The 239948-nt window shown below is 47.5% G+C and overlaps 3 protein-coding genes across 3 annotated transcripts; 2 read left to right on the top strand and 1 right to left on the bottom strand.

Moving 5' to 3' along the window:
• Positions 1-10417: 10417 nt before the first annotated feature.
• MRPL38 (mitochondrial ribosomal protein L38) lies at positions 10418-45924 on the bottom strand. Its single transcript, XM_075316262.1, has 9 exons — positions 45818-45924; positions 38663-38842; positions 36208-36345; positions 21517-21722; positions 21367-21439; positions 11679-11724; positions 11435-11593; positions 11220-11356; positions 10418-10994 (listed from the first exon to the last, which is right to left on the bottom strand). The coding sequence occupies exons 1-9, from the start codon at positions 45879-45881 to the stop codon at positions 10858-10860; spliced, it is 1140 nt and encodes a 379-aa protein (XP_075172377.1). The 5' UTR covers positions 45882-45924; the 3' UTR covers positions 10418-10857.
• Positions 45925-46135: 211 nt separating this feature from the next.
• LRRC69 (leucine rich repeat containing 69) lies at positions 46136-122440 on the top strand. Its single transcript, XM_075316261.1, has 8 exons — positions 46136-46390; positions 52737-52863; positions 80222-80294; positions 100003-100198; positions 105069-105140; positions 109273-109374; positions 114674-114856; positions 120635-122440. Exons 1-8 carry the CDS (start codon positions 46214-46216, stop codon positions 120752-120754), a joined length of 1050 nt encoding a protein of 349 aa, XP_075172376.1. The 5' UTR covers positions 46136-46213; the 3' UTR covers positions 120755-122440.
• A 14653-nt stretch (positions 122441-137093) lies between these two features.
• SLC26A7 (solute carrier family 26 member 7) lies at positions 137094-236929 on the top strand. The gene is made up of 18 exons (XM_075316260.1): positions 137094-137372; positions 148068-148178; positions 148301-148470; positions 158581-158745; positions 166716-166868; positions 173285-173367; positions 183057-183204; positions 184301-184414; positions 185509-185586; positions 185674-185769; positions 187902-188008; positions 191386-191452; positions 199793-199897; positions 205387-205435; positions 208557-208654; positions 227165-227219; positions 227300-227406; positions 235095-236929. The coding sequence occupies exons 1-18, from the start codon at positions 137171-137173 to the stop codon at positions 235137-235139; spliced, it is 1953 nt and encodes a 650-aa protein (XP_075172375.1). The 5' UTR covers positions 137094-137170; the 3' UTR covers positions 235140-236929.
• Positions 236930-239948: the final 3019 nt, after the last annotated feature.

Raw genomic sequence — 239948 nt, 5'->3', positions numbered from 1 at the left:
GGGTTAAAGATGGACTCAAAATCAACTCCCTACTGCCAGATTTTAAAAGCCAAAATCAGGAGTGAAACAATCAGAGGAAAAGTATAATAGGACCACGGGCACCACTTCTGTATTTATTACACACTTCTGGTTTTGGCCACAAATACTGAGGTAAAAAACTCACCAAATACTCAATGTGTGCATGTGGCCTTACTTTCCTAAATATTCAGGATTATTAACCTTCTGGACTGACCAACAACACTGTAGTTGTTCAATAATAAAATTAATCATCAAAAATACAAATTTCCTAATAATAATTGCCTTATTCTGTCTGTCTGTCTGTCTGTCTTGCTCCAAAATTCTGTCCTTACCGCGACAAGCGTCTCATTGGCCGCTCGCCCCCCCGCACGGCTTGGCCATTCGCCTCGGCTCCGCCCCCCGCACGGATTGGCCGCTCGCCCAGGCTCCGCCCCCCACACGGATTGGTTTCTCGCCCCGGCCCCCTGCACGCATTGGCAACTCGGCCCCGCCCCCTAACGCATTGCACGCTCGCTCTGGCCCCGCCCCCTGCACGCATTCCCCGAAACGACACGGAGCCCCGACTCCCAGGTGAGTGCTGTACCCCCGGGAGCTCACATCAGCGTACGCCGCCGACACATACCCTCGCATTGCTGGGGTTGCCGGCGTACACTGGTGTGGGCTCCCGTGCGAGCGGGGGGCGGGGTATGCTGGTAACCATGTAATATTGTGTAGCATGGTTACCAGCGTACACCGGCTCCCAGGTGAGCGCATCAAGGTCCTGCAGCGGCGGAACACACACACACGCACACACATAAGAACAGACACACACACATCAGATCACACTCACTCTCACATACACCTCACACACACATCAGATCGCATCCATACACACAACATCCCGTGATATCGCTTGCTTCTCGGCGGCGATACTGTGCGTGCAGTGACCTTCCAGGACCTGCCGGAGGATCACATGGCCAGAAGCATGTGGTATCTCCGGATGTTGTGAGTGTGTGAGCACGTATGTGCGATATCGTCAGTGTGTGTGTGCGTGTATGCGATAGGATGTGTGCGTGTATGCGATAGGATGTGTGCGTGTATGCGATCGGATATGTGCGTGTCGGCAGAAGGCAGAGGAGCACTGCGAGAAGCACAGCTGCTGGGACCGCACACCGGAGGGCACAGGCAGAAGTGGGGTGTGAGTGTATGCGATCAGATGTGTGCGTGTATACTGTCTGTCTGATGTGTGACTGTGGAGCACGATGGGGGGTGCATAGCATGGGGGATGGAGCACGATGGGGGGTGTACAGCATGGGGGATGGAGCACGATGGGGGGTGCACAGCATGGGGGATGGAGCACGATGGGGGTTGCACAGCATGGGGGATGGAGCACGATGGGGAGTGCGCAGCATGGGGGATGGAGCACGATGGGGAGTGCGCAGCATGGAGGATGGAGCACGATGGGGGGTGCGCAGCATGAGGGATGGAGCACGATGGGGGGTGCGCAGCATGGGGGATGGAGCACGATGGGGAGTGCGCAGCATGGGGAATGGAGCACGATGGGGAGTGCGCAGCATGGGGGATGGAGCACGATGGGGGGTGCGCAGCATGGGGGATGGAGCACGATGGGGGGTGCGCAGCATGGGGGATGGAGCACGATGGGGGGTGCGCAGCATGGGGGATGGAGCACGATGGGGGGTGCGCAGCATGGGGGATGGAGCACGATGGGGGGTGCGCAGCATGGGGGATGGAGCACAATGGGGGGTGCGCAGCATGGGGGATGGAGCACGATGGGGGTGCGCAGCATGGGGGATGGAGCACGATGGGGGATGCAAACCTCCCCCCAAAACACACACACACACACCGCCACACACGCACTGCACAACACACCACACACACACTGGGAACCACAAACACCGCCCTACACAGACACCCACACACACAGACAACACCGCACACACACAACACCCAACACACAAACACCGCGGCACACACAAATATACGCACATACCGCACAACACACACACTGCACAAAACATACCTCCCCCCAAAACACACACACACACCCCACACCCACACAAACCGCGCAACACACACACACAACGCTACAGACACACAGCGCTCCACAAACAACGCAACACACGCAACACACAAACAACACCGCTCTCACCCCCCGCCACACCCAGACAACACCCAGAACATTTACAGCGCCCTACACAAACACTTGGTAACTACACACAACAACATCTATATATATATATATATATATATATAACAAAAATCATACATGAACTACACAATACGTAAATTCTAGAATACCCGATGCGTAGAATCGGGGAGCACATTTGGGAGTGTGCAGCATGGGGGATGGAGCACGATGGGGAATGCGCAGCATGGGGGATGGAGCACGATGGGGAGTGCGCAGCATGGGAGATGGAGCACGATGGGGAGTGCGCAGCATGGGGGATGGAGCACGATGGGGGGGTGCGCAGCATGGGGGATGGAGCACGATGGGGGGTGCGCAGCATGGGGGATGGAGCACGATGGGGGGTGCACACCTCCCCCTACAACACACACACACACACCGCCACACACGCACTGCACAACACACCACACACACACACTGGAAACCACAAACACCGCCCTACACAGACACCCACACACACAGACAACGCCGCACACACACAACACCCAACACACAAACACCGCGGCACACACAAATATACGCACATACCGCACAACACACACATTGCACAAAACATACCTCCCCCCAAAACACACCACACACACACAAACCGCGCAACACACACACACAACGCTACAGACACACAGCGCTCCACAAACAACGCAACACACGCAACACACAAACAACACTGCTCTCACCCCCCCGCCACACCCAGACAACACCCAGAACATTTACAGCGCCCTACACAAACACTTGGTAACTACACACAACAACATCTATATATATATATATATATATATATAACAAAAATCATACATTAACTACACAATACGTAAATTCTAGAATACCCGATGCGTAGAATCGGGGAGCATGTTTTGGAGTGCGCAGCATGGGGGATGGAGCACGATGGGGAATGCGCAGCATGGGGGATGGAGCACGATGGGGAGTGCGCAGCATGGGAGATGGAGCACGATGGGGAGTGCGCAGCATGGGGGATGGAGCACGATGGGGGGGAGCGCAGCATGGGGGATGGAGCACGATGGGGGGTGCGCAGCATGGGGGATGGAGCACGATGGGGGGTGCGCAGCATGGGGGGATGGAGCACGATGGGGGGTGCACACCTCCCCCTACAACACACACACACACACACTGCACAACACACCACACACACACTGGGAACCACAAACACCGCCCTACACAGACACCCACACACACAGACAACGCCGCACACACACAACACCCAACACACAAACACCGCGGCACACACAAATATACGCACATACCGCACAACACACACATTGCACAAAACATACCTCCCCCCAAAACACACACACACACCCCACACCCACACAAACCGCGCAACACACACACACACAACGCTACAGACACACAGCGCTCCACAAACAACGCAACACACGCAACACACAACCCCGCTCTCACTCCCCACCACACCCAGACAACACCCAGAACATGTACAGCCCCTACACAAACACTTGGTAAGTACACACAACAACATCTATACATATATATAACAAAAATCATACATTAACTACACAATACGTAAATTCTAGAATACCCGATGCGTAGAATCGGGCCACCTTCTAGTGTCCTAATAATTGTTCAGAGTTTAGTTACACCCCTGTCAACTTCCGGCAAAACTGTTTAGAACCCGTATTAAAGTTAAAGCAGTTTTTTTTTTACTCTAACAACCAATCACAAAGCAGCTTTTATTTCTAACTGCACTTGAAATATGAATGTTGTGCTGTTGTTGCTATGGACAACAAAAAAATGCATTTATTTTCAATGCTTTCAGAATTCTCTCCCAGAGACATGGATCTTAGATGTCAGACTAGAACTCTTTTTTTTTTTATTTGGCGATATTTCAGAATATTTTCCAGGGACTCTTTGGTCATGTCATCAGTTAGCCGGCAGCGGGCAGGCTACAGTGAATGGTAGGTGAAGGATACCAGCCGCCGTCTGCCACCTTATAGCGATAATTGTGGGCGGTAGCAGGGATTGTAAAATGATTCTGTGTGCCTTCATGTCATGCAGATCACATTTTTATTGCCGTTTGCCATACATGGCTTCAAAAGTGGTGATGAAACTGCGATGTGCAGGGCTCGAAAGCATCTAGGACCATTTTACTGATGAAGGACCCGCAGAGAGCTATGCAGTAGTGATGAGTGAGCACTGCCATGCTCCAAGACTCAGTACTCATAACTAGTGGTGAGCAAGCACTACTATGCTCGGGTGCTCGGTGCTTGCAACTAGTGATGAGCGAGCACTACCATGCTCGGAGTCTCAGTACTCATAACTAGTGATGAGCAGGCACTACCATGCTCCGGTGCTTGTAACTAGTGATGAGCGAGCACTACCATGTTTGGGTGCTCGGTACTTAGATCTAGTGATGAGCGAGCACTACCATGCTCGGAGTCTCAGTACTCATAACTAGTGATGAGCAGGCACTACCATGCTCCGGTGCTTGTAACTAGTGATGAGCGAGCACTACCATGTTTGGGTGCTCGGTACTTAGATCTAGTGATGAGCGAGCACTACTATGCTCGGTACTCATAATGAGCAGGTCAGAGACTTGAATGGGCGCGACTCGAGTACCAAGTATAATGAAAGTCAATGGGGAACTCCAACATTTTTAGGGAAATCTTCCAGAAAAATGCTTGAGTGCCCTATTAGCTTCTATTATATACTGCTCAAAAAAAAATAAAGGGTATACTTAACCAACAAAATGGTATTTTAGTGTTCCCTTTATTTTTTTTGAGCAGTATACTTGTGTACTCAAGTAATGCCCATCTAAGCACCAACTGTTCGTTACAAGTACCGAGCATGGTAGTGCTCGCTCATCATTAATTTAAAGTACCGAGCATGGTGCACGCTTATCTCTAGTTACAAGTGCCAATCACCTGAGCATGGTAGTGCCCGCTCATCACTAGTTACGATTACCAAGCACCCGAGCATGGTAGTGCTCGCTCATCACTAGTTACGAGTCCCTAGCACCTGAGCATGGTAGTGCCCGCTCATCACTAGTTACCAGTACCGAGCACCTGAGCATGGTAGTGCCCGCTCATCACTAGTTACGATTACCAAGCACCCGAGCATGGTAGTGGTCGCTCATCACGTTACGAGTATCGATCACCTGAGCATGGTAGTGCCCGCTCATCACTAGTTACCAGTACCGAGCACCTGAGCATGGTAGTGCCCGCTCATCACTAGTTACGATTACCAAGCACCTGAGCATGGTAGTGCCCGCTCATCACTAGATACGAGTACCGAGCACAAGAGCATGGTAGTGCCCAGTCATTGCTAGCTACAAGTACCAAGCACCGGAGCATGGTGGTAGTGCTCGCTCATCATTAGTTACAAGTACCTATGCAATGTCACGTAGGCAACACGTGATTTCTTGAACTTTGACGTTATCATGTGTCTATTGGGTGGGTTCTTTTTTCCCCTATATCAATGTAGCACTATCCCTGTTATATTTTATTGGTGGATTTTCCTGAGGAAGAAGGGGGATATCTCTTCGAAACACCTAGATTAAACCACCCACATTGCTTTATTTTTTGGAGTGATTCTTTGTACAGAAGAGCGGAGTACACCACAATTATCCTGGTTTTTTTGTGCACCTGAGCATGGCAGTGCTCGCTCATCACTAGTTACGAGTACCGAGCATTGGAGAATGGTAGAAATTATATACAGTAATCCGCTTTGTTTGTCTGAGTCTCCAGCAACAGCTTAGACTCCGAAGCTTCTCATGAAAAAGTATAAAGTGGCGAGTCCCATAATTAAAGAGAATGGTAGTGCCCGTTCATCACTAGTTACGAGTACTGAGCACCCGTGCATGGTAGTGCCCGTTCATCACTAGTTACGAGCACTCGAGCATGGTAGTGCTCGCTCATCACTAGTTACGAGTACTGAGCACCCGTGCATGGTAGTGCCCGTTCATCACTAGTTACAAGTACCGAGCACTGCAGCATGGTAGTGCTCGCTCATTTCTAGCTATAAGTACAGAGCATGGGAGTGCTCGCTCATCACAAGTTACGAATACCGAGCACTGGAGCATGGTAGTGCTCGCTCATTTCTAGCTATACGTACAGAGTATGGTAGTGCTCGCTCATCACTAGTTACGAGTACCGAGCACTGGAGCATGGTAGTGCTCGCTCATTTCTAGCTATACGTACAGAGTATGGTAGTGCTCGCTCATCACTAGTTACGAGTACCGAGCACTGGAGCATGGTAGCGTCTGTTCATCACTAGTTACGAGTAACAAGCACCTGGGCATGGTAGTGCCCGCTCATTTCTAGCTACAAGTACCGAGCATGGGAGTGCTCTCTCATCACTAGTGACGAGTACCGAGCACCTGAGCATGGCAGTGCTCTCTCATCACTAGTTACGAGTACTGAGCATGGTAGTGCTCACTCATCACTACTGGCTCATGATCACATATGTGTAGATTCTCAGGGCCATTTCAGTGTTGTTATTTGCAGCAGTGGTCACTAGTTTTTGGAATCTTATTTGTGGGGGTATGGGATCTCTTCTAGATCTCAGAGGTCAGATTTGTTTTGGTGGCATGTTACGGAATTTTGCAGCTTTTTGTTGTCGGTCTGTATTTATTTAGGGGCTCTCATGGTCTGTATCCTCTCTGTGGTCTGGTTTGAAGTTTGTGAATATTTCAGTGCTTTGTCTAGATTTATTTTGGTGTGCAGTCCGGCATATATATTTATTTTTGCTCTATTTCTTTTGGTGTAAGAGTTAATTTCTTGGTTCTATTAAAGATATATGTGCATTACATGTGATTAACACAAAGTAGGTTGTTGGATCTGTCCTTCTCTTCTCCCTTTTGCCCACTATAGACCGTGATGCTGTGGTGTGATCCCCCTACGCTGCTGTCAGTTCTTCTCCAATCTCTGTGCAAAGATATACACCCCCCATGCATGCTTTCTTCCCCATCTACAGCCTCTGATGCACCCCCTCCATGTGCTTTTCCCCATATCCTCAGCTACATTCCTACCAACTCCACAACCACAGAGTCTAAGGCTATGTGCCCACGCTGTGGAAAATGCGCGGATTTTGCCGCGGATTTCTCGCGGAAAAGCCATGGATTTTCCAGAAATCTGCAGCACAGCTACTCCCCAGCCATTTCTATGGCATTTGGGAAATACTGTGCCCACGCTGCGGATTTTTCTGCAACGGAAATCGTGCGGATTTTCGTGCGGAAAAATCTGCAACATGTCAATTATTGTTGCGGATTTTCGTGCGGATTTTGCCTATTCAATTGTAAAATTGTATTTGAAAAAAAAAAAAAAAAAAAAAAAATTTCACAAAATCCGCAACAAAATCCGCGTCAAATCCACACCTATGAAAAGGTGTGGATTCCGGGGGAAAGCTGCGGATTTTGATGCAGAAAAATCCGCAGATACAGAGTCCCGTGGGCACGTAGCCTAAAATGTTGTGCACCAACGGCTGATGAGAGTGGTCAGAAACTGCAATGTGGCTGAACTCGACTGTTGTGTCTGCCTCGGCCATCAGCAGAATGGTCGCTATCCAGGATCAGAGTTCAAGAGATGGTTAGAGGGAGAAAAGACATAATTCAGAAAGACAGTTTGTGTGTGCCTTGTTCCTGCAGTTCGGAGGCTTGTCTCTGTACTGTTTGGAGTATTGTAGGCGAGATACTTTGTGGCATTTGCACAGTAATGGCTTTCTTCTGGCGACTCAACCATGCAGCCCATTTTTCTACAAGTGCCTTCTTACTATGCATCTTGAAACAGCCACACCGTTAGTTTTCAGTGAGTCCTGTATTTCAGCTGATGTTATTTGTGGGGGTGTTTTGCATCCCAAACAAGTTTACTGGCAGTGGTGGCCAAAATTTTTGTTAGTCTACGTGATCATGGTTTGGTTTTTACAGAGCCCCAGATTTTCCATTTGTTAATCACAGTTTGAACACTGCTAACTGGCATTATCAATTCCTTCGATATCTTTTTGTATGCCTTTCCTGTGTTATACAGTTCAACTATTTTTTCCTGTAGCTCCGTTGACAGTTCTTTTGTTTTCCCCATGACTCACAATCCAGAAACATCAGTGGCTGGATGAAAGATGCAAGAGTCTGTCTGGATCCCAGAAACTCACTCAGCTTTTATGCACACACACTGAGTACAAGCAAACAGGTCACAGGTGAGGATGTTACCTTTATTAGCCATTCAAACCCATTTGTGTCAACTTCTGTGCATGATATCAGGCCAAAATCACCAGGGTATGTGAACTTTTGATCAGGGTCATTTGGAAGTTTTTGGTTGTCATTATGATGTAAAAAGAAAAAAAAAAACACAGTAGTCTGACAATAAATGGCTTCACCCAACCTCTAACCATGAGTGGAAAAAAAGATTTTGTGTTATCATTCAAATTTTCTGAAAAAAAGGCCAAGAAAGCAAAAAATCTGTCTGGGTGTGTAAACGTTTGGGCACAACTGTATATTATCTACTCACATACTATAACACAGTTAGGTCCAGAAATATTTGGACAGTGACACAATTTTCGCGAGTTGGGCTCTGCATGCCACCACCTTGGATTTGAAATGAAACCTCTACAACAGAATTCAAGTGCAGATTGTAACGTTTAATTTGAAGGTTTGAACAAAAATATCTGATAGAAATTGAAGGAATTGTACACATTTCTTTACAAACACTCCACATTTTAGGAGGTCAAAAGTAATTGGACAAATAAACCAAACCCAAACAAAATATTTTTATTTTCAATATTTTGTTGCGAATCCTTAGGAGGCAATCACTGCCTTAAGTCTGGAACCCATGGACATCACCAAACGCTGGGTTTCCTCCTTCTTAATGCTTTGCCAAGCCTTTACAGCCGCAGCCTTCAGGTCTTGCTTGTTTGTGGGTCTTTCCGTCTTAAGTCTGGATTTGAGCAAGTGAAATGCATGCTCAATTGGGTTAAGATCTGGTGATTGACTTGGCCATTGCAGAATGTTCCACTTTTTTGCACTCATGAACTCCTGGGTAGCTTTGGCTGTATGCTTGGGGTCATTGTCCATCTGTACTATGAAGCGCCGTCCGATCAACTTTGCGGCATTTGGCTGAATCTGGGCTGAAAGTATATCCCGGTACACTTCAGAATTCATCCGGCTACTCTTGTCTGCTGTTATGTCATCAATAAACACAAGTGACCCAGTGCCCTTGAAAGCCATGCATGCCCATGCCATCACGTTGCCTCCACCATGTTTTACAAAGGATGTGGTGTGCCTTGGATCATGTGCCGTTCCCTTTCTTCTCCAAACTTTTTTCTTCCCATCATTCTGGTACAGGTTGATCTTTGTCTCATCTGTCCATAGAATACATTTCCAGAACTGAGCTGGCTTCATGAGGTGTTTTTCAGCAAATTTAACTCTAGCCTGTCTATTTTTTGGAATTGATGAATGGTTTGCATCTAGATGTGAACCCTTTGTATTTACTTTCATGGAGTCTTCTCTTTACTGTTGACTTAGAGACAGATACACCTACTTCACTGAGAGTGTTCTGGACTTCAGTTGATGTTGTGAATGGGTTCTTCTTCACCAAAGAAAGTATGCGGCGATCATCCACCACTGTTGTCATCCGTGGACGCCCAGGCCTTTTTGAGTTCCCAAGCTCACCAGTCAATTCCTTTTTTCTCAGAATGTACCCGACTGTTGATTTTGCTACTCCAAGCATGTCTGCTATCTCTCTGATGGATTTTTTTCTTTTTTTTCAGCCTCAGGATGTTCTGCTTCACCTCAATTGAGAGTTCCTTAGACCGCATGTTGTCTGGTCACAGCAACAGCTTCCAAATGCAAAACCACACGCCTGTAATCAACCCCAGACCTTTTAACTACTTCATTGATTACAGGTTAATGAGGGAGACGCCTTCAGAGTTAATTGCAGCCCTTAGAGTCCCTTGTCCAATTACTTTTGGTCCCTTGAAAAAGAGGAGGCTATGCATTACAGAGCTATGATTCCTAAACCCTTTCTCCGATTTGGATGTGAAAACTCTCATATTGCAGCTGGGAGTGTGCACTTTCAGCCCATATTATATATATAATTGTATTTCTGAACATGTTTTTGTAAACAGCTAAAATAACAAAACTTGTGTCACTGTCCAAATATTTCTGGCCCTGACTGTATATAGCTATATCAAAAACACACACACACACACACACACACGTCTATATATGTTGTTAGTGATACTTTTAAGCAGTTATTCATTTTTAATTTTTATTACAAAAACTCCGGTTGTTACCATTTTTCTCACCGGCAGCACACAACCATTGACTGAAAGAAGACTTTCTTGTCCTACTACAATGTTTCCCAAACACCAGTCCTCGCAGCCCTCCAAACTGTTCATGTTTTCAGGATTTTCTTAGCATTGCATTTGATTGAATTATTACCAACACATCAGAAATTGCCAGATTCTCCTCTCATTCTCTCCTGTGTGATACAAAGGAAATCCTGAAAATATGTTGGGGTCCATGAGGACTGGAGTTGGGGAACACTGCCCTCCTATGTGTCATTACTACATGTCCATATTCAGGCAGTTACAATGCAGATTTTCTTTTGCACAGAGTTCTGATACACATTGCATAACGATACACATGTAGGATGGCCGTTGTCAGGTTATCTCTGGTCGGCTTCTCTGTATCAGTAAATGCCGTATGTTGGCTCATCAGAGTCCCGGTATCGGTCCAAATATCTTAATGGCTGACCATGGGGAAATTTTACTTGTGGTGGATGATAAATTGGAGGGAACTGGTGTTCAAAGATGGGTTCCTTCATATCTAGGAAGAGAGAAGAAAAGCTCATCATTCAGGTAAGGACATATTATTGGTAGCCTTGATTTCCCAAGCAATTGGAGTCATATATAGAAGCACAAATCTTTCCCATATGAATACAGGCCGATTGCTCTGTACAGATACACTATAATGGGTCCCGCTGTCTGAGGGCATCTGATGTGTCTCCTTGCAGGGAGCTCCTGGGATCAGATCTACGTACGATACACTCACTCAGGATATTGTGGAAGACGTGGCTCACGCTGTCATCCCACGCACACTGGAAGAACGCCAGGCCCGCCGGAGTTATTACATCCTGATACTTTCTGTAGAAATCTAAAGTCTTAAATGTCCTCAACTTCAAGCTGTGGCTGCAAGAAATGTACAATTAAATATGTCTCTACACAAGACTGGGATCAGTCCAGTTAAATCCAAAATTAAGAGTTTACCAAGGTTTCGGAAGCAGCTCGTCCTTGAAATCAATGTGTCCTTCTTGCTTGAACAGGATGAAGATGTATCTGTGGTATCCGGTGCCTTTGGCAGGGAACGCAGGGAAGTAGTGGCACACTTCATCTCCAGAATGTACCTTGTTACCAGGAATGTTACCTCTATAAAAAAAAAAAAAATCAGCGACATTGAGAGAATATATTCAGCTGAACACAATACAGGGAGCGTAACCGGACAGATACTCACACCAGCCAGTGCACATACTCCGCGTCTGGCTCCCTCAGGTGGCCATCTACAAGTATAGCACAGACGAGCATTGTCAGGATCACAGATGTCATTTATGAGTATCAAATAGAATAAAAAAAATAACACAAATCTCTAGAGAAGTCACATATGGAAAAAAAGACAAAAACAAGGATATATAGAGGTTTGTGGAATTTCCACAAAACTTCACCAGTTTTCTAATGACCTTGATGTTTATGTATTCCCCTAAAATATGACCGTGCAAATATATAAAAACCGCAATCAGTTGCATTAGAGGGAAAAGAGGGGCGTTAGGCATAAAGAGAAGTGTGCGCATATAGCCTTAGACTAGCTTGGAAAAAATAAAAAAAGCATACGAAAGGGGTAATCCAGCTCCGCTCCCATCTCTGCATGTGATATCCTGTCTACATATATCTGCTCGTGTGTGTGAGCGGCAGGTGACACTACTGGCCCCACTCACCATAAAAAGGGAAAGGAGTAGAGTGGGATTACCCCTTTAATAGGTCAGGTGCATGTGCCCTGGCGGGTGTCAGTACATATGACATCAGCTTACCTGCTCACCTCATGTCTGCATTTGATTACCTTGGAAAAAATAATTTAAAGCAGCACAAAGAGCTAATCAGGCTACAACAAGGAGCAAAAAGAGCCGGATTACCCCTTTCACACTAGAAGTCCCAGAAATTTCGAGCTCCATAGGGTTCCAATGGTAAAAATGTTAAATGACCCCTCTCTGGGACTTCTACAGTAGTGTTTAATGGGAAAGGAGCTGGATATCCACATGCATCCTGGCCGGTATCAGATTTGACGTCACCTGCCTGATAACCTCACCATGCTGGATTTGAGCAGAGAAGGTCTAAAAAAAAAAAAAAAAAAACCCTAACCCTTTAACGACCTAGCGGTCAGTGTTAATCCCCACCGGCTGCTGCCGGCTGCAGGCGGGGATCTGCGCACGTCAGCTGATTTGTACAGCTGATGTGTGCTTCACAGGTACGAGTGAAATCACTATCCACCTGTATCTGTTAACTCCCTTAAATGGCGCTGTCAAGATGTGACAGCGCCATTTTAACGGCAATCGCAGTAATCGTATACTCACAGACTGATACCGGAAGTCACGTGACGTGATCACATGGAGCCGATGGTTGTCACGGTAGCACAGGGTCATGTGATGACTCCTGTAGCTCACATGACTCAGGTCCTGTAACAAGCAGCGAAGTACTGCAGGTCACAAGAGATGATCATTTCTCCCGATCTGAGCGATGCTGCTCTGATCAGGAGAAAAGAATGAGTGATGAGACTGCTGATCCTTATAGCCCCTAGGGGGACTAGTAAAAGTAAAAAACATTTTGAAAAATTGAAAAACCTACACACATTTGGTATCGCCGCATTCAGAAATGCCCGATCAAAATATAAAATCAATTAATCTGATTGGTAAATGGCGTAGCAGCAAAAAAATTCGAAACACCAAAATTACGTTTTTTGTCGCCGCAAATTTTTCGCAAAATGCAATAACAGGCAATCAAAACATAGCATCTATGTAAAAATTGTACCGTTAAAAACGTCAGCTCGAGACGCAAAAAATAATCCATCATTGAGCTATAAATCCAGAAAAATGGGAACGCTAGGTGTTGCGGAAAATGGTGCAAAAAGGGAGCCACTGATTTTGGACAAACTTCTGATTTTTTTTAACCCCTTAGATAAAAGTAAACCTATACATGTTTGGTGGTTACGAACTCACACCGACCTGAGGCATCACACCGACACATCAGCTTTACCATACAGTGAATAAAATATTTCAAAAACAATCATGCAATCACACTTTTATTTGCAATTTTTCCGCATTTGGAATGTTTTGCTATTCCTGTACACTTTATGGTAAAACGTATGGTTTCATTTAAAAGTACAGCTCATTCCGCAAAAAACAAGCCCTCATATGGCAAGATTGAGGGAAAAATAAAAAGGTTACGGCTCTCGGGAGAAGGAAAGCGAAAAAACCCCACAAAACGCAAAGTGCAAAATCTGCCGGTCACGAGGGAGGGGGGGGGGGGAGTAAAACTTTTGAAATTCAGGACCAATTTGTATTAAACTTTTTTTTTTTTTGAAAATAAAAACACATCAACCACCCCCGGATAATGGATGTGATAGATAACAAGTATCAAATATATATATATATATATATATATACACACACATATATATACATATATATACATACACATATATATATATATATATATATATATATATATATATATATATATATATATATATATATATATATATATATATATATATATATATATATATATATATATATATATATATATATATATATATATATATATATATATATATATATATATATACATATATATATATACACACACACACACACACACACACACACATATATACACATACATACTAGAAGGTGGCCCGATTCTACGCATCGGGTATTCTAGAATTTACGTATTGTGTAGTTCATGTATGATTTTTGTTATATATATATATATATATATATATATATATTGTTGTGTGTAGTTACCAAGTGTTTGTGTAGGGTGCTGTACATGTTCTGGGTGTTGTCTGGGTGTGTGGGGGGTGAGAGCGGTGTTGTATGTGTGTTGCGTTGTTTGTGGAGCGCTGTGTGTCTGTAGCGCGGTTTGTGTGGGTGTGGTGTATTTTGGGGGGAGGTATGTTTTGTGCAATGTGTGTGTTGTGCGGTATGTGCGTATATTTATGTATGCCGCGGTGTTTGTGTGTGTGCGGCGTTGTCTGTGTGTGTGGGTGTCTATGTATGGCGGTGTTTGTGGTTCCCTGTGTGTGTGTGTGTGTTGGGGGAGGTGTGCACCTCCCATCGTGCTCCATCCCCCATGCTGCGCACCCCCCATTGTGCCCCATCCCCCATGCTGCGCACCCCCCATCGTGCTCCATCCCCCATGCTGCCCACCCCCCATCGTGCTCCATCCCCTATGCTGCGCACTCCCCATCGTGCTCCATCCCCCATGCTGCGCACCCCCCATCGTGCTCCATCCCCCATGCTGCGCACCCCCCATCGTGCTACATCCCCCATGCTGCGCACCCCCCATCGTGCTCCATCCCCTATGCTGCGCACTCCCCATCGTGCTCCATCCCCCATGCTGCACACCCCCAATCGTGCTACATCCCCCATGCTGCGCACCCCCCATCGTGCTACATCCCCCATGTTGCGCACCCCCCATTGTGCTACATCCCCCATGCTGCGCACCCCATCGTGCTCCATCCCCCATGCTGTAATAGTTCTCCTATTATACTCAGAGAGGAGTATAATAGGAGGACTATAATAGGAGGAATAGTCCTGGGGGGAGAGGAGTATAATGCCGGCTCCCTGCACATGTGTACCGGGAGCCGGTGTACGCTGGTAACTATGATACACATCGGGTAACTAAGGGACCTTAGTTACCCGATGTGTATAATGGTTACCAGCGTTCACCGGCTCCGTCAGGATCCCAGCAGCGCAAGGTTATGTCTGGCGATGCGTGCGGAGGGCCGGGGCGAGTGGCCAATCCATGCGGAGGGCGGGGCCAGGCCGAGGCGAGCGACCAATCCGTGGGGGGGCGGAGCCGAGCGGCCAATCCGTGCGGGGGGGCGGAGCCATGGCGAGCCAGGCCAGCGGCCAATCAGCTGTGTCACCGTAAGGACACAATTTTGGAGCAAGACAGATAGACAGACAGAATAAGGCAATTATATATATATAAAGAGAATTTTGTTTACTTACAGTAAATTCTTTTTCTTATAGTTCCGACATGGGAGACCCAGACCATGGGTGTATAGCTTCTGCCTCCGGAGGACACACAAAGTACTACACTAAAAGTGTAGCTCCTCCCTCCGAGCATATACACCCCCTGGATGACAAATCTAACCAGTTTAGTGCAAAAGCTGAAGGAAGACATCCACCCATAAGTAGAGATAGAGTAAAACCCGGAATAACCGGAGCCTCTGTCTACAACAACAGCCGGTGAAAACACACGGAACAAGAACTGCCAACAGGCAACAGGGAGGGTGCTGGGTCTCCCATGTCGGAACTATAAGAAAAAGAATTTACGGTAAGTAAACAAAATTCTCTTTTTCTTCATCGTTCCTTATGGGAGACCCAGATCATGGGACGTCTCAAAGCAGTCCATGGGTGGGAAATAAACAGAAACTGAGAAGTAGGCAAAACCTAACTTCACAATTGGGCGACAGCCGCCTGAAGGATGCGTCTGCCCAAGCTCGCATCTGCCGAAGCATGAGCATGCACTTGGTAGTGCTTCGAAAAGGTGTGCAGACTAGACCAAGTGGCAGTCTGACAAACCTGCTGAGCCGTAGCCTGGTGCCTGAAAGCCCAGGAGGCACCGACAGCTCTGGTCGAGTGCGCCTTAATCCCTGGCGGAGGGGGCACCTGAGAACATTGGTAGGCATCGGAGATGGCCGACCTAATCCAACGAGCTAGGGTCGGTTTAGAAGCCTAGAGACCCTTGCGCTGACCCGTGGTTAGCACAAAAAGAGAGGTGCACCGCCTAAGAGCAGCGGTGCGTGACACATAGATCCGGAGCACCCGCACCAAATCCAAAGTATGCAACGCTTTCTCAAAGCGATGCACAGGGGCCGGACAAAGGGAAGGCAATGAAATGTCCTGGTTAAGGTGGAAAGGAGACACCACCTTAGGGAGAAAGTCCGGAGTCGGACGAAGAACCACCTTGTCTTGGTGAAAAACCAAAAAGGGTGACTCCGAAGAGAGCGCAGCCAAATCAGAGACTCTCCTGAGAGAAGTTATGGCCACCAGAAAGACCACTTTCTGTGAAAGTCGAAACAAGGAAACCTCCCTAAGAGGCTCAAAGGGGGGTTTCTGTAAGGCCGTGAGGACCAGATTAAGGTCCCAGGGATCCAAAGGCCGCCGGTAAGGAGGAATGATGTGAGATGCGCCCTGCATGAAGGTGCGCACCTGGGCCAGTCGGGCGATACGCCGCTGGAACAACACTGACAGAGCCGAGACCTGTCCCTTGAGGGAATTGAGGGATAGTCCTAGCTGCAGACCGGACTGTAGAAAGGACAGGATGGTCGGCAAAGAAAACGGCCAAGGAGCATGGCCGGAAGAGCGACACCAGGACAGGAAAATCCTCCAAGTCCTGTGGTAAATCCTGGCCGAGGAAGACTTCCGAGCCTGAGTCATAGTGGAGATGACCTCGGAAGGAATGCCGGAAGCCGTCAGGATCCAGGACTCAAGAGCCACGCCGTCAATCTGAGAGCCGCAGAATTCTGGCGGAAAAACGGACCTTGAGAGAGAAGGTCTGGGCGGTCCGGGAGATGCCACGGCACCTCTACGGACAGACGGAGCAGGTCTGGGTACCAATCTCGCCTGGGCCAGTCTGGAGCAATGATTATGACCCGACGGCCCTCCATTCTGATCTTGCGCAGGACTCTGGGCAAGAGGGGAAAACACGTAGGCCAGACGGAACTGGGACCAATCCTGAACCAGCGCGTCCGCTGCCAAGGCCTGAGGATCGTGGGAGCGAGCCACGTAAACCGGAACCTTGTTGTTGTGCCAGGATGCCATTAGATCCACTTCCGGAGTGCCCCACTTGCGGCAGATTGACCGGAACACTGCCGGATGCAGGGCCCACTCGCCGCTGTCCACGGTTTGACGGCTGAGATAATCTGCCTCCCAGTTTTCTACGCCTGGGATGTGGACTGCGGATATGGTGGACTTGGAGTCCTCCGTCCACTGAAGGATACGTTGAACCTCCAACATTGCCAGGCGGCTGCGTGTCCCGCCCTGGTGATTGATGTAGGCAACTGCTGTCGCGTTGTCTGGCTGGACTCGGATGTGCTTGCCCGCCAACAGGTGGTGAAAGGCTACAAGAGCTAAAGGCACAGCTCTGATTTCCAGCACATTGATCGAGAGGGCTGATTCGGACGGAGTCCAAGTGCCCTGTGCTCGGTGGTGGAGAAATACTGCTCCCCAGCCGGAGAGACTGGCATCCGTGGTGAGGATCACCCAGGACGGAGACAGGAAGGAGCGTCCCTGAGATAGAGAGAGGGGCCGAAGCCACCACTGAAGAGAGCTCCTGGTCTGTGGCGACAGAGCCACTAGCCTGTGCAAGGAAGAGGTCCGCTTGTCCCAAAAGCGGAGAATGTCCAGCTGCAGAGGACGCAGATGGAACTGGGCAAAGGGAACCGCTTCCATTGACGCCACCATCTGACCCAGCACCTGCATGAGGTGCCTGATGGCATGACGGCGGGGCTTAAACAGAGAACGCACCGCCAAATGAAGGGACTGCTGTTTGACTAAGGGCAGCTTCACAAGTGCCGGCAGAGTCTCGAACTGCATCCCCAGGTACGTAAGTTTCTGGGTCGGGGACAGAGTGGACTTGGGCAGATTGACAAGCCACCCGAATTGAACAAGCGTGGCGAGAGTGAGTGAGACACTCCGCTGACAGTCTGCACTGGATGAAGCCTTGACTAGAAGGTCGTCCAGGTAAGGAATCACTGCCAACTCCTGGAGGTGCAGAACCGCAACCACTGCTGCCATGACCTTGGTGAATACACGAGGGGCCGTGGCTAACCCGAAGGGGAGAGCCACGAATTGGAAATGTTCCTCTCCGATTGCAAAACGTAGCCAACGCTGGTGTGAAACTGCAATTGGTACATGCAGATAGGCATCCCTGATGTCGATGGATGCTAGAAAATCTCCTTGGGTCATTGAGGCAATGACCGATCGCAGAGATTCCATGCGAAAGTGCCGCACCTGAACATGCTTGTTGAGAAGCTTGAGATCCAGGATGGGCCGGAAGGAACCGTCCTTTTTGGGGACTAGGAAGAGGTTTGAGTAGAAACCTCTGAACCGTTCCCGGGTGGGAACCGGAACAATCACTCCGTTGGCCTGCAAGGCTGCCACAGCCTGTGAGAAGGCGGCGGCCTTGGAGCAGGGGGGAGTGGACATAAAAAATCTGTTTGGCGGGCTGGAAGAAAATTCTATCCTGTAGCCGTGGGAGATGATATCCCGCACCCACTGATCGGAGACGTGTTGAAACCACACGTCGCCAAAGTGGGAGAGCCTGCCACCGACCAAGGACGTTGCTGGCGCAGCCAGATAGTCAAGAGGAGGCTGCCTTAGGGGCAGTGGCTCCTCCGCTCTTCTGAGGACGCGGCTTCGCGCGCCAGCTGGGTTTTCGATCCTTGGCTGAGTTAGTGGACGAAGCTGAGGGCTTAGAGGATGACCAGTTGGAGGAACGAAAGGAACGAAACCTCGACTGGTTCCTGCCCTGGACAGGTTTTCTGGTTTTGGTTTGTGGCAAGGAAGTACTCTTCCCGCCAGTAGCTTCCTTAATAATTTCATCCAGTTGTTCAACGAACAGCCGGGACCCAGCAAAGGGGAGCCCAGCAAGGAACTTCTTGGAAGAAGCGTCTGCTTTCCACTCTCGAAGCCACAAGATCCTGCGGATCGCGAGGGAATTCGTGGAAGCCACCGCCGTGCGGTGAGAAGCCTCCAGAATGGCAGACATGGCATAGGATGAAAAAGCCGAAGCCTGGGAAGTTAAAGCAACCATTTCAGGTATAGAGTCCCTGGCGAGGGAATGTATCTCCGCCAGAGAAGCAGAGACTGCCTTAAGAGCCCACACTGCTGCAAAGGACGGGGAGAACAAAGCCCCTGCCGCTTCATATACAGATTTGGCCAGCAGGTCAACCTGGCGGTCAGTGGGATCCTTAAGAGAGGTGCCATCGGCCACAGACACGACTGTCCGGGCTGAGATTCTAGACACCGGAGGATCTACCTTTGGTGAGTGAGCCCACTCCTTGACCACTTCTGGTGGAAAGGGAAAACAGTCATCAGAACTACGCTTTGGGAAGCGTTTGACAGGACAGGCCCTGGGCTTGGTAACAGTGGCCTGAAAACTGGAGTGGTTAAAAAACATACTCCTTGCTCTCTTAGGTGAGGTAAACTGGTGTTTTTCTACCAGAGAGGCTTGTTCCTCTGACACTGGAGGATTGAGGTTCAGTACGGAGTTAATGGATGCAATCAAGTCACTAACATCCGCATCACCCTCAGATAAATCAATGGGGTACATAGATGTGGCGTCCGAGCCCACAGTAAAGGCATCCTCCTCGCCCTGCAATTCAGCTCGTGAATCAGAGCCGTGGGACGAGGAAGGAGAAGAGTCCCTGCGTCTCCGTTTAGGAGGACGGGGTCCGGGAACAGATAAAACATGCTCTGTGAGCTCTGCAGAGCAAGTCGGAGCAGCTGAGGCGCCCTGAGAAGGGGGCTGATGCATGGTCAGCAGAGTCCGGGACAGCTGTCCCATGGAGTCGGCAAAGGACTGAGAGATAGCTTTAGAAAACGATGCTACCCAAGCCGGGGGTTCAGCCACCGGGGCCGGAGCAGCCGGAGGGACCCCTGAGGAGGCTCCAGGCTGAGGCACCACCATGTTAGAGCAGGCATCACAATGTGGATATGTGCTCGGTTCAGGCAGAATGAGCTGACATGCAGTGCAAATAGAGTAAAGCCTTGCAGCCTTGCTCCTAGTGTGAGACATGCTGCTGAGGTGGAGGCTCTGCAGTAAAGAATACACTCCTTTAGAATGACCCCCTGAGAGTGTATAATAAAGCCCACAACCAGAGGTTGTGGCTTACCAGACCGCTTTTTGTGTGCCCTCCGGATTCCACAGCTCGGACCCCCAGTAGATGCAGAAGTTGCAGCAGCCAGCGCCGATCAGTGTGTAAACGCTGATAAAATGGCGCCGGAGTGAGGGCAGGGTTTAGCCCAAGAGCGGGAACCGGAGGGCCAAGGAGAGATACAGGGGAGGGAAACATCTCCTCAGAGAGGAGTGTCCTCCCCTCTGCTGAACGGCCGGTGGGCGGCGCCGCACTGTTCCCCTGCATGACTGACATGCAGGGGCAGTGAAATCGAAACTAGGCCGCATCTGAAGCCGGGGCCTAGATTTCTCCATGTGGCCGACGAGCAGGCACCCTCGGCGCGGTTCTCAGGAAAAACCTAGAGAACCGGCCGGAAATCACAGCAAAGTGACAAAACACACTCTCCCCACAATAAATAAACCCGGGACCCTTGAATAACGTCTCAATACTTAGCTTTTGAGACGCAGGGCCAGGTCCCTGGGGGGGGGGGGTAAACGCTCCGTCCGGCAGGATCCTGACAGGGCTGCGGATGGAGACCGGTCTCCTGCAAAGCAGAGAGAACCGTGATGGCTCCCACTTCAAGCCAGAGCCTCAGGGGATGGTGAAGGAGCGCGGCATGTGAAGGCTCCAGCCTTGTAAAATCAACCTTAACAGCACCGCCGACACAGTGGGGTGAGAAGGGACATGCCGGGAGTCCAGACTGGACCCGCTTTTCTTCCAAATCTTTGAAATTAAAAATCAAAAATCGGATGAGATGCATGCGTGTGTGTGACCTCCTGAACACAAAGCATTGAACTGGTTAGATTTGTCATCCAGGGGGTGTATATGCTCGGAGGGAGGAGCTACACTTTTAGTGTAGTACTTTGTGTGTCCTCCGGAGGCAGAAGCTATACACCCATGGTCTGGGTCTCCCATAAGGAACGATGAAGAAATATATATATTATATTATATATAATATATAATGTGAGATAAGGGTGAAAAGAACACGGCACCTGATGATGCAAAGTCTTCTCCTACAAACCTGGATTTGTCAGTAATACGGTCCACAGAGAACCCTCCTCTGCCTCAAATGAAACCTCTGGTGCCACCGCTGCCTGCAACGATAAAGCATGAGTCAGATACTTCTCTATGTCAGGAGTCTAATCCTAGACGACCACATACAAGTGCCAACCTCTGCCGGAGTGACCACGTTCCCGTAATACACGGGCATCACTGCGTCCTCTGTACTGTACTGGATTCTTAATGTGACCCTGGGAACAAATGTGGCTTCCCCCAAAAGATCCTTGTACACCCCGTAATGCTCGGCCACTCTCTGTATGTGATTGGGGCCCCCCGTCCTTTCCCACTCGGCCCGAACTTCATCCAGGGGAATTCGCACTGAGAAAACATAGAAAAATCCAGTTACCTTATAAATAATTCTACCATATTCAGCTTATAGCACTGGATTTACAGACAGGACTGCATTATCTGGGGGGGGGGGGAAATCAGGAGAATGTCCCCGGGCAGCTGTAACCTAAAGATGTTCTGCTGCATAGTCATTAATACAAAATACACCATTAGGCTATGTTCACACACTGAATCTTTTTTTTTTTTAGTGCCTCTTTACTGCATCTTTTTCCTATGGTCTCAGAAAGGGAATTTTGTTTACTTACCGTAAATTCCTTTTCTTCTAGCTCCAATTGGGAGACCCAGACAATTGGGTGTATAGCTATTGCCTCTGGAGGCCACACAAAGTATTACACTTAAAAGTGTAAGGCCCCTCCCCTTCTGGCTATACACCCCCAGTGGGATCACTGGCTCACCAGTTTTAGTGCCAAAGCAAGAAGGAGGAAAGCCAATAACTGGTTTAAAGACCAATTCAATCCGAGGAAACATCGGAGAACTGAACCATACCACATGAACAACATGTGTACCCGAAAAAACAGAAAAAAACCCCGAGAAAACAGGGCGGGTGCTGGGTCTCCCAATTGGAGCTAGAAGAAGAAGGGAATTTTGTTTACTTACCGTAAATTCCTTTTCTTCTAGCTCCAATTGGGAGACCCAGACAATTGGGTGTATAGCTATTGCCTCTGGAGGCCACACAAAGTATTACACTTAAAAGTGTAAGGCCCCTCCCCTTCTGGCTATACACCCCCAGTGGGATCACTGGCTCACCAGTTTTAGTGCCAAAGCAAGAAGGAGGAAAGCCAATAACTGGTTTAAAGACCAATTCAATCCGAGGAAACATCGGAGAACTGAACCATACCACATGAACAACATGTGTACCCGAAAAAACAGAAAAACCCCGAGAAAACAGGGCGGGTGCTGGGTCTCCCAATTGGAGCTAGAAGAAAAGGAATTTACGGTAAGTAAACAAAATTCCCTTCTTCTTTGTCGCTCCATTGGGAGACCCAGACAATTGGGATGTCCAAAAGCAATCCCTGGGTGGGTAAAAGAAAACCTCATGATAGGGCCGTCAAACGGCCCTCTCCTACAGGTGGCCAACCGCCGCCTGAATGACTTATCTACCTAGGCTGTCGTCTGCCGAAGCGTAGGTATGCATCTGATAATGCTTGGTAAAAGTAAGTAGACTCGACCAGGTGGGTGCCTGACACACCTGCTGAGCCGTAGCCTGGTGCCGTAATGCCCAGGATGCACCCACGGCTCTGGTAGAATGGGCCTTCGGCCTTGAGAGAACCAGAAGCCCAGTAGAACTGTAGGTTTCAAGAATTGGTTCCTCGAGCCCCAGCAAATCTTTCTGAAATTGATGGACTGGACGAGGACACAAAGAAGGTGAGGTGATATCCTGATTGATATGAAAATGGGATACCACCTTAGGGAGAAATTCCGGAACCGGACGCAGAACTACCCTGTCCTGGTGAAGGACCAGGAAGGGAATTTGTATGAGAGCGTTGCTAGCTCGGAAACTCTCCTAAGAGACGAGACCGTTACTAGAAGGCCACTTCCCGTGAAAAACGGGAAGGGAGACATCCTTCAAAGGCTCGAAAGGCGGCATCTGGAGAGCAATTAGAACCTTGTTCAGATCTCAGGGCTCTAACGGCCGCTTGTACGGAGTGCTGAGAAGACAAACTCCCCGTAGGAACGTGCGTACCTGAGGAAGTCGTCGTTTCTGAAAAAATACAGATAGCGCTGAGACTTGTCCCTAAAGGGAACTGAGCGACAACCCATTTTCCTACCTAGATTGCAGGAAGGAAGGAAACATAGACGATGCAACCGGCCAGGGAGAAACACCCTGCGCCGAGCACCGAGATAAGAACATCTTCCACGTCCTGTGGTCAATCTTGGCGGACGTTGGTATGCTAGCCTGTCTCATGGTGGCAACCACGTCCTGAGGTAATCCTGACGACACTAGGTTCCAGGACTCAATGCCACACCATCCGGTTGAGGGCCGTAGAATCCAAATGGAAGAATGGCCCTTGAGACAGCCAGTCTGATTGGTCTGGTAGTGCCCCCGGTTAGCCTACCGTGAGGCACCACAGAACCGAGTACCACAACATCCTCGGCCAATTTGTAGCGACGAGGATGGCGCGGCCGCAGTCGGTCTTGATCTAGCGCAGTACTCTGGGCAACAATGCCAGAGGTGGCACCTAAGGTAGCTGGAACTGCGACCAATGCTGAACTAAGGCGTTTGCCGCCAGAGCTCGATGATTGTGAAACCGTGCCATGAAGCTGGCACATTGTTGTTGTGCCGTGACGCCATTAGATCGACGTCCGGCCTCTGTCAGCGGCGCCAGATCTCCTGAAACCCGTCCGGGTGAGGAGACCATACTCTTTCGGCCACACCTCAGCGACTTAGGAAGTCGGCTTCCTAGTTTCCACACTTGGGATGTGAATTGTGGATATGGTGGATGCCGTGTCTTCCACCCACATCAGAACCTGCCGGACTTCCTGGAAGGCTTGCCGGTTGCGCGTTCTTCCTTGGTGGTTGATGTATGCCACCGCTGTGGAGCTGTCCGACTGAAGTCGGATATGCTTGCTTTCCAGCCGCTGTTGGAAGGAATGTAGGGCAAGATACACTGCTCTGTGTTCAAGAACATTGATCTGAAGAGTGGACTCTTGCTGAGTCCACGTACCCTGAGCGCTGTAGTGGAGAAAAACTGCTCCCCACCCTGATAGACTCGCGTCTGTCGTAACTATCGCCCAGGACGGGGATAGGAAGGACCTTCTTTTTGACCAAGAGGTGAGAAGAAGCCACCACCGTAGAGATTCCTTGGCCGCCTGAGAAGAACGACGACTCTGTTGAGGGACGTCGACTCCTCGTCCCATTGGCGGAGAATGTCCCATTGTAGTGGACGCAGTAAAACTGCGCGAAAGGAACTGCCTCCATTGTTACCATCTTACGTAGGAAGTGCATGAGGCGTGTCAATGTGTGCGACTGGTTCTTAAAGAAGAGCTTGCAGCCCGTAGTGAATGCTGTTTGTCTAGCGGCAGCTTCACTATCGCTGAGAGAGTAAGAAACTCTATGCCTAGATATGTTATCGATAGGGTCGGGGTCGGATCTGACTTTAAAAAGTTGATGATCCACCCAAAACTCTAGAGAGTCTCCAGCGCAACGTTCGGGCAGTGTTGGCATGTTTCCTAAGAGAGAGCCTTGACAAGTAGATCGTCTAAATACGGGACCACAGAGTGACCCTGAGAGTGCAGGACTGTGACTACTGCTGCCCTGACCTTGGCGAAGACCAGTTGGACTGTCGCTAGCCGGAAGGTAGAGCTACGAACAGAGGGTGTTCGTCTCCTATAACGAAGCGTAGAAACGCTAGTGCTCTGGATCAATCGGCACGTGTGGATAAGCATCCTTGATGCCTAATGATGCTAGGAAATATCCTTGGGACCTTGAGGCGATGACATGGCGGAGGGATTCCATCCGGAACCGCCTGGTGTCCACGAGCTTGCTGAGCATTTTTAGATCCAGAACGGGACGGAACGGCCCGTTGTTATAGGTACCGCAAAGAATTTGGGGTAAAAACCGTGACCTTGTTCCTGAAGAGGAACGGGGGTCATCACTCTTTCTGCCTATAGAGTGCACCCTGTTTGCAGAAGAGCAGCGGCCCGGCCGGGAGGTGGAGAAATTCTGAAGAAACGAGTTGGAGGACGAGAAGTGAGCTCTATCCTGTACCCGTGAGACAGAATGTCTCACACTCAATGGTCATTGACCTATGGCAGCTAAATATCGCCAAGGCGGGAGAGCCTGCTACCGACCGAGGCCGCAAGTCATGAGGAAGCCGCCTTGGAAGCGGGTTTTCCGACTGTCGCTTTTTTGGGCGAGACTGAGCCCGCTAAGAATCTTAGCTCCTCTGATCCTTTTGAGTCCACCTTGGACGAGGAAAAATGGGACCTGCCCGAGCCTCGAAAAGGCCGAAAACCCCGACTGCCTCTTGCTCTGTTGGGGTTTGTTGTGTCCGGGCTGAGGAAAGGATGAATCCTTACCCCTGGACTGTTTGATGGTTACATCCAACGCTCACCAAACAGTCGGTCAGCAGAAAAAGGCAACTGGTTAGGCAACCTTTTTTGGACGCAGAATCTGCCTTCCATTCACTTAACGAGCAGACCAGGCTCTGCTTAAAAACACGGAGTAGCGGAGGCTACCGCCGCACGGTTCGCAGAGTCCAGGACAACCTGAATCGCGTAAGAAACAAATGCAGACATTTGAGAGGTTAAGGATGCCACCTGCGGCACAGATGTACGTGTAACCGTGTCAATCTGTGTAAGACAAGCTGAAATAGCTTGGAGTGCCCCAAGGGAGAGAATGCCGGAGCCAACGGTGCGCCGACAGCCTCATAGATGGCTTTCGACCAGAGATCCATCTGTCTGTCAGTGGCATCTTTGAGTTTGCAGTTCCATCTCCCACTGCAACTATGGATCTAGCTACAAGCCTGGAGATTGGAGGATGCCGCTCGGGACATTGGGTCCAGTCCTTGACCAAGTCAGGGGACAGGGATAGCGTGTATCCTAAGCCGTTTGGAGAAGCGCATATCTGGATAAGCGTGGTGTTCCTGGACTGCCTCTCTGAAGGCAGAGTGGTCCAGAAAAAGGTGACTCCTCCACTGGAGGAGTTGTGAGAAATAACCCACATTCTATAGATGGACGCTATAAGATTATTTACTATGGCGTCACAATCAGGTGTATCCAGATTGAGAGCGGTCTCAGGATCAGAATCCTGAGCCGCTACTTCCGCCTCATTACACAGCGAGTCCTTCTGTTAGGACCCTGATGAAACCGAGGCCGCTCATAGCGAGCCCACTTAGGCTGTCTGGGACTGACGTCCGTGCAGAGCCGTGACTCTGGGATGCGTGTGACATTCCCGGAGCTGTTAGTTATTCACACTGAGGGGGGCCATGGATCAATGATTCAACAGTGCCCATATTGTGAGAGACATGTCCGGACTGCTAGGCTTCTAGTATCATAGCCATAGTCTCTGTACCTGCCGGCCGTATAGCCGTACATGCTGTACCAGCTGTATAGAAAAACATGTGGTTCTGCACCTTTGTTTTACACAGAGAATATGCTGATAACTCCTCCGCATAATCCAGGAGGGTATATACAACGTGCGACCAAACAGTGCAATGTATATAGTACAAGCATATCTATAAGTGCACTTCTGCACTAGTGGGGTTAGCACCACAGGTGCTGCTTAACGCCTGTTACAGCGATTGTGTGACTATCAGAATGCCAGGGTCTTCCACACTTGTCTCTGTATCGTACAGAAACTGACACTAATGGCTGCCGGTGTCCTTGTAGAGAAGGAAGCCGTGGGCGTGCCTGAGAAAGTGCGGGAATCCGGATTCACAGTGCACACAGTGAGAGGGGTGGAGTATGCAAAACATACTCCAGCTCTCAGCTCTGCTCTATGCAGCGTCACGCCCCTACCCTGACTGTCAGGGCTGTGGGCGGTAACGAAGGGAGACTAGGCCCAGAAGCCGGGGACTCGAGTTAACAGCGCGGCCGCCGTAAAAGCGCGGGCCGCGCTGAAGTCCCCGGCGCACCACAAGTGCCAGCCGCGCCGCAGTCCCAGCGGCCGGCGCGACCGCCCTAGAAGTGGCCAGCGTCCCGCCCCTCTCCTGACTGGCAGGTCTGGGGGCGGGAACGAACTAAAGCAGGCCGCAAAAGCCGGGGACTCGAGTTATCAGCGCGGCCGCCGTAAAAGCGCGGGCCGCGCTGAAGTCCCCGGCGCACTACAAGTGCCAGCCGCGCCGCTGTTCCAGCGGCCGGCGCGCCCGAGTCCTAGACGTGGGCAGCGTCCCGCCCCTCTCCTGACTGGCAGGTCTGGGGGCGGGAACGAACGGACGGAGGCCGCAAAAGCCGGGGACTGTAGTTATCAGCGCGGCCGCCGTAAAAGCGCAGGCCGCGCTGAAGTCCCCGGCGCACTACAAGTGCCAGCCGTGCCGCAGTCCCAGCGGCCGGCGCGGCCGAGTCCCATAAGTGTGCCTGCTTCAGCTAAGCTGAATGAGGCTATGGCACAGGCGCCGCAGCGCTGATGTCCCCCGGCGCACTACAACACCCAGCATGCTGCGGTGTGAGCGCCAAATGCACGGGGACACAGAGTACCTTGAGGAAGCAGGGCCATGTCCCTGATGTACTCCGCTCCATCCAGCATCTTCTCCAGGGGCTGTAGATGGAGCACGGTCTCAGTGCCTGGAGACCGGTAAATCCCACTTCACCCAGAGCCCTGTAAAAAGGGATGGGGAAGGAATCAGCATGTGGGCTCCTGCCGCCGTACCCGCAATGGGTACCTCAACCTTACAAACACCTCCGACATACAGTGGGGTGAGAAGGGAGCATGCTGGGGACACTATATGTGTCCTCTTTTCTTCCATCCGACATAGTCAGCAGCTGCTGCTGACTAAAAAGTGGAGCTATGCGTGGATGTGTTGCCTCCTTCGCACAAAGCACAAAACTGGTGAGCCAGTGATCCCACTGGGGGTGTATAGCCAGAAGGGGAGGGGCCTTACACTTTTAAGTGTAATACTTTGTGTGGCCTCCAGAGGCAATAGCTATACACCCAATTGTCTGGGTCTCCCAATGGAGCGACAAAGAAAAGGAATTTACGGTAAGTAAACAAAATTCCCTTCTTCTTTTTCGCTCCTAATTGGGAGACCCAGACAATTGGGACGTCCAAAAGCAGTCCCTGGGTGGGTAAAAGAATACCTCGTGATAGGGCCGTCAAACAGCCCTTCCCTACAGGTGGGGAATCGCCGCCTGAAGGACTTATCTACGTAGGCTGGCGTCTGCCAACGCGTAGGTATGCAGCTGAAAATGCTTGGTAAAAGTATGCAGACTCAATCAGGTAGATGCCTGACACCCCTGCTGAGCCGTAGCCTGGTGCTGTAATGCCTAGGATGTACCCACGGCTCTGGTAGAATGGGCCTTCAGCCTTGAGAGAACCAGAAGCCCAGAAGAACTGTAGGTTTCAAGAATTGGTTTCTCGATCCCCCGAACCAGGGTGGATTCAGAAGCTTGCGACTGTTTACGCCGACCAGCGACAAGGACAAAGAGTGCATCCGGGTGGCGCAGGAGCGCCATGCGGGAAGTAGAACCTGAGTGCTCTCACCAGAACCAACAGATGCAAATCCTTCTGAAATTGATGGACTGGACGAGGGCACAAAGAAGGTGAGGTGATATCCTGATTGATATGAAAGAGGGATACCACCGTAGGGAGAAATTCCGGAATCGGACGCAGAACTACCCTGTCCTGGTGAAGGACCAGGAAGGGAGCTTTGTATGAGAGCGTTGCTAGCTCGGAAACTCTCCCAAGAGACGAGACCGTTACTAGAAGGCCACTTCCCGAGAAAGCGGGAAGGGAGACCTCTTTCAAAGGCTCGAAAGGCGGCGTCTGGAGAGCAATTAGAACCTTGTTCAGATCCCAGGACTCTGACGGCCGTGTTGAGAAGACAAACTCCCCGTAGGAACGTGCGTACCTGAGGAAGTCGTTTCTGAAAAAATACAGATAGCGCTGAGACTTGTCCCTGAAGGGAACTGAGCGACAACCCTTTTTCCAACGTAGATTGCAGGAAAGAAGGAAACATGGACGATGCAACCGGCCAGGGAGAAACACCCTGCGCCGAGCACTGAGATAAGAATATCTTCCACGTCCTGTGGTCAATCTTGGCGGACGTTGGTATGCTAGCCTGTCTCATGGTGGCAACCACGTCCTGAGGTAACCCTGACGACACTAGGTTCCAGGACTCAATGCCACACCATCAGGTTGAGGGCCTTAGAATTCAAATGGAAGAATGGCCCTTGAGACAGCCAGTCTGATTGGTCTGGTAGTGCCCCCGGTTAGCCTACCGTGAGGCACCACAGAACCGGGAACCACAACACCCTCGGCTAATCTGTAGCGACGAGGATGGCGCGGCCGCAGTCGGTCCTGATGTAACGCAGCACTCTGGGCAACAATGCTAGAGGTGGCACATAAGGTAGCTGGAACTGCGACCAATGCTGAACTAAGGCGTCTGCCGCCAGAGCTCGATGATTGTGAAACCGTGCCATGAAGCTGGCACATTGTTGTTGTGCCGTGACGCCATTAGATCGACGTCCGGCCTCTGTCAGCGGCGCCAGATCTCCTGAAACCCGTCCGGGTGAAGAGACCATACTCTTTCGGCCACACCCCGGCGGCTTAGGAAGTCAGCTTCCTAGTTTTTCACGCCTGGGATGTGAACTGTGGATATGGTGGATACCGTGTCTTCCACCCATATCAGAACCTGCCGGACTTCCTGGAAGGCTTGTCGGTTGCGCGTTCTTCCTTGGTGGTTGATGTATGCCACCGCTGTGGAGTTGTCCGACAGAAGTCGGATTTGCTTGCTTTCCAGCTGCTGTTGGAAGGTTTGTAGGGCAAGATACACTGCTCTGTGTTCAAGAACATTGATCTGAAGGGTGGACTGTTGTTGAGTCCACGTACCCTGAGCGCTGTGGTGGAGAAAAAACTGTTCCCCACCCTGATCGACTCGCGTCTGTCGTAACTATCGCCCAGGATGGGGATAGGAAGGACCTTCCTTTTGACCATGAGGTGGGAAGAAGCCACCACCGTAGAGATTCCTTGGCCGCCTGAGAAAGAAAGCCGACTCTGTTAAGGGAGGTCGACTTCCCGTCCCATTGGCGGAGAATGTCACATTGTAGCGGACGCAGATGAAACTGCGCGAAAAGAACTGCCTCTAGTGCTACCATCTTACGTAGGAAGTGCATGAGGCGTCTCAATGTGTGCGACTGGTTCTTAAAGAAGAGATTGCAACCCGTAGTGAATGCTGTTTGTCTAGCGGAAGCTTTACTATCGCTGAGAGAGTATGAAACTCCATGTCTAGATATGTTAGCGATAGGGTCGGGGTCGGATCTGACTTTAAGAAGTTGATGATCCACCCAAAACTCTAGAGAGTCTCCAGCGCAACGTTCGGGCAGTGTCGGCATGTTTCCTAAGAGAGTGCCTTGACAAGTAGATCGTCTAGATATGGGATCACAGAGTGACCCTGAGAGTGCAGGACTGTGACTACTGCTGCCCTGACCTTGGCGAAGACCAGTGGTACTGTCGCTAGCCGGAAGGTAGAGCTACGAACAGAAGGCGTTCGTCTCCTATAACGAAGCGTAGAAACGCTAGTGCTCTGGATCAAACGGCACGTGTGGATAAGCATCCTTGATGCCTAATGATGCTAGGAAATCTCCTTAGGACACTGAGGCGATGACATGGCGGAGGGATTCCATCCGGAACAGCCTGGTGTCCACGAGCTTGTTGAGCAGTTTTAGATCTAGAACGGGACGGAACGGCCCGTTGTTATAGGCACCGCAAATAATTTGGGGTAAAAACCGTGACCTTGTTCTTGAAGAGGAACCGGGGTCATCACTCTTTCTGCCTATAGAGTTCACCCTGTTTGCAGAAGAGCAGCGGCTCGGCCGGGAGGTGGAGAAGTTCTGAAGAATCGAGTTGGAGGACGAGAAGAGAACTCTATCCTGTACCCGTGAGACAGAATGTCTCACACCCAACGGTCATTGACCTATGGCAGCTAAATATCGCCAAGGCGGGAGAGCCTGCTACCGACCGAGGATGCGGAGAGAGGAGGCCGCAAGTCATGAGGAAGCCGCCTTGGAAGCGGGTTTTCAGACTGTCTCTTTTTTGGGCGTGACTGAGCCCTCCAAGAATCTGAGCTCCTCTGATCCTTTTGAGTCCACATTGGACGAGGAAAAATGGGACCTGGCCGAGCCTCGAAAAGACCGAAACCCCGACTGACTCCTGCTCTGTTGGGGTTTGTTGTGTCCTGGCTGAGGAAAGGATGAATCCTTACCCCTGGACTGTTTAATGGTTACATCCAAACAGTCACCAAACAGTCGGTCAGCAGAAAAAGGCAACTGGTTAAGCACCCTTTTTTGGAAGCAGAATGTGCCTTCCTCAGGCTCTGCTTAAAAACACGGAGTAGCGGAGGCTACTGCCGCACGGTTCGCAGAGTCTAGGGCAACCTGACTCGCGTAAGAAACAAATGCAGACATTTGAGAGGTTAAGGATGCCACTTGCGGCACAGATGTACGTGTAACCGTGTCAATCTGTGTAAGACAAGCTGAAATAGCTTGGAGTGCCCCAAGGGTGAGAATGCTGGAGCCAACGGTGCGCCGACAGCCTCATAGATGGATTTAGACCAGAGATCCCTCTGTCTGTCAGTGGCATCTTTAAGTGCAGTTCCATCTCCCACTGCAACTATGGATCTAGCTACAAGCCTGGAGATTGGAGGATGCCGCTTGGGACACTGGGTCCAATCCTTGACCACGTCAGTGGGCAGGGATAACGTGTATCCTAAGCCGTTTGGAGAAGCGCATATCTGGATAAGTGTGGTGTTCCTGGACTGCCTCTCTGAAGGCAGAGTGGTCCAGAAAAATACGTGAAACTGACTCCTCCACTGGAGGAGCTGGGAGAGAAATAACCAACATTCTATTGATGGACGCTATAAGATTATTCACTATGGCGTCACCATCAGGTGTATCCAGATTGAGAGCCGTCTCAGGATCAGAATCCTGAGCAGGTACCCCCGCCTTATCACACAGAGAGTCCTTTTGCTGGGACCCTGATGAAACCGAGGGCCGCTCAGTGAGCCCGCTTAGGCTGTCTGGGACTGACGTCTGTGCAGAGCCGTGACTCTGGGATGCGTGTGACATTCCCGGAGCTGTTAGTTGTTCACACTGAGGGGGGCCATGGATCAATGATTTAACAGTGCCCATGTTGTGAGAGACATGTCCGGACTGCTAGGCTTCTAGTATCATAGCCATAGTGTCAGAAAATCTGTCAGTAAATACTGCAGACACCGTCCTCATCCTCTGGCCATTAGCAGAGACTCCGGCTACAATGGGGGTCTATGTAACCTGCCGGCCGTATAGCCGTACATGCTGTACCGGCTGCAAAGAAAAACATGAGGTTCTGCACCTTTGTTTTACACAGAGAATATGCTGATAACTCCTCCGCATAATCCAGGAGGGTATATACAACGTGCGACCAAACAGTGCAATGTATATAGTAGAAGCATATCTATAAGTGCACTTCTGCACTAGTGGGGTTAGCACCACAGGTGCTGCTTAACGCCTGTTGCAGCGATTGTGTGACTATCAGAATGCCAGGGTCTTCCACACTTGTCTCTGTATTGTACAGAAAACTGACACTAATGGCTGCCGGCGTCCTGTATAGAGAAGGAAGCCGTGGGCGTGCCTGAGAAAGTGCGGGAATCCGGTTTCACAGTGCACACAGTGAGAGGGGTGGAGTATGCAAAACATACTCCAGCTCTCAGCGCTGCTGTGCTATGCAGCATCACGCCCCTACCCTGATGTCAGGGCTGTGGGCGGTAACGAAGGGAGACTAGGCCCAGAAGCCGGGGACTCGAGTTAATAAGCGCGGCCGGCATATCAGTGCTGGCCGGCGCGGAAGTCCCCGGCGCACCACAACTCCCAGCGGCGCCTTAAATAAAAACGGCAGCGGCGTTAGCGCGGTAGTCACCCAATACACTAACACACCCAGCAACGCTGTGGTGTGCGATGGCACTAGTGCGGACAGCGCCGCTGTCTCTGGCGCACTAACACACCCAGCAGTGCTGCCGTGTGTCTGCGCGGTCCCCACAGGGACACCGAGTACCTCCATGTAGCAGGGCCATGTCCCTGAAGATACTCCGCTCCATGTCCAGCAGTACCAGGGGCTGTGGATGGAGCACGGCCTCAGTGCCTGGAGACCGATAGAATCCCACTTCACCCAGAGCCCTGTAAAAAGGGATGGGGAAGGAAGCAGCATGTGGGCTCCAGCCTCCGTACCCGCAATGGGTACCTCAACCTTAACAAACACCTCCGACATGAAGTGGGGTGAGAAGGGAGCATGCTGGGAGCTCTATATGAGCCCTCTTTTCTTCCATCCGACATAGTCAGCAGCTGCTGCTGACTAAACAGTGGAGCTATGCGTGGATGTGTTGCCTCCTTCGCACAAAGCACAAAACTGGTGAGCCAGTGATCCCACTGGGGGTGTATAGCCAGAAGGGGAGGGGCCTTACACTTTTAAGTGTAATACTTTGTGTGGCCTCCAGAGGCAATAGCTATACACCCAATTGTCTGGGTCTCCCAATTAGGAGCGAAAAAGAAATGCACCTTGTGGCCCAAAAAACGCATAATGTTTTGCCGCGTTTTTGTTAATGCGTTCTTTAAAGGAGAAAATGATAGGATAGGATAATTGATAGATAGAACATATAGAATAGATAAGAAAGAACAGATAGAAAGACCAGCTGTTTAAATTTTTTTTTTTTTGTAATTAAAAAAAATGACGTGGGGTCCCCCCCATTTTTCATATCCAGTAAAGGAACAGCAAAAGCTGCAGGCTGCAACCCTCAGCTGTGTGCTGTACCTTGGTTGGTTATGAAAACTTGAGGGGATCCCACACTTTTTTTTATTTGATTTATTTAAATAAATAAAAAAAAAAAAAAAATGAAGTGGGGTCCCCCCATTTTTTTTTTTTTAAAACCAGCCTAGATACAGAAGACAACTGGGGGCTGATATTATTAGGGTGGGAAGGGCCATCGCTATTTGGTCCTTTCCAGCCTAACAATAGCAGCCCACAACCGCCCCAGAAGTGGCGCATCCATAAGATGAGCCAATTCTGGCACTGGGCCCGGCTCTTCCCATTGCCCTGGTGCGGTGGCAATCGGGGTAATAGAGTTGTTAATAACAGCCCACAGCTGCTACTAAGCCCTAGCTTAGTGATGGCATGAGTCTATGAGACACCTCCCTCACTAATCTGTAAGTGAAAGTAAATAAACACAAACACCCAAAAAACCCTTTATTTGAAATAAAAGACAAAAAAACACCCTCTTTCACCACTTTATTAACCCCAAAAGCAGCCCTGCAGGTGCGAGGTAATCCACACGAGGTCCCACGATGCTTCCAGCACTGCTACATCTGACATTTACAGCGAGTGCCATAGAACAAGACTGCCCGCTGTGAGCTCCATGCAGCAACTGAAGTGAGTAGCGTGATAAGCGGTAACATCCCTCAGGTTACCCGTGGCCACAGCTGGAGTCATCCACCTCTGACAGCAAATCACCCGAGAGACTGAAGTGAGCTGAAGTGAGCCGCACAAACAGCGGGACATCACTCAGGTGATTTGCTGTCATGGGTGGAGGCCGTGGCCGCAGCTAACCTGAGTGACGTCCCCGCTGAGTGCGCGGCTCACTTCAGTTGTGGAATGAAGTTCACCCAGTCATGTTCTATGGCTGCTCACTGTGAGCTTCAGATATCTAGCAGTGCTGGAAGCGTTGAGGGACTTCGTGTGGATTACGTCGGACCTGGAGGGTTATGCTGGGGTTAATGAAGTGGTGAAAGGGTGCTTTTTTGTCTTTTATTACAAATAACGCATTATTTCGGTGTTTGTATTTATTTCATTTCACTTACAGATTAGTGAGGGAAGGAGCCTAGGGTAGACGGCTGCCATTACTAATCTAGGAGTAAATGGCAGCTATGAGCTGCCGTTAACTCCTTAGTACACTGATTGCCACCGCACCAGGGCAATTCGAGATGAGCCGGGTAAAGTCCAGAGACTGTCACATTTAATGGATGCGGCAATTCCGGGCGGCTGCTGGCTGATATTTTTAGGCTGGGGGTTCCCAATAATGTAGGTCTCCCCAGCCTGAGAATACCAACCCTCAGCTGTGAGGTTTTATCTTAGCTGGGTATCAAAATTGAGGGGACCGCACACGTTTTTATTTTTTATTGTACTGTACGATATAGACCCGCCTGCCAGCGGCTGTGATTGGATGCAGTCAGACAGCTGTCACTCAGCGTCGGGGCACATCTGACTGCAACCAATCACAGCCACCGGTGGACGGGGGAAGCAGTGCATATTCAATGAAGGTAATGAGTGGCCTGGGAAGTGAATGACCTGCCGCGGGAGCAGTGCGACAGCTGCACCAGTTATTTAGTAAGTATGAAGCGCTTTCTCCTACTCCTTTGCACCAGATTCTGGTCCCCATTGACTTTATGGGAACCAGCATCTGGCCAGATATCAGGTATCAATCCCCCACCGACACAACGGGGGATTGATCTGCCAGTCCTCCGAAATGCAGGGACAAGACGCAAAAAGAATTGACATGCTGCATCTTGACTGTGTCTTCAAAAATGCAGCTAAGATGCATCCAAAAAAGATGCAATGTGCGGCCATCAAAATAGAAATCTCAGACTTTACTGGGAGAAGGAAACGCATGCATTAAGTGCACCTTTGTGACCTCAAAAATGCACCAAAAATGCAGTAAAAGATGCAGTGTGTGAACATAGCCTTAATTACAGTAGATTCTCTATGAATGGAACAAATCCTATTCCCACTCTGCAAAGAAAAGCTTAAAGATGAAACATCAAAAATGGCTCATACATGTGCGGTGACGAGAGGCTTTCTCTAGCTCCAGGTTTTTGTGATTTGCTTTCAGCACCTCCTTCCGGGACTTTTTTCGCTCTGTTATAGAAGAGGACATGTACGGAAAACCGATGTCAACCTTCTGCAAGTCTTCATCTAGGAGACAGAAAAACGGTGTTATTGTACTGCAGCTTCAGAAAATCAAGGGGAATATTCAACAGGATTGAATGGAGTTTTCTGGTCTAAGAAGAAAAAGTGACTGCAGACTGCCGAATCATGACAGTGTGTGATGTGCACGCCGTCACGATTCTCTTGTATTCCCGATGCGGGTGGGCGGTCATGTAACCACATGTATGTGATTTGCGTACCTCCTGCCTGGTGCTGACCACACTATCTACAACACTGAGAAGCGGAGGAGTTTCTAGGCCGGCTGCAAGGACACAAATCACATACATGTGGTCACATACCCACTCACCTGCACCAGGAATATAAGGGAATCCTCACAGTGCGCGACTACAAAGCTTTCCTCTGAGACTGACAACCCCTTTAAGATAATTGAAGTCACTTCCCAGAGCTGGGAACACACTTCATTTCCTTTATTATCTGTCTAGATGGAGACGATCAGTTACACACATTGTCTTCAGCATCGTTTGTTGTTATATGGTCACCACGGCAACACTTTGTTTGTTTTCTTCAAATACATCAAGGTTTTTGTATTTCTTTTTACTACCATTACAGTATTTTTACTCTTAGGCCTACGACACACGGCATGAAAATCGGAGCGAGTGGAATGCAATAAAACATCGCATTCCACTCGAACCAATATTACTCTATGTCCCAGCACCCATGAGCGATTATTTTCTCAGCCCTAATCTGATCGAGAAAACAATCGCAGCATGCTGTGGGGGGAATGCGGTCCTTGTTTCTCTCGCACCAATTCAAGACTATGGGGTAAGAGAAAAATCACACTGCACTCACAGTACACCGGTGTAACGCAAGTGCAAAGCGAACAGAGGAGACAGGGAGATAAATCCCGCCCCTCCTCAGCATCGGCCCTCCCCTCCTCAGTGCTGGCCCACCCTCCGCAGCTGTGGTCTGATCGCATGATTGGAGCTCAGTGGCAGTGACACTCAGTTCCTGCTTTGCTGCCAGCGTGAGCCAAGTGTCATGCGAGGATCGTAGTAGTCCCCGTGTGGCCCCGGCCTGATCGTTTTTTCCTCATAAAAATAATGTACTGTCGTTTAGTCATGACTGTATATTACTGCCTGAACATGGAGATAACACTGAAATCTGCAGGGCTCCAGCTAAGGTCCCGTAACAGACGTCATCACCAGACCGTCCTGAGGTCCTTAGGTTCCTGTCTGCTATGATTTCCCCGTCTGTCTCGGCCGTCTTCTTGCCAGGGCTGAGCCATATTCGGCACTGACTGCTGTTCTCACCCGGACACACAGCCAGTATTGGAGTTTTCCAATCACGGTCGTTGGTGCAGGGGTGTCAGACCTAAATCCCAGCTCCTGATCAGAGGTGAAGCACAATCAGCATCCTGTAAAATCTACATGCTGCTGCTCATGTGCATTCATGGCATTTTTCGTGAAGGGGTTAAAGTAGCTGTATGAAGCAGCTGGTTCTCTGCCACTCACTGCTGCAGTATCCAATAAGCATTTACAATCACATTTAAGGATCCACTGTGATTTTCGACATAAGCAGAAAACACGGCACAATTGTTAAAGGGAACCTGTTGCCCGTTTTTTAGTGCATGAGCTATAGTGGTATATTTTGCCCTGATCCCCCTGCAATTCACCCCAAAAAACCTTATGAATAGCTCTTACGCTGTGCGCAAATACGACTGGTCCAAAAGTTGTCATTGCAGCAGCTCCTGTCCCTCCACCCCGCTGGTAATCGCCATCCTCCCGATGTGATTGATGTGGATGCGTCATCTACATAGCCGGAGATAATCTCACCCCTGCGCAGGGAGATCGCGGTTCACACAGGCGCACTTTGCTCTGCAGCTGCGGGCAGCGCCTGAAACCTAACTGCACATGCGCCAGCAGCCGCTCACAGCAGGGCAAAGTGCGCCTGTGTAAATCGCCATCTCCCTGCACAGGCGTGAGATTATCTCCGGCTATGTGGATGACGCAGGACGCGTCATCCATATCAATCACATAGGGAGGACGGCGATTACCAGCGGGGAGGAGGGGCAGGAGCCGCTACAATGACGCCCATTGGACCAGACGGGCCACATCTGCATACAGCATGGGAGCTATTTAAAAGGTTTTTTGGGGGATATGCAGGGGGGGGGGGTCAGGGTAAAATATACCACTTTTTAGAATACAGCATAGGTGCTAAGGAAGGTGGTGGGATTAGCTCATACACTAAAAAACTGCCAACAAGTTCCCTTTAAAGCTGAAGCGGCGGCTCTTTTCCTGTAGAGGACACAGGTTTCTCTGTGCGGGAACCAATATGGACACTGTACCTGTGACCGGGTACAGAAGCTGCCTGTACGTCTTCCACCAGTTGGTCTTCTTGCTCTCCTTGTCAGCGTACCGGTAATACTTTTTGAAGCAACGATATTTATTCAATGACTCCAAATCCTTATCCCGAAACTCGTCATTGGGAAGGGGGCCCAACGGAGCGGCTCGCCGGCACAGGGCAGCTACGGAGAGGAATAAAAGCATGAATAAATTACAAAATAAACATTCTATAAAAACTGTGACAATGTCACTGCCACCTTCACCACCGCACTAATGCAGCCTTTACTATATGAGCCTTTTCCACTCTGATGGAATATTGATGAGCAGCAGTTGATGGTGATTGGCTGCAGCGGTCTCATGACAACAATGGCACGAGCACTGACCTCTCTGGTGCGGGAGGAGAATATACATTGCTTTTAATTTATGTGGGGGTCGTACTTAGGGATTATAGACTCAAAGTTAAAGCGGGTTTCAATAGGAAATGTTTGGGGTTCACGTTTCTTAAAGTTGAAAACCCTTTTAAAGAGGTTGTCCTAGACGGAGGTACTGATGAGCTGTGTCATAATATGGTAAAATAGGACCAATCTGTAAAGAAACATGGCTCACCCTAATCTGGGACATGAAAAAAGAGCTAGCACTCTAACACTACATCTGACCCCTGTCCAGCAAAGACCCCTGGTGAACAGGTAATTGAACTGGTACACCTGGAAAGCAGGACCGTCAGCAGAGAAGAGGGCACCAGTTTTCCAGTTATGAATATTTGGGCTTTGTGACAGGAGTAGGTCCTATAGTTACGGGAGACATATTTTCGACATTGTGATCCCAAGCGACATGACAGGCATGTTCTTGCATGGCGGTGCGGCCTGAGCATCAGCCCCAAATTAATATTGGCCCGACGCATGGGGTTGTATGTGCCATACTTCCCATCTATCGAAGGCTAAAATCATGATAGGAAATATGGTATTAATATCTTCAACCTGGGACCTCAGGGGGGCAAATATCGATCGAGGATCTCATCATTTTTGGAACCCAAGCTACATCCTATTGACCAGCCCCCATCTAAGGTCTCTAGGGGAGGTATGAGAGAGTTACTAATACCTAATAAATACAGATTCGGAGTTTTCAACATTGTTCAATTTGAAAGATACAGTTCTCTGTAGGTTTGTTCCGTATTTCCAAATGGGAGCACTTCCCTCCATATAAAAAAAAAAAAATTGCCCCATTCCTGCAATCACAGGTTTAGTACTTTTATTTATTCATTTTATGTGACTCTATATATTGTATTGTTTTGTCCTCCTTCGTAATATCTTTTTATAAACACTGCCTATTTTTTGGATTAAATATATAACATTTAATAGCTTTGTTCCCCTTGCTCTATAAATCGCATCCCTGAAGCTTTGTGAGGTCAAATGTTACCAGGAACGAGCGTCCAATCGGCCTGTATAAAGGATTGGTGGTGGCAGCTAGTAGTTTTTCTTGGGTTATTGCGAAGCTCGGCAGTGATTGTACTGGAATATCCATATCCATCCATGCATGGGAATTGGAAGGGTATATGCACTATATGGGCACTATGAGAAAGCCCAATAATCGGGACTGTAGTGAAAGCCAGTAGTGTAGTGTAGCCATCGCTTTGTCCATCAATTGTCAGTCAATTGTGTATTGTACTGATGAGTGGGGACAGCGGAATGCTGTTCATGACAAATTGGTGGGCAATGGTGGGATATCTGCGGGATTCCCCTAGAAGCACCCTGACATTTGGTGGCAGCAATGGGATATTTGCGGGTTCTCACTGGCTGCACCCTGACATTTGGTGACAGTGATTGGATATCTGCAGGATCCCCCCAGCTTCCCCTGACATATGGTGGCACTGGTGGGATATCTGCAGCATCTCCCAAACATTTGGTGACAGTGATGGGATATCTGCGGGATCTACCCAGCTGTCTCCTGACATATAGTGACAGTGGTGGAAAATCTGTGGGATCTCCCTGGCTGTACCCTAAATTTGGTGGCAGCAGTGGAATATTTACAAGTTCTCTCCAGCTGCACCCTGACATTTGGTGGCAGCAGTAAGATATTTGCGTGTTCTCCCTGGCTGCACCCTGACTTATGGTGGCACTGGTGGGAAATCTGTGGGATCTTCCCAGCTGCACCCTGACATTTGGTGACAGCAGTGGGATATTTACAGTCATGGCCAAAAGTTTTGAGAATGACACCAAAATTATATTTTCACATGATCTGTTGCCCTCTGGTTTTTAATTGTGTTTGTCTGATGTTTATATCACATACAGAAATATAATTGCAATCATATTATGAGTACCAAAAGGTTATATTGACAGTTAGAATGAGTTAATGCAGCAAGTCAATATTTGCAGTGTTGACCCTTCTTCAGGACCTCTGCAATTCTCCCTGGCATGCTCTCAATCAACTTCTGGACCAAATCCTGACTGATAGCTGTCCATTCTTGCATAAGCAATGCTTGCATTTTGCCAGAATTTGTTGGTTTTTGTTTGTCCACCCGTCTCTTGATGATTGCCCACAAGTTATCAATGGGATTAAGATCTGGGGAGTTTCCAGGCCATGGACCCAAAATCTCAATGTTTTGTTCTATGAGCCATTTAGTGATCACCTTTGCTTTATGGCAAGGTGCTCCATCATGCTGGAAAAGGCATTGTTGGGCGCCAAACTGCTCTTGGACAGTTGGGAGAAGTTGCTCTTGGAGGACATTCTGGTACCATTCTTTATTCATGGCTGTGTTTTTAGGCAAGACTGTGAGTGAGCCGATTCCCTTGGCTGAGAAGCAACCCCACACATGAATCGTTTCAGGATGCTTAACAGTTGGCATGAGACAAGACTGGTGGTAGCGCTCACCTCTTCTTCTCCTAAGGCCTTGTGCGCACTAGGCGTTTTTGCCGCGTTTTTAGCGGCGTTTTTTACCGCGTTTTTGTGCTGAAAACGCAGTGACATTGCTTCCCCAGCAATGTCTATGGGTTTTCATAAGTGCTGTCCTCACACAGCGTTTTTTTGTAGCTGCGTTTTTGTGGTGACCACAAAAATGCAGCATGTCAATTATTTCTGCGTTTTTCACCCATTGAGTGCAATGAGATGTTCAACAACGCAATAAAAAACGCATATAGCCGCGTTTCTATGACTAAAAACGCAGCTATAAACGCAAGGGGTGGGCACTACAGTGACGTGTACAGGAAGAGGATTCCTTCTGTTGGTAAACACAGAAGCATGAATCCTCCCGGTACCGTCACCGCTGCGTCCACCTCCCGTCCTGTGGATGTCAGCTCCGTGCGGCGCCATGTCTGGGCGGGAGGTGGAGGCAGCGGCGAAAACCAGAGTGAACAGTAGAAAAATAAAAAAATGTCATATACTCACCTGTCTGCAGGGTCCCGGTGCCATGCCCGCTCCCAGCTCCTGTCTCGGTACCGCCGCTCTGGCTGTGTGCAGTCTCCCCGGGGCAGGACCTTGCTTGCAGGACCTGGCGGTGGATCACCTGATGCAGTCACCTGACGCATCAGCTGATCGTAGTCTCGCCGGCTTTTTCGCGCCTGGCCGGCTATCAGCTGATCCTGCCGTCAGGGGACTTCATCAGCTGATTACCGGCAGCTCCTGCAGTGATCGGACGGGATCAGACTCCTGTCCAATCGATCGCTGCAGGAGCTGCCGGTAATCAGCACAGCACATAAGTGAGTATTATTTTTTTTTTTTCTACCGATGCATCAGCTGATTGTATAATCGGCTTTTATACAATCATCTGATGCATGATGTGATTCACGTAGTTTAACCTGACATCATCTGATCGCTTTGCCTTCCAGCAAACCGATCAGATGATATTGGATCCTGATTGGACGGCGCGGGACCCTGACCCAGGATTACTGCGGAGGGGGGTTTATTTCAATAAAGATGGAGTCACTAATTGTGTTGTGTTTTATTTCTAATAAAAATATTTTTCTGTGTGTTGTTTTTTTTTTTATCATTACTAGAAATTCATGGTGGCCATGTCTAATATTGGCGTGACACCATGAATTTCGGGCTTAGGGCCAGCTGATAATATACAGCTAGCCCTAACTCCATTATTACCTAGCTAGCCACCCGTCACCAGCAGGGCTGTGGAGTCGGAGTCGTGGAGTCGGAGTCGGAGTTCATTTTGGTGGAGTCGGAGTCGGTATAAAATGCACCGACTCCGACTCCTAAAATATATAATAAATTGGGGACAGGAGTGCAATGCAGAATGTGCTGAATATTTTACTAAATAACAACATTTAGTATAATGCTTATATTTAAGTGAAAAATTTATTGTAGTACAATGTGAACATCAGACATTTAATTGTTTTTATGATACAATAATCAAGATATTTGGATAGAACATAAAATATTTATTGGAATACAACTTTAGAACACAAAAAAAACTAATAAATTGTAAATATGTAATATATATAATATATATATATATATACAGTGTATATACACACACACAAGATATATATGTAATCTACTGTATATTACATAGTGTATTACATATTTACAATTTATTACAGTTTTTTGTGTTCTAAAGTTGTATTCCAATAAATATATTTTATGTTCTATCCAAATATCTTGATTATTGTATCATAAAAATTATTAAATGTCTGATGTTCACATACACATATTCATGTACTACAATAAATTTTTCACCTAACTATAAGCAATATATGTAGGAGTCGGAGTCGGAGCCGGAGTCGGAGTCGGAGTCGGTGCAAGAGAATTTGAGGAGTCGGAGTCGGAGTCGAAGGTTTGGCTTACCGACTCCACAGCCCTGGTCACCAGGGCAGCTGGAAGAGTTGGATACAGCGCCAAAAGATGGCGCTTCTATGAAAGCGCCATTTTCTGGGGTGGCTGCGGACTGCAATTCGCAGTGGGGGTGCCCAGAAATCTTGGGCACCCTGCACTGTGGATTCCAATCCCCAGCTGCCTAGTTGTACCCGGCTGGACTCAAAAATTAGGCGAAGCCCATGTCATTTTTTTTTTTTTTTTAATTATTTCATGAAATTCATGAAATAATTAAAAAAAAAAGGGCTTCCCTATATTTTTGGTTCCCAGCCGGGTACAAATAGGCAGCTGGGGGTTGGGGGCAGCCCGTACCTGCCTGCTGTACCCGGCTAGCATACAAAAATATGGCGAAGCCCATGTCATTTTTTTTTTCTTTTTGGGCAAAAAACTGCATACAGTCCTGGATGGAGGATGCTGAGGCTTGTAGTTCTGCAGCTGCTGCATACAATGAACATTTTGAAGAAGGAAATGACATCAGACCTTTTTTTTTTTTTTCCATCAACAATCTTTAATGGCATTGTGCACTGATTAAAAACGCAGTGAGCAAAAACGCAGCAAAAAACGCACCAAATCGCGGCAAAAACGCATGCGTTTTTGCCGCGTTTTTTAGCCGCGGGTGCGTTTTTTGAGACAAAAACGCACATAAAAACGCAGCGTGAAAAAAACGTCTAGTGCGCACATACCCTAATAAGCTGTTTTCCAGATGTCCCAAACAATCGAAAAGGGGATTCATCTGAGAAAATGACTTTACCCCAGTCCTCAGCAGTCCACTCCCTGTACCTTTTGCAGAATATCAGTCGGTCCCTGATGTTTTTTCTGGAGAGAAGTGGCTTCTTTGCTGCCCTCCTTGAAACCAGGCCTTGCTCAAGCAGTCTCCGCCTCACAGTGCGTGCAGAAGCACTCACACCAGCCTGCTGCCATTGCTGAGCTAGCTCGGCACTGCTGGTAGTCCGATCCCACAGCTGAAACAGTTTTAAGATACGGTCCTGGCGTTTGCTGGTCCTTCTTGGGTGCCCTGGAGCCTTTTTGGCAACAATGGAAGCTCTCGCCTTGAAGTTCTTGATGATGCGATAGATTGTTGACTGAGGTGCAATCTTTGTAGCTGCGATACTCTTCCCTGTTAGGCCATTCTTGTGCAGAGCAATGATGGCTGCACGTGTTTCTTTAGAGATAACCATGGTTAACTGAAAAGAAACAATGATACCAAGCATCAGCCTCCTTTTAAAGTGTCCAGTGGTGTCATTCTTACTTAATCATGACTGATTGATCGCCAGCCCTGTCCTCATCAACACCCACACCTGTGTTAATGGAACAATCACTAAAACAATGTTAGCTGCTCCTTTTAAGGCAGGAATGCAATGATGTTGAAATGTGTTTTGGGGGTTACAGTTCATTTTCTTGGCCAATATTGACTTTGCAAGTAATTGCTGTTAAGCTGATCACTCTTTATGACATTCTGGAGTATATGCAAATTGTCATTAGAAAAACTTAAGCAGTAGACTTTGTAAAAATTAATATTTGTAGCATTCTCAAAACTTTTGGCCATGACTGTACAGGTTCTCCCCAGCTGCACCCTGACAGTGGCAGTGATTGGAAATCTGTGGCATCCCACCGGCTGTCCCTTGATATCTGGTGACTGGTGGGATTATAGGGCATTAGTCGTCATTCCTTCCACTAAACACTTGCACGTTCCATGTGAGGCCTCTGTGTGTAGTCACGGTGAGCCCGGTGTGTCCCCGCAGTCTGACCCCGGCCCGCACACTGATCAGCCGGGTGTAAGCAGTGGAGGGCTCCGCTCACTGTGCAGTGGCCGCTCCAGGTACTGCAGCTCTCACTCTCTTCCATAGGCGCTGCAGTACCCCGGATTGGTCAGGACACAGTGAGTGGCGCTGTGCTCTGTTAGCAGCTGACCGGTGGGGGTGGCGGAGGCCGGACTGAGCCCACACTGACACTGCACCGCATTGGTCACTAAGGTCTCAGTCTAGGACAATCCCTTTAAGACACATTCACTTCACTTTCGATCATTGGGGAGAAAGGAGGGCAGAAAACTATGGGGTAACATGGTAAAGAGTGCGGGGCGGGAGGAGAGTGGAAGGTTTCTTATGTTACTGGGGCATTGTAGAAGGGGCTGTCCAAATAGTGAGCAGCCCCTTTAAGGCTGCATTCAGACATAGCAGCAGTGTGCGGCTCTCGGCGGCGCAGTTCTCACAGGCAGCAGACAATAGCGCCTCATCTGCCCCTATCACCACCATTATGTACTTCCTCGGCCTCCGTGTGTGACAGGCAGAGGCCACGTGATCCCGCTCACTGCCCCAGCCTACAGCCCGGTGCTCCCGCCTTACCCGCTGTGCTCAGCGTTCTCCCGGTCACCGGCCAGACTGACAGCCTAGCCAAGGGCGCCGCCATGTTCCCTGTCAGTACACGCAGATGGAAAGGGCGGAGATACAGCGATAACTGGACCAATCACTGAGGGACTTTTAGAGAAATCAACCAATAGCTATTCAGTTTGAGTGTCATGTGACTTTGTGCTAACCAATCACTTTGCAGCTCTTGAAAGGGGCGGAGCCGCCTTATTCAATCAGATAAAATACAGAGAAAGCCTCGTCCAATCATGTGTCAGGTAGTTTTGCCATTAATTAATATGGCCGCTTAGAGAAAGCGTAAAGGTCGTTGTCTTGGTAACTGGAAGAGTCTTAACCCTATGATGACTAGTGGGATTTGGAGGTAGCAGCAGGCGCATGGCTGACGTGCTGGTGCTGCGGGCTCTCCGCGGGCAGGCTAGGACCCTGAACCTGAACGGGAGGAGGCTGCAGCGTGTGCCGGGGGCGGTGTGCAGCCTCTCCCTGCTGGCGAGCCTCCAGCTGAAGAGCAACGCGCTGTGCCAGCTGCCTGCAGAAGTGACGGAGCTGCGCAATGTGAGGCCCGCAGTAATACCGGGGTACATGGCTGATAGGGCTGGAGGCGCCTGCACTGTGAGCTGGGATCTCCCAAAAAGATGTAGCTTGTCACCTAGCAACCGGTGCCCCCTCTTAATGGTGACTCTGGTATCCCCCACCCTGGCGGCTGCGGAGACTCCGGGATAAGTGCAGAAACTTCCAGAATTGTCTGCAACCGACCTAAACCGACGGCAGATGGAGCAGAGTGAGTGGGCTGCCATGTGCCCATAGATGGCTTGGTCAGGGGCCGCAGGGCGACACAGTCCTGGGGCGCAGGCGACACTGTCCGGGGCCGCAGGCGACGCTGTCCGGGGCCGCAGGGCGACGCTGTCCGGGGCCGCAGGGCGACGCTGTCCGGGGCCGCAGGGCGACGCTGTCCGGGGCCGCAGGGCGACGCTGTCCGGGGCCGCAGGGCGACGCTGTCCGGGGCCGCAGGGCGACGCTGTCCGGGGCCGCAGGGCGACGCTGTCCGGGGCCGCAGGGCGACGCTGTCCGGGGCCGCAGGGCGACGCTGTCCGGGGCCGCAGGGCGACGCTGTCCGGGGCCGCAGGGCGACGCTGTCCGGGGCCGCAGGGCGACGCTGTCCGGGGCCGCAGGCGACGCTGTCCGGGGCCGCAGGGTGACGCTGTCCGGGGCCGCAGGGCGACTGTTACGAACCGGCGCCGCCATAGCCGCAAGCAGCCTGCTGCGGTTCCTGTTGCGCCCAGGCACCGGCTGCCGTTCTTGGCCGTGCCTCGGGTCGTCCAGTTGGCTGTTCCTTCCACCACGTCTAAGTGTGGAGAGGCGGCTAGTGCGCATGCGTGCGCCGATTTACCCCAGCCAGAGTTGAAGCCGGGTGTTTTGCCTAGTGAGCATGCTCAGCCTGATTGTGTTATGTCTGAGACTAAGTCCTCAGTTCAGGCTACTGAGCATGCTCCCACAATTAACCCTAACAGCCTCTTTGCACAGGTACTTGGACTTCGTGCTGTGTCTAAGTGCTGGGATGTGCCTACTGAGCATGCTCAAACTGATAGTCTGCTTTCTGAGCCTGTTGCTCAGGCTACTGGGCATGCTCAGGCACTTAGTGCACCAGAGGCTAGGTCCGGTAAGGACCTCACTGAGCATGTCCGTGAGGTGGCAGGCCCTAATAGGGCAGAGGGTGTCAGGTGTCCTGATGACGTGGCAACTCCGGACTGGCTCGCAGAGGCCCGCCCCTATGATCTGGCACCTCAGTATTGGTCATCAGACGATGACTGGTGAAGTGTTTGGGGCATGGCTGCCATGAGGTCATCAATGACGTGGCGGTTCCGGATAGGTTGCATGTGACGTCACTGATGACAGGGCACTCTGCTATTGGACCTTGGTGGTTCCACCCTGGGTTTGGGGCGGACCCAGGTTATAAAAGGGGCTGGAGACAACATGGAGGTGCGCAGTCTTCACATTTGCTCAGTCAGAGCACACCTCCATGTTAGAGCCTCATTGCGGCATAAGCCTATGTTGGGAAGCGGTAGGTAGGGTTAGGCGAACGGTGCCTGTCACGCCAAGATTCGTGGCTCGGCACATCAGGGTCAGGCGCCGTGCTTCCCTCCTGCCGTTCCAGTCTTGCTATAGCAGCCCAGTGGCGTTAACTGGGTTGCGGCTGCTGTGCTTCCTGTCCGATTGTGCCCCCTACGCACACGGACAACGCACCTGCTGCGCCACCTGTCCGATTGTGCCCCCTACGCACACGGACAACGCACCTGCTGTGCCACCTGTCCGATTGTGCCCCCTACGCACACGGACAACGCACCTGCTGCGCCACCTGTCCGGTTGTGCCCCCTACGCGCACGGACAGCGTACCCCAGGACCCCTGTGGAGTTAACAGGGTGTTCCTTATCCTCCTCGGCTTCCCGGTCAACGCTACTGGTGTACCCATCTGGCCTGACGTGTCCTACACACACGTGGCCAGTCGAGAGGTGGCCAGAAACGCTAATCGGAGGACCGCTCGGCCTGACGTGTCCTACACACGTGGCCGACAGGGTGCTTTCGTAGCGGTCTTCCGGTCGACGCTACCTGGTTACCACCCGGCCTGACGTGTTTCCTGCACACGTGGTTGGTGTAGCGCTAGGTGCACCAAAACGCTAATCGGGTTGTCGTCCGGTCTGACGTGTCTCAACACACGTGACCGGTTCCCAGAGTTCCTGGGTTATCTCAGAGCCATCCAGCTCTATAGTCTCCGCCTAACCCTCAGGTGCCAGCAGCTCCTTTGTCATCTGGAGCACGGTGGGCCCCGACTGGCGATTAGGATATATACCCCCTGGTCCTAATCTGCCGGTCCCCCCGTAACAGTAAGACTGCGCCAGGGTCTGGCTGGCATGGCGGAGATGGAGCAGCTACGTCAGTTCATGCTGCAGCTTGATGCCAGAGTGAGGTCTCTGGAGAAGTCTGCTCTTGCTGCTGATATGGATGATGTGGTGGCTCAAGCGGCTGCAATTGTGTCAGTCACCAAGCCTACTCCTACCCTCCCTCACCTCTCGCTGCCCAACAAGTTTACGGGGAACAGCAAGGCATGTAGGGGATTCGTGAACCAGTGCTCAGTCCATCTAGAGCTGTTGGCTGCACGGTTTCCTACAGAGAGGTCGAAGGTGGGGTTTATCATCTCCTTGCTCTCTGATAGAGCACTGGAGTGGGCTACACCATTGTGGGAGAGGAATGACCCCGTAGTACAGGACTCTAAGGAGTTTTTGGAGTCCTTGCGACAAGTGTTCCTGGGGCCTCAGGTCACTCACGACTCGGCCCTACAGCTACTGACTTTGGAGCAGGGGCGTACCTCCTCAAGTCAATATGCTGTGAGTTTCCGGACACTTGCTGCAGAACTGGGGTGGTCAGAGAGGACTCTCATTCCACTGTTCTGGAGGGGATTAGCCTCGCACGTGAAGGACGCATTAGCGTCGCGTGAGGTACCAACTACCCTTGAGGGCCTCATGACTCTGGCTACCCGCATTGACCTGCGGACCTCCGAACGTCAGCTGGAGCGCAGGTCAGAGGGTCGTTCAGCCACTGTAGTGGTCTCTCCTACTGCACCTCCCTTAGAGGACATCTCTGTCCCTATGGACATCTCTAGGGTTGGTGTTGCTAGGTCTTCGAGTCGCAAGGGCATTTCCTGTTTCACTTGTGGGCAGTATGGTCATCATGCCAACCGTTGCCCAAAGCGTCAGGATAAGCGACCACGATTGGTGACCATAGCTGGAAGTAGACTGGACTCTGCGTCATCCATTAGGGTGACGTTTCCCGCGTCCATTTCCTTTAAGGGGTCAACATGGTCCACAAGGGCAAGTGTGGACACAGGTGCTGGGGATAGTTTCATCTCCTCCTCTTTTGCCCGGCGGCATGCCATCCCGCTGGTGCAAATGCCAAGGCCAGTGAGAGTCCGTGTGGTGGATGGGTCCTTGTTGTCAAAGGTAATTCACCAGCGGACAGTGCCCATTACCCTTGCCATGTCATCTGGGCATAGGGAGACCATTTCATTTCTGGTTCTCCCTAAGGGTGCAGATGATATTCTGCTGGGTATTCCTTGGTTGAAGCGGCATTCCCCACATATCGACTGGTCGTCTGGGGTGATTACGCGGTGGAGCGAGTCTTGTAGCTCCCACTGCATGTCTCCATCTTCCGCCCGTCGCTCAGTGGTATCTGTGGCGACTATAGACCATTCGAGTGGGAGGGCCGCTAGAGGGGGGGGTACTGTTACGAACCGGCGCCGCCATAGCCGCAAGCAGCCTGCTGCGGTTCCTGTTGCGCCCAGGCACCGGCTGCCGTTCTTGGCCGTGCCTCGGGTCGTCCAGTTGGCTGTTCCTTCCACCACGTCTAAGTGTGGAGAGGCGGCTAGTGCGCATGCGTGCGCCGATTTACCCCAGCCAGAGTTGAAGCCGGGTGTTTTGCCTAGTGAGCATGCTCAGCCTGATTGTGTTATGTCTGAGACTAAGTCCTCAGTTCAGGCTACTGAGCATGCTCCCACAATTAACCCTAACAGCCTCTTTGCACAGGTACTTGGACTTCGTGCTGTGTCTAAGTGCTGGGATGTGCCTACTGAGCATGCTCAAACTGATAGTCTGCTTTCTGAGCCTGTTGCTCAGGCTACTGGGCATGCTCAGGCACTTAGTGCACCAGAGGCTAGGTCCGGTAAGGACCTCACTGAGCATGTCCGTGAGGTGGCAGGCCCTAATAGGGCAGAGGGTGTCAGGTGTCCTGATGACGTGGCAACTCCGGACTGGCTCGCAGAGGCCCGCCCCTATGATCTGGCACCTCAGTATTGGTCATCAGACGATGACTGGTGAAGTGTTTGGGGCATGGCTGCCATGAGGTCATCAATGACGTGGCGGTTCCGGATAGGTCGCATGTGACGTCACTGATGACAGGGCACTCTGCTATTGGACCTTGGTGGTTCCACCCTGGGTTTGGGGCGGACCCAGGTTATAAAAGGGGCTGGAGACAACATGGAGGTGCGCAGTCTTCACATTTGCTCAGTCAGAGCACACCTCCATGTTAGAGCCTCATTGCGGCATAAGCCTATGTTGGGAAGCGGTAGGTAGGGTTAGGCGAATGGTGCCTGTCACGCCAAGATTCGTGGCTCGGCACATCAGGGTCAGGCGCCGTGCTTCCCTCCTGCCGTTCCAGTCTTGCTATAGCAGCCCAGTGGCGTTAACTGGGTTGCGGCTGCTGTGCTTCCTGTCCGATTGTGCCCCCTACGCACACGGACAACGCACCTGCTGCGCCACCTGTCCGATTGTGCCCCCTACGCACACGGACAACGCACCTGCTGTGCCACCTGTCCGATTGTGCCCCCTACGCACACGGACAACGCACCTGCTGCGCCACCTGTCCGGTTGTGCCCCCTACGCGCACGGACAGCGTACCCCAGGACCCCTGTGGAGTTAACAGGGTGTTCCTTATCCTCCTCGGCTTCCCGGTCAACGCTACTGGTGTACCCATCTGGCCTGACGTGTCCTACACACACGTGGCCAGTCGAGAGGTGGCCAGAAACGCTAATCGGAGGACCGCTCGGCCTGACGTGTCCTACACACGTGGCCGACAGGGTGCTTTCGTGGCGGTCTTCCGGTCGACGCTACCTGGTTACCACCCGGCCTGACGTGTTTCCTGCACACGTGGTTGGTGTAGCGCTAGGTGCACCAAAACGCTAATCGGGTTGTCGTCCGGTCTGACGTGTCTCAACACACGTGACCGGTTCCCAGAGTTCCTGGGTTATCTCAGAGCCATCCAGCTCTATAGTCTCCGCCTAACCCTCAGGTGCCAGCAGCTCCTTTGTCATCTGGAGCACGGTGGGCCCCGACTGGCGATTAGGATATATACCCCCTGGTCCTAATCTGCCGGTCCCCCCGTAACAGCGACGCTGTCCGGGGGCCGTAGTGCTACATATTGTAGTTCGGGGACCGCAGGGCACTCCAAGAATGCAGGGCGATACAGTTTTGGGGACTGCAGGGCACTCCGGGGGTGCAAAAATAATATTTGAGAAGGGGTTGTCCAAGTAGTAGACAACGCTTTTAAGATCTCTGGGCCAAAAAGTGATGTCACTGAGAATCTGCCTTCAGATGTGATTTTAAATGAATGTGGCTTTACCAGTGTGAGACATGTAATGACTGACAATCTGTTCTCCTGAACTCACTGCAGAGCTGTGTGATAATAACGTACACAGTACAGCAGGACTGAACTTAGTCTCACTACAAAAATATTTGAAGTTACACTCTCGTAGCGCTGCAGCTTGCATCTCACACAGTGAGCCGAACTGACAGCTCAGGGAAAGGACAACTGCAAATGTGTTTGTAAAGAGACAAGGTTCAATTCTGTTGTACCGTGTGGGTTGTAATCCGACACAGCTCTGAAGCAGAGCTGACAGCACTACGAGAGGACGACTGCTACTGATGTGTTTGTAAAGAGATAAAGCTCAGCCCTGCTGTACTTTGTTAGTTGTAATCACACACAGGAGAACAGACTGTCAGTAATTACATGTCTCACACCTTTCATTTAATATGAGCTCTGGAGACAGATTCTCGGAGCTCCTGTGCCCCTGCTGCGGCCATGTTATTGATCACCAGGCTGCTGTATACGGTCAGTCTTGGCTGTGCCTGGTATCACAATTCACTTCAGCTTATTGCCCTTTAATCAGATGATTGGCGGGGATGCTGAGAGTCGGACCCCAGTGATCCAGTATTGATGACCTATCCTAGGATATCTTAAGACTCGGTCAATGATTTCAGTGTCCTGAAAAACCCTTTGATGCAAAATAGTTTCTGAAGATCTAAAAAACACGGCAGACATTGCTCAATATTAACCCTCTGATGTCTTTCCACAGCTCACCGTTTTGAACTTGGGGAACAACCAGTTTGTAAAAGTTCCTAACGAGCTGAAGTCTTTACAGTCCTTACAGACCTTGCACATGTTCGGTAATAGGATTACTGAGATCCCAGCCTGTGTATTTGGTAAGTTGTGAAACGTTGTAAATCAATATATACTGTGAGCACATGGATGTTATACAACACGTAGGTCGCCAACACAGTAGTAAAAGGTAGCCTTTCTTCTGAGGACAGAATTCGATAATTGTAACTGTGTATATCAATTTCTTACAATCCTTTGAAGGTATCAACAGGCGTCCAAAAATAACCAAACCATGAGATCCCCCCCTATGACTTGAGCAATTTGGAGCAAATGTCATTTAGTATACATCAATTATGTCAATTATAAAAGTTAGGGCGCGGTGTAAAATGTCCAGAAAACAAGGCGATGATTGAGAAATCTCTTATTTACATATTGTATTCAGCACAGAACATAGATCAGATGAAGGATAGACATTTCATTGGAAAAAAATGAACTCATCTGAAATTGGTGGCAATAGCACATCTCCTAAGGCGGGCTTTGCACGTTGCGACATCGCAAGCCGATGCTGCAGTGTTGCACGCGATAGTCCCCGCCCCTGTTACAGGTACGATATTTTGTGATAGCTGGCATAGCGAAAATTATCGCTACACCAGCTTCACATGCACTCACCTGCCCTGCGACCGTCGCTCTGGTCGGCGACCCACCTCCTTCTTAAGGGGGCGGGTCGTGCGGCGTCATAACGACGTCACACGGCAGGCGGCCAATAGCGGCGGAGGGGCGGAGATGAGCAAGATGTAAATGTAATAACCTGCAGGTAACGGGATATGCAAGGACTGCACGGAACCACGGGGGTTAATCAATGCAAATTTAATAATGTTTGCACAACACAGGTGGAGGAAAAGTGAGGGAAGGGAGCACAGCAGTAGAGATAATGCAATATACATACAACTACTTTGAATAACTTGTCAAAGATAGGAAGCCTCAGATTGTACTCCCAAAAGCAAAACACAGAAATCCTTATTAAACAAAAAAAAACCGCAGAGTCCTTGTTATCTTACTTGTATAACACAGTGCAGAGTCTTTTCCTATCTGTCCCTAACTAAAAGTAGTGTGCACACTTAACTGCAGATTTCAGCGTGGGGTACCTCGTCACTGTTGGGGCCCCTATTCCGCCGGCAGACACTTCTAAAGTTCAGTCTTTGTCCCGGATCTGTAACTTGCACGTGCTGCCTGGCTCCTCGCTCTCCACATCCAGCCTCTTTGGATCTGTAATTTTCACGTGCTGTCTGGCCCCTCGCTCCACATCCAGCCTCTTTGGATCTGTGTCTTGGGGGGGACACCACGCAACACTCTAAGGTACTTGGACCTCGGAAAACAGGGCAGATTGAGGCGTTCTATCTTACAGCCCACTCGAGCACACTCCTCTCTGCAAAACACAGCCACAAGTAGACTCCTCCTCCTCCTGTTCCAGACTGAACCAGTCACTCGAGCAGTAGGACGTTTGACCGCTGTTCTCTGTTTTGACAGCAGGTGGCAGCATAACACAAGGAAGTCCACCAAACAGTCTTTTAACCTATATATATATATATATATGTATATATATATATATATGTATATATATATATGTGTATATATATGTATATATATATATATGTGTGTATATATATATATTATATATATATATATATATAATATGTATATATATATATATGTATATATATATAATATATATATATATATATATATATATATATATATATATATATATATATATATATATATATATGTGTGTATATATATATATATATATGTATATGTATGTATATATATGTATATATATATATATATATATATATATATATATATATATATATATATATATATATATATATATATATATTTATTAACAGGTCTTACATAAACATCCCGCCCACCTCCTTCCTTCTGCATAGCCGCCGGCGGCAGGTAAGGTGATGGTCCTTGCTCCTGCGGCTTCATACACAGCGATGTGTGCAGCCGCAGGAACGAGGAACTACATCGTACCTGTCGCGGCAGCGTAATTATGAAAAAGTCGGAGCCTGCAACGATGATACGATAACGACGCTTTTGCGTCACTTTCGATTTGACCCCACCGACATCGCACGTGCGATGTTGCAACGTGCAAAGCCACCCTAAAAGTTGTGATACAACCGTGTCTACAATTAGCATCCCTTCCTAGGAGTCCTGTGGGTTCCAGGTGCATAATTTGGACCTGGGCCGCCACCAGTATTTTAGTCAGCGGTACGAGTCCCTATAGCTTTCTAGATCCTATACACACATACAGTTGAAACCAGAAGTTTACAAACACTATCTAAAAAGACACATCTGCTTGTATTTCTCACTATCTGATATGAAATCAGAATAAACTTTTCTCATTTAAGGTAAATTAGGAACCAAAATTGTTATTATTTGCCAAATCCCAGAATAATGAGAAAGAGAGAATGTTTTAAGGCATTTGTATTACTTTCTGCAAAGTCAAAAGTTTACATGCACACTATGCCTTTAAACAATATGGGACAGCCCATATGATGATGTCATGTCTTTGGAAGCTTCTGATAGGTTTATTGTCAACATCTGAGTTAATTAGAAACACAACTGTGGATGTATTTTAATGCACACCTGAAACACACTCCTTCTCTGTGTAGCATCATGGGAAAGTAAAAAAAAAAAATCAGCCGAGATCTCAGAAAGAATTGTGAATTTCTGTGGTTCATCGTTGGGTGCAATTTCCAGATACATGAAGGCGCCTTGTTTATCTGTACAAACAATTATACGCAAGTACAAACAAGATGGGAATGTCCAGTCATCATATCACTCAGGAAGGAGACGGGTTCTGTGTACCAGAGATAAACGTGCTTTGGTCAGACATGTGCATATCAACTCAAGAACAAAAGCAAAAGACCTTGTGAAGATGCTGGCGAAAGCTGGTTAGATTGTGTCATTATCCACAGTGAAACGAGTACTGTAGCAACATGGGCTGAAAGTCCACTCTGCCAGGAAGAAGCCATTACTCCAAAAGAAACATAAAAAAGCCAGATCAATGTTAGCAAATGCCCACAGGAACAAAGGCCTTAATGTTTGGAGACATGTCCTGTGGTCTGACAAAACTAAAATTGAACTGTTTGGCCATAATGACCATTGTTATGTTTGGAGGAAAAAGGGAGAAGCTTTGAAGTTTAAGAACACCATCCCAACTGTGAAACATGATTGTGGCAGCATTATGTTGTGGGGTTGTTTTGCTGCAGGAGGGACTGGTGCACTTCAAAAAATAGATGGCGTCATGAGGACAGAAGATTATGTAGCAATACTGAAGCAACATCTCAAAACATCAGCCAGGAACTTAAAACTTAGGCGGAAATGGATCTTCCTAATGGAGAATTACCTGAAGCATACTGCCAAACTTGTTACAAAGTGGCTTAAGGATAACAAAGTCAATGTTTTGTAGTGGCCATCACAAAACCCTGATCTCAATCCTATTGAAAATGTATAGGCAAAGCTGAAAAGGCCGATGCGAGAAAGGCAACCTACAAACATGATTCAGTTACACCAGTTCTGTCAGGAGAAATGGGCCCAAATTCCTACCAACTATTGTGAGAAGCTTCTGGAAGGCGATCCAAAATGTTTCACCCAAGTCATACAGTTTAACGGCAATGGTACAAAATACTAATGAATGTACGTAAACTTTTGACTTTGCAGAAAGTAATAAAAATGTCTTAAAACATTCTCTCTCTCTCATTATTCTGGCATTTGGCAAATATAAATAATTTTGGTTCCTAATTGACTTGACGGGAAAGGTTTATTCTCATTTCATATCAGATTGTTAAAAATATACCCTTAAATATATTTTTCTTCAAATACGTGATAAGCGCATGAAAGATGGACTTCAAAATGTGTAAAAAAAATAAATGTATTTTATATCTAATAAAATGGTTGTCAAATTCAGTTACAGAAAGGAAAAATAATATTCTTGTCTGCTTACGTAAAAAGTTAATAATTAGTCCATACTAATCAATAAAAAATCTTCATCCATCTTTCCTTGGATCCTGAATGGAATCATGCTGGAGACCTGACAGACATGTCTTGCTTCGTCTTGGGTGAATGAGCTGGAAGGATGGATCAGCTTCGACATGTGTAGATCGACTCCCGGAGCAAGAGTGAGAGCCCCCTCGCTCCCCACCATGTCATTATATATGCAGCTGTCCCAATCCATATAGGGAAATGCTGCTGGACGCATGTTACATGGTGTAATCCTCTGTACTGGAAAGATCCAGTATGGTGTGTGTATATATATATATATATATATATATATATATATACCATACTATGTCAGCATTTATTCAATACAGATACCTTTAATATTTATTCCTTATAAGAACTGTTATCAATAAGCTATGCCCTCCAACATAAACAGAACTGTGAACATATATAATATGTCCTATTATCAAGTGTTTGATAACTAGATGTATTAATTTTAATGTTTTTACACAGATAGTGAGAAAAACCTGCAGATGTGTCTTTATAGAGAGGAGATGGAAACTTCTGGTTTCAACTGTATGTGTTCGCTTCCCCTTTCACAACCTTTTGACGTACCCATACCTCATGGTGGGGAAGGGGTTCCCATACGTTAATGTATGAGTACATCATGGTGATTCTGCTGGGAACAGGAACTTGGCCCACGCGATCACCACCGGGAGCGCGACTTATGTGACAGCCGAGACCCGGCTCTCCCAGTTTAAACCCCTAAATGCCAAAATCGATATTGATCACAACATTTAGAAGGCTGGGAAAGGGAAGGAGTTCCCTCTCCCGTCCGATCATGATGACCTCTGGCTCTTTCAGCTATGGCAAGTAAGTATGTGGTTTAGCAGTGTCTTGTTGAAATATGCTAGGACTTCCCTGAAATGGACGTCTGGATGGGAGCTTATGTTCTGTAACCTCTACACAATGCTCAACATTGATAGTCCCTTTCAAGATGTGCAAGGTGCTCACGCCATAAACACTAATACTGCCCCAAACCGTCAGAAATGCAGGTATTTGAACTGTGCACTGATAATAAGCTGGATGGTCCCTCTCCTCGAGTCTGCAGCACACCGCATTCTTGGCTTCCATAAACATTTTCACATTTTGATTCATCTGAACACAGAATAGTTTTCTATTTTACCTCAGTCCACTGTAAAGGAGCTTTGGTCCAGAGAAGAAGGCAGAGTTTCTTTATTGTGCTGATACATGGCTTCTTCTTTCTTACATTTGTGGATTGCACGGCAAATTGTGTTCATAGGCAATGATTTCTGGAAGTATTCCTGAGTCCACACAGTGATTTTCATGACTGAATCATGCCTGCTTTTAATGCAATGCCACCTGAGGACAGGTACATCACGTGCATCCAATATTGACCCTTGGCTTTTGTCCTTTCTGCACATGACGTTCTCCAGAATGTCTGAATCTTTTGACGATATTATGTAATGTAGATGGTGGGATATTCACATTTTTTGCAATTTTATATTTAGGAACATATTTCTGAAATTGTACCACAATTTGTAGATGCAGTTTTTCACAGATTGCTGAACCTCTGACCATCCTAGCTTCCGAAAGACTCTGCCTCTCTAACATGCTCTTTTTATACAGTTATGTGACTTGTATATCCTATAGCATCAGGTAAAAAAATCAGCATAATCACAAATATTTTCAATTCTTGCAAAACTTTATTATTTAAAAAACTCCATGAAAGGCAATACAAGATAAAAACAGAGGAGCTAATGTGCAAGGTAGGCAGAAGGTGCATCATAACTCTCTCCCATCCACCATATAGTAAGACAAGGATAAAAGTGTCATAATATATAGAGTATAGCAAGTTATAACCCTATTCTATTTAACAAACTGCAATACATACACTGTGTAGGTGACCCTATAGGGTAGATTGGCTGCAACATGTGATCATCAGACCCATGCCACGTACCCAGAAGCCAGCCTAAAAGTAACACCATGCACATATAATGCCAGATATACAGTGTGTCCACCCATAACCTGTCCACCGCCATTAACTTGAGCATGGCGGCAGCTATAGGAATAGAAGTGGTGTCTAGGTATAGTAAAGTAGCCATGCGCTATGCAATGAAACCACCTATAGCGCCACCTGGTGGAAAACAACAGAGATAGCATTTTTATCTCGAAAACGGAACAAGATAGATAAAAAAAGTGAATTAAAAAATTGTAGAGCATCATCAATTCAATACGAATCGACACCTTGCTTACAGAAATGCTATGATATGAAACCCATGACGCCCCCAAAACATTGAATGCTGGTCACGCATATGGCGCTCATTTAACTTTGATGCTCAAAGTGGGCACCGTCAGCTGCAATGCACATCTGGACTCTGGACAGCATACTGTATCCTGCTGCACGGTGGGCAATATGGTAGGTGACACGTTTGCAGAAGCATCTGTGATACGTCGTCGTAGGTCCTGCAATGTTGGTGGAGTGGTCGCTTACACCTGCTGTTTGATGTGACCTCAAGGAAAGAAGTCCAATGGGGTCAGAGCAGGTAAGTGTGGAGGCCACTCCACGCAGCCATCATACCTAATGACTTGTAGGAAGTTCTTCATGAGGTATCGCTTCATGTCCGCAGCCTTGTGAGTTTTACACGTTCTAATCATAGCATTTCTGTATGCAAGGTGTCGATTCGTATTGAATTGATGATGCCCTACAACTTTGTAATTCTCTTTTTTTTCTCTATATCGTTCCGTTTTCGAGATAAAAATGCTAATGCCGTTGTTTTCCACCAGGTGGCGCTATATGTGCGTAGCGCATGGCTACTTTACTATACCTAGACACCACTTCTATGCCTATAGCTGCTGCCGTTCTCAAGTTAATGGCGGTGGGCAGGATATGGGTGGACACACTGTAGATCAGGGAAGTAGGTCTCAATAAAGAACGCTCAAACAAGAGCTCAAAGTAGCTCACCCATTTTAATCCTGATCAAGGGGAGGGAGAGAAGATGACAACTATGGTCCCCGACGCGCGTGTTTCGGGTTATTTCTTCCTCGGGGGGGCGGGGCAGTTATGTGACTTAGTTGAAAATTGTATGAAAAGCTGGATGGGAAAAAACACAATAGGGTCTTTACATTTTACACCTCATTCATACAACTTTTTTTGGAATTGGGGTTGAAGTAGTGTATAAGAAAAAAAAAAAGCAAAGAAAACAAGTGGAAAGGAAAAAAAAATTAAAGGCAACTTATCACATTGCACATGATGTTCTCCCTCGTTATGTAGCATGAGGATTTTAACTAATTGACCTCTCGATTCATTGAAGGAGACTCAGTATAACTTGAATTTTGTTCATTTAAAGTTCTGCTTATCCTTTATGGCTTTTCTGATGATTGACCTTCCCTGTATTAGTGTGAATGCCACGAGCATCCAGAAAGTAGCACCACTGACTAGAATCTGGAGTAAGTAAGCAGGTTTATACAAAAACCAGAGATATTCAGAACACATTGCAGTAACTTTATATTTATTGTGAAATAGACACCAGCAGATGGCACCACTGCCGCCTGTACACCCTGATGATAACCCAGATCTGGTTAAACTGCAGGTCATTATGTAGCGACCCTGACTATATCAGGGTGCTACAGGGAACTGCATCCTGTACTCCAGGGTGCAGGGCCTACCCCCCATGGTTTCAGGTTCCCATCAACAGTGTCACTGACATCCGCACTACAAATCCCAACCACACCTCATACCACACCTGGACAGACACACCAGTGGATTGGTCAAGTTGGAGCATGGCCGCCCACCTAGGGGTCAGGCAGACTGGTGGGAGGGGAGACAAGCAGAACAGTGGTAGCCCTCAGAGAGTGAGGAGCTGGGGAGTGTGAGCTACCAGGGAGTTGTCAGGTTGGGTCGCAAACGGTGGTCCGGGACCACAGAAGTCGGGGACTGGTATTAGGAACACTGGACAGGAGTGTAACAGACGCAGTCTAGGTGGACTGTTGGCACCAGAAAGCCCAGCCACCTTACCGGTACCGAGCACGGAGGATTACAGGACCCTAGTTCAGGGAGTAGCTTCAAGCAACCTGATAATTAACCTGTGGAGGATAGTCTCTTTATGAACTTTCCCCAAGAGCTCAGAGATTGGAGGCATCAGCACAACGCAGGGGGATAGGGTTCTCCAAAACACACAACCAACTGAAATCCCAAGTGCCAGCCACTAAGAGCACAGCTGCCATACACATGGGTAGTGGGGCCCTGAAAGCTTCAAGCCAAGGGGCCACAACTGTCAAACAATTTGTGCACGGAAGCAGGGCTCCGGAATTACCAAGTGACACTGGTGGGAGCGGGACCTGGACGGGCTCCCCCCGTAGAGACTGTGGTGCCTAGAGACTTTGGTTTACCATCTGTGTGAGTGTCTGCTTAATCCACCTGATCCAACACCACGACTACCGCAGTGAGTAATCTAACCCCTGCACACTGCTTCCCAAGACCAAGCAAACTACCCGCTCACCAAATCCCCACTGTCCGGGGCCTTCCCTACCTGCGGAGGGACTGACATCTGGCTGCTCCACACCATCTGCCCCGGTACTCCCATCCGCAGCGGTGGTACTCCTCTTAACCGCAACCCGCAGGTGGCGTCACAAACATTCATCCCCTGTAAATATCCCCTTACATTCGAAGTGGCCGCAAGACCCCGAGTCCCGAGACCCTCGAACCAAGGCAACCCCGGATCCGAGCAGTTCGACTGCTGCTGGGGCGGCACAATTAAATAAATATTAAATAATAATTAAACAGTTGCATCCGTGAAAAAACATGACCATTTTTTTGCGGACCGCAAAAACGGGGCAGTCCTGTGAATGTAGCCTAATCAAGAGACTTATGAGGGTGATGTATTTAATTACAAAAAACTGTTTTTTCTTGGTGTATGTGTTTATTTACTGTCACTTACAGATTACTAAGGGGGGGGGTGTGTCTCATAGACCCTGACGATTAATATCTGGCTTAGAGGCAGCTGTGGGCTGTGATTAACTTCATATTACCCTGATTGCCACCGCACCGCACAGCAACCAGGAAGAGCCAGGTAAAGTGCTGGGATTGTCACATCTAATGGATGTGACAATCCTGAGTGGCTGCAGGCTGCTATTTTTAGGCACGGGGCGGCTCAAATAGGGGTCTCCCCAGCCTGACAATACCAGCCCCCAGCTTTTGTGGTTTATCATGCCTGGGTACCAAAATTCGGGGGGACTGAATTTCGTTTAAATTATTTTTGTAAATCAAGAAAAAAGCCGCATGCAGTTCCTCTTATTTGGATACACAGCCAAGATAAGCGCACGGCTGGGGGCTGCATACTGTAGCCATATGCTTTTTCTGTTCTTGGTGTCATAATATGGGAGAAAAACACAGTGAAAAATTGTATGCGTTTTATACCACAATAATGATCCGCAGAGTTGAATTGCTTTCCCGCTCATCAACCGTCTTGGCGCCCGTGATTGGTTGTAGGCAGATGCTGTCACATACGCTAAGGGTGCGTCTGACTGCAACCAATCACAGGAGACAGGACAGCCGGAGGACGGGGAAAGCAGTGCATATGAATGAGCAGTAATTAGCGGCCCAGCAAGTGAAGGAGAAGCCACGGGAGCAGTGTACAGCTGCAACGGAGCCTCGGTCACTATGAAGCGCTTTCTTCTTTTTATTTTTTACTTTACTGTTAATTTTTAATTTCACAAGTGCCTGATCCGGATCACACATGCGGAATCCATGTCCTGGTTCTGTCCAACAATAGCCTCTGATACTCTGAAAAGAGGGCTGTTTACCCCTACACTGACTGATAGAACGAGTTTTTTCAGTAGCTACTCTAAAAAGATGACGCAAAGTTTCGTGAACCTCCATTTTCAACAACCCACAAAGTACAGTTTCATCAACACAGTATGATAGCCCCGACACAACCCACCACATTTTATAATGGCTCACACACAGTATAATGCGCTTCACATCGACATCCAAATACTATAATGTCCCCCTCATACAGCCCAGCAAACTATATTTCTTTGTCGCTCTATTGGGAGACCCAGACAATTGGGTGTATAGCTACTGCCTCCGGAGGCCACACAAAGTATTACACTTAAAAGTGTAAGGCCCCTCCCCTTCTGCCTATACACCCCCCGTGGGATCACGGGCTCCTCAGTTTTCATGCTTTGTGCGAAGGAGGTTAACATCCACGCATAGCTCCACTGTTTAGTCAGCAGCAGCTGCTGACTTTGTCGGATGGAAGAAAAGAGGGCCCATACTAGGGCCCCCAGCATGCTCCCTTCTCACCCCACTTTTGTTGGCGGTGTTTGTTAAGGTTGAGGTACCCATTGCGGGTACGGAGGCTGGAGCCCACATGCTGCTTTCCTTCCCCATCCCCTTAGGGCTCTGGGTGAAGTGGGATCCTATCGGTCTTCAGGCACAGGAGACCGTGCTCCGTCCACAGCCCCTGGGAATCTGCTGGACATGGAGCTGAGGATCGTCAGGGACAGGGCCCTGCTACATTAAGGTACTCTGTGTCCCCGTACAAATCGCGCACACACACACCAGCATTGCTGGGTGTGTTAGTGCGCCGGGGACAGCAGCGCGGCGCGCTTGTGCTATTACTCACTGCAGCTTGCTGAGTGAGTTTATGTATTAGGAACTGCCGCGCCGGCCGCTGCTGGCGGTTTTTTACACTGCGGCGCGGCTGGGACTTGTGGTGCGCCGGGGACTTCCGCGCTGGCCGTGCTTATACGACGGCCGCGCTTATAAATCGAGTCCCCGGCTTTTGCGGCCTAGTTCCGTTTCGTTCCCGCCCCCAGGCCTGCCAGTCAGGGGAAGGGCGGGACGCTGTTCAGAACGTCAGCGCCGAGGGCTGGAGTCTGCTTAGCATACTCCAACCCCCCTCACTGGGCACAGTGGGACGCTAGTTTCCCGCACTTTGTCTGGGGCACGCCCACGGCCCGCCCCTCTTCACAGGACGCCGGCAGCCATTCCTGTTTGCAGTCTGAGTGGAGAAGGGAGACAAGCTCTGGGAGACCCAGACACGGGATTCTGGCGACCACACACCCGTTTTTGAGAGGGCGGTAAGCAGCACCTGAGGTGCTGACCCCACTAGTGCCGCAGTGTTCATTTGTACTTTATGCTTGTATGCTATACATTGCACTGTACGGTCGCTATTCTTGGCTATATACCCTCCTAGATTGCTAGACAACAGCATGTCGTCCGCAAAAAGCAAGGGGGCCAAGACACAGGCTTTCTATGCTACTTGTACCGCATGTGAGGCTGTTCTACCGGCAGGTGCCACTGACCCCCATTGTGTGCAATGTTCGGCCCCTGTAGCACTTGCTCAGCCGGGGTCTCTGCTAGAGGTGGCCCAAGGAGAACTACCTGTGAACACTGTCCAGGTGACAGGGACGGAGTTTGCAGTTTTTGCTGATAGATTGTCGGTGACTATGACTAAAATCCTTGAGACTTTGCAGTCCAGACCGGTAACTCAGACCATGAGCACTGTCGATTCAATGCTCCCTGGCCCCCCTCATTTGGAACACATCCGTGCTCCGGGGGGGGTCCCATGCATCCCGGAGTGATGGCTCTGACACGGACGACAGTCCCAGACAGCCTAAGCGAGCTCGCTATGAGCGACCCTCGACTTCATCACACTGGTCAGGGTCCCAGCAGGAGGACTCTCTGTTTGATGAGGCAGAGGTAGCTGATCAGGATTCTGATCCTGAGACCGCTCTCAATCTGGATACACCTGATGGGGACGCAATAGTGAATGATCTCATAGCGTCCATCAATAAAATGTTGGATATTTCTCCCCCAGCTCCTCCAGTGGAGGACTCAGCTTCACAGCAGGAGAAATTCCATTTCAGGTATCCCAAGCGTAAATTGAGTACTTTTCTGGACCACTCTGACTTTAGAGAGTCAGTCCAGAAACACCACGCTTATCCAGATAAGCGTTTCTCCAAACGTCTTAAGGATACACGTTATCCTTTTCCCCCGGACGTGGTCAAGAGCTGGACCCAGTGTCCAAAGGTGGATCCCCCAATCTCCAGGCTTGCGGCTAGATCCATAGTTGCAGTGGAAGATGGGGCTTCACTTAAAGATGCCACTGACAGACAGATGGAGCTCTGGTTGAAATCCATCTATGAAGCTATCGGCGCGTCGTTTGCTCCAGCATTCGCAGCTGTATGGGCACTCCAAGCTATTTCAGCTGGTCTGGCGCAGATTGACACTGTCACACGTACATCTGTTCCGCAAGTAGCGTCCTTAACCTCTCAAATGTCTGCATTTGCGTCTTACGCTATTAATGCTGTCCTGGACTCTACGAGCCGTACGGCAGTGGCGTCCGCCAACTCCGTAGTTTTACGCAGAGCCTTGTGGTTAAGGGAATGGAAGGCAGATTCTGCTTCCAAGAAGTGCTTAACCAGTTTGCCATTTTCTGGTGACAGACTGTTTGGTGAGAGATTGGATGAAATCATTAAACAGTCCAAGGGTAAGGATTCATCCTTACCTCAGCCCAGACCAAATAAACCCCAACAGAGGAAGGGACAGTCGAGGTTTCGGTCCTTTCGAGGCTCGGGCAGGTCCCAATTCTCCTCGTCCAAAAGGACTCAAAAGGATCAGAGGAGCTCAGATTCTTGGCGGGCTCAGTCACGCCCAAAGAAAGCAGCCGGAGGAACCGCTACCAAGGCGGCTTCCTCATGACTTTCGGCCTCCTCTCTCCGCATCCTCGGTCGGTGGCAGGCTCTCCCGCTTTGGCGACATTTGGCTGCCACATGTCAAAGACCGTTGGGTGAGAGACATTCTGTCTCACGGGTACAGGATAGAGTTCAGTTCTCGTCCTCCAACTCGATTCTTCAGAACTTCTCCGCCTCCCGACCGAGCCGATGCTCTTCTGCAGGCGGTGTGCTCTTTAAAGGCAGAAGGAGTGGTGATCCCTGTTCCTCTTCAGGAGCAAGGTCACGGTTTTTACTCCAATTTGTTTGTGGTGCCAAAAAAGGACGGGTCTTTCCGTCCTGTTCTGGACCTAAAACTGCTCAACAAGCATGTGAAAACCAGGCGGTTCCGGATGGAATCCCTCCGCTCCGTCATCGCCTCAATGTCTCAAGGAGATTTCCTAGCATCAATAGACATCAAAGATGCTTATCTCCACGTGCCGATTGCTCCAGAGCACCAGCGTTTTCTACGCTTCGTTATAGGAGACGAACACCTTCAGTTCGTAGCCCTGCCTTTCGGTCTGGCGACAGCCCCAAGGGTCTTCACCAAGGTCATGGCAGCAGTAGTAGCAGTCCTGCACTCTCAGGGTCACTCTGTGATCCCTTACTTGGACGATCTACTTGTCAAGGCACCCTCTCAAGAGGCATGCCAACACAGCCTGAACGTTGCGCTGGAGACTCTCCAGAGTTTCGGGTGGATCATCAACTTTTCAAAGTCAAATCTGACCCCAACCCAATCGATAACATACCTTGGCATGGAGTTTCATACTCTCTCAGTGATAGTGATGCTTCCGCTGGACAAACAGCGTTCACTACAGACAGGGGTGCAATCTCTCCTTCAGGGCCAGTCGCACCCCTTGAGACGCCTCATGCACTTCTTGGGGAAGATGGTAGCAGCAATGGAGGCAGTTCCTTTCGCGCAGTTTCATCTGCGTCCACTACAATGGGACATTCTCCGCCAATGGGACGGGAAGTCGACGTCCCTAGACAGGAACGTCTCCCTTTCTCAGGCGGCCAAGGATTCTCTTCAGTGGTGGCTTCTTCCCACCTCATTGTCAATAGGAAAATCTTTCCTACCCCCATCCTGGGCGGTGGTCACAACGGACGCGAGTCTATCAGGGTGGGGAGCAGTTTTTCTCCACCACAGGGCTCAAGGTACGTGGACTCAGCAAGAGTCCACCCTTCAGATCAATGTTCTGGAAATCAGAGCAGTGTATCTTGCCCTACAAGCCTTCCAGCAGTGGCTGGAAGGCAAGCAGATCCGAATTCAGTCGGACAACTCCACAGCGGTGGCATACATCAACCACCAAGGAGGGACACGCAGTCGGCAAGCCTTCCAGGAAGTCCGGCGGATTCTGACGTGGGTGGAAGACACGGCATCCACCATATCCGCAGTTCACATCCCGGGCGTAGAAAACTGGGAAGCAGACTTCCTCAGTCGCCAGGGTATGGACGCAGGAGAATGGTCTCTTCACCCGGACGTGTTTCAGGAAATTTGTCGCCGCTGGGGGAGGCCGGACGTCGACCTAATGGCGTCCCGGCACAACAACAAGGTCCCGGCCTTCATGGCACGGTCTCACGATCTCAGAGCTCTGGCGGCGGACGCCTTAGTTCAAGATTGGTCGCAGTTCCGGCTGCCTTATGTGTTCCCACCTCTGGCGCTGTTGCCCAGAGTGCTACGCAAGATCAGGTCCGACTGCCGCCGCGCCATCCTCGTCGCTCCAGACTGGCCAAGGAGGTCGTGGTACCCGGATCTGTGGCATCTCACGGTAGGACAACCGTGGGCACTACCAGACCGGCCAGACTTGCTGTCTCAAGGGCCGTTTTTCCATCAGAATTCTGCGGCCCTGAGCCTGACTGTGTGGCCATTGAGTCCTGGATCCTAGCGTCTTCAGGATTATCTCAAGAGGTCATTGCCACCATGAGACAGGCTAGGAAACTAACCTCTGCCAAGATCTACCACAGGACGTGGAAGATATTCTTAGCTTGGTGCTCTGCTCAGGAAGTTTCTCCCTGGCCATTTGCTTTGCCTACTTTTCTTTCCTTCCTGCAATCCGGGTTGGAAAAAGGTCTGTCGCTCGGCTCCCTTAAGGGACAAGTCTCTGCGCTATCTGTATTTTTTCAGAAGCGCCTAGCACGACTTCCTCAGGTACGCACGTTCCTGCAAGGGGTTTGTCATATCGTCCCTCCTTACAAGCGGCCGTTAGAGCCCTGGGATCTGAACAGGGTTCTAATTGCTCTCCAGAAGCCGCCTTTCGAGCCTTTGAGGGATGTTTCCCTGTCTCGCCTTTCACAGAAAGTGGCCTTTCTAGTAGCGGTCACGTCTCTTCGGAGAGTGTCCGAGCTAGCAGCGCTGTCATGCAAATCTCCCTTCCTGGTGTTTCACCAGGACAAGGTGGTTCTGCGCCCGATTCCGGAGTTTCTCCCTAAGGTGGTATCCCCCTTTCATCTCAATCAGGATATCTCCTTACCTTCTTTGTGTCCTCGTCCAGTTCATCAATGTGAAAAGGATTTGCATTTGTTGGATCTGGTGAGAGCACTCAGAATCTACATTTCCCGCACGGCACCTCTGTGCCGCTCGGATGCACTCTTTGTCCTTGTCGCCGGCCAGCGTAAAGGGTCGCAAGCTTCCAAATCCACCCTGGCTCGGTGGATCAAGGAACCAATTCTTGAAGCCTACCGTTCTGCGGGGCTTCCGGTTCCCTCAGGGCTGAAGGCCCATTCTACCAGAGCCGTGGGTGCGTCCTGGGCATTGCGGCACCAGGCTACGGCTCAGCAAGTGTGCCAGGCGGCTACTTGGTCGAGTCTGCACACTTTTACCAAGCATTATCAGGTGCATACCTATGCTTCGGCGGACGCCAGCCTAGGTAGACAAGTCCTTCAGGCGGCGATTGCCCACCTGTAGAAAAGGGCCGTTTTTATGGCCCTATCACGAGGTATTATTTTACCCACTCAGGGATTGCTTTTGGACATCCCAATTGTCTGGGTCTCCCAATAGAGCGACAAAGAAGAAGGGAATTTTGTTTACTTACCGTAAATTCCTTTTCTTCTAGCTCTAATTGGGAGACCCAGCACCCGCCCCTGTTTTTTTGTATACACATGTTGTTCATGTTGAATGGTTTCAGTTCTCCGATATTCCTTCGGATTGAATTTGCTTAAACCAGTTTATTGGCTTTCCTCCTTCTTACTTTTGCACTAAAACTGAGGAGCCCGTGATCCCACGGGGGGTGTATAGGCAGAAGGGGAGGGGCCTTACACTTTTAAGTGTAATACTTTGTGTGGCCTCCGGAGGCAGTAGCTATACACCCAATTGTCTGGGTCTCCCAATTAGAGCTAGAAGAAAAGGAATTTACGGTAAGTAAACAAAATTCCCTTCTTTGGCCCCTACACAGATCAAAATAGTATAATGGCTGCCCCACCTAATGATTAAAAAAATTACTCATCTCTCCCCATTCTCCCGCTGCTCCAATCTTCGCAGCAGGTGTCCTGAATGTTCGGCACTGGTCTGCAGAGGGTGCATTGAAGTGACATCATTGTGCCCTCTGCACTGAGACATCAAAGCTCATAAGCACAGGGAGAATAATGGAGGAGGGAGCCGTCAGATCATTGCTTTCAATTATATTGGCATTTATCGTTAAGTTGAACGTGCAATACAGGACGGAGGAGGGTCCAGTGCAGGCCCTGGAACTGGCCCCCTGACTCACAGGTCCCTTAGTAGCAACGTGGTCTGCCGCCATGAGCGGTACACAACTGTATATATCTTTCAATTATAAATAAATATATATATATATATATATATATTATATAAAGCTGAGTGTGTGTGTGTGTGTGTGTGTGTGTGTGTGTGTGTGTGTGTATGTCCGCTAAAGGAATCCGCACTCTCTCATTTACAATAATGTTTTTTTGCACAGATGACCCATGTGACCCAGGGAACGTCATAGACTACGGTTTCACAGGAAAATTTAACCCTGCGCTTTACAGTTACTCTCCAAAAAACATGACTCCATTAAAGTGAATGGAGCCTGGAACTACAGTTTATTAATCTCAGCTGTGATTGGTTACTATAGTAACAAAGGACAGTGTTAGTATAAGAGGTAATAAGATGTCAGTGGGGAGACGGATAGAGAGAGACAGACAGGGAAAGAAAAGAGACGCAAAGCTAGAGACAGACGGTGAACGAGACAGTGCGGAAATGAAAGCCACCTCACAGACCTGCATCATGCTAGTAGTGAAATAGGCATGCTGTGATGTATGACAGCATGACCAAAATATCATGGAGCCCAAGGAAAAAATAGTGGTCAAGATTTTTCACAAAAATCTGCAGTACCTATATTTTATTGTAGATGATGATTATTATTATTATCGCACTATTTCTTGCTTGCTGCTACACAGTGTAGATATGTGAATCCTCACATCACATGCAGCAGACACAGTTGTCGACAGTCAGAATGAATGGTCATGTGACCACTCGTATGCAATCTGCACACTCCACATTCGGAGCCCAATGTGTCACTTCATATAGTGACACATAGAGGGATAAGCCTGGAGAATCTATATATATATATATATATATATATATATATATATATATATATATATATATATATATATATATATATATATATATATATATATATATATATATATATATATATATATATATATATATATATATATATATATAATATATATGTGTGTGTGTATACACATAACTGTATGACACAAACCACGCACACACACACATGTACCTTACATACATGGCGTATATATCTACTTTAGACTCACATTGGGTGCTATATATAGTCTGCCTAAGGCTACTTTCACACATCCGGTTTGAGCACTGCGGCTCAATCCGGCTGTGAAACCTATGCAACGGATGCGGCGAAAACACTGCATCCTTTGCATAAGTTTTTACATGTGGCCGGTCCGTTTTTTTTCGGTTGCGGCACGCTACTGAGCATGCGCAGTGGAAGAAACCGCATGCAGCGGCCGGATGCGTTTTTCCGCACCGCGTCGCATCCGGTGTCCATAGGCATGCATTGAAAAATGCGCCGCAGCGGCTGGATGCGGCGCGATGCGGTTTTTTTGCCGGAGCAAAAAACGTTGCAGGCAACATTCCATCCGGCCGCGGCATCGGCTAAATCTGCCGCATGCGTCAAAAACCGGACCGAACGCAAGCCCCTGCGGCACAATACGGCACTAATGTAAGTCTATGCAAAAAAAAAACGCAACCGGCGGCAAAAAAAAACGGTTGTGGATTTTTCTGCAGAGCGCCGTATTGTGCCGCAGAGCAAAAACCGGATGTGTGAAAGTAGCCTTACACAGTATTCATTTATCTATAAAGGGTGAGGAACATGTAACAACTCTTTCTGGTACCATTGTGGATGGGATGTGAGCGGATTGCTGTGTCACAGATGAGAGAAGCTGGATCTCTGCTCTGTCACATGCTGAGAGGTCAGGTGCCGGGCAGAATACTGACAGCCATTGAATGTGCAGAGGGAGGGCAGGGGGCGTTTCTGGACACTGAGGCCGGGCAGGGGGCGTTTCTGGACACTGAGGCCGGGCAGGGGGCGTTTCTGGACACTGAGGCTGGGCAGGGGTCGTTTCTGGACACTGAGGCTGGGTGGTGCCAGCTCTGACTGAGGTTTGGCAACCAAGAATACAGGAAATTGTCATGTTTGTTGGAGCTGAAAGTAAACAAGGTGCTGCAGAGAATAAAGGGTGAATTCAAGAGGAACAAAAGTTAGAAAACTAAAAATAACAATGTAGGGGTGATTTATATGACAATACAGCACAGATTAGCTTACAATTTTTTTTGGAGTGTATGTCGGATAACCATACCTCCCAACCGTCCCGGATACAGCGGGACTTTCACGCTTTACGTTGTTTGTCCCGTTGCCACGGGCAGGACGGCCGGCTCCCGGGCTCCGCCCACCCACTCTCTCTCCACCTCCCTGCTTTTCCCTCCTACCATCCCAGTAGACGTGGCATAACAGAGAGGAGCGCTGCCTGTGCTGCTGCTGGTACAGTAAAATCTCCCCAGCGCTGATTTCCCTCCCTCCCCCCTCACCCCCGGCCGGAGCCTCTCTGTGCGGTCGGCTGGGCGCCTGTCTGTGCGGTCGGCCGGCCGCCTGTCTGTGCAGTCGGCCGGCCGCCTGTCTGTGCGGTCGGCCGGCCGCCTGTCTGTGCGGGCGGCCGGCCGCCTGTCTGTGAGGGCGGCCCGCCGCCTCATTGTGCGGGCGGCCGGCCGCTTCTCTGTGCGTGCGGCCGGCCGCCTCTCTGTACCGGCGGACGGCCTCCTGTTCCCCCAGGCAGAGCATCGCACCCTCTCTCTCTCCCCCCTTCCCCCAGGCAGAGCATCGCACCCTCTCTCTCCCCCCCCTTCCCCCAGGCAGAGCATCGCACCCTCTCTCTCCCCCCCTTCCCCCAGGCAGAGCATCGCACCCTCTCTCTCCCCCCCTTCCCCCAGGCAGAGCATCGCACCCTCTCTCCCCCCCCCCTTCCCCCAGGCAGAGCATTGCACCATCTCTCCCCCCCCCCTTCCCCCAGGCAGAGCATCGCACCCTCTCTCTCCCCCCCTTCCCCCAGGCAGAGCATCGCACCATCTCTCTCCCCCCCCTTCCCCCAGGCAGAGCATCGCACCCTCTCTCCCCCCCGCTTCCCCCAGGCAGAGCATCGCACCCTCTCTCCCCCCCCCATTCCCCCAGGCAGAGCATCGCACCCTCTCCCCCCCATTCCCCCAGGCAGAGCATCGCACCCTCTCTCCCCCCCATTCCCCCAGGCAGAGCATCGCACCCTCTCTCTCCCCCTCCCCATTCCCCCAGGCAGAGCATCGCACCCTCTCTCTCCCACTCCCCATTCCCCCAGGCCGAGCATCGCACCCTCTCTCTCCCCCTCCCCATTCCCCCAGGCAGAGCATCGCACCCTCTCTCTCCCCCTCCCCATTCCCCCAGGCAGAGCATCGCACCCTCTCTCATCCCCCCCCATTCCCCCAGGCAGAGCATCGCACCCTCTCTCTCACCCCCCCATTCCCCCAGGCAGAGCATCGCACCCTCTCTCTCCCCCCCCCCCCTTCCCCCAGGCAGAGCATAGCACCCTCTCCCCCCCCATTCCCCAGGCAGAGCATAGCATACTCTCTCTCCCCCTTCCCCCAGGCAGAGCGTCGCACCCTCTCTCCCCCCCTCCATTCCCCCAGGCAGAGCATCGCACCCTCTCCCCCCCCCCCCAATTCCCCCAGGCAGAGCATCGCACCCTCTCTCATCCCCCCCATTCTCCCAGGCAGAGCATCGCACCCTCTCTCATCCCCCCTTCCCCCAGGCAGAGCATCACACCCTCTCTCTCCCCTCCATTCCCCCAGGCAGAGCATAGCACCCTCTCCTCCCCCCATTCCCCAGGCAGAGCATAGCATACCCTCTCCCCCCCCATTCCCCCAGGCAGAGCATCGCACTCTCTCACCCCCTCCCCATAAACAGAGCATCGCACCCTCTCTCCCCTACCAATAGGCAGAGCATTTCAAGTAGTGCTGCACACTATTGCACCCAGAGACGTTGACCTACAATCCCTTTTTATTTCCCTTGAAGCTCATATGCATACCTCCCAACCGTCCCGGATACAGCGGGACTTTCACGCTTTACGTTGTTTGTCCCGTTGCCACGGGCGGGCCGGCCGGCTCCCGGCGTGTACATGCTGGAGGCCCGCCGGCTGCCTGCGTGTACATGCTGGAGGCCCGCCGGCTCCCTGCGTGTCCATGCTGGAGGCCCGCCGGCTGCCTGCGTGTCCATGCTGGAGGCCCGCCGGCTGCCTGCGTGTCCATGCTGGAGGCCCGCCGGCTGCCTGCGTGTCCATGCTGGAGGCCCGCCGGCTGCCTGCGTGTCCATGCTGGAGGCCCGCCGGCTGCCTGCGTGTCCATGCTGGAGGCCCGCCGGCTGCCTGCGTGTCCATGCTGGAGGCCCGCCGGCTCCCTGCGTGTCCATGCTGTAGGCCCGCCGGCTCCCTGCGTGTCCATGCTGGAGGCCCGCCGGCTGCCTGCGTGTTCATGCTGGAGGCCCGCCGGTTCCTGCGTGTCCATGCTGGAGGCCCGCCGGCTCCCTGCGTGTCCATGCTGGAGGCCCGCCGGCTGCCTGCGTGTCCATGCTGGAGGCCCGCCGGCTGCCTGCGTGTCCATGCTGGAGGCCCGCCGGCTGCCTGCGTGTCCATGCTGATTGGGTGTGGATGGGGAGTGGATATGCGCGCGCCGCAAACTTTGTCCCTCTTTTCCTTCTTTAAAAGTTGGGAGGTATGGGATAACTCCTTTAATGGTAGGAGTATGGCACAACTAGAAATCTACCAAGTCCTGTCCATCCACCTAAACTGACATCCCAAGCAAGGAGAGCACTAATTAGAGGCCCATGGTTACTCTGGAGGTATATTTGACCGTCAAATTTTGTTTAAATGTGGATTGCACATTTTCTGTTAGTACAATAAACCTCATTTCAATCCAGAAATATTACTGAATATTACCATCAGCAGAACATTACCAGAACCATTACCAGAATATTACCATCAGTTATTAGATATCTGAAACTGAAATAGCTGTTGCAAAAACTCAAATTGTTATAAAGAAAAAAGGTTAACATTAATAGGGGTGCCCAAACTTTTTCATATGACTGTATATATATATATATATATATATATATATAATGTCAGGGCTGTATTTGGCCTTTGTGCTGCCCTAGGCACTTTAAGTGGTCGCGCCCCTTACTGACAACGTAAAGCTATGATTTTGTGCACATAACATCTATTTAAGGCCGATCTACTCTGTACCACACTTGAAAAAGTGCTAAACACTATAAGAATGAAGATCAGCACTTGCTGTGCACACGTTCAGTTTTATTTAGCTTATTTTAACAGCTTCAGGTTTTCAAAGACACTAAATGGTTAAAACGGGTAACTTTTCATGCTGTTGCCACCAAGAAGTTGCTGACTAGCACTTAATACAATCTCAAGTTAAAAAAGATGCCAGTGTTTCCTAACCTGTCCTCCGCCTGAAAAACTTAAAGGGGTTATCCGGCTTCTTTGACATTTTTTTTTTTATTTCCCTATTGGGCTACATTGGGGCAGGTAAGTAGATAGAGACCACTTACCTGCCCTGCTGTCAGCCCCTCTCCCCCGGCTCAGAGCGGTCATGTGACCGCTCCTGCCGCGATTTTGCTGCTTCCGGTCATTGCACGTCTACATGGGCAGGGCCATGTTGACATGCAAATGTGGAACAGCATGTCACCTCCCTGCTGGGTGTCTACAGTGCGAGGAGTCACCGCCCCCTTCCCTGCACCCTCCCACACATTCCCCCGCACCTCCAGTAACCTCCCCCGGCACTGCTGTGGGGTCCGTGACCTGGGGGCGGGGCCTGGCGGCAGCTGCCGTGGTGTCAGCGCCAGTACCGGGCCCCCTGCCCAGGATCGCACATTCAAATGTACCGGCATCACAGATCACCGATGCCGGTACATTTGAAAGTGCTGATGAGAAGCAGCGCAGCGCAGCTTCTCATCACTGTCCCTCCCGCTGTCTGTGCTCTCTGCAGCACAGCGGTGACGTCACTACTGTGCTGAAGAGAACACAGACAGCGCACGAACGTGCAGGAGCGGCGGGGACCGAGGACAGGTGAGTATGTACTCCACATGTGTTCCCTATGGGGATGGGGATGGGGGGGGTTGCAGAGCCATATGTGTGCGTGTGCAGAGCCATGTGTGTGCGTGTACGGTGCAGAGCCATGTGTGTGCGTGTGCAGAGCCATATGTGTGCGTGTGCGGTACAGAGCCATATGTGTGCGTGTGCAGAGCCATGTGTGTGCGTGTACGGTGCAGAGCCATGTGTGTGCGTGTACGGTGCAGAGCCATGTGTGTGCGTGTACGGTGCAGAGCCATGTGTGTGCGTGTACGGTGCAGAGCCATGTGTGTGCGTGTACGGTGCAGAGCCATATGTGTGCATGTGCGGTGCAGAGCCATGTGTGTGCGTGTATGGTGCAGAGCCATATGTGTGCGTGTGCGGTGCAGAGCCATATGTGTGCGTGTGCAGAGCCATGTGTGTGCGTGTGCAGTGCCATATGTGTGCGTGTGCGTGTGCAGAGCCATGTGTGCGTGTACGGTGCAGAGCCATGTGTGTGCGTGTACTGTGCAGAGCCATGTGTGTGCGTGTACGGTGCAGAGCCATGTGTGTGCGTGTACGGTGCAGAGCCATATGTGTGCGTGTGCGGTGCAGAGCCATATGTGTGCGTGTACGGTGCAGAGCCATGTGTGTGCGTGCACGGTGCAGAGCCATGTGTGTGCGTGTGCAGAGCCATATGTGTGCGTGTGCGGTACAGAGCCATATGTGTGCGTGTGCAGAGCCATGTGTGTGCGTGTACGGTGCAGAGCCATGTGTGTGCGTGTACGGTGCAGAGCCATGTGTGTGCGTGTACGGTGCAGAGCCATGTGTGTGCGTGTACGGTGCAGAGCCATATGTGTGCGTGTGCGGTGCAGAGCCATATGTGTGCGTGTGCAGAGCCATGTGTGTGCGTGTATGGTGCAGAGCCATGTGTGTGCGTGTGCGGTACAGAGCCATATGTGTGCGTGTGCGGTACAGAGCCATATGTGTGCGTGTACGGTGCAGAGCCATGTGTGTGTGTGTACGGTGCAGAGCCATGTGTGTGCGTGTGCGGTGCAGAGCCATATGTGTGCGGTGCAGAACCATGTGTGCGTGTGCGGTGCAGAGCCATATGTGTGCGTGTACGGTGCAGAGCCCGATGTGGGGCTGTTATTTGCAATGCTGTAGTGATACCAGGTCAGGTGCTGGGGAAGAATACTGACAGGGACTGTGTGTGCAGGGGGCGGGCAGAGGGTGCGGCTGGACACTGGGGAGGGGCTGGACACTGAGGCCGGGCGGTGACAGCTCTGACTGAGGTTCAGCACAGGAAGTGGTCATGTTTGCTGGAGCTGAATGTAAACAAGAAGCTGCAGAGAATAAAGGGATAATTCAAGAGAAACAAAAGTTAGAAAACAAAAAATAACAATGTAGGTGTGATTTATATGACAATACAGCACAGATAAACTCAAAAATTTTTGTTAAGCTAATGTTGGACAACTCCTTTAATAGATTCACAGATGTGTAAAAGCCGTGGTGTGCACATAGCCTAACCGTTCTCATGCCCAGTGCCCGTACACAGACTACAGTTGGCAGAACCCAGAGATAGACAGGGTCGGCCGACAATCTGATTGTCAGAGGAGTGAGGACCCAGCAGGTCCAATTTTGGACTGTGAATCCTTTTTTCTCTAAGAGGTGAGCCACCGCCAGAGATGTCTAGTAGTGTCTGTCTCATAGAGAACACAAGAGCAGTCAACAAAGTGAGCGCTCCTGTGTATGAGAGAGTCAGGGGGATAGCAGCCAGCCGAATGATGGGACACCTGTCTATAGTGTATTGGAGAGTCAGGCAGGATAACTGCCAGCCGAATGGTGGGACAGCTGTCTCTAGCGTATGGGGGCTTAAGTCAAATACTTGTTTGGCAGACGTATGGCCTAATTAAGACAGATATTTATTTAGCCTGACACACTGACGCTATAATCATCTACTATCAAATCTAATAAATTAAATATTGCTACATCTACACGAATACATCACCAAAACCAACCTTAAATCACGATAACATTACCAGAATATATATATATATATATATATACACACACACACATATATATATATATATATATATATATATATATATATATATATATATATATATATATATATATATATATATATATATATATATATATATATATATATATATATATACATATATATATATATACACACACACACTTGCTATATACTCATTGATTAGTAGCTTTATATTTGAAAAAGAGATCCCTAGAAATTTGAGATGGGTGATTATGACGTAGTATCACAGTTTTGAGGACCCTTAGGTATAATAACACAGAGATGATGCCTTCCGCCTCCTGTTCCTGTTCACTGGCTGAGCGTTCCTGGCCCTGATCCTTCATGACTACTGGATGGGGCTTTAGTACACTAACTGTGAAGCGTAAAAGGCATACTAGTAGCTCTTGAAAGGTAAATGAGGTAATGTGATTCTATCTCTTACTTCTACACAAAAGGCCACGTCACACTAAGCAACATCGCTAGCAACATCGCTGCTAAGGAACAACTTTTGTGATGTAGCAGCGATGTTGCTAGCGATGTTGCTATGTGTGACATCCAGCAACAACCTGGCCCCTGCTGTGAGGTCGCCGGTTGTTGCTGAATGTCCTAGACCATTTTTTAGCTCTCCCGCTGTGAAGCACAGATCGCTGTGTGTGACAGCGACAGAGCAACAACTGAATGTGCAGGCAGCAGGAGCCGGCTTCTGCGGACACTGGTAACCAATGTAAATATCGGGTAACCAAGAAGCCCTCTCCTTGGTTACCCAATATTTACCTTCGTTGCCAGCGTCCACCGCTCTCACGCTGTCAGTGCCGGCTCCCTGCACACGTAGCAGAGTACACATCGGGTAATTAACCCGATGTGTACTCTGGCTAGGAGCGCAGGGAGCCATCGCTAAGCAGTGTGCGCTGGTAACCAAGGTAAATATCGGGTTGGGTACCTGATATTTATCTTAGTTACCAAGCGCAGCATCGCTTCCACGCGTCGCTGCTGGCTGGTCACTGGTTGCTGGTGAGATCTGCCTGTTTGACAGCTCACCAGCAACCCGTGTAGCGACGCTCCAGCGATCCCTGCCAGGTCAGGTTGCTGGTGGGATCGCTAGAGCGTCGCTTAGTGTGACGGTACCTTAAGCCTTCTGCCAGGAGACGAGACACTTTGTATTAAGAACGTTATATAATTGCGTGATTCAGTTCTCTGTAAAGTAGCCAAAGGGGTTAAACTAGATAAACCGGATGAACTAATAACTTGTGAAAGAAAATTACTGGTTGTATATTGATGTAAGAGATTATCTATGACAAATACCATATCTTTGGGCAATAGGATAGTGGAAAACAAAATCTTGCCATTTAAGATTCCTTTGTTTGTGTTATAGAGGTGTGAGGTGAAGGATATTTCCATTAGCTCCAGCCTCCAGTATATATATTGGTGCAAAGTACTATAATTATATAGGAACTACCATAAACTGAATGATTGTCTGCAGCAGTGATATTCACGGTAGTCATGAGATCATCATTGTAGCCAGTAAACAGAGATTCGAGCAGTGAGGGACAGCGGGAGCTGAGTAACCGCTAATTTTATTATTTTAACCCACTACTTGCCGGCTGTAAACCGATATGGTCTGAGCACTGATAGGCTGACCCCCTACCCCTGTAACTTGTGCAGCAATGCTGGCAGCACTCATATGTCTATTTTTTGTGATGAGGAGCCATGTTGAACTTCCAGAGACCAGTATGAGAGAGTGTGTGAGCGATAACACCAGATGCAACGCACCTGCTCCCCATTTATACCAAAGGCGCTGTAACACTAATGAGTCACATGACACCGGGGAGGGCAAATGGCTAGTTGGGCACAATTTAGCCATTATCACTTAGGGGTGTACTCACTTTTGTTGCCAGTTGCCAGTGGTTTTGACATTAATGGCTATGTGTTAAATTATTTAGCGGACACCAAATTTACACTGTTATACTATCAGTTCACTCACTACTGTACATTGTATAAAAGTAAAACCAAAGACAAAAATAATATGGACGTATACCCTGCTGTAACTGAATAAAAGCGTAGTGCATATAAACATAGGGTATTTCGTAAACACTATTTTTTGATCAAAAAAAGGATAAAGCTATCCCACCAACGCCAAGGTGTACCCAGTCGAGACAGTACCTACACTCTCTGATGTTAAAACCTTACCATGGGTCTAAAATAGGCCTCAATGTGACTAAGGGCTGAGAGTTACTGGGTACACCTTGTCGCGGTGGGATGGCTTTATGCTTTTTTTGATCAAAAAAACAATGTTTACGAAGTACCCTATGTTTATATGCACTATGCTTTTATTCAGTTATAGCAGAGTATACGTCCATATTATTTTTGTCTTTGGTTTATCTTTGTCTTCTAGCCAGTGTGAACATGAGCTTACAAGCTGCATGTATACCATCTTAGGCTATGTGCCCACGCTGCGGAAAATGCGTGGATTTTGCCGCAGATTTCTCGCGGAAAAGCCGCAGATTTTCCAGAAATCTGCAGAACAGCTACTCCCCAGCCATTTCTATGGCATTTTGGAAATGCTGTGCCCACACTGCGGATTTTTCCGCAGCGGAAGTCGTGCGGATTTTCGTGCGGAAAAATCTGCAGCATGTCAATTATTGGTGCGGATTTTCGTGCGGATTTTGCCTATTCAATTGAATTAAAAAAAAAAAAAAAATCGCAAAATCCGCGTCAAATCCGCACCTATGAAAAGGTGCAGATTCCGGTGGAAAGCTGCGGATTTTGATGCAGAAAAATCCGCAGATACAGAGTCCCGTGGGCACATAGCCTTATACTCCAGCTCACTTTTTGTTTTTTATTGTATAAAAGTGTCAGATCTTTAGTGTTGTCCCATGAAACGATAAAATAAATATTTACAAAAATTTGAGGGTGTGTACTCACATTTGTGATAAACTTTAAAATCTGGTGATCATTAAATTAGTACATTCCAGAAATATCAACTCGTGACTATAAAATTATTTTTTTTATTTATTTTTTTTTTAATTATGAACAAGATGGATTACAAAATCTTAAATCTCTAAATCTGAACAACAACCTCATCGAGAGTCTTCCTGCGGAAATTCAGAAGTAAGTAGTGTAAGTTGGCTGTACGGTGAGAGGAAGGGTGTCCTACTTTGATATTAATAGTGATTTGTTACTATATTTTAGAGAAGACTGTCGCTCTTATTTTATTCCTGCTTCTGCGCTGAGTATTCTATATATTTATTTTTTTTGTCATCTAATGTAATTTATCAATTTATATTTATCACCTAATTTTACACTGGTAAAAAACATACAAATTACCACTAAATAAAAAGTTTATTGTCTCTGGAACAAGTATTCTGGATTTAGGAAGCGACAATGTTCTCTGATTCTTTATAGGGAACCAAACCATCACCAAAAATACCAGAAATAGAGTTAAGGCCTCTTTACACACTGCGATATCGGTCCCGATATAGCTAGCGTGGGTACCCGCCCCCATCTGTTGTGCGACACGGGCAAATCGCTGCCCGTGCCGCACAACATCGCCCAGAACCGTCACACATACTTACCTGCCCGGCGACGTCGCTGTGACCGGCGAACCGCCTCCTTTCTAAGGGGGCGGTCCGTGCGGCATCACAGTGACGTCACTGAGCGGCCGCCCAATAGAAGCAGAGGGGCGGAGATGAGCGGTACGTAACATCCCGCCCACCTCCTTCCTTCCGCATAGTGGCCGGGAGGCAGGTAAGGAGAGGTTCCTCGTTCCTGCGGTGTCACACGGAGCGATGTGTGCTGCCGCAGGAACGAGGAACAACCTCGTTACTGCTGCAGTAACGATTTTTGAGAATGGACCCCCATGTCACCGATGAGCGATTTCTTTGGCGCTCCATTGGGAGACCCAGACAATTGGGTGTATAGCTATGCCTCCGGAGGCCACACAAAGTATTACACTAAAAGTGTAAAGCCCCTCCCCTTCAGCCTATACACCCCCCGTGCTGCCACGGGCTCCTCAGTTTTTATGCTTTGTGCGAAGGAGGCAGACATCCACGCATAGCTCCACAGCTTAGTCAGCAGCAGCTGCTGACTATGTCGGATGGAAGAAAAGAGGGCCCATAACAGGGCCCCCAGCATGCTCCCTTCTCACCCCACTTTTGTCGGCGGTGTTGTTAAGGTTGAGGTATCCATTGCGGGTACACAGGCAGGAGCCACATGCTGTTTTCCTTCCCCATCCCCCTTAGGGCTCTGGGTGAAGTGGGATCCTATCGGTCTCCAGGCACATGAGACCGTGCTCCATCCACAGCTCCTGTGGACTCTGCTGGATAGGAGCCGAGTATCGTTCAGGGACATGGCCCTGCTACTTTGAGGTACTCTGTGTCCCCGTGGGGACCGCGCACAGCAACACTCCAGCTTTGCTGGGTGTGCTAGTGCACCGGGGACCGCGGCGCTGACTGCGTTTGTGCCATTACACACTGCAGCGTCGCTGAGTGTGTTAGTGTATGGGGACTGCCGCGCTGGCCGCCGCTGCCATTGTTTTCACTGCGGCGCGGCTGGGACTGTTAGTGCGCCGGGGACTTCCGCGCCGACCGCGCTTATACGGCGGCCGCGCTTATAACTCGAGTCCCCGGCTTTTGCGGCCTAGTCTCTTTTTCTTCCCGCCCCCAGCCCTGCCAGTCAGGTGAAGGGCGGGACGCTGTACAGGACGGCAGCACTGAGGGCTGGAGCATGCTTTGCATACTCCACCCCCCTCACTGTGCACAGTGGGGCACCAGTTCCCGCACTTTCTGGGTCACGCCCACGGCTCCCTGCTCTCCTCAGGACGCCGGCAGCCATTCCTGTCAGCTCCCCTGACGCTGCAGAGGGGAGACAAGCTCTGGGGGACCCAGGCAGGAATTCTGGTGACCACACAACCGCATTGCGCGGGCGGTAAGCAGCACCTAGGTGCTGGCCCCACTGGTGCAGAAGTGTGCTTATATGATTATAGGCTATACTTTACACTGTATGGTGCACGGTTGTTTTTGGCTATATACCCTCCTGTATTGCTCAGAGGAGACAACAGCATGTCGTCCACAAATAGCAAGGGTGCCAAAGCACAGACTTACTATGCTGCCTGTGCAGCATGTACGGCTATACTGCCGGCAGGTTCCACGGACCCTCATTGTGTGCAATGCTCGGCCCCTGTGGCACTTACTCAGCCGGAGCCTCTGCTAAGGGTGGCCCAGGGAGAACCACCTGTTAACACTGTCCAAGTGACAGGGACGGAGTTTGCAGTTTTTACTGACAGACTTTCTGAGACTATGGCTAAGATATTAGAAGCCTTGCAGTCCAGGCCGGCATCTCAAGCCATGGGCACTGTGGAATCATTGCCCCCTGGTCCCCCTCAGTTAGAACAACAATGTTCTCCCGGGGTGTCTCATAGATCCCAGGGTGAGGTCTCTGACATGGAACGCAGTCCCAGACCGACTAAGCGAGCTCGCTATGAAATCCCCTCGACATCATCACATTGTTCAGGGTCTCAGCGAGAGGACTCTCTGTATGATGAAGCGGAGGTAGCTGATCAGGATTCTGATCCTGAAGCCGCTCTCAACCTGGATACTCCTGATGGGGACGCCATAGTGAATGATCTTATTGCGTCCATCAATCAAATGTTGGATATTTCTCCCTCAGCTCCTCCAGTAGAGGAGTCAGCTTCTCAGCAGGAGAAATTCCGTTTCAGGTTTCCTAAGCGTACAACGAGTATGTTTCTGGACCACTCTGACTTCAGAGAGGCAGTCCAGAAACACCGAGCTTGTCCAGATAAGCGTTTTTCCAAGCGCCTTAAGGATACACGTTACCCCTTCCCCCCTGACGTGGTCAAGGGCTGGACTCAGTGTCCCAAGGTGGATCCTCCAATCTCCAGACTGGCGGCTAGATCCATAGTTGCAGTGGAAGATGGAGCTTCACTCAAGGATGCCACTGACAGACAGATGGAGCTCTGGTTGAAATCCATCTATGAAGCTATCGGCGCGTCTTTTGCTCCAGCATTCGCAGCCGTATGGGCACTCCAAGCTATCTCAGCTGGTCAGGCGCAAATTGACGCACTCACACGTACGTCTGCGCCGCAGGTGGCGTCCATAACCTCTCAAACGTCGGCATTTGCGTCCTACGCTATTAATGCTGTCCTGGACTCTGCGAGCCGTACGGCGGTTGCAGCCGACAATTCGGTGGCAATACGCAGGGCCTTGTGGCTACGGGAATGGAAGGCAGATTCGGCTTCCAAAAAGTGCTTAACTGGTTTGCCATTTTCTGGCGACCGCTTGTTTGGTGAGAGATTGGATGAAATCATCAAACAATCCAAGGGAAAGGAAACATCCTTACCCCAGGCCAAACCAAAAACACCCCAACAGAGGAGGGGACAGTCGAGGTTTCGGTCCTTTCGGGGGGCGGGCAGGTCCCAATTCTCCTCGTCCAAAAGGCCTCAGAAGGATCAGAGGAACTCCGACGCATGGCGGTCCAAATCACGCCCTAAAAGGACCGCCGGAGGTGCCGCTACTAAGGCGGCTTCCTCATGACTTACGGCCTCCTCACACCGCATCCTCGGTCGGTGGCAGGCTCTCCCGCTTTTGCGACACCTGGCTGCCACGAGTAAAAGACCGTTGGGTAAGAGACATTTTGTCTCACGGTTACAGGATAGAGTTCAGCTCTCGTCCTCCGACTCGATTCTTCAGAACATCTCCGCCTCCCGAGCGAGCCGAGGCTCTTCTGCAGGCGGTGGGCATTCTGAAGGCAGAAGGAGTGGTGGTCCCGGTTCCTCTTCAGCAACAGGGTCACGGTTTCTACTCCAACCTGTTTGTGGTTCCAAAGAAGGACGGGTCTTTCCGTCCTGTTTTGGATCTAGAACTGCTCAACAAACACGTAATGACCAGGCGGTTCCGGATGGAATCCCTCCGCTCCGTCATCGCCTCAATGTCCCAAGGAGATTTCCTAGCATCGATCGATATCAAAGATGCTTATCTCCACGTACCGGTTGCTCCAGAGCATCAGCGCTTCCTGCGCTTCGCCATAGGAGACGAACACCTTCAGTTCGCGGCACTGCCGTTCGGCCTGGCGACAGCCCCAAGGGTTTTCACCAAGGTCATGGCTACAGTAGTTGCGGTCCTCCACTCTCAGGGTCACTCGGTGATACCTTACTTAGACGATCTGCTGGTCAAGGCACCCTCTCAAGAGGCATGCCAACACAGCCTCAACGTTACTCTGGAGACTCTCCAGAGTTTCGGGTGGATCATCAATTTTCCAAAGTCAAATCTGACACCGGTCCAATCGCTGACATATCTTGGCATGGAGTTCCATACTCTTCCAGCGATAGTGAAGCTTCTGCTGGACAAACAGCGTTCACTACAGACAGGGGTGCAATCTCTCCTTCAAGGTCGGTCACACCCCTTGAGGCGCCTCATGCACTTCCTGGGGAAGATGGTGGCAGCAATGGAGGCAGTTCCTTTCGCGCAGTTTCACCTGCGTCCTCTTCAATGGGACATCCTACGCAAATGGGACAGGATGCCGACGTCCCTAGACAGGAACGTCTCCCTCTCTCAGGCAACCAAAGCTTCCCTTCGGTGGTGGCTTCTTCCCACCTCATTATCGAAAGGGAAATCCTTCCTACCCCCATCCTGGGCGGTGGTCACGACGGACGCGAGTCTGTCAGGGTGGGGAGCAGTCTTTCTCCACCACAGGGCTCAGGGTACGTGGACTCAGCAAGAGTCCTCACTTCAGATCAATGTTCTAGAGATCAGGGCAGTGTATCTTGCCCTAAAAGCGTTCCAGCAGTGGCTGGAAGGCAAGCAGATCCGAATTCAGTCGGACAACTCCACAGCGGTGGCTTACATCAACCACCAAGGTGGAACACGCAGTCGGCAAGCCTTCCAAGAAGTCCGGCGGATTTTGATGTGGGTGGAAGCCACGGCCTCCACCATCTCCGCAGTTCACATCCCGGGCGTAGAAAACTGGGAAGCAGACTTTCTCAGTCGCCAGGGCATGGACGCAGGGGAATGGTCCCTTCACCCGGACGTGTTTCAGGGGATCTGTTGCCGCTGGGGGATGCCGGACGTCGACCTAATGGCATCACGGCACAACAACAAGGTCCAAACATTCATGGCTCGATCTCAAGATCACAGAGCTCTGGCGGCAGACGCCTTAGTTCAGGATTGGTCGCAGTTTCAGCTTCCTTATGTGTTTCCTCCTCTGGCACTGTTGCCCAGAGTGTTACGCAAGATCAGGGCCGACTGCCGCCGCGCCATCCTCGTCGCTCCAGACTGGCCGAGGAGGTCGTGGTACCCGGATCTGTGGCATCTCACGGTCGGCCAACCGTGGGCACTGCCAGACCGACCAGACTTGCTGTCTCAAGGGCCGTTTTTCCATCTGAATTCTGCGGCCCTCAACCTGACTGTGTGGCCATTGAGTCCTGGATCTTAGCGTCTTCAGGATTATCTCAAGAGGTCATTGCCACCATGAGACAGGCTAGGAAACCAACGTCCGCCAAGATCTACCACAGGACGTGGAAAATATTCCTGTCGTGGTGCTCTGCTCAGGGTTTCTCTCCCTGGCCATTTGCCTTGCCCACTTTTCTGTCCTTTCTTCAATCCGGATTGGAAAAGGGTTTGTCGCTAGGCTCTCTTAAGGGACAAGTCTCTGCGCTCTCTGTGTTTTTTCAGAAGCGCCTAGCCAGACTCCCACAGGTACGCACGTTCCTGCAAGGGGTATGTCACATCGTCCCTCCTTACAAGCGTCCGTTAGAACCCTGGGATCTGAACAGGGTGCTGATGGTTCTTCAGAAACCACCGTTCGAGCCAGTGAGGGATATTTCGCTCGCACGCCTTTCGCAGAAAGTGGTTTTTCTAGTAGCAGTCACTTCACTTCGGAGAGTGTCTGAGCTAGCAGCGTTGTCATGCAAAGCTCCTTTCCTGGTGTTTCACCAGGACAAGGTGGTTCTGCGTCCGGTTCCGGAATTCCTCCCTAAGGTGGTATCCCCCTTTCATCTCAATCAGGATATCTCCTTACCTTCTTTTTGCCCTCATCCAGTTCACCAGTGTGAAAAGGATTTGCACTTGTAAGATCTGGTGAGAGCACTCAGAGTCTACATTTCTCGTACGGCGCCCCTGCGCCGCTCGGATGCACTCTTTGTCCTTGTCGCTGGCCAGCGTAAAGGGACACAAGCTTCCAAATCAACCCTGGCTCGGTGGATCAAGGAACCAATTCTCGAAGCTTATCGTTCCTCGGGGCTTCCGGTTCCCTCAGGGCTGAAGGCCCATTCTACCAGGGCCGTGGGAGCGTCCTGGGCCTTGCGACACCAGGCTACGGCTCAGCAGGTGTGTCAGGCAGCTACCTGGTCGAGCCTGCACACTTTCACGAAACACTATCAGGTGCATACCTATGCTTCGGCAGATGCCAGCCTAGGTAGGCAAGTCCTTCAGGCGGCGGTTGCCCACCTGTAAGACGGAGCCGTTACGGCTCTATTATGAGGTATTATTTACCCACCCAGGGACTGCTTTTGGACGTCCCAATTGTCTGGGTCTCCCAATGGAGCGCCAAAGAAGAAGGGAATTTTGTTTACTTACCGTAAATTCCTTTTCTTCTAGCTCCAATTGGGAGACCCAGCACCCGCCCCTGTTTTTGTGTACACATGTTGTTCACGTTGAATGGTTTCAGTTCTCCGATATTCCTTCGGATTGAATTTACTTTAAACCAGTTTATAATTTTTTCCTCCTTCTTGCTTTTGCACCAAAACTGAGGAGCCCGTGGCAGCACGGGGGGTGTATAGGCTGAAGGGGAGGGGCTTTACACTTTTAGTGTAATACTTTGTGTGGCCTCCGGAGGCATAGCTATACACCCAATTGTCTGGGTCTCCCAACTGGAGCTAGAAGAAAAGGAATTTACGGTAAGTAAACAAAATTCCCTTCTTTGCACATTTTTGCAACGATGCAAAATCGCTCATCGGTGTCACACGCAACAACATCGCTAATAAGGCCGGATGTGCGTCACAAATTCCGTGACCCCAACGACTCAGCATTAGCTATATTGTAGCGTGTAAAGCCCCCTTTAGTCTGCAGATAAATAGCGTTCAAAGCTTGTATAGCTGGCTGAGTTGAAGTGCGGTTACATAGTGAAAATGAAGTTTTAACCACAATATAATCACCGTATAAGTACTCTCTCCGAGTCATGGCTCAGTATACTGGTAGTGCGGCTGCAATCACACTCAGGCCCTGCTAAGCTCAGATCAAAGTATTGTAGGACACATGTGCGGACAGTCTTTGACCTTTCCTTGAGCCTGCACATTACAGCACTTTGATCTGTCCTCAGCAGGCCAGATCAAAGTGCTCCTGCACAGGGCCGCAATCCCGGCCTATGTGGATGACGTTGGATGTGTCATCCACATGGGGCTAGGAAGAAGGAGGACAGTGGTCACAGCAAAGAAGAGGCACTGAACCCACTAGCAGCAATGCCCATCAGACCGGACGGCCCCCTACGTGAGTATAATAATAAAGGTCATTTTTACACTATACAGAGCGGCCTGGGCTCTTATATACAGTATTCTAGAATGGTGTATATAAGAGCCTACTTGTTGTGGCACCAGGTTGTAAGAGACAATTCTGGTGACTGGTTCCCTTTTAATGCTTTCTTCTTGGCCTTGATTGAGGCTACATTATTGTAAGGGTACTGTCACACTTTAGCGACGCTCCAGCGATCCCACCAGCGATCTAACCTGGTCAGGATCGCTGGTGCGTCGCTATATGGTCGTTGGTGAGCTGTCAATCAGGCAGATCTCACCAGTGACCAGCCCCCAGCGATGCGTGGAAGTGATGCTGTGCTTGGTAACTAAGGTAAATATCGGGTAACCAAGCGCTTGGTTACCCGATATTTACCTTGGTTACCAGCGCACAGCGCTTAGCGCTGACTCCCTGCACTCGTAGCCAGAGTACACATCGGGTTAATAAGCAAACCGCTTTGCTTATTTACCTGATGTATACTCCGGCTACGTGTGCAGGGAGCAGGGAGCCAGCACTGACAGCCTGAGAGCGGCGGACGCTAGTAATCAAGGTAATTATCTGGTAACCAAGCAAAGCACTTCACTTGGTTACCCGATATTTACCTTGGTTACAGCTTACCGCAGGTTGCCAGAAGCTGGCTCCCTGTTCCCTGCACATTCAGATCGTTGCTCTCTCGCTGTCAAACACAGCAATGTGTGCTTCACAGCGGGAGAGCAACGTCCAAAAAATGAACCAGAGATGTGTGTAACGAGCAGCGATCTCACAGCAGGGGCCAGATCGCTGCTCAGTGTCACACACGAGATCGCTAATGAGGTCACTGCTGCGTCACAAAAACCGTGACTCAGCAGCGATCTCGCTATGTGAGAAGTACCCCTAACACATTCATGTGTTCTATACTGAAATCTATCATGTACATCATATACTCTCGTCACATGCGCAATTCTTGTCCTGCTGTGGCAATGTCCTCATTGCATGTATGTCTGTGAGGCCAAAACCCACAACAAGGAGGCTACTAAATATTGGCTTGAGCCAAACAATGCCTTTGCGAGATTGTCCATCAAGGCCAATCCATTAGCCATTGAGGAATATAAATATGTTTAATCCCTAGTTATCACTCTACATGATTTTGTAGGCATAAACAATCTGACAAGACCGCTTTAATGGCTTCATTGTCTCATTATGATATTAGGACATATGGATGTTATATAGAGAAGGAGACCGCTGACCCCATATAGTCAGCTATATAAAGGCAGTGAGTGAGAAATGTGCTACGAGTATTTATCAAAATAATAATACATGGGTCAACCAGAGTGAAATCATTCTGCGCAGCTCTCCATTTTTAGTACAGTGGTCCTAAGTTAGTGACCCCCTCCATGACATATATACAGCACTGTAGCTTCGACAGTTAACCAGAGTATATAGGTTATTGATGCTGAGCGTTGTGGTCTCCTGACTGTGGGCTGCATACATTCTTATCCGTGACCCCATGACTAAATGTTCTGCTCAACTACAGGGATCAGTGCTCTTAATCTCTGGCTGTTATTGCTCGCTCATTCAGCATAACTAGAACATGCTGGGCACCATGGTAAAGCGAAATACCGGCACCAGTAAACAAAAGCGAAAACAGCCGCTAGCAGAAATAACTATTCATAAGACTCAAAATAGCTTTTAGCGCTAAAGGGCAGTAGGTCTGCTACAGCAACAAGAACATTTTATCATATGATAAGACGTGATAGGGTGGCAAGGATATTTATGAATTTAGCTCTTGTTACTTCCTGTTAACAGAGGTTAGTTGGTACAGATGGCATTGACGGAGAGTATGTCTATAACCAGATTTTTCAAAATGACAAATTAGTTCAGAAATATAATTCCTGAACAGCACGCCGGCTGACCTGGGGTTATGTTTGACAGACATCTTTCATTCACTCCCTATATACAAACACTCACACACTCATGTCACCTTCACCTTAAATTCACTTTTTTCTCACTGTGGAAACACCAAAAACAAGATGTTGTTCTGATTCATTCATGTCTACTGCAAATCACTACTAATCGGTCTTCTATTCACTGAACGTTCCCCTCTACAATTTATCCTGAATGCAGCTGCCGTGCTCATATTTCTGTACAGCCATTGCACTGATGCCTCTACCCTGTGCCAGTCATTCCACTGGTTGCCTATACTTGACAGAATACAATATAGACTTATCAAAGTCACCCTCGAAGCGCTGCATAGTGATGCACCACTCTACATCTCCTCACTCATCTCTGTATACCGTCCTACCCATCCTCTGCACACTGCTTCACCACCCAAAATCTCCCATATTTCTGTTTACCACCCTACACATTTCCTCCAAGGTGTTGCACCACTTACAACTCCTCTCTGATCTATATCTACTATCCTACCCATCCTCTACTCAGTGTGGCTCTGCCCTACATCTCCTCCCTCACCTGTCTACTATAATACCTGTGCTCCCCTGATAATCTAACATTGACATCCTTCATAATCCAATTCTCCCACTACAAGACTTATCTCATGCTGCACTAGATCTCTTGAATGCTATACCCCAGACTATAAGTTAATTCCCAGTTTACACAGTTTTTAGTGTTCCCTAATAATATATTTCTAAGCAGACATATCCTATTCTTTCTTCTAATTTTTTCACTGTTTACACCTGGGCTTCCAAAACCTTTTTTTTATCAGACATACAAGGAGATGTGTGGTCCTTCTCACTATATGTAGTGGAAGTCCATACTAAAACTAAAAATATTTCTCATTTTTCCGTTTTTTGGCTCCTGAACCCAGTATAGAATTTTAATAAGTATAATCCGAACACCCTGTACAATACAGTGAAATCATTATTTATGGTGAGTGGTAAATGGTGTAAAATATTTGTTTTCCTCCATTAAAATTAACGCTAAAGTAATTGTTATATACAGTCATGGCTGAAAGTGTTGGCAGCCTTGCAATTGTTCCAGAAAATGTATTTCTGCCAGAAAATTATTGTAATTAAATATGTTTTGTCTATTCCTTTGTGTGTATTGAAACAACACAAAAAAACTGAGGGAAAAAAAGGAAAATTGGACATAATTTCTCACAAAACCCCAAAAATGGGCCAGACAAAATTGTTGCCACATTTGCAAAATTGTGGGTAAACAACTTAATTTCAAGCATGTGTTGCTCCTTCATCTCACCTGTGGCAAGCAACAGGTGTGGGCAATATGAAAATCACACCTGAAAAAGGGGAGAGGTTGACTCAGTCTTTGCATTATGTGTCTGTGTGCCACTCTAAGCATGGAGAACAGAAAGAGAAGAGAACTCTCTGAGCACTTAAAAGCCAAACCTGTGGAAAAATATTACCAATCTCAAGTTTACAAGTCCATAGCCAGAGATCTTGATGTTCCTTTGTCCACGGTGCACAACATAATGAAGACGTTTACAGCTCCAGGAGGACCTCACTGCTGACACAGACATAAAAAAGCTAGACTGCATGTAATGCTGCCACCAGGGGGAGCCAGAGCTCTGCAGCAGACGACACTACACAGAGCAATGAGAACCAGGAAGGAAATGCACAGCGTTCTCATGCACTGCCTAATCAGCACAGCTGAGAGGCAGAACTGCAGGATTTGTGAGGAATAGTCGGACAGGCTGGGTCAGACACCGTACGGGCAGAAGCAAGACCGGAGGAGCAAGCAGAAGCGAAGTCAAAGTCAGGCTAAGGTCAGTACCGAGGAAGCAACCGAGTGGGGAATAGGAGGGGGGACACAGGACAGGAGGGACGACCAGGGGACAGAACACAGACAAGGGCACGGGGGCACAGGAACAGACAGATTAGGATATCACTCAGAGGACCAGCAATCACAGGCAAAGCAGTGCTAAGTTTATAGCCGGCGCTGGTTCACTGGAAGTGTCAGCTTTTAAGGCATCCAGGGGCCGGAAGTGAGGCCTGAGAGATGGCTCCGCCCCCTAGCCATGTGGATAGGGAGGCGAATCATGACACTGCAGTTTTCCAAATGTACATAAGCCAAAATCCTTCTGGGAAAGCATCTCATAGGCAGATGAGACTACGATAGAGCTTTTTGGTAAAGCACGTCATTCTTCTGTTTACAGTACAGAATGAGACTACAAAGAAAAGAACACAGTGCCTACAGTCATATATGGTGGCGGTTCAAAGATGTTTTGTGGTTATTTAGCTGTATCTGGCACTGGGGGCCTTTACTGTGTGCAAGGCATCATCAAGCCTGAAGATTTCCAAAGGATTTTGGGTCACAATATAGTGTCTTCTGCCAGAAAGCTGAGTTTGCGTCCAAAGTCATGAGTCTTCCAGCAGGACAATGTCCCTAAACACACTTAAAAAAGCCATGAGAAATGAATGCAAAGCGCTGGAGAGTTCTGAAGTGGCAGCAATAAATCTGGATCTAAATCCAATTAAACCCTGTGGAGAGATCTTAAAATTGCTGTTGGGAAAAGACGCCTTCAAATATGAGAGACCTGGAGCAGTAATGCAAAAAGAAGAGAGATCCAAAATTCCATTTGAGAGGTGTAAGAAGCTTGTTGATTGTTATAGGAAGTGATTGACTGCAGTTATTTGTTCCAAAGGGTGTGCAGCTAAATATTCAGTTCAGGGTGCCAACAATTTTGTCTGGCCCATTTATGGGGATTTGTGTGAAATTATGTCCAATTTGCCTTTTTTCCGCCTGATTTTTTTTGTGTTGTTCCAATACACACAAAGGAAGTAAACATGGGTTAAGTATATAACCCATATACTTAATCCCAAACTTTCCCTGCCTTACCACCCTACTCTTGCATCTACTATTCTTGCTTGGCAGAGTTTATGTAAGATTAAAACCAAGATGTCGAAATATGATCAAATTAAAAACTTCTCTCTAAATATTTTAACATTCCTAACTGATGTGCAGGTTCCTTCCTCATGGCTAAATCTTGGCCTAAAAACAATTAGTAACATACATGATGGAAAAGATTTTATTTCCTTTTTAGATCTAAAAATAAAATATAAGATCACAGACTTAGACTTCAAAACATTGATTTCTCTAAGGGAATCCCTTAATAAATTATCGGTTGGTAAACATCCCCTTCCAGAGATTATAAACCACCTCCTTTGTAATACGGAAAAGAAAACAATCTGGAATACCAAATATATCTATGACCTTGTAAATAATGACACTAAACCTATTCTTTTAAACTACATGGCTAAATGGGGGAAAACTTTAAACAAGGATTTTACAGAAGAAAACTGGCAATTTAGCCTAAAAGCGACTTTTTCCTCTAAGATTTCGGCTATACTACACGAGTCCTTCTATAAGGTCATAACAAATTGGTATTTTACTCCATCTAACTTACATAACGTAGACCCCAAAAATACTCCACTTTGTTGGAGAAATTGTAACGAAAAAGGAACGTTGGTCCACATCTTATGGAATTGCCCAAAGATAAGACATCTCTGGAGGGAAGTGTCAAATCTAATTAATCGAGTTACAGATTCCAACATCAAATTATCGCCCCAAATGGCACTTCTTTCTATGAATATGGAAAAACTAGACCAAATGCAGATCCAGATTGTGATTCACATTTTTTTGATCACCAAACAACTTTTATTGGCCAAATGGAAAAGTGATACTGTTCCAAATATTTCTGAAGTAATCAAGATGTTATCCATGCACCACGAATTTGAAAATAAACACGCGATATACAATAACCTGTTCCAACCCTATCAAAGGAGATGGGGTACCAGGCTATCCTACAACGAGCAATCCAAACCATAAGCTTTAATAGTAGAAATTTTGAAGCTAAAAACACAAATAGTCCTCTGACAAATATCCCAATAAATTTTCTCCTTTCTTTCTCCCTTCCTTCCTCTCTCTTCTTTCCTTTTCCTCTTTTTTTCTTTCTTGTACATATTTCTTAAAAGTAATGATTCTCAATATTTGCAAAGAAGATATGACTAAACTAAGCTATATATATATGTTGCACAGAAGTCTTTGCAAATGATTATTATGCATGATAGTTCTTCTAACCATTTTCCTAATCCCATTTCACCTTTCTTTTCCCGGTTTCCCCAATAAAGATCTCTGCTTCCACCTTCCCTCCCCGGCTTACCTCCCCTCAAACAAAAAACGCAAATGTTTGAACTGTTTACAAAGAAATTGTCTAATGTTTGTACTTTGTTCCACTAAATTAATGTAATATATAAATGTTCTAATATGTAATAATAAAAATATTGTAACCAAAGGAAGTAAACATGTGTATAACAAAACATGTGGCATTGCAATAATTTTCTGGGAGAAATACTTCATTTTCTGGAACAATTTCAAGGGTGCTAATTTCGGTCATGACTGTTTGTGTTTGGCAAAATAGTATTTAAAAAACCCCAAACATATAGCTCATCTAGTAAAAAAATACCTAATGTAGAGAAATTTACATTAAAATATAAAGGAACTATACAGTGTATATATAAAGGTTACATCTGTGAAGGAATGAAGAAAAAAAATGTTTGGTTATCTGAAGAAATACATCAGAAAATATAATTGTGTGTGTGTATATATATATATAATAATATACTAGAAGGTGGCCCGATTCTACGCATCGGGTATTCTAGAATTTACGTATTGTGTAGTTAATGTATGATTTTTGTTATATATATATATATATATATATATATATATATATATATATATAGATATAGATATAGATATAGATGTTGTGTGTAGTTACCAAGTGTTTGTGTAGGGGCTGTACATGTTCTGGGTTTTGTCTGGGTGTAGCGGGGGTGAGAACGGTGTTGTTTGTGTGTTGCGTTGTGTGTCGTTATTTGTGGAGCGCTGTGTGTCTGTATCGTTGTGTATGTGTGTTGCGCGGTTTGTGTGGGTGTGGGGTGTGTGTGTGTTGCGCGGTTTGTGTGGGTGTGGTGTGTTTTGGGGGGAGGTATGTTTTGTGCAATGTGTGTGTTGTGCGGTATGTGCGTATATTTGTGTGTGCCGCGGTGTTTGTGTGTTGGGTGTTGTGTGTCTGCGGCGTTGTCTGTGTGTGTGGGTGTCTGTGTAGGGCGGTGTTTGTGGTTCCCAGTGTGTGTGTGGTGTGTTGTGCAGTGCGTGTGTGGCAGTGTGTGTGTTTTGGGGGGAGGTGTGCACCCCCCATCGTGGTCCACCCCCAATCGTGCTCCATCCCCCATGCTGCGCACCCCCCATCGTGCTCCATCCCCCATGCTGCGCACCCCCCATCGTGCTCCATCCCCCATGCTGCGCATTCCCCATCGTGCTCCATCCCCCATGCTGCGCACCCCCCATCGTGCTCCATCCCCCATGCTGCGCACCCCCCATCGTGCTCCATCCCCCATGCTGCGCATTCCCCATCGTGCTCCATCCCCCATGCTGCGCACTCCCAAACGTGCTCCATCCCCCATGCTGCGCACTCCACATCGTGCTCCATCCCCCATGCTGCGCACTCCCCATCGTGCTCAATCCCCCATGCTGCGCACTCCCCATCGTGCTCAATCCCCCATGCTGCGCACCCCCCATCGTGCTCCATCCCCCATGCTGCGCACTCCCCATCGTGCTCCATCCCCCATGCTGCGCACTCCCCATCGTGCTCCATCCCCCATGCTGCGCACTCCCCATCGTGCTCCATCCCCCATGCTGCGCACTCCCAAACGTGCTCCATCACCCATGCTGCGCACTCCCCATCGTGCTCCATCCCCCTTGCTGCGCACCCCCCATCGTGCTCCATCCCCCATGCTGTGCACCCCCCATCGTGCTCCACAGTCACACATCAGACAGTAAACACGCACACATCTGATCGCATACACTCACACACACACCCCACTTCTCCCTGTGCCCACCGGTGGGCGGTCCCAGCAGCTGTGCTGCACGCCGTGCTCCTCTGCCGACACTCACAGATCCGATCGCATACACTCTCTCACACACACACACACACACTCACACACATCCGATCGCATACACTCACACACACTCACGCACATCCGATCACATACACTCACACACACACACTCACACACATCCGATCGCATACACACACACACTGACGATATCGCACATACGCGCTGACACACTCACAACATCCGGAGATACCACATGCTTCCGGCCATGTGATCCTCCGGCAGGTCCTGGAAGATCACTGCACAGTATCGCCGCCGAGAAGCAAGCATATCCCAGGATCTTGTGAGTGTGTGGATGCGATGTGATGTGTGTGTGAGGTGTGTGTGAGAGTGAGTGTGATCTGATGTGTGTGTGTGTGTGTGTGTGTCTGTTCTTATGTGTGTGTGAGGTGTGTGTGTTCCGCCGCTGCAGGACGTGGATGCGATCTGATGTGTGTGTGAGGTGTGTGTGTTCCGCCGCTGCAGGACGTGGATGCGATCTGGTGTGAGTGTGAGTGTGAGTGTGAGTGTGAGTGTGAGTGTGCGTGTGAGTGTGCGTGTGAGTGTGAGTGTGAGTGTGCGTGTGAGTGTGAGTCTGAGTGTGAGTGTGCGTGTGAGTGTGCGTGTGAGTCTGAGTGTGCGTGTGAGTGTGAGTGTGCGTGTGAGTCTGAGTGTGCATGTGCGTGTGAGTGTGCGTGTGAGTGTGCGTGTGAGTGTGCGTGTGAGTGTGCGTGTGAGTGTGCGTGTGAGTGTGAGTGTGAGTCTGAGTGTGAGTCTGAGTGTGAGTGTGCGTGTGAGTGTGCATGTGAGTGAGTGTGCGTGTGAGTCTGAGTGTGAGTGTGCGTGTGAGTCTGAGTGTGCGTGTGAGTCTGAGTGTGAGTGTGCGTGTGAGTGTGCGTGTGAGTGTGAGTCTGAGTGTGCATGTGAGTCTGAGTGCGAGTCTGAGTGTGAGTGGCGGCCAATCCGTGCGGGGGGGCGGACCCGAGGCGAGGCGAGCGGCCAATCCGTGCGGGGGGAGGAGCCGAGGCGAGCGGCCAATCCGTGCGGGGGGCGGGGCCATGGCGAGCCCAGCGGCCAATCAGCTTTGTGTCACCGTAAGGACACAATTTTGGAGCAAGACAGACAGCCAGACAGAATAAGGCAATTATATCTATATATATATATATATATATATATATATATATATATATATCTATATATATAATTGCCTTATTCTGTCTGTCTGTCTGTCTGTCTGTCTGTCTGTCTATCTGTCTGTCTGTCTGTCATGCTCCAAAATTGTGTCCTTACGGTGACACAAAGCTGATTGGCCGCTGGGCTCGCCATGGCCCCGCCCCCCCACACGGATTGGCCGCTCGCCCAGGCTGCGCCCCCACACGGATTGGCCAGCCGCTCGCCCAGGCTCCGCCCCCCCCACAGATTGGCCTCTCGCCCCGGCACCCTGCAGGCATTGGCAATTCAGCCACGCCACGCCCCGCCCCCCTCACGCAATGCACGTTAGCTCTGGCCCCACCCCCTCCCTCCCCCCGCGCATTTCTCTAACTGACACGGCTGTCACGGAGGTGAGTACGGTACTCCCTATCCCCCCCCAACCCCCCCCCCCCCCCCCCCCCCGGCCCCCGCTCCCAAAGGGGTGGTGTGGATACTCGCATGGTTACAAGCGCTGTCACGGAGGTGAGTACTGTACTCCCTCCCCCTCCCCCGGCCCCCGCTCCCACGGCAGTGGTGGGAGTGGTGTGGATACGTTGGTAACCATGCTCGCATGGTTACAAGCCCATCAAGGTCCTGCTGCGCCGGAAGGTCCACACGCACACACACAAACATACACACACATCAGATCACACTCACACTCACTCTCATACACACCTCACACACACCTCACATCGCATCCACATACTCACGACATCCTGGGATATCGCTTGCTTCTCGGCGGCGAAAATGTGCTGTTGTGATCTTCCAGGACCTGACGGAGGATCACATGGCCAGAAGCATGTGATATCCCCGGATGTTGTGAGTATGAGCGCGTAAGTGCGATATCGTCAGTGTCTGTGTGTGTGTGAGTGGATGCGATCGGGTGTGTGTGAGTGGATGCGATCGGGTGTGTGTGAGTGGATGCGATCGGGTGTGTGTGAGTGGATGCGATCGGGTGTGTGTGAGTGGATGCGATCGCGTGTGTGTGAGTGGATGCGATCGGGTGTGTGTGTGAGTGGATGCGATCGGGTGTGTGTGTGAGTGGATGCGATCGGGTGTGTGTGTGAGTGGATGCGATCGGGTGTGTGTGTGAGTAGATGCGATCGGGTGTGTGTGTGAGTGGATGCGATCGGGTGTGTGTGAGTGCATGCGATCGGGTGTGTGAGTGTCGGCAGAGGAGCAGGGCGTGCTGGAGGAGGCTGGGAGCAGAGAGGCTGATCATGGGGAAGAGGGAAATGCTGATGCTGAAGGAGGCTGGGATGGGAAAGCTGGGAAGAAGGAGGCTGGGAGGAGAGAGGCTGATCCTATGGAAGGCTGGGGAGAGGAGGCTGATGCTGAGGGAGGCTGGAAGGAGAGAGGCTGATGCTGAGGGAGGCTGGGACGAGGGAGGCTGATGCTTAGGGAAGCTGATGCTGGAGGAGGCTGGAAGAACAGAGGCTGATGCTGGTGGAGGCTGATGCTTGGAGAGGCTGATGCTGGGGGAGACTGGGACAGGAAGGCTGATGCTGAGGGAGGCTGGGAGGGGGAGGCTGGGAGGAAGGAAGCTGGGAGGAGAGAGGCTGATCCTTGGGAAGGCTGGGAAAGGGAGGCTGATGCTGAGGGAGGCTGGAAGGAGAGAGCCTGATGCTAGGGACAGAGACGCTGATGCTGGGAGGAGAGAGGCTGATGCTGCGGGCAGAGAGGCTGATGATGCGGGTAGAGAGGCTGATGCTGGCGCAGCATGGCGGATGGAGCACGTTTGGTAATGCGCAGCATGGCGGATGGAGCACGTTTGGGAGTGCGCAGCATGGCGGATGGAGTACGTTTGGGAGTGCGCAGCATGGCGGATGGAGCACGTTTGGGAGTGCGCAGCATGGCGGATAGAGCACGTTTGGGAGTGCGCAGCATGGCGGATGCAGCACGATGGCGAGTGCGGAATATGGCGGATGGAGCATGTTTGGGAGTGCGCAGCATGGCGGATGGACCACGTTTGGGAGTGCGCAGCATGGCGGATGGAGCACGTTTGAGAGTGCGCAGCATGGGAGATGGAGCACGATGGGGGGTGCGCAGCATAGGGGATGGAGCACGATAGGGAGTGCAGTGCATGGGGGATGGAGCACGATGAGGAGTGCCCAGCATGGCGGATGGAGCACGTTTAGGAGTGCGCAGCATGGCGGATGGAGCACGTTTGGGAGTGCGCGGCATGGCGGATGGAGCACGTTTGGGAGTGCGCAGCATGGATGATGGAGCACGATGGGGGGTGCGCAGCATAGGGGATAGAGCACGATGGGGAGTGCGCTGCATGGGGCATGGAGCACGATAGGGACTGTGGAGTATGGCGGATGGAGCACGTTTGGGAGTGCGCAGCATGGTGGATGGAGCACATTTGGGAGTGCGCAGCATGGCGGATGGAGCACGTTTAGGAGTGCGCAGCATGGGAGATGGAGCACGATGGGGAGTGCGCAGCGTGGCGGATGGAGCACGATGGAGAGTGCGCAGCATGGGGAATGGAGCACGATGGGGAGTGCGCAGCATGGCGGATGGAGCACGTTTGGGAGTGCGCAGCATGGCGGATGGAGCACGTTTGGGAGTGCGCAGGATGGGAGATGTAGCACGATGGGGGGTGCGCAGCAGAAGGGATGGAGTACGATGGAGAGTGCACACCTCTCCCCAACACACACACGCGCGCGCGCGCGCGCGCACTGCACAACACACCACACACACACACTGGAAACCACAAACAACTGCCCTACACAGACACCCACACACAGACAACGCTGCACACACAAATATACGCACATACCGCACATATATATAACAAAAATCATACATGAACTACACAATACGTAAATTCTAGAATACCCGATGCGTAGAATCGGGCCACCTTCTAGTATATATATATATATATATATATATATATATATATATATATATATATAATGTGTATATACAAATTTTATTTATGCTTGTGTGTACTGTGTATATGTGTGTGTAATGTGTAAATTCCCAAGTCTTATGTATTAGTATGGCCATATTTTTTACATTGTTCCTCATGTGAATATACAAGTAAATGTGCACGTTTACATGGGTGAGACCTGACGCAGAGGAGTGGGCCAAACAAAAGTCTTACTCAGGGACCCTTTCCTGTCAGTGTAAGGACGCATGTTTTACATGCGAGCATGTGTCATACCCATAATAATGTCAGCCAGCGTACCTCACTTATTAATGTGTTTTATGTAGGTTGCAAAGTCTTGAAAAGCTCAGTATAAATCACAACTGTCTACACAACATCCCGAAAGAGTTGTGTATCTTACAAAACCTTTGTGAGTTGCACCTCGGAAACAACCAACTGGAGACCTTACCAGAGCAGATTGGATATCTGAGCAATCTGAAGGAGCTGCGGATCTATCGGAACAATCTTTGCAGCCTGCCAGAGGTGAGGAACATATGCGTTATTCTCATGCTTGGCAATTTGCCTGTTTTAAAGATGAAAGATTGTAGTCATGTGGCATACAGTTAGGTCCAGGAATATTTGTACAGTGACACAAGTTTTGGCATTTTAGCTGTTTACTAAAACCTATTCAAAATACAATTATATCATTAATATGGATTTAAAGTACAGACTCTTAGCTTTAATTTGAGGGTATTGACATCCTAATTTTAGTAAGGGTATAGGAATTACAGCTGTTTTTCAAGTGACCAAAAGTCATTGGACAATTATCTTAAAATCCCTTTAATGGGCTGTGTAGGCTATTCCCTCATTAATCCACCATCAATTAAGTAGGTATAAGGTCTGGAGCTGTTTCCAGGTGAGGCATTTGCATTTGGAAGCTGTTGCCATGAACATACAATATGTGGTCAACGGAGCTCTCAAGCTGTCAATGGAAGAGAAGCAGATGATCATTAGGTTGAACAAAAAAAGAAGAAATGCATCAGAGAGATCGCAGAAAGGTTATTAGAGGCCAAATCAACAGTTTGGCATATTCTGCAAAAAAAATAAAATAAAAGAGCGTACTGGTGGGCTTGGGAACTAAAAAATGGCGTAGACATTTAAGGAAGACCACAGTAGTGGATGATCGTAGAATTCTTTCTATGGTGAAAAACAAACCTTTACAACATCCAGGAAGTGGGTGTTTCAGTATCTAAGTCTGCCATAAAGAGAATATTTCATGAGAGAAAATATATAGGGTTCAACACAAGGTGAAAACCATTGATCAGCCTTAAAAATAGAAGATAAAAGGCCACAGAGGAAATTGGTATATAGCTGTTGTTATTTACATCATAGACATCATGTGATAATTCTTGACAAATATATAACCATTAGGACTAAAATACTTGTAGGATAAGTCAGAAATAACAGGCTAAACAGGAAAAAAAGGAACCCAGCTTAGCCAAAAGTCTATCCAGTAATCCCAACATCACCATATGTAGATCAAGAAATCTTCTTGACCATCTAGTCAACAGTCATTATAGCAGTGACCCACCTCTAACATTTTTAGATAATATTGGACCCTAACAAGGTTATACCCCTTGCGGCCATGGTGTGTAGCGTGCCCAAATGTGGAACACTGTAACGTGTTTAATGACTCAAGTGGCTCAAAAAGCTTTGATGTCACCCAACATATCACATGTACCTCTAAATTTGTTAAACTCACACATGTCAAAAAATCTATGGTAGGTCTAACTTCCCAACAATTTAAAGTCAGAATACGGGAACACATATACGAGATTACCGCAGCACGTGACCATAAGGATATATGCTCACTTAAAACAATACCAAGGCACAAATTAGATCATGATTTGGTGCTCCCTTCTCAGAATCAGAGGCATTGACAGGATCAACCCTAATATTCAAAGTTTCAGACTCATCCAAATGCCAGCTCAGTTTGAAACCAAGTTGATTTGGGCCCTCAATATGATTTGCCACCTGTGAGAATAAAGCCTGCTTTACACGGTATGATCTATCGTGCAATTTCACGATCGATCATACCCGCCCCCGTCTTTTGTGCGTCACGGGCAATTAGTTGCTCGTGGCGCACAAAGTCGTTAACCCCCGTCACACACACTTACCTACTGTGCGACGTCGCTGTGGGCGGCGAACATCCTCTTCCTGAAGGGAGAGGGACGTTCGGCGTCAGCGACGTCACACAGCGGCCGGTCAATAGAAGCGGAGATGAGCGGGACGTAAACATCCCGCCCACCTCCTTCCTTCCGCATAGCCGGTGGGTGCCGCGGGACAGAGGTCAGCTGCTGTTCATCGTTCCCGCAGCGTGTGCTACCCCGGGAACGATGAGCAATCGGCGCCATTTTAATTAAACGAGATTATGAAACCGAGCGACGAATACACGACTCATGATTTGTGAGCGATACTGCGTCGCTCAGAGGTGTCACACAGCCCGACGTCGCAAGCGATGCCGGATGTGCGTCACAAAAACCGTGACCCCGACGATCTATCGCACGATAGATCATCTCGTGTAAAGCACCCTTAAGAAGTGCTCACTAACACAGATTGTCAAATTTGTGAACAATATTTGAGAGAAAAAGGCCTTTTGTGTACAAGCTAAACGTTTTATATCTTTGAGTTCAGCCCAAGAAAAATAAGAGCAAAACCAAAAGTGTTGGCTTCATATTTTTGTTCGTTTAGTTGGGGGTTCCCTTAGAACTGGCGGAAGCCTGACAATCACAGCATGACAATACCAGGATGGGGGACATTAGTACAGAATTAAGGAACATTACCCCAATAACGGTGTCAGCAGCAGGTCCCCCCTCTGAATCTCTGAAATATGTAGATAAATTGTTAGAGGGTGGTAATTTTCAACATGGAGTCACTTAAGGAGGGATTCTGCTCTTCTGGCACTTAGGGACTCTGTATATGGAGTCCGCAAACTATTGTACAAAAATTTGTAATTCAACAGTAAAATAGCACCCTTGAATCTTGTATGGCTAAGAAGTACCCTACAGCCACATATAGGGTATTGTCACATTCAGCAGAAATTGTGTGACAAATTTTGGGGCCATTTTTACCCATGTCCTTGTGTGAAAATGTAAAATCTGTGGCTAAAACACATTTTTTGGGGGTAAAAATATAATTATCTTTTCTTCACCGCCCAATGGTATAAAATTCTGTGATACACCAGTGATGTAAATTCAATATGACTGTTGCACCCTCAGATTAATTCATTGAGGGGTGTAGCTTGTTAGATGGATCACTTATAGGGTGTTCTGCTGTTTTGGTATCTTAGGGGCTCTTCCAACCTGACATGGCACCCTCAAACCATTTCAGCAAAATCTGACAATCCTTCCTTTCTGAACTGTGCCCCAGTCAGTAGTTTTCGACCACATATGGGGTATTGCCGTACTCAGGAGAAATTGATCAACAAATTGCATCATTTGTTTTCTCCCATTACCCCTTTTGAAAATTAAAAAGTTGGGGCCAAAGCAACATTTTAATGTAAAAAAATGGTAATTTCAGTTACTCAGCACAATGCTGTACAATTTATGTATCGCCTGATTGTTAAACATATTCTGCTAATCCCCTAGATTAATTTTTTGAGAGGTGTAGTTATCAACATGGGGTCACTTGTGGGGGGGCTTCTGCTGTTATGGCATGTCAGGGGCTCTTAAAGTGTAAACCTCAAAACAAAAACCCTGTTAAAAAAATAACTTGCCGTTCGCAATCTATTCTAGCCACGATGGCACTCCTTCCCTTCTGAGCCGTGCTGTGCACCCAAACAGTAGTTTACAACCACATTTGGAGTATTTGCATACCAAGAAGAAATTGTACCATAAATTGTTTTGCGCATTTTTTTTTCATGTTACACTTGTGAAAATAAAAAAATTTGGGCTAAAGCAACATTTTTGTTAGAAAAATATGATTTTTTTTTATTTTCACAGCTCAGTATTATAAAATTATAAAAAACGGTCATGAAGGTGAAAACAGGCTGGGGGGTGAAGGGGTTCAATCTGAAAGTCTACACTTCAATTACATCTCACTTTTTACATTTTAAATAAAAAAATAGTGGCCTGAAGAGACCAAATCACAAAGATGCGGTCACTGTTCAAATATTTCTGAACCGAACTGTATGAGCCCCATCTGTGGATGAGAGTGCTGTTAGGGTTTTGAAACATGGGTTACGCTTACAGGATGGAATTAGAGCCTACTTGATCAATGCTGGAAAGGCAAATTAAGAATTTGTAAAGCTGTAAAGTTATTATGTATCATTCCCCCTATAAATCTGCATGCTCACTTTGGATGTGCATGCATGTTTTCTCGGAGGACAAAAAGGAGTAAGGGGTACTTTGCACGTTGTGACATCACTAGCATCGGCTAGCGATGCCGAGCGCGATACTACCCGCCCCCGTCACATGTGCGATATCTTGTGAAAGCTGCCATAGCGAATATTATCACTACGGCAGCTTCACACGCACATACCTGCCCTGCGACTTCGCTCTGGCCGGCGACCCGCCTCCTCCCTAAGGGGGCGGGTCGTGCGGTGTCATAGCGACATCACTCGGCAGGCGGCCAATAGAAGCAGAGGGGCGGAGATGAGTGGGACGTAAACATCCTGCCCACCTCTTTCCTTCCGCATAGCCGGTGGAGGCAGGTAAGAAGATGTTCCTCGCTCCTGCGGCTTCACACACAGCGATGTGTGCTGCCGCAGGAATGAGGAACAACATCGTATCTCCTATTGGTGCGACATTATGAAAATGACAGACGCTACACAGATCACCGATTTTCGACGCTTTTACGATTGTTTATTGGCGCATCTAGGCTTTACATGTTGCGACGTCGTTACCGGCGCCGGATGTGCGTCACTTTTGATTTGACCCCGACGATATCGCAGTAGCGATGTTGCAGCGTGCAAAGTACCCCTAAGCCTGGCAACAGCTCATCTTCCCTGAGAACAAAAAGACGGCACATTGAAATTCAGCATGTTCAATCCTTTCTCCCAACACCACCTGTCAGGGGAGTATTGGCATAATGATGTGCATAAAATTGTTTACCAATCCCCTCTAAATTGGTGTTTAAATTGGCATGATCAGACCAAGTCCCTGTACGGTCAGACACGGCCATTACACAGTACACAGCAGGTACAAATATATATAAGATTTTCTCAGCACAGGAACATTTTTTTTAAAACACATCCAAATGTGGAAATTCTTATTATTCCAAGATCTTTTGAGTAAACTGAACTTTGTGGGAAAATCCCTTAGAAAACCTATTAAATAGGTCTCTCATGCTCATATTTTTTTGTAGTCTGTCTATCTGTAGTGTCTCCATTTTACATACATTGTTTTATCTCTAGGGGCTTCGTCGGCTGAGGAAGTTGAAAGTTCTGGATGTAGCAGGAAATCAGATACAGGCTTTTCCATCCAGGGTAAGTAATAATTCCTTCAAATTAAAGCGATCATACAGGTTTGAAAAGAACAGTCTGCTTTTCTTTCTCCGAGGAAACTGTGCCTCCTTCCTCCATAGGCTGTGTCTAGTGTTACTGCTCATCTACACTCCTTAAAGTTTGGGTGTCATCCTAGTGTGGCGCCCCTGAGTGTCAGGTGCCACAGGGTACTCCATCTAACCTCGGATTCCCGGAAGACCAGTGCCGGTAAACACCACAACACACACACACACACACACACACACACACACAAGTCCACGCTCTTTTCCCCAGACTGGGTAACAGGCTAGAGACAGAACTGATAGGTGGCCACCTATTGGTCGGGACTCATCCAATCCACTAGTCAGAAACCTGGGAGGGGGAGGGGCTAGTCAGTGGAGTGATGGGTGACGGACATCTTGTCAGACAGTAAGTCGGAAGACGTAAAGTCAGTAAGACGTTCAGTCAGAAGTCAGTGCATAGACGGAGAGTGTAAAGTGACTGATTGAGTTAAAAGGAGTACGGTTGCCAGGGAGAGTACGGTGCAAGTACTCACTGTACTAAGCACCGGCGGGGTACAGAGCCCTAGTTCAGGAAGACGCTTCAGGATCACCTGATAAGAATCTGCCCACTGAGGGAACCATCAAGAACCTTACCGACGTTAGCAGCAAAGAGGGAACCTGAGAACGGGGACAGAGGTCCGACCCAAGAGAGGTTCAAGCTGCCTGCCATACGGGCCAGGACTGTGACAACCGGAGGGGACCCTAAAATGCTCCAGGCCACGGGGACCCACCAACTACAAATGGGTGCATGGAAGTAAAGCTCACCAGGTCAATACACCGCCACTGGAACAAAGGGAATACCGGATTGGTAGGGACCAGCATCAGTCGGGTTGCAGCCACTCCAAACCAGTCAGTAAAGCACAAGTTAAACCGCAACCCCTGTGTTGTCTGAATTCTTCCTATACCTCTGCATCTATATACTACAACCACCATCATCCTCCCCTGGGACCTAGCTCTACTTGCAGAGGGCCATCACATCTAAGCTGCCTAATACCACCAGCCACAGCAGTGAGAGACTTTGCAGCGGCGGCTTTACACAAATAGCTGCATACCGCAAGTGGCGTCATGAAAAACACTTAATTTTTATTATTATTCCCGTTTTACAATTCGCCTTTTTAAGTGTCCCCCAGGGTCACAGAACTGGGCAACTGTCACGCTTGATACCTCCCAGTGAATAGAAGGCCCAGGACCAAGTACCCCAAAGCCCTGGGATGCATCACTAGCTACGGGGAAGTACCAAGCAAACGGCTACAGGGAAGGGAAGGGAAACCCATTGTCTAGGGGAGGAGGAGATGGTGACCCCTGACCAAACCTACCGCTGTTCACTGGCTTCCCTCATCACCCTAGATAGGTTCAGCACCTATATGCCGAGCCGGATACCTGACTCTGACTGAACAGGAAATAGGTCCTAGGTATAGAACGGATGGGATGAGTGCTTAGTCAACCCCACTAAGCTTTAAAGAACACTCAGGGGGTCACAAACTGGGGGAAAGTTATCAATTAACTTCTCTCCAGATGACTCAGGGAGAGGATCTGCAACAACAAAGTTTCTCCAGATGAATACAAGCCGACACCTTGCACTGAAGATTTATTAAAGGTATTAGACCTATCACCAGCACAGAGTAAGGGGGAATGAGGGTATTTAAAGATACAAAGGGAAGTGCAGATGAAAACAGCTGAAAAGGTGAGGAAATTTGCAAGGTCCTAAAGAGAAAGGGAAAAAGGGAAAATCAGAGAGCAGCTTGTGTATCCAAGCGTTACGACCTTCTACAGCCGTAAACTACAGGACTGTGTCAAGCATGACACATCCGTTACATTGAGTTATGTGAATTCAATCAGACATTAGATAAAAGTTCTGTTCTGGACCCGAACTTGACCTAAATCTCATTGGAAGTCACTGACTGGGCAGTTTAGGTCTCTGCCCACATACAGCCAGCCATATACTGAGCACTTTTTGGGGAGGGAGGGCAGGATTTTTTCATTTTTTTTATTAATTTATTTTTTTTGGTACACACTACCTCTGATCACGCTGTTGTTACCCTCAGTTGTTACCCCAAGTACTGGGCCAAGCACTGAGAGTACCCGAGCACACCAATGTTCGATCAAGTGGTCAGCATATTTAAAGCACCCGAACTCGAACATTAATTTTTTTTTTTGCAAAGTCAATGTACCAAAACCGAACTTTACTGTTCAGGTTTGCTCATCTCCACTCATCCCTGTTGAAGTAAAGGGGGCTGAGCTGTAATACCAGACACAGCCATTAAAAAAGCGTGGTGCTATTTTGTGGAAAAGCAGACTACGTATCTTATCCAAGACAACTCCTTAATATTTTTTGTCCAGTCTTTGTTTTATCAAACTGTTCACATGTGTGCTGCCATGCGGCTCATAAGGAGTCCATTGACCTAATGAGCTAGAAAATGTAGCTGTTACTGGTATTCTCCAGTCAGCCCTGGCATAGATACCATTTCTCTCAGCGTTGATGATGAGTGAAAATATCCACCATGTCAACAGCAAATCGGGACCAATCAGTCATTGTGCTGTCAGCATCTGTTTGTTCGGCAATCCCTACCCTTCATGCTGTGATTCCTACACATTATGAATAGTGCCGCTTCCACATTTATGGATTAGCTGCATCTTTTTTTTCACTGTGGATAATCTGTTGTGCTCTGTTCACATCTGTGTTCCATCATAGAAGCAGAACAATGACATCTACGTCAGGTCCATCTCATGATGACATATATAAATCATCAAATCATCAATATTAGATCAGTGGGGTCCAACATCCTGTGCCCGCATGGATCAGCTGTTCTCAGTGCTGAACAGTGCGGCTCTGTCATTCCTGCATTGGAAACAACCACCACCAAAACACACACACTCAACACAACACGGGAGCTCTTCCACTGGGACCGGGCTAGGGTAGGTGCTGGGGTGGCCATCATGAGGTATGGGACCTCTTGCCCACTAGTTCAGGAATCCGGAAGGCGGGGCTTCCACAGGGGAAGTGAGGAGCCATCTCACGCATAACAAGCAGTTAGCACCGGACAACATCCGGGTGAGGTCGGACTCAGGAACTAGCAAGAAAGGACACGAATAGTTTGGGGCCTGTGGTCTGGAGCTGGAGGCTCGACCCGGGTTCTTAGGAAAGAAGGGGGATCCCAAGGCTCGCGGTGAGTGCAGAAGGCACCCGTGACCCGTTCCACGGCCCAGGATCTGGGTTGGAGGGAAACCATCGAAAGGAGACACACAGAAGGGAAACACCGGCCTCGATCTCCGAAGTATCTGTGATCGGCTGAAGCCCATCACAGCGTAGCCTGGTGCTACAAAGGCAGCGTGTTCCCAGTGAGTAAAAGAACTAGAACTGCACCCTCTGTGTCATCCCATCATTGCCGGCGCTCTCATCATCGCCATCGTGCTCCTGTGCCATATTCGACTACCACCACCAACATCCTCCCTGGGGCCTAGCTCTACCTGTGGAGAGCTGAAACACTCGAACTGCGTCACCATCTGCCCCAGAAGAGAGCACCCGCAGCGGTGGCCTGTATTGGCCGCACACCACAGATGGTGTCACAAACAACTACCCCTATTATCCCCATCCCCAGACTTTTATTGACACCACCGGGGTCACGGAACCGGGCAAGGCCACCGCAGCGGCCCAGGAGAAGAACCGCGGCTCGGTAACGGGTAACCTCCAACCCCATGGGTGCAGCATCAGCACTTTGGTCTTCTTTACATCAGTATGCTGCTTAGCAAAGTGATTGTCTGCAGCATGACGTGGACTTGAAAAACGTGCCGCAGACACATCCACAGAGACTGGAGGCTGCAGCAGGGAGCTGCTGTCGGAGCAATAGTTGGTGAATACAGCTGTGTTTGTGACTTTGGAGTACAGGAAGCCAAAATATAAACTCGGCAGCCCATTTAATTGTTAAAGGGGGTGTCTGTTATGCTTTGTGAGGGAGGTCTTCACCAAAAAGATCATCTTATAGTGTTTAAACAATGCGTTTTTCTGACTATATAACATCATCAATGGCATTATCCCATATTTTGCACATTGGTTTGTTCATTTGTTTTTTCAGATGCATGAAATCCCTTTACAAGAACTGTACTGTGAAGAAAATCCTCTGCTGATAAAGGAGCCTGTGTCTGCCATTCAGGATGAAGAAATATTGTCTCTAAAGGTAAGAATTTGCTTGATTTACAAGCAGACGACTGAGAAGTTTGGCAGATTCAATCACTTTGATCAATGACGCCGTGTAGTCATGTATTGTGTGGTGATGGGATCAGCTAAGATCTGGAGGCAACGTGTATGTCTCTTCGGTCAGTTGGTGTAAAGTTGTGAAGGTCTAGGCTATGAATCAATTGTCCATATAATAAGATCATCTGTGTTTGTATGATTATTGTTCAAATGCTGATGTACATTTCAGGATGCGCCTTTGGAATGTGTAATTGAAACAATTATGCTAGGTTGAACAATGCAAGTATTCATAATATACTGAGAGAATTTATAATCTGTTAATTCTCACCAGCTAAAATGTATGGTCAGCAAGGTGTAACAAAGATAATGAAGCCAAAATGTACAATGAACAAAGAAGTATTCAGTAGCTGGTTTGAACTGGTATTAGAAAGCCAGTAACAGGCTGATGATGTACTATATGGACGCTGCTGTTTATCTCTGACCAATCAGGGAAAATGTTGAACTGAATAACTGTGTGTATTTTATAATATACGGGTTAGAAGGACTTTGAGCGTCTCCCAGATAGAGACATGTCTTTGTGTGGTCATTTTTCCTCATACATACAGTATATCTGTGCAGATTTGATTTGGAATCCGACTCTGTGACCCTGAAGACTCCTTAGCGGTTTCCTACGACACAGTAAGGTCTGTAGAGCAGACGTTCTGCTCAGTGGTGCAATTCTTACACACAAGCCCTGGATTAGATATTTTGGACATTTTCAGAGTTGCACTGAACAACAGGGAGTGCCTTATTGGAAAGGGTATGGCTTTATCCAAAAGAGAGTGTGATCTTAACCAGGAAGAGAGTGTGGCTTTAACCAGGAAGAGGGTGTGGCTTTAACTGGAAAGAGGGTGTGGCTTTACTAGAAAGAGAGTGTGGCTTTATTCAGAAACAGAATGTGGCTTTAAAAAGGAAGGTGTGGCTTTAATCAGACAGTGGGTGTGGCATTACCTAGAAAGAGGGCATGGTTTTACCCAGAAAGGGAACATGGTTTTACTCAGAAAGAGGGCATGGCTTTACCCAGGAATAGGGCATTGCTTTAACCTGAAAGAGGACATAGCTTTAACCTGAAAGAACGCATGGCTTTACAAGAAAAAAGGTGTAGCTTTACCCAGAAAGAGGGTGTGGTTTTACCCAGAAAGAGGACATGGCTTTACCCAGAAAGGGGCATAGCTTTAACCTGAAAGAGGGCATGGCTTTATCCAGAAAGGGGGCATGGCTTTAACTTGAAAGAGGGCATGGCTTTATCCAGAAAGGGGGCATGGCTTTAACTTGAAAGAGGGCATGGCTTTATCCAGAAAGAAGGCATGGTTTACCCAGAAAGGGGGCATGGCTTTTTCCAGAAAGACGGCATGGCTTTACCCAGAAAGGGGGCATCACTTTAACCTGAAAGAGGGCATGGCTTTACCCAGAAAGAGGGCATGGCTTTACCCAGAAAGGGGATATGACTTTAATCTAATCTGAAAGAGGGCATGGCTTTACCCAGAAAGGGGGCATGGTTTTATCCTGAAAGAAGTCATGGCTTCAACCTGAAAGAGGGCATGGCTTTAGCTGGAAACAAGGTGTGGTGTTAGGGGTACTTTGCACACTATGACATTGCAGCTGCGATGTCGGTGGGGTCAAATCGAAAGTGACGCACATCCGGCCTCGCTGTCGATATCGTAGTGTGTAAATCCTTTTTGATACGATTAACGAGCGCAAAAGCATCGTAATCGTATAATTGGTGCAGCGTCCGACATTTTCATAATTTCGCTGCAGCGACGGTACAATGTTGTTCCTGCGGCAGCACACATCTCTGTGTGAGAAGCCGCAGAAGCGAGGAACATCAGCTTACCTGCGTCACCGCGGCTCACGCCGGCTATGCGGAAGGACAGAGGTGGGCGGGATGTTTACGTCCCGCTCATCTCCGCCCCTCTGCTTCTATCTTAGGAAGGAGGCGGGTCGCCGGCCAGAGCGACTTCGCAGGGCAGGTAAGTCCATGTGAAGCTGCCGTAGCGATAATGTTCGCTACGGCAGCTATCACAAGATATCGCTACTGTGGCGGGGGCGGGGACTATTGTGCTCGGCATCGCAAGCATCGGCTTGCGATGTCGTAGTGTGCAAAGTACCCCTTAGATTGTCTAAACATGCTGGGAATTTATCATCCGGCATGAGCCATTACTGACACCTTTACTGCATTTTCAGCCTGTCTAGCCTAGTATTGGATGGGACTAGTAAATCTGCCTGTATGGGTTGTGTTTTTTGTTTTTTGAATAATTTGAATTAGATGTTGGGTTACAGTAGAGCAGTCACAGTAGAGCTCTAAAGGCCATTTTACACACAACGATATCGCTAGTGATCTCGTTAGCGATGTGACACGCCCAGATCGTTTCTATGATTTGCCGAGATCGCTCATAGGTTGTTTTGTAGTGGTCACACGTACCCATCTCACAAACGACACGACATCGTTCAGCGATCTATTGTTTGACCAAGGCAGTCGTGTGCACACCGTCACACCGCATTCCTCCCAACGATTCCGGCAACAACAGAGGCGTATAATTGTCCATAGCATACACCAGGCGTGTGATTGCTTCGCCCTTTCCACGCCCCAACTTCCATACTGTCAGAATCTCCTCCGGTCTTCTGTTACGTGATTGTTTGTCTGTGAAATAAAAGGCAGTATTTGTGGCTGCCCCGTTTGACGCAACCACCGGTTCCGCACGCGTGATCTGTTTTGTGTGTGTTTTTGGCATCCTTTATGCCTTTCTGTCTTCTCCAAGGTACGTTTTTGTTTTTTTTTGTTTTTTTAAGGGTTTTTTTTAAAAAATCTTATTGAATTTTTGTAAGTTTAAAGTCTTATTAATTTCAGGGCTCTCATATGCACCATCTGTCATGCTATACTACCCCATTTTCCTGTTTGTTTTTTTTTGTAAGTATGTTTACTGCATGCTTTTGTTTAGTTTTTGTCTCTCATTTGTTAAATTTTTTTTTTTTTTTTTTTTATTATAAATTTAAAAAAAAAAAAATAACATGCGGCCAACATGTTCTTACAGGTGTATGAACATGTGAACAATGCAGGATAGGGCTCAGTGTTTTTTAACTCTGGAAGTATGCACAAAAATAAGGTCTAAAATTAATTTTAAAACAAATATGAACCTACACAAAAGATGCAATCAACCAGGACAACAGATAGTAGCCGAAAATTCAATAACACACACGTCACAGCAGAGCTCTGTAATGAAACGCGCACAGGACCGCGGGCAGCCACAAAGGACGTCAATGAAACTTTGTGTCCGCCTTATCAACCATGGCTGCCAAATCAGAACACAGTTGGGACCACCAATCAGAGCGGAGGAGGCGTGGAACATTGCTCGTAATGACACGCCCGCGTCGCTGATGACGGACTAACGATGCTGTTCGTCGTTGGCAGGGTTTCAAACGTAACTATATGTCTGCTGCATACCAAACGACGAACAATATTTTGAAACTGAACGACATGTCAACGATCAACGATTTTCACTATTTTTAAGATCGTTCACAGTCACTCGTAGGTGTCACATGCAATGACGTCGCTAACGACGACGGAAGTGCGTCACGAAAACCGTGACCCCGACGACATATCGTCAGATAAATTGTAGCGTGTAACGGGGCCTTAACAATCACAATAAGTGATATCACCGCTCACCCTGCCAATGACCTTTGCACATGCTCATTTGGTGCCCTGATAGAAAAGATGTGATGAGTGAGCACTACCATGCTCGGGTGCTCACTTCTCGTAACTAGTGATGAGCAAGCACTACGATGCTTGGGTGCTCGGTACTCATAAGTAGTGATGAGTGAGCACTATCATGCTCGGGTGCTCTGTACTTGTAACTAGTGATCAGTGAGCACTACCATGCTTGGGTGCTCTGTACTCGTAAGTAGTGATGAGCGGGCACTACCATGCTCGGGTGCTTGGTACTCGTATATAGTGATGAGCGGTCACGACCATGCTCGGGTGCTTGGTACTCGTAACTAGTGATGAGCGCGCACTACCATGCTCGGGTGGTTGGTACACATAACTAGTGATGAGTGAGCACTACCAGGCTCGGGTGCTTGGTACTCGTAACTAGTGATGAGCGAACACTACCATGCTCTGGTGCTCAGTACTCGTAAATAGTGATGAGCGGGCACTACCATGCTCGGGTGCTTGGTACTCGTAACTAGTGATGAGCGAGCACTACCATGCTCAGGTGCTCGGTACTCGTAACTAGTGATGAGTGGGTACTACTGTGCTCAGGTGCTCAGTACTTGTAACTAGTAATGAGTGGGCACTACCCTGCTCAGGTGCTCAGTACTCGGAACTAGTGATGAGCGGGCACTGCCATGCAGAGGTGCTTGGTACTTGTAACAAGCAGTTGGAGGCTGTGATGTGTGCTCGAGTAACCGAGGATAATTGAAGTCAATGAGGAACTCAAGCATTTTTCCAGAAGATTATACTCAAATCATGCGCACCCGAGCATCCAACTGCTCGTTACGAGTACTGAGCACCTGAGCATGGTAGTGCTCGCTCATCACTAGTTACGAGTACTGAGCACCCAAGCATGGTAGTGCCCGCTCATCACTAGTTACGAGTACTGAGCACCCAAGCATGGTAGTGCTCGCTCATCACTAGTTACGAGTACTGAGCACCTGAGCATGGTAGTGCCTGCTCATCACTAGTTACGAGTCCTGAGCACCTGAGCATGGTAGTGCTCGCTCATCACTAGTTACGAGTACTGAGCACCCAAGCATGGTAGTGCTCGCTCATCACTAGTTACGAGTACTGAGCACCTGAGCATGGTAGTGCTCGCTCATCACTAGTTACGAGTACTGAGCACCTGAGCATGGTAGTGCTCGCTCATCACTAGTTACGAGTACTGAGCACCTGAGCATGGTAGTGCTCGCTCATCACTAGTTACGAGTACTGAGCACCTGAGCATGGTAGTGCTCGCTCATCACTATTAATTAGTATATTTAATATTGATGATGCAAACAAGTGCAAGATTATCAGATTTTCAGGATTCAGATTAACAATTAAATCTTGCGGTCGTGTAGCCTAGCCATATGACCAGAACTGTACAGTCTCAGAATGGACCATTCATCTGTTCTAATCAGATGTCTCCTGCTCCATTGCCGATCTCATTACCGGTCTCTGACATTACTCACTTCGTCACCATGTTATTCTTTCTAGAATGATTCCTCTATAGTGATAACTTACTATCTGTGTTATCTTAATCTTCCAGGAAATAACAGCAAGATTTGTATTAAGTCATCTGCAGAATGGAAGCTCCCAATTATTGCGAGGACAGATCACATATTACCCAGATGCTAGAAGACTGCTGAGCAGTAGAAATGTCTGTGCCCTCTGCGGAAAGTGGTTTCTTGACATGTGGCTCGAGTGCGTAAAGTTTGTGGATGTGAAAAAGGTAATAGACTGAAAATGTACAGTGCCCAGTAGCCCCGATTCATACAACAGTTTTGGACACAATACTGCCATGAAACAGTTTAAACCGCAGTAATTTCTGGGTGTGACTTTAAGTTGCGAAAAAGTTTTGTAACTTTTGTAAAAAATGTTCTTACTTTGTAACGGGAATCTGTCACCAGGTTTTTGCTACCTTATCTGACAGCATTAATCTCAAAATGTCCATGTACATAAAGATACAGTGAGGTGGGTCATATATAAATCGCCACACCACTGTAGAGCTACTCCAATAGCATGATCAAAACAGAGAACAAAGAGTAGAAATGCTTCAAATTCATAATTTATTTGTACAAAAATTCATACATATAGAAAATGCAAGGTCAAAAGACCAGAATAAGTCAGGCACAGGGGGTGACAAAAGATAAAATAGGCAAAAGAACCCGGAAATCTGCACTTCCATGAAGCTCTGACACAATCAAATAAGTCAAGACACATGCATCATGCTCCTGTGTAATATAAGTAAACCCTGAACCAAATGTTCAATGGATTAAACATCTTAAAGGATGGGAAAACAATGCATGTGTACTTAACAAGACACTAACCTGCGGCTCTATGCAGATAAAATACTGCACATGGATATTGCAGATAAGTCCGGAGGTGACGGAAGGGGTGAGCCCCTTCCGTCACCTCCGGACTTATCTGCAATATCCATGTGCAGTATTTTATCTGCATAGAGCCGCAGGTTAGTGTCTTGTTAAGTACACATGCATTGTTTTCCCATCCTTTAAGATGTTTAATCCATTGAACATGTGTCTTGACATCACTGCCTGTTTGCTCTGTTACTCTTCCTAGTATGATCCACATGGTCTTGATGAATTTTATGTGCTGATTCCAGATACGCTATTGTATTGTCTTACTTCCATGGGACCTACTGGTTATTTGATTGTGTCAGAGCTTCATGGAAGTGCAGATTTCCGGGTTCTTTTGCCTATTTTATCTTTTGTCACCCCCTGTGCCTGACTTATTCTGGTCTTTTGACCTTGCATTTTCTATATGTATGAATTTTTGTACAAATAAATTATGAATTTGAAGCATTTCTACTCTTTGTTCTCTGTTTTGATCTTATCTGACAGCAGCATAATGTAGAGATAGAGACCCTGATTCCAATAATGTATAACTTAGAATACTGGGTGCAGCAGTTAATTAATTTATTTATTCACTTATATAGCGCCATTAATTACATAGCACTTTACAGATTTCAGTTGTGACACAATCAAAGTTCTTAGATATAGCAGAGCTCAAATAGCTAACCTCGCCCACACCACAGCTTTCTGTATACATTGACTATTGACAGCGAGATGCTTATCAAAAGAGGAGGTGTGGCCGCTCTAGCAGGCACATGAGCTGTAGTCTGGGCATTGATAATCTCCTGGTAATAAAACAATCATTGTAAGTAAACAACTGCACACAGCCTAATAAGTGACACATAACTGAAATCAGTACTCAGCTCCTATCGCCGCCATATTCAGATTACATAGCTAAAACTTGCTGACAGATTCCCTATAAAAAGGAGTCTGAGCTTTATCATAAAGGAGCGGGACAGAGTGTTGCTGGCAAATTCATTAAAATTTATACCACAAAAGGGAGTAAATTACAATAGGAATGTCTTCCTTTCTATGCAGCAGTTGAACAATGCATCAAATTTATTAAAAGATGGATGCCTCTTAATGAATTTGATACATCTCTTATTTAGTGCACTGTTCAAGACTAAAGGCCGCTTTACACGCTGCGACATCGCTAAAGCGATCTCGTTGGGGTCACGAAATTTGTGAGGCACATCCGGCCGCTTTAGCGATGTCTTTGCGTGTGACACCTATGAGCGATTTTGAATCCTCACAAAAACGTGCAAAATCGCTCATCGGTGACATCACCCCCTATTCCCAATTATCGTTGCTGCTGCAGTAACGATGTTGTTTGTCGTTCCTGCGGCAGCACACATCGCTCCGTGTGACACCGCAGGAACGAGGAACCTCTCCTTACCTGCGTCCACCGGAAAAGGAGGAAGGAAGGAGGTGGGCGGGATGTTCCGGCCACTCATCTCCTCCCATCCTTTTCTATTGGGCGGTGGTTCAGTGACGCTGCTGTGATGTCGCTGTGACGCTGAACGAACCGCCCCCTTAGAAAGGAGGCGGTTTGCCAGTCACAGCGACGACGCTGCACAGGTATGTGCGTGTGACGCTGCCGTAGCAATAATGTTCACTATGACAGCGATCACCACATATCATGCCACCGATGGGGGCGGGTGCTAACGCACGCGTCATCGCTAGCCGATGCTAGAGATGTCGCAGCGTGTAAAGCGGCCTTTACGTACAAGATACCAGTCACGATAAATCAGGGCTAGAATTATAAATATGTGAACTCTCATAAAGATAAAATGATAGACAGGCTGATCCTACATCACAGGTAATTGGACGTTTCTTTCTATGATTGAGATAATGTATACCAATAAAAATATGCCTTTTGAACTAGAGGCATGGAATCTTTTGATGGGCTTCATATTCCGTATAAATTCCACAACTATTTATAGTACAAGCATCGGATGATCCAAGGTTAAAAAGAAAAAATATATACCATATTTTACATTTTATAAGATGCACCCCAAATTAAGGGAAAGGTAAAGGTAAGAAAAAAAGGGGTCTGTCTTATAATTCAGTGATGTCTTCTGGGTGGAGGGGGGGTGGAGTGGGGTCACAGGAGGCAGGGGCAGTGCTAGATTAGGGCTATGCTTCAGGCGGTGCAGCGGGTGTCCCGGATGCTCGCTGCGGATGCTGTGAGGCAGGAGCATCCAGAAACAGTTGGCAGTGCGGGCTTCAAAGAAATGGCACTTGGAGTCAGAGCTTGCACAGATTGAGCTACCGGCTCACTCATGAGCTGAAATCTCATCTGTGCATGTGCTACTTCTGGGCGCCATTTTCCTTAAGTCTGCTGCTGGGAGATGAATGAACCAGAGGTAGCGAGTGCGCAGATGAGATTTTGAACCGAGAGCTCAGTCTGCACATGCGCCGACTTTGGGCGCTATTATTTGAAGCCTCTACCACCGACATTTTCAGGGTGGTCCCTGGCTCGCCCCCCCCCCCCCGCAGCAAACACAGCCAAACATCAGCATCAGCACTGCCCGCAGCATAACCCCTCGCGACAGAACAGACCGCAGCACCGCCCCTGCCTCCTGTGACCCCCCACTCCACCATCTCCTGGTAAGCTACATTTGGCTTATAAGATGCACCCACCATTTTCCTCCCAAATTTTTGGGAGGAAAAGTGAGTATAATCTGAAAATGAAATGAAATGAGGCATTTGAAAAAACAACAAAACTCATATTTGGTATCGCTGCTGTCGTAAATGTCCAATTTACCAATATATAAAGTTAATTAATCCGTTCGGAAAATGGCGTAATGAGAAGAAAAAAATCAAAACTCCAGAATCACTTTTTTTGCCTGCCGCAACATTGCAATGAAATGTAATAGGAGGTGAACAAAACATCATATCTACATTAGTCACTGAAATACCTTGAAATTGACAAAAGTAATTTTACATTTACATTATTATTAAATAATAATTTTATTTTTGAATTTTTGGTTCAACAGAAATATATTTTATAAAAACAACTAATGAAAATGGCTTGGACAAAAATGATGGTACCTTCCGTTAATATTTAGTTGCACAACCTTTTGAGGCAAACTGTCAGGCTGCCAGCAGGGGGAGCTAGATTCCTGCAGGGAAAGACACCACACGGAGCGGAATGAGCAAGGAGGGGAACTCTCAGTGTGTGCTGATGCAGTGTCTGCCAGCATCAGCCGGAAAGCTGAAGCTGTGGAGCATGCGGGGGATGGTCAGACGGGTCTGGGTCATACACAGTACGGGCAGCAGGAAGACCGGAGGAACTAGCAGATGAGGAGTTAAGATCAGGCCGAGGTCAGTACCAGAGGAAACAACTGAGTGGGGAGGTAGGAGAGGGGGAAACAACCGGGGCTAATGTGGGAAGGAAGGAGGTGGGACAGAGTAATGGAGGGACGACTAGGTGACAGAACACACAGGTAGGGCACAGAGAGGGAACAGATCAGGATCACACTTTCAGGGACCAGCACTCACAGGCAAAGTAGCGCTAAGCTTATAGCCGGCACTGGTTCACCGGAAATGACAGTATTTAAAACATCCCAGCTCCGGAAGTGAGGCCTGGGAGAAGGCTCCGCCCCCTAGCCATGTGTATGGGGAGGCGAACCATGACACAATCACTGCAGACAAATGATTTGTGTAACTCCTATTTGAGCCTTCTGCACCCGTCCACAGGTGTTTTGGTCCAGTCTTCGTGAGAAAATTGTTCCTGTTGTCTCGGGTGTGAAAACGCCTTCTCCAGATGGCAGGTTTCCGCTCCTTTGACATGTTCTATAGGGTTTAAATCAGGGCTCATAGGAAACACTTGAGAATACTCTGATACTTTGCTCCTAGCTATCTTTGGATGCTCTTGTTGGATGACCCATATGACCTAGAACTCATATCAATTTTTCTGCCACTGCACACAATATTTTGCTTTAGAAAGCCATGATAGTCTTGAGATTTCACTGTACCCTTCACAGATTGAAGACAAACTGTGCTAGATACAGTAAAGCAGCCCAAAAACATAACCGAGCCTCCTGCATGTTTCACAGTAGATACAATGCTCTTTTTTCGTTGCATGATTAATTTTTGTATCTGTGAACATAGAGCTGCTGTGACTTGCCAAAAAGCTCCAGTTTTCTCTCATCTGTCCAAAAGACATTTTTTGTGGCTTATCAATTTGCATTTTTCCAAATTCCAGTCACGCTTTTTATAAATTGCTTTTAACATTGGTTTCCTCCTTCCATGAAAGTTCACATTGGCCAAGACAACAATGGATGGTATGATCTGACACTGATTTCCCTTGATCTTGAAGTTCACCTCTAATCTCTTTGTAAATCGTTATGGGCTATTTGGTTACCATTCGTATTATCTGTCTCTTCAATTTTCCTATTGCGGCCACATACAGGAAGATCAGCTGCTGTTCCATAGACTTTAAACTTCAAAATAATTTGTCCACCTTCAATAACATTAACATCAGGCTGTTTGGAGATGTTCCGTTTAGCCTTTACCTTTAACGTGTTAGAAAATGTATATACATTCGCCTTTAGCTTTGTTTGGTCCATGCTTAATATGATATACACCAAATGATCCCAAACAGCACAGTGACTACTTTTCACCCTTTAAATATGCAGAACGACTGATTACAAGTTTGTAAAGAACTGTGACACTAATTACAGGACACCTCTTAGTTTAACTTGTCCCTAGTGATACAATCATTTTTATCTTGGCCATTTTCATTATTTTTTTTTTTTTGTTTACTGCAATTCAAATTCAATGCCTGATTTTCTTTGAGTAAATTTAAATTGAAAGTTACCTTTCTCAGTTTCACGTTATTTTAGTGACCATTGTGGGTTTTTCTTACTTTAACATAAGGGTACCAAACATTGTGTCCAGATGTGTAGATAGAGAAAACGTATACTATGCAAAACGTATGCCACCATTCACTCGCTTAACCTTTGGCAGGTGACCGCAGCCCTTTGGATGCTTTTGACGTTCATACACAGCATGTACAGTATATGAATGCTCTAATAGGACCTCAGCCTCTATATATGATTTAGTGCTGTATATACAGTATGTATTATTTTTCATTAGCAAAGTTTTTCTCTTTTCTTATTCCTTGTCAACAGAAAAAATGGAAAATGAAGACATCAAACAATCTGCAGCTGTTACCAGTGAAAATCTTACTGTGCTCCTACCAGTGCTTTAACCAGAGACATAGTGATATTTTTGGAGTCGCAGTCCAGTGAGCTGCCCTGTTGGCAAACATTTCATATGATCTACATAATGCACAGCATTTTCAATAAATGTGTTTTTTTAATAGCTTGTTACTGGTAGCCTTTGTATGTACAGTGGACACAAAAGTCTACACACCTTTGTGAAATTGCCAAGATTTTGGCCTGTAAAAAATTATTTCAGAACTTTTTTCACCTTTAAATGTTACCTATAATCTTTACAACTCCATTGAGAAACAAACTACAATAATTTTGAGGAGGAAAATAAAAATAACAAAGCTAAAATTAATAGGGTTGCATAAGTGTGAACACCCTATTATAATTGGGGATGTGGTTGTGTTCGGATAAAGCCAATCACATTTATATTCCTGTTATATAGTAGACAGTATGCAGCCGCCATTGTTTACTGTGATTCTGATTACCCCTATTTGCAGTTTAGCTGTTCTAGCAGTATTTTCCTGATGTTTTCTTAGTTGCATATTACAGCAAAGCCATAGTCCATAGACCGCTTACAACACAGCAAAAGGATCTCATTATTGAAAGTTTTTAATCCCAAGTGTACAAATTTTTTTCCAAGGCATCAGATATACCATGAGTCATGATATGCGGACCCAGACTGTAAGGGGTACTTTGCACGTTGCAACATCGCTACTGCGATATCGTCGGGGTCAAATCGAAAGTGACGCACATCCGGAGCCAGTAACGACGTTGCAATGTGTAAAGTCCAGATGCGCCGATAAATGATCACAAAAACGTCGTAAATCGGTGATCTGTGTAGCGTCGGACATTTCCATATTGTCGCACCAATAGGAGATACGATGTTGTTCCTCGTTCCTGCGGCAGCACACATCGCTGTGTGTGAAGCCGCAGGAGCGAGGAACATCTCCTTACCTGCCTCCACCAGCTATGCGGAAGAAAGGAGGTGGGCGGGATGTTTACATCCCGCTCATCTCCGCCCCTCCGCTTCTATTGGCCGCCTCCCGTGTGACGATGCTGCATGACCCGCCCCCCTAGGAAGGACGTGGGTCGCCGGCCTTGAGCGACGTCGCAGGGCAGGTAAGTGCGTGTGAATCTGCCTTAGCGATAATGTTCGCTATGGCAGCTATCACAAGATATCACATATGCGACGGGGGCGGGTACTATCGCGCTCGGCATCGCTATCATCGGCTAGCGATGTCGCAGCGTGCAAAGTACCCCTAAAAGTCCGGATCCGCGCTGGTTACTTAGTACCCATGCACTGATCCTGGGCCTGGAGTTCTCAGGGAACTCCAGGTAATTATCTGGATCCATCCATAAGGGTAATTTAAAAAAAAAAATATAATGAAAAAAGAAAGAAAATAAGAAGAAAGCAGGCTTGTTATACTTATCAGTCTCCATGTAGCTGTAACACTACTTCATTAACCTCATCCATATGCACTGCTTCCCACGCCCAACGGCGGTCTTGGCATTTGTGATTGATTGCAGTCAGGCGTGCTCCCACCCTGTGTGACAGCGTGTCTGACTGCTTTCAATCACAGACGCTGTGTGGGTTCCTATCATGTAAAAGTAAATAAAAAATTGGCATATGGTCCCCCATATTATGATACCTAGCACAGATAAAGCATATGGCTACAGGCTGTAGCCCCCAGCCGTATGCTTATCTTGGCTGTGCATCAAGATAAGGCCCTTTCACACATCAGTTTTTTGCCATCAGTCACAATCCGTCGAATTTTGAAAAAAATGGATCCAGCGGCATCAGTCGCTGGATCCATTTTTTCAAAATTCGGCGGATTGTGACTGATGGCAAAAAACTGATGTGTGAAAGGGGCCTTATCTTGATGTTTTTTTCTCATCGACTTGTATTAGTGACGGATTGCGACGGATGGCCTCACATTTCATCCGTCGTTTGAGGAATGCGTCGAAAAATGTGTATCCGTCTGACGAAGACAACGTCCACAGTAACGTTTTTGGTAGAATGGAAGCCTATGGGCGCAAGATCCGTCATCATCCATCAAATGACGGAATCCGACGACGGATTCCGTTTTTTTTAACTAAGCATGCTCCAATTATTATTTAGCCCCCAGCTAGTCGGATCCGTCGAAAGATGGATCCGTTGCATCAGTTTAGCTACAATCTGCGACGGATCCGTCAATCCGTCGAGAAAACGGATTATGACTGATGGCAAAAAACTGATGTGTGAAATGGGCCTAAGAAGAACCCCATGCGTTTTTTTTTTTTTTAAATGATTAAAATAAATAATTAAAAAATGGAATGCTGTCCCCCATAAGTGACTTCCTTTGCCTCAGTAAATTTTCCTTGAGAATTTTCTCTGAACATATTTTTCAGAGATTTTTACGTAAACCAAGATGTAAGCACTCAGCATAGAGCGCAGGATAAATGTGAGCCGAGCTTGCCTACGATCTTTGGGAGGCGGAATAAACAAATCAACAGCAGGTGAAGATTTGTCTTTATTTATTTTTTTATGCCATTCACCTTGCGGTATAAGTGATAAGGCGGCTTTATGCCTCAGGACACTATGATTACAGCGATACCGGATTTATATTGTTTTATGTTTTGCTGCTTTTACCCAATAAAAACAATTTTATAGAAAAAAACAATTGTTTTTGCTTTGCTTTATTCTGAGAGCTATAACTTTTTTATTTTTTGCTGACAGCAGTATGGCAGCTTATTTTTGATGACATTTTAGTAATACCATTTTTATTTTATTATTCCACTTAGCCCCTATAAGGCACTTTAATTTTTATTAGTCTGATCGGTGGCATTATCCATTGCAGCACACAAGCATTGCAGTGGATTATATCTGTCAGTGCTGCACTGACATCAGAACACTTGTTAGACCATACTGCTGGCAACTCAGTGGTTGTAATTTGACCTCTGGTTATTATGACACTGATTGGGACCCCGTGATCACATCGCAGTGGCCCTAATTTGGTGGTAGAGGTAGTGCACTCCTTTTCGCAGTCACCTAAATACTGCGATTGCTATTAATTGTGGCATTTAGAGGGTTAAACAGCCAGGTACGGCAAGGGGACCTTCCCTGGCATTGACACTCGCTGTCACTTATGCCAAGCTTCCAGCAACGATCGTGCATGCACATTTCCTGTGATCGCCATGACATAAGTTTACGTCTTAGGTCGTGAACTTCTATCCAATCATGACATAAATGTACGTCAAGGGTCATGAAGGGGTTAGAAAAAACATTCCTTTGCTAAGATAATCTTATATATGTGCTTCTGATATGGACTGTGTAATGTCCGCGTCTGACCGTACAGGGACACTGTCTGATCATACCACAGCTCCAGGCCAGGGGAAGACGCAAAAAAGTGTAAAGACATTACAGCACAGGATCACAAATAATTTCTTATTTGAGGTAAAACAATTTTTAAGAACAGGGAGTGAAATGTTTTACCTCACAAAAAGAATCAGCTGTGATCCTGTGCTGGTTCTATTATCCTATTCAAGGGCCCTGGTCCTTATTATTTTGCTTCTCCTTTTGGTAGATTTGTGCAATCCAAGAAATCATACAGCCATGATATCCTGGTTTAACCTCCTGCATGATTAGAAAGTGCTGGGAGGTAAGCAGTCATCATCCACACCTTTCAGATAAGGTCATTATAGAGCAGAGCAGAACTTTTTTTTTTTAAGTTCCTCCCCTGCCCAGGAGCTGTGTTATGATCAGACCATGTTCCTGTATGGGACACAAAAGTATTGAACTAAAGCACATCTCGTATCAATATACATGCCACTCCATCAAGGCTCAAGAGAAACAAAGAAGCGGAGTATTCAGGGGCTGAATGTACAAAACATCAATTCTTTATTGAATACAAATATTAAAAGGTTCATTTTTTACAAATATATAGTGGTGCTAATAATGATTAATAGGTGAAAACCCACATATTGATGGGGAGCAGGAGGCAACAACCACCGTGAAAAAAGGGGGTAGTCTGAGAGGGAACTAAATAAAGAAACAATCATAAGTGGCTGACAGGTAGGGAACCTCTATTCGTAGTATGGTATATGTGAAATCACACAGGCCTAATCAATGTCCCATAGTCAGAGTAAAGAAGAGGCACCAAACGAGTCAGTCACATGGTATAAAATAAAAGTCCCAAGACTTACACATGGTCAAGGTGGTCACCCGAGCATCCCACACCAGCAAGAAAAACCCTCCAAAATGTTCCTGTATGGTGAGACACGGCCATTACACAGTACACAGCAGGAGCATATATATTAGATTATCTCAGCACAGGAACATTTTTTTAACCACATCCAAAAATGGAAATTATTTTTATTCCAAAATCTATTGGTTTAAATGAACTTTAATATTAACTTTTGTTCTGGGAAATCCCCTTCGGTGACAATACTCTAGGATATGGGACTTAATGATCATATGGGTTTGACTGCTAGCCTCGCCTGTGATTCTTGGTGCTGGGCTCTGCAAAGCCAAAATGGAGCGAAGTTCTAGCATGCGCACGAGTGCTCCATTTTTTTTCTTGATGGCACTGCCATGTGCTGTACTTGATATCTTTGACAGTCTTATAAAGAATGAGCGGTGATGCACATGCTGTTCCTCCAAGTCATTCCAATGAGGCTCCGTAGAGCCCAATGCTTTGGATTGGGGATCCGACTCCTGGATGTACATTTTTAGTAAGTTATACCTTATCCTATTCTAACTGAAATAACCCTTTGAGGCCAGGTCAATGAATGAATCTATTTGGGCAGGTGCAGACAAGCGTGTTTTCAGTCCTAGTATAACCAGATAAAACATCGGATCGCGCTCTGACCAATGTTAGTCTATATGTCCGATTTTCTTCCTTAGACAGAGTCTATTTAAAGAAAAATAAATCACTGCATGTTGGATCCAATTATAATTAATTAATTATTCTAATTAATACTATAATTTTTGGATTGTGCTCAGCAAAGCAACTCAATGAGTGCGTGGGACACATCAGACTACACTTGGATGACAGATGACTGTCGTCCGATTTCTGCGGACTGACAGAAAGGAGAAGATGGAGACATTTTTATCACCATCTTCTCCTAATCAGAGAGAATTGAATCGCATCATGCTCACACTCCGATCAAACTCTGTCCAGAGTGTCATTCGCGTAATTGACCCGATGCTCTCGGATGAGACAATCAATGGTCATCTACACCTGCCCTGAAATGGATATAGAATCAGAGGCACCATTTATTAGTATGGGGCCCATCTGGATTCTGTTGTGTGACCTTTTCGTGTCTGTTTAAAGAGCACACGATGCAGATCTTTTTTTTTTATGACACATAAGGGCCATTAATAATTCTTATACTCACTGGGTCCCTCTGGTGAGGATATGCCAGTGATGTGCTACAAAACCCGTCTACATAACGAGGAACTTAATTATAATGTTTTTTTTACATATGTGGCGCCCTGGACAAGCCAGGACGTCACAGGTACTACACCAACACACCCCACACCCCGACTAGGCTCACCCAAATCAAACACAAATCCTTGTTGCCTCCCTCCAGGGGCTGATGTCCACACCAGGGGGTGGAGCCAGGCGGTTGGCCCCGCCCACCGAGGAGTTCACAGTCCTGGAGGCAGGAAAAGGAAGTCAGTGTAGTTGTGGAGTCGAGGCAGATCAGTTTTAGAGTTGAAGGAGTGAAGTAGCAGTAGAGGAGACTGACCGTGTCCGGGTGTGTGGCCCGGGCACATACAGCAAGGTTGGCAGACGGTGTTGACCGTCTGCAGGCGAGGCCGATTGGAGCGAACCGTAAGGACCGGGGTCGGGCGGTGGCCCACCGGTACCGGATCGGGAAGCGAAGAGAAGCCAGCACCATTCGGCAGGGCCTACGGACCCCGACCAGGCTAGGAGTCGCCGTAAAACCGGTCAAATCCGTTAGCGAAGGGAACCTCCGGGGTTTCCCAGCAATCAAGACCCGATAGAAGGCAACAGCTCACATCGTGAAGGGAAACACAGTCACCGCCAAGGCTACAGTTCCCAGGGCCAGAGCCTGCAGGCAAAAGGGGCTCCCTCAGCATCCATCCAAGCTGGGGAGCGGGTTACCGGTGGGAAGCCATTGGAACCATAAACACAACACAGGTGCAGGGAAAGGCAGTCACCATCAACCTACCGGGAGCAGAAACCACTGCAGCCGTCTGTGGGACCCGTCCATCCAGCCGTGTGTTTTACCAAGGACTTTGCATTCGTCATTGGCTGAGTGAGTACCACTGTGCCGTGCGGAACCGCGCTGCCCCCGCGACCCTGCACCTCACCAGGCCTCGTAACCCGCCTGTCATCCCTAACCCTTACCGGGGCCCCGGGACAACCAACCCCCCCTACCCACGGAGGGGAGAACTAACATCCAAGCTGCTCCCTGTCATCGCTGCCGGGATCCCCGTCCAAAGCAGCGGTGGTGTCACAACCTCACCGCAACCGTGGGTGGCGTCACGGACAATATCTTTAACCCAAACCATCCCCTTTTCACTCACGGGCGAGGAGCGCCGCTCGAGTCCCCGGGATCCGGCCTACTGCTCGAGCCACCACCGAGCAGCAGCAGTAGCAGCCGGACAAGAGCAGTGGGTGAGCGCTGCGTCCTCCTCCCCGCCCACGATACATACACTATCTGTGTGTCGCAGGGCCGTATTTACCACTAGGCACCCGTGGTCCGGTGCCTAGGGCGGCAGATTGTGAGGGGCGGCACCCTCTGGCAGCAAAAAAAAAAAAAAAATTTTTTTTTTTTTTTTTTTTTTACATTTTTTTTTTTTGTGGCCGCCGAGCACAGGGAGCTGATTGACCCCGGAACTGCCGGTGCCTGCACTTCCGGGGTCACAGGCGCGCGCCAATCAGCTCCTTCCTCTGTGCTGCGTCCACTGCTGTGTGGACGTCACATGCAGAGCTCGCAGCAGGACGCCGCGGAGGACGCCGTGATGGAAGCCGGTGTCAGAAGAGGATACTCACGTGAGCCAGGAAGATGGCGGCGGGCACTGGAGCAGGTAAGTGGATTCATAAGGAGCGTGGGAGTGTCTCTAATGCAGACCAGAGATCTGCGCATGCGGGGGGGGAGGCGGCAAAGGCAGATACTGGAGGGAGGCAGAGGCTGAGACTGGGGGGAGGCTGGAGGGAGGCAGAGGCTGAGACTGGGGGGAGGCTGGAGGGAGGCAGAGGCTGAGACTGGGGGGAGGCTGGAGGGAGGCAGAGGCTGAGACTGGAGAGAGGCAGTGGCTGAGACTGGGGGGAGGCTGGAGGGAGGCAGAGGCTGAGACTGGAGAGAGGCAGAGGCTGAGACTGGGGGGAGGCTGGAGGGAGGCAGAGGCTGAGACTGGAGAGAGGCAGAGGCTGAGACTGGGGGGAGGTTGGAGGGAGGCAGAGGCTGAGACTGGAGGGAGGCTGGAGGGAGGCAGAGGCAGAAACTGGGGGGAGGCTGGAGGGAGGCTGAGGCAGAGACTGGGGGGAGGCTGGAGGGAGGCAGAGACTGGAGGGAGGCAGAGGCTGAGACTGGAGGGAGGCAGAGGCTGAGACTGGGGGGAGGCTGGAGGGAGGCAGAGGCTGAGACTGGAGAGAGTCAGAGGCTGAGACTGGGGGGAGGTTGGAGGGAGGCAGAGGCTGAGACTGGAGGGAGGCAGAGGCTGAGACTGTGGGGAGGCTGGAGGGAGGCAGAGGCTGAGACTGGGGGAGGCTGGAGGGAGGCAGAGGCAGAGACTGGGGGGAGGCTGGAGGGAGGCAGAGGCAGAGACTGGGAAGAGGCTGGAGGGAGGCAAAGGCTGAGACTGGGGGGAGGCTGGAGGGAGGCAGAGGCAGAGACTGGGGGGAGGCTGGAGGGAGGCAGAGGCAGAGACTGCAGGGAGGCAGAGGCTGAGACTGGAGGGAGGCAGAGGCTGAGACTGGAGGGAGGCTGGAGGGAGGCAGAGGCTGAGACTGGAGAGAGGCAGAGGCTGAGACTGGGGGGAGGTTGGAGGGAGGCAGAGGCTGAGACTGGAGGGAGGCAGAGGCTGAGACTGTGGGGAGGCTGGAGGGAGGCAGAGGCTGAGACTGGGGGAGGCTGGAGGGAGGCAGAGGCAGAGACTGGGGGGAGGCTGGAGGGAGGCAGAGGCAGAGACTGGGGGGAGGCTGGAGGGAGGCAGAGGCTGAGACTGGGGGGAGGTTGGAGGGAGGCAGAGGCTGAGACTGAGGGAGGCAGAGGCTGAGACTGTGGGGAGGCTGGAGGGAGGCAGAGGCTGAGACTGGGGGAGGCTGGAGGGAGGCAGAGGCAGAGACTGGGGGGAGGCTGGAGGGAGGCAGAGGCAGAGACTGGGGGGAGGCTGGAGGGAGGCAGAGGCTGAGACTGGGGGGAGGCTGGAGAGAGGCAGAGGCTGAGACTGGGGGGAGGCTGGAGGGAGGCAGAGGCTGAGACTGGGGGGAGGCTGGAGAGAGGCAGAGGCTGAGACTGGGGGGAGGCTGGAGGGAGGCAGAGGCAGAGACTGGGGGGAGGCTGGAGGGAGGCAGAGGCAGAGACTGGGGGGAGGCTGGAGGGAGGCAGAGTCTGAGACTGGGGGGAGGCTGGAGGGAGGCAGAGGCAGAGACTGGGGGGAGGCTGGAGGGAGGCAGAGGCAGAGACTGGAGGGAGGCAGAGGCTGAGACTGGAGGGAGGCAGAGGCTGAGACTGGGGGGAGGTTGGAGGGAGGCAGAGGCAGAGACTGGGGGGGAGGCTGGAGGGAGGCAGAGGCAGAGACTGGGGGGGAGGCTGGAGGGAGGCAGAGGCAGAGACTGGGGGGAGGCTGGAGGGAGGCAGAGTCAGAGACTGGGGGGAGGCTGGAGGGAGGCAGAGGCAGAGACTGGGGGGAGGCTGGACGGAGGCAGAGGCTGAGACTGGAGGGAGGCTGAGACTGGGGGGAGGCTGGAGGGAGACTGAGGCTGAGACTGGGGGGAGGCTGGAGGGAGGCTGAGGCTGAGACTGGAGGGAGGCTGAGGCTGAGACTGGGGGGAGGCTGGAGGGAGGCAGAGGCAGAGACTGGGGGGAGGCTGGAGGGAGGCAGAGGCAGAGACTGGGGGGAGGCTGGAGGGAGGCTGAGGCTGAGACTGGAGGGAGGCTGAGGCTGAGACTTGAGGGAAAAACAAAAAGCCAGCACCAAATGTGCACTACAGCACTAAACATTCCAAACTGTACTTATTATAAAAATTTTTTTGAGATTTTTGGCAAAAAATTGCAATTTCTTGAGCTGCTTCGCCACGTCACGGCAAATCTCATTTGAAGCAGTCCTACACTAAAATATTTTTATAAAATGTGCCATACGGCCTCACATATGAATAGTAGAACTGCTCTTAGCAGCACTCACCTGGTCTATTTCAATCCCGTACCCATGACTGAGTCATGGCTGTGGGCGGGACAGGTCCAAGCAAATGCTGCATGAAGTAAATAGCCTGTGGACAAAGCCTGATGACTTAATGTGAACAGTCACCAACCGCCAAAATCCAGACAGATGGAATACATCCCAAATTGGGGTGCATAGCAAGGTGGAGGTCAACCACCGACCAATTCAATGAAGAAAAAACAAAAAGCCAGCACCAAATGTGCACTACAGCACTAAACATTCCAAACTGTACTTATTATAAAAAAATTTTTGAGATTTTTGGCAAAAAATTGCAATTTCTTGAGCTGCTTCGCCACGTCACGGCAAATCTCATTTGAAGCAGTCCTACACTAAAATATTTTTATAAAATGTGCCATGCGGCCTCACATATGAATAGTAGAACTGCTCTTAGCAGCACTCACCTGGTCTATTTCAATCCCGTACCCATGACTGAGTCATGGCTGTGGGCGGGACAGGTCCAAGCAAATGCTGCATGAAGTAAATAGCCTGTGGACAAAGCCTGATGACTTAATGTGAACAGTCACCAACCGCCAAAATCCAGACAGATGGAATACATCCCAAATTGGGGTGCATAGCAAGGTGGAGGTCAACCACCGACCAATTCAATGAAGAAAAAACAAAAAGCCAGCACCAAATGTGCACTACAGCACTAAACATTCCAAACTGTACTTATTATAAAAAAAATTTTGAGATTTTTGGCAAAAAATTGCAATTTCTTGAGCTGCTTCGCCACGTCACGGCAAATCTCATTTGAAGCAGTCCTACACTAAAATATTTTTATAAAATGTGCCATACGGCCTCACATATGAATAGTAGAACTGCTCTTAGCAGCACTCACCTGGTCTATTTCAATCCCGTACCCATGACTGAGTCATGGCTGTGGGCGGGACAGGTCCAAGCAAATGCTGCATGAAGTAAATAGCCTGTTGACAAAGCCTGATGACTTAATGTGAACAGTCACCAACCGCCAAAATCCAGACAGATGGAATACATCCCAAATTGGGGTGCAAAGCAAGGTGGAGGTCAACCACCGACCAATTCAATGAAGAAAAAACAAAAAGCCAGCACCAAATGTGCACTACAGCACTAAACATTCCAAACTGTACTTATTATAAAAAATTTTTTGAGATTTTTGGCAAAAAATTGCAATTTCTTGAGCTGCTTCGCCACGTCACGGCAAATCTCATTTGAAGCAGTCCTACACTAAAATATTTTTATAAAATGTGCCATACGGCCTCACATATGAATAGTAGAACTGCTCTTAGCAGCACTCACCTGGTCTATTTCAATCCCGTACCCATGACTGAGTCATGGCTGTGGGCGGGACAGGTCCAAGCAAATGCTGCATGAAGTAAATAGCCTGTGGACAAAGCCTGATGACTTAATGTGAACAGTCACCAACCGCCAAAATCCAGACAGATGGAATACATCCCAAATTGGGGTGCATAGCAAGGTGGAGGTCAACCACCGACCAATTCAATGAAGAAAAAACAAAAAGCCAGCACCAAATGTGCACTACAGCACTAAACATTCCAAACTGTACTTATTATAAAAAATTTTTTGAGATTTTTGGCAAAAAATTGCAATTTCTTGAGCTGCTTCGCCACGTCACGGCAAATCTCATTTGAAGCAGTCCTACACTAAAATATTTTTATAATATGTGCCATACGGCCTCACATATGAATAGTAGAACTGCTCTTAGCAGCACTCACCTGGTCTATTTCAATCCCGTACCCATGACTGAGTCATGGCTGTGGGCGGGACAGGTCCAAGCAAATGCTGCATGAAGTAAATAGCCTGTGGACAAAGCCTGATGACTTAATGTGAACAGTCACCAACCGCCAAAATCCAGACAGATGGAATACATCCCAAATTGGGGTGCATAGCAAGGTGGAGGTCAACCACCGACCAATTCAATGAAGAAAAAACAAAAAGCCAGCACCAAATGTGCACTACAGCACTAAACATTCCAAACTGTACTTATTATAAAAAATTTTTTGAGATTTTTGGCAAAAAATTGCAATTTCTTGAGCTGCTTCGCCACGTCACGGCAAATCTCATTTGAAGCAGTCCTACACTAAAATATTTTTATAAAATGTGCCATACGGCCTCACATATGAATAGTAGAACTGCTCTTAGCAGCACTCACCTGGTCTATTTCAATCCCGTACCCATGACTGAGTCATGGCTGTGGGCGGGACAGGTCCAAGCAAATGCTGCATGAAGTAAATAGCCTGTGGACAAAGCCTGATGACTTAATGTGAACAGTCACCAACCGCCAAAATCCAGACAGATGGAATACATCCCAAATTGGGGTGCATAGCAAGGTGGAGGTCAACCACCGACCAATTCAATGAAAAAAAAACAAAAAGCCAGCACCAAATGTGCACTACAGCACTAAACATTCCAAACTGTACTTATTATAAAAAATTTTTTGAGATTTTTGGCAAAAAATTGCAATTTCTTGAGCTGCTTCGCCACGTCACGGCAAATCTCATTTGAAGCAGTCCTACACTAAAATATTTTTATAAAATGTGCCATACGGCCTCACATATGAATAGTAGAACTGCTCTTAGCAGCACTCACCTGGTCTATTTCAATCCCGTACCCATGACTGAGTCATGGCTGTGGGCGGGACAGGTCCAAGCAAATGCTGCATGAAAATTTTTTTTATAATAAGTACAGTTTGGAATGTTTAGTGCTGTAGTGCACATTTGGTGCTGGCTTTTTGTTTTTTCTTCATTGAATTGGTCGGTGGTTGACCTCCACCTTGCTATGCACCCCAATTTGGGATGTATTCCATCTGTCTGGATTTTGGCGGTTGGTGACTGTTCACATTAAGTCATCAGGCTTTGTCCACAGGCTATTTACTTCATGCAGCATTTGCTTGGACCTGTCCCGCCCACAGCCATGACTCAGTCATGGGTACGGGATTGAAATAGACCAGGTGAGTGCTGCTAAGAGCAGTTCTACTATTCATATGTGAGGCCGTATGGCACATTTTATAAAAATATTTTAGTGTAGGACTGCTTCAAATGAGATTTGCCGTGACGTGGCGAAGCAGCTCAAGAAATTGCAATTTTTTGCCAAAAATCTTAATTTTTTTTTTATAATAAGTACAGTTTGGAATGTTTAGTGCTGTAGTGCACATTTGGTGCTGGCTTTTTGTTTTTTCTTCATTGAATTGGTCGGTGGTTGACCTCCACCTTGCTATGCACCCCAATTTGGGATGTATTCCATCTGTCTGGATTTTGGCGGTTGGTGACTGTTCACATTAAGTCATCAGGCTTTGTCCACAGGCTATTTACTTCATGCAGCATTTGCTTGGACCTGTCCCGCCCACAGCCATGACTCAGTCATGGGTACGGGATTGAAATAGACCAGGTGAGTGCTGCTAAGAGCAGTTCTACTATTAATATGTGAAGCCGTATGGCACATTTTATAAAAATATTTTAGTGTAGGACTGCTTCAAATGAGATTTGCCGTGACGTGGCGAAGCAGCTCAAGAAATTGCAATTTTTTGCCAAAAATCTCAAAAAAAATTTTTTATAATAAGTACAGTTTGGAATGTTTAGTGCTGTAGTGCACATTTGGTGCTGGCTTTTTGTTTTTTCTTCATTGAGACTTGAGGGAGGCTGAGGCTGAGACTGGAGGGAGGCTGGAGGGAGGCTGAGGCGGAGACTGGGGCAGGCTGAGGCTGGGGGGAGGCAAAGGCTGAGACTGGGGAAGAAAGGCTGATGCTGAGGGAAGATAGAGGCTGATGCTGGGGGAGAGAGGCTGATGCTGGGGGAGTGGGAGAGAGGGGCTAATGCTAGAGACAAAGGACAAGGGATGAGGGATAGTGCAATGACAAAATCGATTGGGTGGGGGGAGTGTAAGGACTCAGAATAAGAGGGGGCAGCATTGGGAGCTCATTGTGAAGAAGGGGCAGCATGTGTGGGATCAGTATGGAGTGGAGCAATGTAGGGGAGTCAATATCAAGAGTGGGGTAGTGTGTGTGTGGGGGGTCTCAGCATAAGCGTTAGTGTGGTGGTCTTAGCATGAGTGGGGCAACATGAAGGTCTCATTATGGAAAAGAGGAAGGCAGCATTAGGAGCTCATGGAGAGGGACAGCATGCATGGGACATTGTGAGAAGGGGGCAGCATGCATGGGACACTGAGGAGGGGGCAGCATGCATGAGACATTGTGAGGAGGGGGCAGCATGCATGGGACATTGTGAGAAGGGGGCAGCATGCATGGGACACTGAGGAGGGGGCAGCATGCATGAGACATTGTGAGGAGGGAGCAGCATGCATGGGACATTGTGAGGAAGGACCAGCATGCATGGGACATTGTGAGGAGGGAGCATCAAGCATGAGACATTGTGCGGAGGGAGCAGCATGCATGGGACATTGTGAGGAGGGAGCAGCATGCATGGGACATTGTGAGGCGGGAGCAGCATACATGAGACATTGTGAGGAGGGGGCAGCATGCATGAGACATTGTGAGGAGGGAGCAGCATTCATGGGACATTGTGAGGAGGGAGCAGCATGCATGGGACATTGTGAGGAGGGGCAGCATGCATGGGACATTGTGAGGAGGGAGCAGCATGCATGGGACATTGTGAAGAGGGGGCAGCATGCATGGGACATTGTGAGGAGAGAGCAGCATGCATGGGACATTGTGAGGAGGGGGCAGCATGCATGGGACATTGTGAGGAGGGGGCAGCATGCATGGGACATTGTGAGGAGGGGGCAGCATGCATGGGACATTGTGAGGAGGGGGCAGCATGCAAGGGACATTGTGAGGAGGGGGCAGCATGCAACGGACATTGTGAGGAGGGAGCAGCATACATGGGACATTGTGAGGAGGGGGCAGCATGCATGGGACATTGTGAGGAGGGGGCAGCATGCAAGGGACATTGTGAGGAGGGGGCAGCATTCATGGGACATTGTGAGGAGGGGGCAGCATGCATGGGACATTGTGAGGAGGGGGCAGAAAGCATGGGACATTGTGAGGAGGGAGCAGCATGCATGGGACATTGTGACGAGGGAGCAGCATGCATGGGACATTGTGAGGAGGGGGCAGCATGCATGGGACATTGTGAGGAGGGGGCAGCATGCATGGGACATTGTGAGGAGGGGGCAGCATGCATAGGACATTGTGAGGAGGGGACAGCATGCATGGGACATTGTCCTCACATCATGCTGCTCCCTCCTCACAATGTACAGATCATATTTCATAATCGAGGAAGGTGTGGTGGATATACAGTAGTTTATAAGGGAGGGCAGTGTGTAGTTTATTAGGGGCAGTGTGACAGTCACAGTATATAAGTGGGGACGGTGTGGTGGGAATATTTTATACTCATGCTATGTTTTGATGTGCCTGTGGTGATTCCCATTGGGGGGGGTTCGTTTCTTATTGATACTTTTTAAAGTGTGCTACAGAGTAGATCTGCCTTAAACAGATGTCGTGTGCGAAAACTCAGTTTTACGTTGTCACTAAGGGGCGCGACCACTTAAAGTGCCTAGGGCAGCACGAAGGCAAAATACAGCCCTGTGTGTGTGTGTGTATATGCGTGTGTGTGTATATGCGTGTGTGTGTGTGTGTGTGTGTATGTGAGTGTGTGTGTGTATGTCTGCTAATGGAATCCGCACCGTCGCATTTACAATCACGAAATTTTGCACAGACGCCTCATGTGACTAAAGTGGGCTTTACACGCTACAATATAGCTAACGATGTGTCGGCGAGGTCACGTCATAAGTGACGCACATCCGGCATCGTTAGTGATATTGTAGTGTGTGAAACCTACGTGCGATTCCGATTGTACGCAAAAACGTTGATCGCATACACGTCGTTCATTTTCTAAAAATCGAACGTCCGGTTATTCAATGTTCCCGACGCAGCACACATCGCTGTGTGTAACACCCCGGGAACGATGAACACTGCTTACCTGTGGCCACCGGCAATGCTGAAGGAAGGAGGTGGGCGGGATGTTTACGTCCCGCTCAGCTCCGCCCCTCCGCTTCTATTGGTGGGCCGCTGTGTAACGTCGCTGTGACGCCGAACGTCCCTCCCCCTTCAGGAAGTGGATGTTCGCCGGCCACAGCGAGGTCGTATGGAAGGTAAGTGCGTGTGGCGAGGGGTTACAGCATTGTGTGACACGGGCAACAAATTGCAAATGCAATCGCACGTTTAATTGAAACGTGTAAAGCAGTTTTTAGGGAACGTCATAGACTATGTTTTGAGGGGAAAATTTAACCCTGCGCTTTACAGTTATTTGACAAAAAACTTGCTTAAGTCAATGGAGCTGGGAGCTACAGGTCATTAATAGGAGCTGTGATTGCTATATGCAACAAAGGACATTATTAGTATAAGAAGCGTATGTGTGAAGCATTATGATATCGGTGTAGAGATGGAGAGAGACAGAGAGAGAGAGAGAAACAGACAGAGACAAATAGAGATAGAGACAGAGAGAGACAGACAGAAAAAAAGAGACAGAGAGAAACAGGAAGAGAGACAGAGAGACAGACACAGACAGACAAAAAGACAGACCGAGAGATAGAGAGAGAAAGGCAGACAGAGATGGACAGAGACAGACAGAGAGAGACAGACAGACAGGGAGAGAGAGACAGACAGACAGAGAGAGAGAGAGAGAAACAGAGAGACAGAGACAAACAGAGAGACAGAGACAGACAGAGAGACAGAGAGAAACAGGGAGACAGAGAGAGAGAGTGACAAAGAGAGACAGACACAGACAGACAAAAAGACAGACCGAGAGACAAAGAGACAGGCAGACAGAGATGGACAGAGACAGAGAGAGACAGACAGACAGGGAGAGAGAGAGAGAAACAGACACTTAGTTATTATCCCGGCAATGACGGGTACTGCAGTTAGTATACTAATAAAGTCCATTGTATCATGCAGAGGATTGTGTGCTGGTTGCAGTCAGTCTTCCCACACAGCTCGGTTACAGTCATTGCACAATGTATTCAGGACACTTGTACATGCAAATAAGGAAATGTCACTCGGTCCTTCAGCCGTTCCAGCTGTCCGGGCACAGAGCACAGGAGACTGGGGACGGACGGTGTTACACATTGCCGAGTTCATTTCTAAAGAGATGGCAGGCAAGAAAGCATGCAGGAAGAGTTACCTGCCATCACTCTGGGAGCGACTGTCTAGGATCAGCGTGTCTGGGGTGAGACGATGGTGGCTGAGAAGAGTCCCCATACTCGAGTGGGCTCCCGGGTATAAACTGCAGGAAAGCTTCATTCCAGACCTCATCTCAGGGATGATGCTGACAGTCCAGCAGGTAGCACATGGTAAGAAAACTCATTTTATAATTAATGTATTAATTAAAGGGCTTTATTACAATTACAAGCTTAGGATCTGTGTTCTAGTGATTGTGACCCAGGACTATCATATGTCCTTGTAAACGGAGAGAGTAGATACTCGGTCTGCAAAAAGCCACAGATATGTGAACAGCCCTACAGAATATAAATGGTGCATGTTCTATACGAGAAAAATGACCATGTGAAACACTGGCCTAATCCTGATCATAAAACAAGTATTTTATGAGTCCAGCTATAGAATGAAATAGCTCAGGAATTCAAGTGTATCCCATCTCCACTGAGCTAGTATGACTTGACAGCTACAGTTTGTACTGAGCAGTGTAAGATCTCTGCAGTAGCAGAGAGGAGGGACATTGAGGAGCTGTAAATCAGGCTCAGTGGGGGGAATTCAGTTTAAAGGGTTAGTTCCAGCTCCAAGATCCTATCTTAATATGTAGTAGAGATAATAATAAGAATATTAGCAAATACCTCCAATTAGAAATGTAGTATAGTTCTCCTGATGAGTTATGCCACTTACCTCATCTGCAGGCATTACGGTACCCTCTTTCTATCAGCTTTCCTATGTGCTCATATTCATCTTGTCCTCAGCACACGCCTTCCCCATGCTCTGATATACATCTTTCCCTCAGCACCTAGCTTTCCGATGCTCTGATATGGGAAAGCTTGGTGCTGAGAGAAGATGTATAGCAGAGCATGGGAAAGCAGTGTGCCGAGGGAAAGAGCCTTTTTCCCTCAGCTCAAAACTTTCCCACCCATTCTTTTATCTTTGTCCCACCTCATATATAGCTCTCCAAATACTATAATGGCCCCGACATAGCCTTCCATATAGTATACTGGGTTCCTCATAACCCTTCATATATTAGAATATACCCCATAGTGTCTCATGTTGTCTGCACATGTCCCCTCTGAATTGTAAAGCGCTGCGGAATATGCTGGTGCTATAGAAATAAAAATTATTATTATTATAAAGCTCCCCCATAGTCCTCCAATTTTTATAATGCACCTCCCATAGTCCTCTATATATTATAATTCACCCCATAGGCCTCCATATATTATAATGCAACCCATAGTCCTCCATATTTTATACTGCACCCCATATTCCTCCATATATTATGCTGAACCCTATAGCCCTCCATATATTATAATGCATCCCATAGTCCTCCATATATTATAATGCAACCCCATAGTCCTCCATATTATATTATGCTACTTCGATACCATTTAATGCAGCCCCATAGTCTTCCATGTTTCATAGTGCAGCCCCATAGTCCTCCATATTATATTATGCAGCCCCCATACCATTAAATGCAACCCCATAGTCCTCCTTGTTTTATAATGCAGGCTCATAGTCCTCCATATTACATTATGCAGTCCTCAAGCCAATTAATGCATCCCATAGGCTTCCATGTTTTATAATTCACCGACTTAGTCCATGTATAATGTGTCTGTCATATTGTAGTATGCACCCCCATAGGCCACCGTATACTCACTGATTACAAAAAATAAATAAACAAGTTCTCTCCTTGTTCCCCTCTGATCTGGTCAGTGACCTATGCTCTGCAGTCTCAGCTCAGTAGCAGGCAGTAGTATACCTCCCAACTTTTGAAGAAACGAAAGAGGAACAAAGTATGCGGCAAATTTTAACCACGCCCCTAGCCACACCCATAGCCACACCCATTTCTCAGTAAGGGTCATTCAGCAGATGCCCCGGACTGTTCGTTAATAGTTACAGCAGCTAGAATTTTCTTATATTTCTATGTGTCACTATATGACATGTTGCCTATTTGTGCATATAAGGCCGTGGTCACATGCTGTATAAATTCTGTTTCTTTTTGTTTCTGCCGCTGTCTGCACCAAACTACACAATAACAATCTTCTCTGGTTTTTCCACTTTTGCTGCATTTTTTTTATGCCTTTTTTCCATTATTTAATGCGTTTTTGGTTCAGATGTGAATCTGCGTTGTGTTTTTATTGTACTGAGAAGCTTTTTCCTGCGTTTTTTAAGCTCCACATAGAAACCTCTAGAGAAAAAAACCCCAAAACCGCAGAGTTCAGCGGCGTCTTCTCCTGGAATCACATCCACTTTGCTTGGACAATTCAACACAGCAGAATAAATGTGCAAAGAACAGCAGAAAAAAATGCAGCATTTACACTACATGTGAACACGAACTAAATGTCCAAGCAAAGTGGATGAGACGTAATGAAATCTCCGCCCCTGGTGAGTCTAAAGACGCCGCTGAATTGTGTGGATTTGGTGTTTTTTTCTTTATAAGCTTCAGGATTCACATCTGCACCAAACATGTATCAAATAAGGTGACAATGCATAAAAAATACCGCAAACACGCAATAATCAGAGAAGCATGTTACTGCGCTCGTGGTGCGGACAGCGGCAGAAAAAACGCAACATTTACACTATGTGTGAACACGGCCTCAGTGATACATTTTTATTACATTTTTTATGGGTTTTAATAAAGAAAAATAATAAATTGCGCCATTTTTTTCTGACATTTACCGATCCCCATAAATAATCTGATCACTGCGTTGTTCAGGTCGTTACGATTACAGGGACACCAAATATGTCCATGTTATTTGCTGATTTGTGATGTTTATTATTTTATAAAAAAGTGTCATAAAATTACATTATTCTATTTTTTTTATTATTTTTAGTAATTTTATTAGAATAAAAAAAACCCTCTTTTCCTCTCCCTCTAGAATACAGGACACAGAGACGTTGCTCTGTACAATGGAGCTCTGTGACCTGTGTAATCAGAGGCTGCATTGTAGGTTTATTCATATAAAATCCTCCCTTTTACATCAATTCCTAGTGGCTCAACAGCTAGAGCAGCTAGGAAAGCCAGGAGGCTGCTGGACACAAGTTTGAAAGTTGCTGGTTTGAATCCAAGGTGGTGAAAAAAAATAAATTGTATTTCTATTTTTCTCCTCATTTCTTTAAAGTAGTTTTATGGGAAGAAATGAATCTGACTCTTTCCTTCACCTACAAAGAGATGCAGTATTTATCTATCTATCTATCTATCTATGATTCTATCTATCTAGTATCTATATATCCCTCTATCATCCATCCATCCCTCTATCCTCCATCCATCCCTCTATCCTCCATCCTCCATCCCTTCTTCTATCCTCTATCTCCCTCTCTCCTCCCTCACTCTATCCTCCCTCTCTATATCCTCCCTCCCTCTATCCTCCCTCCCTCTATCCTCCCTCTATCCTCCCTCCCTCTATCCTCCCTCTCTCTTCTATCCTCTATCCTCCCTCACTCTATCCTCTATCCTCCCTCCCTCTACCCTCTATCCTCCCTCCCTCTACCCTCTATCCTCCCTCCCTCTATCCTCCCTCCCTCTATCTTCTATCCTCTATCCTCCCTCCCTCTATCCTCTACCCTCCCTCCCTCTACCTTCTATCCTCCCTCTACCCTCTATCCTCCCTCTACCTTCTATCCTCCCTCCCTCTATCCTCTATCCTCCCCCCTCTATATTCTATCCTCCCTCTATCCTCTATCCTCCCTCCATCTATCCTCCCTCCCTCTATCCTCTATCCTCCCTCCCTCTATCCTTTACCCTCTATCCTCCCTCCCTCTATCCTCCCTCCCTCTATGTTCTATCCTCCCTCTATCCTCTATCCTCCCTCCCTCTATGTTCTATCCTCCCTCTATCCTCTATCCTCCCTCCCTCTATCCTCCCTCCCTCTATCCTCTATCCTCCCTCTATCTTCTATCCTCTATCCTCCCTCCCTCTATCCTCCCTCCCTCTATGTTCTATCCTCCCTCTATCCTCTATCCTCCCTCCCTCTATCCTCCCTCCCTCTATCCTCCCTCCTTCTATCCTCCCTCTATCCTCCCTCCCTCTATGTTCTATCCTCCCTCTATCCTCTATCCTCCCTCCCTCTATGTTCTATCCTCCCTCTATCCTCTATCCTCCCTCCCTCTATGTTCTATCCTCCTTCTATCCTCTATCCTCCCTCCCTCTATCCTCCCTCCCTCTATCCTCCCTCCCTCTATCCTTTACTCTCTATCCTCCCTCCCTCTATCCTCCCTCCCTCCTCTATCCTCTCTCCCTCCCTCCCTCTATCCTCTATCTCTCCCTCCTCTATCCTCCCTCCCTCCCTTTATCCTCTTTCCTCCCTCCCTCTATCCTCCCTCCCTCCTCTATCCTCCCTCCCTCCTCTATCCTCGCTCCCTCCTCTATCCTCCCTCTTCTATCCTCTCTCCTCCCTCCCTCCTCTATCCTCCCTCCCACCCTCTATCCTCCCTCCCTCTATCCTCTATCCGCCCTCTATCTTCTATCCTCTATCCTCCCTCCCTCTATCCTCTATCCTCCCTCCCTCTACCCTCTATCCTCCCTCTACCTTCTATCCTCCCTCCCTCTATCCTCCCTCCCTCTATCCTCTATCCTCCCCCCTCTATATTCTATCCTCCCTCTATCCTCTATCCTCCCTCCCTCTATCCTCCCTCCCTCTATGTTCTATCCTCCCTCTATCCTCTATCCTCCCTCCCTCTATCCTCTATCCTCCCTCCCTCTCTCTATCCTCCCTCCTTCTATCCTCCCTCTATCCTCTATCCTCCCTCCCTCTATCCTCTATCCTCCCCCTCTATATTCTATCCTCCCTCTATCCTCTATCCTCCCTCCCTCTATCCTCCCTCCCTCTATGTTCTATCCTCCCTCTATCCTCTATCCTCCCTCCCTCTATCCTCTATCCTCCCTCCCACCCTCTATGCTCCCTCCCTCTATCCTCTATCCGCCCTCTATCTTCTATCCTCTATCCTCCCTCCCTCTATCCTCTATCCTCCCTCCCTCTACCCTCTATCCTCCCTCTACCTTCTATCCTCCCTCCCTCTATCCTCTATCCTCCCCCCTCTATATTCTATCCTCCCTCTATCCTCTATCCTCCCTCCCTCTATCCTCCCTCCCTCTATGTTCTATCCTCCCTCTATCCTCTATCCTCCCTCCCTCTATCCTCTATCCTCCCTCCCTCTCTCTATCCTCCCTCCTTCTATCCTCCCTCTATCCTCTATCCTCCCTCCCTCTATGTTCTATCCTCCCTCTATCCTCTATCCTCCCTCCCTCTATCCTCCCTCCCTCTATCCTCCCCCCCTCTATCCTCTATCCTCCCTCCCTCTATCCTTTACCCTCTATCCTCCCTCCCTCTATCCTCCCTCCCTCCTCTATCCTCTCTCCCTCCCTCTATCCTCTATCTCTCCCTCCCTCTATCCTCTATCTCTCCCTCCTCTAGCCTCTATCCTCCCTCCCTCCCTTTATCCTCTTTCCTCTCTCCCTCTATCCTCCCTCCCTCCTCTATCCTCCCTCCCTCCTCTATCCTCGCTCCCTCCTCTATCCTCCCTCTTCTATCCTCTCTCCTCCCTCCCTCCTCTATCCTCCCTCCCTCCTCTATCCTCCCTCCCTCCTCTATCCTCCTTCCATCCTCTATTTGCTATCCTCCCTCCTCTATCCTCTCTCCCTCTCTCCCTGCAGCTGAATAATCTGCTTCTAATTTCTTTACTCTACAATATAGAGGTCAAGATTACCAAATCTTCCTATGTTTTTCAATACAGGCAGTGGCTCAGTGGTAGAGCTGCTGCCTATAGAACAATGAACTTCACAGTTCATGGGTTTGAGTCCTGGCCGCCCTGATAAGGGTATGTGCGCACGTGTGCGCTCTGCACCGCACCGAAAATGTGCGCTTCAGAGCGCAGCTGAAAAGCTGCGTTCTGAAGCGCATGGTGCTGGCAGATTTGTGCGCTCTGCATGCTGCCTCTCCCTATAGACAGCATGCAGAACGCACGAAAGAAATGACATGTCACTTCTTAGAACGCAGCGATTCGGCAAGCAGCCGAATCGCTGCGTTCTAACATGCCACGTGCGCACGGCCCCTGCACAATCTCCATAGATTGTGCAGGGGACGCAGGACGCATGCAGTTACGCTGCGGTGCAGAACGCAGCGTAACTGCATGTAATACGCACACGTGCACACATACCCTAAACCAGACCTGATGAGAATTTAATTTATTCACTGCACTGAGGGGAGGAGCCGGGACATCAGCTGTGAGATGCGGGACACACCTCTAAAATCGGGGCAGTCCCGCAGAATCCGGGACGGTTGGGAAGTATGCAGTAGTGATGTCACCGCGCTCTACTGCACTGAAACGTTGAGCAGAGGGGGAGAATGATGAAGGATGGAGGGAGTGCTCATCATTACTTTGTGTGATGACAGACAAGGGCTCGCGGGCAAGGGGGGCCCCCTAACTCACAGGCATCATAGCGGCCAAATGGTCTGCCACTGAACAGCGCAGCTCCTCTCTCACAGAGGGAGCCGGCTGCTTCTCTGCAGGGCAGGCGCAGGGCCCCTAATCCTGCTGTGCAGTCATAATCTCTGCTACCGCTTTTGTTACACCACAGCCCAGAGCACCTTAACTCATCCCTGCACTTTGCTGATATCAATCCCACAGTAGGGTGATGAGAAACTAGTGTGTGCAGGTAGAGCAGGGACAAGGAGACGTGGGACGACTTCTCCCTGCACACGCTGGTCCGTCAATCACTTGTCTCTTCGTGTCATACCAGGGGAGCGCAGGTAGGAGTTGAGCAGCTCCCAGACTAGTCTGGTACAGATATACCTGAGAATATTACTAGAAAATATTGACTGCCATTTGGTCAAATTTATCAAAACTATTTAGAAGGAAAACTGTTTTGTATTCCCCAAAGTTACTAATATGAGTGCAGCTTTCATTTTGCCAGAACAGTTAAAAAAAATGAAAGCTGCAGGCAACAAATACAGCATGTTAGAAAGCAGCTGTGGGATAAATCTGTGCCGCCCCCGCGTCAGCAGTTGGGCTGCTCGGATCCGGATCTGCGGTGCCTCGAGGGGTCTCCGGACCTGGGGGTCATGCGGCCACTCGAATAAAGGGGGGGATATGTACAGGGGACGGTGTGGAAAGTTCGTGACGCCACCCGTGGTGTGTGGTAAGGGTAAAGTACCACCGCTACGGCTGGGAGTACCCGGTGGCGATGGTGTGGACAGCCAGGTGTTTAACCCCTCCGCGGGTAGGGGGGATGCCCCGGGACTCGGTGATGGTGTCGGGAAGGTGCCGTCAGGCCGGTAAGGGTTAATTGCGTACTCACTCAGTCCAATAACGCTGACAACCGTGGTAAACCAAAGTTCTTGATGCCACTGCAGCAGGGAGGGAGCACGCCTGGATCCCGTGCCCGTTGGTGTTGCTTGTTAGCCTGTGACCTTGATCTTGACACCTCTTTCTGAAGTTGGTCCCTTTCACCTTAAAACTAAACGGGTCCCGCTCACCCGTATGGCTAACGGAGTGAGCTTGCTCTCAGGGTTCACGTTTGGGATTTTCTGGACTAGGCAGTGGGAATGTCCTATCCCCCTTGTTGCGCTAGTACCCCGATTTTGGAGTGGGTGTGTGACGCCCTGGGCAAGCCAGGGGTCACAGGTCATCACACCACCACACCCTACACCCCAGTTAGGAACACTAAAGCTAACCCAAAATCCTTGTTGCCTTCCTCCAGAGGCTGATGTTCACACCAGGGGGTGGGCCAGGCGGTTGGCTCCGCCCACCGAGGAGTTCACGGCTCTGGAGGCGGGAAGAACCAGGCAGATAGAGTTTGGAGGAGGAAGTGGAAGGAGTGGAAGTTTAGCCCAGGCAGGGCTTGAGTGAGGAGTAAACAAGTAGAAAAGTAGAAGGAAGTGAAGTGGTAGAGGAGCAAAGGAGAAAACTGGAGTAAAGGAGTGAATGTGACAGTAAGAAAGCCTGAAGCTGGTCCGGGTGTGTGCCCCGGACTGAGACAGCAAGGTCAGCAGACGGCGGTGATTGTCCGCAGGGGTGACTGGTCGGGAGTTCCTGGAAGGACCGCGGACGGGTGGTGACCCGGCGGTCTGGAGCAGTGGGCAAAGAACAGTCAGCACCAGGGCAGGGGCCTCTCGGACCCCGGCAAGGCTAGGAGTCGCCATAATTTGCCAAATCCGTCAGTGAAGGGGACGTCTGTCTCCCAACAACCAAGTCCCGATTGAAGGCAACAGTCCAACCATTAAAGTAGAGACACCGCCACCGCCAGGGCACCAGTTTCTAAGGGCCAGCGCCTGCGGGCAAAGAGTAGAGCTCCTCCGGTCCAGCTTGAAGCCGGGGAGCGGGTTACCGGTGGGAACCCATCGAGACCATCAACAACATTAGGTGCAGGAAAAGGGACATCACCGTCACCTACTGAGGAAAGCAAGTGCAGCCGTCCATGGGAACCGTCTTTCCAGCCGTGTGTTTTACCGAGAACTGTGTCAACGTCTCAGGCTGAGTGAGTACCACAGTGCCGCAAGGCACAGCGCTGCCCCCGCGTCCCTGCGCCCACCATGCACTGCATCTCCCACCTCATCACTGGGCCCCGGGATCACCAACCCCTACCCACGGAGGGGCAACACAACAACTTGCTGCTTCACACCATCACTCCCGGGATCCCCACACCGAGCAGCGGTGGTGCTAACAAATCACCACAACCGTGGGTGGCGTCACGGACAATAGAAAATATCCCAAAAACCCAATCCCCTTTCACTCACGGGCGAGGAGCGCCGCTCGAGAACCCCCGGGATCCGGCCCACTGCTCGAGCCACCACTGAGCAGCAGCAGCCGGACCCGAGCAGAGGGGTGAGCGCAGTGCTGACACCCTCCTCCCCGCCCGCGACAGGTGGAGAACGGATCTTGAAGCCTCAGTCCTCGTCGGGTGAATTACCAGGACGTCTGAAGCTACTTCCTGGCCTTGGGTTCACGTACCCCGTCGTGCTCTGGCCCCTGCCCGGTGATGGCAGAAGGCCGCCGGCTGTCCTCCTCGACAGTCCGTGCCCCTTGTCACGATCCCCTGCGACTGAGGTCCAGCTCCTACCAGGCCCAGACCAATGTCTGCCACCTAGTAACCAAGGAGTCTAGCTCCTGACCTCCTCTCACTCTCACCTCCAACACTACACTGACTGTCTCCTAACACTCCTGACCTCCCCTTAACCAACCCCCCAAGTGGCCAGCCCTATTCCCTTCAGGCTGTCCACTGGTGTGTCTGTTGGGTGTTGTGCAGAGTGTTCCTAGGGTTTTGATTAGCTTGTTCTTAGGGATCAGGGTCAGGGACAGGGACCCGTAACCAATGAGGTGATGGATATCATGCAGAAGGGCAGATTGCACAATATCCCGTGACGGCCTGCTAGGCCAGGGCATCACAAATCCATATTGTATAGAATTTTTTTATTCACAGCAGATCTGAGATTTCCCTAATTTCATTGTATTAGGATAAATCTGCAGCAAATTTCACATTTAAAGGGAAACCGTAATTTCAAATAACTTTTTCTTATATGCTGCCCTACGTGTGTTTATGAGGAATAACATTATACCTGCCCATTAAATGACTTGTATTTTGCATTTTCCCCTTTTCAGTCTCTATCTCTTACTTTGCAATTTACTCTGAGCTGGTGGGAGGAGACTAACTGCTAAGTTATCTCCTGTACACAGAGAGACGGTTACTGGATCTTTTTTTTAGCCCACAGAGAGAAGCATCAGGAAATTATACAGCATTACCAAGCAGTGTAGATGTGAATCCAACTCTGGGGTGAGGCAAAAGACTTGTTAGAAAGCTCATCCCAATCTTTTCTGTCTTCCTCTGCCTCTGCTTCTGCTCCTACCCATCCCATCTCCATAGAGTATAATAGGAGGTATAATTGTGATGTGATCTTGTCTTTGCCAAGACAGCGTTGAGCTATTGTTTTCAGAGCAGATGACAAGTTTAGGAGGCGTAGGAGAGAGGAGGAAAAAGCACTTTTGGGGTACTTCACACACAGCGAGATCGCTACTGAGATCGCTGCTGAGTCACGTTTTTTGTGACCTCATTAGCGATCTCGCTGTGTGTGACACTGAGCAGCGATCTGGCCCCTGCTGTGAGATCGCTGCTCGTTACACACAGTGCTGGTTCGTTTTTTTATTGTTGCTCTCCCGCTGATAAGCACACATCGCTGTGTGTGACAGCGAGAGAGCAACAATCCTGAATGTGCAGGGAGCAGGAGCCGGCGTCTGACAGCCTGCGGTAAGCTGTAACCAAGGTAAACATCGGGTAACCAAGGTGGTTACCCAATATTTACCTTCGTTACCAGCCTCCGCAGCTCTCACGCTGCCAGTGCCGGCTCCTGCTCCCTGCACACGCTAAGTTAAGCGGTGTGAGCTGGTAACTAAGGTAAACATCGGGTAACCATACCCGATGTTTACCTTAGTTACCAGGGTCCGCAGCTTCCAGACGCCGGCTCCGTGCAAGCGCAGCGTCGCTTGCACGTCGCTGCTGGTGACTGGGGGCTGGTCACTGGTTGCTGGTGAGATCTGCCTGTTTGACAGCTCACCAGCGACCATGTAGCGATGCAGCAGCGATCCTGACCAGGTCAGATCGCTGGTCGGATCGCTGCTGCATCGCTAAAGTGTGAAGGTACCCTTACTTGGGAATGGAAGCAAAATCCTCTGATAAGATACATTACAAAGATCCTTATATCTGCGTATACTATTGATTTATGAAAAATTTGATGAAAGTACATGCTTTTAACACATGCTGATTTTGCTGAGGATTCATCTCTGTTTTCATGGCGTGGAATTTCCATAGTCATTATCATACATTTTCTTCTTATCTGCAGGTCTTGCCTTTGCAGTGATGTCGTCAGTTCACCCTGTTTTTGGCTTGTATGGCTCTTTCTTTGCCCCGTTGATATATGCCATATTTGGGATGAGTCGCCATGTGATAACAGGTAACAAAAAAGAAATACCATTTATTTATTGACCCCTCCCCTGATCTGTTATCATTATTATACAGCACAGTTATGTACTAATACTACTACTAACTGTATCTCATGTTGTGTTTGTACTGCAGGGACGTTTGCTATCACTTCCCTGATATCTTGTGCTGCCGTTGAGCGGTTGGTTCCACTAAATGGCAGCAATGTCACCAATACCTCACTGGGCGATCTGGGCTTATCTGACTTTGACATGCAAAGAATCGGAGTCGCTGCAGCTGTGACGTTTCTTGGCGGGGTCATCCAAGTAACAGTCTCATATATGTTTATATCATTTGTAGTTATTAGTCATATATGTTGTGCTACTGTAATGTATTAGATGTTAAAGGGAACCTGTCACCGGATGTTTATAATACTTACCTAACAGTCGGTGAGGAGCAGACAGATCGGATGGGTGTCTCCGTTCTCCAGTTCCCCCGCCTCCTCTTTCGGCCATCTTTGTCCTCCTTCTAAAGCTAGTGTGGATGACGAGTTCTACGTCATCTACACTAGCCGACAGTGAGGTCCTGTGCAGGCGCACTTTGATCTGTCAAGTATTATACACATCCAGTGACAGGTTCCCTTTAGAGTACACCATTCACCAGGATTTTTCTATATAACCTAAAGCCAGTGCTATACTGGCACTATCATGGTGATTCTATACAGTACATACCTTTCGTTGTCAGCTTGGATGTATAGGTTATGAAACACAAGCAAGTAAAGCTTGTAAAATGAACAGTTTTTTGATTGGCAGCAGCTGATAGCTGGGGTGGGTTCTGATAGTGATTTCCGCCCCCCCCCCGCCTGTTGTTCCTCACCACGTTATTTATGCTAATTCCATTATAGAGAGGTTTTACTAATGGTTGTGGCTATAAATCATGGTGGCTAGAAGGACCTGTGCTGATGTCATACCCATGTGACCAGAAGGGGTGGGGCCTCAGCCAACATAGCTGATACCAGGAAGCAACATTATTTTTCTGTTGGCTGAGGCCCCGTCCCTTCTGGTCACATGGGTATGACATCAGCAAGGTCCTTCTAGCCATCATGATTTATAGCCACAACCTTCTATAATGGAATTAGCATAAATAATAGGGGGAGGAGCAACAAGCTGCAGGACGGGAATCATTATCAGAACCCACCCCAGCTATCAGCTGCTGCCAATCAAAAAGCTGTTCATTTTACAAACTACTTGCTTGTGTTTCAAAACCTACACATCCTAGCTGACCACTGTATAGAATCAGTATTATAGTGCCAGTATAGCACTGGCTTTAGGTTATATAGGAAAATCCTGATGGTTGGTGCGCTTTAATTCAACCAGTGACCCCTCAAATGTCTTTGGCTTGTAAGAGCACAGCCACTTGCTTTATTGAGCATAATGGTCTGACAATGTGTCTTTTTAAAAAAGTTTAATGGAGCCACTGCCACTAGTGATGAGCGAATAGTAAAATATTCAGGTTATTCATACCGAATACCTATTCCAGTATTCATCACGAATGACAAACCTAAGGTAAGTCAGTGGCGTACCCGAGCATTTTTCTCAGAAATCAGGAAAAGTGCTCAGGTTCCCCATTGTTAGCTTCGTCATTTGGGATGAATAGTACTAGAAATATACAAAAGAAAAAATATCCAGCTCACTCAGTCCCATAGGAGGCTACGTTTACCAGATGGGGTACGGACACTTATAAGTCGGCTAGACGTTCACAAAAGGTTCGAAGGGAAGGCATCCAGCATCCAAACCTGGAAAGTTAGGTAAAAAAATCCAGTTTATTTAATCCATATTAAAAGTCCATAGGTTAAAAAAAAAAAATCTGTGGTAATAGACAGGGAGGCGTTTCGGACACGAGGTCCTTATTCAAAGTGATTAAGGACCTTGTATCCGAAACGCGTCCCTGTCTATTACCACCAATTTGTTCTTTTAACCTATGGACTTTTAATAAGGATTAAATAAATTGGATTTTTTTACCTAACTTTCCGGGTTTGGATGCTGGATGCCTTCCCTCTGAACCTTTTGGAATAGTACTAGGTAATAGGTATGATTAATCTGAACCCGAATATCTTACTATTTGCCCATCACTTGCTTCGTGGCTTGGGTGACTGAATTTCCACAAGTAGAACGGACATTGATGGCATATTGCTGCCCTCCAAACCATAAATGTACAAAAGTTGACAAAATATTATATGTGCCCCCAAATAGTACAAATAACAAACTACAACTAACCCCTAAACGGACGCAAAATTATTAGTTATGGCTCCGACACAAAATCTAATTTGTTTTCATAAAACATGCCATATTGTGTGAAATAACAAATGGTTATTGTAAAACCTTGTAAAGTTAATGTTATTAATATTTCTCAATAAGCAGCATAAAAAGGTGGAACCGTCTGTTTTATCATTTCCAGAAATAATAATAATAATAATAATATAATAATAATACTAATAATAATAACAACAATAAAACAAAATGTAAACATTAAAAACGTGATACACATCAACCTGGAGCCATTGTTAAGTACAACTTTTATAACAAAAAAAGAAGCAAACACCCCAAAACCCCGAAACACATGTCTGCAAATCTTTGACAAGGCTTGTTAAAGCACCAGTCCAACATTTTTTTTCACCCCTGGTGTGGAGCTTTAAACCCAAGTCCCCTGCCCTCTGTATTATACTAACACTTCAGTGTTTTCATCCTTTATTGGCCTGCTCCTGTCCTGCTGCACCATCTTGTGGCTATAACGTCTGACTGGTTAGAAGTCAGAGGTTACATCACAATGTCTCTATGCAAGTCTATGAGAGCCAGAAGAAGGCTCTCATAGACTTGTATTGAGTTGTTTTCTCCGGAGCGCTTCATGAAAAACTCGAGCAGCCGGCAGGTCACAAATCACAGGAGACTGACCGGAGCGGCGCTGAAAACAAATGAAGACGGTAGTGAGTATAACACAGTGGGCAGGGGAATTACATTTAAAGCACCACTCCAGAGGTCTTATTAAAAAAAAAAAATAAACCTCTGGACTTGAAGGGTCTATATTGAATTTTAGGATTGCTACATCCAATAGTTGGCCTTAGACGTCTAGGCCTCTTACTCTGTAAAGAGGCTATTTGCATAATAAAAAAACAACTATGTAATTAAGAAACAATAAAAGATATCCCAGTATATTTATCCAGAAATGCTTTAAATAATTTCCTAATTTAATTATTTTTTTTTTTTTATTTTTGCATGGATTCTTTTATACTGGACACTCCCTTTTAGTATGAACTACTGTGTAATTTAATGAAGAACAGTGTTTTCCTTGCTGGTGTTGATGAGGGAACGTGCTGGAGTCAGAAGCCCCTGATTTATAAATAGGTGCATGCATCTTCATGAATCTGGAGCATCTGACAAGTGTCGTGCGTCTCCGTGCACCACGCCAGAAATCATACTCCAGTCAGGTACTGGAGTTGGATATCTGGTATACTGAATGCCATAGCTCATTATGAGTTAGACGAGCTGTGGCGTCACTCCCCCAGACATGTCTCCATCAAAGCTTGCAGAAACTGGCGTAAAAATGCCAAAAGTTACAAACATTTTGCTCATTCCAAGTTGTGCAACGATTTTGTGACTTTTCAAAGCAATTTATTCCACAATTGTGAGGAAATTGCTTTAGTGAATCGGGGCTTGTATGTATAAGCAGAACTAGATGCTTGACACACACTAGCTATAACAGTGTTATTAAGTGGAGGTTGATTTAATCAGGGGCTGATTAGATAATAGAAAGAACAAAGCACATAATGAAAGTCATTTAAGCTGGTGTCACACTAAACGACAGCGACAACGACGTCGCTGTTACGTCACCATTTTCGGTGACGTAACAGCGACCTTGTAAGTCGCTGTTATGATCGCTGCTTAAGCTGGTGTCACACTAAACGACAGCGACAACGACGTCGCTGTTACGTCACCATTTTCGGTGACGTAACAGCGACCTTGTAAGTCGCTGTTATGATCGCTGCTTAGCTGTCAAACACAGCAGAAGCAGCGATCATAACGTCGCTGTGTTACATGTTCAGAGAGCAGGGAGCCGCGCTTAGCGCTGGCTCCTTGCTCTCCTGCAGCACACATCGGGTTAATTAACCCGATGTGTGCTGCAGCTACATGTCACAGTTCAGAGAGCAGGGAGCCGCGCTTAGCGCTGGCTCCTTGCTCTCCTGCAGCACACATCGGGTTAATTAACCCGATGCATACTGCAGCCACATGTCACAGTGCAGGAGCCGGCACTGGCAGCAAGAGCGGAGGCCGGTAACCAGCGTAAACATCGGGTAACTAGGGAAAGGTCTTCCCTTGGTTACCCGATGTTTACGCTGGTTACAGCTTACCGCAGCTGCCAGTGCCGGCTCCTGATCGCTTCATTTCGTCGCTCTCTCGCTGTCACACACAGCGATGTGTGTGTCACAGCGGGAGAGTGACGACCAAAAAATGAAGCTGGACATTCAGCAACGACCGGCGACCTCACAGCAGGGGCCAGGTCGTTGCTGGATGTCACACACAGCGACAGCGACGGGACGTCGCTGCAACGTCACAGAAAATGGTGACGTAGCAGCGACGTCGTTGTCGTCGTCGTTATGTGTGACACCAGCTTTAGCTGTCAAACACAGCAGAAGCAGCGATCATAACGTCGCTGTGTTACATGTTCAGAGAGCAGGGAGCCGCGCTTAGCGCTGGCTCCTTGCTCTCCTGCAGCACACATCGGGTTAATTAACCCGATGTGTGCTGCAGCTACATGTCACAGTTCAGAGAGCAGGGAGCCGCGCTTAGCGCTGGCTCCTTGCTCTCCTGCAGCACACATCGGGTTAATTAACCCGATGCATACTGCAGCCACATGTCACAGTGCAGGAGCCGGCACTGGCAGCAAGAGCGGAGGCCGGTAACCAGCGTAAACATCGGGTAACTAGGGAAAGGTCTTCCCTTGGTTACCCGATGTTTACGCTGGTTACAGCTTACCGCAGCTGCCAGTGCCGGCTCCTGATCGCTTCATTTCGTCGCTCTCTCGCTGTCACACACAGCGATGTGTGTGTCACAGCGGGAGAGTGACGACCAAAAAATGAAGCTGGACATTCAGCAACGACCGGCGACCTCACAGCAGGGGCCAGGTCGTTGCTGGATGTCACACACAGCGACAGCGACGGGACGTCGCTGCAACGTCACAGAAAATGGTGACGTAGCAGCGACGTCGTTGTCGTCGTCGTTATGTGTGACACCAGCTTTAGGGTTATTCGACTGCTGAAAGCAATCTACAATCATATACACGTAATACAATCATTTAAGTATTTTGGGAACACTTTTGTTATATCTTTGTAACTTTCTTACTATTGTTAGAACTGTTCACTCTGTTATCTTTCTGATATCTTAGATCACTATGATAAAGAACCCAGACTTGTTATGACAGGACTATGCACCATAGACAAACCTGATGTGTATTAAACAGGAGTATCCATGGAGAAATCCAAGTATCTAGGGCTGGATGTGTCATTGATGTACACTATGTATAACCTTATTATTCCACCTATTGGAAGTAGCGATCTTAAAAGGCACAAGTGGATTTTTAACAATCCTTTGCATATGACTTAGGATATATATATGCCAGATCAGAATCCCAATTTGCAGACACGGTGTTTCGGGGTGCTTGCCCCTCGTCAGTGCAAAGTATGGGGTGTCTGATCTCTAATGGTCATGTCACACACAACGACAGCGATGACGATGTCGCTGCTAAGTCACCATTTTCTGTGACGTAGCAGCGACCTTGCTAGCGATGTCGCTGTGTGTGACATCCAGCAACAACCTGGCCCCTGCTGTGAGGTCGCCGGTTGTTGCTGAATGTCCTGGACCATTTTTTGGTCGTTGCTCTCCCGCTGTGAAGCACAGATCGCTGTGTGTGACAGCGAGAGAGCAACGAACTGAATGTGCAGGGAGCCGGCTTCTGCAGACGCTGGTAACCAAGGTAAATATTGGGTAACCAAGTAAAGGCTTGGTTACCCGATATTTACCTTCGTTGCCAGCGTCCGCAGTTTCTTGAAGCTGGCTCCCTGCTCCCTGCACACGTAGCTAGAGTAATCATCGGGTAAATAAGCAAAGCGGTTTGCTTATTAACCCGATGTGTACTCTGGCTAGGAGTTCAGGGAGTCAGCTCTAAGCGGTGTTCGCTGGTAACCAAGGTAAATATCGGGTAACCAAGCAAAGCACTTTGCTTGGTTACCTGATATTTACCTTAGTTACCAAGTGCAGTATCGCTTCCACGCGTCGCTGGGGGCTGGTCACTGGTCGCTGGTGAGATCTGCCTGTTTGACAGCTCACCAGCGACCATGTAACGACGCAGCAGCGATCCTGATAAGGTCAGATTGTCGTCGTGATTGCTGCTGAGTCGCTACGTGTGACTTAGGCTTAAATCTGTCCACCTCACAGGTGTGACATATCAAGGTGCTGATTAGACAGCATGATTATTGCACAGGTGTGCCTTAGGCTGGCCACAATAAAGGCCAGTCTAAAATGTGCAGTTTTATCACACAACACAATGCCAAAGATGTTGCAAGTTTTGAGGAAGTGGCAATTGGCTGCTGACTGCAGGAATGTCCACCAGAGCTCCTGCCTATGAATTGAATGTTCATTTCTCTAACGTAAGACATCTCCAAAGACATTTCAGAGAACTTGACAATACATCCAACCGGCCTCACAACTGCAGACCACGTGTAACCACATCAGCCAAGGACTTCTACATCCAGCATCTTCGCCTCCAAGATTGTCTGAGACCGGCCACTTTGGACAGCTGCTGCAACAATCAGTGCAAAACCAAAGAATTTCTGCACAAACTTTCAGAAACCATCTCAGGGAAACTAATTTGCTGTTCGTAGTCCTCATCGGGGTCTCCACCTGACTGCACGTAATGATTGTAACTGACTTGAATGGGTAAATGCTCAAATTCGATGGTGTCTGGCACATTGGAAAGGTATTCTCTACATGGATGAATCTGTTCAGGTCAGATGGCAGATTGGCAAATAGTGGTCACACCAAACACTAACTAGTTGTCAGCATGGACTTGGGGAGAGTCCGGTGCATGGCAAGACACACAACAGACAGGGGTTTCACCACAACAAACAAAGGGTACATCGTGGGCACTTTAACAACAGTGGGCCCTAGCACTAGTGAGAGGGAAGATGGACACCTCTTTCATTTACCTTCATATGTACCCTGCACTCCCAGCCAGTCCCTATACAGGTTCCTCACCTGTTGCTGAGCAGGAACCTGAAGCCCTGAGAGACCCTACAATAGTCCTGGCTAGTGAGAGGGCAGGTAAGGATCACTAGTCTAACCGTTGCACTAAAACAGCACACCAGGGAAGGAAGACAAATGGGAAACAGGATAAGCCCAGCTTCACAGCTGTAGTCAGACACCAGTACTGCAGCCTTCACTGCTACACTGCAACAAAGGCTCAGCAGCTGGTTCCGTCAGGCCGGCCAAGCTTTAGACTGAAATCAGAATAACCGGCCCCCTCTACTGGGAGATGTGACCATAAATAGAGGAAGGGAGTGGTCTTTAACCGGAAACACCTGAGGCCTGGGGTCAGAAGCTGCTGGAAAGTAAGACTGACATTAAAAGGGTGGTTCACCCATATTTTTTATTGTCTAGTTCGATATTATATTGAGAAACAATGCTTCTCTCAAATACCTTTTGTTGGCAATAGTGCCTGTGAGAGGTGCTATTGCAGACGGCTGTTCCAGTGACGTCACCGTCAAGTGCCGCACATGTCACATCCGTGCAGCCGTCTCTATTCTGAGCCCATCTGCTCCCTGCTCCCCCTTCCTCCTCCATCACAGCGCGTCGCGTCTCTTGCTTGCAGCGTTCTGCTGTGAGGGAGGAGAGAGGAGGGAGGACGGAGGGGGGAGGGGGAGCAGATGGGCTGTGACAGCGGTGAAACACCGCCCATAGCTCAGTGAGTGAGGAAGACTGCAGCCGGCCACACGGATGTGACGTGTGCTGCACTTGACGGGGACGTCACTGAAGCGGGAACAGCGGTCTGCAATAGCGCCTCTCACAGGCACTATTGGCAACATAAGGTATTTGAGAGAAACATTGTTTCTCAATATAATATCGAACTAGACAATAAAAAATATGGGTGAAGCACCCCTTTAACCATTTCAGCACTGAAGGAAAGGGAATAAATTTAACGTGAGGAGTCTCAGATGACAAAGAGAGACTCTGGCCCAGATCCTGTCACGAGTCTCTAGTAACAGAGAGATACCCGTGACACTGGTTCTTTGTCCAACCCCCTCCCCCCCCAGACCTCCCAATACTTTAAAACTGCACATTTTAGAGTGTCCTTTTATTGTGGTCAGCCTAAAGGCCCAGTCACACACAACGACTTACCAGCGATCCTGAAAACGATGTGACCTGATAGGGATCGCTGGTAAGTCGCTGGGAGGTCGCTGGTGAGATGTCACACAGTCAGACCTTACCAACGATGCAGGAACAATACAGGTCGCAGTAGCGACCTGTATAATGATCTCAGCAGTCACTGTGACCCTGTCACACAGTGTCAAACACTGCGATGTGTCCTGCCCAGCAGGACATCGCCTTTGAAGAAAATGGCCTGGACCATTCTGCAACGACTAGAGATCTCACAGCAGGGGCCTGATCGCTGGTAGGTGTGTAACGGGGTGCCAGGGGTGCCTCCAGGGTTGTAGTCGTGGCCCTTGCTATCAGGCTTACCCCTGGCTCCGCCGTCACTATCGGGACGGGAGATGTCTCGGTGGGGCAGAGTGTGGTGGTGCAGATGTCGTCCGACGTATAAACACGTTCCAGGCATGATTCGGTGCAAACAAAAGGCATTCTTTATTACACAGTTCTTCACACAACCGGCAGTTATAGATGACACTTCACACTTCCTTTAGCTGAGGGAAAGCCTGTCCTGACGTCTCCTCCAGTGGGGATGTGCCCGGCTAATCTGCTTCACCTGGCTCCCACTACGGCTACCCACAGACCGGACCCACACCGGTACTGCTTCGCACTTTGAGGTTCCGCCCGCTCCTTTTCTCTCCGGCTTCCCTTTTCATCCAGCTCCCACACTCTGCCCCTGCTCTGCTTCCACTCTTGAGGACACTTCTTCTCTTCTTCCCTTCTTTCTTTCTTTCTTTCTGCCCACTCAGCTCCACACTCTGCCCCTGGCTGTTCCTTCTCCCCCGTCCTGGAATCAACTGACTTCAACACACACACACACTTCTCTCTCTAAGCTGCCGGCTCCTCCTCTCTCCTGCCCTGTTTCTATGGGGACAGCCATCCCACCCGGGCTCTAGGGGAAAACCCACTGCACAGTAAAAACATGTTTATTAATAACATCAACAGTAACTACCCCAGAGTGAGGTATCTTCAGGGGGAAACTGCACCTCCTTGTAAGGGGTCTGCCCACCCCTTACAGGTGTCACACATAACGAGATCGCTAACGGGATCGCTACTGCATCACAGAAACCGTGACTCAGCTGCGATCTCACTAGCGATCTCGTTATGTGTGACGGTACCTTAAGGCACACCTGTGCAATAATCATGCTGTCTAATTAGCATCTCGATATGCCACTCCTGTGAGGTGGATGGATTATCTCAACAAAGAAGAAGAGGTCACTATCACAGATTCAGACAAATTTGTGAACAATCTTTGAGAGAAAAAGGCCTTTTGTGCACAGAGAAAAAGTTTTAGATCTTTGAGTTCAGCTTATGAAAATGGGAGTGTTGAGTTTATATTTTGTTCAGTATAATTCATTCAGTGGGGCTCACTTTAAATTTTCACCAAGCAGAATCCATAAAAAGAATAAACACAACCTGCTTGTGTTTATTTTCTTGATGATAATTTTTTTTATAGCCCAGACAGAAATTTTCAATTCTATACATACCTTTAGTTGCGAGATCGGATGGATAGTTTCTGAAATACAGGCAAGTAAAGTTTGTGAAATGCACTGTTATTTGATGAGAGATGCAACGGAATATCTAATAGGTGGGTCAGGTTTTGCTAGTTATTTCTGCCCCTGTCTGCTGCCTGTCCTTCCTTCCCCTTGTCGTTCCTCCCTCCTTTTCTTCCCCTGTAATAACAGAGACAGACAGGGGAGGAAGGACAGGCAGCAGACAGGGACATTTCACAAACTTTACTTGCCTATATTTCAGAAAGTATACATGCGATCTCACAACTAAAGGTATGTATAGAATCAGCATGATAGCGCCAGTATAGCACTGGCTTTAGTTTATATTGAAAATCCTGGTGGTTTGTCCTCTTTAAGTCCTCATTAAATCCTGAACGTATGAAGCGAAGCAATGCAAAGAGCTTGAACTGATGACAAAAAAATGCTGATATTGTTGTTTCTATGACAGATGTCCATGTTTCTGTTGAATTTGGGCGGTACAACCATCCTATTGTCCGAACCGGTAGTTAGTGCAATGACAACAGGCGCAGCGACTCATGTGGTGACATCACAAGTAAAGTTCCTTTTAGGAATGAAGATGCCCTATATCTCGGGACCTTTAGGAATGTTTTATGTAAGTACCATGCAATAATGTAAGTACATGAGCCAATTCTGTCATTAATGGAGTTATCCAGGGAAAACAAGTTATCAAATATCCCCAGAATAGTTGGTAACTTGCTGATCGGTGGGATCCGCAGTGACTGGCAGAATGGACACATATCCCCGACAGTGAACTTTTATCCCCGGTATAAAATAGTGCGGCAGGTCGGATGCCAGAATATTGCTGCATTCAGCGCACCACTCGGCAGTCCCATAGGGAATGAATGGAACACAGGCAGCACAGTTCTGCCTATCGATGTGGGCCAATCTGTGGGAATTCTAGTGGTTGAACCCTCATCAATCAGTAAATTGTCACCTATCCTTTGCATAAGTAGTAACTTGTTTCAATCAGACCACCTATTTAATGATACAGTATAAACATACACTAGCGCCCAAGGGGATAGTAAAAAAGAGGGGATTGTAAAAGCTGCATGAAGAGTCAAGGGGCCTGTGCAATAGCCAGTGAATTGAAAGTAGTAATAAAAAAAGATAGTAGAGTAAAGGTAGCAGAGAAGTAGAAAGGAGAAAAAAATATTAGAAAAAAAAAATCTAGAGAAATATTCTGTATCCCCCAATTCCCAGTAAAGAAGTAAGTAGACAATAGCTTGTACATGAACAATAAAATCCTATTCCATAAAGACACAGAAAAAAAATATGTCAGTACAAAGAGTAATTAAACACTATGCAATGTTCACCAAAGACAAAGGTAGTGGGAAGTGCTGCTATTAAAATAATGTGCTCACTGCTCCTCCAAATAATTCAAAGTCTATAGATATCAATATGTGTAACTTAATAGAGACATACAGTGACGTGTAAAAGTTTGGGCACCCTTAATCAAATTTACTATTATTGTGCACAGTTAAAGGGAACCTGTTATCAGATTTTTACCTATTAAACTAAAATAATCACCTTCTGCAGCTCCTGGGCTGCATTCTTTGAGGTGCACCTTGGCCCTGGCTCCCCTTCCAGACCCCAAAAATAACATACACAGCGCCGACCTCACCAGTGCCATGCTCGCACCTGCCCATAATCTCACGCCTAAGCATTTAGCTCACCGGCGCGCGCGAGGGCAGCTATGTTTTCTGCTCTGTGCGCGATATGGCAGAGTGAACTGCGCCTGTGCGACCTGACATAACTGCTCTGGCGCAAGATTTGAAAATGCGACGAGGAGGATGATGGACGGCGTCATCCCGTCAATCAAAGAAGGAGGACGGTGATCAGCGGTAGGAAGGGGACAGGAGCAGAAATTGAGCCCGCCCATCTGGCCAACCAAGATAATTAGCATACCTAAGGGCCAAGTTTTATAAAGTTATTTTTGGGGTCTGGAAGGGGAGTCAGGGCCAAGGTGCACCTTCATAGAATGCAGCCCAAGAGCTGCAGAAGGGAATTCTTTTAGTTTAATAGGGAAAAATCTGATGACAAGTTCCCTTTAAGCAAGTTAAAGATGAAATAATCTCTAAATGGCATAAAGTTAAATATGCCATATTTCCTTTGTATTTTGGGCATAATTTTCTTTTTCATCTTTTACACTTGAAAAATTACAAAAAGGAAAATGGGCCTATGGAAAAGTTTGGACACTCTTGGAGATTTAAAGAATATATATCTGTGAGGATAGACACCAGCGCTATTAACCCTATATACCTGCAGTTTGCAGTTAGATTTAAGGAAAAAAACCCTCTCACTTTGCCTGGGATAAAAGGTAATTGCATAAAATATACTGTATATAAAAATTATATATACACACAAATCTGCGCTAAACTGAGGTTATTTTTATTTTCCATTTTATTTCTATAAAAATTAGGGATTTTTAGTTTGCTAATAAAGAATTAAAATGTCATAATACACATTTGAGTATTTTGCACAGTAAATAACATATTCATTTTTATATCCTGAAAACATGGAGCCCCGGCCGGCGGCTATCATCTACAGTCCAATTAGACAGAGCAGAGAAAGGGTTAATTGTTCTCTATGGATTCCGTTAAAAACAATCTTTTTAAAAAATGTTTTTCCAGGAAAATCCAAAATAAAAATAATTTCATTTAGATAAATATGTGGATGTTCAAAAATATAGTCCTGCTGAAATTAGAGCAGCATAAACTTGATGAAAAAATGATAAATGATCACGGTCAGTGGTGGTATATTGTCCAGAAAAATTTATAGCTTCTTGTGATTATTTGGACTGTACTACCCGGCTTCGCCCGGGTTAATAACTGTTGTTAACAAAATAGAATGTATTAACAAAAATTTATTCTGCACACAAAAACCACAAAACAAATAGATAGAAATATAATTATTAAAAGGCAAAAACTAAGCTAATAGAAGCATTTCACAACATATATTTCAACACCACAGATATTCAACACAGATTTAACTAAATTGGCCAAGTAATGTGCTCCGTCTGTCTCTGTCCAGGTCTGTCTCTTTCCCCGTCTGTCTCTTTCCCCGTCTGTCTCTTTCCCATCTGTCTCTTTCCCCATCTGCCTGTCTCTGTCTGTCTCTATCTCTCTGTTTCTTTCCCCATCTGTCTCTTTCTAGGTCTGTCTCTTTCCCAGGTCTGTCTCTTTCCCCGTCTGTCTCCCTGTCTCTTTGTCTTTCTCTTTCCCTTTCTGCCTGTCTCTGTCTGTCTCTTTCCTTGTCTGTCTCTATTTCTCTGTCTCTTTCCCCGTCTGTCTCTATCAAGGTCTGTGTCTTTCCCCATCTATCTTTGTCTGTCTCTCTGGTTGTCTCCTCCTTCCCTGTCTGCCTGTCTCTTTCCCCATCTGTCTCTTTCCCCATCTGTCTCTTTTCCCATCTGTCTCTTTTCCCATCTGTCTCTTTTCCCATCTGTCTCTTTCCCCATATGTCTCTTTCCCCATATGTCTCTTTCCAGGTCAGTCTCTTTCCAGGTCAGTCTCTTTCCCCATCTGTCTCTTCCCAGGTCAGTCTCTTTCCAGGTCAGTCTCTTTGCCCATCTGTCTCTTTCCAGGTCAGTCTCTTTCCAGGTCAGTCTCTTTCCATGTCAGTCTCTTTCCCCATCTGTCTCTTTCCAGATCAGTCTCTTTCCAGGTCAGTCTCTTTCCAGGTCAGTCTCTTTCCAGGTCAGTCTCTTTCACCGTCTGTCTCTTTGCAGGTCTGTCTCTTTCCAGGTCTGTCTCTTTCACCGATTGTCTCTGTCTGTCTCTTTCCCTGTCTGTCTCTATCTCTCTGTCTCTTTCCCTGTTTGTCTCTCTGTCTGTCTCTCTGTCTCTCTCCTCTGTCTCTTTATATCCGTCTCCCCACCGACATCTTATTAACTCACATATAAGCTTCTTATACTATGAATGCCTTTTGTTCCTATAACAACCAATCACCGCTCCTAATAATAACCTGTAGTTCCAGGCTCCATTTACTTTAATGGAGCCATGTTTTTTGGAGAGTAACTGTAAAACGCGGGGTTACATTTTCCTGTCAAAACATAGTCTACGACGTTTCCTGGGTCACATGAGGTGACTCAATTTCGTGATTGTAAATGCGATGGTGCGGATACACTTTTCATTTCACTTTTTCCCCATTATGTAGATAGGGGCAAAATTGATTGGTAAATTGGAACGCGCGGGGTTAAAATTTCGCCTCACAACATAGCCTATGACGCTCTCTGGGTCCAGAAGTGTGAGTGTGCAAAATTTTGTGGCTGTAGCTGCGACGGTGCAGATGCCAATCCCGGACACACACACACACACACACGCACACATGCACACATTCAGCTTTATATATATAAACGGACACATGTAGTGCTGACCATCAGTGGTATAGAGGGTCAGAACCATATGCACTGTTATCAGCACTCACATGGGTATGTGCAGTAGTGATGGCTGTAATGTACAGTGTAAGGAAAATGTTATAACAAGTGTGTACATTTGCAGCACAAAGTATTATTTACATGGCCTGTTATGCAAAGATATCTAGGGCAGGTGTATATAGAAACCGCCTAAGTAGAGATATGGTAGATATAAAGTAGAAGATTTTTACCTGTGCAGAGGAAGACCTGTGCTCACATGTGACGCCAGCCCCGACGTGCACGTTTCGGTGTCACCTTCGTTGTCACTATATGTGTCCAGTATTTCTTATATTATCAAACAGACACCACATGGGTAGGCCTTTTGTTATTGCATGTCTGCTATAGACATTATACTTGTGAACACATGTGTTAATGTGATATGGTACTGTATCTTTGATTTTTTTCATAGTAATATAATCTATTAGTTTTAGTACCTTAACACCTGTGCAGTGATACCTGTCCTTGACCTTTTCAATATCTATACATGTGATGCCCCTGTTCTAGGTTTTCTGCCAGTTGGCATTAATTTTAAATAATAAAATTTGTTATACTCAATTTCAGCAGGACTAGCTTGTGAACATTCACATATTTTATCTGAAGGAAATTATTTTTACTTTGGATTTTCCTGGAAAAAAATTATAAAAAAATTGTTTTTAATGGAATCCATAGAGAACAAATAGCTCTTTAACCCTTTCTCTGTCTAATAGGTGGTAGCCACCGGCCGGGGCTCCACATTCTACAGTGTATTTTTTATTATTCAGGATATAACGAAAAATGAAAATGTTATTTACTGTGCACTATACTCGAATGTGTATTATGAAATTTTAATTCTTTATTAGTAAACTAAAAATCCCTAATTTTTATAGAAATAAAACGGAAAATTAAAATAAAAATAAAAATAACCTCAGTTTAGCGCAGATTTGTGTGTATATATAATTTATATATATTCTGTGTAATTACCCTTGGAGATTTGTGTGGACAGACAAGTTTGACCAAGTTTTCAGACCTTAATTAGCCTGTTAGGAATATACAGTCATATGAAAAAGTTTGGGCACCCCTATTAATGTTAACCTTTTTTCTTTATAACAATTTGGGTTTTTGCAACAGCTATTTCAGTTTCATATATCTAATAACTGATGGACTGAGTAATATTTGTGGATTGAAATGAGGTTTATTGTACTAACAGAAAATGTGAAATCCGCATTTAAACAAAATTTAACCGGTGCAAAAGTATGGGCACCTCAACATAAAAGTGACATTAATATTTTGTAGATCCTCCTTTTGCAAAAATAACAGCCTCTAGTCACTTCCTGTAGCTTTTAATGAGTTCCTGGATCCTGGATGAAGGTATATTTGACCATTCCTGTTTACAAAACAATTCCAGTTCAGTTAAGTTTGATGGTCGCCGAGCATGGACAGCATGCCTCAAATCATCCCACAGATTTCTAATGATATTCAGGTCTGGGGACTGGGATGGCCATTCCAGAACATTGTAATTGTTCCTGTGCATGAATGCCTGAGTAGATTTGGAGCAGTGTTTTGGATCATTGTCTTGCTGAAATATCCATCCCCTGCGTAACTTCAACTTCGTCACTGATTCTTGCACATTATTGTCAAGAATCTGCTGATACTAAGTTGAATCCATGCGACCCTCAACTTTAACAAGATTCCCGGTGCCGGCATTGGCCACACAGCCCCAGAGCATGATGGAACCTCCACCAAATTTTACTGTGGGTAGCAAGTGCTTTTTTGGAATACCATGGTTTTTTGCCTCCATGCATAACGCCTTTTTGTATGACCAAACAACTCAATCTTTGTTTCATCAGTCCACAGGACCTTCTTCCAAAATGTAACTGGCTTATCCAAATGTGCTTTTGCATACCTCAGGCGACTTTGTTTGTGGCGTGCTTGCAGAAACGGCTTCTTTCGCATCACTCTCCCATAGAGCTTCTCCTTGTGCAATGTGCGCTGTATTGTTGACCGATGCACATTGACACCATCTGCAGCAAGATGATGCTGCAGGTCTTTGGAGGTAGTCTGTGGATTGTCCTTGACTGTTCTCACCATTCTTCTTCTCTGCCTTTCTGATATTTTTTTGGCCTGCCACTTCTGGGCTTAACAAGAACTGTACCTGTGTTCTTCCATTTTCTTACTATGGTCCTCACAGTGGAAACTGACAGTTCAAATCTCTGAGACAATTTTTTGTATCCTTCCCCTGAACAACTATATTGAATAATCTTTGTTTTCAGATCATTTGAGAGTTGTTTTGAGGAGCCCATGATGCCACTCTTCATAGGAGATTCAAATAGGAGAACAACTTGCAAGTGGCCACCTTAAATACCTTTTCTCATGATTGGATACACCTGCCTATGAAGTTCAAAGCTCAATGAGGTTACAAAACCAATTTAGTGCTTTAGTAAGTCAGTAAAAATTAGTTAGGAGTGTTCAAATCAAGAAATTGATAAGGGTGCCCATACTTTTGCACCGGTCAAATTTTGTTTAAATGCGGATTGCACATTTTCTGTTAGTACAATAAACCTCATTTCAAGCCAGAAATATTACTCAGTCCATCAGTTATTAGATATATGAAACTGAAATAGCTGTTGCAAAAACCCAAATTGTTATAAAGAAAAAAGGTTAACATTAATAGGGGTGCCCAAACTTTTTCATATGACTGTAATTATTATTAGGAAAGGCCAGGTGATTCAAATTTCACAGCTTTATAAAAACCCAGCCTCCTCTAATCGTGTGCCAAAAAACAGCAGCCATGGGTTCTTCTTAGCAGCTACCTAGCACTCTGAAAATGGAAATAATGGAGGCCCACAAAACAGGAGAAGAAGCTATAAGAAGATAGCAAAGCATTTTCAAGATGCCCTTTCCTGAGGTTCAAATATAATTAAGACATGGCAGTCACCAGGAACAGTAGAGGTCAAGATAAGGTCTGGAAAACCAAGCAAGATTTCTTGAGAGCTGCTCACAAGATTGCTAGAGAGAAAAATCAGAACTCCTGCTTGACTGCAAAAGACCTTCTGGAAGATTTAGCAGATTCTGGAGTTGTGGTACATTGTTCTACTATTCTGAGACACCTGCACAAATATGGCCTTCATGGAAGAGTCATCAGAAGAAAACCTCTCCTGAGTCCTCACCATAAAATTCAGATGTGTGCAAAAGAACATCTAAACAAGCCTGATGCATGTTGGAAACAAGTCCTGTTGACCGATGAGGTTACAATAGAATTCTTTGGCCACAATAATCACTGATATGAGTTGTGAAAATAAGGGCACCGAATTTCAGGAAACGGCATTTAAGCGTGAATATTGGAGTTGGCACCCTGTATCTTTTACTAGGATTCCACAGCCTCAATAAAGTGACCAACTCCACTAATGGTATGTCTCAATTAAGTTACATATATTGATACCTTGGACGAACATTAAGCACATTTTTTTTTTTTTTTTTTTTTTTTTTTTTTTAACAGCAGTATGGTGGCTTAGTGGTTAGCACTGCAGTCTTGCAGCGCTGAGGTCCTGGGTTCAAATCCCACCAAGGACACCATCTGCAAGGAGTTTGTATGTTCTCCCCGTGTTTGCGTGGGTTTTCTCCGGGTACTCCGGTTTCCTCCCACACTCCAAAAACATACAGTTAGGGACCTTAGATTGTGAGCCCCAATGGGGACAGTGTTGTCAATGTATGTAAAGTGCTATGGAATTAATAGCGCTATATAAATGAATAAATTATTATTATTATTATTATTATTATTATTATTTCTAACTACCTAATTGGACCATTAGTGAACATTGCTAGTGTTTACTTAGTCTTGGTACTGACATTTTTTTACATGTCTTTTTGGTACAGGATTTTATTGTTCATGTACAACCTACTGTCTTATTTACTTCTTTATTGGGAATTGAAGGATACAGAATATTTCTTTAGATTTTTTTTCTAATAATATGTATGGGTTTTCTCCTATCTGCTACCTTTACTCTATTAGCGCGACGGTATCATTTATTAATTTATCAACTCCTGCCACATTATGTTCCCCAGAACCCAGCATTCTGCGCTGCTCAGGGATACCCCCACCTTGTATCTTGTGTATATTGTTGCATCTTATTTATTTTCATATTTGGATTCCTTTCTCTACTTTTTTATAGATTTATATCTTTGTTTTTAAAAACATCCATCTGGTGAATATCGCAGCTTTGTTTTTATCCCTTCTTTCCCTCGTGGTGTTGATTCTGACAAAAGAACTTAATGAAAAGTACAAAAGCAAAATCCAATTTGTTATCCCCATTGACCTGGCACTGGTGAGTCCTAAAAGGGGGTAATATACTGAAATACTAACACATTCTGTAACTGTGTAATATGTTTTTGGAGGATCTATCATGGTTAATTAATTTAGGGGTATTAGTTCCTGCCCTCATTCCGTCCTCTTAGCAGGGGCGTGCTAACATGCTATTCAATGCCCATTGCCCAGCGTCATCAGCGGTGACATGCCTACCTGTGTCCGTTGTGACTCCTTCAGAACACCGGGCTTAGGGTCAGTGTGCATGATCAGAAGTCCCAGCACTTCCGGTTATGCAGAAACCGGGTGTATGCATCTCGGCTTCAGAGAGGTCTAGTGCACATCACTGGAAGTATGGGGCATTCTGATCATGTGCACTGACCCTAAGCCCAGCGTTCTGAAGCGGTCACAATGGACACTGTGGGCGTGGTAACATGCTAAGAGGGCGGAACTAACGCCCTTGTGAATAGTCACTGCGCTCATTATCATATAAAGGATCTTTAGGAATACATTTTTCTAAAGATGCACAATAACTGTAGAAAAAGACATGAATCACACATCCCAAAATTATACTTTGATCTAAAGCTGCTAGTCTAAAATTAAATACATGAACATGAGGTTCTTAGTTTAACATTCTGATCAGACTGTGTGAAGCCCATTGCCACGTCCCGGCGAACCTCTGAGTGGTTCCCTAATCTATGCCTTGAAGGTTTGGCGCCGTGCGCCAACCACCGCTACGACAGCGGTGCAACAGCAGGACAGGCGACCTGGTGCCTCACAACACCAAGCTGCAAAGCAGAGTCCCCATGGCTCCAGGCCATGCCACCACAACAATGGTTACCACACAACACTAGCACACTGTGGAAGGAACTGTACACTCCCCTTCCTCAAGCTCTCAGTGTGTGAACTGTGAGCAGAAAAGGCAGAACCCCTCTTTGCAGTCTCCTGCTAATTGTTGTGAGACACCCGGTTACCTGCCCTTCTGGTGCATTGCCGCGGAGGCGGTGGTTGGCGCACGGCGCCACATCTTCCAGGCACATATTAGGGATCCACTCAGAGGTTTGCCATGGCGTGGCAGTGGGCTTTACACAGTCTGAACAGAATATTAAACCAAGAACGTCATGTTCAGGTATTTAATTTTTGCCTTTGATGCATTAGATCAAAGTGTGACTTCGGGATGTGCGTATTCATGTCTTTTTCTACAGTGTTTGCTTTTTTCTAAAGATCTCTTTATGTATGCTACTATAGCCTGGGACAATTAGGCAGGGATTGGAAATATGTACCCAGAACTGCTTGTGGTTCTGGGTGCACATTGCACCTGACAGGTTCCTTTTAAAAGCCTTATGCTGAAGAACAAAAGGGAAACAATGTTTTGAAATTTTGGTTTCAGGCTCCTTATCTCACTATCCACTACAGCTTCGAATGTGAGACTACCTTCATTGAATAGGCAATCTTAAGGGTACTTCACATGCTGCGATATCGATACCGATATCACTAGCGAGCGTACCCGCCCCCGTCGGTTGTGCGTCACTGGCAAATCGCTGCCCGTGGCGCACAACATCGCTAACACCCGTCACACGGACTTACCTTCCCTGCAACGTCGCTCTGGCCGGCGATCCGCCTCCTTTCTAAGGGGGCGGTTCGTGCGGCGTCACAGCGACGTCACACGGCAGCCGTCCAATAGCAGAGGAGGGTCGGAGATGAGTTTTGTCTTAAGTATGTGAAATACATGCTCGATAGGGTTGAGATCTAGTGATTGAGTCATTGCAGAATACTCCACTTCATTGCCCCTAAGTTGCTTTCACAGTATGTTTTGGGCCATTGTCCATCTGTACTGTGTAGTGCCGTCCAATCAACCTTGCTGCATTTGGTTGAATTTGAACACAAAGTCTCGCCCTGTACACTACAGAATTCATCCAGCTGCTTCTGTCTTCAGTCACATAATCAATAAACACTAGCGACCCAGGACCATTGGAAACCATGCATGTCCGCCCATCACACTGCCTGGTACGGTTAGTCTTAAGGGCCTGTTACATGCTACAATTTATCTGATGATCGCATGTGCGACGTGACACGCCCAGAGCATATTTACGATTTGCCGGTATCGCTTATAGTTCGTTTATTTGCTGTCACACGTAACGATCTCAAAATCGACGCATCAGCGATCAACGATATATTGTTGGACCCAGGCGGCCATTTGAATGTTGTTCGATGTTGGCAGGATGTCAAACGGAGCAATATGTCGGCTGCTTCCCTTCCCCAAAACGAACAATTTTTTAAAAATGAACGACGTGTCAACGATCCACGATTTCATCCTATTTGCGATTGTTCAGAGTCGCTCGTAGGTGTCACACGCAACGACGTCGCAAACGATGCCGGATGTGCGTCACGGAATCCGTGACCCTGACGACATATCTCCCGATAAATCGACGCGTGTAACGGGGCCTTTAGTTTCTTCTGTCCATTCAATGTTTTTCCAGAACTGGGCGGCTTCTTTTGATGTTGTTTGACAAAGTCTAATCTGGCCTTTATATTATTAAAGCTGGTTAATGGTTTCCACCTTGTGGTGAACCCTCTGTATTTGTACTCTTGAAGTCTTCTCTTTATGGTAAACTTAGATACTGAAACACCCACTTCCTGTAGAGTCTTCTTCACTTGGGTGGATGTTGTTACTGGGTTTTTCTTCACAATGGAAAGGATTATGCTAGCATCCACCTGTCACAGGTGTCTCACGTGTGACAGACAGTTATGTGGTTTCCGGCCACAGAAGGTCACAGCGTCTCACAAAGTAGAATGCTCCCTGACTTTCCATTGTTTCTGCTGTCAGTATTCATTGGTGTAGGTAGCTTTCCTGCTGAATTAATCTCTCTCCCTTTTGGACCAAGCAGGAGCTCGACTTTCACCCAGCTGTTGATTGTCAGTATTCTCTTGGTATTTAACTACCCCTTTCTTCCTTTGGGCTGTGCTGGTGATATTTTCAGTTCATTCAAACTGAGTTTGCAAGCAGGTGGTTTGTTCTCCTCTGTGGTATCCTTACTGAAAGCTCTGCTGAACTTCTACCTGTATCATCTAATGATAAGCAGTTCATGCTTTCCACCTGTGTGTCCTCCATGTGTCTTCTATAGTTGTTTTGCAGGGTTGACAAAGAGCTCATCCCATCTGTTCCCTATTTATGGCCCAGCACTAGAGATACCTTGGTATCGGGCTCGACTCATAGATGCGGAACCTATCTAGGGTGGTGAGGGTCCAGCAGTAGGTTTGGTCAGGGGTCACCATCTTCCCTCTTCCTAGTCATAGGGTTCCCCTTCCCTTTCGCCCTGCGCTTAGTACTTTCCCGCACCTAGCGTGACACCACCACTGTTGTTTTCCACAGATGTCCAGGCCTTTTTGAGTTCCTAAATTCACCAGTGTGCTGGATGTACCAAATTGTTGATTTGGCCACTTTTAACATTTCTGCTACCTCTCTGATGGATTTCCTTTTTTTTTTCATCCTAACGATTGTATGTTTCTCTTCCATTGAGAGCTCATTTGACTGCATGTTGTGGGTTCATAGCCGCAACATTCAAATGATAATGTCACTCTGGGAATCAGCTCCAGACCTTTTACCTGTGTAAATGATGATGGGTTAATGAGCGATTAGCCCATGCAGCCTATTAAAGAGCTTTTGAGATATGAGATTGTCCAGTTACCTTTATCACTTGAAAAAGAGGTAGGTGGATATTAAAGAGCTGTAATTCCTAAACCCTTACTCCAATTAGGATGTGAAATGGCAACACAAAGGAAGCTTTCAAGACACTTATTATGAAAAGATGCCTGATTAAAATCTTTTCCATGATGCTACACAAAGAAGCAGTGTGTTGCAATACAACCACATATCTGTCTCTAATTAACTCAGATGTTGCCAATAAATCAGAAGCTTCCTAAGATATGCCATCATTATATGAGCTGTCTCATATTGTTTAAAGGCATAGTACGATTAGTGTATGTAAACTTCTGACTTTGCAAAAAATAATAAAAATGCCTTAAAATATTCTCTCTCTCATTAATCCGGCATTTGACAAATATATATAATTTTGGTTACTAATTAACCTAAAATGGGAAAAATTTATTCTGATTTCATGTCAGATGGGGAGAAAAACATGTGCATATATATATATATATATATATATATATATATATATATATATATGTATATGTATATGTATGTATATATATATATATATATATATATATATATATATATATATATGTATATATGTGTATATATATATATATATATATATATATATATGTGTATATATATATATATATATAAATATATAAAAGTATACGAGGCTGTTCTGTAAGTTTGGTGCAGAAGACCTGCTGCTGGTCCATTCGTCTTGGTCCATACTCGGGCCACAAAACTTGGGTCTCTTTAGAGCTGAATCCTATCTTCCCTATACATTTTTAGACTTTGGCTTGTAGTGTAGAATCCGTATTCCAATGGGGTATGCCTTGTATTTTATTGAATTTGACAGCTAATTCAAAAGAGAAATAATGGCATATAAAGTTATTACAGGAAAACTGGAGTCAAGAACCAATAATAAAAAGAGGGGAAGTGATCCGAAAAGTGGAAATTTAGAAAAGAAATGAAGCATTTGGTAATGTGATTAACCAAGGGACAAACTGGCCCTTGGCAATTGTGGATGAGCAGAAGCTATCCTCAGGTTCCAGATTTTGAGAAATCTATCTTGATTATCATTCAACATACTTGTAAGCTGCTCACATATATAAAAATAAAGTATTTTGATAACTTCATAACTGTGTATAGATATTCAAATATTATATTGTTTTTACACATTTTACACACATGGTCAAAATTCTTGGTACCCCTTGTTTAATGAAATAAAAACCCACAAAGGTCACAGAAATAACTGGAATATGACAAACGTAATAATACAAAAAAAAAAATTAACAAAAAATAAAACTCATGAAATAGGTGTGGACAGAAATGATGGTATCCTTAACTTTTTGTTGCACAACTTTTTGAGGCATTCACTGCAATCAAATGATTCCTGTAACTGTCAATGTGTCTTATGCACCCCTCGACAGGTATTTTGGCCACTCCTCAAGAGCAAACTACTCCAGTTGTCTCGTGTTTCCAGGCAGCATGTTTCAGCTTTTTCCAAAGATGCTAAATAGGATTTAGGTCAGGGCTCATAGAAGCCACTTCAGAATAGTCCAATGTTTTTCTCTTAGCTATTCTTGGGTGTTTTTAGCTTTATGGTTTGGGTCATTATCCTGTTGCAAGACCCATGACCTGTGACTGAGACCAAGCTTTCTGACACTGGGCAGCACATTTCTCTTTAGAATCCCTTGATAGTCTTGAAATTTCATTGTATCCTGCACAGATTCAAAACATCATGCCAGATGCAGGAAAGAAGCCATAGAACATAACAGAGCCTCCTTCATGTTTCACAGTAGGGACAGTGTTATTTTCTTGATATGCTTCATTTTTCCATCTGTGAACATAGAGCTGATGTGTCTTACCAAAAAGTTCAATTTTTTTTCTCTTCTGTCCATAGGACATTCTCCCAGAAGCTTTGTGGCTTCTCAACATGTAGTTTGGCAAATTCCAGTCTGGCTTTTTTATGATTTTTTTCAACAATGGTGTCCTCCATGATTTTCTCCCATGAAGTTCACTTTGGCTCAAACAACGACAGATGGTGCGATCTGACACTGATGTTCCTTGAGCTTGAAGTTCACCTTTAATCTCTTTAAAAGTTTTTCTGGGCTCTTTTGTTACCATTCGTATTATCCGTCTCTTTAATTTGTCATCACTTTTCCTCCTGCGGCCACGTCCAGGAAGGTTGGCTACAGTCCCATGGATCTTAAATTTCTGAATAATTTGTGCAACTGTAGTCACAGGAACATCAAGCTCTTTGGAGATGGTCTTATAACCTTTACCTTTAACATGCTTGTCTATAATTTTCTTTCTAATCTCCCGAGACAACTCTTTCTTTTGCTTCCTCTGGTCCATGTTGAGTGTGGTACACACCATGTCACCAAACAGCACAGTGAGTATCTGTAGCCATATATACAGGCCCACTGACTGATTACAAGATTGTAGTCACCTGTAATGCTATTTAGTGGACACACCTTGATGTAATTTGTCTCTTTTGTCACATTATTTTCAGGGGAACCCTCATTTAAAAAATTCTGTGGAAGGATGGTTGAAAAGCAATGTCTGATTTTCATTTGTTCATTTTCATAGATTTTGTTTAATTTATTATTACTTTTGTCAGATTCAAGTTATTTCTGTGACCATTGTGGATTTTTCTTTCATTAAATGAGGGGCACCAACAATTTTGATCACATGTGTACTTCTATGCTTATTTATTTTTTAGTATGCTTAGCTGTGTAGTGCATCCATTATATACTCTGTTTCTCTTACAGATTGTTTCAACCTCTCTTGTTTGTTACTTTGCGGATATGCCTAAAACTTTTGGAATTGACGTTATTGGACATATTCCAAAAGGGTAATTTCTTCTCTTAAATTGCTGTACTTTTTTTAAAAAATTTTACTAAATTTGTGAATTTCTCACCTCTTAAATGGACAAAAAGTTAATATTTACATTAAAATCTCACTAGCGATCTCGTTATGTGTGACGGTACCTTTAGTTCGGGTCCCGTCCCCAATGGTGCTGCCTGGTGATCCGTGACCTTCCTCCTGGCACTAAGTTTACTTCTCTGTTGGTCCCGGTAGTATGAAACCTGCCGGGTCCTGCTCCTCACTGTGGTTAAGTGTGGGAGCTTGCTCTCAGGATTCACGCTTAGGATTTTCTGGACCGTTTTGAGTGGAAAGTCCTATCCCCCTCGTTGCACCAGTACCCCGATTTTGGAGCGGGTAGGAACGGCTCTTGAAGACTCCGTTCGCCTCGGGTAAATTGTCAGGCCGCCGGCTGTCCTCCTCGACAGATCCGTGCCCCTTGCCACGATCCCCTGCGACCGGGGGTCCAGCCCCTCTAGGCCCAGACCACTGTCTGCCACATAGATTGCTTCCCAGGAGCCCTGTTCCTGACCTCCTCTCACTCTCACTTCCCAGACTCAACTCTCTCCTTCTGACACTCCTGACCTCCCAATTTCAACCCCCTTCCCTAGGTGGGCGACTCTATTCTACTCAAGCTGTCCACTGGTGTTTGGTGTGTGTGGTGCAGGGTGTATCTAGGATTTGATTAGCTGATGTAGGCAACACCATATAGTTAAGGACCCTAAACCAAGAAGGAGGTGGATACTGCACGGGAGGGCAGATTGTGCAATACCCTGTGACGACCTGATAATCCAGGGGCGTCACATTTCCACTTATAAAGTTTGTTCCCTTTCAGAAAAGCTTCATCCCTGGCTGCAGTTTGTAATAAAAAAATCATTGTTTACTCATTGACCCTGGATCCAGTGCTGAGTGTCTGGCATTGGCGGCGTCATTGACGTCACATTGACAGGTTGGCAGCCAATCTGTGAGCTCAGTGGCTCTGAGGATGGCGCTCTGTTTATATTGGCAGAGCTGCTGAGTTTGTTGATTGGCTGCAGAGCTGTCAAAGTGACGTCAGCGTTGTAGCCAATACCAGTCATTGGTGAGCAGTGGTGGAGACTCAGCGCTGGGGCCGGTAACAGGGAGTAAACAGCGGTTTGTTATTTTATAGCAAACTGCAGCCAGGAATGAAGATTTTCTGAAAGGAAACATATTTCATTTTCACACTGATCATTTTCAGTTGCTACGTTCTCATAGACAATCTATTTTTAATTTCTCTTTAAGGTTGATCTTTCATCAAGTCATACAATATAAACCAAATCCATTCTTAAATAACCATCTTAGACCTGATGAGGGTAGTAGCTTTACTTTGAAAATTCATGCCAGAATAGGTGAATAATTCTCAAATTAAAATGCAGTAGCTTATGTAGAAAGGAAACATGCAGGCTCTCTAATGTCACCTATTGATAGTAGCAATCCTGAAAGTCACTGTGGACCCTTTAAAGGACTCTGTCCTCTTGATTTCACACCCCAATCTATATATGCATGTAATTCTTTTAAAGACAAGTCTAGCAACACCTTTCTATGGACAGTCCGATCCTCTGTTACTGAGAAATCAGCATTTAAATTGATATGTAAATGAGGCTGAAGAGGTATGGTAGATCTGAAGCCTCTGTCACTCCAGCTCTATTTCCCAACCAACTCCACCTTCTCCTGCTTTACTGATAGCTTCTTTGGGTGAAGTCATACAGTAAAGAGGATGTCAGTGAAGCATGAGACAATGGAGTTTGGTGGGGAATAGAGCTGGAGTGACAGAGGCTTCTACACATAGATCTTTATCGTCATTTTGCATACCAATTTTAATGCTGATTTACCAGTAACAGAGGAATGGACTGGTCATGTAAAAGTATTGCTGGACTTTGAAGAAGCTACATGCACATATAAATAGTTTGGAGTTTTGAAATCCTGCTGATAGATTAAGGGCCTTGTTATATGACTTGGCATAAGAAGCCAAACTAGAAACTCCGTTTTCAAACACATGTTTCTGATTGTTTGCCCTTCATGGGTGCAAAGCAGAAGAACTAGTTTGGCTGAGTGAGAGGCCTCTGACGGGGCTTAAGGGGTAAAGTTTCTACTTAAGAAGAAAGCCAATTTGGCTTACGGCGATTTAAAGGCCAAGCAGTGCTCCCCTGGAAAAATGAATATGCACATATCCTCTTCAGAGAGTAAAGTAACAGGAAGTCTAGTGCCACCTATCGGAAGACACTATCCTAAAGCTAAAGCCTTAACATGCTCATTATAATATGTAGCAGGGAGGCTCTCACAAAGCATTACACAGCAATTTCTAAGTAAATCTTCAAGCTAAGTACACCAGCCTCACAAGCTCCAAGAGCTGTAGTTAATAATGTATGCAGTTTAATAAGACATTGACTGTGGCTCCTGACATAGATTATATGCCTCTGTGAAGCCCCCACTCACCTGCAGGTCGCCTCAGGGTCTTCACTCGCTGGGAATCTTCCGGCAATAGGTAAGTCGGATTAACTTTAATAGGAATCGTGACACCACTCTCGGTATTGCGGTGAGGGGGTGACCGCCACTGCAATTTAGAGAGCGTCTGGGGCTGATGGTGAATGCAGTCTGGTGTTATGGCCTCCCGAGAGTGAAGCTGGCCCCAGGGGCTCAGGTGTAAGTGTGTAGTACCACAGGTCGCAGAAGATCTCACACACAGGTAGCAATGTCTTTCAGGGTTTTTACTCACTTTTCTGATGGTAACGTGAGACAACCCGGGTGATGCTATGATGAACTAGGTGGAACCAGGTATCCCTCAGGCTGATATAGGGGTGACTGCTGACTCACCTTCCTGCATCTGTGTTTTGAATCACCCCTGACTTGACGTGTATCGTGGGATGCGTCCAGGGAAGTCGCTACTGCCGTTCTCCCCTTTCTGGCCCGTTTGCTGACAGCGTGGACCAAGGATAAGATGGCTCCAGGCTCAATCTGTCAAGGTAGAGAATTTTGGTGAAGACTGCTAATGGAGTCTTCGTTTGGGATATCAGAGACTGTGCCGTATTAGCTATATATATCAGAGCCGATATTAATGTATCAGACCATGAATACATGAGACATGTTCTTTTTGAGCCAGCATCACCAACTAACTTGTGTATTCGATAGATCCAATTACACAATATGCATGAATAACCTTGAAGCTAGACAGGGAGTACTTTTACTCCTTAATTTCTCACAGCACATTGCCTGCCTCCCGTACATTCCTTCTGTGTGAACATTACTGATAACACTTTTGCAGCTTCACATTCTGGCTTCATTATCTTTGGTTAACTCCTTCATGGCTTATACAGCTTAGAATTATATTATGGGTCTATGCGATGGCTACATAGACAGACAGATAATTATGCAACTACATCTACATTTTGATTATTTATATACACAGATATTCTTATTACGTTTGAAGAAACAAGCTATAGCTCAGGCGACCTCCACAGATCCTCCTTATGGACCCCTCGTTGCTATTGATGCTGCGGGCCCTGTGTTGGTTGGTGTGGGACTTGTTGTTCACCCCACCGGCAGGATTCAGCAGACCAGTAAATGGATGTCTGTCTCTAGGGACCTGTACCCCGTATGTGCTTTCACTGCCAGGAGTTCCCGTACTCGAATCCATACTTCTCTCTCTTTATTCTGGTGTCTTTCAAAGCAACTGTGCGGCAGTGTTCTTCTCCGTCAGCAGCCACTGCACGTGCAGGGTCTGACAGTGTTCCGCTCTTCAGCCCTACACTTCAGACACGGCTGCTCCACTCCTTCTCCTCTGTCTACCACTGCACAACTCTCCTCCAGCTACACTACAGCACCACACTATCTGGGATGCGAGGGCCACGCCCCCTCCCTGGGTCTGCTCAGGGGTCCCCTCTAATGTGTATGTGTGTTCTGGTTAAAGGGTGCCTGTATGTGTCCACACCCTACTCAGCCACCAGGATTACCTGTTTTGTACTGACCCAGCATGGGTGCAGTACTCAGTGGTGCCTGACCAGGTCAAGGGCGCCACATTCCCCCTTAGTTACCATCAGCACATCCTCGGGCTGCAAAGACAACAACAGTTCTTCTTTTTAATACAACAGTTCACATAAAAACATATAAAACATTTAAAACATTGTATCAGGTACCATTTTTCAACACCCTCCACCCACAAGTCCGTTAACCCACCCAAAACCCTCTCATCTTCTTTTCCTGGGTTGGTGGTTAAAGGTAGGCCCCATAAACAGGCGTACCCGCTTCAGAGTGGTGGAGAGCCAGGCCCGATAAACAGGCATGCTCCCTTGTCTTCTGGACAGCAAGCGCCATCACAGGGGTGCTTCCTGGTGGTGCAGAGCCAGGCCCCATAAACTGGCGGGCTCTGGTTTGGTACCTCTGGGTTAACTATTTACACTGTGAGAGTTTGTGGCTATTGAGCCAGTTCATAGCCTTATGGTCCATTAGTTGAAATGCACAAAACCAGGTGCAAAAACAGGTAGATTCTCACGACAGTACTTGTGGGCACATTATCTTGAACTTCAAATGTTGCTGTAACTTCAAAACTGGTAGAACTTTTCTTTACTTTCCTTCACTGGGATCAAACAGAACTGCGTCTTTCTGAACCAGAGTTTGGCGCTTCAATGCACTGAAACCTGGAAGTTGGTTCTGGAGCAATTCGGTTTTGCTGTGGTCACTGTGCTTGCTGAGCTGGCTGTACTTGCTGAGCTTGCTAAGCTGGCTGTACTTGCTGAGCTTGCTGTGCTTGCTGAGCTGGCTGTACTTGCTGAGCTTGCTGTGCTTGCTGAGCTGGCTGTACTTGCTGAGCTTGCTGTGGTGATGACCTTAGGGACTGGGTGGAAGCTGCAGGGCCGTAGCTGGAGCTCTTCAGGCATGGTACCACGTCTAGGGCAAACCAGCCCCTTTCACCCTTGTGCCTGGTGAATTCCACGAGGTCTCCCATATGTAGGTCTCGACCAGGGTGTCCTCTGGGCAGGTGGGACCAGACATCCCTTCTGGACACAAAGATGCCCTCCTTGACACCAGCCTCCACAATAAAGCCATAGACAGTATTTAGATTAAATTCTTCAACCACTCTGCGGTGGATAGGACCTCAGGTCTGGAACCCGGTCTGCCGCAGTGACTTCTTTTCCTGTAAATCCCTGGCCTCCACTCTTTCTCTTTCTGAGGTAGGCTATACAGGGGGTTGCCTTGCCCTCACGCGGTGCCGTCCTCTGCTGGCTGCCCTCCGCATCACCATCACTTTACTGTCTGCGGGCTCCCAGGTCACATTCATACTGGGAATGAAGACATCCCATGTTTCCTCTTCAGTAGGGGGTATCATAACCTCTTCCCAGCAGTGGTGGGGCAACAGCGCGACCTGCGGGCCTCCCTTACTTGCTAAGGGTGCTTTGTCCTCCTCCGGCTGCTCGGGGATTGTTACTTTAGCCTCCAGGCCTCTCCTCCTCCCCCTTAGTGGTGTTGAGCACTCTTCCGGTTGCTCCGGCAGCAGCGCTGGGGATGGGCTTGCATCGGTTGGCCAGGGCGGTGGGCTGCTCTCTGGCATGAAGAGTGCTGGGACCGCTCCGGATCCGGATGACTGCCTGGGAACCAAATAATTGTCCACCATGTGGGCGGGAAACCGAGCCTTCAGGTCTTGTTTCAGTCACTCCATTTCTTCGGCCACTTCTGGCGGGAAGGTAAAAGTCAAAGGCGTTGCGGCCTGGTCTGATCTGGCCGGACGCGGCATTACTGCGGCCTGGTCTGGGCTGGCCGGACGGGACGCTGCTGCGGCCTGGTCTGGTCTGGCCGGACAGGACGCAGGTGTGGCCTGGTCTGGTCTGGCCGAACGCGGCGTGGCTGAACCGGACTTCGCAGCAGGGGTCTCAGCGGGCATCGCAGCATGGATTACAGCGGGAAGTGCGGCAGGGATCACCTCCGGTAACAGCGTCGGCGGGGTCAGCGTACCCGAGCGGGCGGGGGCAGCGTAGGACTCACCCAAAGGCATCAGCAAGGGAGTCTGGGTGGCCACTTCTCGGCTTGGCACTTGTCGCACGGTCCACTTCTCATAGGCCCGAACCACCGCAGCCGTCTCCCGTAGCTCCGTGCGACACTCCATCACTTGCTGCATGATCCGAGCTTGCACCCGATCACAAAACTGGGCAAGCTCCCAGCTCCCACCAGGCAGCAGTGCCTGGTTCTGGCTCGCTGCGTGCAGAAGCCATCCTCACTCCTTCGCTGTTCACCAGGTTCTGGTCACGTTGCAGCCTGAGTTTCGTTTTCTCTCTTAGTTTTGCTTCTTCTTCCCCCAGCCTGGGACGTCTCCGCCGGCTAAGGTCAGATCCGCTCTCATCCTCTCTGTGCACTCGGTAAGAGCACTCCAGGGATTCCAGGTCGGCCACACCTCTTCGTGGGCGGTTACTTCTTTTTGCGCGGGTTGCTGTTGTTTCTTGGCGCGCTTTCTGCGGTGGCAATATAGCGGCAATTCAAATTTTTAGCGGACCGCCAAGGCGCACGGTCACCTGTCTGAACAGGTCTAGTCCTTATCCTGTTTGTGACGCCAAAAATGGGAAGCCTCCGCTCACCTGCAGGTCACCTCAGGGTCTTCACGTGCTGGGAATCTTCCGGCAACAGGTAAGTCGGATTAACTTTAATAGGACTCGTGACGCCACTCTCGGTATTGTGGTCAAGGGGTGACCGCCACTACAATTTAGAGAGCGTCTGGGGCTGATGGTAAATGCAGTCTGGTGTCATGGCCTCCCGAGAGTGAGGCTGGCCCCAGGGGCTCAGGTGTAGGTGTGTAGTACCACAGGTCGCAGAAGAACTCACACACAGGTGGCAATGTCTTTCAGGGTTTTTACTCACTTTTCTCATGGTAACGTGAGACAACCCGGGCAATGCTATGATGAACCAGGTGGAACCAGGTATCCCTCAGGCTTATATGGGGTGACTGCTGACTCGCCTTCTTGCACCTTTGTTTCGGATCACCCCTGACTCGAAGTGTATCGTGGAATGCGTCCAGGGAAGTCGCTACTGCCATTTTCCCCTTTCTGGCCCGTTTGCTGAGAGAGTGGACCAAGCATAAGATGGCTTTAGAATCGATCCTCCTTATGAGCCCCCTAGTTGCTGTTGATGCTGCGGACTCTGTGTTGGTTAGTGTGGAACTTGTTGTCCACCCCACCGGCAGGATTCAGCAGACCAGTAAATGGATGTCTGTCTCTAGGGACCTGTACCCCGTATGTGCTTTCACTGCCAGGAGTTCCCGTACTCGACTCCGTACTTCTCTCTCTCTATTCTGGTGTCTTTCAAAGCAACTGTATGGCAGTGTTCTCCTCCGTCAGCAGACACTGCACGTGCAGGATCTGACAGTGTTCCGCTCTTCAGCCCTACACTTCAGACACGGCTGCTCCACTCCTTCTCCTCTGTCTGCCACTGCACAACTCTCCTCCAGCTACACTATAACACCACACTATCTGGGATGCGAGGGCCACGCCCCCTCCCTGGGTCTGCTCAGGGGTCCCCTCTAATGTGTATGTGTGTTCTGGTTAAAGGGTGCCTATATGTGTCCTCACCCTACTCAGCCATCAGGATTACCTGTTTTGTACTGACCCAGCATGGGTGCAGTACTCAGTGGTTCCTGACCAGGTCAGGGGCGCCACACCTCATATAGGAAAAACTGCAAAGCTGCCATGCTTCACGTTACCAAAATGAATAGGTTGATAAATAAAATAACTCCTGGTCCTCCAGTTGCCCCGCTTGTCCTTTTTTTCTCGCCTGCTGCTTGCAATAAGGTTTTATGCATCATTATACCAACACAATATGATTTTGACTTCTGCGACCGACATGCAAACTCAATGTCACCATGGCTGATGACCATCCCAGTCATTTGTCATCTGTACTCACAGAAATAAGTAGAGTAAAGGCAATGTCATGCCTCGGATTTGAACTGGCAGCCGTCCATTTCACTCTCCACTGAGCCACAGTCAGGTTTTGTCAATGTCCTGGTTCTGAACACTTTGGTTGTGTGTTCATTGTCTTTCTGCCAAGTGTTTTCCAAGCTATAATACAGTCTAAGCTATCACCCAGCAGGTGTAACTATATAAAGCTTCCCTGGGCTTCCGTTTCCCCCTGGTGATATTTCCAATGTGGATCCTGCTTGGAGCTACAGCCTGTCTGCCTAGTGTTTCTCCTGACAGATTATAACTTTTGGTTTACCTTATTTTTACTCTGCACCTTCCCCCTGATTCTTTAGGAGGCCTACAATGGAACCCTTAGGAAGCAGAGGTCCGAGCGGTCATCTTAGTCATCCAGTTAGGTTGCTTCAGTCTGCGCAGGGGTCTTTAAGGACTGCACAGCTGGGACTTTTAGTCTGTACAAGAACCGAGTGGGTCAGGTGTACTAGTTTTAAGTTACACCATATTTTACTTTATATTCCATGTCTGCATGTCAGAGCGCTTAACATGCAAGGGGGTCATAGAACCATGAAAAACCCATAAGTGCATAAATTAGATGTGTATGGCAGCATAGAAATGAATGGTCAATGGGAATGTGTGGTGAAATGGAGTAAATATTCTGTTGTATCACTGTATACTGTAAATATGTATTTTTTTTTAAAAAGAGTGATGTCTAAGTCTACAAAGATCATGGGGGGTGGGTGGTCTCCTTGAGCCACTGCACGCAGGGAGAAAAGAGGGGTGACCCACAAAAGAAAGGGTTTATTAAGCCGAACTTCCCCTATTATTACATCAAACCAACAGCCAATTGCTGAAGCCCTGCAGACAGTCTGCATTAACCTTTTACATACTGACGGACCCCACAGTCAGTGAGGCATTTCCTATGCTACCTTGCCATATCCAATCTGCATGGACCTAACCTAACAGACTGCAGAGATGACGTCAGAGCCCTAGTGAGTGGTCTTAAAGGGTTTGTCCACTTTCTTTATTTTAACAGATGTGTTCAGGACCTGATGTTGTGTATATTTACTATTATCTGGGTATGACACGTTCTCTTGCACTTGTTAATGTCGCCTTCCTCCCACACTGCACAGATCTCCGGTCCATAAAGTGACTGCTGGTGGAGAAGCATGTAATCAGACCTCTCCGTCAGCCTCTTCCAATAGAGAAGCACCTCACATGGAAAAGCTGCTATTCTCTTAGGCTATGTGCCCACGCTGCGGATTTTGCGCGGATTTTGCCGCGGATTTGCCGCGGATTTCCCGAAAATCTGCAGCAGCGGCACTTCCAAGCCATTTCAATGGTTTTTTGGAAATGCTGTGTCCATGCTGCGGATTTTTCCGCTGCGGATTTGCCGTGGATTTTGATCCGGAAAAATCTGCAGCATGTCAATTGTTTGGTGCAGATTTGGTCCGGATTTTTGGTTTTGATTGGGGGAAAAAAAAAAAATGAAATCCGCATCAAAATCCGCGGCAGATCCGCGGTAAATTCGCGGTAAATCCACGGGTGCGGATTTGCCGCGAAAGTCGCGGATTTTCAGGCAGAAAAATCCGCAGGGACATTCTACCGTGGACACATAGCCTTAGAGGAGATGGATTGGCAGGTCTGGTCACACGCTTCTCCATCAGCTTTATGGACAGTAGTGCTAGGTACTTTGAGGAAAGCCCTTTTAGGACTGAGATATGTCAATATTTCATAGTAATGGCTATATGTCTTACCTTTTTAGAATACCTCTTCCTCAGGCACCACCAATGGACACCCTCCAGCATGTGGTTGTGGAAGCTTTTGGGGTGGCCATAGTTGGATATGCAGTCTCGATATTTCTTGCTTACAACTCATCAAAAAGGTTTAAATACCCCATGTGTGAAAATCAGGTAAACTGCACTTATCTTTAATGACATGATGTACCATGATGACCTGGCAAGTGACCGAGAGACACAGGGCCTCTCCCCTTGTGATGTGGAATTGAGAAGTTCTGAATAACAACTTTGAAGACATTTAACTCTAAATAGCTGGATAATTTCTACCTCCCGATTTGGTTTTGCATCCAGGATTTTCCAAATATTCCTGTTCCAAATATTCCACCTGCGGTATGCGGCCAGGGATTAGCCGTCACTGCAGTCGCTGTCCTCTGGGGTGGGTGGTGTCGCAGCTAGGATAGTTCAGCTTCCCGCAGGTGAAGCTAGACCCCAGGGAGGATGATGGAGGAAGTAGTGGGCGTTGGTGCCGAAGCGTGGGGTGACGGTGACAGCAATGAAGGGGCGGATACAGTAGTTGCTGTTCCAGGTCTTTACTCACTGTCCATGGGTTGCCCGGGAGGTGCCGGTCTCCATCGTGATGGGCTCCAGCCGATCCCAGATAAGTTAGAGGTAGCCATCGGTGCTTGAAAATGTCCTTTCCTAAGGGATGCCCCTTCAGAATTGAGGAACCCGGGCTGATCTTTCCGCTCCAAGCCTCAGGCCCCGTGAAGAGAGAAAGAAGACAGTGATGTCGTGTCGCCAGAACTGTAGTCCCGACTTGACTGAAGATTGTGTCCAGGTTGCTCCTCTTCTACCCCAAGTGGTGCCCGCCCCTTAGGTGGTTGTCCTAGTGACCGGAAAAGTCCCATGCCTTTTGATGGCCACCCCCCAGCCTACTCTAGTCCAGTCCCCAGTGAGAAGGCACCTAAGCTGTATGTAAGGTAGAAATGTGGAACACTGGTGATTAACCCCTTCCTTACCCGAGATGAATACTACACTTTAAGTGAGGTGCAGTACCCTGTAGCGACTGAGGCCGCAGGGGCTCCACATACATGTCTAGCATGCCCTGGTAGGAACAGTGAGAAAACATCAGAATGAATACAAAGTACATCAGCGCACAATATCATGTACCCAGGTCATCATCGTTCATCCATTGAATGCTTAGAGGAAATAGAACATTTTGAGAACGACCTATGTCTTTTGAAGACCTGTTCCATTTTATTTCTTGCAGGAACTCTTTGCCCATGGGCTCAGCAATATTATCCCATCATTTTTCTTTTGCATTCCAAATTCAGGAGCCCCCGTCCGCACTTTTCTGTTATACAGCATCGGATCGAAAACCCAGGTCAGCAATCTGCAATGTTAGTGTTATGTAAATGAAAACCTAAAGCTAAAACGGGCTTTACACGCTACAATATATCTTACGATGTGTCGGCGGGGTAACGTCGTAAGTGACGCACATCCTGCATTGTAAGTTATATTGTAACTTGTGACAGCTACGTGCGATTGCGTTTGAACGTTAAAACGTTCATCACACGCACGTTGTTCAATTCCTGAAAATTGAACGTGAGGTTGTTCAATGTTCCTGAGGTAGCACACATCGCAGTGTGTGACACCCCGGGAACGATGAACAGCAGTTTACCTGCGTCCCGTGGCTCCCGCCGGCAATGCGGAAGGAAGGAGGTGGGCAGGATGTTTACGTCTCTCTCATCTCCGCCCCTCCGCTTCTATTGGCCGGCTGCCGCGTGACGTCGCTGTGACGCCGAACGTCCCTCCCACTCCAGGAAGTGGATGTTCGCTGCCCACATCAAGGTCGTATGGAAGGGTAAGTACGTGTGACGGGAAATAATCATTTGTGCGACACGTTCAACAAATTGAACGTGCCGCACATACGATGGGGGTGGGTACGATCGCATATGATATCGTATGCAAAATTGTAAGGTGTAAAGCAGGCTTAAGGCTCAGGTCATACCAAGGAGTGCCCATTCAACAGGAGGAGCACCTGACATATAGACCAAAATGACAATAGATAACTGACAAGAGTGCCCAATATGTCCCCAGGTGCAGTTTGTTCTAAAAAAGCAATATGTTCTTTACTCATCTTCCCCGGGTCTAGCTTTGACTCTCTGCCGCTGTTCCTGATGTTGGTTATTATTTGCAGAGTTGACTTCATATTCCTAGAGCTGCAGACAATCAGTGAACTCAGTGGCTCTGAGCGGCTCTTACTGTCTAATTGGGCAGAGCTGCCAATCTCACTTATTGGCCCCAGCGATATTGATAAGACATTGGGTGCTGAAGCTGAGAGTTGGCAGTGGACCTGGGGAGGTTAAGATAGGGGTAGAACAAACAGAACGTTAATGCTAAACGCTCTCTCATTGACAAGTATGGATGTAATATGTATTGCTCTACCGTATATGAATGTGTTTCTTTGCTCCTCAGATGGCGTCTCTGATATCATGTGCATTGGTCCTGATCGTCATTTATTTTGTTGCACCGCTCTTATCCTGGCTGCCTATGGTGAGGGAATGTAGGTTTGCGGAATTGAATCTTTTACCTACATCTTGAAATTGAAGACTACTAATATTAGCCACATTTCCATTGCAGTGTGTCCTGGCCCCGATAATTGTTGTGGGCCTTAAGGGCATGCTCATACAGTTCAGAGATCTGAAGAAATACTGGAATGTTGATAAATGTGATTGGGTAAGAACGGGAAGAAAGCATTTATGATACTAAGCTTTTAATAAATTAAACAATTACCCCTTTTGTAATTTTGTATAAATAATATTTCCATTTAGGTAATTATGCCCTATAAACCCCCAAAAAGTGGATTAAAACCCACTGACCTGATGACCTGTTGAGTAACGTACCAGGGAGGGGCAGTCTTGGGCAAGGGTTGTAGTCCTCAACCCACCCCTGCACAATACAGAGACAGGTGGGCAGAGTGAAGTGTAGAGTGGGTATGGAGGTGGTACCTGCTTGAAGCTGCTCATCTAGGTCTTTATCCGGCTTTTGTGGATCCCATTCACTACAATCGACGACATCACATGCCACAAGTTCACAACCAGTTAAAACTGTAACAACTTTACTACAAATTCATTTAACATACAGCTTCCACTTTTTTTAAGGCAGTTTTTACACCAAGGTCTATCAAAGGCAAGGTCTATCAAAGGCACTTCTTTCTTTACAGAACACAACCAAGGAGAGGAGGGTTAGGGAATTTATCATTTCCTTCCTGACCCAACCATTTAGTATGTTGGCTGGTCTGATGGCTCAGCTCTTTAGCAACCTTCTGACTGTGCTCCCACTCTGGTAGCGACCCCGCAAACCATCTGTCTGTACCACTTAGGGGTATTTTGCACGTTGCGACATCGCTATTGCGATATCGTCGGGGTCAAATCGAAAGTGACGCACATCCGGCGCCGGTAACGACGTTGCAACGTGTAAAGCCTAGGAGAGAAGATGAACGAGCGTGAAACAGTCAAAAATTGGTGATCTGTGTCACATCGTTCATTTTCATAATGTCGGTGCGTCCGCAGGTACGATGTTGTTTGTCGTTCCGGCAGCTCCACACATCACTGTGTGTAAAGCCGTAGGAGCGACAAACATCTCCTTACCTGCGCCCGCCGTCCACCGGCAATGCAGAAGGGAGAAGGTGGGCAGAATGTTTACATACCGCTCATCTCCGCCCCTCCGCTTCTATTGATCGCCTGCCGTGTGACGTCGCTGTAACGCCGCATGACCTGCCGCCTTAGGAAGGAGGCGGGTCGCCGGCCAGAGCGATTTCGCAGGGAAGGTAAGTGCGTGTGAACCTACCATAGCGATAATGTTCACTACGGCAGCTATCACAACATATCGCATGTGCAATGGGGGCGGGTACTATCGCGCTCAGCATTGCTACCATCGGCTAGCGATGTCGCAGCGTGCAAAGTACCCCTTACAGTTGCCGACCTAAGAAAGCGATGCTCTCCTCTTTTCCTCTGTTTTACTGGATTTACACTTCATAGCTGATGGGGCTCACACTTCATTTCGGTCTCCTCGACTCTATCTCTTCTGTCTTCTCTCTCTATGCCTGACTCCTCCACACCACATGACTCCACTCTGCTACATCTAACCCTGCAGGTCCTTTCTTTGCTACTCCCTATCTCCTTGTACCAGGAAGCTTCCTTCCCTAATCTCCTCTGTGCTGGGGACTGTCCTCCCCCTTTTAACCCATGCCAGCCTGTCACTCCCTCACATTCCCTTACACTGTGGGACCAGGGACCCAGTGACACCTAGTGACGGCTGGCCAAATTACACAGGAAAATGTACACACGTAAATACATCACTCTAAAATATCTATACTTGATCATAACACTTCTTCAAGGGCGGCAGGGCACTGGACACCCTCTTACAGTTGCACTAAGGTGCAAATAAAACTCTAGGACAGCAGTCCATAAAGTTTCATATAGAAAGTGTAAATCCCTATAAGCGCTGGGTAGATGGTAATCTTTTATAGATGCAATAATTCCTTGGTTAAACAGTTGAGGTCCTGTGTGAGGAACGTTCCGGCCGGTAGGGTTCAGTCACATGAATCGAATTTCTTTACCTTCTCATATCATATCAGTTACCATGAGTACTATATAGAATGGATAGCCAGTAGAGGACCATGAGTTGGAAAGAAATCCCCAAACAGGCAGGATTGGGTAGTTTCAGCTCACTTTTCTGTAACTATACAAGTAAAATAAACCTACAATGTGATGTTCTGCTGTCAATCACTGCCAAACAGAAATAGGCAGGACACTTTGTAACCTAAATTCTGATTCCTCTATTTCCTTTCCGGACTTCATTTGTAGGTGATCTGGATTTGCACTTATCTGGTTACAATCAGCTTTGCCGCAAATATTGGCCTTTTATTTGGCGTGGTGTTTAGCATAGCAGTTGGCGTGCTGAGATTAACCAGGTAAGAACTACACTATAACTGTCATTAACTTTGTGTGTTTCTTTTCGTTATTTTGAGCTGGCTGCAGCATTTTGTAGGCTCCATATTGTTCTCTTTAACTTCTTTCTGACAAGTTGTTTTCTATTTTTCTTGTCCTTCCGTTTTTTCAAAGCCTTCTTGCACAAGCCATAACTTTTTTTTTCTATGATAATAGAGCCCTTTGAGGGTTTGTTCTTTGTGGGCCAAGTTCTAATTTTCAATGACACCATTCATTGTCTTGAAAAGTGGTGAAAATTCCAAGTATGGTGAAATGGTGAAGAAGAAGCAGTTCTGCCATTGTTTTTTTTTGCTTTTCTTTTTTCTTTCGTTTTGTTTGTTTTTCAATGCACAGTAAAAATGACTTAGAAACATGATTGCCAAATTGGTTTACTGTTTTATTATAGTTTTTACATATTAGGGGTTAAAAACAATTAAAACTTTGTAAAATAAAATTCATTTTGTGTCACGATTTCCTGAAACACTTTTTCCATCAATGGAGCTGAATGAGAGTTTATTGCGTGTTGAGCTGCAGTTTTTCTTGGTGTCATTTTAAAGTACATATTATATTTTCATTGCATTATTTTAGCCAAGTTTACCATATGGGATAAATAATGTTATATTTTCTTAAATTGGATTCGTATGGATGGAGCAAAACCAAATTGTCTGTTTATTTTTCATTGGTGAAAAGGGGGAGATCCAAACTGATGTTTTTTGCCTTTTTTAAATTTTTTACTTTTTACTTTGCGGCATATTTCCATTTTTGCCTTTTTGTTTTTTCTTCCCCTTTTTTCAAGAGTTACAACTTTATTATTTCACTGTCCACATAAATATATTTTTTTGTTGCGAGATGACTTGTACTATTGAATGACACCATTCATTTTACCATTTAGTATACTGGAAAATGGCAAAAAAAATTGCTTTTTGGGAATCGTTTTTAAAACATATACTATGTGGTAAAAGTGACCTCACCATATAGCGGGCTTTACACTCAACGACATCGCTAACGAGATGTCGTTGGGGTCTCGGAATTCGTGACGCACATCCGGCCTTGTTAGCAACGTTGTTGCGTGTGACACCGCAGGAACGACCGGTAACGATCAAAAATACTCACCATATCGTTGATCGTTGTCCAGTCGTTCCAATCCCAATTATCGTTGCTGTTGCAGGTACGATGTTGTTCGAGGAAGGAAGAAGGTGGGCGGGATGTTCGTCCTGCTCATCTCCGCCCCTCTGCTTTTATTGGGTGGCCGCTTAGTGACGCCGCTGTGATGCTGAACGAACCGCCCCCTTAGAAAGGAGGCGGTTTGCCGGCCACAGCGACGTCGCTAGGCAGGTAAGTATAGTGTGACGGGTCCTAGCGATGTTGTGCACCACGGGCAGCGATTTACCCGTGACGCACAACCGTCGGAGGCGGGTACGCTCGCTAGCGATATCGCTATCGATATCTCTGCGTGTAAAGCCCGCTTATGATTATCCTCATCAGTACGATTAGTTGATATCAAACTTGTTTAGTCTTTTTGTTATTTTATTGGTGAAAAAAAATCAGAACTTTGGAAAAAAAAATAAAAAATTATCAGTGTTTTCCGAGACCTGTAACATTTTCATCTTTTGGATGATGGAGCTATGTGAGGGATTGTCTTTTGTGGGGTGAGAGGTTGTTTTTATTCATAATATTTTGGGATAGATGTGACATTTTCATCTCTTATAACAGCATTTTTTGTGGTATTGCAACAATAAAAAAAAATGTAATTTTGCCGTTTTTTTGTTTTTTCTCTTTTGGTGATTACAAATTGGGTTAATTGTTTTTATATTTTGATAGTTCTGACTTTTATGAATGTGACAATACCATATATGTATATTTTTTACATTTTTTTATTAACTTTAATTGGTTGAAAGGAGGATGATTTAAACATTCTTTTTGTATTTTTTAATACTTTTTTTACTTTTCATTATTTATTAGTGCCCTTAAGGAACTACTGTATTTTTCAGTCTATAAGACGCACTTTTTTTCCACAAAATTTTGGGGAAAAGTGGGGGTTGCATCTTATAGTCCAATGGCTGCGGGGAAGGGGGGTGCGGTGGTGGTGGAGCGAGTCATCAGAGGCAGGAACAGGCTGTAGCAGCACCCACTGTGACCACGTGGGCTCGCTAATTAGCCTCATTTCGTATGCACTGCATCCTGATGTCCATCATCGCCCTTTCAGCCCTGAAGCCGGCACTGACAGGTGGGCGGGATGATGGGCGGTGGGTGCGCGCATACTAAACAGCCGGCCCGCGTGATCACCCCTGGCAACTACAGCTCAGAGTGATCATGTGCGGCTATATTCACTGCTCCCCACGCATCATCATCAGCGTGGGGGGCAGTGAATAAGTATACACACCGGTCACCGTTCCCAGCAGCATCGCGATGACTTCCTGTTTGCTGGGCCTGCTGATGTGTGTAGAGAGTGGTGCACACAGTGATGACGTCATCACTGTGCGCACGGCTCCACACAGGTCAGCGGCGCTGCTGCTGGCACAGACAGGAAGACGAGCGATGCTGCGTGGAGTGAGGAAAGGTGAGTATAAATGTTTATGTTTTTATGTGTGCCACAGGATGCGGGCCATATACCAGGATGGGGGTATTTATCAGGATGGGGGTATATAGCAGGATGAGGGTATTTATCAGGATGAGGGTATTTATCAGGATGGGGCTATACCAGGATGGGGGACATATATACAAGGATGGGGATAATATGCAAGGCAGGAGGATCATTACCATGATGGGGTACCTTAGTAGATAATTTGTTGACATTACCCCCATAACAGTGTCAGCAGCAGATCCTTGCCCCATAACATTGTGTCATGACCACATTTTTTTGCTTAAAATTTTAGTTTCCTATTTTCCTCCTCTAAAATCAAGGGGTGTCTTAGGTCCGGTGCGTCTTATAGTCCGAAAAATACAGTATAACCTGTGATTGTCTGATTCTTTGTGCTGTAAAAAGAAATACTACAGTATTGCTGTATATAGTAAAAATCATAGTCTCTTCTGAAGCCTGTCTATAAGCTGGGCTTCAAGGGAACTCCATAATAACAAGCAGGGAGGTCTTCAACAGATCCCTGCCTGTCATAGCAACCCATAGGCGCCCCTTAATCATGTCACAGGTGCACCCCAATGCCACCATGCTGTTAATGCCACTATCCCGTGAGCCGGCTCCATACAAACACTACAGACTTGTGCTGTACATGTTCGGTGGTTGTCGATAAGGGGTTGAAATAGATTTGACATAAATAATTGCACACTAGGATCTATATTTGTTTGCCGATTCATTACATGATAATTGGCCTATGAATTAATATTCATTTCTTTAACTTTACAGATCAAAGATACTACATGTCGTAGATATGCATGAAGACTATTGTGCAGTGACAGAAGAGAAGTACCCAGTAAGGATTTTACAACCCGTACTCACATCCATATTTTAATGTTGTGTACTATTTGCACAGATTTCTTTATTGTCCACTTGCTTCTGAAATGTAAATGTACCGCCCCGCGCTCGACTGCAGCCGAGCCGCTCGGATCCGGGCTCGTTGGTGGGTGGCTCGAGCGCCTCCGGACTCGGGGCCACTTTGCTCTGAAAGGATGCTGGCGCTATGTAGGGGGTTAGGTTTCACTTCCGCCCCTGCCTTCATCCTGCTGAAGAAGCATTAAGCGACACGCGTCCGGGTTGAGAGCTGCATTCCTTCCCCCCACTGCTGTGTGTCAGGAGCTCCTACTATTGTTTACTCTATGGGTAAGCCGTGAATCTTATCTTATACTAATTGTTTGATCCTGTTAGACGGCATTTTCCCTGCAGTATCTGGGAGCTACATTATGTCTAGTGACAGCGTACACCTCTGGGAGCTGTAACTAAGATATGGGGCTTAATCTACTATTTGTCCTATATTTCTATGCTAGCTAGACACACTGCTCCACTTTTGTGGGGGGTGGATGTTTGGTAGAGGTCCTCCTTATACCTTCTGATTAATGAATCATGTGTTTTTAGATTTTTGTATATGTAAATCTTTAATAAAAATTGATGTTTTTTTGGAAATTCACACTCCTATGTGTATGTGGTTCTTTTGGGACTCATACATTATTTGTAGTTTGCTCTGAAAGGATGCTGGCGCTACGTAGGGGGTTAGGTTTACGACCGGGGCCGTGGCTTTTAGTTAAGTTTGTGATGCCACCCACGGGCTGTGGTGAATGGGAACACCACCGCTGCTGTTTACTAGGCACCTGGGGGAGATGTTGCGCAGCAAAGGTGTTAACCCCTCCGTGGGTAGGGGTGATGGCCCCGGGACCCGATTGGGATGGTATGTCAGTGCTTGGCGGTGCAGGGAGCTGCGTGGCCCGAGGGCACAGTTGTACTCACTATGATTGATGCACAAGAGTCTCTGGTAAACCAAGATGATTGTGGTCGGTGCCTGCAGCCGGCTGCGTCTGGTCCCCCACCCTGTTCGGTGGTCTTCACCTTTCTCCTGCACCGTGTAGTGTGTATGTAGACTGCCTTCGCTTCAGCGATGGGAGTCCGCTCCCCGGCGGTATGAGTGTCAGGAAAGCCCGTTTGCCCGCAGACGCTGGCCCGTGGGATCTCTCTGCCTGTGCGGTGGCTTTCTATCCCCCTCGGTGGGTTGTTGTCTTCAGTTGGGACTTGGGTGGGAAAGGACCTATAGTCCAGACCTCAATCAGTGAATTAACTCAGTCCAGTGGCTTCTGGACCTCGTTTCAGGGTCTGAGTACCCCCCTGTGTGCTCCGGTTTCCAGTCGGTTCCCCGGTTCAGTACCGGCGGGCCACTACCCTGTCCCGGTCTCTTACGGTTCCACCTGGCCATCTTCCCGACTCCTGCAGGCTAAGGCCACCATCTGCCTCCTAGCCAGAGGTGACTGGGCTCCGACCCAGACACCTGTTGTCAGTCCGCGGCAGACCTGGGCACAGGTCTGCTGCACTTGAACTCTCCAACTCCACTCACTGACTGTTGAACTTGAATCCTGAACTAGACTGACTGTTGAACTTGACTGACTTCACTTCCTGCCTCAGGCCCTCTGAACTCCTCGGTGGGCATGCCAACCGCCTGGCTCCGCCCCCCTGGTGTGTCCATCAAACCCTGAGGGAGGTGACTAGGGTGTATGTGTTTGGCAGGTGTTACCTAGTGTGGGACTGGTGTTATGCAGGGCCTACCTGTGACTACCTGGCTAGACCAGGGCGTCAGATTTCCCCTTGGTTTAATACAGACCGTCCGCGGGCTGTCCGACCACCACCGGTTTATTTTGAAAACTGCAAAGATAAAACGGGAAAACACATACAATTATATTAACTTTTTACATTTTTAAGCAGACTTTACGAATCATCCCTTACGGGAGGCATTTTTCTTTATCGTTGCAAACGGCTAAAAACATTTTTATTCAATGGGAACGGGACCGGGTCCTTTCAGTTTCCCACCCAAACAAACCTAACCTTGATGCTGCCTCTAAAAACAGGTCAGCACCCCTTTTCCCCAGTCCAGGAATCGGGTTCAAGTCCGGGTATTGCCCACAACGGGCCGGGTACAAAGTTCCATACCCGGCAGTCTCTCAGAGGCCCCACGTCCAGAGGACCCCTGACCCGGAGGGTTGTCACCGGTTGCCATGGTGACGGGACCTCGGCCTCCTCTGCCGCAGGCCCTTCCTCCAACCAGCCTCTCCGGAGACTGTAGGACCTGAAAGGGTGGTCCGGGATTATGTACAAGCCCAAAAGTTATTGGGTGGCCTGCAAGTTCTCGGCCTTGTCTATGAAAATGGGGTAAACAACGGGAATATCAACAAAAGTCCCAACGGGGACGGGAACATGGTAGCCGGGCACCGCTACCTTCTTTTGACAGGGTGTGTCAGGACTGTATGGCGGGGGACGGGACTGGGTACTGCGGCTGACCCTCCTTTTCATATCAAGGGTGAACCAGCCCCTCTCCCCGCAATGCTGGGTGTAGCTCACCAGCTCTCCGGGCTCCAGGTCACGGTTCGGGTGACCCATTGTAAGGTGGGGGTACATATCCCTCTGGGAGACAAAGATCTCGGCCTCCAGGCCGGGTTTGAAAATGAACCCCCATCCACGGCGGGGGTCAAACTGGCGGACTTGGCCTTCCCAAGTTGGGCCCTGCACCCGATAGGTGGCGCTGCGGAGATTCTCCTTCTCCTTGATTGTCCGGGCTAGCACTTCAGCCTTCTGCTTCTCCCGGGCCGCGATCTCCCGGCCCAGCTGGCGCTGCTGCCACTCCCAATATGGAGCGTCTGCCTGCTCCCTTTGCGCGGGGGTCGGGCCCAGCCGGAGCTCCCCCGTGCCAGCTATGACCGGCACCCTCCTTGGGGAACCCCAGTGTGTCACGGCCGGCTCTGCTGCTTGGCAGCGGCAACCCCCCGGGACCTCAGCCGAGGCCTGTGATCTGGAAACGGCCAGCATTACCTGCTGGGCCCTCTTCCGTTCGGCATCCACCTCCATCTTGGCCGGGCGGACTGCCGGGGCGTTGAGTAGCTGGGGCGCGGTCACTTCCGGGATCGGCGGATCCACCTCGGGAACGGGCATCTTCCGAGGACTGATCTTCCACGGGAGCTGGATCGGTGCAGGCCATACAATCGGCCGTCCGCGGTCTGCCTCCACAGGCGGGTCCTCGCGGGCAGATGGGACGGACTCCGCTGCCGATGTTGGGGGCAGCGGACCGAGCGGGGAGGCAACGGCAACTGATACGGGTGGCGAGGGAAGCAACATGGAGGGCAGGGGCAGACCGGGTCCCTCAGCCGCGTCGGCCGGTTCCCCGGGGACATAGGGGCATGGGTCGCTTACCCGCTTTCCAAAATTTCCCTCCACTTCACGCACTCGCACGGCTGCAGCTATCTCCTCCATCTCGGCCACCCATCGCTCCATCAGGAACCGCACCTGGGCTTGCAAGCGGCAGCACATTAGCGTCGTCTGCGTTTCCACCCATGCCGCTGTTCCAGGAGCAGCCTCGGGATTGCAGGCTTGCCAGACGGGGCGGACATGGTGCACTCTTGGAGTCCAGGAACCAAACATGTGGCAGAGTCCTGGAGTCCCTGCCTTTTATCTTTTCGGTCACATGACACTGCGTCTTCACCCGCCCCCCCTTGGTCTTTTCGCAGCACTCGATTCTTTGGCAGATCAGTTTTGTTTTTCGACTGCTCGCTTTTCGGCACGGCCGTGTTCCCAAAGGGCGGGGCTTAAACTCTCGCGCTCTTTTTGCGGGGAAGAAGTCTTTGGCGGGAGTCTTCGCGCCAAAAGATGGCGGCAAGATGGCGGATTCTGAAATTTTTCAACGGGTCACCGCTGACTTCCACTTCAAGGCGCACTTCACCAAGTAGGTGATTAGGTAAGTATCCTGTTCGTGACGCCAGAAGAGTCGATGTGTACCGCCCCGCGCTTGGCTGCAGCCGAGCCGCTCGGATCCGGGCTTGTTGGTGGGTGGCTCGAGCGCCTCCGGACCCGGGGTCACTTTGCTCTGAAAGGATGCTGGCGCTATGTAGGGGGTTAGGTTTACGGCCGGGGCTGTGGTTTTTAGTTAAGTTCGTGATGCCACCCACGGGCTGTGGTGAATGTGGACACCACCGCTGCTGTTTACTAGGCACTCGGGGGAGATGTTGCGCAGCAAAGGTGTTAACCCCTCCGTGGGTAGGGGTGATGGCCCCGGGACCCGATTGGGATGGTATGTTGGTGCTTGGCAGTGCAGGGAGGTGCGTGGCCCGAGGGCACAGTTGTACTCACTATGATTGATGCACAAGAGTCTCTGGTAAACCAAGATGATGGTGGTCGGTGCCCGCAGCCGGCTGCGTCTGGTCCCCCACCCGGTTCGGTGGTCTTCACCTTTCTCCTGCACCGTGTAGTGTGTATGTAGACTGCCTTCGCTTCAGCGAAGACTTGATGAGCAGCGACACAGGAAGCATGGTGTCTGCACGTGGTTCTGCGACCGGCTGCAAGACAGAATCTTGCAGCAAGTAATGGAGGGACGCACCCAGCTCCGGGAGATGGCTACAGCCGGTCGGTCCTACGAGAGGTGGACCGCGCGACAAGTGTCTCACCGGGCAGCGACCACTCAGACCCTGATGCTGATGCCCTTGGGTGAGTCCCATGTGGCCCCTGCCCACTCAAGTGCACTAACCCCGCCGGCGCAGTTACCGGAGACGATGCCTGCAGCGGTGCCCGCTGAAGTCCATGCTGCGATGCCTGCTGCGACCCATGCTGCAACGCCACGCAAGACAGACCAGACCAGGCCGCAGCAGTGTCCTGTCTGGCCAGACCAGACCAGGCCGCAGCAGTGTACCGTCTGGCCAGACCAGACCAGGCCGCAGCAGCGTCCCGCCCGGCCAGCCCAGACCAAGCCGCATCCACGCCACGTCCGGCCAGACCAGACCAGGCCGCAGCGGCGTCCCGCCCGGCCAGACCAGACCAGGCCGCAACGCCGTCTACCTCAGCCTGCAACGCAGAAACAGCCACCGCACCCCAGCTGCTGATTGAAGAACCGGGTCCTGCGTCCCCGCCGGGAGAAGATCCAGTGTTCCTGAGGCTCAAAGAGGAACTGAGTGACCACTACCCGAAAGACATGGTGGACAAGTACCTAGTCCCTAGGTGGTCATCTGGACATGGAGTAGTCCCAGCAACTGCCGTGGCTAGGAAGTGCCCACCACCCTGGCCTGCTGAAGAACGCCTGTCCCCAGCGCTGCTGCCGGAGTCACCGGAGGAGTGCCCAACATCACTAAGGGAGAGGAAGAGAGGCCTGGAAGCTGAGGAGCTGATCCCTGAACAGTCGGAGGAGGACGCAGCACCCTTTAAAGTTGAGGGAGGCCCAGAGGCCGAGATGTTGCCCTACTCCCACTGGGAAGAAGTTCCAATGCCCCCTGCTGAGGAAGAACTATCCATCTTGATAACCAGCATGTATGTGACTTGGACTTGGGAGCCCACAGACAGCGAGGTACCAGTAGCACGGAGTCCAGCCAATAGAGTGCGGCATCGTACAAGAGCGAGACCACCCCTTGTGTAGCCTTCTCCAGACAAACAGAAGGGAGAAGTGACAGCCCGAGATCTGTAGGAAAAGCAGTTGCTCAGAAAAGCCCGGCACCAGGTTAGAGGTGCTCTTTACCGTGGAGTAGTGGAGGAATTCAGCCTGAAGACTGGCTACGGGTTCATAGTGGCGCCTGGCATTAAAGAGGGCATTTTTGTCATCAGAAGAGACGTCTGGTCCCATCTGCCCAGAGGACACCCTGGCTGTGATCTACACATGGGAGACCTTGTAGCGTTTACCAGACACCAAGGCAACCGAGGCTGGTATGCACTGGACGTAACGCCATGCCCAAGGAGCTCCAGTTACAACCCAGCAGTTTCCACCAAAGAACAAGATAAAGACACAGATACAGCTAAAGACGAAGATACCACAAGCACTACAGAAGAAAACACAGAAACCTCCAGGTGTCAAAGCCCTACAGGCAACAGCCCTGGTTGTGAAAGGAGGAAGTTTAAGTAGAGAGTGCAGCAAAGTTCGAGTTACCAGTTTGGAGTTAAAGCAACTTTTGGAAAAGTTTACATACACAGATATTCTTATTACGTTTGAAGAAACAAGCTATAGCTCAGGCCACCTCCACAAGTGCAGGATAGAACTTGTCTGATTTAAGAGCTAATGAAGCTTCAAGAGGAACCTCAAGACCCACCTGTTCCAACAAGCCTACAACCTACAATAGCCTTCAGTCCAGTAGACCACTGCGCAACCAGCTCTGTCCTCACCTATTGTACCATCACCCATTCCCTGTAGACTGTGAGCCCTCGCGGGCAGGGTCCTCTCTCCTCCTATACCAGTCTGTTTTGTACTGTTAATGATTGTTGTACGTATACCCTCTTTCACTTGTAAAGCGCCATGGAATAAATGGCGCTATAATAATAAATAATAATAATAATGATGACCTCACCTGATATAGCAGCTAATGAAGGAACGCAGATATCAGACTGCAATTTTATTAATTTAAGGTAACCACTAACATATGGAACATATTTTTTTCCCTGTCCATAGCTTTTAAGGCACTTATAGGGACATAAACAATAGTTGATAGATCCTTAGGATCCAACTGCTAAGATCGCTACTGTGTATAAGTAGAAAGTGGTTTAAAATTTTGGTGATGAAGGGATGTTTTTGTTCTTACATTGGGTTTTTGCTTCCCCATCTGAGAGTCGCATATTGTAGGTGTAGAGACCCTGATTCCTGTGATGTGTCACTTACTGGTCTGTTTTATGCAGTTTTGATGAGATCACTATTTTCTCTGCCAAGCTCTATATTTCCCAACCCACACCAGTGATTATCAGCTTTCTGTGTATACTGTGCATAGGCAGACAGCTGACAATTATTGATGGGGGCTAGGTTTTACACAGCTCATGAATATGGAGCACTACATGGCAGCAGGCTTATTAGTCCACTTGTGATAATCTCCTGCTTATAAAACTGTAATTTTTATCAAAACTACAGCATGAAGCTCAGTAAGTGACATATCGCTGGAATCAGATTTCTCATGACAGATTCCCTTTAAGTAAATTGGACTAAACAGAAATACTGGACATAGCACATGGATCAGATGAGGCATTAGCCATCACTGTGTGTCCTGCAGTGGAGGGTGACTATTGGGATCCCAATGGATGAACCAACAACTGAATATTCATTTGTGCCACCTTTTAAAGCTCTGCCATACCGGCCAATAGACAGATACAAAAACCCACCACAAATGCCCAAATACATTATATTTGCATAAGTCCATCCATTTTAGTTTTACATTTCAGGACAGTCCCATTGGTACTCTTATGCCGGCGTCACACGGTACGATATATCGGGCGATATGTCGTCGGGGTCACAGATTCCGTGACGCACATCCGGCATCATTAGAGATATCATACCATGTAACACCTCCGATCGACTGTGAACGAGCAAAAATACTCACCTTATCGTTGGTCGTTGACACGTCGTTCATTTTCAAAATGTCGGTCCTCCTTATGTGCTCTGGTTGTTCATCGTACCCGGGGCAGCACACATCGCTCTGTGTGACACATCGGGAACGACGAACACAGCTTACCTGCGTCCCGCCGACAATGCGGAAGGAAGGAGGTGGGCGGGATGTTACGTCCCGCTCAGCTCCGCCCCTCCGTTTCTATTGGCCGCCGCTGTGTGAAGTCGCTGTGACGCCGAACGTCCCTCCCCCTTCAGGAAGAGGATGTTCGCCACCCACAGCGACGTCGTTAGGGAGGTAAGTACGTGTGACAGTGGGTTAACGTCTTTGTACGCCACGGGCAACAAATTGCCCGTGATGCACAAACGACGGGGACGGGTACGATTGCTCGTGTGATCGCACGATAGATCATCCCATGTGACGCCAGCCTTAGACCTCGACCACATATCCTCGAGATGTGTAGTAAATATTTAGGCCCATATAAATATTACAATGACTGCACATAATGTACATTGTAGCAGAAGGATAATATTTATATACCGTTTGATTAAATTCTCATTATAGACAGTGCAAGTGACTAATTACTAATTTCGCCTGAGGAAGAATTTATTGATATGAATGACAATAGTTAAAAGAAAAAAACTAAAAAAAATCTTGGTTGAAAATAACATTTTGGCAAATTAGAGCTCATTGTGCCGGTGTACAGCCCTCATTATATGGACTAACGTGATTATCTGGAATGATAAATATTTTTTAACTTCCTTTTTCTATCATTCTTCCAGGAGCCAAAAGTTATCTCTCTTGCGTCACCACTTTTCTTTCTCAATGCTAAGAAATTCCACACGGACATCCTGGAGATGAACAGCAAAAGACGAGGATCCGGCCCGGTGAGGAAATGATCTTTTTATTAGAAGTAAAGTTTTGAGATAGGTCAATAATGGAGACTCCTGAACCTTTTAGACATGGGTTTCTGAGCTCCATTCTTCATATAGGACATAACTTATAGGGAACTTATCACCAGCTTTTCCCCATATAAGCTAAAAGCATCATCTTTAAGCCCTCTTCCGCATGTCTCCAGCTATCTGCGAATGAACCCCCACCTCTACTGCAGATCCATGAAAATACCTTTTATAATGCTTCCATGCTGTATGGTAATCACCACTGTCTGGTCCAATAGTTGTCACTGGTCTGGACTCGGCGCCTCCTCTCTGCCGGCCTTTCAGTTTTGAAGAACATGAATTAACGCCTCCTTTGTCATCCACCCAGAACTGCTAATCTCAAGTTTGAAGCACAGACCTGCATTGGGGCATTGAGGGAAGAGCAAAGTCTTGTAATGGGTATGCGCCAGCTTCACTCCAGATCATCGGCTCCCTCAGGAGGGAAAAGCAAAGCGCACCTGCAGCTCTGTGCTTTAACTGCACAGACTCGAGATTTGCAGAGCTCGGTAGATGGCATAGGCTACTTTCACACATCAGTTTTTTTCCATCAGGCACAATCCGGAAAAAAACGGATAAAATGGATCCGGCGCCGGATCCGTTTTATCCCCATTGATTTATATTAGCGCCGGATTGTGCCTGATGGCCTTGCGTTGCATCCGGCTTTTGCCGAATCCGTCGTAATTGGCTAATGCGGTGGCCGGATGGAACGTCTCTTGTAATGTTTTTTGTCTCTGACAAAAATCACATTGCGCCGGCGCGATACGGCGTGATTTACAATGGAAGCCTATGGACGGCGTTTTGCGGCAAAAACGGATGCGCCCGCCAGATCTGTTTTTTTAAACTGAGCATGCTCCAATTTATTGTAAAAGAACAGATTCAGCAAAAAAACCGGACGAAACTGATGCAAAAATGGATGCGCTGGATCCATTTTTTGATGGATCAAGTATACCGGATCCGTAAAAAAAAGGATCCGGTGCATCCGTTTTTGCATATTTTGCGCCGGATGTGTTGCATCAGGCACACGCTGGATTGTGCCTGATGCCAAGAAACTGATGTGTGAAAGTAGCCATAGGGGGAGTCATCCACGTCCATCAAGACAAAAAGAAAGATGACTGTAGGGAAAGAGGAGGAGCATGAGCCAAATGTCATTATACTGTGCTCCGATTCTCTCACAAGGTAAAATCGTATCGTAGATGAATAGAAGAAGGAGAGATTAATCTCTCCATCTTCTCCATTGTCTGTTTCGGCATATATCGGTATATCGTACTGCACTTTGATGTCATCCAAGTGCAGTCCGATGTTTCATATGCATCATTCAGCTGGCTTTACACGCTACGATATCATTAATGAATTATCGTCGGGGTCATGTTGTTTGTGACGCACATCTGGCGTCATTAACGATATCGTAGCGCGTAACAGTTATGTGCGACCTAAAACGATCGCAAAAGCGGCAAAAATCGTTTGCTGCGGAGAGGTCGTCCTAAAACAAAAAATCGTTTACCTCTCATTAGAGATGTTGTTCCTTGTTCCTGCAGCAGCACACATCGCTATGTGTGACACCGCAGGGGCGAGGAATATCTCCTTACCTACCTCCACCGGCTATGCGGAAGGAAGGAGGTGGGCGGGATGTTTATGTCCCGCTCATCTCCGCCCCTCCACTTCTATTGGACGGCTGCTGTGTGACGTCGCTGTGACGCCGCACGACCCACCCCCTTAGAAAGGAGGCGGATCGCTGGCCAGAGCAACGTCACAGGACAGGTAAGTCCGTGTGACGGGATAAGCGAGATTCTGCGCGACGGGCAACGATTTGCCTGTGTCACACAACCGGCAGGGGCAGGTACGATCGCTTGCGATCTCACTAGCGAGATTGCAGCGTGTAAAGCCCGCTATAGACTTCACACCAAGGCAATTTTCTGTTTTTCGTTTTTTTCTTTTTTTGCTCTCCTTCTTCCGAGAGCTGTAACTTTTTTATTTTACCATCAATCTTGCCATATGAGGACTTGTTTTTTGCGGAACGAGGTGTACTTTTAAATGAAACTATAAATTTTACCATATAGTGTACTGGAAAGTGGCCAAAAAAATCCAAGTGCGGAAAAATTGCCAAAAAAGTGCGATTGCATGATGGTTTTTGGGATATTTTATTCACCATGTTCACTATATGGTAAAACCGATGTGTCAGTGTGATGCCTCAGGTCGGTATGTGTTCGCAGACATCAAACATGAATAGGTTTACTTTTATCTAAGGGGTTAAAAAATTCAGAAGTTTGTCCCCCAAAAAGACACACTTTTTGTGCCATTTTTCACGACCCGTAACGTTCTGATTTTTCAGAATATGGGGATCAGTGATGACTTATTTTTTGTGTCTTGAGCTGAAGTTTTTAATGGTACAATTTTTGTGCAGATGCTATGTTTTGATTGCCTTTTATTGTATTTTGCGCAAAATTTTCGACGACCAAACAAACGTAATTTTGGCATTTGGAATTTTTTGACGCTACACCGTTTACCGATCACATTAATTGATTGATATTTTAATAGATTGGGCATTTCTGAAATCGGCGATACCAAATGTGTGTATATTTTTTATTTTGTTATCCCTTTAATTTTTAATGAGGCGAGTGGTGGGTGATTTGAAATTTTAGGTTTTTTTAAAACTTTTTTTAGTTTTTTTTATTTTATTTTACTAGTCCCCCTAGGGGGCTATAAGGAGCAGCAGTCTGATCACTGATTTATTTCTGTCGATCACAGGTGCACAGCTCTGATCAGGAGAAATTCTCATCTTCTGAAACAGCCCCTGCTCTGCTGGCTGTTACAAGAAGTCAGGCATGATAGCACAGGAGTCATCACATGACCCTATGCTACCATGGCAACCATTGGCTCCACATGATCGCGCCAGTGAGAATTAAAGAAATACACAGGCATGTGATTTCCAAAACTCTCCAAATGATTTTAATGAGAATCATTTCTTGTATAGTCCTCAGAAATATGGATGTAATATGCATAAATTTAGGCATTCCTTACAGAATAGCAAATAGTAGAATACATAACTGCATAATAAGTACAAACACTCCCAGCATCCACCCAGCTAAGCCCCATCCCCTGAACAAATATTTGTTCCAAAAGTGAAATTTCACACCCTATGAACTTTTTGGCAAGCTTGAAGACATGAACTCCTTCCTTACTTTACCAGTGTGTACTATTGACATGAAAAATTAGCACAATAGTTAAGGATTATTCCCATATCCATGATTCATTCTTACATAATGTTTTGCACAGTTCTGTTAGGACGCAGTTACTCCAATTCCAGTTTAGCTATATGGTCAAAAGAAATGTAAGGTACTATAAATTTTCCTCCTGTCCAATCCTTGGCCAAGGCTGCTGCACTACCCCTATGCTTTACACTGCAAGAGAGAGGATATAGCTTGGGCTTCATGCACATGATACTATTACTACTTGGTACATTTTATGGCGTATGCTTGAGCTATTCTCTCATAGAAGCTCTATAGCTTCATAGATACAACAGCAGAAGGATCATGATATGGCAGCACATGGAGGCGCCACAATTCTGTACTAGACAGATATATGGCCTTGCTACATTGTTGCACAAAATTAAGCTACGTATCCTGGGAAAACCGCAAGGAAGCAATGCACTCTCTACATAGATGCTGTAGGTTTGCTTGCAGAGATAGATCTGTAGACACCCTACATGAATCGCATATATTGTATTATCTATCTACACACGTGGTCAAAATTGTTGGTACCCCTCATTTAATGAAATAAAAACCCACAATGCTTACAGAAATAACTTGAATCTGACAAAAGTAATAAATAAAAAATCTATGAAAATGAAAAAATGAAAGTCAGATATTGCTGCTTTTCTGCTTCTACAGAATTAAAAAAAAATAATAAAACTGATGAAATTGGCCTGGACAGAAATGGTGGCACTCTCCTCCTCCTCCTCCAACTTAATATTTGGTTGCACAACCTTTTGAGGCAATCACTGCAATCAAACTATACCTGTAACTGTCAATGAGACTTCTGCACCTCTCGACAGGTATTTTGACCACTCCTCAAGAGCAAACTGCTCCAGTTGTTTTGTGTTTGAAGGTTGCCTGTTCCAGGAGGCATGTTTCAACTCTTTCCAAAGATGCTCAATAGGATTTAGGTCAGGGCTCATAGAAGGTCACTTCAGAATAGTCCAATGTTTTTCTCTTAGCCATCCTTAGGTGTTTTTAGCTGTGTGTTTTGGGTCATTATCCTGTTGCAAGACCCATGACCTATGACTGAGACCAAGCTTTCTGACATGACACTAGGCAGCACATTTCTTTCTAGAATCCCTTGATAGTCTTGAGATTTCATTGTACCCTGCACAGATACAAGACACCCTGCGCCAGATGCAGCAAAGCAGCCATAGAACATAAAAGACCCTCCTCCATGTTTCACAGTAGGGAGAGTGTTCTTTTCTTAATATGCTTCATTTTTCTGTCTGTGAACATAGAGCAGATGTACCTTGCCATAAAGTTCCATTTTTGTCTCATCTGTCCATGGGACATTCTCCCAGAAACTTTGTGGCTTGTCAACATATAGTTTGGCAAATTCCAGTCTGGCTTTTTTATGATTTTATTTCAACAATGGTGTCCTCCTTGGTCGTCTCCCATGAAGTCCACTTTGGCTCAAACAACAACAGACTGTGCAATCTGACACTGATGTTCCTTGAGCTTGAAGTTCACTTTTAGTCTCTCTAGAAGTTTTTCTGGGCTTTTTTGTTACCATTTGTATTATCCGTCTCTTCGATTTGTCATCAGTTTTCCTCCTGTGGCCACGTCCAGGGAGGTTAGCTATAGTCCCATGGAATTTAAATTTCTGAATAATTTGTGCAACTGTAGTCACAGGAACATCAAGCTATTTGGAGATGGTCTTATTACCTTTACCTTTAACATGCTTGTCTATCATTTTCTTTCTAATCTCCTGAGACAACTCTTTCCTTCACTTCCTCTGGTCCATGTTGAGTGTGGTACACACCATGTCACCAAACAGCACAGTGAGTATCTGTAGCCCAATATACAGGTCCACTGACTGATTACAAGATTGTAGACACCTGTGATGCTAATTAATGGACACACCTTCATTTAATATATCCCTTTTGTCACATTATTTTCAGGGGTACCATCATTTCTGTCCAGGCGGTTTTATGAGTTTTTTTATTTTTTTTAATTCTGTGGAAGCAGAAAAGCAGCAATGTCTGACTTTCAATTTGTGCATTTTCATAGCTTTTTTTATTTATTATTACTTTTGTCAGATTCAAGTTATTTCTGTGACCATTGTGGGTTTTGCTTTCATTAAACGAGGGGTAACAACAATTTTGACCATGTGTCTGTCTATCTATCTATCTATCTAATTATCTATCTATCAATCATGCAATAACTTCATCTATATTTTAGCATAAAACTGGAGCTTTATTGATGACAATCCCAAGAAGAGTCTACAAAGGTAAGAAAATGTATTATTTCTTTAAGATTAGTGAATCGACTGAGAGAAAGCCTGGGCATTGTATAGTGGTGACATATACATTTTGCAGAGATAACAGAATTATTCCCTAGGGTTGATGATAGTGATTAAAAAGTAAAAAAAAAAAATAGGTAAAAATCCCTCATATTTCAATATACTTACTGAACATTTTCTAATCCAAAGAGAAGAAACAAAGTTTCTACAACCTTGGATAACTATTAGTAGTCACTTGTTGTGGCTCATGTGCGCAGCTGGAAATGAGATGACGGTCCAATCCATCTTATGAACAAAAAAAATGCTTTATTTACGCGTTTCGAAGTGATTCCTCACTTCTTCCTTAGAATAAGCACTGAAATCTCTTTATCTATGCTACTAGATTCTGGCACATTTAGGCTGGGATTAGCAATATGCACCCTGAACTGCTCGTGGCTCTGGGTGCATATTGGACCTGACAGGTTCACTTTAATCGTCCCCTTGTGTTGCTCTAACCCTCGGCTAATTAAGTGAATGAATATTCACCCTCTTCCCCACCAAGAATCCTGCCCACTGGTCTACACCTGACATGGTCACTCTATCCCTGCGGTCCTACATCACTGTAGCAGGATTGCATCACAATCCTCAGTGGCTCTCCTGAACTGAGCATGACCGCTACATAGACATACACGCTGTCACTCTCAGATCAGGAGTGCTGGTTATGAATATTCACTTTCCTACTGTATCCTGTAATCCTGCCCATCGAGTTCTGCACTGCACCCGCACTCTGCCTGCTGTATTACTAGTACTGCTAGCCCGAGGATCGCATCGCACTCATCGGCGACTCTCCTGATCTGAGAGTGACAGGGTGTATGTCTATGCAGCTGTCAGTCTCAGCTCAGGAGTGATGCGAGAACTGTCATGCCATCCTCAGGCACTAATACAGCAGGCAAATATAAGACACCCCCAAAAATAAGCCTTACGCATTTTTCAAAGCAGAAAAGAATACAAGCTCCTGTCTTATTTTCATGGAAACACGGTAAGTATAGTAGCATGTATGACAACGGCCCGAGTTATGTTTGATTTTAAAGTAACAGTGATAAACTGAAAAATAAAAATAGAATCCATTCAATATCATAACCGGATTTATGAAATAGTATTAGTAATTCATAATTAATATTACTAATCGTACTTTTGTTGATGACACATTTCATTTAACGCTATACTGGCAGTGGATTTATTGGTACATCCAATATCAGGTTCAGCAAATAAGCCTGTGCCATACCTAGCAGATGCCAGCTGTATTCCACAACAAACATCTGCTTGGAACAGAACCCCCATCTCACCCCCCCTCCAAAAAAAAAGCAGCCATAAAAACAAAAAGCAGTGCAGGATTTGGACTTTTCCTCTCAATTTCACTGCGTTTGGATTTTTTTCCTTTCCTTTTGCCTCTTTGAATTTTTAAAACTTTTCCCACATTTCAGGCTTCAAACATAAAGATAAAAATGTTTAATGTTATGGTGAAGAATCAACAACAAGTGGGACACAATTGTGAAGTTGAACGAAATTTATTGCTTATTTTAAACTTTTGTAAAAAAGAATAAACTGAAAAGTGAGGCGTGCAATATTATTTGGCCCCTTTAAGTTAATACTTTGTAGCGCCACCTTTTGCTGCGATTACAGCTGCAAGTCGCTTGGGGTATGTCTTAGTTTTGCACATCGAGAGACTGAAATTCTTGCCCATTCTTCCCTTGTAAACAGCTGGAGCTGAGTGAGGTTGGATGGAGAGCGTTTGTGAACAGCAGTTTTCAGCACCTGGATACGTTTATGTGTGAACCATTCCATTGTAGATTTTGCTTTATGTTTGGACTCATTGTCTTCTTGGAAGACAAATCTCCGTCCCGGTCTCAGGTTTTTTGCAGACTCCAACAGGTTTTTTTCAAGAATGGTCCTGTATTTGGCTCCATCCATCTTCCCATCAATTTTAACCATCTTCCCTGTCCCTGCTGAAGAAAAGCAGGCCCAAACCATGATGCTGCCACCATCATGCTTGACAGTGGGGATGGTGTGTTCAGGGTGATGAGCTGTGTTGCTTTTACACCAAACATATTGTTTGGCATTGTGCCCAAAAAGTTCAATTTTGGTTTCATCTGACCAGAGCACCTTCTTCCACATGTTTGGTGTGTCTTCGAGGTGGCTTGTGGCAAACTTTAAATGACACTTTTTATGGATATCTATGAGAAATGTCTTTCTCCTTGACACTCTTCCATAAAGGCCAGATTTGTGCAGAGTTCGACTGATTGTTGTCCTATAGACAGACTCTCCCACCTCAGCTGTAGATCTCTGCAGTTCATCCAGAGTGATCATGGGCCTCTTGGCTGCATCTCTGATCAGTCTTATCCTTATTTGACATGACCGTTTGGATGGACGGCCGGGTCTTGGTAGATTTGCAGTGGTATGATGCTCCTTCCATTTCAATATGATCGCTTGCACAGTGCTTCTTGGGATGTTTAAAGTTGTGAAAATCTTTTTGTAATCAAATCCAGCTTTAAACGTCTCCACAACAGTATCACTGATTTGCCTGTTGTGTTCCTTGGTCTTCATGATGCTATCTGTGCTTTAAACAGAACACTGAGACTATCACAGAGCAGGTGCATTTATACAGAGATGTGATTACACACAGGTGGCTTATATTTATCACCATCAGTCATTTAGGACAACATTGGATCATTCAGAGATCCTCAATGATCTTCTGGAGTGAGTTTGCTGCACTGAAAGTAAAGGGGATGAATAATATTGCACACCCCAATTTTCAGTTTATTCTTTTTTACAAAAGTTTAAAATAAGCAATACATTTCGTTCAACTTCACAATTGTGTCCCACTTGTTGTTGATTCTTCACCAGAACATTACATTTTTTATCTTTGTTTGAAGCCTGAAATGTGGGAAAGGGTTGAAAAATACAAGGGAGCTGAATACTTTCGCAAGGCACTGTATATGTGGGCAGAAAAATAAAAAGTTATGGCTCTTCAATAAGGGGAAGAAAAAAACTAACAAATCAAAATGGGGTTGAGGGGTGAGGATGTATTTTTTGTTGTTATTTTCTATAAAAATGATCATTTCTGTTTCAGGAAAATTCCAGTGTGACAGAAGTGCCGGCGTGACCTTGATCTTAGACTGCGGTAGAATTCCATTTGTGGACTGTGCCGGGGTGACTACTCTTACTCAGGTATTACTAGAAGTCAGTACCTGATGGCAATTTCTTGGAAATAGTTCTGAGCACACAATCAGACTTCACGTGAACACTCCTCTTTGGTGGCAGCACTGGGGCAACATATGCTAAATATTCCACCACCAAACAAAAGCAGGAAGGAGGTGATTAGGTGAAACTCGAAGACATTGTGTAACAACAATACTGACCTGTTGTGAACCCTTCTAAAATATTTGAGTGCTTTGATCTTGGTGTCAGGATTGTTATGGTTACTATATCCTTGCTAGTGAATATGTTAAAGGGATCTGTCAGTACAAAACGACTGTTCAAACCAAGCACAGGCACTCAGTGCACCCTTGTCAATTCCAAAAATTTAAATCCACCTGCTTGTTTTCCATCTATTTCCGCCCTTCTCGTTCAGCTGTCAGTCAAAGGAGGGAGGGCACAGAGAGGGAATACAAGTAGTTGGGAAGGTGTACTTAAATGGTTGGAATCGGCAAGGGGACACCGAGCGCCTGTTCGTGTTTTGAACTGTCATTCTGTGCTGCCAGGCTCTCATTAAAGGACATGGACACCTATGACGATGGGGGGCATTTTTTTGTCATTTGCATGTATTTTGGGCTACGGATAGCTTTTGCATTGGATTTCATAAATAAAAAAAAAATCACTGTTTGCCTTCTACGGCCTCTGTATTGCTCTCTCTATTGCTGGCGGCAGGATGGGTTAACTGAGAATCTGTCAGTGAGCTTGTTTTGACAGCGTTTGTAACCGTTTTATCACTCTTTAGCTAAGTTCACTGAATTTATTGGATAAGTCACATCTGGAGATTGTGTAATTTACAAATTGTGTGATTGGTTCTGTGTGTAGCCTCGTGTGCATGTCTGTGAAGCAGATGGGTGTTGAAGCTGAGTACAGCATGCACTAGCATGTGGGCTAACATTGGGTTTGTGTGCTGTTTGTTCTTGTCTCCAAAGGACAGCAGTTTGACTGAAAATATGAGAATATGAATATATGTGAACATACCCTTTCCTGAGCTGCTATCAGTTGATTTCTGGCCACATGAAAGTTTTGCTCCCCTTTGTTGTGGTTTGTGGTCACAAATCAGCTGAGAGAAGCTCAGTGGAAGACAGATACAAAAACTAAAAAATCTCTGGTCAGAACAAAGCTCACTGAAGGATTCTCAGAGACAGGGGCGTTGCTAAGGTCTTATAAGATCTGGGGCCAGAGCCCAAAACTACATGTCTCCCATACACAACCTCCCCGAAACTTAAAAGGAGAGCTATACATATGTACCATGTGTCCCCAAAAATAAGACGGGGTCTTATATTATTTTTTTGCTCTGAAAAATGTGCTGGCCTCTTTTTCGGGGTAGGTCTTATTTTCGGGGAAACACAGCTATTCTTTATGTACTGCTAGGTTTACCCCCGAAAGAAGACAGACACCCCCCAGGAGAATCACAGCAGACACCAGACATGTAGATTTGGCAACTGAATGGGCTCCTCTCACACAGAGGTCTGCGTCGTTGTCGGGTCCCCCTGCATTTCACAGTGGTCGCTCCCCCTGGTGGCCAGTAATAATAATAATAATAATAATAATTTATTCATTTATACAGCGCTATTAATTCCATAGCACTTTACATACATTGGCAACACTGTCCCCATTGGGGCTCACAATCTAAGGTCCCTAACTGTATGTTTTTGGAGTGTGGGAGGAAACCGGAGTACCCGGAGGAAACCCACGCAAACACGGGGAGAACATACAAACTCCTTGCAGATGGTGTCCTTGGGGTGGGAATTGAACCCAGGACCCCAGCGCTGCAAGACTGCAGTGCTAACCACTGAGCCATCGTGCTGCCCTCTTGGTGTTAATGGGATTTTAATGCACTCGGTTCTTGAGGATCCTAAACGGGCACTTGAAGGCAGAGAGTTGGAGCCATGTGGTACCCTTGGACGGGAGGTATCACAGTATTCACTTGGGTGTTTATGACTCAGATCCAAGCTTAATCTGCCATGATGTTGAGCACTTTGGTGCATGCACATGCATGGTGGTGCTTACTGAGAGCAGACCTGGCCTGTAGAGGATGGACAATTATTAGATGGCACACGATGACTCCAAGTGGTGTAGATTGGATTCCTTAAAACTGCGGTAACAGCAGGACACGGAGCAAGGCTCCGAGGTACAGTACCTGACATACCAGATCCATACAAAGTAGATGCAAAAATGTCACTATGGCGGAGGGAACGGTTCGGAGAGAACCTAACCCACTCATGATTTATTTCAGGGGAAAGGCGGTCTTCTGAACTAGGAGAAAACGTAGGTGCCAATCTGTGTTTTAAGGCTGGTGCGGACAAAGGTCTGGGCCTCTTCACTTCTGGCTCTTCTGCCCTTTGCAAGCAGCTTTCCACAGCTCCACTTCCTCTGCAGCCGGTCAAAGAACAATCTACCTCATCTTCTCTTCAGCACTTTCCAACCCCTCTATTTTGATGGATTTTATGGGTACTATCATGAGCACTATTAGGAAGGGAAGTTGGTAAAGGACTAGTAGGTCGTGAACCAGCAGTAAGAGTGGAATCGGATGCAGAACTGGACTGGTGTCTATGTTTAAACTTGATAGAATCACTGCGTTTGAGGGGTGTTGGAGGGGAGGGTGGCCTATCTACTTTTGAAGGCTGAGATGAGTGAGATGTCATAAAAGTTAGTGTTGGAGGTGTCTGAGGCCTCTTGAAAGTCTCTGGATCAAACATGGACTTTCTCTGTCTTGGTCTTTTAAAGACTGTGAACTCACTTTCGGAGTGCCCGGGGCTTACCATAACCTTTGGCCATGTGACACTACTCCTCTTGCCCGTGGACGTCTCAACCAAAGGGTCAGTGATTGCATCAGTATACCCCAGAGGTCTACTTTCCTCTTCAAGCAATGCATAGCCATGTCCCACAAATGTATCTCCACCTATAGACCCCAAGCTGTGCTCAGAGTGACTGTGGCAGCTCAACTGAAGTGCTCTCTCTGATCCACTGCCATCGCCTATCTCTTTCTTATGATCAAGAATGTCCGTGCGAAAGATATCAGTTTGTGTTGAGCTATTATTCTTTAGGTTTCTTTTATTCTGGGCTTGAATGTTTGGAGGGAGAATACGACAAGAATCCTTCAGGTTTTCAAAGAGGTTTTATCCACTCCAAGATGTATTAGGTGGAAAGACCTTTACCAGAGAGATGCTGAGTGATTCCCGACTGCTCCTGAGTAAAGCCTCACATTCTGTAATAAATTTGTTTTCCAACGATATACCATTAATAGCTACTACTCTGTCACCAATGGTGAGAGATCCTTCTTTGGCAGCAGGACTACCAGGCATCACAGATGCCACCAATACGCCGGTCTCCAAAGAAATTCCACTATCTTTCTGATTTCCCAGGTTGATATGCAAGGGTGTGACTATACGATTTCCATGAGACTTTCTTCTAGCAGTATCACTAGTGAGTGCGGAGTGTTAGGCTATGTCCGCACGTTGCTTTTTACCTGCTTTTTACCTGCTTTTTTGCTGCTTTTTCAACTGCAGCGTTTAATGCCAAAATAGTTGTGTTCTGCTTTTCAAGCAAAGTCTATGGGAATTTGGGTTTCTTGTCCGCACTATGCAGTTCAAACTGCAGCCTTTTTGTTGCAGAACTTTGGTCAAAAACTCAGCTTTGCAGTGCAAAACCCAAATGGCAAAAACAACTGACATGTCAATTGTTTTTGCCATTTGGGTTTTGCACTGCAAAGCTGAGTTTTTGACCAAAGTTCTGCAACAAAAAGGCTGCAGTTTGAACTGCATAGTGCGGACAAGAAACCCAAATTCCCATAGACTTTGCTTGAAAAGCAGAACACAACTATTTTGGCATTAAACGCTGCAGTTGAAAAAGCAGCAAAAAAGCAGGTAAAAAGCAGGTAAAAAGCAACGTGCGGACATAGCCTTACTGTGTGAGTGGAATAGCGAGGGACGTGACAGCAACGCAGATCTCTGTGGGAGAGCCCATCCACTGTAGGCACTTGCCAGCTGTAGTTGTTTGAGGTCTGTCTTCTCTCTTTTGGGGGTATCTTATTCTTTAATGAGGTGTCCTGCTGTATTCTTAAATTTTATAGTTGCCTGGACACTTCAAAAATAAGCTCTAGCTGTGCTTCTGCAATAAAGTAGGACTTATATTTTAAGTATATTCCAAAAAGGCTGAAAATTTCTTATTTATTTTCTGGGTAGGTCTTATTTTAATTTTAATTACAGTATACCACAATTGCTAACACTAAAACACACTATTCAAAGACCAAATTGTGTGCAAATTGGGATTCTGATCTGGCATATATATCCTAAGTTATTTGTAAAGGATTGTTAAAAATCCACATTTAACTTTTAGGATCGCTACTTCCAATAGGTGGCGCTGTGCTAGAGTTTGTCTCCTGTCGTGGAGAGAAAATTTGAATATTTTGCAGAGGGGCATGGCAGCTATAAGTCCCCTTACTAGCATCCAGTCAGACTGGCTTGCAAAGTCTCCATAAGGAGAATAGTGTTCCCCCGTGATCCCACAAAGCTTCTCATAGCCAGATCAGACACCCCATACTTTGCACTGACGAGGGGCAAGCACCCCGAAACACCGTGGCTGCAAATTGGGATTCTGATCTGGCATATATATCCTAAGTTATTTGTAAAGGATTGTTAAAAATCCACATTTAACTTTTAGGATCGCTACTTCCAATAGGTGTCGCTGCGCTAGAGTTTGTCTCCTGTCCTGGAGAGAAAATTTGAATATTCAAAGACCAATAATACCAAAATTACTACTATACAAAGCCAAAACAATACCGCTACACTATGTCACTACCATTACCACTACACAGTGAGTACATTATCTCTACATAACACACATTATACAAAGACCAATAATACCATCATACCCATGCCACAACATAATCACTGAAATGCAATAAGCGCTTACTAAATGGAAAAAAGAAAAGAAAAGAAAAAAGTGCTATTAAAAAGTGCTGATATTACCGCCATTTAGTGACTGTATAGTGGTAGATCCAGTCCTGCCAACCATATTACTGAGATTACAGTACAGATATATACACTATAGTGACTTACAGCTGACGTTCTTTCTGATGGAGAAGTTAATTTTTTTTGTGTTTTTCATCGGGTCAGACATAACAACCTCATCCAGCCAGGACTCATCTGCAGAGAGTACAACAAAGACACATCTGACTTTTCATATTCCCAGCACCATCCTCATTGATTCCCAATCTGCACAACCTCCCCATCCTGTCTGCTCTTCCGGCGTGGACCAGTAACCCAATACTTCAAAAATGTTGTCATTAGTATGATTACCCCTCCACCAATTAATGCTACAAAGACAGTGCACCAGATAGAGCGGGCCCCTAAAAATAATCGTGTGATATAGAAAGTTGTAAAGCCCTCACTTTGCTACATAGCACATAATAATATCTCATACGCTTCTGTGACGCCTCTGGACTATTCAGGTTGTCATAGGGTACTGCACGCTCATTCTCTTCAGTGCAGTATTGAAATCCCTCATGGTTCTGGGTCCCCATCTTACAGTGTTGCCTCCAACAGCAAATCAAATCCTAGATACACCCTGCACCACACCCACCAGACACACCAGTGGATGGCTTAAGCGGAATAGGTTCGCCCACCTAGGGGTCAGGAAGGGGAGGTGAGGAGTGAAGTGGAAGAGGTGAAGTGAGGTAGCCCTCGAGCTGAGAGGAGCTCAGAGGAAGCTGGGAGTAGTGGCTCCCAGGAGAAGCTGACTAGGTTGCAGACGGTGGTCTGGACCTAGAGGAGTCGGACCCCCGGTTGCAGGGGATTGAGGCTAGGTGCCTGGACCTGTCACAGAGGACGGTCAGCAACCTGGTCCTATCACCGGTCTGGGACCGAAGGCACGGCGGGGTACACGGACCCTAGGTTGGGGAGAAGCTTCAGGCAACCCGGCAATTAACCTGCGAAGGATGGAACCTTTATGGACTGTTCCCACTAACTCCAGAATCGGAGCACTAGCGCAATGAGGGGGACAGGGCTTTCCAAGCAAGCGGCCCACTGAAATCCCAAGTGTGAGCCCTGAGAGCAGGACCCACACTTAGGCACAGTGGGGAGCAGGGCCCGGCAAGTTACAGACTATTGGGCCACTATGGTGAATTTAAACTTTGTGCCAGGAGGCAGGTCACGGATCACCAGGCAGCACTGCAGGGGACAGGACTCGGACAAGCTCCCCTTTGAGTGGCAGTGGCACCCAGAGACTTTGTTTACCCGGTTGCCAGCATCTGCTTATTGGCTGAGTGAGTACCTGAGTGATTTCCCTCCTTCACGGCACCGAGTATCACCATCCAGAATCCCGGGGCCTACCCCTACCCGTGGAGGGCAACGACACCTTGCTGCCCCACTCCATCACCCCGGGTACTCCAAATGGCAGCGGCGGTACTCCCAATTATCGCACACCACGGGTGGCGTCACAACCTATATCTCCCCTGTAAATAGTCCCCTTTTACTTTAGAGTGTGGCCCCTAAGCCTCTGGTTCCGGAGACCCTTGAGCCACAAACAGACACTACCCCCGGATCAGAGCGGTTCGATCTGCTGCTGGGGCAGCACACCCTCTAAAAACTTGGCGTCCCCGAACAGGATTCGGACAGGAGCCACTAACCTGGGTGACGTGCACCTTGAAGAGCGAAACTGCGTGTCAAAAGTCCTGTTCCCGTCATTTTCCGCCATCTTTGCACCAAAATGCCGTCTTCTTGACCAAAAGCGCGCGAAGCTGAAGCCCCGCCATTCGTCCTGAGAGTTTGCTTGGAACCGGAATATCCCAGAGGGCCCCAGCGCAACAGTGAGTGGCTAGTGAAAACCGAAGGGGCGTGATGGCATGTAACAGCGGAAGTGGAGCAGGGACGCCAGGACTTTGCCATAACGTTCCTGGGTACCGCAGAGGCAAGATGGCGGCTGCACGAGACTGCTGCTCCTGGGACTGCGACCTGGATCGAGGAGGAGACGGAACAACTCTGCAGGAGGACGCGGACGCAGTTCCTCTTTATTCTGGACCACTGGAGGGAAGAGATGAGGAGCCAGGCAATGGCGGTGCGAGCCCGTGAGATAGAAGTCCCACGTGAGGAATGGGTAAGCAGTTACCCAGTCCCAGTTGATCCGATAGATCCGGCCTATGCGGCTAAGGGATCCGGTCTACCCCCGCCCGCTGCAAGCACTCCGCCACCGTCACCCTTGTCATCAACAGACGCCGAACTGTCTATCCCAACTCCGGCAGCGGAACCTTCAGCCCCCATTTACCAGGAGCAAGCTGCAGAGCTTCCGACTCAAGCACCCGACCAGGCCACGACAGCGGCTACCCCAACACCGGCCCGACCAGACTTGGCCGCATCACCGGGCCCGTACCTTGATACGGAGCACCTGGACTCTGTACCCCCGGCTGCGGAGCAGTCGATCCTTGTTTCTATGATGGTGGAGGCGGAACCTGAGGAGCTACCAGCTCCGCCACCGCGCGGCATCCCGGCGGCTGCTGGGGCCGCAGGAGTCCATCTTCGAGAGCTACTGTGAGGCAGGCGAGGCCGGACGCTGATGCCCCTTACTGGGAAAGAGAAAAGCAACTACAGAAAATACACATGGAAGTAACAACCAGAGATCAGCGATGACGGGAGATTGCTGCCCGTACCCAAAGAGAAAAGGAGCACCTGAGAAAGGCAACCTTCCGTGTCCAAGGGCCGCGGTACCGTGGTCTGGTGAGGCGCTTCGACCCCGATAAAGGGTGGGGGTTCATTATGGAAGCGGGCCTCACGTAGGAAGTGTTTGTCTCCCGGAGAGATGTAGAGGAGCATCTCCTGAGGGTGCATCCGGGCCACAGCCTGGAACCGGGAGAGGTGGTGTCTTATACCCGGCATTGTGGAGAGCGAGGCTGGTATGCCCTAGATGTGAAGAGGCTCGTCATGATCGATGAGAAGGTCATGCCAGCCTTCGAAGTAGATTATAAGCATTAATGATAGCGGCACTAGGCCATCTAAAGTTAAAAATGTTAAAAATACATGCTTTCTTTTATTGTTTTTCATAGTTTGTTATTTTTCTTGAGCAATGATAAGTGGTGTTTATATGCAAAATGATGATTACCGGTTTTAGTCAACAGAGTACTTTACCAGATTAAGAAAGTTGATATGATGTTTGCACCTGGTGCATTGACTTCATTTTCTTTATACAATGGTAGTAAAAATGGACCATGGCTGCGGGACTGGTTGCGGCCAGCACAGACTGCTACTAGAGTCGTCATTTTTAAATCCGGAACTTTAACCCTGTCATGGAACCAATTAGGAACCACTGGGGTTCAGGTTGTTTGGGTAGCGGGTTAATGGGTTTCGGGACGTTGGGACTGGACTGTTGCAGGAAGAGGCTGCAACAGAGCAGGTTAAGCCTCCGCTATCCATGAAACCGGTAGCGTTCCACTGTATTTATTAAAGATGAACTCTAAGAGTTAATGCAACGTTTAAGTGATGTGCCTCCCCTGTGAGGGATGGGAACCTGTTAATAAAAATGTTATTTCTTTTTGCTTTTTCCTAGTTACAGAAATAAACCTCTGGATGTTCTGTAGCTCGAGGACGAGCTACGTTTAACCAAGGGGGAATGTGACGCCTCTGGACTATTCAGGTCTTCACAGGGTACTGCACGCTCTTTCTCTTCAGTGCAGTATTCAGATCCCTCATGGTTCTGGGTCCCCATCTTGCAGTGTTGCCTCTAACAGCAAATCAAATCCTAGATACACCCTGCACCACACCCACCAGGCACACCAGTGGTCGGCTTAAGCGGAATAGGGTCGCCCACATAGGGGTCAGGAAGGGGAGGTGAGGAGTGAAGTGGAAGAGATAAAGTGAGGTAGCCCTTGAGCTGAGAGGTGTTCAGAGGAAGCTGGGAGTAGCGGCTCCCAGTAGAAGCTGACTAGGTTGCAGACGGTGGTCTGGACCTAAAGGAGTCAGACCCCAGGTCGCAGGGGCTTGAGGCTAGGTACCTGGACCTGTCACAGAGGACGGTCAGCAGCCTAGTCCTATCACCGGTCTGGGACCGAAGGCACGGCGGGGTACACAGACCCTAGGTCGGGGAGAAGCTTCAGGCCACCCGGCAATTGACCTGCGGAGAACGGAGCCTTTATGGACTGTTCCCACTAACTCACTAACTCCAGAATCGGAGCACTAGCGCAACGAGGGGGATAGGGCTTTCCAAGCAAGCGGCCCACTGAAATCCCAAATGTGAGCCCTGAGAGCAGGCTCCCACACTTAGCCACAGTGGGGAGCGGGGCCCAGCAAGTTCCAGACTACTGGGCCACTACGGTGAATTTAAACATTGTGCCAGGAGGCAGGTCACGGATCGCCAGGCAGCACTGCAAGAGATGGGACCTGGACGAGCTCCCCTTTGAGCGGCAGAGGCACCCAGAGACTTTGTTTACCCAGTTGTCAGCGTCTGCTTATTGGCTGAGTGAGTACCTGAGTGATTTTCCCCCTTCACGGCACCGAGTATCACCATCCAGAATCCCGGGGCCTACCCCTACCCGTGGAGGTCAACGACACCTTGCTGCCCCACTCCATCACCCCGGGTATGCCCAACGGCAGCGGCAGTACTCCCAATTACCACACACCACGGGTGGCGTCACAATCTATAACTCCCCTTTAAATAGTCCCCTTTTACTTTAGAGTGTGGCCCCTAAGCCCCCGGGTTTGGAGACACTGGAGCCATGAACGGACACTACCTCCAGATCAGAGCGGTTCGATACGCTGCTGGGGCGGCACACTTCCTTGAAAGTTATACAGTGCCTTGCAAAAGTATTCAGCCCCTTGAATTTGTCAACCTTTTCCCACATTTCAGGCTTCAAACATAAAGATAAAAATTTTAATGTTATGGTGAAGAATCAACAAGTGGGACACAATTGTGAAGGTGAACGAAATTTATTGCTTATTTTAAACTTTTTTAAAAATAAAAAACTGAAAAGTGGGGCGTGCAATATTATTCGTCCCCTTTAAGTTAATACTTTGTAGTGCCACCTTTTGCTGCGATTACAGCTGCAAATCACTTGGGGTATGTGTCTATCAGTTTTGCACATCAATAGACTGAAATTCTTGCCCATTCTTCCTTTGCAAATAGCTTGATCTGAGTGAGGTTGGATGGAGAGCGTTTGTGAACAGCAGTTTTCAGCTCTTTCCACAGATTCTCGATTGGATTCAGGTCTGGACTTTGACTTGTCCATTCTAACACCTGGCTACGTTTATGTGTGAACCATTCCATTGTAGATTTTGCTTTATGTTTGGGCTCATTGTCTTCTTGGAAGACAAATCTCCGTCCCAGTCTCAGGTTTTTTTGCAGACTCCAACAGGTTTTCTTCAAGAATTGTCCTGTATTTGGCTCCATCCATCTTCCCATCAATTTTAACCATCTTCCCTGTCCCTGCTGAAGAAAAGCAGGCCCAAACCATGATGCTGCCACCACCATGTTTGACAGTGGGGATGGTGTGTTCAGGGTGACTAGCTGTGTTGCTTTTACGCCAAATATTTCATTTGGCATTGTTCCCAAAAAGTTCGATTTTGGTTTCATCTGACCAGAGCACCTTCCACATGTTTGGTGTTTCTCCCAGGTGGTTTGTGGCAAACGTTAAATCACACTTTTTATAGATATCTTTAAGAAATGGCTTTCTTCTTGCCACTCTTCCATAAAGGCCAGATTTGTGCAGTGTACGACTGATTGTTGTCCTATGGACAGATTCTCCCACTACAGCTGTAGATCTCTAACAATTAGAAAGAGAAATCTGTACAAAGGCTTAGTGGTTTGAAAAAGTATATAAATTTTATTAAGTGAAAAATACATACATTACATATTAAAACTTGTAGAGACAAGTGATGAGTACCACTAGATGGCGCCCTCACAGCACGCTGGTATGCAGATAGAAAAACAACTCAGTGGCAAAAAGGTCACAATGAACAACCAAATGGCATCATAATGTAAGTCCACTGACTAACAGGCATGAACCGTGCTGCAGCCGTAACTACTACCACAAATATCCTTTTTAAGTGCAAATATAAATACATGCACGGAATGCCTGATCACATGATTTTAGCATACCTAAAGCGTGGTGTGAGAGTCCAGACCCGACCTATAGGTTTCGATAATCCTTCTTCCACCCCCGGAAGAAGGATTATCGAAACCTATAGGTCGGGTCTGGACTCTCACACCACGCTTTAAGTATGCTAAAATCATGTGATCAGGCATTCCGTGCTTGTATTTATATTTGCACTTAAAAAGGATATTTGTGGTAGTAGTTACGGCTGCAGCACGGTTCATGCCTGTTAGTCATTGGACTTACATTATGATGCCATTTGGTTGTTCATTGTGACCTTTTTGCCACTGAGTTGTTTTTCTATCTGCATACCAGCGTGCTGTGAGGGCGCCATATAGTGGTACTCATCACTTGTCTCTACAAGTTTTAATATGTAATGTATGTATTTTTCACTTAATAAAATTTATATACTTTTTCAAACCACTAAGCCTTTGTACAGATTTCTCTTTCTAATTGTTACAATCATTCTCTGTATATGGCTTTTTCCATATGCTGATTATGGCACGAATGCTATCGTGTATTATGGTATTGGTTGTTTAGCTGTAGATCTCTGCAGTTCATCCAGAGTGATCATGGGCTTCTTGGCTGAATCTCTGATCAGTCTTCTCCTTGTTTGAGATTAAAGTTTTGAGGGACGGCCGGGTCTTGGTAGACTTGCAGTGGTATTATACTCCTTCCATTTCAATATGATCGCTTGCACAGTGCTCCTTGGGATGTTTAAAATGATGGAAATCTCGAACCTGCCTGTTATGTTCCTTGGTCTTCATGATGCTATCTGCTCTTTAGGGCTCATTCACATGACCGTTCCGTTTGTCCTGGTCAGTTCCTGTGTTTTTATGGACCCACGGATACGACCATCTTTTCAATGTCTTTTGTGTAGGATCGGATGACACACGGAATGCATCTGATCCTACAAAAAAGCACATCGGATGCCGTAAGTCCGGTCCTATTCTGTTCCATAATAACGGACCGTGACTCAGTACAAGTCAATGGGCCTGCAAAATCCCCAGAAGCCGCACGGAAGCACTTCCGTGTGACCTCCGTCGGGTGCCCCTGCAGTCTGTGTCCCACTCCCTGCCAGCCCCGTGGATGCTCGCACTGCAGCGTGTCAGTGTTTGCCCGCACTGTAGTATCATCAGCTTCTCACACTGCAGTGCGGGCAGCCGCGGGGATGACGAGCGCTGCTGTCAGGAGGTTAGATGAGATCATTACCTGCTGTGATGATGTCCTGCACTCCTGACGTCAGCGCTGTCACTGCCTTCTATGCCCGCTGCGTTCTTACATCATGTCTCGCGAGCGGTCCGAGACTGTCTCTAGCGGTGACGTCACGGACTCCCGCGATTCTTCGCTGTGAACGCAGCGGGCAATGGAAGGCAGTGACAGCGCTGACATCAGGAGTGCAGGAGATCGTCACAGCAGGTAATGATCTCATCTATCCTCCTGACCTGACAGCAGTGCTCATCATCCCCTGCACCTATTGATGTTAGCTCAGGTCACTTCACTACTCTCCCAGCCAATGGGGAACATTCTGTTCTTCATTGACTGGGATATTGACTATGGTAAGGATCGTCGTGTGACCCCCTTATTGGATTACGCTGGACCCGGATTTGATTGTTCTTTTCAATAAATTGGTGAAAGAGGGAATGTTTTGGGGAGTGTTTTTTCAAATAAAACTTTTTTTGTTGTCTATTTTTTTCATTACTGATTGGGTTGGGGTATCTGATAGACGCTTGACATCACTAACCCAGGGCCTGATGCCAGGTGACATTACACATCTGGCATCAACCCCATTTATTACCCCGTTTGCCACCGCACCAGGGCAATGGGATGAGTTGGGGCAAAGCGCCAGGATTGGCACATCTAATGGATGCGCCACTTCTGGGGTGGCTGCAGCTTGCTATTTTTAGGCTGGGGAGTGTCCAAAAACAGACCTCCCTAGTCTGAGAATAGCAGACCACAGCTGTCTGCTTTACATTGGCTGGTGATCCAATTTGGGGAGGACCCCGTGTTTTTTGTTTTAAATTATTTATTTAATTTAAAATAACAGCTTGGGGTGCCCTCTGTTTTGGATTACCAGCCAAAGTGAAGCTGTCAGCTGTGGTTTGCAGGCTGCAGCCGTCTGCTTTACCCTAGCTGGCTACAAAAGATAGGGGGACCCCACGTCGTTTTTCTTTAATTATTTATTTATTTTTTTGGCTAATTACAAGGCTAAGCACCCTTTAGTGCCACATGAAAGTCCTCAAAGGGTGCCAGCTTAGAATATGCGGGTTACATTATATATGTCTTTCTCATCTATCTATCTACAGTGCTGGCCAAAAGTATTGGCACCCCTGCAATTCTTTCAGATAATACTCCGTTTCTTCTTGACAATGATTGCAATCACAAATTCTTTGGTATTATTATCTTCATTTATTTTGCTTGCAATGAAAAAACACAAAAGAGAATGAAACAAAAATCAAATCATTGATCATTTCACACAAAACTCCAAAAATGGGCCAGACAAAAGTATTGGCACCCTTAGGGGTACTTTGCACACTACGACATCGCAGGTGCGATGTCGGTGGGGTCAAATTGAAAATGACGCACATCCGGCATTGTAGGTGATATCGTAGTGTGTAAATCCTAGATGATACGATTAACGAGCGCAAAAGCGTCGTTATCGTATCATCGGTGTAGCGTCGGCGAATTCCATAATTACGCTGACACGACGGTCCGATGTTGTTCCTCGTTCCTGCGGCAGCACACATCGCTGTGTGTGAAGTCGCAGGAGCGAGGAACATCTCCTACCTGTGTCACTGCGGCTCCTGTAGGATATGCGGAAGGAAGGAGGTGGGCGGGATGTTTACATCCCGCTCATCTCCGCCCCTCCGCTCCTATTGGCCGCCTGCCGCGTGACGTCGCAGTGACGCCGCACGACCCGCCCCCTTAACAAGGAGGCGGTTCGCCGGCCAGAGCGACGTCGCACACCAGGTGAGTACATGTGAAGCTGCTGTAGTGATAATATTCACTACGGCAGATATCACAATGATATCGCAGCTGCGACGGGGGCGGGGACTATCGAGCTCGGCATCGCAGCATCGGCTTGGGATGTCTCAGCGTGCAAAGTACCCCTTAGCCTAATACTTGGTTGCACAACCTTTAGCCAAAATAACTGCGAACAACCGCTTCCGGTAATCATCAATGAGTTTCTTACAATACTCTGCAGGAATTTTAGACCATTCTTCATTGGCAAACTGCTCCAGGTCCCTGAGATTTGAAGGCTGCCTTCTCCAAACTGCCATTTTGAGATCTCTCCACAAGTGTTCTATGGGATTCAGGTCTGGCTACTTTAGTAGTCTCCAGTGCTTTCTCTCAAACCATTTTCTTGTGCTTTTTGAAGTGTGTTTTGTGTCATTGTCCTGCTGGAAGACCCATGACCTCTGAGGAAGACCCAGCTTTCTCACACTGGGCCCTACATTATGCTGCAAAATTTGTTGGTAGTCTTCAGACTTCATAATGCCATGCACACGGTCAAGCAGTCCAGTGCCAGAGGCAGCAAAGCAACCCCAAAACATCAGGGAACCTCCGCCATGTTTGACTGTAGGGACTGTGTTCTTTTCTTTGAATGCCTCTTTTTTTTTTTCCTGTAAACTCTATGTTGATGGCTTTTCCCAAAAAGCTCTACTTTTGTCTCATCTGACCAGAGAACATTCTTCCAAAACATTTTAGGCTTTCTCAGGTAAGTTTTGGCAAACTCCAGCCTGGCTTTTTTATGTCTCGGGGTAAGAAGTGGGGTCTTCCTGGATATCCTACAATACAGTCCCTTTCATTCAGACGCCGACAGATAGTACGGGTTGACACTGTTGTACCCTCGGACTGCAGGGCAGCTTGAACTTTTTTGGATGTTTGTCGAGGTCCTTTATCCACCATCCGCACAATCTTGCGTTGAAATATCTCGTCAATTTTTCTTTTCCTTCCACATCTAGGGAGGTTAGTCACAGTGCCATGGGCTTTAAACTTCTTGATGACACTGCGCACCGTAGACACAGGAACTTTCAGGCCTTTGGAGATGGACTTGTAGCCTTGAGATTGCTCATGCTTCCTCACAATTTGGATTCTCAAGCCCTCAGACAGTTCTTTGGTCTTCTTTCTTTTCTCCATGCTCAATGTGGTACACACAAGGACACAGGACAGAGGTTGAGTCAACTTTAATCCATGTCAACTGGCTGCAAGTGTGATTTAGTTATTGCCAACACCTGTTAGGTGCCACAGATAAGTTACAGGTACTGTTAATTACACAAATTAGAGAAGCATCACATGATTTTTCAAACAGTGCCAATACTTTTGTCCACCCCCTTTTTATGTTTGGTGTGGAATTATATCCAATTTGGCTTTTTGACAATTTTTTTTTTTTTTTTCATTGAAGACAAATTGAATGAAGATAATAATACCAAAGAATCTGTGATTGCAATCATTTTCAGGAAGAAGCTGAGTATTCTCTGACAGAATTGCAGGGGTGCCAATACTTTTGGCCAGCACTGTATTTATCTATCTCTCTGTCTCTATATCTATCTATCCATCTCTATATATACTCATCTATTTATCTTTCTTGCTGCTTCTGTTTTTTGCGGTCCACAAAAAAAAACGGAAGGCACACGGATGACACACGGACCGTATACGGAACGGAACGGATGTCACACGGATGCCACAGGGATGCATCCGTGAAAAAAACTGACTTTTTTTGCGGACCGCAAAAACGGAACGGTCATGTGAATGTAGCCTTAAACAGAACACTGAGACTATCACAGAGCGGGTGCATTTATACAGAGAATGATTACACACAGGTGGCTTATATGTAATAATAATAATTAATAATCTTTATTTATATAGTGCCAACATATTCCGCAGCACTTTACAATTCAGGAGGATCATATACAAGCAAGTAACAGTTATGGAAAATACAATATTTAGATGGTAAAAAAAGACAACCCTGCTCATGAGAGCTTACAATCTACAATAAGATGTGTGGGGGGGGGGGCAAGGTACAGGTGCTTATTTACAATGGCAATCCAGCCATCTCAAGGAAATGGGGGATAGATAATGGTTTCCTGGACCAGTTGCCCAGAACCTTGAGATGCATTTGGGTGCCATGGAGTTTGACGTGGGGTTATGTTGTGAGAAGTTGTAGAGGGACTGAATTTAGTTTGGCTAGGGAGTGTGATAGGCCGCCCTAAAAAGATGCTTTTTTAGGGTGCGTCTGAAGCTGAGTAAGTTGTGATTTGTCCTAGCTTCTTGTGGTAGAGCGTTCCAGAGGGTTGGTGCAGCTCGGGAGTAGTCTTGGATCCGGGAGTGGGAGGTTCAAATTAGTGTGGATGTTAGTCGAAAGTCATTTGCAGAGCGTAAAGAATGGGTGGGGTGATAGACAGAGAGGAGGGTGGAGATGTAGGGGGTGCCACACTGTGGAGAGCTTTGTTGGTGAGGACAAGCAATTTGAATTGGATCCTATAATATATGGGCAGCCAGTGCAATGACTGGCACAGAGCAGAGGCATCCGAGTAGCGGTTAGCCAGATAGGTGACCCTGGCTGCTGCATTAAGGATGGACTGTAGAGGAGAGAGTCTAGTTAGGGGGAGACCAATTAATAGAGAGTTACAGTAGTCAAGGCAAGAGTGGATCAGGGCCACGGTGAGGGTTTTTGTCGTTTCCATTGTGAGAAAGGGGCGGATTCTAGATATGTTCTTGAGGTGCAAGCGGCAGGAGCGGGCAAGAGATTGTATGTGGGAGGTGAATGAGAGATCAGTGTCAAGTAGAACACCCAGATAGTGGGCCTGCTGCCTAGGACTTATCATTGTGCCACACACAGAGAGGGAGATGTCAGGTTTAGGAAGGTTGGAAGATGGAGGAAAAAGAAGAAGTTCAGTTTTTGAAAGGTTAAGTTTCAAATAGAGACCAGACGTGATATTGCAAACTGCAGTCAGGCAGTCACTAGTGTTCTGTAGTACAGCGGGGGTGAGCTCAGTGGATGAGGTGTATAGCTGTGTGTCATCAGCATAAAGATGGTACTGAAAGCCAAATCTGCTGATGGTCATTTCAATTGGGGCAGTGTAGAGGGAGAAAAGAAGAGGGCCAAGGACTGAACCTTGAGAGACCCCAACAGTAAGAGGAAGAGGAGAAGAAGTGGAGCCAGCAAATGATACACTGAATGAGCGGCCAGAAAGATAGGAAGAGAACCAGAAAAGAACAGTGTCTTTTAGGCCGATAGAATGGAGCATAGAAAGAAGGAGATGGTGGTCAACAGTGTCAAAGGTGTCAGAAAGGTCAAGAAGGATAAGCAGAGAGTGGTCACCGTTATGTTTTGCTGTCAACAGGTCATTGGTCACTTTGACAAGGGCAGTTTCTGTTGAGTGTAAAGGGCGGAAGCCAGACTATAAAGGATCTAGAAGACAGTGAGTGGAAAGGTAGCGGGTGAGGCAAGAGTAGACCAGGCGCTCCAAGAGTTTGGAGATGAAGGGGAGATTGGAGACTGGTCTGTAGCTGCTTGTGCAGGACGGATCAAGGGAGGGTTTTTTTAATAATGGAGTAATGATAGAGTGTTTTAGGGAGGAAGGGAAGATACCAGAAGAGAGAGAGAGATTGAAGATTTTACTTAGGTGAGTGGTGACAACCGGACAGAGGGACTGGAGTAGAGGTGAGGGGAAGGGATCAGTAGGGCAAGTGGTAGGACGAGAAGAGGATAGGAGCCTGGAGACTTCCTCCTCTGTGTATCATCATCAGTCATTTAGGACAACATTGGATCATTCAGAGATCCTCAATGAACTTCTGGAGTGAGTTTGCTGGACTGAAAGTAAAGGGGACAAATAATATTGCACGCCCCACTTTTCAGTTTTTTACTATAAAAAAAGGTTTAAAATAAGCAAAAAACATCCGTTCAACTTCACAATTGTGTCCCACTTGTTGCTGATTCTTCAAAATTAATTTAAAATTTGTATCTTTATGTTTGAAGCCTGAAATGAGGGTTGACAAATTCAAGGGGGCCGAATAATTTTGCAAGGCACTGTAATATCCCAAGTGTCCCTTTCAAGCAACAAATACCCTTGAGTATCCTCTTTAAGTAACAATCCCCCCTCTCCAAAAAAAATAATTCCCCCTGAAAGCCCCAATCATTTGTATTTTGTCCTTTTGCTTCTTCGTCACAAGTGTCTTTCAGCAACTTCCTCATATGTCTCCATTTAGATCACATGCACACTCAACCAAACCGAGCGTCCATGTGTATGGGGGAAACTAGGAGTGATCGTTAGTCGCTGACTGCTATTTATGGAGTATGTGTAGTTTTAGCCGCCTCTAATAACAGCTCAGTAAAAGTAAAAGATTGCTTTGAATAAAATATCTTATCACATTGTGTTGCTAGCCTTTCTATGTATTTTTAGATATTCCAGGATCTGGGAGAATTGGACACTAATGTGCTCTTCTCAGGCTGCAGTGGTAAGTAACATCCATTATATTTATATGGAGAGCTGTCTGTTGTGTCTTCCTATAGATCACAGGGTGTATTTTTCTTGCAGCGTCACTAGTGAAGGCGCTGATGTTCTGTGGCTCAGACTGTGGTCCAAAGAGGGAACATTTCTTCAGTACAATAAAAACTGCACTCGATGCCGTGAAACTAAAACCGGTAAAATGTTTCATCTTAAAGGGATTTCTCAATTTCTTGTACGGAGTGCACAGCTCCTCCGCCTCCCGGCTTTCTACTTACTCTCCTGATTAGTTGACAGTTCGGGTGGGTGGCAGGGTCTGAACACTGCACTCTCTGATGCTGCAAGGAGAGAAAGCTTTGCCTCTGCAATATCGGTGGAGAGCAACACCAAAATCACAACCAGTATGGAAGGCTTAATGGATAAATCCTACAAACCCACCAATAAGCCAATGCAAGCCCAAAATTCATGAAAAATTATGAATAAATCTTTATTACAACCATTAAAATAAATGGACCAACCAAAGTGACAGATGGAATTGATATAGGGGACCTGGCACCTACAGTAATTAAGTAAAGGACATGCAAACCTTAAAATAAGGCTATATAAATATAAAAACCAGATGTAGTATATCAAAGATATATGCAGCAAGAAAATAACCAACATAGCTGTAATCAGTAAAAGAGAATATTGTACAATCACAAGTGTAATAGCCTATGTAAGCAAATATAAATGGTCATTCAAGCCACATATAATATTACCGGCAAACAGAAGTCCAAGTAAAATGATGGTGCGGCGTCCCCACACACTGACGCACGTTTCGCAGCAACCGTGCTTCGTCCTGGACGACGAGCAGTAAACAATCAAATTAAAAATCCTTCCGTCCTTAAAAAGGATATTAAATAACAAGTAAATTGCAAAGTTTCTTATTTTTACAAGTATTACCCATTAACAAGATGATATCACCTTTTATAATCATTTATAAAAAATGCTTAAAGGGGTACTCTAAAAAATAACAAATTATCATATATCCCTAAGATTGGGAATCAACCAGCAGAACGAGGGACTTTTTTTTCTATTAGCTGCCAATTTACATTCCACTTTATTATATCCACGTTCCTTTTTTTACTTTATAAGGTTTTTATTGCAACAGAATTCTGTGTGCAGCACCCAGTGGTCTGATATCACCAATGACAGGAATCATATTTGGCCAAATTGTCTAAGTTCCGTCAATTTGCCAACATACAGTATACTAGGGTACATGGACATTACAAAGGCAGGTCCTCTGCTTTGGATCCCATATATGAGCCAGGGTAGCAGACATTTAAATGGCTGTAAGTAATCATACATTTTCTGTGCAGCACTCCAGAAGGGTGAATGTATAGCTGCCAGCATCTCATATATATATACACACACACATATATATATATATATATATATATATATATATACACACATATATATATACACACATACATATACACACACACACACACACACACACACACACAGTACAGACCAAAAGTTTGGACACACCTCCTCAGTCAAAGAGTTTTCTTTATTTTCATGACTCTAAAAATTGTAGATTCACATTGAAGGCATCAAAACTGAATGAATTAAAACATGTGGAGTGAGATACTTAAAAAAGTGTTAAACAACTGAAGATATGTCTTATATTCTAGGTTCTTCAAAGTAGCCACCTTTTGCTTTCTATACTACTTTGCACACTCTTGGCATTCTCTTGATGAGCTGCTAGAGGTAGTCACCGAAATGATCTTCCAACAGTCTTGAAGGAGTTCCCAGAGATGCTTAGCACTTGTTGGCCCTTTTGCCTTCACTCTGCGGTCCAGCTCACCCCAAACCATCTCGATTCGGTTCAATTCTGGCACCCCATCACTCTCCTTCTTAGTCAGATGGCCCTTACACAGCCTGGAGGTGTGTTTGGGGGTCATTGTCCTGTTGAAAAATAAATTATGGTCTAACTTAACGCAAACCGGATGGAATAGCACGCCGCTGCAAGATGCTGTAGTGGGCATGCTGGTTCTGTATGTCTTCAAATTTGAATAAATCCCCAACAGTGTCAGCAGAAAAGCACCCCCACACAATCACACCTCCTCCTCCATGCTTCACGGTGGGAACCAGGCATGTAGAGTCCATCCGTTCACCTTTTCTACAAAGACACGGTGGTTGGATCCAAAGATCTAAAATTTGGACTCATCAGACCAAAGCACAGATTTCCACTGGTCTAATGTCCATTCCTTGTATTCTTTAGCCCAAACAAGTCTCTTCTGCTTGTTGCCTGTCCTTAGCAGTGGTTTCCTAGCAACTATTCTACCATGAAGGCCTGCTGCACAAAGTCTCCTCTTAATAGTTGTTCTAGAGATGAGAAGGTGTGTCCAAACTTTTGGTCTGTACTGTATATATATATATATATATATATATATATATATATATATATATATATATATATATATATATTGAACAAAAATATAAATATTGTTAAAAAATTTGTCTGTGTTGGTGGGCACTTCTCATTTGATGAGATAATCCGTCCACCCCGCAGATGTGGCATATCAAGATGTTGATTGCACAGGTTTGCATTAAGCTGGTGACAAGAAAAGGCCACTCTAAAATGTGCAGTTTTATGACAGAGCACAATGCCACAAATGTTGAACGTTTTGAGGGAGCGTGTGTACCGCCCCGCGCTCGGCTGCAGCTGAGCCGCTCGGATCCGGGCTCGTTGGTGGCTGTCTTGAGCGCCTCCGGACCGGTGGTCACTTCGCTCTGAAAGGGGCTGGCGCTTTGAAGGGGTTTTTTTAGTGTTATGGCCGAGGCCGTGGTTTTTGTTAGAGTTCGTGACGCCACCCACGGGTTGTGGTGAATGGAGACACCACCGCTGCTGTTTACTAGGCGCCCGAGGAAGATGGTGCGCAGCTGAGGTTTTAACCCCCCCCATGGGCAGGGGTGATGGCCCCGGGACCCGATGGGTATGGTATGTGGGTGCTTGGCGGTGCAGGGCGATGCGTGGCCCGAGGGCACAGTTGTACTCACTATTACAGATGCACAAGAGTCTCTGGTAAACCAAAAAGATGGTGGTCGGTGCCCGCAGCCGGCTGCGTCTGGTCCCCCAATCGGGTTGGTGGTCTCCGCCTTTCTCCTGCACCTTCTTTGTAGCTGTGGACAACCCATGCTTCAGCAATGGGAGCCAGCTCCCCGGCGTTGTGTGTTGGGAGAGCCCGTTTGCCCGCAGACGCTGGCCCGTGGGATCTCTAAGCCTGAGCGGTGGCGTTTATCCCCCTCGGTGGGCTGTTGTCTTCAGTCGGGACTTGGGCGAGAAAGGACCTAAAGTCCAGTCCTCAACCAGTTAATTAACTTGGTCCACTGGTTTCTGGACCGAGTTTCAGGGTCTAAGTATCTCCCTTTGTGCTCCGGTTTCCAGTCGGTTCCTCGGTTTGGTACTGGCGGGCCACTACCCTGTCCCGGTCCCTTACGGTTCCACCGAGCCATCTTCCCGGCTCCTGCAGGCTGAGGCCACCGTATGCCTCCTAGCCAGAGGTGACTGGGCTCCAAGCATGTTACTTTAACATTGCAGAATATAAAAAAAAACATTTTTATTAAACGGGAACGGGACGGAACTGGGTCCTTTCATTTGCCCACCCAAGGAAACATACGCTTTGATGCTGCCTCTAAGAACAGGTCAGCACCCCATTTCCCCAGTACAGGAATCGGGCACGGGTCCGGTGTTGCCCACAACGGGCCGGGTACAAAGTTCCATACCCGGCAGTCTCTCAGAGGCCCCACGTCCGGGGGACCCCTGGCCTCGGAGGGTAATCACCGGTTTGCATGGTGACGGGACCCCGGCCTACTCTGCCGCAGGCCCTTCCTCCAACCAGCCTCTCCAGAGACTGCAGATATGAAAGGATGGTCCATTTAAAACACTTTAACTTTGCTGCCGACGCAGCCTCCTCCAGCAACTTTCCCTCAGTCCACCACAGGGCAGCACGGGTCCCCAATGCCACTTCACTCTTGGTGACACTGTCCAAAAAGACCCCGTCTTCCACTGCTTGCAGTGCGGGTACGGTAGGCTGGGCTCTGTAACGGCAACTGTCTCTGCTCCTCTTAACTCCCCTGCCATCCTCCACCAGGGGCTCCGACCCCTGATGGCGCCCTCTGTGGCTCCAACCGCAGTGGCGTTCAACAAGTCGGGCAGGGTCCTCTTCCTTCTCCCCCCATATGCGGGATGGCGTTTCCCGGAGAACTTGGGGACGTTCAACAAAGGTCGAGATTCAACGGGAGCAGGTCCTTCATTTAACACATTAAAACTTCAAAACTTGAACTTGCGGCGGGTTCCGGCTCCTTTAAGGCCGGCCATTTTCAGGGCACATGCAAAGTGCTCTAGCTGCCGACAGTACCTGCAGAGCGCCATCATCGTATTTCCGAATACGCCAATGATGAGCGGGGGCTCATCCTCCGAGACGCACTCCGTGTCGTCCCCTGAGCTGCTGCTATTTGTCATCTCCGATTCTGAGTTGGCGCCTACGGGGTCCTCCGGGCCGGGCGCCATTCCCGTCACGGCCGGGCGGTCTGCCGGGACTGACATCCTTCCTGCGGCAGGCGGTTCGCTGCCAGCTGCCGCACGGTGAGTCACCATCGGAGCTTCTGGATCCGCCGCTCCTGAGACCGGAGCGGGAACTGTAACCTCCTCCTCGCCGGCAGCATTCTCTGCGGGCATCGCCGCTCCAGCTATCGGCGCGAGGCCGGCATCAGGCTTGGGAGCAGACATCCTCCATCTGCTCCCCCTTGGTCTTTTCTCGGCACTCCCTTTTTCTGCAGGGCAGTTTTACTTTTCGACTGCTCACTTTGCTGCACGGCTGAGTTCCCAGGGGGTGGGGCTTCAACTGTCGCGCTCTTTTCGCGGGGAAGAAGGCTTTGGCGGGAATCTTCGCGCCAAAAGATGGCGGCAAGATGGCGGATTCTGAAATTTTTCAACGGGTCACCGCTGACTTCCACTTCAAGGCGCACTTCACCAGGTAGGTGATTAGGTAAGTATCCTGTTCGTGACGCCAGAAGTCGATGTTTACCGCCCCGCGCTCGGCTGCAGCAGCGGAGCCGCTCGGATCCAGGCTCGTTGGTGGGTGGCTCGAGCGCCTCCGGACCGGGGGTCACTTCGCTCTGAAAGGGGCTGGCCCTTTGAAGGGGGTTTCTTAGGGTTACGGCCGAGGCCGTGGTTTTTGTTAGAGTTCGTGACGCCACCCACGGGTTGTGGTGAATTGAGACACCACCGCTGCTCTTTACTAAACGCCCGGGGAAGATGGTGCGCAGCTAAGGTGTTACCCCCTCCGTTGGCAGGGGTGATGGCCCCGGGACCTGATGGGTATGGTATGTGGGTGCTTGGCGGTGCAGGGCGATGCGTGGCCCGAGGGCACAGTTGTACTCACTATTACAGATGCACAAGAGTCTCTGGTAAACCAAAAAGACGGTGGTCGGTGCCCGCAGCCGGCTGCGTCTGGTTCCCCAATCGGGTTGGTGGTCTCCGCCTTTCTCCTGCACCTTCTTTGTAGCTGTGGGCAACCCGTGCTTCAGCAACGGGAGCCCGCTCCCCGGCGTTGTGTATCGGGAGAGCCCGTTTGCCCGCAGACGCTGGCCCGTGGGATCTCTAAGCCTGAGCGGTGGCGTTTATCCCCCTCGGTGGGCTGTTGTCTTCAGTCGGGACTTGTGCGGGAAAGGACCTAAAGTCCAGACCTCAATCAGTTAATTAACCGGGTCCACTGGTTTCTGGAACGAGTTTCAGGGTCTAAGTACTCCCTTTTGTGCTCCAGTTTCCAGTCGGTTCACCGGTTTGGTACCGGCGGGCCACTACCCTGTCCCGGTCCCTTACGGTTCCACCGAGCCGTCTTCCTGGCTCCTGCAGGCTGAGGCCACCGTATGCCTCCTAGCCAGAGGTGACTGGGCTCCAACCCAGACACCTGGTGTTAGACTGGGGCAGACCTGGGTACAGGTCTGCCTCTGCACTTGAACTTGACTCCTCCACACTCCAACTTAATCTCAGACTAACTGGTTTCTCCTGCCTCAGGACCTGTGAACTCCTCGGTGGGCATGTCCAACCGCCTGGCCATGCCCCCTGGTGTGTACATCAAAGCCTGAGGGAGGTGACTATGGTTTTAAAGGTTGGCTGTGGGAAAAAAAAATAGCTGTGCGCACACTGCGTTTTTTTCTCAAGAAATTTCTTTCTGCAGAATTTCTTGAGAAAATGTGCATGTCACTTCTTTTCCGCAGGTAACTGCTGTATTTCACTCCATTCACTGTAATGTAATCGCGAAATACCGCGGGTATACCGCAGGTAGCAAATGATGTGCGGTATACCCTCTGTATAGCTGCGGTTTACCTGCGGTAATGCTCATCACTGCATGCGTTTTGCAGGGAAGTGATGTCATTATGACAGGAAGAGGAAGCGGAGCAGAGTAAACACACACATCACAGACACAGACATAGAAAACACACACATCACACTCATACACAGACAAATAGAATACACATAGAAATCAAACGGACATATAAAAATAAAAAACGCGGAGGTAAACACATAGCGGCGGCCCGGTATTCTCAGGCTGGGGAGGGCGAGGGTCATGGTTAATGCCCCCACCCCCCTCCCGCAGCCGAGAATATCAGCCCGCAGCTGCCCTGGGACTGTCGCATCCATTATGATGAGGCACCTTCAGGTATCTGGAAATTGCACCCATGGATGAACCAGAATTGTGCAAGTCCATAATTCTTTTTCTGAGATCTTGGCTGATTTCTTTTGACTTTCCCATGATGCTACACAAAGAAGCAGTGTGTATCAGGTGTGGATTATTCTACATCCACAGGTGTGTCTCTAATTAACTCAGATGTTGCCAATAACCCTATCAGAAGCTTTCAAAGACATGACATCATCATATGGGCTGTCACATATTGTTAAAATGCATAGTACTGTTAGTGTATGTAAACCTCTGACTTTGCAGAAAGGAATAAAAATGCCTTAAAACATTCTCTCTCTCTCATTATTCTGGCATTTGGCAAATATAAATAATTTTGGTCCCTAATTGACCTAAAACAGGAAAGGTTTATTCTGATTTAATGTCAGATAGTGAGAAAAAAACATGTATATGTGTATTTTTAGACAGTGTATGTATACGTCTTTTTTCTACTGTATGTATAATACTCAGAAAAAGAAGCTGCGCTCTTTCTAATCACATCTCTTCAGAATGGGTGCAGGCAGTAAATTGGCCAGTTCCAGAAATACATTGAAAAATCCAATAAAAGAAAAAACATGCAGCTCTCCGGCCTCATCCAAGGTGTTTTATTCACCATGAGTGCAATGTTGATAAGGCCGGACAGTAGCATTTTTTCTTTTATTGGATAAATATAAGTAAATGACATTTTTGGCCATATTTATTGGAATGCAGTGCCACCTGGTGGTGATAAAGGAGAAATCCACTATACATTATGTCTTTCTCCAACTCTAGGATCTTTACAACAGTGCAATAATTAAGCAGTTTACCAGGTGACTTTACAGATGCAGCAGCCGTAATGACTGGTGTGGGATCTGAAAGCCGACAGTGGAGATAGTGGAAGGGGTTAAACGTATGGATTGTATACAGAGAACAGATGACGCTAGAATATATTGGAGCATTGCTCATAGTACAGTTGCCCAATATCCTCTTTAGGTGGAGAATTATGGTTGTCAGTAAAAAGTAAATGGTAATATAAATGGATATTATGGGTAATTTGATGTTTTATTTATTTCTACTACCATGGACATTATTTCCTTTACTATGTGACCTTGAATTTGGAGGTAAAGTTTACCTTTCTCAGTTGGTTCTGATTTTTACAATTTTGCATTTTCTAGTGCGGTGGATCCAGTCTGGAAGTTCTCAACTCATCTGATGCATAGGATCAGAGCCGGACTAATGGACATTATTTATTCTGTTTTTGTTATTGGTTTTTTTTTTGTTTTTCCTGCTTGATGAATACGAAGAACAATGATTTTTCAAAAAAAAAAAAATCAAAAAAATCTCTTTAGCTACCTAACCTGATGAAGGCTCTTTAGGGGCCGAAACGTGTTGTTTGAGCCTTTTAAAAAGAAAATATTCACTGTTTATGCCATCATGGATCCCTTTTGGTCTCTAGGAGTGAACTACAACTGCCATGAAAATTGTTCAGGATGCAAAGAAAAACCCACAAATAACATCAACTGAAATAGAGGACTCACTGGAAACCTAGCAGTGTGGCTGTTTCAAGATGCACGATAACGAGGCACTTGTAGAAAAAGAAAAATGGGTTGCATGGTCGATTCGCCAGAAGAAAGCCATTACTGTGCAAATGCCACAAAGAAGAATGGCCACCTTTATCATCTGAGAAAATAAAGAGCCTCATCCACAACTACAACAGAAGACCTCAAGCTGTCATTGATGTTAAAAGGGGGCAATACACGGTATTAAGAACTGGGGCATGTGAACTTTTGATCAGGGTAATTTGGATGTTATTTTGGTTGTCATTATGGTTTGAAAAGAGAAAACACAGTAGTTTGAAAATAAATGGCTTCACCCAACCACTAACCATGAGGGGAAATCATTCATATTCTCTGGAAAAAGGCCAAGAAAGCAAAAAATCTGCCGGGGTATGTAAACTTTTAAGCACAATTGTTTGTCCCTAAAGGTGAAAAAAAAGTCAGATTTTTTTGTTCCTATGAAACTACTATTAAAATGGCGCAGTCTACTATGTCTGGGTGTCAGCCTCCAATAGGCGTATACTCCCAAAAATGGTGCATGACAGAGCACACAGTGACTCCGTCTGCAGCATTATGGTCAGTGGCCCATTCGGTGCATACATCTGAAACCCATTTTGCGTTGGGTTCTGATGGAAGCTCCAACGGGACCTCTGAATGGGGAGAGGAAAAGCAGGGTGAAAGTAGCCTTACGTTTTTCAGTGCAGAATGTTCTGAAACATAAAAACACTTAAAAGCGCGGGTTCACATCTGTACACCAAAAATGCATGAAATAAAGGAGATAAAACATAAAATAGCAGCATAAATGCAATAACCAGAGAAGATTGTTATTGTGTAGTTTGGTGCAAACACCTGCAGAAAACACAGGATTTATTCAATGTGTGAACACAGCATTGCTGACCCAAAAAAGCAAGATGTCATACAATGAAGCTACATCAAGATGATAAAGTCTTTGATTTCAACTGTCCACTCCATTTTACTGACATCCACAACATATGAAGGAATATTCTGCTATTTCTTTTTTACTACATTGATTACTTTTCACTGGCAACTTTTGGTATTTATTTGTCCTCTATATTGTAATCTCCCTGTTTCATAAAAATCAGAATAAAAAACATAATAATAATAATAATAATAATAATAATAATAATAATAAAAAAAGCATTTGGGTGTAGTACATTATTACTGCCAGCAGATGTCTCCATTGGTCCTCTCCAATATCGAGGCTCCACATGACTGAAATACAGTATTTATTTCTTCACTTGTTTCTATTTTACGTTTTAAATCTGAGACAAAAGTATTTAATTAATTAATCAAGTATTAGTAGTTATTTTAGAATTACAGTTTTGACTGTCTGTACTTCATGATTGCTGTGTTTCCCTCTTTGCAAAATGTCATTTTAGGATTTGTCACTCCATTTTCAGTCATAACTTAGCTGGACATTTGCCAGTGATAGCCCAGTGATGCCGAAATAAAGCTAATAATAAAAATAGTACCTTGTAGTTTATTGCGTTAGGTCTCCCCCATACGGCAATAACCTGTATATGTGATGTTTGGGCACATGCAGGGCCGCCTTCAGGGCATTACAACCATGACTGGTGTATGGGGGATCCGGCAGAACCCAGGGCAATTACTTAGCTTTAAAAGACCCGGTCCGGCCAGGCCCCCCTCTTCACTGGGCCCCAGTTACAGCACAGCCGCAGTAGAGGGACCCGGCAGTGTAGCTTAGGATTCTATACATGGCTAAATTGCATGCTACGGTAATCGGCAAAACATGCAAATTCCATGTGTTGGACTGGAGGCAGGGTCAGTGGGGCAGAGTAGGGGCTGGCTGGGGACCGCTGACCCAGCACCTGCCTTGCTTTAGATGTATGTGCGCCAGAGGATGCATCCAGTGAGCGGAAGCACACAGGGGGCCTAAAAACGCTGGCAGCCCGGGACCCTCCTCTTTCATTCTTCGGCTCCCCAGGGGCAAGTGGCGAGGAGCAGAGCTGTATGTAGGGGCAGGTGCACGCAGCAGACAGTGGGGTACCATCGGGCCGCCTGATGTGGAGGTCCGCAGTGTCTCCCCAGCGGCTGCATGGGAATAGGACATTCTTTGAGCTGCTGTTGTGGCGCCCCTGACCTGGTCAGGCACCACTGAGTACTGCACCCATGCAGGGAAAGTGCTCCCAGGTAATTCCAAAGGCCAGAATGAGGTGTGTACGCACAGACACATAGCAACCAGGTCTCCCACACCATTAGATGGGACCCTTGTGCAGTCCCTGGAGGGGTCTGGCCTTCAATTCTTATCAAGGGGTGTAGTGGAGGGGCTGGGAGCTAAGCTGCAGAGGCTGTCAGGAAAGAAGGGGAGTTAGCCAGTCTGCTAATGGAGCGCAGCGGTTGCTAGGAGACGAGGAGGCACGTTGAAACTAGTGAGACCCTGCACGTGTAGTACGTGTTATCAGGGGGAATGGTTACCAGTTAGTCAGTCAGAAAGAGGACTTGGAGAGAGTAAGTCGAGTATGGGGACTGCTGGTGACTAAGGCGCGTACGAGGAACAGGTCCCTAGAGTAGACGTCCATTTATTGATCTGCTAAACCTGCCGGTGAGGGGACTAGAGGTACCTCACCAACCATACAGAGTCTGAGCCTCAGCAGCAACACGGGGACCGATAAGGAGACAGGGCCAGAAGCCATCTCACCTGGTCCACGCTGCCGGCAAACGGGCCAAAAAGGGGAGAAAAGGCAGTAGCGACTTCCCTGGATAGACCCCGCGGTACTTCAAGTCAGGAGTGATCCGAAACAAGAAGTGCTAGGAAGGCGAGTTAATGGTTACCGTCAGATCGGCCGCCTGAAGAAGTTCCTGGTTCCACTTGGTTCATCTCAGCATCGCCCGGGTTACCTCACGATAACAACAAAAGTGAGTAAAAACAAGTTGAAAGACTTTTTGGACTGAGTCTGAGTTATTCTGGGACCTGCTGTTCTACACACCCGAGCCCCTGGGGCCAGCCTCACTCACGGGAGGCCATACCATCCGACTGCAGACTCCATCAGCCCCAAACGCTCGGTAAATCTGCAGTGGAGGTCACCCATATCCCTGATTGCAAACAGTGAGTGGCGTCACGACTCATATATACCCAAAACCAACATACCTGTTGCCTGACGTACCCAAAGGAAGACCCTGTGGCGTCCCTGAAGGTGGAGTGATGTCCCTGTGGCGACTACTGCAGGTGGGCTTCACACTGTCAAGCTCACGTCGGCTCACAGAATTTGCAGCACCAGCTTCCAGGGATTAGTACTAGCATCTACAGAACAATTGAAGCCCTGACCCTACATTAGTAGTGTGATTAGGTCAGCTGATCACGCTGCTGATGTCACTCCTCGGCACCGCAAAGGCGCTCACAGAGGTGGTGGAAAGTGCTTCAATGGAGCTAAAGACAGCAAAGATTGATTAGGGAATGGGGAGGAGTGTGTTTGTGGAGCATACGGGGGCTATTTTTGAACCCAGAATGGGGAGCAAGGGGATAATAAGTGCACACACAGCATGGGGACCGAATGGTGGGGGAGTATGGGGAGCCATGGGTTAAATTTAAAGCCACAGTATGGGGGGCATGAGGGTATGATGGTTGCGGATACAGTATGAAAAGTGAGGGGGATGGTGTGGACACAGATTGGGAAGGAAGTGAGGGGGAATGGGTACGGACACAGTATGAAAGTGAGGGGGGATGGGTGCAGACACAGTATGAAAAGTGAGGTGGGATGGGTGCAGACACAGTATGAAAAATAAGAGGAGATGGGTGTGGAAACCATATGAGGAGTGATGAGGGGAAGGGTGCGGACACAGCATGAAGTGTGAAGGGGCGATGGGTGCGGACACAGTATGAGGAGTGAGGGAGGGACGGGTGTGGACACAGTATGAGGAGGGGGGATGGATGTGGACATAGCATTGGGAGAGAGGGGATGGTGCAGACAAAGTATGAGAGGGGGGAGGGATGGATGCAGACATAGTATGGGAAGTGAGGGGGATAGGTGCAGACAAAGTATGAGGGGAGAGGAGGGAAGGATGCGGACACACTGAGGAGTGAGGTTGATGGGTGCAGATACAGTATGGAAAGTGAGAGGAGGGGGTGGGTGCAGATAGTATGAGTGAGGGGGGATGGGTGTGGACACAGTATGAGAAGTAAGGGGGTATGGGTGCGGACAAAGTATGAGGAGTGAAGAAGGGATGGGTGCAGACAGCATGAGGAGAGGGGGGATGGGTGCAGACACAGTATGGGAAGTGAGAGAGGGATGGGGGCAGACAGCATGAGGAGAGGGGTGATGGGAGCAGACAGTATGAGGAGTGAGGGGGATGGGTGCGGACACACTATGAGGAGTGAGGGAGGGATGAGTGCAGACAGCATTAGGAAAGGGGGCATGGGTGCGAACACAGGATGAGGAGTGAGGGGATGGGTGCGGACACAGTATGAGGCGTGAGGGGGGATGGGTGCGGCCA

The sequence above is a fragment of the Anomaloglossus baeobatrachus genome, chromosome 6 (assembly GCF_048569485.1).
Source record: "Anomaloglossus baeobatrachus isolate aAnoBae1 chromosome 6, aAnoBae1.hap1, whole genome shotgun sequence".
In the NCBI taxonomy this organism is placed as follows: domain Eukaryota; kingdom Metazoa; phylum Chordata; class Amphibia; order Anura; family Aromobatidae; genus Anomaloglossus; species Anomaloglossus baeobatrachus.
The sequence above is the reverse complement of the archived record's forward strand: the minus strand, read 5'-3'. Positions and strand labels throughout refer to the sequence as shown.

Coding starts and splice junctions, on each gene's coding strand:
- LRRC69 (XM_075316261.1), top strand. CDS start 46,214: ATGGCTGACGTGCTGGTGCTGCGGGCTCTCCGCGGGCAGGCTAGGACC. Junction 46,391..52,736: donor AAGTGACGGAGCTGCGCAAT/GTGAGGCCCGCA, acceptor GTCTTTCCACAG/CTCACCGTTTTGAACTTGGG. Junction 105,141..109,272: donor TACAGGCTTTTCCATCCAGG/GTAAGTAATAAT, acceptor TTGTTTTTTCAG/ATGCATGAAATCCCTTTACA.
- MRPL38 (XM_075316262.1), bottom strand. CDS start 45,881: ATGGCGGCGCCCTTGGCTAGGCTGTCAGTCTGGCCGGTGACCGGGAGA. Junction 11,594..11,678: donor GAGTATGTGCACTGGCTGGT/GTGAGTATCTGT, acceptor TTTTTTTTATAG/AGGTAACATTCCTGGTAACA. Junction 11,357..11,434: donor GAGCTGCTTCCGAAACCTTG/GTAAACTCTTAA, acceptor CATTTCTTGCAG/CCACAGCTTGAAGTTGAGGA.
- SLC26A7 (XM_075316260.1), top strand. CDS start 137,171: ATGGCAGGCAAGAAAGCATGCAGGAAGAGTTACCTGCCATCACTCTGG. Junction 137,373..148,067: donor AGTCCAGCAGGTAGCACATG/GTAAGAAAACTC, acceptor TCTTATCTGCAG/GTCTTGCCTTTGCAGTGATG. Junction 166,869..173,284: donor TCCCCATTGACCTGGCACTG/GTGAGTCCTAAA, acceptor TTTCTCTTACAG/ATTGTTTCAACCTCTCTTGT.